The sequence below is a fragment of the Coturnix japonica genome, chromosome 16 (genome assembly GCF_054131305.1).
Source record: "Coturnix japonica strain WE chromosome 16, WE-NBRP24, whole genome shotgun sequence".
Taxonomy (NCBI): domain Eukaryota; kingdom Metazoa; phylum Chordata; class Aves; order Galliformes; family Phasianidae; genus Coturnix; species Coturnix japonica.
Window position 1 is genome coordinate 2,299,766 of NC_140678.1, and position 257,735 is coordinate 2,557,500.

Genomic DNA, 257,735 nt, shown 5'->3' on the forward strand with positions numbered 1-257,735 from the left:
TTTGCAGTGCACCCCCCTTTGCAAAGCACAACCTATGTACCCCCCCTTACAATGCACCCTCCCCTTTGCAAAGCATAACCTCTTCATCCCTCTTTGCAAAGCATAATCTCTCACCCCCCCCAATTTGCAACGCACCCCACTTAGCAATACACCCCCCTTTGCAAAGCACAACCTGTGTGCCCCCCCAATTTGCAATGCATCTCCCTTGCAATGCACCCCCCCTTTGCAAAGCACAACCTCTGCACCCCCCCCCCATTGCAGTTCACCCCCATTATGCAAAGCACAACCTGTGTGTCCCCCCCCTTTGCAATGCACCCCCTTTGCAAAGCCCAACCTCTGCCCCCCATCTCGCACCGCACGACCCCCGCACCCTCTCCCCAACCCCCCCGGCCCCCCAACCCATCGTTCTCCCCCCTCCCCCATATTTATGACCGCTCGGGGGGCACCGTCGGGGCTCCGCCCTGTGTCTCCGTCGGGATCGCGCCGCGACCGTCGGTGGCAACAATGTGGCGGGGGGCGGAACCGTCGGCGTTGCGGGGCGGTGCGGGGCCGTGCGGGGCGGAGCGGAGCGGGGCGGGGCGGGGCGCGGCGCAGCATGGAGCGGCGGCGCTGAGCGCGGGGAGCGGCGGCCTCCGGCCCGGCCTTTGTCTCTCCGGTTCTCCCGGGCGACGCGGCTGCGGGCGGAGGAGCCGGCGGGGCCGGGCCGTGCCCCCCCATCCCGCAACACCGCGCTCCGCCCCGCACCCGGCGCCGCTCCGCACCGCGCCCCACCCGGCGCCGCTCTACAGGTGCGGGGCTGCTGGGCAGCGGGGGATTCGGCCGGGGAACTTGGTCCCTGGGGGGGGTGGGGAGGCGGCGGAGCCGGTGAGCTGAGCAGGGTCCGGTTCGGGGTCCGGTTCGGTCCCCGCCGGGTCGGGTCGCTGTGATGCGTTGGCCGCCGTTCCGAAGCTCCGCGGCCGCCCCCAACTTTCCCCGCTGACGGCCGCGGGGCCGCGGGCGATGGTGAGCTCCGGCCGCCCCCCCGCCGCCACCGCAGCCGTCGTTCCCGGCCGGGCCCGGAGCCGCTCCGCCGCCGCCCGCTGAGCCGCTCCGCCGGGACGATGCCGCGTTGGGAGGCGGCCGCGTTGCTCGCGGCGATCGTCGGCGTCTGCGTATGGAGCGACGACCCCGGTAAAGTGATCTCGGACCGCTACGCCGTCTATTGGAACCGCAGCAACCCCAGGTGAGCGCTGGGCCGCCCCCCATCCCGACCCTCCCCCCTCCAACCATCCCGGTTCGTGTCGGAGTTCCCGCACGCCGGGTTCGGGACAAAAGGCTGCGGGCGAACTCGGCGTTATTTCCCCTTTGGAAGAAGGAAGGAAGGAAGGAAAAAGAAGAAGCTCGCCGTCAGCTCCGGTAGTTTCCCCGCTCTGTCTTTGCGAGAAGAAATTGTTGCTATCGTTATTATTATTATTATTAATTAGGGGTTTTTATTATTATTTAACGTTGTTACGATGATGATTTCGGAGAGTTCATTATTTTTCCCCCTTTTCCCCCGTCGGATTTCTTTGTTTCCAATTCTATAAAGCCCGAATTCGCCCCGCGATGAGCTCCGGGTCTCCCTCCTTTCCCCCCCCCCCCCATCCTCACCCCCATCCCCTTTCCCTGCTAATAGAGCTTAACCCGGAGCTCCATCCCCCCCCCATTAACTCCCCCCCAGGTGCAGCCCCCGATCGGACCGCACAGCGCTGCGTTGCGGGGCCGCTTTCCATCCCCGCATCCACACAACTCACACCGACCCCATAAACCCCCCCTTAATTCCCCTCTCCGTCCCCCCTTTGCTCTGCTCTTTGCCCTCCAGCCATAGGGATGCGTTGACTCCGCGGTTGCTCTGCACTCCGGGATGGGACGCCCGGTTCCTTTGTGCGCTGTGTGTTGGGCCCCGCATCTGGGTTTTATTATCCCCCTCGCATTTTTGTGGGGGGGTTGGAATAGAAGGGAGGGCTTCTTTTGTAGGGGGTTGTGCCGTTGGGTCTTTTTGGTTTTTTTTGCTTTGGGTTTGGGGTTTTTCTCTTTTCTTTTCCCCGTTGTAAAGTTTACTTGCTTACGGTGACTGCTCCGTTTCGGCCGCACTTTGGGGGTTTTGCCTTTTGTTCTCCCAACCGGGGCTGTGCTGCAGGTTAAGGGATGGGGTTGTGGTGCCCATTGGCCATCATTATGAGTCCCATCCCGCTGCCATCACCCCACGCCATCCCAGTGCTGTCCCACAGCTGCGGCCCATTGGAGGCTTTGGGCCCTGATAGCAGCAGGGAAAACACCTTCAAGGTGGGGGGGAAACAGAGTGAGGGGTGTAGGGTGAGCAAACAATGGCTTCAGGGCTCACGTTGTGACCCACATTTCGGATCCAGGGCCACATCGGTGCCATCCATACAGACATCGGCGTTGAGTTCTCTCCTTGTTCTGCTCTTTGGGTCCGGCTGTGTCTGTCTGGAGTTACTCTTTATTACTGCAGCCTTTGTAAGCTTCTTCAGCTCTGCTTTTCCTCCCTTATTTTTCCCCTTTAAGTAAGGGGGGGAGATAGGAAAGGATCCAAAAGGATAGAAAAGAAAGAGAGAAGGAAATGCCCTCAAAGCACCCGACCTGCACACCTGGGCTGGGATGAAGGTTAATGCTGCTGTTTTCTATCGCCATCCATATTCCATAAAGGGCCGCCATCAATCTCCCAGTCAATCCTATTTACCCAGGTTAGATTGTTGCACTGGGAAGGTTTGGGTGTTGTATCCAAGCTGGGACGTCCGTGACCCATTGGAACTCAGGGTTTAATGCTGGCAGCTCTCAGCTCTCCCCATTGCAAAGCATTGGCATTGGGTTGTTCCATTACCTGCCCTGCCAGGGCCTGAGCAGCACCAACATCCCTTCCAGAACCTCGGATCTCCCTCAGCAGTTGATTTGTGTCTATAGAGATGTGCAAAGTGTGGGGTATTTTCCTCTCTCTCTATTTACGGTACTGATACAAATGCTGTAAATGGGCTCAATTTTTTTTTTCATACCCGTGGCCTATATTTAACTGTGAAGTCATTTCTGGGCTTTGGAAACCTCATTTTCTGCTTCTTCTTTATTATTTTCTTCTCTTTCTGTTGGTGAACACAGCTGGGATTTCTCTTCTGCTCCGGGTGGGCATTGCAGGGGCATTGCAAGGAGCATTTGAGCTTCTCTTTGCCCCTCGTTGCTTCCTCCGAGGGCTGATGTGGCTTTTCCTCCATGGCTCCGTGCTGCTCGCGGCCGCCGCACCGTATCCTGGTGCTCAGTGCTGTGTCCCAGCCCTACACATGGATGGAGCCCAAGCTGCCATGAGGGCGATGGCTTCAGGCCCTTCTTTGAGGGAGCGATGGAAACCCGCTGGTTGCTTTTCTATGGGGTGGCTGAGCTGAAGGTTTGACCCGTCTGCATTGGGAGCCGCATCTTGGCTGCGCCGTGGGTCCCTTTCATTTGGGTTGGGTCTATGGGGCTGGCCACGCCGTGCTTCTCCCATGTTCTGGCTTCCAATGTCCTCCAGCCATTGGGGTTTCTCATATCGGTGCCGGGCTTGGAGCTGATCGACCCCAACACCAGCAACGGGTTCCCTCGGAATCCCCATTTGGATCATTTTCCCTTTGTGTTCAGATCATTTGCAGCCCTCCCCACCCCTCTTTTCCAGCCCGCTAAGCCGTGTTAGCTATTCTCCACCAGCCAAGGGCTGGAGCAGCACGGTTAATAGAGAGCAGGGCCAGCTCCTGCAATGAGATTTTCTCTCCCTGTCCCTTCCAAGGGGCTGCAGTCACTCTCCCATTGCTCGCCCTTTTGGGGTCCAGATACCACCGGGGGCTGCAAGTATGGCTGCAAAGCTGTCACCGTGCACCAACAGAGATGCTTTGGAGGTCTATCTCTAATGTCTGTCCATGCAGCTGCCCCCTGTACCCGGGTTTGGTGCCATCCGTATCGATACGAGCATTTCTTTGCTGAGGTTCTGCTGTGAAATTGCAGCAATTTTTTCCTTAAGGAACTCGTTTCCAATGGTGAAATTATGTGTGTGTGTGTGTGGTTGAGATGTTAATTGTGTGTTAGAGATTTGCTCTCTGTCCTCTGTGTTTTTCCTCACTTGGGCACAGAGCTCGCTCTGCTCCGTTGGCTTGGATAGGGCTCACAGCATTGCTGCTTTCAGCCCCAGAGAGGAGTTGGAAGATTTATTTATCCCTATGCTCACAATGTGCCTCCAGCTCAGGTCCAGCCGTCCCCATACAGTCATGGGGTTGATCCATAGGTGCCACAGGGACCCCAAAGCATCAGCAGATGCCTATTGGAGGTGTGAAGCAGCGGCTATGGGGTCAGGCTTTCCCCATTGTAAGCAGCCCAGGAGATGCTGGGCTGGGGCTGCAGGTGGGTCTGATCACTGCTGGTGGGAGTTCTCCTCCCTCCTCTCCCCCTCTGCTTGTTGATGCTGCTGTGGCTGGGCTGCTAAATAGCTTCCCATTGTTTGAGAGCTAATTACCTCTTAATGAGGCTCCTTACTCAAAAGCCAAGAGGAGCGGTGGGTGTGCGGTGCTGCCTTTGGGCACTGTGCCCATGGGGAGAAGGTGCAGGGATGGCTCTGGGGATGGTGCCAGGTTTGGGGACCACAGTCCCATTGCACTGCATGGGACACTGCGGGGTCAGCGCCGAGCTGAGCTCTCAGCCCCATCCTGCATCCAGCGATGGTTCCAAAGCAGGGCTGGGCAGCATCCATGCACTGTGTGTCCTTGGTTGGTGCTGTCCCAGCCAGGACTGACCCCCCCAGGGCTGTGGGTTGATGGTTGTGGTGCTGGGAAGGAGCTGAGCTCTGCCCTGAGCCATCACTGCAATGGGGATAGCACAGCTATGGAGTGCAGCCATCGCATCGTGCTCTGCTCCGCAGCCCTGCATCCCAGCCCTGCTCTGCCCCATGGGCCGTTAATGGTGGGCCGGTGCTCGTGGGGAAGGATGGAGGTTGAGGCTGCTTTCTATCTGTCTTTATATATGTATTTTTCCCCCGTCCCTTTTGAAACATTCCCCTCCTTGTTTCCGAGCCCAGCGCTGATTATAGGGCAGGCGATGCGGCTGCAGGTTCCTCTGCTGTGCTGCTTTGGTGCCTTCGTGGGATCATTGCACGGTGCATCCCATTGAGCTCCTGGTATCACCACACACGCAGCCATCACCGCCGGCATTTCCACCACTGCATCCCTGGGATCAGCTGAATGCAGAACCCCAACTGCCTGCTTTCTATCCACAGAGCAGGCCCTGATTTAAGCTGTGCCACCCCAAAATCCCCCCTAAGAATTGATGTTCTCATTGCAGACCCTCTGCCCAGAGCCCGGCTGGCGCCGATGCACGGCACTGTGCTGCTCCACCTGCAGCAGGAGAGCCCCACGGATTGCATGCACCGTGCTGCATCCTGCACCGTGCTGTGCATGCACCATGCCTTCTCCCTGCTCCCCTCTTGCACCCAACTTCTCTGCATCCCTTTCCCCAGTGCCGCGGTGCTCCCTGCTCCATTTGAACCCAACTTTTGTTGCATTTTCCTTCCTTCCCTTTATTTCTCCCTGCAGAAAAGGACACCTTCCCAGGGTTGGTTTCTTTCTCCCGGAGCTCTGGGTATGGTCAGAGCTCCCTACGAGCTCACAGCATCAAGCTGTGTGTCCCAGCAGCTGCAGCACCTCCCCGTTGTCCTCCAGGAGGATTTCTTGCTGTGCCTTCGAGTGCTTTTGATTCAACCTCCATCCAAATACACACATTATATTTCAATCCAGCCGCCTTTATCAGCGCGGCGGCGAAATGAAACCAGCCCAGTTCTTCCTTTTTTTCTTCCCCAATCCCGTTTCCATTGAGAGGAGCAGCTCCTGCAGCCCATGTGCTGTTACCGGGTATGGGCTGAGCCCAGTGCCCGCCGTTCCCTTTCACTTTGGGTTTCCATCCACATTTAGTGGTGGTTTCTTTTGCATCCCCGTTGCCGTCCCCACGCAGGGAGAGCCGCCTCCCTCAGCTCCATAATCCCAATTATTATCTGCTCGCCCGATCGTGGCTTCTTATTACATTTGGCACTGCTGGATTTGCCTGCGTCGGGGCTGGGATTCATCTCCATGAGCTGGGGGGAATGAAATAGAGTGAGGGGCAAAGCTTGGGGATACAGGGGGGTCCCCATGTTGTCCCCCATTACCGCTGCATTTGGGCGCTGCCCACCGTGCTCTCCGCGCTGAGTGGGCGCCTCTTGTATCAACCATAGGGTTGAATGGGAAGTGGTTGTAATTACTTCTTATTTTTAATTATTGCTATTATTTTCAGTAATCCCTCCATACTTGCTTTTAATATAGAAGAAAAAGGTGATTTTTTTTTGCTTTGCTATTAATTCAGATGAGTCTCACCCCATCACTACCCTTCGCACAAAGGGTCCGCTCCCCACATCCCGTTCTGTTTCCATCACATCTTTATCTCCCATCTCCTTTCTCCTCCCAACTCCATCTTTTGGGTGCAATGTTTTGGTGGCTGCTGCATTCAGAGCCCTTTGGTGGGTTGGATTTCTGCTGCTCCCACACCCGTTGGTGCTCGGGGAGCTGTGTGGTTCCATCGCCGCTCGCTGTTTCGCTTTGCATCCCCTCTCCTCTTCCAATGCTCTTCCACCATTTTGCTCCGTGTGGAGCACAAAGTGCCCGTATCACTGCTTGCTGGCCTCAATGAGAGCTGGCTGTGGGGTCACACTTAAACAGAGCATCAGAGTGAGCATCCCAACATGGTACCATCCCTTTGCCGCTGTGGACCGCGGTGCTCGGCTCAGTGCAGGGTCCTGGGGAGCATCGAGGTTGCCCTGTTCTAACTGAGGGTGTGAGGCCGTGGGGTCCCCCCTGTGCCCAACACCCCCTGTGCCCAACACCCCCTGTGTCCAACAGACCCCCCGCAGCCTTTTGTTGCACTGCCATAATTCCTATTCTCCTCTCTGTCCATCCCACCGCGGTCGGGCGCGGGGACCTTCGGATGGTGCAAGCAATGCATGAGGGTGGAATGAGCTCCAGTTCCCAGCTCAGAACACAGATATCACCTCTCCCCCAGCCGCAGTGTCTTGTGTTGAGGTGAGGAGCAATGCTGGGGTTGCATGGAGCTGCTCCATCTGTGGTGATGTGGGGTTTGGGTCCCAAGGAAGCGCCGTGTCCGGTCATTTACCCCCCCTGGGATAAAGCCCAGCTGGGCTCTGTGTGTTTGGTTGTTGGTTTTTTTTTACCTTAAACATTTTAATATTGGTTTCACCTTATAAATCACCGCACCGGGCTGCCTTGTAAAGGGAGATTTATGGGCCCAGGTGTGGCTATGGTGCAATGAACTCTGCTGCTGGCCAGTGTGTTGTAATGGGGGTGGGGGTGTAAATCCCATCCCGTGGGGGTAGGACTGGGAATCACACCCTACATCCCTCCTGCACACACCGGGTCCCCCCCCCCAGAGCCGTGTATCCCTACTGCTGGTGTCAATCTATGGGGCTCAGCCCCACTCTCCCCCCCCACGGGTGGCTGCAGCAGCTCCAGAGGGATTTTCCTATCGCCAGCGCTGCCCGTAGCAGCACAAACGAACCAAGTAATTGCAACATGGAAATATTTTGTGCTCATTAAGCGGCACACGAAGGAGCAGCGTTCCCTGGCGCAGGCAGGGACTCCCGGGGGTCACCGGGACCCAAATCCTTCTGCTTTACTGTGGCCAAACAATGAGACAGGTGGGGGTTGTCCCAGGGCATGGGGACACCCTGGTGCTGGGTATAGCCCCATGCAGAGCTTCAGTGCTGTGGGGTGCAGTGGTGGCGGTGCAGCTGCCCCAAATGCAGTGCATTACGGCTTGAAGTGCTGGGGACACTCTGACACTGCGCTGCTGTGTGCCAGGCCCTGGGGTGCCCCCTCCTCCTGCAGCATAGGGATGGTAATAGATGGATGATACCGCACTGGAGGTGCCAAGGAGCTCCAATGCATGGAGCATGCGAGGGCATGGGGATGCAGCAGAGTCCAGCACGTGCTCATGGTGCTCCTCCAGCACTGCCGCGATGCTCTGTGCTCTTCTTGATGCCGGAGGAGCGAAGCTGCTGCGTGGGGAGCGCCCGGGAGAGCTGCAGGCGGGGGAAGCTTTATGGCTGTAGTTAAGGAGACTTTATGATATTGTATCTGAACAATTGCCTGCTATTATCTGGATCGATGCAGCGTGATTGAGACGCTGGTTGATAACCCAGCCGCTTTCACACCGCGCCGGGTCGCTTTGCTCTCCATAATGCCCCTCAGCCCTTCTGCTTTGCTCCTCCAGATCTGTGTGCTGCGGCCGTGGGCTCTCACCATGGGGCATCCCATGCTCTGCACCACACTGGTTGTCCTGCATGGGGGCCCGAGCACTGTGGGGCTGTGCTGGCTGCCAGCTCAAGGCAGTGCTGCATTGGGTACTGTGGGGCTCCTGGGGGTGCTCTTAGAGGTCTGTGCTGTGCCCCAACATGAGGTTGGACACCAGAAGTCATCCGCTCTCTGGCTGAGCCCCAGCTCCCCTTTGTGGACACAGAAATTCATAGTGTGGGACCCACTGGGGTTGCAGACCCTATCCTGATCTTGGGAGGGGGCTTGGGGTCCCGGCCCCACCTCTGCTCGCCCCACAGCTCTGCATGCTGCGTCCCCTGCAGCTGTAAAACGAGGGCAGTGATACCTTTCCCACCTCACAGAGGGCTTGGGAGGCTTAATTAGTTAATGTTCGTAAAGTGCTTTGAGGATTAATTAATATTGCGAGTCATTTTTCTGATGGTAAAACGCCACTTCCCTATCTCCGCACCGCGGCCGTTCTGCTTGACCCCATAACAAAGCCAAGGCAGATAGGGCTAAGCTCAACACCCCGCTGCTGTGCTGGGAGCAGGAGGGCAGCGTGCCCAATGCTGGGGAGCATTGCTTCACCCCACCCCATGCAGCCATGCAGCATTCCCACTGCTGGGATGCATGCTGCTGCCACCGCCCCGTGCCGCTCAGTTCCTGCTTTGTACCGCATGCATCTTGCATGGAGCTGCCCCATGCGCTGCCCATTGCACCCCACTGCATCCCATATCCCCCTGCATCCCACTGCATCCCATATCCCACTGTGGCCCCCCGGGACCCGCAGGGCTGTTGGCTCAGCCCCATCTGCTCAATGCATTTGGGTGTTTCCCAGCGGCGGAGAGCAACCACGGAGCTGCCTTTCCCTGCGAAACAAGTTGTAGCAGGCACATACACACCTGCCTGCGAGCTGCTGGCAGCGCGGGGCATTTCTGCTGTCTTAATTCCCGTATGCCATTAGTCAGAGCGCTGACTGGCAAGTTTTGTTTCCCTCCGAGATGATTTCTCAGCAGCGGCGCTGCTCCGCGCTGCTCACCCGCATCCCTCCTGCTGCAGCACCGGGGTCACAACAGAAGGGGGGGGATGAGGATGGGAGGGGGTGTCCCCAACCCTTAATGTGGTGTCTATGCGTAGCTTGGGGTCTGTGCTTATGGGGTTTGCTGCTCTGCTGCCCTGCTCTTGCACCGTGTGTTTGCTGTTCCTTTTGGAGAGGACAAAGAGCGGCGCATGGGGCCACGTTGAGCCGCCACCGCCCGTACCCCGCTCTGTGCCGCTGCTGCCATCCCAGCAATTAAGCTGGAAGTAATGCAATGATAAAAATAACACGGCGTCCTTCTGCAGCACGTGGCATCCCACCAGCTCAGAGGTGTTTAAAAAGCCCATTTAACCCCAATCCCGCTGTCAGGGTGTGTGGGGTGGCATTGGTGCTGCGTCTCCGCTCCTTCCTTGCTCTCCTCGAGGTGTGGGTGGCTCCAGTTCGCCCAGTTGAGAGACTGGTTTGACGAGGGGCAGCTTTGAAATAATATGATTTACATGTGGGGTTGGTCTTTTTTGGTTTTAATTTCTCCTCTTTGCAGGGTTGTTCGCTCTCCAGGGCTTTGTTTTCCAGCTCTTCTCCATAATGCAAAGAGCAGAAATGAGTTCCGTCGACGGCGATGGAGGCACTCGTGCCGTGGCAGGGACTGGGAGCAGAGATGGGCTTTGGGTTATGTGAGCGGGGCTCTCAGGCTGTGCCTCTTTGGGTACGTTTCTCAGCCCTTGTTGCAGTGGCTGGGAGCTGAACGCCATGTGCCATCCCCGCATGGGGACAAAGTGCGGCGCCATGGGGTGGAGGGGCACAGAATGGCTTTGTGGCGGTGTTTGTTGTGCCCTATGGAGCTTGATCCCGTGAGCAGCCTCACCCCATTGGTACCACGGCCCCGTTGTGCCCAGAGGATGCTCTGAGTGCTGCTCAGGAAGCATTGGGCCGGGTGCTGCCGTGCCATCACCATCTCCCCATGGCGCACACACGGCGCTGCCGCCCCGTTCTCACCCAGACCCCATCCCACACATCTCCATAGCTCAGCGCTCCTGGCCCCATCCCATCTCCTGCCCTACTCAGAGCACTGGAAGGGGCCGAGCAGTTTCCGGGCCGGGAGGGATGGAGGGGGGAAATGGTTTCCGCTGCTGGGGAACATATGGATCCAATTGCTCCATGCAAAACCGAATGGTGTAGGACCGCTCCTCCGGGCATCCCCGCTGTCCCCATCCCATCCCAGTGCCCGGGGCTGCCCGTGCCATCCTTGGGAGAGCCTCCACCCTCCGGTGCCTTTTGTCAGCCTCAGAAAAATTGACCTTGAAGCGCGCTGGAAGAGCCCTGCAGCTAATCGTGTTAGGAGGTGTCTGACTGCAGCTCCGTGCTGCTCTACCTGAGCGGCATTAGCAAAGGGGACGCGTCGGGCTCGCGGCGCCCCGGCTCAATAATTGATGCGTTTGCTCAGCTCCCCTTCCGTGGAAGGAAACCCAAGTGGTGGGAGGACGACGGCTCCGGTGTGGGTGTGGGATGGGGATGGGGGTCGGGGTTTGGGCCCTGTGTGCTGCCCGGAGACCCTCATGGACACCGAGGAGCTGTTGGGTGAGCGCACCTCCAGCCTCAGGCTCAGGAGCCAGGAACCCAGGAGCAGCACTGCCTGCACCCCTACACCCTGCAGATACCATCCATGAGCATCATCACCTCCCATGTCCCTCCTGATGTCCCCAATCCCTGCGCTGGGGCCATTGGCTCCAGGCGCTCCCCAACCTTTCAGCCCCCTCCGCCTCTTCCCAGCCCCATTCCCTTCCTCTTCTCCTCCCCACCTCTTTTTTCTCCCCCCCACCCTCAGGTTTTCTTTTCCTTCCCCCTCTCAGAAAAGCGTGCGGGGAAGGGGAGAGATTTTGACCTTCTGCCTGGAACCAATTAAAAAGGTCTTTCCGCAGAGACGAAAGTGCTCGCGCACCTTTGTATGCTGCTAACGGGTGGAAGAAAGCAGAGGCGGCCTTTGAAGGGGGGATGGAGGTCTCTCCGCTGGGACCCCTCCAGGCTTTCAAAGCCTGCGTTACTTCTTTATTTTTAAATAGCCAAATTAAAGTGACTCCTGCTTCCTTTCCTCCCCGTGAGCGGATCGTGCCTTGAGCACGTGGCCCCGGGAGCTGCGGGGCTGTGGATGGGGATTGCATTGGGGGTTCTTGGGGTTGGGGGCTGCCCTACTTTGATCCCCCACCCTCCAACACTCAGCACCACAGTTCTATGGGTTCAGCTCTCCGTTTTGGTGGTGTTGGGGTGGGGGGATGGAGGTTCCCTGTACAGCAATAGGGTTGGGGGACGGGCACTAGGGACATTGCCCTGCCACCCCCTGGGCACGCAGCCCCTTGAACTCAAGCAGCCACTCGGATGAGTGGGCTCCATCAAAGGACCCCCCCCTCCCTTTCACCCCTCCTGGCCACCTCCCCATCTCCTTAAGACACACTGAAAAGCGCCCGGAACAAAGCACAGGAAGGATTTAAGGTGGTTTCCTTACAGACCTGAATATGGAGCTGCTCAGTGGGGGCAGCGCGGGGGCTTTCATCCCTATACAGGGTTGGGGCGTCCCGGGGCCCCCCTGGCTTCTTTTTTTTTCTTTTTTTTTATTGGAATTATTTTTTATATAGTCTCAGATTTATTTTGCCACAGTATAATTCTGAAAGACAGCGGACTATGAATTATTCATTGACCCCTAACTGCCTTTGCATACAATCCTGGCCGGGGGAAGAGCGCCCGTGTCGAATGCATTTGTGCACAGAGCTGCCCCAAAAAGGGACTGAAATCCATTTTTAAGGTCTGGTGGGGACGTTGGGTGTTCTGGGGTGGGGGGAGGGTTGGAGCACGTGGGGTAGGGGCAGAAAGTTCCTTTTATGGGGGGGGGAAAGGGGGGGATTCTCTGCCTTCACATGGGCTGGAACAGCTGCGTTGTTCCCTGGGGTGACCCTATGGGTGTCCATATGGGGGTCCCTATGGGTGACTCCTGGGCCGCTTTTGGGTCTTGGCTGCCCCCCAGGCTGAGTTGGGTTTGGGGTTATGGCGTTGCCCACTGCTGCTCCATGGGGTTGGATTCTCCCCTGTGGGGAAGGCAGGTGGGAAGTTGGCTTTTTCTCTTTGGTCCGTTTCCTCTGTTCCCAAGCAATCCTTTAGCATGAATCGAAATGTGAAACATCTCCGAGAAAGGAGAGGGATTCCCCAAAGGGTGCACGTGCCGATGGCGCTGCGTCGGACCGCTGCCATCACTGCCATCATCCCTATGAGCATCACTGTGCTGGGGTGGGGGGGGTGGCCCCATCCCTGTCCTCCATCCCAATCCATTCTGCTCTCAGTGCCACCACTGCCCTGCGATGGGGGGGGGAAAGGTCCTGGTTGGGGTGGGTGGAACTGCTTTGTGTGTGTTTTGGGGGGGAAAGAGGGTGAGAAAGAAGGAGGGAGGAAGGGGGGGGTCCACCTTTGGAATGGTGTTAATCTGATTAGTGTCTGAGTGAATGGACAAAGCCAAAAGGCTTAAAGCAGTGAAAGGAGCAGGGTGGGGCTGGGGGAGCTCGGTGCCCTGCGCAGACCCCGGCGGCTCACGGCAAATTAGGTCAAATTTGGCTGGGGAAGCACGAGGGGAAGGAGTGTAGGGGGGGGGAGATCAGGGGGGGCTCTGGGCAGGGAGATCAGAGCGCTGCTGTGGCCCCTGACCCCAATGCTGCCTCTGTTAGGACCCCCAGTGTGGGCGCTGCCCTGACCCTGCCAGGGGCCACGCACCCCCTGCCCTGTGGCCTCGTGCCGGGGAGACCCCTTGCTGGTGCTCAGACCGGGGGAGTTCCCCATAGCCCCCATCCTCAGAACGCCTACATGGGGAGAGCTCAGCCCCACATCCAGCCCTGCCCTCTTGTGTGTCCATCAGTCCTGCTGTCTGTGGGTTGGGGGTCCTCTGCAGGGCTTGGGGCCCACACTGTGAGTCTCACTGCAGCAATGCACTGTGACCACACCTGGTATTTTGGGGGGTACATAGCTCAGGTACAAGTGGGTCCCCCCTGTGCCTCATCTGGTAGCTGGGGGTGGAGGCTGTTCCCAATAGGATGGAGTGGGATCCTGGCATGAGCCCTGTGGTTCTTGGTGGTCAGTGATGGTTGTAATGCAACTCAGGCTCCGCTGGGATGGCAGATGGGTCTCAGTGAGCACTGGGATGGGGGTGGTGAACCCTAAAAGCCTTTCAGTCCCTTTGGTTGTCCATGGATGGGAGCAGCGCGGAGAAGGGCTGGCTGTTCTCAATGGGTGCGGCTGCAGTTCCATAGGGTCCCATTGCTGCCTTGGTTTCTCTGCATGTATGGGGGCTGCACCAACCTGTGTCCCATGCATCCCTTTGGTTGGGTTCATAGCAGCCGGGTCTGAAATGCACCACAAGTCAGCACAAGTGGGAACAAAGCCTGGAGCTGCCCATGGGTGGGGGAGCATTGGGCACCGCCTGGAGCTGCAGCTTCCAAGAAATAGAAAATGAGGGAGGGTTAAAAAAAAAAAAGAGAGAAGCAAAAAAAAAAAAAGGAAAGCAAGAAAGCAAGCAGTTCCCCGATTACATCTGGTGCAGTGACAAATCTGCCAGGCAGGTGATTATCCAACACGGACGTGCCCAGTGCGGATACGGCTCGGATTAAAGGGGAAGAAGGGGAGGAGGGGGGAGATGGCCCCGTTAAACCAACACCACCCGAGGAGCGGACCCATGTGGGGAGGTAATATGGGGAGGGGGCTGCGGACCCCCAGCCCCACTGCAGCATGGACCCCCCCCTATATCCTGCAGCGCCCGGTCCCATCATGCCCTCGGTGCGCTGCTGCCTTTCCAGGCACGTCCCGGCATCCCCTCGGGACGGCGCAGAAAATTAACAGCAGTTCAGATCTGAGGAACTTTATGACACGTGTATGATAGGACTGAACCAGGGCATAATTGAATGACGGATGAGCTTCCAAGAGCCACATTTCCAGGGAGTAATGAAAAATAGAAGTGCTATTGACTAAAGGAGCTTTCGGCGGCCGCGCGGCGCGGTGCGGGATGAGCCGGCTGCCGGCAGGGGGAATGCATCAATACGGCAAGTAATAGCTCAGTTATTATAACTCTGGAAATGTCATTCAGGCCTAACCAGAGAACACTAGCTATTAACTAGCCTTAAACAGCGCGTGCGGGGCGGGCAGCCCGGCCTGGGAGCACCCGCTAATTATTTTGCCTTCCTCCGTGGCTCCGCTGCAGTTTCCTCCTCGTTCCGCCATGGGTCGGGCAGCAGCCCCATGTGTGTGTATGTGTGTATGTGTATGTGGGGTGTGGATTTGTCCCTACAACCCCACAGGGCTGCAGCTCCCGGCCCCAAACATGCTGCAGCTGCTCCAGATCCTCTGCAGAGGCGGATGAGCAGCGATGTGCTGCGGGATTGCAGCCTGCCCGTCTCAGGGCACGGCGCTCCGCAGACCCCTGAGGTGTAATGAAAGCCTGTGGGGAGAGTATCGAGTGAACCTAAATGGATTTTCTCCATTAACACAGCCCTATCATCCCGTTATCAGCTCCTCGGTGCACAGCGCTCGGGGTCTGCGGTTGGAGTGGGCTGCACTTAGCGTGTTCTCCAGCAACACAGCCGCCTGCTGCTGCAGCAAGGATGCAGCTGCACCCAGCCCTGGTGTGCTGCATGTGTTGGGCATGCTCCATGCACTTTGCACACTGCATGCACCTGCTGTGCTCTATGCATTTAACACACTGCATGCACCCGCTGTGCTCTATGCACTTAACACACTGCATGCACCCGCTGTGCTCCATGCACTTAACACACTGCATGCACGCACTGTGCTCCATGCACTTTGCACACTGCATGCACCCGCTGTGCTCCGTGCACTTAGCACACTTGTGCACTTTGCAGTCAAGGTGCTGCTTTTTGGGTGAGCATGCTCAGAGTGTGCAGCAAGGTGTGGTAAATGGGCGTCTGGTGCACAACCCACCCTCCCCATATTCCCCCCCCACCCCACCCAGCAGTGCAGGTGCAACATAGAGGGCTCAGTGGGGCGAGGGAGGGGTGGAGCCCATGGGTCTCATTCCCACGCACAGCTGCAACCTGCTTTGCAAGTCAGGGTTCATCATTAGCCAGGAAATAATAATTAATGGTTGGGCAGACAGGAGGCATTGCATCGCTCCCCCCACCCCCCAGTCAAAGGGAGCTGACAGAGCTTTGGTGTGATGAATTACAGCTCCGTGATGGTGAGCAAAGTCCTGCACCATCCTGATGGGGTAACAGGGTTTGAATCCTGCCTGGTGACCCCCAGGGACAGTGGGGTGGCACTGAGTACACAGGGGTGGTGCACCCAACTGGGCACCATTGTCCGGTGGGGGTCCCCAGCTGCCTGTAGCAGATAACCCCCAGCAGCTCCCCCTTATCAGCACCAGCCGTGTTAATTAGGGCGCTCAGCGTGAGCAGCCTGAGCACGTATGAGCACGCGTGGCCTCGTGCATGGGCTGGCACATGTCTGCAGCAGGGACACGCAGGGCTTGCACGCAGCTGCAGGGCACAGTGGCGTGCAGGATGGGTGTGCATGGGTATGTGCATGCTGAGCTGGGTGTCCATATGTGCACAGCGGATAGGTATAAGTGCATGCATGCTGCAGGGAGTGTTCATGGGCGTATGCACGCTGCAGTGGGTTTGCACAGGTCTGTGCATGCTGGGGCGGGTGTGCATGAGTGCACACATGCAGGCCAGGCGTGGCAGCGACCTGCAGAGCACAGCAGCAGCCTCCTTGCTTTCCCTTCCCCTCCTCTCCTCACCCCCTGCCGGAGCGCTGTGCCCCTCTCACCTTTGCTGTCAGCCACCACCATAAACACCTTCTGCTGCATTGCCCTGCCCTGTCCTGAGCCATCTGCTGCGCTCTGCTCACCTTCTCCTGGCCCCGTTCCTCTGCATCCCCCACCCGCTCTGCCCCATCCCCATCCAGCCCCATCCCCATCCAGCCCTGCCCCATCCCCATCCCCATCCAGCCCCATCCCCATCACTCCGTGCCCCATCCCCATCCAGCCCTGCCCCATCCCCATCCCCATCCATCCCCATCCAACCCTGCCCCATCCCCATCACTCCTTGCCCCGCACCCATCCAGCCGTACACCCTCGAGTCTCTCCAGGAACGGCAGCAGGAGGCGAGGAGCCCCGACTGACGGCTCTAACGCAATTAGCGTTACACTTTCCAGCCGCCGTCTCTTCCCCGACAATGAATTTCTGATCTGATTACATTTGTGCTGACCCCGCCGGCACATCCAGCTGGCTGCCGCCGGCCTGGCGGGCGCTCCCGCAGCGTTCAGGGCTATGGGTCGGTGTACACGGGGACCCCCCCCCCGGTGCCCCCAACCCAGCGAGGAGGTGCCCGCATCCCCTTTGCTGTGCGGTGTCACCCAGCCTCGATGCCGAGCAGGGGATGTGGGGGCGGTGAGGGGCACCCTGGGGTGGCAGCGGGTGCCAGGGGGCGTTGGGGGCATGTGCCTCCCCTCGGTGTCCCCCTTACCCCCTAAGCAGACCCCGCTCCGTGCGCCCTAAGCCCTACATTGGGGCGGTGATGGGGGATTGAGGGCAGTGCCGTGGGACCGGTGCCGCCCGGTTTTATTAGCAAGTTTAACCTCCAGCCTTCCTTACATGCCACAGTGCCCGTAACTAGTGCAGAGGCTGCTTTTATGTGCAAATGAGCCTTTTTTTTTTCTTAATCTTTGACAGAGAATGTGCTGTGTTTACATAACAGAGGGCCCTGGTACTCTGGAGAGGGCCACTGACAGTGCTGGCAGGAGATGTTAAGAAAGATCTAACATTTCTGATCTCTGTTTAGCCAGAGGCACTGCGAGGCAGCGGGAGAGGGTGGCTGGGGGGTGCCTGGGGGAAGGCGGCTGTGCTGCTGCCCAGGGCTCAGCGGGCACAGGGTCAGGGCATGGGGATGTGGGTATGGGGTCGGGGCAGGGGATGGGGACACAGGGATGTGGGCATGGGGTCGGGGCAGGGGATGGAGGCACAGGGATGTGGGTGGGTATGGGGTCGGAACAGGGGATGGGGGCACAGGGATGTGGGTATGGGGTCGGGGCAGGGGATGGGGGCACAGGGATGTGGGTATGGGGTCGGAGCAGGGGATGGGGGCACAGGGATGTGGGTATGGGGTCGGGGCTGGTGGAGCAGCAGGGATGGAGCTGCATAGGATGATGCTGCAGGTGCCGGATCTCTGAGCCCAGTGCTCGGGGTGACAGCCATGAGCTGGCTCAGGAGAGGGGAAATGCTTTCCCTGCCAGCTTGGGTGACACAATGACCAATATCCTCACGCCTGCCAGGTTAAAATGCATTAATTCAGGGTAGTCCGTTAATGGCAATATTGATTAGTCTCAGTGCTGGACTAACGAGCATCCATGTTAATGCTGGGTGAGCGGTGTGAGTTGCAGCAGCTGGTGCAGGTCCAGGAGCTTTGGGAGGGGGGGATATATGCAGTACACCCCCAAATTCACTGTGAGCACTTGGGGGGGCTGAGCAGCATCTTTGGCACGAGGAAATGGAGCATTTCTCCACCAGGCCCACATCTTTCCCATTGACATCTGCTCTTTTTCTTCCAGGAAAAGTGAGTAACCTTGTGAGCCAGAGGAAAACCTGTCTTGTCTGTGCCTGTATCAATCCATCAGCGTGTGTCTCCCCATCTCCCTGTCCATCCGTCTCCTTAGCTCACGCTGCACTTTGTCATGGTGGCAGAGCCCACCGTCGGGGTCCACCTGCTTAGCTCAGGTCCATTCCCAAACCGAAAGCCCTGGCTGCTGGTTTAGTGCTTTGCTGGGGAGGGATTTCTGAGGGCAGAATGGCCACATCCAGCTTTTCCCATTGGCTTTTCCATTTCTTGGTGTAACTTTGGCAAAGTCTCTTTGCTTTGGGCAGGGCTGGTTCAGGCAGTGGGGCCTGAAGGTGAACAGTGGGACTGTGGTCAGGGAGACAAAGTCCCACGCTGAGGATTTCCACCTCTTCTACTTCATTTCCCAGCACCTTCCATCCAAATTCCTCTCTGGTTTCTTGGAGAAATTAATTAGCATCCACACCACCGTGTTAATTGCAGAGGAGCACGAAGGCACTGCGATGCTTCCTGCACACTCAGCTGGAGCTGAACTCACTCCAGCATTCATCTGCTCCCCTAAATCACATCAATGTGGGGGAGCAGCTTGGTTTTGGGGTGCCCCGATTCCCCCAGCCCAATGCTGGCTGCTGCTGGGAGCTGTTTCTGCACAAGAGCCCATGAGAAGTTCCCTCTCCCCGAGCACTGCAGCTCATCTCCCACTTGAGGCAGCTCCGTGGTTCAGCCTCCAAATTAAAACGAATGGCTGAGGGCACATCTCATAAGATAAGTGCGTCGTCTTGAGAGCAGTTGAGATGTGAGAAGGGCCGAGCACGACGTCGCAGGGTGAGAGCAAGCGATGGGGCATCTCTGCATCCTCTGCTGCTGCTTAAATGCCTTGGCATGGCTGTAGGACAGGCAGCTCTATGGGGCTCCTTCCCTATGCAGGTCTATGGGGCAGGGAGCTGGGGGGTTCCCTTCTGCCCTATGGGAAGGCTCCACAATGCGTGGGCGCAGCGCTCCGTTACGCGCCAGCATTTAAACCAGATTTAGTTTTCTTCTCTGTTATAAAGTCTCCCCTTCGCCCGCGGGAGCGAGGATTGCTGCTCCTCTTCTAGATCTGCAAACAGGCTGAAATAATAGCTCCGGGTGTACCCATTTATCTATATGTCTATCTATTCATGCATCCCCATCTCATCCCACTCTGTCACCCGGTCCTGTAATATCTCAGCATCTCCCTAAAGCAAAAGATGACAATAAAGTGTAAATGGGGAGTGTTGGCTCTGGAGCATAATGATGGCAATTTAGATGCCAGCCATAATTTTTCCACTGTTGCCCCAGGTAACAGAGCAGTTGTCTCCTGGGGGAGCGTGGGGGAGCCCGGATGAGGTTACCTCCATTCTCCTGTGGCCAATGGTGGCATGGCACTCCTCTGGCTGTCATCTGTATGGGAAAATAGGAAGGGAGAGGTGTGGAAATGAAGATGAGTGAACCTCTGGAGCGTGGGCTCGATAGGCTGGGAGGCTCTGGTTGGACACAGGGACTTGGGGGGTGGATGCTGCGGGGCTGTGGGGCACTATGGGGCCATAGGGCTCTATGGGGCCATGGGGATATCTCCAGCTCACAGGATGGGGATGCCCCTCATCTGGCTGCCCTGCTGCCCCTGTCCATCCACAGTGCTTGGGTGTAGATATATATAAGAGTATATAAGAGTAGCACAGTGAGCTGGCAGTGATTAATTCAGCTAGGAAAGTACCCACTGGTGTGGAGCAGCAGCTCTGTGTGCCCATGTATGTGTGTCACCCACACTGTGCTGCCCAGCCCAGGCTGTGCCCATCTCCTGGCTGTGTTTCTACTCACTGTGTCCCCATGACATCCATACAGGTGAGCCTATGCAATACCTGCAGAGAGTTACACAAAGCTTTTATCTGTGAGCAGCACCATTGGGGTGTGATGGCCTTGAAAGCGCCGCTCAGTGCTACGAGGCAGCACCCAATGCTGTGTTGGTGGAGGCAGCAGGGTTCTCACTTTGGGCTGTGTTTTGCACTGTAACCCACAGCCAGGAGCCAAATCAAAGCTCTGCTCTGTGCTGGATGCTGGTGATGGGTTAATGGGGTTTCCCACCCAGTGCTGCCATCCACACCAGGGTCCCACCACCCCCTACATATCCCCACTATAAGGCTCAGCCACGGGGCTGTCAGCCAACGTTAAGCCCCAGGTAACCTCCCGTCGGTGGGAGCCGTCACCATCATCCCAGATAACTGTAATCGAGCTGCTGAATATGTAACCAGGCTCAGAGTTTGGGAGTCAAGATAAATATTGATATTAAAGCTGTCAGGGCTTTAATATCAGCCAAGTGATGGCTGATGGTGGCTCCGATGGTGTCTTATCACCCATTGCCCCGTCCCACGGCCTCTCCTAAAAGGGGTGGGGGGAATATAATGGTGTCCCTACATTGCACTCTTGCCCTCCTATATTCAGGGCTTCATGCTGTGCAGGTGCTGGTGCCCATCCCTGTCCATGTCCCCATCCCTCCTCCTGCTCCCTTTGCTCCCACTTGCTCCTTCTTTATTTTTTTAATTAGCTGATTCGCTCTCCGGCGCTGAAGTGCGTTTTCAGGCACCACATTCAGGAAACCTCATTAACACAGATCAAAAGGAGCTTTTAATGATTTATAAAGGTGCAGCAGTTTGGAGAAATTAAATAATTTACGTGGTGTGTGTACGACGGGTCCCATAAGACCACATTACAGGCACACCATGAGCTGCAGCCAGAGCCGTGCTGGAGCTGTGCCGGAGCTGTGCCATGGTACTAGAGCTGTGCCATGGTACCAGAGCCATGCTGTGGTTCTGGAGCTGTTGTGATGCTGGAGCTGTTGTGATGCTCTGGAGCCATATTGTGGTTCTGGAGCATGCAGTGATGCTGCACATCTGCATGCACCGAGGCGTGCTATGGGGCTGGCTGCTGTCTAATGCTGCACGTAGGGCTGCCACTGGGCATGGGATGGGATGGGATGGGATGGGATGGGATGGGGATGGGGATGGGATGGGATGGGATGGGATGGGATGGGATGGGATGGGATGGGATGGGATGGGATGGGATGGGATGGGATGAGATGGGATGAGATGGGAAGCATGGGATGGAATAGGATTAAATGGGATGGGATGGGATGGGATGGGATGGGATGGGATGGGATGGGATGGGATGGGATGGGATGGGATGGGATGGGATGGGATGGGATGGGATGGGATCCTCGCCATGCTGCGCTGGTGCCGGTGCCGCAGAGCGGTGGCCATGCGCGTTAATGCCGCGTTGCAGCAGGGTGTGAGAGCTGGAAGGGAGTGAAGGAAACTGTCCCGGCTGGGAGGGATCACAGCCCTGCTCTGTTGGCTCTATGGCCATGCTGGGTGTCTTACCAACACGTGTAATGAGCGCAGTCCTTGAGATGGGGCAGCTGTGGGTGGTGCTGAGGGCTGAGCTCTGCCCTCATGTTGAGCCCGGGTGCCCTAAAAGCAGCCCCAAGAGCTGCTCCCATTCCCCATATGGGCTCCAAAAGCGGCCCCAGAAGCTCCACTTGGGGCACCCTATTCATTCGCACGGCGCACATCGCCCCGCAGCGCTCAGCATCGCAGCTCCACGGCTCAGTAACGCGGCCGGCCAAGGAGATATAGCAAAAAAAAGAAAGAAACAGATGGGAAAACGAGCTTAAACGATCCCGGCGTGAAGTCCATTGCCGGCCACGGACATGCCAGGAACCAGCAGAGCAACGGGATTAATAGAGAAAAGAGCCGGAGCGCTGCGGATCACGCGTCCTCGCCTCCTCCCTCGGGAGCTCAATTCCCCCCCGGCCCCGCGGGATGGGCGCTGCCTGGTGCTGCTGTTTTATCGCCTTTTTTTTTTGCTGTTTTCTCGCTTTTTGCTGTTTTCTCGCACGTTTCCCTGCGGGGGGAGCTCGGCTCGGGGTCCTCCCGGTTGTCCGCTGTGGTTTATTTGCATTTCCATCAGGTTGAGCTCAGCCAGACATTGCGGGGCGAGGCTGGGGGTTGAGGGGCGAGCCGGTTTCTTTTGCTCTGCGAGAGGTTTATTACTCCTGATCACGCTGTGACCATTTGAATGAAGGAGATTTGCTGGAGGTGAAGGTGGAAGGGAGGATTTTCAAGGCCGGGTCCAACGAGGCCGAGGGGACCCCTGGAGCCGCAGCCCACCGGTTCCAAAGCTCTGATGGTTCCACACCTCCTAATTTCCAGCCTCAATTTATTCATGGCCGGTTTATACCCATTTGTTTATGTGCCAATGCCGTTCTTCAGCTTAAATAGCTCTTTTCCATCCGTAATATCAACCTCCCCCCCCCCCCAGTCCTCCTCCCCCCCCCTCCTCGCAATGTATTTGAGTGCAATCATACCTCTTTTCAAGCTGTTCAGGAAAGAAAAAGCTGAATTCTTTAACCCTTGGGACACGGGCTGGTCGTGCAGGGTGTAACATCACCACGAGACGAACACCCTGCAGTGATGTGTGGGGCTGCTGAGCTTCAATGGGGCTCCTTATGGGAGGGGGAGGCTGATGGCCAAGGGGAAAGCGAGGCAGTGAGGGCATAAGATGGGGTCTAAGTGCCGATACCCCAAAGCTTTGGGTGCTTCTATGGGGTTCGCAGTGCAGGGGTACGAGGGGGTTGTGTTTGCTGTCCTCTGAGGGTCACCGGGATCTGAATTTAGATGAGATTTAAACAAAAAAATGAGCTTGAGATGGAAAGAGTGCGTGTCCTGCCTCGGCAAACAGGGACGGTGCGGCCGCGGTGCCGGCAGGTGGGCACCGACAGCATCTGCAGGAGCCAGGGGGGTGCAGGGGGAAGGCTGGCACCATGCAGTGCTATGGGGATGCTGGTTGCTTGGGGGTTATAGGGAAAGCATTGAAACAAAAGCAGCGTGGGGCTGTGCCATAGGGTGGGCCCTTGGGTTGTTCTCCTTGGTGGAAGGGAAGATGTTGGTGCTGTGTCCCTGTATCAAGGCGCTTCGTTAAAGCTGAGATTTTATTCCAGGCAATTTCACTCTGATGGGTTTCCTCTCTTATCATGCAAAAGGACCCAGCGCATGAGTTCTCAATTAACAGTCCCCCAGAGATGAGGATGAGAGATGCAGCCCAAGGGACACTGCGGGCTCCCATAGCCTGGGGTCATCCCCCCTTACCCACCCCATGGGGATTCCTCAGGCTTTGGGGCGGGGGGAATGGAGGGTTGGGGCAGCCCCATTCCTCTGCCAGCAGAGCAGGCCGAGCTGTCAGGCAGCACTAACAGTAACGAATGCCCCTAATGAAGCACCCAATTAGCCAGGATCCCAGCCTTAATGGTAGCTGACAGAGCTGAAAGCTGCGAGTAGTCAATTGTCAAGTGCAACATCCCATCGGAGGGAGACGCCGGGGCTGCTCCATTCATCTTTGTCACGGAGAAACCAGCACTCCCACCTTAACCCTTGGGCGCTGGGCAAGATCCATGGCCCCTATAAGCTCCATGGCCCCCATAAGCACCATGGCCCCCATAAGCACCATGGCCCCCATGGCCCCACAGGCCACTATTACCCCACAAGCCTTATGACCCCATGGGCCCCACAGATCCCACAGGTGCCAACTGGCCCCATGACCACCACAGACCCCAAAGCCCCACAGCCATCCCAAAACCCCTCATAGCTCCCATAGGCCCCATGGCCTCATAGGTCCCACAGGCCCCACAACCACCATAGGACCCACAGACCCCCACAGCCACACCAAGACCCCACAGGCCCCATGGCTCCACAGACTCCTATCACCCCATAGGCTTCTCTAACTTCACAGGCCCATATCACCCCACAAGCCTCTATATTCCCACAGACCCCATAGATCCACAGGCCTTTATATCCCTACAGGCCCCATAGCCCCACACCTCTGTGACCCCACAGATTGCAAAGACCTCATGGTCTCTTGACCCCATAGACCTCATAACCATCACAGACCTCATGGACCCTGCAGGCCCCATGGCCCCCATAGCCCCATAGCCACCCCAAGACCCCATATGCTCAATGTCCCTGCACAGGCCCCACATCTCTCATAGGGCCCCAAGTTCTCAGCCCCACATATGACAGCAGACGCTTCTATCTCACTCACAGCTGAAGCAGCCGCCATATCTCCCTTTTTGCTGCTGCATTTCACCATTTTTTCACCATTTCACACTGGTTTTTATTGCCTCTTTGCGTCGCACCGTAACACAGAACCACCCCCCCAACCTCACCTCCCGACCCCAAAACCCCCAAATATTTTACGTTCTATATTTTATTATATATTTTATTGTATATTTCCAACCAGACGAATTAACGCCGTGCCTCGTTTAGACAAGCTCCAATCCCACTCCTTCTAATTAGCACGGCCTGGCAGCCCTGCTGCGGGGACAGCAGTTCCAGGCGGCGGGGTTTTAAAACGCTGTTGACATTTTGTGGTCTTGAACGACTTTAAACGATAACAAATTAGCAGACGGAGCCGTGCTGCCCGTGGCCCCGCATCCCTCGGTGCGGCGGGGATGGTGTTGTAAAGGAGGGGAGGGGGGTTTGGTGTGTGCATAAAGATTTGCTGGAAGGAAAAGCCAGGGTGAAGCCAAGACAAAGGCACCGGCAGCTGAGGGACCATTGGTGGCTGTTGTGTCCTTGGCACATGGAGATGGGGATGTGATTTGATTGTCCCAACCACATCCTTGAACGTCCTTAGGGATGAGCCCCATTTGGGAGCGCTGCATGGGTATAGGGCTGTAGGGATGGGGATGCAGTGTGGCATTGCCAAGGTTGGGGTGCCCAGCTGTCTGTGCTGCCTGTCCCTGTGTGCCAGCACAGCGTCCTGCTGCGACCCCCAACCTGCACCCTGAAACCTCCTTCCCTTTTCACTATGTGTCTTCCAACCCCTTGCGTTGGGTCGTGTCTGTGGGGATGGGGACACAGGGATGGGATGGGATGGGGATGGGATGGGATGGGATGGGATGGGATGGGATGGGATGGGATGGGATGGGATGGGATGGGGGGTCCAGGACCCACTTCCAGCTGAGACCCCCATGCTGGGACTTACTCCCCACCACTCTCTGTCTGCTCCATTCATCCCCTTTAATTCACCACTTTGTCAGTCCAGCAAAAGCCCTTGGAGTCGGTTGATCTTTTCCTTCCTCCCCCCCCTCCCAAAATAACAATAATTATTATTATTATTATTATTATTCCCCTGATGAGCACGAGCCCTTCTGTTACAGTTGCCTTTTTGCTCAGACATAAATAACAATCATTAAAATAAATAATTTTTATAAATAAAAGGAAGGCAGAGGAGCTTTGCACGTTTTGCTTTGCTTTGCTTTGCTTTCTTTCCTTCTCTCTTTTTTTTTTGCTATTGTTTTGTATGTGTTTGAAATTGTTTCCCAGTAAATCGAGGCCCTTTGTATTAATTTTACATTTTAAAATGTTACCTTGCCAGGGGCAGGGTTGGCACAACCGACTTGGAAGAGGAGAGGGAAGGAGAGAGAGAGAGAGAAAAAGCCCTTCTCCTTAATTAGCGCGTATCCCTGTGTGATCAGAGTGCTTATGAAGTGGGTAACGAGCAGGAGGGCACAAGGACCGGACCCCCCCCCACATACACACATACCTCATCACAGCATCCGTTTTGGGATGCTGGTTTGGTTACCCTCCTGTGTTATCATTGTCCCCATTGGGGACACATAGGGCATCCATGTGATGAGTTGCAGCCAGCCTCAGCCTAGGTGCTTGGGGAAGGGATGTAGGGCAGTGCTTTGGATGGGAGGGGGGTGGCTGTAGGTGGGTGCTGAGAGTGCAGACCCCCAGCAGTATGGGGTGTATATGGGATATGCACCACAGTGCCTAAGAACAGCACTGCAGGAGCCTCCAATTAATTAACAAAGAGGGAAAAAGAGAGCAGAAATGCTGTGCGGTGTCCTGGGGGACACAAGGCTGGGATTGGGGGGGGGCTGCAGCTGGGGGTCCCTGGGGTGCCAGGAGCAGGGGCCAGGTGCTGCGGGGTGGGAGCTGCCACGCGCAGCCCTCTCCCGTCTCTGCTAATCCCTTAATCTCTCAGATAATCAGTGCCAAAAAAACGCAAATTACAATAGGATTGTGGCACGCATCGGCATTAATACCAAAAGGGGTCGATGCTATCGTGGTGAATAATGATTTTGTGCTACTTTAGTAGCGAGCGTCGCGGGCTTATTAATCTTATAACAACGAGGTGCCGGGCTTAATCTTCTGGGGTTGGTGTGAAGGGGGGGTGGGAGTGAGGGGGGCAGCCTAATAGTTGGGGATCTAAATGGGGGAGTAGGGGGTTGGGTTAGGGATGGGATTGGGGTTGCATTAGGGATGGCGTTTGGGTTGGGTTAGGGATGGGGTTAGGGTTGCGGTTGGGTTAGGGATGGGGTTGGGGTTGGGTTAGGGATGGGGTTGGGGTCAGGGTGGGGTTTGGGGTTGGAGATGCTGCTTCTAATGCTTCCAATGCTGCAGGTTCCACCGCGGGGACTACACGGTGGAGGTGAGCATCAATGACTACCTGGATATCTACTGCCCACACTACGAGGAGCCGCTGCCTGCTGAGCGCATGGAGCGCTACGTCCTCTATATGGTGAACTACGAGGGCCACGCGTCCTGCGACCATAGGCAGAAAGGCTTCAAACGTTGGGAGTGTAACCGACCCGACTCACCCAGCGGACCCCTCAAGTTCTCTGAGAAGTTCCAACTCTTCACCCCTTTTTCTTTGGGCTTCGAGTTCCGCCCCGGCCACGAGTATTACTACATCTGTGAGTGTGGATAAACACCCGTAGCACTGCAATGAGCACACAGCCCTAAAGCAGCACCCGCACTCCATCCCTTGCTTTAACATCCTCCTCCAGAGCTGGTGGGGGAAAACCATAGAGAGCAATGAGGAGAGGAAAACAGAATGAAAAGCAATGAGAGCCCGCGACCCAGCGCGGCACAAGGAGGCGCCGCCACCGCTCTCCTCTCCCTGCTTATCTCCATTATTATTTCTCCCCCTTTTTTTTTTTCTCTCCTGTTTGCAGCCCACTTAATTTGTTCCTTTTATCTATATTAAATTACCATCTTGCCCCCCTCGCTCTCTTCCCCCCCCCCTCCCCATGCAAAATGTCACTGGTGAAATAACCGCGTCCATGTCTCTTTATTCTTCCCCCTCCACAAGCAAGAGCCCTCACCCCGATTTATTTTATATATATATATATATTTATATTTAATTTTCATTTATTTTTTTCTATATTTTTAACGTCGTTAGGGAGAGATTACACAGAAGTAAATGGTGAAGCTGATCATTGCTAAACCGGTTAGGATTCATGTCATGCGGAACATTAGAAATTACGCCTCTTTTTGAGGCGCCGTATTTAGCAGACATGAAAGAAAAGAAATTACCTCCTCCTCGAGCTCACAAATTGGAATGCCATTAACCTCCCGGGCATGGGGATGGTGGCTGTGCTGCTGTGCTGGGTCAAGGGCACGTGGGGACCCTGGGGATAACACAGAGCCTCGACCTTCCCTCAATGCTGAAATCACAGCACAAGGGAAGGAGGGGAAAGGGAAAGGGGAGAAGCTCTACGTGCTGCTCTGAGCCGTGGGGATGTGGCCATGGTGGCACTGTGTCCCTAGAGATGAGGGTGGAGATGGGGGGCAGGTGGGTGTCATCCCCCTCCCCACCTTAACACCATCACTGTGTGTTAACCCATAACCCATTTCCCCCTCCTTCCTTTAAGCTCAGATGAAACTTTATGGTGAGTAATGCGCCCTTCTCTCCTTTAATTCATAAAAGAGAGAGAGAAAAAAAATAAGAGGAGAGAGGGAAGAGAAAAGAAAATGAAATTCCTTTAAAAGCACATATATAACATTCACATTTTCCCCGTATTGAGCGGGGACTTTCACCGAGGTAATTATTGCAATTACTCCCTTTGTCTCTCCCTGTGAGCTCTGCCTTCTCCTCCTCCTGCCTTGCGGACCCATTGCTCTGTGCAACACCATTGGAGCCACCACGGCCACCTCCTGCCCATAGAGCCCCCAGTGTCCCCTCTATGTCCCCCCCAACTGTGTGTCCCCTATGGGGCTGCTGCAGCTGAGCATCATGCCCACATGTGGGTCTCTGCTCTGAGCCCTCACCTTGGCACTGCAATGTGGGGAGGGTTCTGAGCTGCTGCCCTGCTCTCACATAGACATTTCTCTCTGCTTTGTGCCCCTCTGCAGCTGCGTCCCCCCCAAACGTGGTGGACAGACCCTGCCTCAAGCTGAAGGTTTACGTTCGGCCGACGAGTAAGTGATGCATGGAGGGGGTTGGGGCACAGCCATGCAGCCATAATGGGGGGGCATGGAATACATTGGGCACACAGGGGGGTGACGATGTGGGGCAGGAGCCTCTTGGAGTGGCCACATCCCATCCCTGCAGCACATCAGTCCCTATGGCTGTGGGGGTGGCACATGGCCGAGGTCGCTGCCCTGCTGGGTTCCAGATAGAAGGGGAAAAAAAACCCCACCCTGCTAATCTCTTGCACAGTGGCTACTTTTCAGAATCAAATAACTCAGCCATTTAAAAAAACAAATTAATAATTTTCTTCTCCTGTTAACGTGTAATTAGCAAATGGCAGCAGCTCTCCCTGGGGAAGGGCTGAGTGCCTGCGAAATGTCACCATTTAAAAGGATGTCTTTCTCTTTTTTTCCCTCTTCCCCCCTATTTTGCATGGCTTTAAAATAAAACCCAATATAATGAAACCGGCTGTAGAAAAAAATATCATTCTGTTTTGTTCAGGGCTGGGGCATGGAGGGGGGAACCCATCTCTGCCCACATTATTCTGCTGCCTGGTGGAGATATAAGGCTGCCTTTACGCAGTGATGTATAGGGAGGGTTTGCTCCCTATTCCTGGGGGGTCCGAGGGCTCCTGGACACACATCCCTATTGGGGACCCTGCAGGAGCAGAGAAGGGTCCAGATCCTTAATGCAGTGTAAGCAGGCAGAGCTCAGGGAGTGTGTTTAGAGCTTGAGTCATCATTAGAGTCGCAGTGCCCAAGGCACCGTGTTGGCACCCGGCTGTCACCGTGCTGCTGGGCCGGCTCCAGGCCTGGCTGCTGTCCGAGCTGCTCGTGCTTTGGATCCCATCCACCTCGTGTAGAACTGCCTTCATGTTTGGCACACGGGGACGGGACCCCCACCTCGTCCCCTTGGTGTGGGGATGTTCTATGGGAGCTGAGCTCCTGCTGTGTGGGGTTGGTGCACGCAGCGCCCATCTGGACCCCAACCCATTATAGTGCCACGTAGAGCCAGGCAGACTACACCAGCTCACACTTCTCTCTTTCCTTTTTGCAGACGATTCCCTCTATGAGTCCCCAGAGCCCATCTTCACCAGCAACAACTCGTGCTGCAGCCTTGCAGTGCCTCGTGCCGTGCTGGTGGCCGCTCCGGTCTTCTGGACTCTGCTGGGCTCTTAGCACCACAGGACGGATGGGATGGGATGGGACAGAGCAGCCTCAGCACCAACACAGGACAGAGCTGGGGCTGCATCACTGCCAGGAGCCCCACTGCACCCTGCCCGACCTGCATCCTGCCCTGCATCACAGCAGGGAATGGGGATCACCATGAGCACGGAGAGCACCCATCCCTGCAGCAGCGACCTTCCCATAGGATGCTGCTTTTTACATTTCTAGACCAAATATAGAGTCCTGTCGGGTGTTCTTTGGGGGTTGGTTTGGTTTCATTTTTTCCTTTTCCTTTGTTGTTTTTTTAATTTGTTTTACAAGATTTTTATTTTTCTTGGCTGGTTCTGCCCTGGTTGCCCCGTGTCAGACTGACCCACACGGGGACCCTGTGGCACATCGCCCTCGCCTGGCACGGCGAGATGGACGGACAGATGGATGCAGCACGGTGCCACCCGCACATGGGGACACAACCCTGGATGGACACGAGGACAGCAGGGCAGCCCCATTCTCTTTGCTCACCGTCCCCATGGGGCAGCCATGCAGCATTACCTGGGGGTCCCACGTGGCACCGGGAGCCCCTCCGGGCGCTCGGCTGGATCCGGGGCTGGAGCGGGGCAGTGGGCACTGCCTGTGCCTCGCTGGGGCTGGATCTCCTGCACCAGAACGGAGCAGCCTTCGGGTTGATGCTCTCCACCTCCTCGCTGCCTCCCAGCACAGCTCTGCCATCGATGTCATCCTGGAGGTGCATTTGGGGCCAACACGCAGCCGTGCTCACGGTGCCCCCAACGGCTTTGGCTTCTTCTCTTCCTTCTCTACACCCACGTGGAAATCCCGATCTGCCATCAGCCCCAAAGGACGGGGCTGGGAGATGAACCAGAGAGGGGCCCGGCCCCTCCTCGCCTTAAATCCAGGACTGCACCCCCCACCCCCAAGGGGGGGGCTCACACTGGGGATGGCAGCCCCAAGCCCACCCCATGGACACCACTTCCCCACTTGGCCCCCCCAATCCAACCCTTCTATTAGGGTCTGGGCCCCCCCTGTACATACAGCTGTATGTGAGCGTGTGGTTTTTTGGGGTTTGGTTTCTTTTCTTTTTGGGGTGGGATATGGGGGGGGGGGTTTAATGTATTGTCGAGAATGGATTTTATGGAAAGGGTTTATTTTATTTCTTATTTTTTTGTTGGCCATTTTCTAGACTTAGGACTTGCTGAAATCTCTCTGCAATAAGCTCATCTCCAACCATCAAAAAGAGAAAACGACAAAAAAAAGAAAAAAAAAAAAAAGCCCTAAAATATATATATATATATATAATTATTATAATAATAATAATACAAAACAACACTAAAAGAAGCAGCATTCCTCCCCCTGTGCCCCCCCCCCATCTCCCTGTGTGTGTCCTGACCGGGTCGTGGTTCTGGAAGGCAAGTGGGTACAACGTGGCTCTCCAGGTACCCTTAAGGGTCCTCAATATGGAGCAGCCCACCCCCAAATCCCCCCCTCAAGCCTTCGGTTCTGTGTTTTATATATATATAGATTATATATATAAATATCTATATTGTGTACAGCGACTGTGAGAGAGATGGGGAGCAGCGCTGAGGGCAGCAGCACTCGCAGGGAGCTCTGAGCAGAGGGGAGGAAAAAGGGGGGTGGACCAGGGGGGGCTTCGGGGTGGGGATGGGGGGGTTGTGGGGAGTCGCTTTGGGTCAGTCTTTGCGTTGGGAGCAGCCCATGGTGGGTGCTGGGGGTTGTTTTCTATTATACGTGTTGGTCTCCTATAGCTTCGTCCTTCGCCACGCCGCTTTTTCGTCCTTCGACGTCGTGCTGATGGTAAATCCGGATCACCACCTCATTTGGATTCTGTATTTTTTTATAATAAAATAAAAAAGAAATGTCATGTGAGCTCCCCCTCCCACCCCACCCCCCCTTCCCCTCCTATCTACCCCCCCTCTCCAGCCCTGGCTTTGGAGATGTGCCTTTCCCTGCCCGTCGTGCTGCAGGCTGAGCCTGGATGCTGCAACGACCCAGCAGCACTAGGGTGCATTGGGATGCAACAGGGTGCAGTGGGGTGCAGTGGGGTGCAATGGGATGCAACAGGGTGCAGTGGGTGCATTGAGGTGCATTGGGATGCAACAGGGTGCAATGGGTTGCATTGAGGTGCAGTGGGATGCAACAAGGTGCAGTGGGGTGCATTGGGATGCAACAGGGGTGCAGTGGGATGAAGTGAGGTGCAGCAGGATGCATTGGCATGCAATGGGGTGAAGTGGGATGCAATGGGGTGCACTGACATGCAGTGGGATGCAGTGAGGTGCAGTCTGATGCATTGGGGTGCAGTGGGATGCAATGGGGTGCATTGGGATGCAGTAGAATGCAATGGGGTGCACTGACATGCAGTGGGATGCAGTGAGGTGCAGTGGGGTGCACTGGGATGCACTGAGGTGCAGTCTGATGCATTGGGGTGCAGTGGGACGCAATGAGGTGCACTGACATGCAATGGGGTGCACTGACATGCACTAGGATGCAATGAGGTGCAGTCTGATGCAATGGGATGCATTGGGTTGCATTGGGGTGGCCACGCTCAGCTCCCTCCCCATTCCCCAACCCCACTGGTGCAAAGGGGCCGTGACGCCAGACGGCCGAGCTGGGTGGTGTGTTAATTACGGAAAGGATTTAATTACCACCTTAATGAATAATAATGGATATTAAATTAATTAATATGCAATTGTTGATAGTATTTAATTATCAGAGGTGGTGCAGCCCGGCGGGTGGGCGCTGTGGGGTGGGATATGGCATCTCCCCAAGCTCTCCTCTGCCTCAGTTGCCCCATGGGCCATTTAGGGGTTGGTTATGGGGTCCCCCCATCTCAATGTTGGTGTGTCCCCCCCTATGGCTTCCCCATCCCTCAGAGCCATTGCCCCATAGAACAGCAGCTCTGGCACCGGCCACCCAGCGGTGCATGTTGTGTTACTCACATCCCCACGCAACTTTCCTCGTTGGTTCCCAGCGTTTAAACGCATATTTCAGCACAATGAGCAGAATAAGAACAATCCGCTGTTAATTAATGCGAGCTCGTACAGCTGATCCGAAGCTCTGAAGTTTTGCCACGAGAGGGTGAAAGACTCATTTTGCTTTTTAATGGGACCATCTGCGTGCCAGCAGCGACTGAACGGGACCGAGGCGCATCGGGAGAGAGCCTGGAGGGGATTGAATGGGGGATGGCTGGGATGGAGCGACGGCGTGAGGCTTTTTCAGCCCGGATTCATGATTTTTTTAACACGAGGGGTTGGAAATAGGGAGTTAAAAATAGCGAGCTGGCAGGCGAGAGGCTGAGACGGATCGTCGTTAGTAATTAATTAATGGAGTCATGGATTTTGAAGGTCTGAAAGGGCTCTTTTGGCTCAGCCCGGCTTGGGGCTCTTGGAATGGGCTCTGTGGTTTTGGTGGGTGATGGTTGGGGTGGCCCTGTGCCCATTGGAGTGCTGCGGGGTCAGCCGTCATGTATGGCCGGCCGTGTCTGAAATGGGATTTTACAGAGCCCGGAGCTCCTGGAGCAGCAATCTCAGGTTGTAATTGAAGCTGCAGGTGGGGGCACATGGGGGTGATTGGGAGCTTTGTGCCCATCCCACCCCTGTGCTAAAGGCAGCTTCATGAGGGGGGCTGGGTTTGGTTGGGGTTTCCTGCTGTGTAAGACCCCCAAACTCCCCCAGCACTGAGGTCTGTGGCCCCATTGCTTTCTGTGATCGGGGTTCTGTGCTCTCTGCCCCCTCCCAGGCTCTGCTGCTGCTCTTTGCCCCCCTCTCCCCCCACGTCACCGCTCTCCTCGTGCTCTGCAGTTGTCACATCAGCTCTCCGTCCCCCCCTCTCCCCTCTCTCTGCTCCTGTCCCCGGCCTTATCTGCTGATAGCTACAAGTGATACAGCAGCAGCCGTCCCTGGAACAAGCTGCTGGCTGCCGAGCACCCAGGAAAACACCTGCTCAAGGGATGATTTATGGAAATAGCAGGAGACAGGGAGAGCTGAGTGCAGCACGTGGGGATGAACACACTCAGCACGCAGCACCTCTCCATTCTCCCTATGGATGTGGACACAGAGCTGCTCCTGGATGGGACACGGTGTGAGGACACACGGTGTGTGTTGGGGGGGGACCAGCATCGTGCTCTGCTGCAGAGCCCCTGACGCGCCGTCCCTCTGCGGCCATTGATTTCCATGAAATAAGGCAGCCGGGTGTGTAATTGTGTACAGGCACCGCAGCTCCTTTACATGCCGTTCTGCAGGGCCCTCGCCAGCAGGAAATGAAACTTTTCAGGCCACTAGACATTGAGTTCGGTGCTTGAGCTGCTCGTCCCCCCCCCATCCACCCCATGGAGAAGGAGGAGGGAGTGGGGCTCTGCATCCAGCAGGAGGGGATGGAGATTGGGACAGAGGGGCCCCCCTGTGTCCCCATGTCCCCATCCCTATAGCCCAGGGGGGATGGCTCCCCCCGGCATCGAGCGAGCATCGCTCCCCTTGTCTCTCCCTCAAGGTAACCGGCATTATATCCGGACCAATTGCTCCAGCATGATCCTCCTGAATGTTGCACAGCATGTACACGGCGTCTTATGTAAAATACATGCCCCTGGGCGAGGCTTTTAATAGTGCTGCTCCTGCCTGGGGGGTGGGGGGGGCTGATTTCTGCCACGGCGGTGCCAAGAAATGATTGAAAAGTTGGGGCTCGCCGTGGGGAACACCCCGCTGGGGGGAGCGACGTGTTTTCATTTCCCTGCCAGGTAACAAATGGAAAGAATTGCAATGAATGCTAATGGCCTGGGAGCTGCTGAGGGGTTGGGGATGGGGACGGGAGCTGCCGGCGTTGTGAGTGAATGATGCCATCATGGATACCCCGACACACAGCTCGTGGGATGCCGTGCACTGAGCTGCTGTGCTAAATCCTTTCCTTCTGGTGGTGAAATGGAGCTGTGTGGTGAATCAGCCCCAGAACACAGTGCAGCTCCAGCACCGATGGCCCCAGCTCCAACACCCCCAGCTCCGACACCTCCAGCTCCGACACCCACAGCACCAACACCCCAATCTCCAACATCCCAATCTTTAACACCCCCAGCTCCAGCACCCTCAGCTCCAACACTCCAAGCTCCAACATCCCCATTTCCAGCACCCCCAACTCCAACATCCCCAGCTCTGACACCTTCAGTTTCAACACTCCCATCTTCAATACCCTCAGCTTCAACAACCCCAGCTCCAGCACCTATATCTCCAACACACCCAGCTCCAACACTCCAAGCTCCAACATCTCCATTTCCAGCACCCCCATCTCCAACACCCTCATCTCCAACATCCCTATCTCCAACACCCCCATCTCCAACAACACCCCAACTCCAACATCCCCAGCTCCAACACCCCCATCTCCTACATCCCCATCTCCAATGCTCCCATCTCCATCACTCCCATCTTCAATACCCCAACTCCAACGCCCCAAGCACCAACACCCCCAGCCCCATAGGGCTTCAACCACATCCTTCTAGGCAGCACGAAGGGCCGTGCCGTGCCGGGCTGTTGGTAAATGGAGCCGGGCTGTAGGCAGGAGGGTAAACACGGATGAATAGCCTTCATCCACTCCAGTAAATATTTTATATCACACACCAAGAAAAGACACTCCTATTTAAATGATTTATAAAGGAAGATCATGTAGAGGTTTCTATAAAATATGTAGGGCTCCTAATACCGACATCATCAAGCAAAGAGGACTGAAATCATATATTACCTTTTCAACAGCCTTGCAGGCTGCAGGGATACAACTGACAAATAAAAGTGTGTTTACAGCTTTTGGGCTCCTCCGGGGAGAAGTAAATCACAGCGGGGGTGGGGAAGGGGAAAGGAAGCCGGAAATTAAGTGGCAATTTCTGTCCGTCACAGCGGGGCTGGGTTGGGGGGGGGGGGGGGGGACAACGGGATCACCTCGTCCAGCATCCCATTGCCAGGCTATGGAGCAGCAGTGCTGTGGGTGCAGGGATGCAATGGGTGCAGGGTTGGGATGGGTGAAGGGATGCAGGAAGTGCTGCAACTCTGTGGATGCTGCGGGGTTGCAGCGCTGCAGGCTCAGCGATGCTCATTGCAGATGGATGTACATGGAGAGCAAACCCCCTCCAAGGTGCCCAGAGCAGCAACTTGAGCACGGAAGGAATAAAACCACCCCCCCAACCCCATCAGGGATGGAGTTTTGCATGTGTAGCATTCGGGATGAGGCCCATAAGGGATGCATCCTTATAACACCGGGGTCCCCTCTCCCCACACCACCCCCCATCAGTGCTCCCTGTGCTCTGGGCCCGGAGTAATGCAGTCCCTGCAGGCAGTGCAGGAGAAGCCCAGACCTTGGCAGTGATTTTGCATGCAGCCACAGGAGCCTCGAGCCGCAGCCAATGGGGCCCTCGCCGGAGCGTTATTAAGGGATTAGCAAGTTGTCTTGGCTCTCAATTGTAGATAAGTGCCGCATTTTGTATTATCTTTTCACACTGCACCGCGAAGGATGACAAAGAGACAACATGGGTGTCATGGCCTTCAGCATATCATTAAGGGTAATTTGTCTTGCGAGGAGGGGGCGGGGGGGGGGATAGGGAGGAGAGAGGGAAGGGAGGAGAGGAGGAGAGGGAGGGGAGTCCGGGAGGAGAGAGGGGATTATATGGAAAAAGAGGAGATTAGGAGTGAGACGAGAGCTGTGCAATGGGATGAGGGGCAAAGGAGCCCATGCAGCCCCTTCCCTATGCATGGCATAGGGCAGCCCAAACCCACCCGGCCCCATTCCATCACAGCAACCCAGCTCAGCACCAAGGGGACAAGAGCAGCAGAGCCTGGGCCTGGCAGAGCTCTGCTCCATCGGTCGATCGATCAATCGGGGATAAAGGCGCCGCTATCGATCGGGAGACGGCTTTGCAGAGGCCGAGTAATGGAAATGTGTGTCTGGAGACAGCCACACGGAACGGCCCCGGCACTGCCACGGGGACTCACGGGGGGGAGGAATCCCACAGCCGTGCCCAGACAGCACCTAAAATGAGCTCAGCCCCATCCCGACCCTGGGGGCACAAACCCACAGTGCTCAGGAGCTGCCTTGGTGTGGGGAGGGGGTTAGGGATGGTAATGGGGATTGGGAGGGGGATGGAGATGCAGATAGAGAAAGGAGTGGGGATGGGTTTGTAGGCAGGTGAGGGGATAGGGAAAGGGGTGGGGATGGAGATGGGAATGGGGACGGGGATGGAAATGGGAATGGGAATGGGGACGGGGATGGGGATAGAGATGGGAATGGGGACGGGGACGGGGTTGGAGATGGGAATGGGGATGGGGATGGGGATGGGAATGGGGATATGAACAGGTGTGGGGATGGGGATGGGGATGGGACGTCCTCCCACCCGAATGCCCCCTCCCTCCCCTTCCCTTCTGATAATCCTATTTTTGAACCGAGGGATTAGGATCAATACTTCACTCCTAATGCTGCGGTAATACAGTGTTACACCGCCAGCGCCAGTTCCCTGCTGAAACACTTAAGGTAGTTTAAACCCATTTGTGTCGGGGAGTGCCGTGAATTCACAATCGAGGCGCTTTTTTGTTTGTTGGCACGGCCGCTGCGGAGCCGTAACAGCGCTGCTGGATGGGTGATGTCCCACCGCTGCCTGTTGTGTGTGTGATGCCCTATATGTGTGGGTCAAAGCAACCCAGCCCTCGTGCAAACCATCACCCCTTTGTACCAACGGAGCCCTGGTGCAAACAGTGATGGCCTCAGTGCTTTGGGTTCAGGGTGGAACAGGGCGATGCTCGGCTCCAAATTGGCTGAGGGGTTTCCAGGCGAAATCCCAGGGAATAGAAACACAAATATTTCCATCCAGTGCTATAATTATGAATTAGAGCGAAGCTTTGTCTTTATTAGGTGCTAATAGAGATAAAGGGGGTTTTGAAATGCAAGGCACAGCTATATAAATGCTAATTCACCCAGAGACCTCCTCCTTCCCCAGACCGAACTGAGGTTTCAAGGCAACTTCTCCCCAAATAATAAGAAGAAAAAAGCAGCGAGGAAACGCCAAGAAACCATCTCAGCAACTTCATTAAGTCCGTGTAACAACGCCGTGTCCCCATCTGGGGTTGTAGCTGATGCCATGGGCTGGGTACCCTGCTGAGCTCCAGGGCTCACCCTTAGGTGTCCCAGGGTAAAGTCATGGCTGGGAGCCTGGCTCTAATCTGGAGCTGATGGGGGAACAGAAGCAGAACCTTCAGCAGGGCTGTGAGTGCTTCAAAGCTTTCAAGGTGGGTTATTAAGGAAATGAATGGCATGGATCCTAATGAAGGGAAAGCCAGGCTGGATGGCACTCTGCCTGCCTCCATGTGGATGAGCTATGTGCTTCCATTCTGCTCTGGGCTCCTCTTTTGGGGGTCTGAAGCCAAAGCATGGCAATGGGATATTGAGACCCCCAGTAGAGTTCTCCCACCCACCAGACTTACCCAGTGCCCTCCATCCTTCCCTCTATCACCCTCTATCCTTCCCCCTATCCACCCCCCCTCCCCTCACCCCATCATCCCCCATCCCCTCTCCCTATCCACTCCCCATCCCCTCTCCCTATCCACCCCACACCCCTCCCCATATTACCCCACACCCCTCTCCCTATCACCCCCCATCCCTCTATTTCCATTCCCCTCCCCATCTATTTTCAATCCCATGCAGAGCAATGAGACAATCCCAGCCCTGCAGCCTCACTCCCAGCCAAAATGTGATCCATGCAATTAACATTGGCACCACCAATCACTCTATAGGGTCGGGATGGATCCATGTGGGGGCATCACCCACCTCTGTATATCCCACCTGCAACACCCAAGGATCCAATGGGACCCACTGGGATCAGCCACGAAGGGGTTCATCCCTCCAAGCTCCTCCAAGCTCAGAATAGTTTTCAATTAAAACAAAAATATCCCATAATAACCCACAGAGGGCTTTTTTTATTGCCTTCCCTCTCTCTCTCTCTCTCTCTTTTTTTTTCCCTTGTTCTTTATTTTTTAAGAAATAAATCTATTATGAGGAGCTTAGAGCTGTACGTAAAACCAGCCAGGGACAATTTGAGGATTAGGGATCGGAACTGTCCTGGTGTGACGAGGGAAGAAAGGAAAATCCCATAGGGCCAATAAGGGGGAGGAAGGGGGGGGTGATGGTGAGGACGGCCCCACAGCTGCCCCTACAGCATCTCAGCATCAAAGCCATTTTGCTGCAGCCCCCCCCCCGGTCCCATTGATGGCACTGATCACTTCTGGGTGCAGAGAGAGGTATGGAGTGATGGGCTCTTATCCCTCCCCCCCTCCTTTAGGGATAATTGTTTTGTTTATCACTTCCCTGACCCCAAAAAGACAACGGGATGGTGCACGAAACCAACAGGTTCCAACCACACTCCTACAGAGAGAGGAGACACAAATAAAGGCAGAGTGATGGATAATGAGCCCCTAATGGGAGCAGAGCTCACAGCACCGGGCTGTGCTTTTGGGGACCAGCATCTCCCTTGGACCAGCACAGAGCTGTGCTCACAGGGCCACAGCAATATGGGCTCAATGGGGCAGGAGGAGATGGGCACCCTATGGGGACAGCACCCACAGCAATATGGGCTCAATGGGGCAGGAGGAGATGGGCACCCTATGGGGACAGCACCCACAGCTATATGGGCTCAATGGGGCAGGAGGAGATGGGCACCCTATAGGGACAGCACCCATACTGCTACCCTCAGACCCCCTCCCACCCTCCTTCCTTAACGCACCACCTCTATTTATTCTGCTCCTGTAAGTGTAAAATTGATTTCCTTGCAACAAGACGCTCGTCTTTCACCACTGAACGCACCCAAATGCTCCGACAGAAGACACTGGCAATTTTTAATTAGTTTCCTTTATACCTTTTGCCTCCCTGAGCAGGGATGTGGAACAGGAACAGGGAACCCGAGAAAGGAATGGGATCCAGAGATGACAAAACCAGCTTTTTCTTCTTGATATGATTATTAATAACACACACTTTACCTAATGAGGCAGAGGGCAAAGGCACAAAGTGGTGGGGAAGTGATTATGGGATCTTACAGCTCCGGGGCCACAGGAGCATCCTTATATCCTCCCTATGACCTCAGAGGAGCTCATTGTGTCCTGGCCAACAGCTCCCAGATGCAACCAGGATCCCCTGCCCTGCTTTGGGGCACAGCATGGCATGGCATCCCCATTCCCCATCCACCATTCCCTATGCCTATCCCCATTCCCTATCCCCCATCCCCATTCACTATCCCCCATCCCCATCCCCATTCACTATCCCCCATCCCCTCCCCCCTATGCCTATCCCTATCCCTATCCCCCATCCCCATCCCCATCCCCATTCCCATTCCCTATCCCTGTCCCCATTCCCTAACCCCCATCCCCATTCCTTATCCCCCATCCCCATCCCCATTCCCTAACCCCCATCCCCATTCCTTATCCCCCATCCCCATCCCCATTCCCTAACCCCCATCCCCTACCCACTCTGCCTATCCCTATCCCTAACCCCATCCCCATCCCCATCCCCATCCCCATCCCCATTCCTATCCCTATCCCCATCCCCCATCCCCATCCCCATTCCCTAACCCCCATCCCCTACCCACTATGCCTATGCCTATCCCTATCCCCCATCCCCATCCCCTATCCCCCATCCCCATCCCGGAGCTGGACCAGGTGTCAGAACCCCTTGAAGTTCAGCTGCAAACACACACGGACGGTTCCAGCTGCAGAGAAGTAATTAACAGAACCACACCTCACATCACACCCCTGATAAGGGGGTAATTAAAGCTTGGGGGCCTGGCAGCTGCTTCATCCCTCCAAGTGGATGCATTGAATGGGGATGGCAGTTGTTGCTGGAGGTCCTGAGTGTTGGGTGTTCAGGTAAAGCAGTGCTTTCATATGCTTCCTTAACAGGGGAGGGGTCTCTTGGCTGGGCTCTGCCCCCCCAAACCCTCCTGCCCCATAGCCGTGCTGCTCTTTGTTCACTCCCCACTCAATAATGTTCTTTTTTTGGGGGTAGGGGGTTGATCTCAGCTCCTTCCCCCCTCCTTTCCCCTATGGGGCTTTGGTGTATGGGCCCTTCCCCACTCAGAGCCATGGTAAGCATAGGGGCAGGAGCTGCCAGCAGCGGGTTGGGGATGCAGGATGGGGGTTGCAGCTCATGAAAAGTTATTGGGAGGGGGAAAGGAGGGGAAGGGGCCGGGCAGGGAAGTCCTGCGGCCTCTCCATGTCAGCGCTCCGTCTGCTGTCACTCAGCTCCGAGTTCTCCTTCAAGTTGTCATCGTGGGGCTGGAGGGGATTATGCCGAGGCACTGTCCAGAATTGATTCATGTGGAACGCGTGCTTGACGAGCGGAACCGCTGGTGTGAGCGGAGCCGTTGAGACCCCTTATTTCCCACCTTCTTCACACAATCCGGTATTGTTCGGCCGCAGCCTTCGTGATCCCCTCGCCGGGGCTGTGACTGACACAGCTTTGAGGCTCTAAGGCTTACTTTGAATTTCTATAACCTCTCAGGAAGTCCCCGGGGTGCCTTCTGCCATTGTTTCTCCTTTCGCCTTTTTCCCTTTCCACCCCGTTCCCCTCCCTCCTCCCCTTGACTCTCCATGTCCCACCGCAGCTCTTTTCCCTCTCCCCGTGTTTTGAGGCTCAGCCCCATCTGCAAACATGAACCCAACAAGGATGAGAGAAACAAAAGCAAAATGAAGCCCCAAAAGTTCCCCAAATCCTCAGTCTCGGGGAGGAGAAAGGCTTTGCTTTTTGCTTTCCATGTGCTGAAAAACCCTAATAGGAATCAAGCTGCTGCGTGGCTGTCTGTCTATCCACACTGCTCCATCCTTGGGTCTATATAGGGAACCCCAGAGGGGCTCTCAGGTCTCCAATGGGGGTATTCCCCCCCTATCCCCCCCTCCTGGGTCTCACTGCCGCCTCGACACTCTATAACCATTTCCCATTTCCAGTCTTAATCTTATAAGAATGAATTGAGAATGACCAGCGTAAATACACAGGTGCCACTGGGAGCAGAAAGCACTCTTTAATCTCAGATATGAAAACAATTCCCTGCACTGCTCACTAGCAATCAGCAAGTGCTATCAGTGCCGCGCGCTCCCTGGGAACAGGAGAGCTTATAAATATGAATTAGTGCGGAGAAAATCTACTCTCTTACCTAAAGCTAAATGTTATCTGGGTCCCTTTCCAGCAGTGGCTGACATTTCCAGAGTGCTTTTAGTCACATCTGTGGGAAGACAACTCATTCCTTACTTAAAAAAAATAGAGAGAGGGAAAGGAATGAAAGAGGAAATGGGGGGGTGAGGTGGAGGAAGAGCTTCCTTTGTTCCTAGAGGGAAATGTGGGAGCTTGAGGCTGCTGTAGGAGCTTGGTTGTAGGGTGGGAGGGATGGAACGGAGTTGAGAGCATCCCTAAGGGTGGGAGATGGGATGGAGAGGAGCTGAGAGCATCCCTAAGGGTGGTCCCTGTGTGGAGATATGGATGTCTGCTGGGGAAACTGAGGCACAGTGTGAGGGAGATGGGAGCAGAGCAGGGTCAGGATGGGGGGCTGTGGGATGGGGTGTGTTGGGATCAGGCAGAACAACCCCTGTCTGCTCAGATCCCACTCCCTGCACCTCAACCACGAGGGAAGGGCTGACGGAGCTCACACCCGACGGGATGCTTACGCTGCCTTTTAGGCTTTTAATGAGCGGTTGCTGGCAGGAATGCTAAGAGCAATCAGCAGACAGACCTGCCCGCTGTCGGTGTGCTCTGCGTCCTTGTCTGGCTGCAGTGAGCTCTGACCTCATTTGCTCGGTGCTATTCAATTAACAAGGCTGAGAGGCGCTGGGGAGGGTGGGGATGCCGGGGGGACTTTAACAGTATGTATTCATTTCCATTTTCGGTTCTGAACAATTGAGCATCGCTCAGCAGAGGCTGCAGGAGGCTCATATGGTGCTGCCATCACCCTGGGGGGGGGGGGGGGGGGGAAGCTGGGGGTCCCACTCTGCCTTCACCCACACCTATGGGTCAGAGTGGAGCCTGGGCAGCACTTGGGTGAGCTCCCCCTCCTTTGGGTTTGTTGGTGGTGTGATGAGATAGAAGTGAATTGGGGGGCGGGGAGGGGGAAGAAAACAAAATGCAATTTCACGAGGCTGCTCTAAAATGGGGTTTTATTCCAGAGGAATGAGAGCAAAATAATTAATTCCTTAATGCTGGAGACAAAAGGCTGAAGGTCTCCTGCAGCCCCCAGCTCTGCACTGCTGGGCCCTGGGGCCTTTCCTCTGTTACTAATGGGGGGATACGGGCTGCTGGCAGCCAAAGCTCCATCCTGGGGGGCAGCAATGGGGGGGGGGGTGATGTGGAGGGGATGGGCAGAGCGCAGTGCCCTCAGTGCACAGCAGTGGGTTGACAAGGGGAAGGAGCTGCCTCCAGACTCAGCCCGCTGCTCTTTTCGGGGTGGATAAATGGGGGATTGTGTCTGTTGTAGGTGAGGTGATAAATATTAATGATGCCAACCAACCTCCCCCCCTCAATCTCTGCACTATAACAGTGTGGGCAGGACGGGGAGGAACGACGCAGAGTCATTTTATGCACCGAGGTCACTCCCTTGAAGAACATCCCTTTCAAAAGACAAGTTGCATTGAGTTGGGAGCAGGCAGGGCTGGGTTCGGCTCCCTCAGATGTGATGAAATACACCGATAAACACCCGCGGAACCCATTGCAAAGAGCATCTCGTGCTGCTGAGATTCCTACCCAATTCCTGTCCCTATTCCCGGCCCCAACCCGACTCACCTCGTTCAAATCCGCCCCCATGGGCTCCGTCTCCATCCCCTCACCCCGATCCCTCCCGTTCCCATCCCGTGGCGGACGGCGGCACCGTGCGGTCACACCGGGCAGCGCCGCTCCTCGGGGGGGGGGGGGACCGAGATCCGCCGCATCGCTCCGGGGTGCCGCCTCCGGTTCGGTTTCCCCCCGTGTCCGCGGATCGGGCGGATCCTGGATCTATCGGAGCAGCACCGGGAGAGCTGAGAGTGCAGGAGGGGGGTCCCGACCTCGGTAATGAGATAAGGGTGGGAGCGGAGACACGCACATACACACGAGGGATGGAGCGGCCGTGGGGTGGGGTGGGGTGTGGGGGGGGTGGTCCACGCGTGGTGCGGGGCGGACGGGCGCGGTGTAGTGACGGCGGCCGCCGGGGGGTGGCACGGCCGAGCCGGGTGGGAGCGGCTCCGGGTGGGGATGAGGCCGGGGAGGGTCCCCGAGCGCTGCAGCCCCGCGTCCCCACCTTCATCTCCCCCCGCACGAGCGGCCCTGAGGGCCCGCATCCCCACGTACGGACATCCCTATTCCCTGCGTCTCGGTGCTCCCGCATCCCTCCATCACCGCATCCATCTATAACCACAGCCCAGGGCCGAAGATCCTTATCCTACCCCGGGGGGGTCGCACTCAGCGCCCACCGTGCCCGCAGCCGCCTTGAGCCGGGGATGAGGGAGAGCCGGGGGGGATACGGCTCTGCCACGCAGCCACGCCGCAGCTAACGGTACGTGTCGGCCGTGGGGCTGCGCGGGTGGGTGGCATTCGGGGAGGGGATGAGATGCGGGGGTGGCGGTGTGTGGGGCTGGGTGCGGGAATTGGGGTATGGAGACCCCATAGCGCCCATCTGTGGGGCACAATCAGGGCACAACCGGGTGCTAAAAGAGCCTCGGGAAGCTGGAGGTGGGGGGGGGAAAAGTGGGGTTATGGGTTGGGGGGGGGTTTAGCTCCAAAAAGGCAGCGTACGTGCCTGGTGGGAAGGGGATTTGTGGCTGCAGATCCATCACTGCTCTGTAATCCCAAGCAGCACCCGCTGCCATCTGTGCTCTGCCACGCAATGGGGGGGCCGTGGTGATGCTGGGGGGGGGGGGGGGGGTGGTGATGCTGGGCTCTGCTCTGCCTGGCAGCTGGTGGGAGACCCCCCCACGGGCACCATGCCTTCCTCCAAGACGGATGGAGAGTATTGGATCGATGGATCCCACCGTGAGGCTGCACTGGAGGATTTCTATGTCGTGGGACCTGAATTGGGACGGTACTGTTTGCATGGGGGGGACAAGGGAGGGGAGGCAGCAGGAGGATTCCCTGTATGGGAATGTATCACGCTTAATGGCTGCATGCAGAGGGTTGGCCTTTAGGAAGGGTGCAGGGGAAGGGATGGGTGGGTGGGTGGATGGATGGAGAGGGGATGGGGGACCCCACCCTCATGCGTGAGCTGGGGCTTGGAGCTGATCACAGTGCTGCTGTTGTGGCTTTGGGAGCACTCATTGAAGTCTTGCAGGACGTGGTTCAGGTTCCCCATGTGCTCAACGCTTCTCATCCCATTGGTGGAGAGTGGGTTGCTGGTCTCTTCTCTGACTTTTGGCTTCTGGGCAAGTGGAGGATGAACCTGAGGCTTTAATGGGTCCCTCATGTGAGGAACCCCAGCAAAAGGGCACGACTGAGGACAGACCCAGCCCAGAGCCCCCAACCCCTCCATCCATCCATCCATCCATCCATCCATCCACATCCCATCCTGGCTCTGGGGCTGGGAGGCACCCGCAGAGAGCTCAGGCTTCTGGCAAATCCCATTGTTCAACATTTTCCAGTTCATCTGTAAAGCAAATACAATTATCTGCCGTGGCTGCCGAGGTTGATTGCAGTATTTACTCCAGGCCTTAAAGCAGTGGCAGGGAGGGCAGGTGGAGCTGCTGGCAGCACGGATCCAGCTGAGGCCATAATTGGGAATGCAGTGATGAAGGCGAGTGCATAAGGCTGTGATGGAGGAGTGGGGCTGAGGGGCTTCAAATGATCCCTCGAGCAGCGGGGAGGGGTCTGCAAAAGGTCTGTGCAGCTCAAAATGTGATGGGAAATGTGAAGCAAAAGGCAGAAAATGCTTTGGAAATGCCCAAGGTTTGGGGCTGCCCAGCTCTGTGGGTGCTGCAGGCTGAGCCCTGCACCATCCCCAGCCCCTCACCATCCCCAGCCCCTAACCAACCCCAACCCCTCACCATCCCCAGCCCCTCACCATCCCCAACCCCTCACCATCCCCAGCCCCTCACCATCCCCAACCCCTCACCATCCCCATCCCCTCACCATCCCCAACCCCTCACCATCCCCATCCCCTCACCATCCCCATCCCCTCACCATCCCCATCCCCATCCCCTCACCATCCCCATCCCCTCACCATCCCCATCCCCTCACCAACCCCATCCCCTCACCATCCCCATCCCCTCACCATCCCCATCCCCTCACCATCCCCATCCCCTCACCATCCCCATCCCCTCACCAACCCCATCCCCTCACCATCCCCATCCCCTCACCATCCCCATCCCCTCACCATCCCCAACCCCTCACCATCCCCAACCCCTCACCATCCCCAGCCCCTCACCATCCCCATCCCCTCACCATCCCCATCCCCTCACCATCCCCATCCCCTCACCATCCCCAACCCCTCACCATCCCCAACCCCAACCCCTCACCATCCCCATCCCTGTGCTGTTGCCAGTACCCAGCTCTGCTGTTGCCATGGGAATGCAATTCTCCAGCTCAGCAGATGGGTTGCAGAATCCTCTCTCCTCTTTAAAGCAGAGCAGTGGTTTTCAGAAGGGCCCCCCCCTGGGAGCTGTGGAGCTGCAGCAAAGGGTCACCTGTGGGCAGCAATGGGTTGTTCTTGAAGGAGATTTTGGTGCAAATAAAGGTGTTTTTTGGGCTTTGACCTTTGGAGCTTTGGTGCTGACTGAGGATGGGGGAGATGCTTTGTGCCTTGAGCCAGAACCTGAACGTGTCCCAGAAGGTGTCAAAGCCAAAGAGCAATAAAGTGTGGTCGATTACTCAGGGGGTGAGAATTAATCTGCTCCGAGGAGCCGGGCAGCAAAGATGAAATTGCAAACTAGCCCCATAATGGCCTGAAGAAATGGGTTGATTTCACCGTCCAGTGGTTAGAAAACATTATTAACAAGATCTGAAAGTGACGGGCAGCTGAGCAGCACGGTGGGAGCTGGGGGGGCAGAGGTTCTTCCTTTGTAAGGCAGAGCAGTTCTGCTCTGTGGCAGGTTTTGTTGTGTGATTGGGATGGGGGCAGGTCCTGCAGCATCCACGGTCCCACTGAGCTCATCCTGGAGCTGGGAGAAGAGAGGGGGGGTTGGGGAATGGGGCGGGGGGGGTGTGTGCATTTAAAGCCGCTTATGGCTTTAAACCGCCTTTAGGATTCAGTTTTAATTAAAATGGCTTTAGTGGGGAAAGCTGGAACTGATGCGGGGTGAAGCAGCTCAGGGCTGGGGGAGGCTTTAGTAAGGTGGGAGGGGGGGGTGTGGAGTGGGACCCCCTCCCCATCTCTATGCCTCCATCCTACAGGGGAGCCACCTCCGTGGTGTACAGCTGTGAGGAGAAGGGCACACGTAGCCCATATGCTGCCAAGATCCTGAAGAAGACAGTGAGTGTTGGTGGGATGCTGGGCTGGGAGGGATGAGGGGTGTGGGGATGGGGTTATGGGGATGGGGTCCTGGGGATGAGGACATGGGATGAACATGGGGATGTGGGGATGGACATGGAGGGGGGATGGGGATGGGCATGGAGATGCCAGCCTCTGCAGTGCAGGGTTGGGGGAGTTGGAGCACAATGGGCTCCATTTCTGGGCCGTATCCTGCTGCTGTGGGGAGCTGTGCAGTGCTGCTGATGGATCTCTGTGGGTTCTGCCTTTCCAGATTGACAAAAAGATTGTGAGGACGGAGATCGGGGTCCTGCTGCGCCTCTCACACCCCAACATTGTGAGTATGAGGCCTCACTGCCCCCACCCCATGGCACTGGGTAAAGCCATCACCCCATGACCCCCACCCAGACCCCTTGGTGCCCTATAGCACAGCACAGCCCCACTCAGCACCATCCCCTCCTTCTCCATCACAATGCAATGGGGCTCACCCCCTCCATAGCTGCCCTTTCCCCCTGCCCTCCTCCCCATCACCCTCAGCTTTCCATTTGTTGAGCAATTTCCACTGAGGAGATGAAATGAGCACCGAAGCCAATTGCCCATCAGCAAGGAACGCTGCGAGGGGAGATAAGAGGCAAAGAGAGGGCGAGGGGCTCCATCCACATCCCCTTAACCCAGCACTGGGGGTGGCAGCTCCTCCATCCCAATACAGCAGAGGAGAGGACCATGTTTCATACACAGAAATGCCACCAGGTTTGGTTTGGAGCACCCATGGGTGCTTTGGTGCTCAGAGCATGGAGTTTCTATGGGGGTAGTTGGGGGGAAGTGATTGCAGGCAGCTGCTACATCTCCTATACAGCAACGCCTTCGGTCCATTCACTATCATACAGCACCAACCTCGCTGGTGGATGATAATAGGATTGTAAACTTTTGAAGTTAATAGGAAAATTATAGTGCTTCTGTGTATGATTATAATGCAGTAAGCTGCCGCGCGGTGCCGCCGGCCCTGCGGGGTATCACAGCTCGTCACCCGGCCTGTGAAGGTAATGATTAAAGCCCCATGAAATCCACAGTGTCACAAAAGTCTTAAGAAGCGTGAAATGCTCTGTTTTCTGTTAATGGATCTCTATATATACACATATATATATTGCATTTTGGACTTTTTTATAAGGGAAGTTTGTTAATTCCAGCATCGCCGCATGGGCACAAAGGGTTTGTGCAGGTTTTGCATGGTATCTGAAGGGAAAATGATAAGGAGAATGCAGATTGTTTCACTCTCCTTCAGCACAGAGCACTGCTGTTCCCATCTGGGTGCTGCTCTTTAGGGCTCTGGGTGCCACAGCCTGCAGAGGTGGCATCGCAGCAGGGATGGGGCTGTGAAGTCAATGTGTGTCCCCAGCTCTTTGAGTTGATGGGCCTGAAGTCCCAAGGAGGAGCAGCAGGGTGTGTGCTGCTCCCCTCATCCCCTGCCTTGTCCTTATGGTGTGATTAAAGTGAGTGAGGCAGTTCCAGATCTGTGCTGAAACAAACAGGCGAGGAGGGGATGAGTGGGGTGTACCTGTGCCAGTGCTGCCACAACTGGAATTAATATGATAGGAGTGAGAGGGGTCCTATGGCACCAGCAAAGCACCATCCCCATCCCAATGGCAGAGCTCTCTCCCAATGGCACAGCCCCATCCCAATGGCACAACCCCATCCCAATGGCACAGCCCCATCCCTATCCCAATGGCAGAGCCCCAACCCAATGGCACAGCCCTATCCCAATCCCAATGGCACAGCCCCATCCCAATGGCACAACCCAGTCCCAATCCCAATGGCACAGCCCTATCCTAATGGTACAGCCCCATCCCAATGGCACAGCCCCATCTGATGCCACCCACTCTCATCCCTTTCAGATCAAACTGAAGGAGATCTTTGAGACACCCTCGGAGATCGCACTGGTGCTGGAACTGGTGACAGGGGGAGAGCTCTTTGACAGGTAGGGGACACAGCCCCAAAGGAGGGTGAGGATGGAGTGGGGCTGAAGGACGCCCCTATGGGGTTGGGGATGGGGGGGTGTGGGTTCATCCTGACTGCTGTGCACCCACAGGATTGTGGAGAGGGGGTTCTACAGTGAGCGGGATGCAGCCCATGTGGTCAAGCAGATCCTGGAGGCGGTGTCGGTAAGGTCTCCTTGTCCCCATGGGGTTGTGGGGCTGGGAGCATCACTGTGGGGCTGGGAGCATCACTGCTGTGCTGTCTGGGGAAGGTCAGTGCCATAGTGGCTGGATCCTTCCTCTGCCCTGCTGAAGCCCTTCCTTCCTCCCCCCATCCCCACTGTCTCTCCCTGCAGTATTTACATGAGAATGGAGTGGTGCACCGGGACCTGAAGCCAGAAAACCTGCTGTATGCAGACCTGTCCCCCGATGCGCCCCTAAAGATTGGTGGGTGCTGTGCAGAGGGGCTGCACCCCCCGGGGCTTCCCACCCTGATGGCACCCATCAGTCTGACCCTTTTCTGTGTGTCCTCAAGGTGACTTCGGGCTCTCTAAGATCGTGGATGAGCAGGACACCATGAAAACTGTCTGTGGGACGCCGGGGTATTGTGGTGAGCAGTGGGGATATGGGGGGTAAAGGGGGAGAGGAAGGTTTGGGAGGGGGATCCTGCCTCACAAAGAGCCCTGAATGGGGGACTGGAAGGAGATGGGGACTGGAAGGAGATGGGGATGGGTGGCAGAGCTCTGTTGTATGAGCCCCGTTTGTCATCAGTCCCCAACCCAAACCAGCTCAGTGCTGAGCTCTGCAAACAGGAGGTGCCCACAAGGGGTTTCTTAATGGATTTTAACTCCTATCTCTGTTTCCAGCCCCTGAAATCCTGCATGGCTGCCCCTACGGCCCTGAGGTCGACATGTGGTCGGTGGGTGTCATCACCTACATCCTGTGAGTACCGTTATGGGATGTGAGCCCCTCACTGTGCCATGTCCCTATGTGGGGCCTGGGGGCAGTGGGGATCCTCTGCCTCTTTCCAGGCTCTGTGGCTTCGAGCCTTTCTTCGACCCACGTGGGGATCAATACATGTACAGCCGCATCCTCACCTGCGACTACGAGTTCGTGTCCCCGTGGTGGGATGAGGTTTCCCTCAATGCAAAGGACCTGGTGAGTCATTGAGCTTCAGGGCAGGGCTTGAGGCAGTGAAATGAATGGGTTAAGTGTAAGGATGGTGTCATGCTCAATGCTTCTCTGCCTCCTGCTCCTGTGTCCCTTGCCATGAGCCCACCAAGAGGGTCCATTCTGATCATTGCACTGGGGGGCACTTGACAAATGACACTATTTTGCACGCTGAAATTGGCTGCAGGTCAGAAAACTGATCGTTTTGGACCCCCAGAAGAGACTGACGGTCTATCAGGCTCTGGAGCATCCCTGGGTCACTGGGAAAGCTGCTAAGTTTGCCCACATGGACAGCACACAGAAGAAGCTGCAGGAGTTCAATGCCAGGAGGAAACTGAAGGTAATCCCTTTAGCTTTCCTTCCCCTTGCACAAACCTTGTCTCATCTGAGGGCTGAGCTCAATGGGGCTGAGTGTGTGTTTGTGTGTGTGTGTGTGTGTTACACACTAATGTCTTCCTGCTCTGTTTGCAGGCTGCCATGAAAGCTGTGGTGGCTTCCAGCCGCTTGGGCAACCACGGGCACCACGACTGCTCCAGGAACCGGGGGGGTCCCAGGGGAAGGGGGAGCACTGAGGCTGCTGCTGCATCTGAAGAGCTGGAGGGGTTCCCTGCTGTGCCCACTGTGCCCATCAATGGGGCGAGCTGCAGGAGCTGATGGTGCCCGGCTTCCAGAGGGGCTGTCGGGGTGGCCATAGGGATGGCAGCATGGGGTGCATCCCTGTGCGTGTCCATCCTCACCCCATAGGGAAGCAGTGCTGGCGACTCCGTCTTCCAACAACAACAACAACCCACCATCTTTTGGCTTCTGTGATGAGAATCCCAGCAGCTTGAAAACGAGAAGCAAACAGCAGGGAAACAAAAAGACACAAACAAACTCTTCCCAACAAAGAGTTCTCTCAACAACAGTCCTGTAAATAGCCCTCAAAGGCATCACTATGGAGGGGTCTCCAGCCCCATTGCACCCACCAGCCCCACTGCAGGGGGGATAAAAGGGTCAGACCCCCCCCCAAATTTCTGCCTGCAGTTCCTTGGTGTCTTTAGGTGGTAGATGAGCTCTGATTTGTGCTTTAATTTGTTCTGGTGTCCGGTTTGGGTGTGCTGTGTTGGGTTGGGAGGGCTGGCAGTGGGGTTTGATGCCTCCATTGGATTCCAGTTAACACTGGTAGGCGTTCTTAGATCAATGGAGATCAATGGAGATTAGTGAAGACCAATGAAGACCAATGGAGATCAATGGAGATCAATGGAGACCAATGGAGATCAATGGAGATTAGTGAAGACCAATGGCGATCAATGAAGATCAATGGAGATCAATGGAGATTAGTGAAGACCAATGGAGACCAATGAAGACCAATGGAGGTCAATAGAGATCAATTAAGACCAATGGAGGTCAATAGAGATCAATTAAGACCAATGGAGGTCAATAGAGATCAATTAAGACCAATGGAGGTCAATGGAGATCAATATCTACAGAGCATTCATTAGCCCTTGTAACACGTTAACGGTGCTGGGGACGATGGGTTTATCTTCATTTCTGGTTGCTTTGGTTGGTTGTTTTTAATGAAATCCGGGTACAAAGTGCTTTGTGAGGTGAGATCGTTTGTTTTTAAGGCGTTTCTTTATCAAACTGGATTTCAATACAAGATATGAGGGCGGGATGAGCCAACATGGCGCCCATCGCTCCGCCCACCGCGTGACGTCACCAACTAGGCGGAAGCGGGAGGGAGGCGTGGTTAGGGCGGGGCTAACGGAGAACCGAGCGTTCTGATTGGCTGTCTCTCAACGTGTGGTGAGGGCGGGAAGCAAGAAAAGCAGCGCGTTGATTGGCTGCCGTGCTGCTATGGGGGCACGGCAGCGCATGCGCAGAGGGAGGCGCGGTGTGTGAGGAGAAGGCGGCGGCGTCCCTTCCCTCAGAGCGGGGAGGGTCGGCTCCTCCATCCCGGTCCTTTAAGGCCGAAATTGCGGCCTTTCCCATCCCTCAAGGCCGGGATTTGTTACCCCAGGAACGTTGGTGCCCCCTTTGGAGTTAAAGTGCCTCGTGATGGCGGTTGCGCGTTAATCGAGTGCTGCGTTACCCCCTGTGAGGGCCTAAAGGAGGAGGGAGGAGCTGAACGAGTTGTGGTCATGGTTGATTCCTTCTCCTTTAGAGCTCCCAGGGCTTCTCCTTTGTGCTGTGTGAGGAGCTGACATGGCCAGCGGGGGGTACGTCCTGTATAGATGGAAGGAGAGGCTGTGGCCGGCCAAGGTAGGATGGGAACGGGGGTGTGTGTAACCCATGGGGTTCATCTATGGCTGTCATCCATGTAAAGGGCTGGAGGTGGCTGCTATCAGCTCCCTGAGGGCATTGGAGGCAAGAAAACAGGAATACATTGCTTAAAGAACAACAGAATGCATTGCTGCTGAAGTCAGGCCTGTCCTGTGGCCTTTACAATCTAATTAAGCACTTTACAAGCTCATTAAGCACTTTACGTGCCTGCTTTTACATTTTTCATATAGGTTTTGCCAAAGGCTGGGCTTGCTGAGGAACCACCTATAGCCAACGAACAGGAGACGCTGGAGATTGAAATAATCGGCCTAAAAGAAAGGTGAGGTGTCGCTGTTACAGGTTCTTAAACATCAGCAACAAAACGTCTGTGATTCTGTGTGACTCTGTGATTCTGTGTGATTCTGTGTAAGCCTTTAACTGAAGGCTTCCATGGAATGAACTGAGTGATGACTCCAGGCTGGTTTATAGGCACGTTCTGTTGTGTTTCCAGGGTCAGTGTGAAGCAGGAGGATGCTGTGCCCCTGGAGGAAGCACGCATTGAGGACATCGTCTCTAACTTAAGTGAGGACAGCTCAGAACGTTTGTTGCCTTCTGTGTTTTGAGCTCAGGTCTTCAGATGGGTGGGAAATAGTTACATTGTGTTTCCAGGGGTGTTTGTCTCCCTATTAAATCCATGAGGTTTGGAAGCAGGCTAAATACTCTTAAGGCTTCTCCTTAACCAATGGGGAAGAAACTTGTATGTTCCTGCATGGTATCATTAGCCTGTGCTGCCTGCTTGCATTCTTCACCTCAGAAGTCACAGATGGTTTCAATGTTGCCTTAGGAGAGGGATATAATGTAGTTTAAATATACTCTTTATTTCTTGTGAGCTAACAAGGGTTGTTGTGCTTACTGCCTGTTCTTCCTCACCAGGTGAGAAAGTGGATCCCAATGAGGCCGTGGAAGAACTGAAGTATCGCTGTGCTCTTAAATATGCCTTGGATTCTTTGAAAGAAGACGTAGCAACCTTAGAAGTGCCGCCTTCAAAAGAGGGGCCAAGTACTCAGTTATCACAAGCAAACAGTGCCAGGTCTCTCTCATCTTCCCCCTTAACCCGTTGTCAGTCGCTCTCTAAGGAACAGTTGGAGTCTGAGAGCCTCAATAGGAAAAGGAAACAGAGAAATAGCCCTGATTTGAGGACTGAGAAGAAGAAACAAAACCTGGGATGTTCTTTAAGTCTGGAGGAGAGACCTGGAGTAGATGAAAATGGAACAAACCCATCAAAATGTGGTAATGGGGACTTGTGCAATACATCAAAGTCAGGCAGTGAAAACTGCATGGCGATGGGATCACCAATGGCATTAAGAGGGAAAAAACCAGAGCCCAAAGTGTTGAAAAAGTCCCTAACGAGTAATAAACCCTCACTGAAGCTAAAGGAGGAAAGGAATAAGCAAGGAAGGGAAAGAGCGAGAGGTGCAGGATCACCTGGCTCACTTACAAATGGTTCCTCCAAAGGCCAAGGACAGACTCCTGCTGGGGGTGCTGCTCTGTCTGCAGCCTGCAGCTCTGTGCTATCTGAGAGGAGCAGGATGAGCACCAGGCAGCAACCCAAAGGGATGGCACTGCGCTCAGCTACCAAGAGTGCCTCCGTGTTGGAGAAGAACACTGGGAGTGAGAGTAGAAATGTAGGAAAACAGACGAGGAATCTGAAAGGACTGAAAGGAGAACAAGAGACCAACGCGACCACGTCCTCGTGCAGAGAAAGGGAGTGCACAAACAGCCCTGAGTCCTCAGCTGGCCTGTCTGACTGCACAGTGCTGTCTGATGGTGTTCTCTCTCAGCTGCAAGAGGAGAATGAGGACGAGCCACCTGTGGTTATGGACAAAGCAAAGGAGTTCCACCTGCCTGACTTTGAGGAAGAGGAAGGTGGGCAGGTTGCTCTTAGGGTGTGGAGCCTCCGTTCCTTCTGATTGACAAGCGCTGTTTATCACACTTGGAGAATGCTGTTAGGCTTTTGTGGGGGTGGTTCTGAAACTGCTGGGTTTAATTCTTCTGTGTTTTAAGTGCTGGGGAAATCAGATTGTATGAAGGAACAGAGAAATCCTTTCCTATTGCTCCTTTCCCTTTTCTGCCCTGTGTTTCCTCAGGCAGAGGAGGTGGAGCTCTATGTGCTGTTACAGGCACCCCACAATTCACACTGCTGTGGTGTAACACTGCTTTTCTCACACCCATATTTGGCACTAGGACAATGGCTGTACCACACTGACAGTGCTGTGTTCCCATTGCAGGACTGAAGCCCTCTGGGCTCTCTTCTGAGAGGACGCTCTCTGAGAAGCTGTCCCACCTCTCAGATCTGGTAGATGATGATGATGACGATGAGGAAGAACTTCCCAGCATTCTGTCCCATCAAGGTGAGCTGTGGGTGTATCTCCCTGACCCCTCACTATGATCAGTGTGCCTTGTTGGTTTATGTGTGCTGCTGACTTGCTGACAAATTATGGTCAAACCTGATTGTGAAACCTGATTGTGAAACCTGACCTTTCTAGCAAACAAATCCAACTTTGTTCAGCCTATATAAAACACCTTCATTAGGTGCTGCAGGAAGGCTGTTTGGAACAACATTTCTTGCCAAACAGTGTGAAAATGGGCAAGGATCTATGATTTCTGAGCTATATTCTATATAGCATATGGTTTCTGTATGTTCAGAGCTCTTGCCCTGAGGGAGGGGAGGATGTTCTGTCAGTTGAGATGTGTAAAAGCATCAAGGCAGGATTCACTGGATATTCCCTGTGTGAAAGGAGGCTGATGAGGCAGCATGAATTACCTTTATTTCTTATCTCTTTTTTTCCTCCTTATAGAACCAGAATCGATTGACAAAGGGATTTTGGTGTGGTGCAAGTGGCAAAAATTCCCATATTTGCCAGCAGTGGTGAGAGCAGCTCGAGCATTTCTTGCCCTTTTTGTCTTGTGTGGGTAATAGAGAACTTGCATATAATAAAACACATAGGAAATAAATGTGGGTGGTGTCTGTTAGCTGATGTTGGAGCAGAGGATTCCTCCTGAGCTCCTGTATTCAGATGACTGCAGCCTTCTCTGAGAAAGAAATACATTCTTTATGCTCTGACAGAGATGCTCCATCGTGGTGCTGTAAGCACGGGCTCATTGCATAGCAGAAAGTGCTTTGTAAGGATGGGAGACATGGAGGATAGCAGTCAGACTTCTCTCTTTGCAGGTAACGAATGTGAAGAGGAAATACAGAAAAGCCTATGTGCTCTTCATAGAAGAGAACATGAGTGACAAGAATAATAAAAGGTGAGCGCTGTGGGTTGTGCTCAGGTGCTGAGCTCCTAGATGGAGAAGGGAGGGTTGGGGTCAGGTAAGGTTCCTCTGGTTTAGCCCATTAGAGGTAGTGAATTCCTCAGCCTGATTTTGGGGAAGGGGTGAAACCCCTCTGAGCCAGCAGCTGCACGACGTGATTGTCTTATATCCTTATATCCCTAACTGTGGGGTTTTTGTGTCTAGTTTATCAGTATCTCTTCGGAACCTGAAGCACTTTGACTGCAAGGAAAAGCAGGACCTGATTGTAAGTGCTACAAGTAACCACAAGGTCGCTACAGCCCATACAAAAACATTTTGTATACAATGTATAGCTTACCCCACCCCAGTGTCTGCTCTCAGTTTGTTGGCTGCTCTCCCATGTAATCCATTTCCATTCAGTTAAGTGCATAAAGGAAATTGTGTTGCACAGAGTAGATTATACTGTGGGAATGGGATCTTGCTTGTTCCTTGGTGGGGTTATGGACGCTGCTGAGAGCTTTGGGGGGAGGATGGCAGCTGGTTGTTTAGGGCTGCAACTGTATTTTCACTTTGAATGGAATAATAAGATAATATAAAAGCTATACATGAGCTTTGATTAGTTGCTGTTACTTGTTCACTCGCTGCTCTCCTGGACTCCAACAGGTAGAACTCAGACCTATGTGTGGCTCCTTTTATTACAGGACCAAGCCAAAAAAGACTATCGCCAAGAAATTGAGTGGTGCATCCAATTGATTTCTGACTATCGCATCAGAGTGGGTAAGTCCCATGTTGTGCTGTGAGCCAGGAGATGCGAGGTCACATTGAGGCTGTTGTTGGCGTAGCTGGGTTGATAACAACCTGTTCTCTGGGCTTTTCAGGTTGCCATTCATTTACAGGATCCTTTCTGGAATACTTTGCTGATGATATCAGTAAGTGAATGGGGTTCTTTCTGTTCCTTTTAGTAGATAAGCTTGGCTCTACTTTGTTACAAGTTGGGCTGGTGGGGGCACACTTAAAATCACCACGTGCTGTTGGTTGTGCTATCAGGCTTTCAGTCCCACAATAGGAGTTAAATAGAACGTGTGAGCTGCTTGTTAACAGCTTCACATTGGAGCAAGTTCTTAAAGCTCTCATTCATTTCAATGTTTTATTTTCCAAGGTGAGTCTCTCCTTCAGGAGAGGAGGAAGGAAGAGTCCTTAAAAAGAAAGCCCTTATTTGGTGCCTGTATGTGCCAGAAAGCCCCTTGTTTTATATGTGTATGAATGGTGGTGGCTTTGCTTGCAGGCTGCCCAGTTAAGAAGCAGTACCAGCTGAGCTCAACCCAAATGACCTTTCCCAGCATAGCAGAGGAAGATCTGGAGGATTCAGTGTTAGAAACTTCACCTCAAAAACCCTCCAGGAAACTTCTGCCCGACAGAACAAGGGCTGCGAGAGATAAAGCCAACCAAAAGATCGTGGAGTTCATCGTGAAGACCAAAGGAGCTGAGGAGCATCTTCTGGCCATTCTAAAGTGCAGGAAGGAATCCAGGTGGATGAAGGACTTTCTGAGTTCACGTCAACACGGAACCTGCATCGAAACTTATTTAGAGGACGAGGAGCAGCTGGAGCTGGTGGTGAATTACTTGAAGGAAGTAGCGTATCATGAAATAGACACGTCCAACCTCCATCAACTGCTCGGGGATGGAGTGAAGTTTATTTCAGATGTCCTTTTGCCTGAAGTAAGTAAACACTGAATGCTGAATGAAGAGGATGTTAAAGAGGAATTAAAGTAGATAATATAACATCAGTTCACACTGATGCAGTGTTTCAGACTGATGCAGTGTTCCAATGGGGTGTTTTAGAACCCAACTCAATGGTGTTGAGCTCAAGGAGACTGTGATTCCAATTGATTTCCTTAGGAGCTTTCCTTTGGGATACATTAGTAAGGGTTGGAAGCAGAATTAACATTAAGAGAATCATATTTTCCTTATGGAATCAGCATCCTGGCTGTGCTAAGCTGTGCCACCTAATGGGTTTCCCCTATACAAAGATCCATCCAGGTTTCCAAAGGGATTTAAGGACACTCAACCAGTTTGAACCCTGCTTTTAATTTCATAATGGAGGTGTTTTCTTTTCTCTCGCTAGTATAAATGAACCCCCCAAAATGCTTTTATAGGCCATCATTTACGCCATATCCGCCGTGGATGATATAGACTACAAAGAGGCAGAAGAGAAATACATGAAAGGACCCTCTGTGAGCAAAAGGTACCTGAATAATGTTGAGCTTTCCTCATTGCTCTCATTGAAGTACAGGGGATGGTTGAACGCAGAGTAAAGCTTAAAGCCTTTGGGGTTGTGCTTTAATAATAATAATAAGAGCCTTTCTTTGTAGGGAGAGAGAAGAGTTTGACGAAGAGATCCTGGAGAGGAAAAGGCTTCAGGCTCAACCGGTGGCTGCAGACAGTGTGTGAATGGCAGCGGGTTCTTTCCCATTCCATCCCAGCCTCTTAAATCATCTCTGTGTTACCACCAGGAGCTGTTATACCTTCAGTCCTTGTTCTCAATGCTGTGCTGCTGCTCCATCCACTTCATATGGGCCTTAATATGGGCCTTAATATGGGCCTTAATATGGGCCTTAATATGGGCTCAATGGGTGTGTGTGTGTTGGGGGGGGTATTGTGTCCTATGGATGGGATGGTGGCGATGCTTTGCCTTTATCTGTCATTAAAGGTGTCGGGAATAAAAGCGGTTCTGAGTGATGTAAATTCATTCCTGGCTCTTTAAGTGGGTGTGGGGGGGTGCTCACAAGGCAAAGCTTTATTTCATTGATATATATATATATATATATATATATAAGGGTGATGGTTGTCTAATCAATGGGTAAGGAATGAGGTTAAAAATGGGGTTATGAGAAGGAAAAAAAAGAGGGTTTTGGGTATGTCAAAAACGTGATGCCGAAACCCGGGATCGAACCAGGGACCTTTAGATCTTCAGTCTAACGCTCTCCCAACTGAGCTATTTCGGCTGCGTGTTACGGCCGCTCTCCCACTTCCTGTCAGCTGACTCGTAATGGGGGGGGGGTTATTTAATGGGGGTCCCTCAGGGGGGTTCTCGCGGGGCGGCGGTCGGGTCTCTCCCCACAGCGCTCCGTCCATCCCGCAACCAGCGGGTCTCTGTGGCGCAATCGGTTAGCGCGTTCGGCTGTTAACCGAAAGGTTGGTGGTTCGAGCCCACCCAGGGACGTCTCGCTTAGTGTTTTTATTCTTTTACGTGCTCCGAACCGTGGGCCGAACCGGAACCGCGTTCACGCAGGCGCCATCCGCTTTATCTTTATCGCTAGCGGAACCTTCCCGCTCCGCCCTCGTTTCCTACCGGAGTGTTGAGGCCGCGGACCGAGCGCTGTCGGAGCGTTGTGGGCGCTGCACCGCGGCCCAGAGGTCCCCTGAAGGGCTGAGGGACATGGCGGCCGTGGGACGTGAGTGGGGCCGGGTGTAGGATGGGAGGGGATGGGGGGGTGGGGTGTGGGGTGGGGTGAGGGGCTGGGGGATAATGAGGGAGGATACGGGATGGGAGTGAGCGATGTGTGCTATCGTTGCAGGTGTCGGCATCCAGCGGTGCGCTGTGCTGTGCTGGAGGTGAGTGGGGATGGGATATGGGGTATATGGGATATGGGATGTGGGATATGGGATGGGATATGGGATATTATATGGTAGATGGGCTATGGGATATAGGGTATGGGATGGGATATGGGATGGGATATGGAATATGAGATATGGAATATGGGATATGGGATTTGAGATGGGATATGGGATATGGGATGTGGGATATGGGATGGGATATGGGATATTATATGGTAGATGGGCTATGGGATATAGGGTATGGGATGGGATATGGGATGGGATATGGAATATGAGATATGGAATATGGGATATGGGATTTGAGATGGGATATGGGATATGGGATGGGATATGGGATTTGAGATAGGGTATAGGACATGGGATGGGATGTGGGATATGGGGTATGGGATGGGATGTGGGATATATGAGGTATGGGATATGGGATGGGATATGAGATGTGGTATGGGATATGGGATGTGGGATGGGATATGGGATGTGGGATATGGGGTATGGGATGGGATATGGGATGTGGAATATGGGGTATGGGATATGGTATGGGATGTGGGATGGGATATGAGGTGGGGGATGGGATCTGGGATATGGGAGATGGGAAATGGGATATGAGATGAGATATGGGATATGGAATATGGGATGGGATATGGGATGGGATGGGATATGGAAGATAGGATGTGGGATATGGAATGGGATATGGGATATGGAATATGTGATATGGAATGGGGTATGGGATGGGATAGGATATGGGATATGTGGGATATGGGATGGGATATGGGTGATGGGATGGGATATGGAATATGGGATGTGGGATATGGGATGTGGGTTGTGGGATGAGATATGGGATGGGATATGGGATGTGGGATATGTGATATGGAATGGGATATGGGATGGGATATGGGATATGGGGGAGGCCTGAGGGTCTTCCCCCACCTCTGCCATCCAACCCAGTTGGGGTTTGATGGCAGCGTCTCTCATTCCCGCAGGCCCAGCGCTGTGATTTCCCCTCCTGCTCGGCTGCTCCATCAGACACCCCCAGCCCAACATGCAGACAGGTAACAGCCCCCGCTCCGCTCACAGGGGGAGTCCCACAGCTCTCTGAGCAATGACATCTCCCTTGTGTTCCATCCTTAATAACTCAGAGGCACCTTTTTGTCCTCAGCTCCGTCCAAGCGCAGCCCAAGAGCTCAGCTGTCGTCCCCAAGAAATCCTACATCCCCACAAGCAAAGGGGAATATATCGTCACCAAGCTGGATGACCTGATCAACTGGGCACGGAGGGTGAGTGGCTGCTGTTGTCTTAAAGCACTTTAACCTGTTGGCCACCTGCTCTGGGTCTCTGCTTTCAGTGTGACCCCCCTTAACCCTTAGGCATGAGCCAGCAGTGTGTGTGTGCAGCCCAGCTGTACCATGAGCTGCATTGAAAGAGGAATGGCCAGATCCCCAGGCCAGGCTGGATGTGGCTCTGGGCAGCCTGGGCTGCTGGTTGGTGTCCCTGCACACAGCAGGGGGTTGGAATGAGATGATCATTATGGTCCTTTTCAACCCAGCCCATTCTCTGCCCCCTCTCTTTCCACTGCAGAGCTCCCTGTGGCCGATGACGTTCGGCCTGGCGTGTTGTGCTGTGGAGATGATGCACATGGCAGCTCCACGTTACGACATGGATCGCTTCGGGGTGGTGTTCAGAGCGAGCCCCCGTCAGGCTGATGTCATGATCGTGGCGGGCACCCTGACAAACAAAATGGCTCCAGCCCTGAGAAAGGTACAGGCGGACGCCTCGAGGGTGACTGTGTGTGGATGGAGAACGCTCTGATGTCTCTGTGTCCTGCAGGTCTACGACCAGATGCCAGAGCCTCGCTATGTGGTCTCCATGGGAAGGTAACGGCCTTAAGCTGGGTGGGAGGGAACTCCAAACTCTTCCTTTCAGCCCTTGACAAAAGGTTTTGATACATAACTAAGTACAAATTCCTTCTTGATGAGGAGGTCCCTCTGAGCTGCTGGCTCTTCCCAATGGCAGATTCTGCTTATTAGTGGTTATCTCTGTAGGTTTATCTATATTCAGAATCCCAGAGTTTGCTTTTGAACTGAACGTTTCCACTGTGCAGCATCAAATATGGGCTCTGTGCATCTCTGGCAGTGTTGGCACAGCAGAACTGACCCCTTCACCTGGTGCTGCTGGGTCCGAATGAGGCTGAAGCCCAAGATGGGTGGGACAGGAGGAGTTCTAGGAACATCCTTTGTGGATGTGACCATAAAAAACCATAGAGGTTTTGCAGTGTGTAAAGAGGCTCCTCCATATCTGCTTTGCGAGAGCTGAGGAAGCAGTTCAGTTTGCTTTGATTCAGCTCTGAACACACATAACCACGAGTGCAGCCTCATCCCAGCCTTCAGTCCCCATGACATCCAGAACAACCTCTTACCCCACTGCACCTCCAGTGCCAGCTTAATTATTTCCTTTGCCTCTGTTAATGTTTCACCCGAGCCTCTTTTGCAGCTGTGCCAATGGTGGGGGTTATTACCACTACTCCTACTCCGTGGTGAGGGGCTGTGACCGCATTGTACCAGTGGACATCTATGTACCAGGTAGGATCACAGCCACAAGTGCTGATATACCAGCATGAAGCTGCTGCTATTACCCACCTCCTTCCCCCCCTTTAGGTTGCCCACCCACTGCTGAAGCTTTGCTGTACGGAATCTTGCAGCTGCAGAAGAAAATCAAACGTGAGAAGAAGATTCAGATCTGGTATAGGAAATAACCTCTTATTTATGAGCTCCCACTCACTGCCTGCGGCACCTACTTGCTTTTTACGCACAAAGATATATCTGTTCTCACAGGCCTTCCAATAAAACTGGACGTGGTTCAGATGCTGCCCTGTCTTTGTTGTATTGCTCTTATAAGGGTGTTTGCTTGTTTTAAAAGCACATCACGACAAGCAGTGGGATCTGAGTGAAATAAATGGCCAGGAGAAGGGGAGAATGAAACCTTGGGTTGCTCTTTGGCTTCGTTAGGAGTTGAAGCTGCTGAGTGGGGCTGTTTAAGTCTATGGTTTGGGCATGGTAGAACACACAGCTGGGCTGTAGCAGCTGGGATGTGCAGGATTTGTTCTCCTATTCACAGTGCAAGTAGTTCATGTCTTGGGTCCCCCCCTGCTGCAGGCTGCTCTCAGTGCTGGGGTCCTTTAGGGGACCAACACAAAGCCAAGGGAACCCTGTGGTCTCCCTGAGCTCAGCTCTAACCCTACAAGGGTTAGAACACACCCTGATAGAGCAGCCAGGATTGCATTGGTCTGGCACTGGATGTGCTGTGAGAAGCCTTGTGCTGTGCACCCAGTGCAAGGTATGGTCTGCAGTTAGAGGTGAGCTCCGAAAGGCAAGAATAAATTGCTCAGAAATAAGCATTTCAGTCTTATTTAATGGATTTGACCCATCTTTCCTCCTGCCTGGCTTGGCACGTTTGGCTTCTGCATGGAAATGGACCCAAAACTTAACAAAGAATTGTGTTTTTAGGGTAAATGACAGCGTGAGCCCCTTGTGGGTTTGCAGCCATTGGATCTCGTCGCTCAGTGCTTCACCACACGGGGGGTGATCATCCGAGGGAAGGAGTAATAGCGACACTCCTTGGGGGGCACCAACTCCATCACCGTCGTGCTGATGTTCTCCCTCTTGAATCCAGCCTCCAGCAGCTGTGACACCTGAGTCTCCTGCAAGAGATGGGGGGAGATGGGGGGCACCTCTGAGCCATCTGGGTGCCAGCTGTGATGCCCTTGAGGTACCCACAGGAGGGGTCCAGGCTGGTGGCAGTGTGTGCCCCCCCCCCCCACTTCCTCACCTCAAACATCTTCTCTATGTCGCTGTATTTGCCCTTCAGCAGCTCCCCCCACGAGGTGAGGTTGCAGTAGGTGAGGACCCCCCCAGGCTGCAGCAGGCGGAAGGCATGGTCCTGCAGTGATGGGGGGGATAGAAGGGGGTCAGAGGCACCACACTCAGCTTCCCCACCTCCCACCCCACTCCTGCTGCCCTACCTTGATGAAGGCAAACTGGTGCGTGTGCCAGGTCTGTGCAGACAGCGGGTATGTATCATATAGGATTCCTACACAGGGAGAGAGCAGTGGGCATCTGGGAGAGGCCCCATGGCACCGTAGGGTTCCCCCTTCACCCTCATGTTCTGATTTTCCCCCTTTACATTCGCTCCCCCCTCCCTCCATGCATCTGAACCCCCATCCTCACCCACTCCGGGGGCTCAATGCCTGCACCCCCCCCCAGTGTGTTACCAGAGAAATGCCCATCCGGCAGCGTTGGCACCACGTCCTCCCACAGCCCCTTCAGTGGCACCACCTGTGGGGGGAGCAGGACAGGGGGGCTGAGCCCCATGGACTCAAAGCATGGCATGGCACGGCACAGCATAGCATGGTATAGCATGGCACAGTATGGCATGGCACAGCATGGCATGGCATAGTATGGCATGGCACAGCATAGCATGGTATAGCATGGCATGGCACAGCATAGCATGGTATAGCATGGCACAGTATGGCATGGTACAGCATAGCATGGTATAGAATGGCATGGCACAGCATGGCATGGCACAGCATGGCATAGCATGGTATGGCACAGCATAGCATGGTATAGCATGGCACAGCATAGCATGGCATAGTATGGCATGGCAAAGCATAGTATGGTATAGCATGGCATGGCACAGCATAGCATGGTATAGCATGGCACAGCATGGCACAGCATAGCATGGTATAGCACGGCATAGTATGGCATGACACGGCATAGCATGGTATAGCATGGCACAGCATGGTATGGCACACCATAGCATGGTATAGCATGGCACAGCATGGTATGGCACACCATAGCATGGTATAGCATGGTATAGCATAGCATGGCACAGCCCAACGTAGCTCAACATGGCACAAACCTTGTGTGGCTGCACTCGTGCCCACTCCTCCAGCCTTTGGAACACGCCATCATTGCATTCCACAATCCAATGCTCCTCAATGTTGAACTGCTGCACCTTGCTGGCAGCAATGGCCATTCCAAAGCCCACCTCCAGCACGCGGCCACCTGGGGATGAAGGGGGGAACACTGGGGGGGCTTCCCTTGACATTAACCCCCTCTGAAGTCCTTAAGCCCCAAACCCTCCCCTGCCTTCCCCCTCCCTCCCACCCCACTGCAATAGGAATATGGGACAGCAGATCCCCCCCTTGGGCTACCAATGCCCCCCCAGTGCCCACTCGTTGTCCCCATTACCCCTAGAAGCAGCCACGGTTGCCAATGAATGCATGTAGGGGGTCTCCCAGCGCTCCATCACCGGCTTCCCCATGATCTCCAGGTGGGTGTCGGGTGCATTGTATGCAGCCGTGGCGTCCCTCCATGCAGCCTTGCAGTCCTCACCCTCGGTGAATATAGGAGCTGAGGTTGAACGGGCACTCATGGCTGCAGGAGAAAGTCCAAGGGCTCTTAATGAAGGGGGGAGGAGAGGGCTGCAAGTGTTGGCCTGGCTTTAAATAGCCAGGGCTGGGAAAGAGCTGAGTGTGCACATCGTGCTGGGGCCCCTGTGGGGTGAGAAGGGCATCAAGGGGGAGGTGTGTGTTAGTGTGTGGGGCTGGGTGAGGGGGGGGGGTTCACTGTGCTCCATGCATCGTGTGTTGTGCTCCGTGTGGCTGCAGCGCTGCTGTGGGTTAGAGCTTGGGCTGGTGCATTAAAGGGGTCAGAGAGGGTTCAGCTGTGGGGCTGTGCATGGTGCTGTGCTATGGGCTGTGCACCAGGGTTGCACCATGCACTGGAGCTGTTCTGTCTGTTGCAGCCATGCACTGGGGTTGCACTGTAGCACCAGGTCCATGCACTGTGCCCATGCCATATAATAGGGCTGCACACACCAGGGCTGTTCTGCATTGCTGGGCTGTGCATTGAGACTGCAGTCAGTATTGCAGCTGTGCTTTGCAGCCATGCTATGCACTGGAGCATGCACTGTGGCCATGCCATATGCTAGGACTGCAAACACCAGGGCTGTGCATTGAGCATTGAGCATGCAGTCAGTATTGCAGACGTGCTTTGCAGCATTGCTTTGCACCCATGTTTTGCAGCCATGCATTGCAGCCATGCATTGCAAATGTGCCTTGCAGCCATGCTTTGCAGCCATGCTATGAAGCCATACTTTGCAGCCATGCATTGCAGCCATGCTTTGCAGCCATGCATTGCAGCCATGCTTTGCAGCCATGCATTGCACCCATGCTTTGCAGCCATGCATTGCAGCATTGCTTTGCAGCATTGCTTTGCACTGGAGCATGCACTGTGGCTCTGCAATGCACCGAAGCCATGCACCAGGAGCACACCACGCTGTGCCATGCACCGAGACCCCCCCCCCACCGGTGCCATGCATAGGATCCATACATTAGCACAGGATCCATACATTAGCATAGGATCCATACATTAGCACAGGATCCATACATCAGCCCTGCAAAACGCAATGCATCGCACTGGGCCTCCTTGGAGGACCGCCCTTCCCGTCATGCCCCGCGCAGGAGGAGCCGCTCTATCCACTCTTTGCCCCGTCCCGCCTCACTTCCGCCCCTCCCTGGGGCGAGGCCGCGGAGACCCCGTAGCGAGGGGCGGGTGCGCGCGCAGCGGCGGTTGGAGGCGCTGAGGGAGCGGGAGCGCGCGGCTGGAGGCCGAGGGGGGGGGGCCGGGCCCGGGGGCGGCCGTTGCGTTGGGGGGGAGGGAGGGGGGGGAAGAGAGAGAAGAAGGAGCTGAAAAAGGCCCCGAATCGACAAGAAATAGGTGATAAACCCCCCCCAACCCCCCGAGCAACGGCCCCAACGACCTTCCGTTAACGGAGGGAGAAGCGGGCCTGGCCCCGGGGCTCGGCGAACAGCCGCCATGAACAGCGTGGGAGGAGCCGATGAGATCGGGTGAGTAATGGGTGTAAAGGGGGATTTAATGGGGTTTATAGGGCACGGAGAGGGGTTATAAGGGGCTGGGAGAGCTCCGCCCTATAGAGCGGCCCGCTTGGGTTCGGGATCGCTCGGCCCAAGGTCACCCCCGGGGTTCGGCTCCATTCGGAACTATTCGGGTCCGTTCGGGTCTATTCGGGTCCGCTCGGCTCTTTCCGTTGTTCTAATGGTGGTGGGGGGTTTAAATGGGGGACAAAAGGGGCTCAGAGACCTCGTGGGATTCGGGTTCGGTTCGGTTGGCCGCTGGGTGGTACCGAAGGAACCGATCCGGCCGCTTTCTGTTCCTTTGGTACCGCCCAGCAGCACTGTCCGTTCATAAAGGGCTTTAAACGTCCCCCCCCCCCGTGTAAAGAGAGGCCCTCCACGTGTTGAGCTGAGAGCAGGAGGAAATAGGGACTCCATAAGGTTTGAATGTAAATTGAGTGTTACGTGTTGGAACTGGCTGAGGCCAAAAGATGCAAATAAAGGTGGTTTTAAGTGCGTTGGAAAGTGCCTAAAGGGGGTTAGAAGGGAGGTTTGGAAGGAATAGAATCATAGAATGGGTTGAAAAGGGGCACAATGAGCATCCAGGTCTAACCCCATGTTATGTGCAGGGTCACCAGCCAGCACACCACATCCAGCCTGGCCTTAAACCCCTCCATAGGGCATCCACAGCCCCCTTATGGGTTTCACCATAGACCCTCCTGTCTCACTTGCACTCATAGAACCACAGGCATTAAGGTTGGAGACCACTAAGATCCAGTAAGTGCATCCCTCAGTGGCACATCTGCACATGGGTGCAATGTGGGTTCTGTTATAGAGCCTTCATCTCCGTGCTGTTCCCAGCTGCTTAATGACTTAATTGCATTGTGCTCAATTAGCGTGGTCTTAAAGCTCCAAGGGGCAAGGTAATGGATTGGAAGAGGCTCATTCTGTGTGAGGGGTGTTGATGTTTGTGGGTTCAGCTTTGTGAGCTCTCAGATTCAAAGCTGGAAAGGATGAAAGGAGCAGTTGTAGTCATCTGCCTGCAGCCCTGCAAAGGAAGTTCTGTTCTGAAAGACAGCGTGAGGTCAAGGCCTTCAACGTGGTAAGAAGCTGCGTGCCCTGATTCCTTTGCATTGCTCAGTGTCTTCAAACCAACCCATGCTGGGGTAGCCCTGCTCCTGGCATCCTATAGCAAGCATATAAATAGAAGCCCTTTATTTACATACAGCTGCCGCAGTTGACCTGAGGCAACCCTGCTTTTTTGTTTGTTGCAAGGTATGTAAGATGACTACGAGTAATTAATAATGGAATTGGAAGGTTTCAGTGACCACGGGCTGTGGGGAGTCCTCCTTCCTGCAGCCAGCTTGGCTTTGTGTCAGAATGCAGCTGGTGTTTCGTATCGATCCTTTATAGATTGATCTCGTACAGCAAAGCCATCCAAAGGGACTTTAGAAGCCAAACTGAAATGTGTTTGGCTATGAAAGTCTATCTGTGTAGTCATGGGCTGCCTCCAAACTTTGGTCTGAGCGTGATCAGAGCTTTTCTATTTACTGTTAAGAAATGGAGTTGTTATATTACAGAGCTTATATGACCCTAAATACACAGGCATGAGAGTGAGCACGTGGATCTGTGCTTGTGTGTGTGCTGCTGGGGAAGCTGGGCTATTAAGCTTTGCCTATTGGCAGCTCCCTGTATGATTTAAGGGGCATTTCTGATGTGTTTTATGGGAATTTAAGGGATTTTTTACTGCTACACAAGACTTTTTTCTCACCAACTAGTGACTGAGGGGGTGGAGCTGGGCTTTTGTGTATCACTGGGTTATTTAGTGGCCCTTATTTCCATGTGCAGCATGTCTGCTCGTCCAGCATTGCTGCTGGTTGTTGCGTAAGGGCCGTGCTGTGATGACATAGCACACACAACAGAATCTGCTGCTTGATTCTGTTGCAAGCTGTCACTTCGCTGCTGCTCCCTCCTGCCTATAAGGGGTGGCTGTGTCCCATTGCAGTTGGCTGCTCCTAGAAAGAGGTGAGAGGGAGCTGTGGGGTTTTGTTCTGTTTATTGCTGCTAAAATAGCTTTGAGCTGTGGTTGGAAGAGGGAGAACTTCAGCTTTCCATTTGCAAGCTGCAGCTTTGCTTGGAAATGTAGAAGACAGACTAAAGCAGTTGGTTCTTGAGGATTGGTAGAGAAATAGAGGGTGTCTTCCATTGCCTTGTGCAGGCTCACAAAGCAGAGGTCTTGCACTGGTGCCTCTTAATGAAAAGGGCCAAATGTAGAGATGATTTTGAACTAACCTTTAATTACAGAGTGAATAATGTTGCATGGAAGTTGCATCACGCCCTCAAGTTGATCCAGAGCTGCAGAGCAGGCAGCTCAGCATCCTGCTGCTCATCTCTGTGCTTACCCAAGTCCTTCAGCGTGCTCCAACATGAAGCCGTGCAGCTCTGGGTGCTCTTTGCAGAAGATGTGGTCGCTTCAGATTGGTTTTAAGTTTAGTTTGGGCTTTTAGCCACGTCTTAATGCTGTGTTCAGAGATCTGTAACGTGGTGCTTGTAATGTGTCTCAGCTAATTACTGCATCAATGCTTCTGCTGCTCGGTGCTTGCCTTGCAGGCTCTCCTGCCATCTTAGACTTGTTAGTTCTGCTTTTGCTTTCATTTACCCATATGATGGTGAGCAGTGACTGACCCGCCCTTCCGGATCAGTGAGTGATCCTTCTTTTTACAGGGGGCTGCAGCAGCAGTGTTGATGTATTTTCATATGGCGGTCATTTCTTGGCCTGTTTAGGTTGTCGTTCGTCTCGCACTGTTCAATATTAGGTAGCAAATGGATGTAGAAGAGCTCAAGCTGTTCTTTGAACTGAGTTTCAAAGGCTTGATGAAGGACTGTGTGCACCTCTTGGTCATTAGCCTGGGCCTGAAGTAGCTGATGTAGGTATTGAAATGAGGCTGTCTGGTCTTCTCTCAGTTTGCTTTATCTCCAGAGGGATGGAGGGGTTCAGAGGAGTGTAGGCTTTCCAATCCTCTTCTATTGATATAAAAGAATAAATCATTCTTGCAATGGGACTATGACCTCTGTTTGTGCTTGTGGCATACAAAGTAGATGCTTCATTTCTGTGTGAGCAGGAGGTGGGTGCTGTGATGCATCATTCTTTCTGATAAGGGGTCCTGGGGGCCTCAGTACCAGCAGAACTACTGAGAACAGCTGCTTTTATGTAGCACCCTAAAGTGCTGTATGCTTCCATTGCAGAAAACTGTTTGTGGGTGGCCTGGACTGGAGCACAACACAAGGTAAGCTATGTATTCTACAGTCATTGAGCCAATGCTGTGTGCACAGACACGTGGCTGTTTAGCAGGCAGTGCCCTGGTGGGAGAATCTGGTTGAGATTCTGCTGCTCTTTTCTGTTAATGGATAACACTTTCTGTACAGAGTTCACATATATGTATGTACTGTTTTGTTTTCTAAACGTTCTACCAGTGTTTGATGTTTTTGTCAGCTCAGAAGAGCTTCTCCACTGTGATATTACTCTTGTTTTGCATGAATGGAAATATATACTCTTTGTTTAGAGGGAGTAAAGTCTAACCACTGTCAGCAGATAAGCCTGAACTCGTTCAGCTCGTTGCTTACCCTTTGTCTATAGTTGTGAACACAGCCTGGTAAACTTAATATCTGGTTCTGTTTCATCTCTACTTTCTTTTAAACAGAAACTCTTCGTAGTTACTTCTCCCAGTATGGAGAGGTTGTAGACTGTGTCATAATGAAAGACAAGACAACCAACCAGTCTCGAGGATTTGGATTTGTCAAATTCAAAGATCCCAACTGTGTGGGAACAGTGCTGGCCAGCAGACCTCATACGTTAGATGGCCGAAACGTGAGTTGCCTTTGTTTTGTTTTGGGGCTTTTATTGAGCATTCTGTTGTTGTTTTCTGTTTTTCCAAGCTGTTGGAAACCCTGATGTCTTATTGCATGGGTGACAGCAAAGCTGCCTGGCTGTTGGCTTTAGTTACTGATGCTAAGATAGGCAGATTTAACTGGGTGATCTATACCAGCTTGTAGAAGCAACGTATGGGCAAATAGCTTTGATCTGAGAAGCTGAATGTCAGCAGTGCTGCGTTCACTTGCCATATACAGAACATTTTAGAATGCTATTCCACACGCTTAAGAACTGACCCAACTGGAATCTCTTCCAGATTGATCCAAAGCCATGTACACCCAGGGGGATGCAACCTGAAAGGACACGGCCAAAGGAAGGATGGGTAAGGATAGATGTGTGGTGTATCACTGCTCAATTCACGTGGGTCACACTTGTGGTTTTAAAACCAAGCGTCTGTAGGCAGACTTCAAGTGTAAACCCTGCTTGTGAAACAACACAGAGTGTTTTATGGTAAGACTCCACATCCAGTGCAGCTGTTACCAAATGCTGTGCTGAGTTGGGTTGGTGGGTTGTTATTTCCTTTAACGTGAGTCCTTCAAACCTCAAGTGTCTGAAAGAGTCCTCATAGGACTGGTGTTTTTTTCCAGCCCCCTTCACACCCTGCAGGCTGATGTGATCCCATAGAAAATGAGTAAATGGCCTCAAATATAATCCCTATTTCTGGCTTTCTGAAGGAGAGAGTGGGCTATAGCTGCCAGTACAACTTCAGAGCTCAGAACGTGCAGCTGCTTCCCTTCAATGAGTGTAACAGCCTGGAAGCCCAGAGGTGGATATGTTGCAGTTTGAGATGGTAAAAGTCACCAACTTTGTCCTTCTGACAGATTTCTTTTTCCTCCTTGATTTAGCAGAAAGGATCCAGGAGCGATAACAATAAATCCAATAAGATTTTTGTTGGTGGGATTCCTCATAACTGTGGCGAGACTGAGCTCAGGGAATACTTCAAGAAATTCGGAGTGGTGAGTCATCCAGCACGATGGCAGTTATCTGTTGGTTGCAAGATGCTTTCTCTCTCCTCTGCCTTTTCTCAGATTTCATCAAGCTGTCAAATTTTGGGTTAATTTAGACAAACTGCTATAGGCACATATTGAAGCGTTTTGCAATACAGTGTACTAAACGTTCATCATCTTGAAGTGGATCTTGCTATTTGTCAAAATCGATTGCTCTCATAAGAAACTTCCTTTGCTTCTCCTGTCTCCTCTTGTTCATGTCTGCCTGATGCATTGTTCTGTTTGCCAAGTGAGAAAACATTCCTGAGTTTAGATGACCTGAGAATAATTATCTTCAATGGGTAACTTGGAGTTCAGTGAGAGTTTGTTGTTGGTTTTCTGTTTATGCAACAGCAGCTGAGCTTGTGTGTGAGATCCATGGCTTCGATGGGCAGATGGATTGAATTTTGCAGCCCCCTGCCATTACTTTGTTCACAGCACTTCTTTTAAAGCAGGGGCTGCAATCAGCTGCGTTCTGCTGCCCCTGAAATATCCATTCCAGAGAGTAACTGCTGCCCATGTTAAGCACCAGGTTGTCATTCGGTCTGTAACCTCCAACCAAAATGAGCGTACCTTCTATTTTCTAGTTAGTTTCACTTTCCCATTTATTCCCACTACCGTGGCCTCTTTTCTCTTTAAGGTGGTAAATTGCTGAGTTCAATTACTAAACTCAGCTGTACTCAGAGGTTCCCTGAGTTGAATTTCACACCATGTCAGTGAATGGGAACTGCCCATCTCTGAGTGCCATTTAGTCTGGTCTGCTTTTTCTTCTTTAAATTGCCTTTTTCTGAGTTTTCTTAGCAGCAGCAAAGGATTTATTGATTCTTTCTCAAGTGGCTGTTTATCGGCAGTACAAATTTGAGATTTAAGATGATCATTTATCAAAAGCACCAAAGGCAGCAGGTTACAACCCTCCTAGTGTGAAAGCCTATCACTAAAAGTGGAGGAGCGTGTTCTATGGCTGTGGCACATAATTTCTAAGGCTCTTCCTCAGCCTTTTGGCTTCCCAATCCTGACCTCAGTGTGGCCTGGGATATACAAGGCTATGGCCCTCCAAATACAGAAGGCAACAGCTGCCAAGTGTGCCTTTAAAAGTAAGTAACTTAAAGGATAGAACTTGGGCAGTCAATGGAGTGTTCTTAGTGAGGTGCCCTTGGAGAAGAAGAGATTCTTCTGTATGTGAGCACAGAGTATAGAGACAAAAGTGGGGGCTGATTGTGAGACATTGTGTTTGCTAAGCTAACGAGGAGTTGTCAATTTAAAGTGTTTTAAGGTAAATTGACTTGGTGATGAAGCAGTGGTTCTGTGGCATCGCATGCATTTCATTGTCTGCATCTGAGAGCTTGAAGGGCAGTTCCTTTCAGCTATTTGGTTACAGCCTTGGAAATAATTGCCTTTTTGTTTCAAATTGCAGCTCGTATTGGGGAAAAATATCAAATCTTTGAAGTGTTTGAGCAGCTCTTAGTTCTTATTTTAATACCTAAATACACAAACAGCGAGCATCCGTAACTGAGTGGTTTTGTGATGCTATTTTAAAGCATCACCTTCCAGCTGATGCTCTGCAGCGCACTGATAGGCAAGTAAGTAATTCAGAGACGCCGTGCACATATTTTCAACGTTTGAAGCTAAAGCTTCTTTTCATGTTGAGAGTGAAAACGTTTTAAAACGGAAGGAATTATCTTTCAGGAAGCCACGCTGAGGTGAGCTGAAAATCAGAAACCTTTGGGGTTTATTTAATAGGCTGTGAGTGTAAACAGCATAGCAGCCTTAATGCTAGATGAACATCCTAAGTATGATGAGACCTTAGAAAGCCCAAATAGTGCAGGCTTGTTTTTGTTTTCAGAACAGATGAATTCAGGCTTTTCTTAGGCTCCCATAAAGAGCAGTATTCCCAATTTGTTTGCGCTGTGGTGGGACAGGCTGGTATTGATGGCTACATCAAGCATTTAATTGTGCTTTGTGGATAGAGTGTGGGAAAGCAGCCTATGGTAACTGTCTGTAACGCTCCCCTGGTAGCACAGTTAGTAGAATTTCCCTTCTCTCTTCCAGGTCACTGAAGTTGTAATGATCTATGACGCAGAGAAACAGAGGCCCCGAGGTAAAGGCTGATCTAGTTTGTCCTTGAAATTCCTTCATACTCTGCTATAGTCAGATGGCAAACTATTTCATACCATCAGAAAAGGTAGATTTTTTTTGTTTCCTACGTTGCCTCAGGAAAAAGAATAATTCACTGGGCAAATACCGCTTTAATTGTAGACTCTTCATCTCCAGCTTTAGTTGGTATCTGTGCATTTAAAATCAGATGTTTCATGTTCGTTTTCAGTTTCTGAGGGGTTTTGTGTTTTTTATTTGCGAGTTTTTGTTTGAGTGAAATTTGACTCTTGAGCCACTGCTGTGGTTTAAGATACTGCAGGAGGAAAAGAACTGTCCTCAGACCTTCCTCCCATCCCACACGAAGGGTTTCTTGCTGTGTAACTGCATGGGGGTGCTTTGGTTCAGAGTAATTCTGAACGTTATTTTGGGACATCCATCCATTCATTACGTGCTTCACTTAAATGGCTTCGCTTAAAATTCAGGCAAAGCAGTTCTTAGAACGACATAAACCCATTTTTCAAGTACATATTTTTTGATTGGAATATATAGCCCTGTGTGCTAGACTGCATTTTATTTTTAATAACAGAAAAAAAAAAAAAAAAGTTTCATCAGATTGTTTTAATCACGTTGTTAAGATTTAGTCCAAATATGGGGCAGTCTTCATGTCATCCACCTTCCATTGCATCTGTCGTCTGTTCTGACTCTCAAGAGGCAATATTTCCAATCAGTGAAGCTTAGTTGCACTTTACCACCTTAGTAGCATGTTGTACATGCTGGAGAATAGTTTGCCATCTGAACTTTCATTTCTCCTCTGACTCATTATTAAGAAATATATTCTTCACTTCATATTTATTAAGCTGTTAAGTCTTAGTTTTATTTTTAATTTAGACATACATCCTTAGTGACATATTTAAGTGTTTCATAGTAAAATATGGTAATGTTAAGTAAGTTCTTTTTTATTTTGTTTTCCTTTTCTCTGTGAATTGTTTGACTGTGATTAACGATATCTCTTTAGATTTCTTCTCTCTAGGTGATAATTTATCACAGAGGTACAGGCCAGTTCCACAGTCAGAGGAGGGACGGGCTTTGTCTTTAATTGGAGTGTAAACGAAGTTTCAATATATTTGTGTTTTTTGTTTGTTTTCCTGCCTTAGTTATCCTAATCTTCCTTCAACAGATAACTTCTATTTAAGCAGAACATAAATTCTTCCATTAATGTCCTTTAGAGCATCTAATGTTAAATAGAGGAAGCAGTGGAGACCAAGATAGGGGCAGCAGAGTTGAATTATTTCAGCCACTGTTGTATCATCTATATCTGTGATTTTTATCCCAGCCTTGTTGCCTCTGAGCAGAAGGTACTAAAACGTGCCTGGTCGAGATTAATCCTGGTCTGCATTAATGGCTTCTCTGCTTAGAGCTATACCTAATAAAAATGAAACTACTAGGAGGCTTCCGAGTTGCTTAGGAGGCTGTGGCTAAAAGCACAAATGGCAGATCTAAAGCCTATCTGTCTCCATGCCGTGTGCAGAATACTTCCTCTTCAGTTCATTGGACTTCTTAAAATGGTGTTCTTGAACCACGTTGCTTTGCCTTTCAGTTTTGTTCTCTGAAATCCCTTTCATGTAGCGTGGTGACTAACTCCAGGAACGGCCTTGTTAATCCCTTGGGGAAAAGCTCCTCCTTTGTGTTGGAGGCTCCTGGCCGTGGATCCCACAACACATCTTTGTCTTGTTTCTCCTTCTGATCTGCATTCTGCTGTACCGTGCTGCTCAGTTTCCACGCTTGTCCTTTTAACACGTGACCTAAATGACTATATAAAATTTTAAAAGCCTGCTGTGCTACCATCATCTCCTTGTATCATTCTGACTTTTACCTGCCTTCCATTTACCATCCTTGCATTTTGAGTGGATCCCTTCCTGCAGACCATTTTTCCAGCCTGCTGGTAGAAGGACAGACAGATTTACCCCCTGCTACTAATCCCTATAGCTCTCCTCTGCCTTCAGCCTCAGAGCAGTGCTGAGAACCAGGTTCTCAGTGTCAGAGCTCTGTGATCCCCCTGGGGAGCTGGCTGTGTGTCTTCAGGTGTCCAAGTAATCTCTGTTCCCTTGCATTCCCCACCACTCCTGGTTGGCTCTTGTGCAAGCAGCGCTCATCAGAATTCTTTGCAGAGTCCCCAGTCCAAGTGCAGCCAGCCTCCTTACATCTGAAATGAAATAGTGCCTTTGTTGCAGTCCCTGCTTCTTATGCTTTCTATTCTCTGCTAAACCAACAACTGTGAAGCAATTTACAGGTTCTTGCTGTGTTCTCTTCCACTTGGCTGCAAAACAGCCTCGTTGCTCTGTTTGGTCATCCATTGGATTCCTGCTAAGTGCAAAGAGTTTCTCTTGTCTTCAATGATGTCTTTGGCCTTTGAAAAATGAAGCAGCTTTGTCACTTTTGCTCTCCTTAAAATTCCACCTTCTTGGAGTTTGGCTGTGTGTTGGGTTCTGATTTCTTCAGGCTTCCTTATTTTGTGACCTTTGGTCCTTCAAAATGCTTTTTTTTACCCCCTTTTCTTTCCTGACTTCATCCTGCTGCACCCCACATCTCAATCTATTCCTCCCCTTCAGCCTTCCCTGAACAAAGCCAAGAGAGCAACCCGTGTAGCCAGCACCCATCCCTTTTCTTTCCCATGCCTTAGGCAGCGATACTAAACGTGTGATTTAAACACAACTACTTTTCTTTTGGCTCTGATACGCAGATTTTAACCCCGGACAAATATATTGTGATGAAATGCTGCTCTCGGTTTGAGGCAGCTTTCATCACAGCTCAGCAAAACTTCGTTTATACTGCCAGTCTCTTGTGTGTGGGAAATGCTAAGTTTTTTTATTTTACTTTTATTTAAGTGATGTCTTTTGCTCTTGTTGCTGACAGCAGAATTTGACCTGCTGGACTCTTATTTTGGCCTGTATCTTTGTGTATTTATATATATATATCTATATCTATATATAAACTTTCTCTACAATAGGCCTCTTTGGGCTTACCCAACCCAGTTGGATAAGCTTAGAGAGACACTAAGTGTTATAGATACTGTATCTCTGTTTAACGCTTTAGAGCAATATATGGCTGCTGTCAGCACTAGCTGCAAAGCAAAATGCAAACCAAGGGGGAAATCTTGGGTTTCAGAAAAGCAAAAATGCATCCATGTTCCATATGCTTTTGATGCTGCACCTCGTTTTTTCTTTCTAATTTTATTGCTCTACCCTTAGCTAATCTAAAGAATGGCACAATTTATGTACTGCATGTGTTCTTCTCTTTCCTGGGATTTGGTTGTTACACCGGCAATGAGTGGTTGATGGCATGAACCAGCCTTTGTGTTCTGTGAGATTAACCACCATTTTGCCACTCTCTCGGCAGTGTCAGCAGCTACAACCTGAGAGCAGCGGTTCTCAAAGTGTAACCTCAGAAAGTGATTCAGACCTGGGTTTTTTTGCCTCATTTCCTGTGTGTTTTACTGTCCCTTACGGCCTTTTAAATAGCTGCTGGATTCAGCTGAGCTGCCAACATCAAGGGCTATGGTCAGATAAAAGGGAGCGAGTCAGCCCTGGGGATCTGGAGCAGTTAGCAGCGATGCTGTGAGCAAAAAGAGGGACTGGGAAATACTGCGTGGGTATCTGAGACCAGAGCAGCAGGAAATGTAAGAAACAAAATAGACTGAGACACGACAAGTACGACGTTCTGTGTAAGCAACACTGCTTTCGTTATCAGGGGATGCCATGTTTGGAAGGAGCCTTGTCTATAAAGTGCTTCCTCTTAGATGGGAATTAAAACCAACCAAAGCAAGAAACAGAACTTGAGAACCTCTGATCTAGGTTGTTAGTTTCTGAAGCTTTTCATTCATCCACGGAGTGGTAAAATTTTCTTTCCATGCTTTAACAGCTACATTTCAAAGACGACTTTCTTATTTGCCACTGAAAATATTTCCTTACTGAAAGAGTGGGATAAGGGATGGGATGAAGCAGCTTTGCAGCTTTGGGGTGCAGGGACAGAACAGGTTTTCTCTGGGATTCTATTCTCAGTCAGAGATAAGGGGAGGCAAATTGCTTCACTTCTAATTTGCTGTCCCACAAGCTCTCCATTTTAACTCTTGTGGCACAGTTACACTTATGACTATACTAGCACTTTTTTTCCCCCCTCATTTCCTAATAGGTAGGTTAGGAATAAAGCCAAGTAAACTAGCTTAGTTAGTAAATTGCATGTGTAAAAGCAAGACGAGGCATTAACTGCCTTGTTACAGGAAGTATCCATTGCAGTTTTCTCAAACTTGACCTTTTCTTTTTTTGTTGAGAATTTAACACAAGTCTTGGTTATCTGAAACCCCTGCTTGAACCCTTGGTCCGCCCCTAATACTGTTCATCATCCTGTTTTGTGTCACAACACCCTGCTACCTTGATTCACTCTTCGTCGTTGGCTAGGTTTTGGATTTATTACTTTCGAGGACGAACAATCAGTGGACCAGGCTGTCAACATGCATTTTCACGACATCATGGGCAAAAAAGTGTGTAGTTGTAGTTTTATTTTACCTTAAGAAAGAACCAAGTCTTGGGCAACTAGCAATTTCACTGGTGAGCAGAACTCTAGTTAAGGGTTCAGCTTAGATGGGGGAGCGTGCGAGTCCAAATTCAAGGCTTTATCCATGAAGGTGGGGAAAGTCTGAGTTTGCTTAAGCAGATGAGAGGCAGTTAGTGTGTGGCTCAGCCCTTGGGGTGACATAGATCCCAAAAGCCAGAGAAATGGGGCTGTGGGTGGTTTTCTAAGTGGTGTTTTTTGTTCATGTACTTTGAACACGTTGGGTAAGGCCTTGTGTTACAGACCTGGAGGGGTGCACTGCCTGACACTGTCGCTTACATTGAGTCCTGCTAAAGCACTGCTTTGCTTCCTGGGAGCGAGGGTAAGAAGTCAGTTGTTTTCAGCTATTGGCAAACCAGAATCCCAATGAAATCTGAGTTGTTCAAGGCTTGGTTTAAGATACCACTCCTTCAGATGTGTATTTGATTCTCCAATTCTGAGATGATCAACTGCCTGTAATCTTAAACTAAACGAAAAGCCAAAAGAAAACCCCCAACCCCAACAAACCCCAACCAAAAAGAACCACGCAAAAACATCATGAAGGATTGGTTTTTTAATAAATTGGGTCACTTACTGTGAAACTTTGGTACAAACCCACGTACTCTATATAGTATTTAATCACAATGCAGTTAAGTGACCTCTGGTTGTTTCATCTTCATACTGTGTTGTCAGCAAATGGATGTTTGATAGGGAGGAATCTTTTATGCCTGCTTTGAAGTCACTCAGCAAGGAACGTGCTTGTACTTGTGGGGGAAAAAGCAAATGAAAAAGCCAAGCAAATTGTTGCAGGGTATCCAGGTTTTACACAGGGAAAATGATTGCTCCTGAAAGAGAATTTAACCCTGAGGAATCCCAGTAAGATTCGAGTCCTCACAGCTTTCCTCTGTATCCACAGTTTTTAAAGGAGATGTTAGAACTGCTGACCTTAAAATGAGGATGTCTCAGGGAAACACAAGCATAGAGTCATTCACCTTAAGTTATTACTTTCAGAAACATGGCATTGTCTTCCAAAGCCTTTCCATATGCTGGTATTTCATCAATATTATTTAGCCCAGCACTCCCACATGGGAGCAGAAGTTGATGCCCATGGGTATGTGTATGGTTACCTGCATAGGTCCTCTGATGTTCCCTTGCACTGCAGTGAGGGGTGACAGCACAGCAGCAGGATGTGAGTATATAACAAAGGGCAGTTCATCTGCTGCCTCCTGCAGGAGGGGAAGGAGAGCCCTGCATGAGCCTCCCATAGTCTGCACTGCCAGTTTGCAGGTGCTCAGTGCTCACTCAGAGTTCTCCTTTGTTTCTCATAGTCAAATAATCAGGGTTTTTTTTTATTTGCTTATTTTTTCCTTTTGGTGACATAAACTTTAGCTTCAGAATATCGGAGAAGGGTTTTTCAGTCCTCAGTTTGGCAGCTCTCTGCTTCCAAATGAGCACTGAAAAATTAATGGAGTTCTCCCATGTAGATAAAGGAGCAGCAGATTCTCTGCTCCCTTCATTGACTAATAATGCCTGCTTTAAAAAACACTATCTCCCTCTTTCTGGTAATTAAAAAGGTATTGCTGAAATGAATCCATATGTTGTTGAAAGGAAAAAGAAGGGGGGGAAAAAAAAATATAGAGAATTAAAATTGCAAGAAGGACTCTGCTTTTGTAAGCAATAACTGAATTCCCTGAAGGCAAATGTGTTAAGACTCATTAATTTGAGCCCTTTGAAAAATTCCCTTGGTTCCTCTCTGGAAGGGCCTTCAGCTGACAGAGATTTGGTTACTGTCATGTGTAATGTCCCTGGGGTATTGGGTTGGGGGGGTTGGAGGTGGGGGCTTTGTCCTTGCCTTGTGCCTATTTCCTGTTTGTTCTCTGACATGAATGGATTTGAAGACATGGCAGGAAGAATTGCGAATACTTTATTTTTTTTCCATACTACTCAAGGCCCCATTGATGATTGAGATTTATTTCCTTTGTACTCTGGCACCCATTAAAATTAATCATAAAATAATAATAAATAAAAAAAGAAAAAAGGGCTTTAATTCAGCATGCATGAGTGCTGAGAGGGTTTCATTAAATCAGCAACTGGATTCTTATTTTGAGGGAGAGAGGTTTATATTGAATGTGCAGCTTATTTTAAGTAGGTCAGATGCACTTATTCGATGGCTTGGAACACTGGGACACTTGATCTTTGAATAAAATAAGTTAAGCACTGTGGCTTGTTAATGTTCAGAACAGGAGGGCTTTTGTCACTGACTTAACACAGTATGAAGATTTGCTTCTTATTGACTCAACTGTCCATTTTTATTACTTGCATGTTTGTTTACTTTTTTGTTAGATGTAATGTAAGATTCTCTTATCACATCCATTCCCTCTGACATTGTTTGAGTTAATTGAGATTCTTTAAGCGTTAGCCTGGGGAAGGTAAGTCTTTATCTTCCATTAGACATTAAAATAAATCCTTAAGTTTAAAAAAAAAAAAAAGAAAAAAAAAAAGAAAAAAAAAAAAAAGAAAAAAGAAAAGAAAAAAAGAAACAAAAACCAAATGTGTGTTTCTCAGGTATGAGCAGAATTATACTTAGATGGGGTGGGTTTAAACTGTAGCTTTGAAACGAACCCCAACCACTTGCAATGGTTAAAGCATTAGTACCCTTTTTCAGAGTGCGCTCTTTACTCCAAGTTGGTTTTATACCCTGAAAATACCTTCCTGACCTCTGTCTTAAATGTCCGAGCAGTCTCTGAGTAGCTGGAAACACGATGCCTTTAGAAGTGAAGAGTCGTTGTAAGAGGGTACTGCTGTTTTAAGGTGAAAGCAAATGACTTTTGTGCCACGATGAAACAGAAATGATTTGTAGGATGGGTTTTGCTTTGAAATACCTCAACAGTAGGACTTACAATGTCTTACCATCACGTATGTTGTACCTGAGAAACATTTTAAATTACTGGCCTTTAAGTTTAATAATTAAGTACTTAGACATAAGTCGTAAGATGCTAAGTGTAGTCTTAAGTGTAATTAAGGGTGTGTGTGAAGGGAAGGGGGGTATACTAACCTGCACCATCTCTCCTAAATGGCAACTCTGTTTGTTTAGGTGGAGGTGAAACGTGCAGAACCTCGTGATAGCAAAAGCCAAACTCCAGGGCCACCCGGTGCCAGTCAGTGGGGAAGCAGGATCATGCCAAGCGCTGCCAATGGCTGGGCAGGTCAGCCCCCTCCGACCTGGCAACAAGGTTATGGCCCTCAAGGTACTTCCTTAGATGTCTCAGAATGGCTGGTTTCCTGTTCCGTTTGGTTCCACATCTCCTGAAGTCATATCGTTGTGCTTTATCATAATGTGGACAAGATGCTGTTGAAGCTCAATGGCTCAAGCTGCAACTCCAGCTGTGGGAACGTGACCTGCCTGAGACCCAAATGAAAACTGAGTTGAAATCCGGGTTTTTGAGGATGAAGCAGTTCCAGAGGAAGTTAGGAGTAAAATCTGAAAGGGATGAGAGAAAAACAGATGGCCTTGTCTCTGGATTTTATTGCTTAATGTAGCCTGGAAAAATAACAAGCAGCTCTGGGGCTTGCAGTGGTGCAAGAGAGCGCTTACTGCTTATAATGGTCTTGATTTAGCTTGAGCCCTTGAGGGCTGAAAGGAGCAGCCGTGTGTTTTGGTTTTGATGGCTGTAACCCCCTCAAGATTTTGAAGATGGGATAAATATGCTGAGTTCATTCAAAGACAGTTTTGATAACTTAGGGAGAAATGCAGCGGTATAATTGAGTTGCATTTGACAGAACACATCTTGCTTCCTCTGATATATGAGAAGTTCTCACCTGGGGGGGGTTAAAGGAAGTAACAGTGCTTCATCTGTTGCTACAATAGATGATACCTCAGTGGAGGGATCGCCTGTTTCCCCATGGTGCTTATTAACTTGAAAGCTGCAGCTGAGGCTTTGACATTGTGCACAGATGTGCTAATCTGCAACTGCACAAATTGAGAAACTAGATTAGTTTCAATGTGGTTATTTGTAGGGAAAATTATATCTGATCTACTGGAAAGATGAGTGTAAAACATAAATGCAGCGAATGAAGAAGATGGTGTTTTTTATGGTTGAAAAACCTTAAGAATAAATAGGATGGAGCTGAAAATGTATTAAATATACTTAGAGCGTGCAGTCTGCTGTGATTCTCAGTGTTGGTGTTGTTATACTGGTATAGATTCTTGGTGTGCTTGCAGTTTTTGAGCATTCCATCTGATTTGAGCTTGAAGGCTGCTGGGTGTTTCTCCATTATTCAGAGCCTTTCTTGGCCCATAAAATGTAGATCCATAAGGGACACTGGGAGGATATCCAGTCTATTCCAGAGCCTAGAGCGAGATTAGCTTTCTCTGTGTATCCTTTTTCATAGTACACAGCTGCAGTACATGTGTAAATTGCTTTTTCTGCTTTGTTTTAGGGATGTGGGTGCCAGCTGGACAGGCAATTGGTAAGTACATTACATGGGTCTGATCTGAACAGAAGGAATCGTAAGTTGGGGGTGTGGTTTCTATAAGAAGCCAGGAGGATTTGTGGATTCCTGTAATATTTAACAGCCTGCACGTTTAAAAGCTTGGTTTAATTTGACCTGAAGGAACGAAGGAGGAGACGGTATATTTGTAGCAAACCAGTAATGGGAGCTGACGTACATCCTGATGTTGCCAACCACGTTAATTTGGTATCAAAGAATTACATTCTAAAATGCGATTATTAATGGTAGAGGTGCTTGGAGGAGGAGCAGTGTTAGTATTGCCCACAGTAAGAATTCAAGGAGGGCTGAGGCTGTATCTGAAACTGATCAAACAGCTTTACCCCCCCCCAGTCTACAGAATGCCAACTCAAGCAGCAGCTTTTCCCTATGAATTCACTTCAGCTCTTTGTTTCTCTTTGTTCTCCAGGTGGATATGGACCACCTCCTCCAGGAAGAGGAGCTCCCCCACCACCTCCTCCGTTTGCCTCATACATCGTTTCTACACCTCCAGGAGGATTTCCACCTCCACAAGGATTCCCACAGGGCTACGGCACCCCTCCACCATTTAGTAAGTGCCCTGCGGGAGCCTGAGCATCACCCATCACCACATCCAGTCTTGAATTTGTCCTCATCTTTCTCAGGACTTCTTAAAAGCTATGCTTAGATGTGGTGGTGGTTTTTTTTTTGCCTAGATTGTGAATTTGGAGTTATATTCAACTATAAGTGTTTGTCAGTTTGGTTACTTTTTTCTTGGGTGATGTAATAGTTTGCCTTCTCCTGTTGAAAGCTGTGTTGCTAAACAGATTGAGGTTTATTGCATACCCCTATTACAACATCTGTGAGAAAACTGAAGAGATTATTGCACAGTGGCATGGGCTAGACGTAGGCTGGGATTTCTAGAGGAGCTTAAGGAATTAAGGTCGCAAGTAACATTGGAAATGTAAAATAGGATTAGAGCATTTGTGCCCTCAGGCCACCTCTTGAACGGCCCAGTCACAAACTTGGTTTAAAAACGGTGGAGAATACCACACAGCTATCTGGAGTGCCTTATTCTCCAATGAAGAAACCACTTGTTTGGGATGTATTTTTTCCCCTCCTAAGGTGTTAAGTGATATGGTTTCCTTCTCATATCCTTGTGTGTTCACACAAGCATAAAGAATTTGTTGTCAAGTCCTGCTTTGTCACATTCTCTCTGCTGGTTGCTGATGTGGCTGCAATCTTCCTTTGGGGTGAGATTTTTTTGTGTTAGAAGGTAAGTTGCTGGGACCTTTTAGCTACAGCGTGAGCATGGGAGTGAAATACCATACGTCCAGCTACACGTAGCAAACATTTTGGCTTTAATAGTAGATTTGCAAGTATTTAGAAGGAAGAAAAAAACCTGTATTGTACTCCAAAGCCTTGCAAGAAGTCAGAGTGGTGTTTACCTGTCATCACATATATTGCACTTTGCTCGTGTTTCAGCTTTTGGTTATGGTGCTCCTCCTCCTCCACCTGACCAGTTTGCCCCACCTGGAGTACCCCCTCCACCTGCCACTCCAGGGGCAGCACCACTAGCTTTTCCTCCACCACCACCGCCATCTCAGGCAACTCAGGACATGAGCAAACCCCCAACTGCTCAGCCAGAATTCCCTTACAGTCAATTTGGTAAGTAACTGCATGTGAAATGAACTCAGCTTGATCCTTCTGCTCCTTCTCCTTCCTCTTCCTGATTTTCTTTTTTACTTGGATAGAATGTCAGCATTGAGAAACTGCTTGCTGACACTGACAGCACTTCTCCAGAGGTCCTTAAACCATCTGGTATTTCATCCAGCAGGAGTTCTCTTAAACCACTTCTGGCTGTTGAGTGTCCCACAGAGTGGTCTCCAGAGATGTGTGCCCTGATAGGGACACGTCACTGATCTATAATGTGCCTGAATCTGTAGTTAAAAATGTTCTCTGATAGCTTCATGCAGCTTGTAGTCAGCTGTTCTGCTTGACTGACTTGGAGAGGTTGGAGGAAGACTTGAGTAAGAGTATTGAGAGGCAAAGGTATTAAAACCCAGGCTGGGTGCTTTTTACTCATCCAAAGTTAAAGTGCTTCTAATGAGCCTGAGTTCTGGGTGTGGAGGAAAAGGTGTGCAGCACTGTAGTTTGACAGGGTTAGTTTCAAGCAAAGCTGACAGCATTGTCTCACACTGAGCTTATTTCAGCCTTAAGTCTGCTAGGAGCACAACATGCAGAGGTATTCACTGTGCTGTAGTACAACAGAATCATCCACCTGTTCATAAAGCTGTGTTGTATTATCTTCTGACTTTTTACAAGAGCTTCAGGCCTGTGTTTGCAGATGAATGAGCAGCATTGCTGTACAGTGGGCAGTCTGGCTGATCTGCATGTATTTAGGTAAATGCATAAGGCTTACGGGCTTTAAGGAGACACTGAGTTACCTAATCATTGTGACACTTTAGGTTTGTCCCAGCATCTTAAATACTGCTGTGTTTACAGGTGGGATGAATGTAAACACTGGTAAATTAAACACTGACTCGGGTGTGCCTCCCTCACCCTGCAGAACGATCTCTGTGCAGGGCTGTCCTGGGGTTTGTCACCCTGCTCTCCTCATTTCTTACTAGGGCTGGGTTCCTATTCTCAAGACCCTTCAGGCTGTGTGCCAGTACTTTGATTTCACTCTTATGGTCAGGCTGAGCAGTGAGAGACGTAGGTAGGTGGTGCCTGTTTACAACCCACGCTCTTGATGTATCTGCCTCGGGGCAATTAACCTGTGTTTCCTGCAGGGTCTCTTTTGAGCGGGTGGGGGGAGCAATGTGGCTTAAATGTGCAAGTAGGGATAAAACAGCTCTATGTGTGCATTGGCTGACTGAAGAACTCGTGATTTAAGTGATGTTAAGTGGTGCTGCTGTCAACCTCCCAAGCTGCTGCACTGACAGGGCTTTATCTTGTGTAACTGAACCGAGCTCAGCTTTCATAAGCGAGAGTTTAAAGCCATAATGGGTGGCACAGCTCATTTAGAAAGCAGAGCCTTCTGAAAGGGCAGGTGAGTCGTGTGTTTCGCTGTGAGGTTCTGCTGCAAGCTGAGAGCTGCAGTGGGAACAGAGGAACAAAGACAATATGTACTAAAATGCCTGGTGTTCAGCACTGTGCTGTAGGCATCCTTTGTGATAAGTAAATGGAGAGCTGTGGTTTTCTCACTCTGAATGCTGTACCATTACACTGGATAGTGAGATTCTTCCTGAGCCTCACCCCTTGGCAAACAATGGTATTTTGGGTAGTCTGCTTATCTTTGTGTGGAAGAAGGAAGAAAACCAGACTGGATTAGCATTTTGAGTTAATAGAAGCCTTGCGGTAGACATGTTTTAAGTCTCATTAGTGATAGCAAGTCCTGAGAGACAGGCAGAGCTTGAAATTGAAATGCTGAAGACATGCTAAGAGACTTTGTTTTGGATTAAGAGAGTTAAACCTGCTTTAAGCCTGCACGGGGAGAGGCAGAACTGCAGAAATACACTGAGTAATTAGGGTTCTTAATACCCTCTTTTATAGCAGAGGCTTACACCGATGCTGCTGTTCCGATTAAGAGTTGTATTTAATTAAGGGAACTTTTATTACGTTTCTTCATTTCTCAGTGTTCTTAATTCACTTCATTTCTCAGTGTTCTTAATTCACATCTCTTTGCTTCTCACATCAGCAGCAAGAATTCCAGCTGTTCTTTCTCCCCATCCCCAGTTCTGCCAGGTCTGAACCTTTCCTTTGCTGTGGGTGGTGCTGCAGATCAGGATAGGGAGGGACAGGCTGAATGTTAACTTGGATTGTATCCACTGCTGTCAGGGTTAAAGCTAACTGAGCTTTACTGTGGTCATTGTTTTGGGAGGGTGGTAAGAAAAGGGCTGTGGAGTTGTTTACTTATTATTAATTACCCTTAGCTGAGTTTGAAGTGTTCTCCACCATCTGCAGCAGCACTGGGGGAATGTGGGGTCAGGTTTTAAAGTGGAACTTTGCTCTTTTGAACTTAAAAGAGACATTGCACCAACAGGGCTGACATCAGAGGAAGCGTGTCAGTTCTCTCCAATGGCTGCTTTGGTTCCATGATGAGCTTTGGAATGGTTGCAGCCTTTGAGATGCTGCTTTACCAACTGCTGCTCCAATTTAATAGCTGAGAAAGACTTCCTTGCTGCATCTTTAGCTCTGCTGCACCTGGCAGTGCTGGCTTAAAGCAGAACAACACCATAAATCCTTGCAGGGTGAACCTACCTGCAGCCTGCTTGGTGTTTCAGAGCAGCACTGTGATGCCTTTAGCTGCTATACTGGGTAAGATGACCTCAGAAGTGAAACCTGCCATTCCTGCATACCTGTTCAGTTCTGCTTTTAACCTGGCTGGTTTGTATCAGAAGGTTTTAGGAACTGAAAGCAGCTGTGGATCTCAGGTTAGATCGAGGTGTTTGGGACTGAATGGTGGGGGAAGGGAACTGCTGATTCTTTATCACAATCCAGAAGCTCACCCTGCTGCCTTCCTCTCCTTCTCCTCAGGGTATGGACAAGACTTGAGTGGTTTTGGACAAGGTTTCTCTGATCCCAGCCAGCAGCCCCCTCCCTATGGAGGCCCATCAGTGCAGCCATCCAGCGGTCCACCTGCAGGAGGAAGCGGTTTCGGACGAGGACAGAACCATAACGTTCAAGGATTCCACCCATACAGGCGTTAAAAGCAGTGTGCTGGCAATCAGGGAGTTAGACCCACACCGGGATACCTGGCACCAGCAGCACCCAGGGATCCCCAGACTTGTGAACTTGTGACAATCACATACTTGATGGAAGACAAAGGTTTTTTTTTGATGGGGGGGGGGATATAAGGGAGGGGGGGGTGGGGGAAGGCGGCTTCTGAAGGCAAAGCTGTGGGTGTTCGGACTGCAGTTTTTAACTCTTTTTTTTTTTTCCCCCTTTTCTTTAAACCCATCAGCACAAAATAAAGCAAATGTCACTGGTTCAAACTTAACAGGGTTTTAAAAATGTCTTCAGCTTTAATTCCAAACTTCAGGTTTTGGGTTAATTTTTTTTTTTTGGGTTTATTTTTTTCCTGAGCCTTTTTTTTTTTTTTTTGACCGTATATTGTAAACTTTTATGTTGAAAAAGATAAAAAAAAAAAAACATAAAAAAAAATAATTATATATATTATACATTTACAGATTGTGAGAATTTTTAAGAGAAATTTTCTACTATGTATGCTGGCTTTATTTTTTAATTTAAAATAACAGGGTTTTTTTCCCATTGGGAAGCAGAAGGGTTGAGCTGCAGCTCCCTCAATGCTGACGGATGGGGTCAGAGAGGAACTCGGGGGAGTTAAGAGATGAAATCTACTGAGCGTTGCTTTGCTTTTTGCATCTGTTATCGACCCAATGGGGCTTTTTAGGGGCTGAATGGATGAGAGGCAGGTTTGGTTGCAGGCTTTGTTGGTGCACGGAGTCACTTAATGGAGCGAGGCCTTGAGCTTCAATCCTCTCTATGGGATCCTGTGTTGGGTTTTTGCATTCAGGATTTGGGGTTTGAACCGAGGCCTTGTGTGAAGATGTAGATTTAACCCTCAGGCAAAAAAAAAAAGGTTTTCGAGGTGCGTCCTGCGCTGACCAGCCGTCAGCCCTGGTTTGAATAAAGACAAGTACATTTGGATTAGAAACACAAGCCTGTCTCCATTTTATTTTTAATTATTTTAATTACGAGCTTTCTTATGGATCCATGAGGAATCGATTGGGCTGCAGCCATTGTATGAGGAGCTGCATGGCACTGCTGGGCTTATATAGACACCAAAGGGCTGCATTGGCTGCCACCTGCATTGGACTGAGCTCAGACACGGCTGTAGCTGCCCTGTGTGCAGTCAGACTCCCCGCTGAGTCCTGCAGTGTGATAACGGGGGGGTTCCAGCTTATCTCTGATAACAATCCCTATCTCTGATTAACAATCCCTATCTCTGGATTTTTCGGGCGCGGCCCCTTTAAGAGCACTAAGGGCGGAAGTGCTGCGCGGGGCGGGCATTGGTTCCACTTCCGCCCGCAGTCGCTCTCGCGAGATCTCCCACTTCCGGCTTCCCTTTCCTCGCAGAGCAGGCCAAGATGGTGGGTGCGGGCCGGGGGGGGCGGCGGTTCTAATCGGGCTCCATCCGCAGCCGGTGCGGCCTCCAGGGGCTCCGCTGCGGCCGAGGGAGATGCGGCATCTTCCCCACGGGGGGATGGAGGGCGGAGGGCGGGCGGTCCTTGCGGCATGGAGGAGATGGAGCCCGGAGGAGTTAAGGCCTGGAGGAGATGGGGCCTTGAAGGCCGCCAGGCCCCGGGTGCTGATGGAGGCGGCGGTGTTTGAGGCCAACATGGCGGCCGTGTGCTTCTAACGGCCGCGTCCCTTCCACCCCATCCCGGCTACAGGCTGAAGTGGAGCAGAAAAAGAAGCGAACTTTCCGCAAGTTCACATACAGGGGAGTGGACCTGGACCAGCTGCTCGACATGTCATAGTGAGTGCGGGGGGAAGGGGGCCCAATGGGGCCAATGAGGCCTCAATGGGTCCAATGGAGGCCTCGCTGGGTCCAGTGAGGCTTCGGTGGGTCCAATGGAGGCCTCGGTGGGTCTAATAGGGGCCTCACTGGGTCCAATGGAGGCCTTGCTGGGTCCATTGAGGCCTAGGTGGGTCCAATGAGGCCTCACTAGGTCCAATGGGGGCCTCGCTGGGTCCAATGAGGCCTCAGTGGGTCCATTGAGGCTTCGGTGGGTCCAATGAGGCCTCACAAGGTCCAATGAGGCCTTGCTGGGTCCATTGAGGCCTCGCTGGGTCCAATGAGGCCTCGCTGGGTCCAGTGGAGGCCTCGGTGGGCAGCACTGTCAGGCCTTGCAGCCTCAACGCGTCCATCCCTTGTAGTGAGCAGCTGATGCAGCTCTATAGCGCCCGTCAGCGCCGCCGCCTGAACCGGGGGCTGCGCCGAAAGCAGCACTCCCTGCTGAAGCGCCTTCGTAAGGCTAAAAAGGAAGCGCCTCCCATGGAGAAACCCGAAGTGGTGAAGACCCACCTGCGTGATATGATCATCCTCCCCGAGATGGTGGGCAGCATGGTGGGCGTCTACAACGGCAAGACCTTCAACCAGGTGGAGATCAAGGTGAGCTTCGTGTAACCCCTTTAACAGGGGTGGGGGGAATCTGAGCTGTTTCTAGGTGTGGAATAACACAGTGCCACCCGATAGCGCTGCCTGTATTGAATGGCATTGTCTATGAGGGTTTTGTTTGCGGTGTTAAAGGTGACTTAAAGCACAGCGAGCAGATCCTGCTGGGTAAGCTGTGCTGTGCTTTGTTAGCAGGGCTGCCCCCCACCCCCCTATTTTAACCCCCTTTCACCCCCTTTAACCCCTGTTTCTCCTTCTCTTCCAGCCCGAGATGATCGGTCACTACCTGGGGGAGTTCTCCATCACCTACAAGCCGGTGAAGCACGGCCGGCCCGGGATCGGTGCCACCCATTCCTCCAGGTTCATCCCATTGAAATAAACCAGAGCTTTGGGAAACGGCTTCTGTGTGTCAATAAAGAAGCTCCTCCCTGTCTCTAATCCTGGGGCTGGGGGGGGATCTCAGTGAATCCATCATTTCCATGTGGGCAGGGCTGGCTCATGGTGGGTCCATCCTGCTTTATTTGAGCTTATATTCTGGTTCTTTTTGGTGAGCACAGCCTTTTAGATGGATTTATTAATGGATTTATTAAGGTTAATGATATCACACAGTCTTTGTTGGATAGGGCTGAGTGGTTTTACATACATAGGGCTGCTTCAAACCATACCTAAAGAGTCACAAGGATGGAATTAAGGCACCTTATGGGGCACAGACAGCTATGGGGTGTCCCCAATTGGCTGCTCTTGTCCTAAATATGGGATGACAAAGGCTTTGAGCTTCTATTGGCTTCAATGGGAGGAGGTTCAGTCGTTTCGTCGTTGCAACCCAAGGGAGCCGGGGGTCGCCCCTTAAAGGGTCTGTGGACCCCGGGGTGGGGATGGAGCCCCCCCAGCCTCCAACCCGCTGTGTTCTATGGTGTTGGATGGGGGTTGGGGGTGGGGGTCGTCTCGTCTCTTCCCTCCCGTTTGCTGCCCTCTAACGGCGGCGGTTCGGTTGTTGGATCCCGGCCCGGGGGGGGGCGCGGGGGAGGCGCATCCGCGGCGACGCGGGGCCGGGATGCGGCTGGATGGGGCTGCGCGGATTGCTCGCCCTGCTGCGCGCCGCCGCCCCCTCGGCCGGGGATGAGGTAGGGTCGCACCTGCTGCCCCCCCCGGACCCCCCCAACCCTCCATCTCTGCGGCTCCATCCCCTTTGGGGTGTCCCGGGTGGGGCGGGTTGGGGGACAAAGCGGGGACAATGCGGGGGGGGGGGCACCGAGCGGATCGTCCCCATTCAGAGCCCAGAGGGTGGGAGGTGGCAATGGGGGGGGGTCGGTGGGGTCCCTCCCCCCTCCAATGCCAGCCATCACCCCGATCCGCATCGCAGCCCCCCCCCCCCCCGCATCCCCACCTTGTATGGGGGGGGGTCCACACATTGAGGTCCTTATGGTGGGTGGGGGTCCGTAGAACTCGGCTTTTGTCTGTGCTGTGTGTGCAAGGGGGGTGGGGGGTCTGTGTGCTGGGTGTGGAAATGGGGAGGGGGGCTGTAGGTGGTGGGTGGGGGGGGGTGTGAAGGTTTGCTGTGGTCGGGGGTCCCCTGGGCTGTGCTCGCAGCCGTGTCGGTCAGAGGAGATGGGGACAACAGCCGGGTTTGGTTAACGTCCCTGGGGGGGCCGTGAGCCGCAGCCGGTGGGGCTCAGCTGTGGCTGCTGCCCCCCCCCATGTGCTGCTATAGGGCTGCAGGGAGCTGTGTGTGATATGTGGGGTATATATGGGGGTATATGTGGGGTGTGGGGTCCCCCCCCATGGCCCTGCTTGGTTCTGCCGGGGCTGCGTGGTGCAGTGAGCAATGCAGGCAGTGCTGCAGTCAGCAGTGCAGTGCAGTGCAGTGGGTTGCAATGCAGTGCAATGGGTTGCAATGCAGTGCAATGATCCTGCAGTGCCTTTTGCTGCCTGAATTCTGCCCAGCACTGAACATGGGGGGGCACAACCAGGTCCCTGCAGACCCTGAGCATCGCAATGGGGTGCCCCACTGGGAGCACAGCCCCATAGATTGGAGCCTGTGTGTGATGCTGGGGTCACAGCGCAGCATTGGGTCCAATGGGACGTGGCTGTTTGGGGGCCATCACAGCCCGGCCCCCTCCCCACCATATTCTGCTGCTTCACAACTGCAGGTGCTGCCTGCAGCCCCTCCCCACTGGCTGCAGATCTGCAGCTCTGCTGCAGCCGCTGCATTCAGTTCAGAGTTAAACCCCCCCCCAGCATCCCCAGATACACCCCCCCCATAATAAGAATGGGGCAGAAGCTGGGGAGATCCCACATAGTGACCTCACCCCACAGAACCCCCCCATCCCCCCCCCCCATATCCCATTGCCATAGTAACAGGAGGCTGTGCTGGGCCCGCATCCTGCAGCCCACATCCCTCTATTTCATCCCTCATCCCTTATCCTATCCCTCATCTTACGCCCCTCATCCATCACCCCCCCACCCCACATCCTTTGCAATCCCTACAGCCGCCATTGTTCCTCCTGCATCCCCATGTTCCGCATCCCTCCCCCCACATCCCACCCCCCCCCCCCATCCCTACAGCCACCTCCTACATCCCATACCCTGCGTTCCTTCTCACCCCACAGCCCCATATCCAACACCCCTTGAGGGTCATCCCCTTCCTATGGGGTCCTATGGGGTTTTCTGCCACCCCTCTGTGCCATATGAGGGGGGGGTGTTGCCCTATGGGGGTCTTTGTCTCGCTGTGGGGTGGGCTCTGGGGTCTGCAGTGCTTGGGGTGTGTAGAGGGGGGGTTGGGAATGGCATTGCCCCGGGGGGGGGATAAAAGGGCCCTATGGGGTGTGGGAGAACCGCGGCTGTGGGGTGGAAAAAGCCAAAGGGTGGGGATCGATCCCAACCGCTGCCCCAGGCGCACAACGTCCCCACTGTGTGTCCATGGGGGGGGGGGGTGAGTGTGCACACCCATTGCACACGCACTCGTGCACACACACGTGGATCCGATGGAGGCAGCACTGGGGCCATCGTGCTCAGTGCCAGCACCGGAGCAATGAGTGGGGGGGCACAGAGACCCCCATCCCTGTGTCCCCACCCCATCCCTGTCTGTGTCCCCCCCATCCCTGTCTGTATCCCCCCCCCAGAGCCTCATGTGCCATCAGGTGGGAGGGGCAGGCGGTGGTTTGGGGGGGGGGGGGGGGGTCCCTATATGGGGAAGGGGACATGGATGGATCCAGAGTGGGGGGGGGGGCTTAAATCAGGTCTGGGTGGGGGTCTGCATTTGGACCCGGTGTTGGCGGTGCCGCGGGTGGGAACAAAGCAGAGGAATGTCAGAGAAACCGCAGACAAAAGCGACACAAAGGCAGCGCGGTGCTGCCATTGAGGGTCCGTCCCTTTGCGGACCCCCATAACAACGACCATCTCCATCCCAGGGCTGGATGCTGGGAATACCCCCAACCCAACGCCCCTCCCACCCCCTTTAACCCCCCTTTAACCCCCCCCAGGCCCTGGAGGAGCTGAAGATGTCCGGAGCTGCTTCATACGAGCAGTTGGTGCGGCAGGTGGAGGCGCTGCGCAGGGAGAACAGCCACCTCCGACGTGAGCTGCAGGACAACTCCCAGCACCTCTCCAAGCTGGAGAATGAGACCTCGGACATGAAGGTGAGATGGGGGCACAAGGAGGGGGGGCTGTGTGCTAAGGGAGGTGGTGGCTGACCCCCTTATGTGTGTGTATATAGGAAGTGCTGAAGCACCTGCAGGGGAAGCTGGAGCAGGAGGCGAGGGTGATGGTGTCCTCGGGGCAGACGGAGGTGCTGGAGCAGCTGAAAGGTGGGTGCCACATTTGGGGGGGTGCCCAGGGATGTGGGGCCATGCATTGAGCCTGCCATTCACCCATTGCCATCCCCATCCCCAGCTCTGCAGATGGATGTCAGCAGCCTCTACAGCCTCAAGTTCCCCGAGGTGGCAGTGGGGGTCGGGGAGGACAGCCCCCAACATGGCACACCCCATGGGGACAGCAATGGGGACGTTGGCAGGGCCACATTGCGGATGCTGGAGGAGCTGGACAGGGAGAGGTGAGTAGGGGGGGATAATAGGGCTGGTCCCATATAGGGCTGTGCTAAACAGGGCTGTGCTGAGCAGGGCTGTGCCCCCACAGGTGTTTCTTACTGGGGGAGATTGAGAAGGAAGAGAAGGAGAAGGTTTGGTACTATGCACAGCTACAGAGCCTGTCCAAGCGCCTGGAGGAGCTGCCCCATGTGGAGACAGTGAGTGGGGACCCATGGGGTGCAGGGGGGGGGGGGTCCTGGCTACATCTCAGCTCACCCAGCCCTGTGCTCTCCTCCTTCTCCTCCCTGCAGTTCTCCATGCAGATGGATCTCATCCGGCAGCAGCTGCAGTTTGAGGCTCAGCACATCCGAGCGCTGATGGAGGAGCGCTTTGGGACGGCGGATGAGATGGTGCAGCGGGCACAGGTTGGGGAGGGGGCAATGCCCACTTATACCCCTACATCACACACCCCCCCCCCCTCCCCCCCCCATGGCCAGGGGGTCCCAGGGGGGTCCCAGCTCTCATTGACACCCAGTTCTCATACATAGATTCGGGCATCCAGGCTGGAGCAGATCGACAAGGAGCTGATGGAGGCTCAGGACAAAGTGCAGCCAGCGGAGCCGCAGGTAACAGGGCTGGGGCTGGGCAGGGTCACAAGGAGGTGAGGAAGGGACAGGGCACAACCCCCCCCTGCCAATGTCCCCGTCCCCATCACCCGCCTGAGAAGTCACAGCCGTGGCTTTGTGTGTCTGGGCACCGTGAAATGGGCAGTTGCTATGGAGATGAGAAGTAGGCCATGGCGAGCAGCAGGAGCTCCCACTGCATCTGCCAATGGGAGAGACAGAGGGGAGAGCACCGCCACCCCCACAGCCCCCCACCCCCATCCCTGCTCCTCCATCCCCCCTGGCCCTACATCACCCCATCCCTCCAGCGCTGTCGTGCCCCACATGTCCCCCCCCCCCCCACCCAGCCCCATTCAGGCCCTGAAAGCAGCCAGTCTGCAGGGAGGGGGCACCAACAGCCCCCCCCCCCCAACCCCCCTGTGTGCTCCCCAGCTCAGTGCAAAGCTGCCAGGCTCAGAGGAGGACAGCAGCATGGACGTCCCCACGCACCCTGAGGATGGAGGCAGCAGCAAGGTGAGGGGCAGCTGCACCAAGCAGGGCTTAGGGGGCGAGGGGGGGGTCATGGTGATGCCTAATCCTGATGCCCCCCCCCCCACAGGTGGAGGTGGTCTTCTGGCTGCTGTCCATGTTGGCCACAAGGGACAAGGACGACATGTCACGCACGCTGCTGGCCATGTCCAGCTCACAGGAGAGCTGCTTGGCCATGCGCAAGTCGGGCTGCCTCCCACTGCTCATCCAGATCCTGCACGACTCCGACCACGAGCCGGGCCCCCCCGAGAGCCCCAGCAGTGCTAAGGATGCTCGCATGCGTGCCAACGCTGCGCTGCACAACATTGTCTTCTCACAGCCCGACGAGGGGCAGGCCAAGAAGGAGATGCGGGTGCTGCATGTGCTGGAGCAGATCCGCTCCTACTCGGAGACCTGCTGGGACTGGCTGCAGATGCAGAGCAGGGATGGGGGCAAAGGGCCCGAGGGCAGCGCTGGTATGGGGCTGTGCAGGGCTGGATAGGGAGGGGGGTGGTGTGCAGGGTGGTGTGTGTGTGTGTGCGAGACTGTGCTGCACGCATGGGCAGAGGTGTGTGTGTCAGTGTGTGCTGGAGGAGGTGGTGATGCTGTCATTGTGTGCCAGGCCCCCCAAGCAGCCCCATCTCTCCCCATTGTCCCCACAGCTCCGGTGCCCATCGAGCCCCAGATCTGCCAGGCCACCTGTGCCATCATGAAGCTCTCATTCGATGAGGAGTATCGGCGTGCCATGAATGAGCTCGGTAAGGGCTGGGATGGGGCGAGAGCAGCAGTGCTGGGGAGTGGATGCCCAATGGGGCCTGGTTGTTGTAACCCCATCTCATCCCATAGGTGGGCTGCAGGCTGTGGCTGAGCTGCTGCAGGTGGATTATGAGATGCACAAGATGACGAGTGATCCCCTGAACCTGGCGCTGCGGCGTTATGCAGGGATGGCCCTCACCAACCTCACCTTTGGGGATGTGGTCAACAAGGTCTGCAGGGCTGGGGGGGTGGCAGGGAACAAAACCAGGGCAGCACGGGGGTCAGCACGTGTGTGTCTCCCTGCAGGCAACGCTGTGCTCACGCCGGGGCTGCATGGAAGCTATTGTGGCCCAGCTGGGATCCGACAGTGAGGAGCTGCACCAGGTGGGTGCTGCTGGGATGGATGGGTGCAGGGATGGTGCCCATCATGGGGATGGTGGCTGTTATGGGGATGGTCCCATGCCCACATACCTGTGTGCTCACCCAGGTGGTCTCGAGCATCTTAAGGAACCTCTCATGGAGAGCCGACATCAACAGCAAGAAGGTGCTGCGGGAGGTGGGCAGCGTGGCGGGGCTGACACAGTGCGCCCTGCATGCTGCCAAGGTGAGAGCTGGGGCAGGTGGGGGTGGGCTCTGCAGCATGGCTGGGTCTGACCCCCCTCCCCATACAGGAGTCCACACTGAAGAGTGTCCTGAGCGCGCTCTGGAACCTGTCAGCACACAGCACAGAGAACAAAGCCGCCATCTGTGGCGTGGAGGGAGCCCTGGGCTTCCTGGTGAGCACCCTCACCTACAAGTGCCAGAGCAACTCGCTGGCCATCATTGAGAGCGGCGGCGGCATCCTGCGCAACGTCTCCAGCCTCATTGCCACGCGGGAGGACTACAGGTGGGGCTGGGGGGCACATGGTGGGGCTGGGGGGCACGTAGTGGGGCTGGGGGGCACATGGTGGGGCTGGGGGGCACATGGTGGGGCTGGGGAGGCACATGTTGTGCTGATGGCTGGACCTCCCCATCCCATCCCATCCTACTCTCCCCTTCCCATCCTATAGGCAGGTGCTCCGGGATCACAACTGCCTGCAGACGTTGCTGCAGCACCTCCGCTCTCACAGCCTCACCATTGTCAGCAATGCTTGTGGAACGCTTTGGAACCTGTCTGCCCGCAGCCCCCGCGACCAGGAGCTGCTGTGGGACCTGGGGGCTGTCAGCATGCTGCGTAACCTCATTCATTCCAAGCATAAAATGATTGCAATGGGCAGTGCGGCTGCGCTCCGCAACCTGCTGACCAACCGGCCCCCCAAGTACAAGGATACAGCCGTTGTTTCACCTGGTTCCTGTATGCCATCTCTGTACATGCGCAAGCAGAAGGCGCTGGAGGCTGAGCTGGATGCCAAGCACTTGGCTGAGACCTTTGACACCATGGAGAAGCAGAGCCTAAAGAGCCAGAGCGCCAAGAAGCCGCTGCGGCACATGGAGAGCCTGGTGAAGGATTACGCCTCCGATTCAGGCTGCTTTGATGATGATGAGGTGCCCAACATCTCCACTGGGGTGGAAACAGCCAGTGCCTCCGTCCTCTCCATGTTCCTGGGCTCCTCCTTCCTGCAGGGCCAGGCGCTGCCCCGGGCTCTGGCACAGAGACGGTGCCCGGAGCCGGAGAAGGATGATGGTGGAAAGGCAGCGGAGCCCAAGAAGCCGCCACTGCCCGAGGACGATGTATCCCTGGCTGCTGAGAAGCTGGCCAACAAGATCTCCAGCACGGTGGCCAAGATCGACAAGCTGGTGGAGGACATCTCCACCATGCACACGTCCTCGGACGACAGCTTCAGCCTCAGCTCGGAGGACCACGGCCTGGACTGGCAGTACGGCCCTGAGGAGCCCCCCGAGGTCCGTGCCCACTCCTGCTCCCCGTGTCGTCTTTCAGACACTGGGGGCTCTGCCAGACGTGAGGGGCTGAGCCGGGCACGGGCGCTGCTGCGGCTGAAGACGGCGTACACCAGCCTGTCCACTGACAGCCTCAACAGCGGCAGCACCAGCGATGGCTATTGCCCCAAGGAGCACATGAAGCCCTGCACCAGGGCCCCATTTGACTACAGGGATGAGCTGCAGCGCTACCAGAAGCGGCCCAGCAGGCTCGACCTTAAGAGCATCCTGAGCACCAAACCTGACCCTCCTGTGCTCAGGGCTGAGCCGGATAAACCAGAGCAGAGAGAGGTGCCAGAGAGGGGCAGGAAAGTGGTGACCTTCCCCAGTCCTAAAGCGCTGGAGACTGGGAGGAAGAAGGAGATGGGTGGGAAGCTGCCCACCGACCCACAGGTGCACACCATCAAGCTCTCACCCTCATACCAACATGTGCCCCTGCTTGGAAGCCTGGCAAAGAGCAGCACAGCCATCAGCCATCATCCATCACTGCTGGGAAGGAAGCAAGCCTGGCTGCCCCCAGCCCTCCTGCAGACAGCTGACGGCCTCAGCAAGATCCCTGAGAAGCTGCCAGCCCAACCCATGGCCACGGCTGAGCAGGAGTCGGTGCAGAAATACTCGGTGGAGGACACCCCCATCTGCTTCTCCCGCTGCAGCTCCCTCTCCTCCCTCTCCTCAGCTGACAACGTGCTGGATGGGCAGAGCCACAGCGAGAACGACCTGGACAGTGACTCCTCATTGGAGATCCTGGAGATGGACGAAGGGGATGGGGAAGCTGAGGATATGAGGAATGAGAAGGAGAAGGCAGAGATGGGTCCAACGACAGCGGTGGGGATCTCGCAGCCCATCACCATCCCCTTCCCCAAACGGGACAAGCTCTTCCTCCGGGATGCATCCCCCTCCCGCCAGGAGGACCACACTCCCTCCAGCTCATCAGAGAACTACATCCAGGAGACACCATTGGTGATGAGCCGCTGCAGCTCCGTCAGCTCCCTGGGCAGCTTTGAGAGCCCGTCCATCGCCAGCTCCATCCAGAGTGACCCATGCAGTGAGATGATCAGCGGCACCGTCAGCCCCAGCGAGCTGCCCGACAGCCCCGGGCAGACCATGCCACCCAGCCGCAGCAAGACGCCTCTCTTTGAGCTGGGTTGTCAACCTGAAAAGGAAACCAGTCAATTCAACATCCAATGGGAGAACAACGTCAAGAAGTTCATGGAGATCACCGACTTCAAGGAGCGCTTCCAGCTGCCCCAAGATCTGGATTCCATGGTTTATTTCACAGTGGAGAAACCCAACGAGAACTTCTCTTGTGCCTCCAGCCTGAGCGCTCTGCCGCTGCATGAGCACTATGTGCAGAAGGACGTGGAGCTGAAGCTGATGCCCACCTTCCCAGAGAAGAACAGCCTGAACTTTGCAGCACACGAGGAGAGGGAGGAGCAGGAGGAGCAGCTCCTGGAGGGCCGGCGTCGGGCAGAGCCCAGCTCTGATGATGACATCGAGATCCTAAAGGAGTGTATTAGCTCTGCTATGCCATCACGCTTCCGCAAGGTGAAGAGCTCGCTGCTCTCCGGGCAGGTTCTGCACCCTCACACCAAGAAACCGGTCCACGTCCCAGTCTATATGCTGGTACCCGCACACACCGCTGTCCCCAAGCATCTCCGTGCCACCGCCCGGGAGCTCTATAGGGACGATGATTCCTGCACCGATTCGGCCGATGGGACCCCCGTTAATTTCTCCAGCGCCGCCTCGCTGAGCGATGAGACCCTGCGTGGCCCAAAGGACGAGGCTGAGCCCCCCCGTGGTGCGGGGAGGAGACGGGAAATGGGCGCTGCGGCATCGCCGGCACGGAGATCAGCAATGGGCAGCACAGCCCCCACCCGACCCAGCTCAGCCTGCAGGGGAAGGGTGGGATCCAGCCGGGACAGCCCCGTACCACCGGGCAGAGCTGCAGAGGGGAAGCGGGGACAACCCACAGCCGGCATAGAAGCAGAGGTGGGGAGGAGCGGCAGCCCCGGGACACGGCCCTGCAGTCTGCCTGCGAGGAAGGATGGTGTGAGGGAGGAGGGGGCGGCCTTCCAGTCGCTGTGTCACACCACGCCGACCGAGGAGGCCGTGTATTGCTTCTACGAGCACGACTCGGACGAGCCCGGGGTGGGCAGGGAGGTGCCCGGTGTTGGAGCGCAGCCCGGCCGGGTGATGCGGAGGGAGCGCTGCGGGGGCTCCGTGCCCAGGAAGGAGCCCGAATCGAAGGGTAAAGCGAAGGGCAAACTGCAGCACAACCTCATTGCCGATGAGACGCCGCCGTGCTACTCGCTGAGCTCCTCCATGAGCTCCCTGAGCGACGGCAACCCCGGCGAGGGGGAGCAGCGTGGTTCAGCCCCCCGGCAGGCGCAGGGCCGCTCCCCCAGCCCCAATTCGGAGGACGATCTGCTGCAGAAATGCATCGGTTCTGCTATGCCCAAACGCCGGCGGCCCTCAACGAGGCGGAGGACGGCGGAGAGGAAGCAGAAGCTGAAGGGCAGCGCCGGGAGGGAGCGCACGGCAGAGGGCAGGCATCGCTCCGAGGATCTGGGCTCTGATGGAGGCTCCGACCTGGACAGCGTGGAGTGGGAGGCGATCCAGGAGGGAGCCAACTCCATCGTCACTTGGCTGCACCAGGCTGCGGCGTCGCTGTCGCGGGAGCCTTCGTCCGAGTCTGACTCCATCCTCTCCTTCGTCTCGGGGCTCTCGGTCGGCTCCACTTTGCAGCTCTCCTTGGACAGGACGGAGAAGAAGCGCTCTGGAAGCGCGGCCGGACGGGAGGCAGAGAGGAGGGATCGTGCAAAGAGCCGCCCGGAGGGGAAGAAGGCACCGAGCGCTCGTCCTGCTGGCAATACGAGGGCAGAGAGGAGCCCGGCACCGAACAAGCCCGTTCCCAACCTGCCGGTGGTTTTCCGCGGCAGGACCGTCATCTACATGCCCAGCTTGGCCAAGGACGCGCCCAGCCCTCGCTCCACCCCAAAGAAATCCCCCATGGCCAAACCTCCGGCGCCCAAGAATCTATCGCTGAGCCAGCAGCGATCCCGCAGCCTGCACCGCCTGGGGAAGCCACCCGAGGGGGCGGACCTGGCTCTACCCAAGCGCAGCACGACGCCCCCTGCCCGCATCGCCAAGGGGCCGCCGTCCTCGGGCTCGTCCCGCACCTCCACGCCCTCGCAGCACGTACCCAAGAAGCTGCCGTCACCCTCGCAGCTCTCCAAGCAGAGCCCCGTGCAGACGGCCAAGGCGACCAGCCCCCCATCCCCTCCCGGCCCCTCGGCCAAGCCTACGACCCCCAAATCCCCGGCCCCACGGCAGCACAAGACACAGAAATCACCCGTCCGGATCCCGTTCATGCAGAAGCCCAGCAGGAAGGTGCTGCCGGTGCGAGCTGCCATGCCGGTGCTGGAGGAGCAGGAGGGCAGCGGCAAAGCGAAGGGCAGCACGCCGGGGGGATCGGGGAGCAGCCGGCTCAACCTGGTGCGGATGTCATCCACTCGTTCCAGCGGCAGCGACTCGGATCGCTCGGGTTTCCTGCGGCAGCTCACGTTCATCAAGGAATCCTCCAGCCTCCTGCTGCGGCACCGAGCCGAGCTCGGCTCTACCACCCCGGCCACATCGTTGCCCCGAGGTGCGTCCCCGCAGCGCAGCCGGGCCGCCCTCCCCACCGTCTTCCTCTGCTCGTCCCGCTGCGAGGAGCTGAAAGCGGCCAAACCGGCATCGCCCACATCGCGTCCGCTCATCCCCAGGGCTCAGCCCGGCTGCAAAGCCCCCCCTGCATCCAAACCCCCCCGCAGGACCAGCTCCGAGAGCCCGTCCCGGCTGCCGGTGAAGTCGGCCGTCCCGGAGCCGTTCAAACGTTATTCCTCATCGCCCAACATCAGCGTGCAGCGCCGCACCGGCAGCCCTTCGTCCGTCCTCTCCGCTTGTTCCGAGGCATCGGCACGGCGGCGGAAAAACGGTGATGCTGCGGAGGAGAAAACACCGATAGCGATGATGAAAGGCACCTGGCGGCGTATCCGCGATGAGGACATCCCCCACATCCTGCAGAGCACGCTGCCCTCCACCGCTCTGCCGCTGCTCAGCAACAACGAGGAGCATCCTCCCCCCGGTCTTAGGAAAACCAGCGATGCCGTGGTGCAGACCGAGGACTTCGCCACCACCAAGACCAACTCCAGCACCTCGCCTACAATGGAGACCCCAAGGCGTGATGGTGAAGCCCCAGCTCCAACTAAAGCCCCCCTGCCCATCTCCTTCGGGCACGAAGCGCCGGCCGGGACCTTCCCAACCAGCCGGCACAGCTCCCCCAGCCGCGCTGCCCGTGTCACCCCCTTCAACTACGTCCCCAGCCCCATGGCGGTGCCGGCAGTGGCTGATAAAGCAGTGGAGAAGATCCAGGCGTGAGCGGCTGCCACGGCCGGACCCCGACGGACCCCAACCCCTGCCCGTGGGGATGGAGACGTGGCCGGGACCCCTCCCCAACCACCCCAATCAAGATGGGGTTTATTCCAACGCGGCTCCAAAGGTTCCTGTGCTGAAGAGCGAAGCCCCACAGCTTGGGACTGATCCCTGCAGCTTCTCAGTGCCGAGGGGTGTCCCCCTGGGGGGGGGGGGGGCACTGAAGCTCTATGGGGAGAGCTCTATGCTCTATCTCTATGGGGCTGTGAGCCCACAACCCAGAAACACAACAAGCAAAGCCTTAACGCCAGGCTCGCGCCGCACGCTTCAGCTCATGCACCGGCACGGCACTGCCAGGCATCGCAGAGCCTTTATTGTAGGGATGGGGTCACCTCCCCTCGGGGATACGGAGCCAGAGTGAAGCAAGGAGGGACCCCATGTGGTGGGGGGCCGGGCTGGGTTCTATCTGTGCTGCTCCTGGCCGTGGTGCTCACAGGGGGCTGCTCTGGTGCTTCTCAGGGCTGGGTGCTCATTGGGATCCTGGATGCTGTGTCACTGAGCTGTGGGCTGCCCTGGGGAGGACACAGGGTGCAGAGGTGGCTTTGGGGTGCCCGATCCCAAGGGAAGGGTCTGGGCCCCCCCCCTGCAGCACACAGCCCCCAGCATGGCTGGCAGTGAGGTGCCCACACAGCGTGGACACGGGTCCATCCAGGACTGGATTACGCCCACAAGCACGAGGTGGTTCCTGCTGCCAGCTGGGCCTGTGCACCCCAGGGTGGGCCCAGAGTGTCCCCCAGCCCCACCTGGATGCTCCCCAGCCACCCCTATGTCCCCCAGTCCCTCCTCCATGCCTTTGGGTGGGCTGATCTATGGGCCCCCCTGGGACCAACACCCCCAGGTGCCCTATGGGTGCCCTCAGGGATGGACAAGGGGGGCAATGAGGACAAGTAGAGGACACAGGGTTGCATATATAGATCAAGAAATAGGGCCGCAGCCCCTTGTGGACACCATGCCCCCTCCTGATGGCCATAAACCAGAGCAGGACCCACGTGCAGGATGCCAGCATCACCCCACGCACGTGGTTGTGACCCCGGGGTGTCAGTGCCACCATCCCAGCCCCGCTGCCACCGTCTGCCCTGTGTGTGACCGTCGGCTTCGTTCCCCACCCGTGTGGGAATCCCACTGGGTTTATGGCGTCCCATCCCCACGTTGCTGTATGTATGTACTAAGGATGTTATTATAGGACTATGGACAGTATTAAAACCTAAACAACAAACCGATGTGAACAGCTGGGGTTGCCACGCAGCCACGTCGCAGCGTGCGCCGGATCCACGCGTGGTGCTTCACTGCCGACGTGGCCACTGGGGGCTTCAAGCGGTCGGTGGGGTCGGGGCCGCTGAAGGACATAACGCCCGCTACTCTCGGTGGGCGCCCGCACACCAGGGGACCCCCGGAATCACCCTATGGCAGCGATAGCGTTGGCACAGCCTGGCACAAAGCAGCCCCCTCCCCATTTCCACACCCCCCTCCAGCTCCTCACCTTGGTGGGGGCTTCCCCGCGGCCATGGCCCTGGAAGCAGATCATGGTGGGTGCGAGACCCCCGTCCCAGAAGCGGCTGTTGTTGCACATCCTCGCATCCAGCACAGTCACCTCCAGCTCCTGCAGCGCATCCACCAGCCGCCCCCATCGCCCACCCCACCCTGCCAGGCTGCACGCGGTGCCCAGCGCCGGCTCCCGTCGCATCAGCGCGATGGGTCGATGCTTTTTGTTGCTCTTCACTTTCCCTTCCAGCTGTAGGCGGTGAGGAGCAGCGTTAAGACCCTTAACCCCATATCATCACCCCATAACCCGTCATATCGCCGGGGGTGGGAGCTGGGCTGATATTACCCGGGTGAGATGACACCCAAGTGTTAAAGCGATGGAGGTGTGAAAGGAAATGTCACCCGGCCCCATTGGTGACACTTCCCGGCACCGACCATCCCCACCTGCAGCAGGAGGAGGTCATTCTCCAACGTATCCTCGTTGTAGTCGGGGTGGGGACAAGCATTGCGGATGGAGAAGCTCTGGGTGCCCCTGTGCTCCCGCAGCCGGTGCAGCCCCACAACCACCGTCATCCTGGAGGGGTCGGCACTGCAGAGCACAGCGAGCATCCACATGGTGACCCTTTAAACCTCAGCCCAGAAGGGGGTGGGATGGGTTGTGGGATGGGTTATGGGATGGGTTATGGGATGGGTTGTGGGATGGGTTGTGGGATGGGATGGGTTATGGGATGGGTTGTGGGATGGGATGGGTTATGGGATGGGTTATGGGATGGGTTATGGGATGGGTTATGGGATGGGTTGTGGGATGGGTTATGGGATGGGTTGTGGGATGGGTTGTGGGATGGGTTGTGGGATGGGTTATGGGATGGGTTATGGGATGGGTTGTGGGATGGGTTGTGGGATGGGTTGTGGGATGGGTTGTGGGATGGGTTGTGGGATGGGTTGTGGGATGGGTTGTGGGATGGGTTGTGGGATGGGTTGTGGGATGGGTTGTGGGATGGGTTGTGGGATGGGTTGTGGGATGGGTTGTGGGATGGGATGGGTTATGGGATGGGTTGTGGGATGGGATGGGTTATGGGATGGGTTATGGGATGGGATGGGTTATGGGATGGGTTATGGGATGGGATGGGTTATGGGATGGGTTGTGGGATGGGTTGTGGGATGGGTTGTGGGATGGGTTGTGGGATGGGATGGGTTATGGGATGGGTTGTGGGATGGGTTGTGGGATGGGTTATGGGATGGGTTGTGGGTTGGGTTATGGGATGGGTTATGGGATGGGTTATGGGATGGGTTATGGGATGGGTTATTGGATGGGTTATGGGATGGGTTATGGGATGGGTTATGGGATGGGTTATGGGATGGGTTATGGGATGGGATGCTCACCCCTGTGGGATGCAGTGTGCGGCTGTCAGCACCCAACGTGAGTTCAGCAGGGCTCCTCCGCAGGCGTGCACCCCCTTGGACTGCACTGATACCATATAGGGCCGAGAGTGGGGCTTGGCCTCATGTCCCCCGATGATGTACAGATGTGACCGTGCTGCCAGAGGAGGGGGAGCCCATCCCACAGCCACTGCTGAGGAGTGGGGATGGGTATCCCCATGCTCTGCTGCTCCCTGTGGTGACATGGAGGCCCCATCGAGCCCCCCAGCCCCACTGCAATGCTCACCCAGCCCGGGGATGGGCAGAGCCAGCAGCAGCAGCAGCCCCAGCGCTGTGCTCCTCTCCATGCTGGTCCTGCTGTGTGCAAAGAGCTGCAGGGCTGTAGAGCTGGGGCAGAGGGCTGTGATGACGCGCAGCACACAGGAAGGGGGGAAGCAGAGAGTCTGCAGGTGTGAAATAACACCGCAGAGAAACAGCTCCAAGCAACACACAGGGACAGGCACCCCCCCACCATAGATATCACAACCTGCTTCCTAATAAGGGTTTTATTGAGGATGTGTTGAGGTTTGTGATAACACAGCCCCATGTGCTGTCCCATCCCATCGTGCTGTCCCAATCCCCACCAGCGGCACCAGCCCCCCATCCCAAGCTGCCCCTCAGCTCTCAGCTCTCCTTGACTTTGCTGGCAGGGCTTGGGATGCCACCAGGCTCCTCAGCAGCCTCTGAAAGAAGAACGGGGTCTGGTAATGCAGCTGGGTGAGGTGCTGCAGGAAGGGTGGCAGCTCCTCCTTCCTCACCCCCAGGCACACGGGGAGCAGCCTGATGCCACCACGCTCCACCACGTGCTGCAGGTTCCACTCGGACACACGTTGGCACCACGTATCCCCCAGGGATGTAGGGGACAGCAGGAGGATGCCCACCCTGCTGGCACTGATGGCCTCAGTGGTGCTGAGCACAATAGAGGTCCCAGCCACTTGGTCCCAGTGCTCCAAGTAGCCCCGAAATCCTTTTGTCCTTAAGAACTCAGCGATGATGGAGGCAACAGAGTGATCCTCGGGGCAGTACCAGATGGAGAAGTCATAGGTGAAGCTGTGCTGCGTGGACATGGTGCCGGCAGGGAGCAGAGCTGTGTGCTGCTGTGGGTGTATTGGGAGCACTGGGAGGCAGACAGGGGTAGGGGGGTCCAGGTGAGACCCCAACGCTGTATCCCGACCTCAGAACACCTTGTGCCTCATCTCGGCCATGTCTCTCTCCAGTGCCATGCCCGATCTCTGCAGTTCATCTCGCTTCTTTGCCAGCTCCCCTCGAGCTTCCCGCAGCCGTCGGTTCATCTCCACGTAACCTCGGCACTGCCGGTAAAGCCGTTCCTGCTCATCCACGCCGTCCTCCTGCCCTGTATAGGGGGGTACGGGGGGCTTAATAGGGGGGGGGTCGGTGCTCTTTGCCCTCCCACCCGCTGATGCTGCCGCTGTGGGGCTCACCTGGTGCGGGCCCGTCCCGGGGGGGCTCAGCCGGGATCATGAGGACGGGGTCGGCCGGAGGCGCCCCCCGCACGTCGGCCAGGAGCTGCTCCACGGTGGGGGGCTCGGGGCGGGTGGGCAGGACCCGTTTGGCCTTGGAGCTCATGGCGGGGCTCTGGGGGGGGGTAGGGGGGGCTCACAGCCGGGACAGACGGACACTCACCCGCCAGGAAACCAGACGGACAGACAGACCCCCCCCCCTTCCCCCCTCTCCCGGTTGCCGTACCTCCACCTTCCCGCGCGCGCGCCCCTCCTTCTCCCGCGCACTAATGACGTCACAACCGCGCCACCACGAAGCCACGCCCCCTCTTAAAGGCGCCGCGACAGACGGGAGTGGATGGGGAACAGCTTTACTTTGGGGAGGGGGGAAAAAGGTGGGGGGGAACCGAGACGCGGATGGGCCCGGGGAGCAGGGAACGGGTTGAGGCCGGCGTTGTCCAGGTGCTTTATTTGTTCTTCGCTTCCTGTGCCAACTTCACGGCGGCCCCGGCTGCGGGATAGAAAGAGAGAAGGGTGAGGGTCGGGACCTGCATTGAGACCACCGAGATGGGGAGGGGGGGGGGGGGGGGGGGTGAGGAGAGCCTGCTCTATATCTACAGTGGGTGGGCTAAAGCAAAGGGGTCTGGAGGAGCAGGGCTTATAGGAGAGGGGGTTATAGGAGAGGGGCTTATAGGAGAGGGGGTTATAGGAGAGGGGCTTATAGGAAAGGGGCTTATAGGAGAGGGGCTTATAGGAGAGGGGCTTATAGGACCGGGGCTTATAGGAGCAGGACCTGGGCTATGGGATATGGCTGTTACATACAGACACGCTGAGCTGCGGGGTGACTTGGGCAGCCAGCCGGGCTCTGCTGCTGAGCAGAGTGTGTAGAACTGCTCCAGGAGGCGTAGGAAGAAGAAAGATAAAGAGAAGGGCCGGGCTGCCATCACTGTGGGGATGGGGGTGGGATACAGGAGGGGTGTGGGGCACTGAGAGCTGCCCCATGATGAGGGTTGGACCCACGTTACCTTCTCTAGTGATGGCAGAGGCTGCATCCAGTGCTTTGGTGCTGAGGTCGCTGAGCACTGAGTCCACAGCACGGTGGTGTTTGAGGAAGCAGGGTCGGATGATGCTGTGATAAAGCACTTGGGAGCCATTCCAGGACACTGGGGCCATGCACCACACCAGGAACAGGCACTATAGGGGAAGAGATGCTGCAGAGCTGGATTGTATTGGCTGTACTGGGATGCCCAAGGAGCCCAGAGGAAGCCCCAGAGCTCAATACATGAACCCCAAGAGCTCAGCCATCAAGGGGGGGGGTCTCCCCTGTGCCCCCATGAAGTCGTTACCTTCCCAGCATAATAAAAGGGGAACCAGTAGAGGAAAATGTCAGAGAAGAACTCGGCTATGCTGAAGACGCCGTACACCACCCAGTATGTGAGCCACGTGGTGTCATCCTCCTTGCTGGAGCTCTCGATGGCTTTGATGCTGTGGGATGGAGGACATCAATTACTGGTTTGTTCCCATATCTCCAGGCCTGGCAATGAGCCCCATAACAACTCCCCAGTGTTTCAGGAGTGACCATCCAGAGCTGTAGGGTCAGTACTTACGAGACATATGCAGGGTAGGCAAAGCCAATGAGGTTGCAGACCAATGAGGCACCGTAGCCAAACACCAGGTACAGCCCCACGAAAGCCAGGGAGCCTGCAGGATAGAGCCAAGAGTTCAGCCACCCCAATGGTGTCTCAGCTCCTGCTTAGCAGCAGCTTAAGCACCTTATCCTACAGCAGGGCAAGAGAGCTGGGACTTAGCCTGTCTGTGGCAGTGAATCAGAGGGAAGGGGCACAGAGGACACAGGGCTCATCCCTGTGCTGCTCACAGCAGCAGATCTGCTCCATGCTCTGTGCTCATATGGGCACCTCTGGGCTTTGCAAAGGGAGCTGGGCGCTGTTCCCAGCTGGTGGGAGCAGTTACAGCTTCCCCCTCCAAGGGAAATAAGCAGGCAGGTTCAGGCAGCTCCGGGTTTCATTCCCTAAAGAGCCTTAGAATGGATTGCACAGGCTAAGTTTAGCCCCGGAGAAATTTATGTAAGAGCAAAACACAAAGGAGAGGCTCAGCTTTGAACACAGAGGAGCCTTGTGTGAAGGAGGGCAGGAAGGAGACACATCCCGGGGTCCTAAACCCACAATGTGAACACAGGAGGAGGAGGAAGGGATTCTGTGCCCTATGGGTCCTGATCAGGCTGGTGGAGGAGCTGCTCCAAGGCTCCCACCCCCAGAGCCCCATCTCTGCCTCCCATACAGGACAGGAGGTCAATGAAGCCTCATCTCTGCAGCACTGAATGGAGGAGCTTGGCAAAGGTTTATCCCCATCCACAAGCAGATGTGGCACAGAGGGGATGCTGTCCTCCTCCTTGGTGCCCTTTACCCTTTATAGAGGCAGCTGTTGGGTCTGTGGCTGCTTTATAAGATACCGAGCAGCCCCTTCTGGGCTGAGGGATTGCTGCAGGGTGGGGGGGGGAGGGAGGAAGAAACCCGATATTTGTTGTTGAGCATCAGCTTCTCCTTTCCAGACACCGGAGCTGAGCTGCAGGAACAACAACTCTGCTCTATCCCTGTCACCCACAGCTCAAAGTGCAACCAGAGCCCCAGAACCAGCGCTCCAAACATGTGTCTGCTCCCAGCAGAGCAACCAAAGCTCTATAGGAGCCATGGGGCCAGGAATCAGGCTGGGGGCACAGCAGGGAAACACAGACCCCCCCACACACAAGGAGGTTCCATATGGCAACGTGGAGGCAGATGGCAAGTCATAAACGCAGCCAAGGCACAGAAATGGCCAAGGTTGAGGTGACAGCCTCACCGAGGGGGTCAAACGGTGCCGGGATCGGCTCCGTGGGGAGATATCACTTGTTTCTCGTTAATGAACAAACAGCAGCTGGTTAACGAACAGACCTCTGCCCTCCTGCTGGGGGTTGGGGGGGTTGGTTCCATACTACAGCCAGGCTTCCATAGGGCAGGGGGATGTGGGGAGCAACACTGGGCAGGGCAGGGCTCTGTGAAGCCCACCATGTGGGGCTGGGAGGGAAGGGGGGGAAGAGGACCCCCTCCTCTCCTAAATAACCAACAGCTCCCCAGGGCAGCTTCCTCCTCTTCCCAGGGTGGGCAGTGTGGGGCTGTCAGCGCAGCACGGGGCTGGGGGGGGACACGGAATAGGGGAAGGGGGCTGAAGGGGAACCCGGAATAGGGGAAGGGGGCTGAAGGGGGACCCGGAATAGGGGGAGGGGGCTGAAGGGGGACCCGGAATAAGGGGAGGGGGCTAAAGGGGAAGGGGTCCACGCGGTGGGGCTGCGGGCTCACCTGTAGCCAGGTAAAACCGGCGGACACCGGTCCGGGCTTCCAGGCGGCCCAAGAGGTCGGAGATCGGTCCGGGTCGGTCGAGGAAGCGCTGCAGGCGCTGCTGGACGGTCCCCATGGCTGCGGGCCCCGCTCGGCCCTATGCGGTCCCGGTTCTGTGCGGGGCGGAGCGGGGAGGGACGGGCAGGTGGCGTCTCCAGCTCTATGGTAACGCACGCAGAGCGCAGGGCATGGCGACACCGCACGGCATAGGGGGGGCGTGGGGGCTGGGGGTGTTATTGGGTGTGGGGCTGGGGGTGGGTTTGGGGCTCACAGCGGGTCCGCACGACGCTCCGAGCAGCGTTTATCTGAGCAGCTGGGCTGTGCTGGTCGCGGAGGGGCAGAGGGATGCGGGGCTGTTGGCACAGCGGTACGGGCTGCTCTGCGTGGGGCAGGTGAGGTCCGACCCGCTGTAGGGCTGTGTATGGGGTATATGGGTTCCTATAGGGCTGCACAGCTACCTGCTATAAGCATAGGTAGGCGAGGGAGCCCGTGCATCATGCAGAGCAGCCCCTTTTCCAGCACCATCGTGGTGCAGGGAGCCTGCTTTGGCAGGGGAATGCACTCAATGACCTCTAGAAGTCCCTCCCAGCCCCTACAGTCACTCCATGATCCCAAAGCATCCTCCCCACCCTGCAGCCCAGCAGACTTTGAACTGGCATCCCCCCCACCCCCCCATTTCTTTCTGCCCATCTCCATGCAGCCCCCTGAGCTCAGCCCTCACTGCAGGTGCTGGATGGAGAGCCCTACTATCACTTCCAACACCGTGGCTCCAGGCAGACATCCCTGAGCAGGCACTGGGGCTGGAGCCTGAGGCTGAGCAGGGAACCACAGGTAGGGGCTGGGCTGCACATTAGACCAGGGCACCCTTATGGGAACACACGTAGTGCCAACAACGCTGCTTCCCACCCAGGTTCTTTGGTTTGAGCAGCAAACAGTGAAGATCAGAGCCAAGAGGAGCATCAACGTGGTGCCCACAGACCCCTGGTTCCCCAAGCAGTGGTACATGGTGAGATGGTGCTGCCCTCCCATCTAATCCCAATGTCCTCAATCACCTGCCCTGAGCATAAGCAGGACTAATGCCAGCAGTGATGAGGCAGCAGGAGGCTCCTTGGGGGACGTCCTCCACCTGCTGCTCTGCACTGATCCATCCCAATCCCTTGTCCAGAACAACGACATCAGCCCTGATCTCAACATCCTCTCTGCTTGGAGCAAAGGCTTCACCGGCCGAGGGGTCGTGCTGTCCATCCTGGATGATGGAATTGAGAAGGATCACCCTGACCTGGCTGCTAACTACGTAACCAAGCTCCCCCCTTGGGCAGAGCTTTGAGTTTAGGGGCTGGGAGGGGATGGTGCAGCTCTGCAGCCCTTGGGATATGGGGTGGGATCAAAGGGCTCTGCTTCTCTGCCATCGTTTCTCACAGCAAGGAAATGTTAGAACTTGTGTACGGCTGAGCCCCCAGAATAGTCAGATGTAATTACAGCAAGCTGCAAAGCAAGTAGGGCTTGTAAAGCCTCACGTGCTCAGAGAGCAAAGAGAACAGGGGAACCTTAATCAGTTCAGAGCAGCGTGGGTTTAAATGAGCCCTGCAGGTTCAGGTGAGGCCAATGCAGTCAGTGGGCATGCAGGGACCTCCCTGTGCTGGCTGGCTGCCTCTTGGCAACGTGCTTTGGTCCCACTGGTAGCCCTTGTTGCATTAGGATCCCCTCGCGAGTTATGACTTCAACAGCAACGACCCTGACCCCCAGCCCAGGTACGACACCTGGGGTGAGAACAGGTGAGTTGAATCCTCTGGTTCTGCATGGAAACCCCCACAGCCCACCCCACTCACTCACCCCCCTTCAAGGATGGATCTCCTGTGTCTGCCCCTTAGACATGGGACACGCTGTGCAGGAGAGGCAGCAGCCGTAGCCAACAACGGGATCTGCGGTGCAGGCATTGCATACAATGCAAAGATTGGAGGTGAGCAATTCCTGCTGCAAGCCTCGGGCTGACCCCACAGTGCTGCAAAGCTGCAGGACATGGGGCTTCAGAGCAATGCTTTGGACACCATCAGTGTTCCCCTCCCTGCGTGGTGTTTGGTGGATCTGAAGCCCTGAGGGTTTCCCAGCTGCTCCAGGGGAAGCTTAAGGCTTGTGCAGCACTAGAGGGTGCTGCAGACTTGCAGCAGGGCAGGGCTCTGCCTCCACTGGCTGCAGGTTTGGTGGCCAAGTGGGGTTAAAGCTGCACAGGGGTTAAGAAGGAGTGGTAACCCAGCAGTGGCTGATGGCTGCAGAGCAGGGCTGGGGGCTGGCAGGACCCTCACTGCCAAATCATCTCTCCAGGTGTGCGGATGCTGGATGGTCCCATCACAGACATCGTGGAGGCTCGGTCCCTCAGCCTGCAGCCGCAGCACATCCATATCTACAGCGCCAGCTGGGGGCCTCTGGATGATGGGAGGCACGTGGATGGGCCGGGTGTGCTGGCCATGAAAGCCTTTCACAATGGGATCACAAAAGTAAGCACGGCACTCATACCATGTAGGTTTGCTGGCTCTGGATCGGAGCAGTATCTTGCTGGTGCTGGTGCAGGGATGCTCTGGGTTCTCCAGCATAGAGCTGGATGGTGACAAGCCCATCTCCTGCCTGTCCCAGGGGCGTGGGGGGCTCGGTTCCATCTTCATCTGGGCCTCAGGCAACGGTGGCATCAATTACGACAACTGCAACTGCGATGGGTACACCAACAGCATCTACACGCTGACAGTGGGCAGTGCCTTTGCCAGCGGCCGACAGCCCCGTTACAGCGAACCCTGCGCCTCCACCCTCACCACCACCTACAGCAGCAGCGTCAGCAGCCAAGCACAGATTGTGAGTGACCCCCCCAACCTGGGCAGGAGGAGGCACTTCCATCTGTGTGTCCCATAGAGGGACCAGGGTGAATCCTCCAGCAAGGGACAAGGCACAACAACCCATCCCCATTGCCCTCCCCAGGTGACCACTGATCTGCACCATCACTGCACAGACAGACACGCAGGCAGCTCTGCTTCAGCCCCACTGGCTGCAGGGATGATTGCCCTCGCTTTGGAGGCCAAGTAGGTGTCGGGGGGCTGCCCCCAGAGCTCCCCCCATTGCAGAGCCCTCTGCCCCAACACCCTCTTGCTCCCAGCCCAGCATTGACCTGGCGTGACGTGCAGCATCTGGTGGTCAGAGCCTCCCGACCCGCTCACCTGCAGGCAGAGGATTGGGCTGTGAATGGGGTTGGGCGTAAGGGTGAGTCTGTGGCTGTTGGCTTCATGCAGACCCAGCCCTCCAAGCAATGGGGCTCACGTGCCCCCTTATCCCACATCCCAGTGAGCCACTATTATGGCTATGGGCTGCTGGACGCGGCTCTGCTGGTGGAGCTGGCCCAGGCGTGGGCAGGAACGCGGCCCCAGATGAGATGTTCCATCAAAGCTCTCCATGCCCCCAGGTAAGGAATGAGGTCCCCAGGGTCTGACTTCATGCAGGAGCAAAGCTGTGCTGCTTCCACTGCACCCCAAGTGTTGGCTTCTGGCTGTGGTTAGAGGTGATGTGAATTGGGGGTGATGCTCTCACCCCTTCTTGTGCCCATCAGGAACATCGGCTCCAAACTCACCATCCCTGCAGACACCTCCTCCTGCTCGGGGACGACCAGGAGCATCCTCTCACTGGAGCACGTCCAGGTGCAGCTCTCATTGAGCTACAGCCGCAGGGGGGACCTGCAGATCACACTGAGGAGCCCCATGGGGACCACATCCACACTGGTGACCGTGCGGTAAGGGCTGTGCTGAGTCCCAGCAGTGCTCTGTTATGCTCAGCCTTGGGGGGGTCTGCAGAACCCCTTTGGTCTGCACCTTATATCTGCCCCCCGTATATCTGCCCGCAGCCCATATGACACCAGCCAGCAAGGATACAAGGACTGGACCTTCATGTCCACACATTTCTGGGATGAGGACCCCAATGGGACATGGACGCTGATGCTGGAGAATAAGGGTGATGCCTACAACACAGGTGGGCTCTGGGGGGGATGAACCCACCCACACAATGCTTCATTCCCTCCCCTCCCTATCCCATCTGACTGTTGTCTCCCTGTGCACAGCCCCTGTGAGAGCCCTGTCTCTATGGGGGCTGCCCTTTGGGGTCTCCCACCCAGCCCTATAGAGGGCATTGCTGACCCTACAGCTTCCAGCCCCACATCCACCAGCAAGGATGTGGGTTGGGGACATGTGGACACCACCCAGTGCTGTGTCCTCTCCCTCCCACCACCAGGCGTGCTGACCAGCTTCATCCTGCACCTACATGGCACAGATGAGGACATGATGGCCAGGCACTTCTCAGCCCCCACCATGGGCGAGTGCACCAAGCAGGATGCACAGGGAGCATGCAAAGGTGAGAGCATCCCTCACCATGCCCTGGGGCAGCAGGGGATGATGCTCTCAGCTCCAGGTGGTCCCACATCCCCTCTCACACCCCCATCCCTTCACAGAGTGCAGTGGCTCCTTCTATGCCCATCAAGGCTCCTGCTTGTCCTACTGCCCACCCCGCTCCTACGGCCGCACCACGCACACATCCCGTACCTGCATCCTCTGCCATCACTCCTGCTACACGTGCCAGGGCAGCTCAGCCAACAACTGCACCTCCTGCCCTGCTGCACAAGCCTTTGACGAGCACACACACTCCTGCTCAGCTCCTCAAGGCTTCTCCCCCCATGAAAGGCAGCAGCACATGAACCTCCTCCCCATCCTCCTGCTCTGTGAGATTGCCATCCTCATCGCCATCCTGTCCTGTATATTCCGTGCTGTGTGGCTGTGTGTGCTGGCTCGCTGTGCAGGTCACTGCTGGGCTGGGAGATAATGACACCAGCCTGTACGACACCCTGTTCCGAAATAAACCCCTTGTTGTCTTTATGGGCCGCTCTCACCCAGCTCTGTATGTGGATATGGACACAGCGGGGGCTGTCGTTCCCTTCTGCCTCATCCCCTGGGACTGGGGCAGTGCTGGACACAGCCCTGATTCATTGCAGTGATGTCCATAGGGAGCAGAGCACGGATCCCATGGCCTTTCCCAGGCACAGAGGGGTGGGGAGGAGACGTGATGTCCCTTTGAACAGCTGCACCCATGTAAACATGTGCTGGAAGGGCCAAAAACCCACATCTGGGTAGGGAGCAGGAGCTGGGTGCTGTGCTGCTGCTTGAGGAGGACAAACCGAGGGCTGGAATAAGGTTCAGCCTTTAGGAACGTGCCTGGTGCCACTGCACATCACAGTGCCCTGTGTCCCAGCAGCACGGCACAGCTGAGCCCCAGCACGCAGCACAGCACCGGGCTGGGACTGTATGGGAAGCACTGCCAGCAGGGGCCCTATGGGGACATCAGTGCCAAACGGGAGTCAGCCACCACTGCAGGACATGGGTACAGCACAGAGCATGGCTGGGTGCTGGCCATCAGCCCTGTACCTGCTGTGCCAGCCCTGGGCTCGGTGTGTTTGCACAGCTGGGGCACATCGGGATGTCACCGAGGAGAGCAAGACCTTTGTCCTTAGCGTGCAATCACAAGGCAGCCGTGTTCCCATCATTGCACGCTGCCTGCAGCTGTGCTGGCCCCCAGCCTGATGGGAGGCAGGGACCCTCTCTAGGGGCCTCCCCCCTCCCTTCATGGGCTGTCCCACCCCCATTGTGCAGCCTGAACTGACACTGAACGCATCGTGCTGGGGATGGGGAGGGTTGTGTGGGTCTATAAGCAGCCCCAAATCACACAGCCCCATCCCTGTGCATGCAGCCCAGACAGTGAGGTGGGGGGACCCCCATCACGGGAGCACAAAGGGGATGGCACAGAGCTGCCCAGCACTGCTGGGGACCCCCAAGAACAAAGCAGCCCCCTGCACCCATGGACAAGCCCTGCTGGGTGGAAGGAGCACTCTTATAGGGCACCAGCAGCTTTCCCTATCACCAAGGCTGATCCCAACACCCAGTGCCCATGCTGTGATGTTCCCTGGGGTGCCCCCATCCCTGTCCCCATCTATGGGCCCCGTGGGACAGAGCCAGAGCACAGCTTGGGTTACGGCACAGCCACGGACCCGCGCCTCCGCCGGAAGGGAGATAAGCAGAGGTCCCCTGCCCCAAGAGAGGCACAGCCTGGCGGGCAGCCATATGGGGATGGGGACGGAGATGTGCTGCTGGAGGGGCTCAGTGAAGGGACCATATGGGTTTGATCCTTGATACCCAGCAAGGAAAGGGATACCCAGCAAGCCAGCGATAGATTGCTTTATTTTCTGCCAAAAAAATAGAATAAATTACCACTCCCCTCCACCACCCCCCATCCAAACACCCACCGGGACCCACAGCACAGCAGGAGGAATCCCATCCCCCCCCATATCCCTCCTTGGGATCTCAGTGCTGGTGTGCACAGCGCCGTCCCGCATCCCGCACCGCTCTCTCCTCACGGGGTGACCATGGCCGTGCGTAACCATCGCGTTGCAGCAGGATACGGTTCAGTGTGTGCTCGTAGTTGACGTGCCGCCGTGCCATCAGCACGTAGTCGTGGCCCCCCAGCAATGTGGGGCAGCCACATGTATCGGGTACCCAGACGTATTCTAGTGGTACCATAGGGAAGCGGTGCCGGTATAGAGTCACCACCTGCACCTCGTAACGCATCTCCTGCCCCACTGAGCGCTGGGCCAGGATCTGTGCTCTGAACACTGCAGGGTGGGATGGAGCTGCATTGAGTGGGGCATCATACAAGGTGTTGCCCCCCATCCCTACCCCTGCTCTGCCCCATCTGCTCACCAAAGTCACTCTGACAGAAGTGCTGGATGCGCTGGGAGCGTCCCTTGGGTGGGTGGCAGCGTCCACATCGCCCTATAGGGATAAAGGCTGGTATATAGCACCCAAACCCCCCCTATGGGACTGTATCCCATAAGGAGAGAGGGGGCACTTCTGGACTCCATGACCCCCACCCCTCTGCAGTACATAGTCTGGAGGTGTGGGATGATGTAGGAGGTCACCTGCAGCAGCTCGGACCCCAGTGGGGCTTCGTGGTGGTGGTGGCTCCATGATGGGGCCCCTGCTCCTGGGGGGCACTGTGGGGAGTGGGGGCTCAGCGGGTGGGGGGCTGCCAGCCCCACGGGGCTGGGGCTGCCGCAGGGCACTGGTGTCCACCATGCTGCCCTGGGGGTGCTGGCGGGGCAGCCAGAACTCATACTCAATTCCTGGGTTGGGTTCCTGCAGCAGCACCTGCGTATTCAGAGACAGAACTAAGGGGGTCGTTGGGGCTGGGGGCTCCTGCCCGCATCCCCACACTGCCCCTGCTCCACACCAGCACATGGAGGTCCTCATCTGTGGGTCCCGGTGCCTCCAGGCTCTCAGTGCCATCAGGGCTGCGGGCGTAGAGCAGCTGTGTGCCAGCTGCTTCATAGGGCCCTGGCCAGGCAATGGACCAGTCCCCATTGAGCACGTAGCGTCCATCGCTCCTCATCAGGGCTGCAAGAGGGAACACATCTGGGCTGGGCTGGGAGGGGGCATTGAGCCCCCATTGGAGGCCCCCAGGAGGGCAGCAAGTGTAGGGAACACTGAGTGTGGGGTGCTCCATCCATTTGGGTACAGTCCCATGGCACAGCCAGATCCCAAGGGCAGACTCTCCAACCCCTAAGGGATGGGTCCCATATTGGACCTGCACTGAAACTCACAGTCACCCTCTTTGGAAGTGCCCTGAGATGGGGAGCATTGCACCCATAAAGTGGGGGCAGAGGTGGTGCACAGTTGCCCATGGCCATAGGATGGAATGGGATGGAATGGGACACACTGGGAGGGGACAGAACATCCTACCGAGGAAGTTGCGGCTCTTGTCCGTCACTTTGATGTTGGTGGCCCCAGCGGGAATCTTGGTCACATTCATGTACCCAAAATGACCTGGAGGTGGGCAGGGAGTCAGGGCAGATACCAAGGGGTGTCATAGGGACAGCAGGGCCAGAGCTGGGACACACACAGGGTGAGTGAGGAGAGGTGGGGGGGATGGGTGGGCAGTGGGGCACCCCCATGGCATTAACCCCTCCTGACCCCATGCATTGGGACATGCAGGTCATGTATGGCCGTCTCCATTCCCACAGCACAGCAAAAGGATCCCATGGGCCCCGGGTGCAAACTAGAGACCCCCAAACAACCCTGGGGACCACCAACCCCACAGGTGATGGGGGCTGCAGGGAACAGGGGATGGAGGGACAAGGGAGCCAAGAGCCAAAGCATTCACCCATGGAGGGGCCGGGGCAATGTTCATTCATTCACCGGAGAAGGGCTCCGTGTCCTGGAAGAGCCGGTGCACAAAGAGACACCCGTCCTGCCCAGCACCGCACCGGCTGCAGCCACGGAGCTGTGTGCCCACAGCCAGGATCCCATCACAGCCGATGCTCTGAGGGAGCAGAGATGTGAGATATCAGGGTAAGGAGAGGGAGCGGTGCTGGGGGTCCCATCCCCATATACACCCACCATGCAGCGCCCACCGACGCACAGATCCGTGGAGCCAGGCCTGCAGCGGGTGCCATCCAGCACGCGGCCAAAGGTGTAGTAGAAGTTGTGCCCCACGGCCAAGCAGTTGAGATCGCAGACATTGGGGGCTGCAGAGCCAGAATGAAGGAGGGGACACCAGTGGTGGGGGGTATCAGGGCCCCTAGTGGTGCCCCCATGCCCTGGGGCTCACCTCCATAGAAGGGCACCCAGCGGTGCCGGGTCTGCATGCCCTGCACGGGTTTGTCGTCATATAGGGAGCATTGCATGGCACGGAATGGCACCGAGCCGCCAGGGCAGCCCTGTGGGGATGGCACAATGGGGTTATAGGGTCTGGAACTTGGAACCTGTGGGGTTGTGATGTGCTTTAATGCACTGTGGATGCTCACCTGGAGCTGGCAGAGCCGGTACTGCCGCTGGTCCCCTGTGCACGGCTCCTCCTCGGCAGAGCTGCAGCACAGCATCAGCAGGGCAGGGTTGATGTTAGGGTTAGGGTTATAGTTAGGATTAAGGCAGCCCCATGCAGCCCTGTGACCCCATGGAGGCTTCTTGTGGGGCAGTGTCCCATATGGGGCTGTGTCCCACATCCCCAAGAGCATACAGCCAAACCTGAAACCTCCTATCTCCCCCCATTCCTCCCACCCTAAAACCATCCCATTATGTGGGATGGCACCCAGCTGCTGTGGGGTATAGGGACACATAGGGGCTGCTCTGCCCTCCCCACTCACCGCAGGCACCTCCGGGTGCGGAGCGCAACGCCGTCCCCACAGGAGCTGGAGCAGGCACTCCATGGCCCCCATGGCCCCCATACACCCTGAGTTGGCTGCCTGCGGGGCCGAGTGCGGGTGGGGGGCTCAGGACCCCACATTGCTCCCCTTGGGGCTGGGACCTGAGTGGAGGAAGGGGTCAGTTAGAGCTGGGGCTGATGCCAGAGCAGCCCTGTGCTCCCAACCCTCACCTGCGTCGTGTTGATGCCCAGGATGAGCCAGGCCAGGAGCAGCGCCCACCACGGCCACCAGCACCTGTAGTGCAGAGACACTGAGGGTACCCCCATATGGTGCCACAGATGGGGTGACATCATGGGGTCTCCAAGTTGAGACAGTGCAGGAAGGTCCCAAGGATGCACAGTGCTGTGTCTCTACACCCTGAACTGCACCACCGAGGTGGGTGCAGCCCCTATAGGTGATGCTACCAGCCCTATATCTCTGTGCTCACCCCATATGGCCCCACACAGCACATTGCCTGCTGGGCTGGCGGTGCAGGATGGGACCTGCGTGGTGGAGGCGGTGGTGCAGCTGTGACTCAGTGCCTGCCCTGAGCTGTGAGCCCGGATCCGGATCTGCCCCTTGTGAGCAATGCAGGGGGTGCCCGAGAACTGCTCTATGTCCCATTGCTTTAGTGCCTGACCCCGCACACCCCGCTGCCCACAGACACTCATTTCCCCATGGCCCTAAAGCACCCTAAGGCCTCAAACCACCCCACACCCATAAAACCACCCCACTGTCCCCAAACCACCCCCCAGCCTCACCCCACACAGCAAAGGGGTGCGGGGGCCCCAGCCCTGCAGCGGGGACAGGGCCATGAATGGGAATCCCCTGGTTGAGCTGCTTAACTCCCCCCCTGCTGCACTCATGGGGGGGGTCCCTGGGGGCATAATCCCCTCCTGCACCCCATGGGCAGCAGCAGCACAGCCAGACCCCCCCCCCTAATTTACCCATAGGGGTCAAGGAGAGCCTATGGGGGAAGAGGGGTCGGATCCCAACGAGGGGCAGATGATGAGGTGCAGGAGGGCACCACGTGCCTCAGTTTCCCTGGGGTGAAGCAGAGCTCTGTATACCCATAGGGCAGCATAGGGGGGGGGTCCCACATCCCACCTCCCCCCCATCAGAGGGGTCTCTAAGGGATCCAGCAGAACGCAGGGGCTTACCCGGCACCGTGTGTTCCCCGGGGGTGGGCACGGGGTGCCAGGCCGTCCCGCCGCCCTATTACAGCCATACCCGGCCCCATTGCAGCACCAGCACCCAGGGCTGCACCCTGTCAGTCCCGACCCACAGATCCTGCTATAGGGCCGGGCACAGGGGCAGCAGCTCGGGACCCTCCCGGTCGAACGGGCATCGCGTGCGCAGCTCCCGGGGCGGCCGCGCTCCCCTCCCGCTCGCCTCCCGTCCCTCCCCGTCGCGTTATTAATATCCAGCCCCAAAGGTGCGCCCAGCCCTCCCCAATCTCCTGCTTAACCCTTGGGGGCCCGCGGTGCATCGAGCTGCGGGGGAGGTTCAGCTTTTGGGGGGGGGGGGTGGTTGTGTGTGTGTGTGCGATCCCAAGTCGGACCTCAGCCCCAACGCTGTGGGGTGACACGGGGTCTGGTGCTGATAGAGTTGGTATGACCATGGGGTGGGGGGGGTTTCCTGCCGTTCCTGGCACCTCAGTGCCCCCCAACCCTCCCCCAGGGTCTCCCCACCCATTGGCATCACACAGCGCAGCACAGCCCGGTGCGGCACACAGGGAGTTAAAGGGATGGGATGTCCCTGGGGGGGGCACAGCTGCCGACAGCCCCATGCTGGCCGTTATCCAGACCCCCCCCACACCCTAAACCAAGGCCCAGCTGCAGGCGCCAGGCAGGGGATTCCTGCAATGGGGCACCCTGGGGTGCAGCCCCCCCCCCCCACAAGTGGGACCCCTGGACCCCAGTCCCGCACAACGGGAGGGAGAAGCAAATGAGACCCCCCCACACCCAGCCCCATTCTGCTCCAGCATCATGGGGGCTGCGTCCCAGCAGCTGCAGAGGGACCTTGTGAAGGAACCTGGGGGGGGCGGTCTTTGGGTTCTGGAGGATGCAGCAGGGCTGGGAAGGGGGGCAGATGGAATGGGGGGTGGTCACAGCATCCCCCAAACCCTGAACACGTTGCCGTGGGCTCCATCCCCATCCAGCAGCACAGGGAGGTGGGTGCTGCCTTAGGGCCCATAGCATCACCTCACCCCTGTGGGCAGCCTGGAGGAGAAGCAGTTACAGCATATGGGATGGGGGGGTGAGGGGGGGAGGCAGGTGCAGGTGATCCTATAGCATCACCGTGCAGGGCACAGTGCAGCAGGGTGGAGCAGGGAGAGATGCCTGGTGGATACATCCAGGACGAGGGCAGCGGGGCACTGTACCAGAGGGGATGGCTGCTGGGGGAGGTAAATGTGCTGGGGGAGGAAACCAGCACAGCCAGGACGTGGATGGAGGCAGAGCAGAGCATGGGGCAGCAGCACGAGGATCCTCAGTGCTCTGACCCCAATCTGGGGTCCCAACCCCTGGGGTTCTGCCCCACTGTTCCCCTCAGGGGGCCTTTGGGAGCTGCTACCAGCTGATGGAGTTGGCCAGCGGGAGGGTCTATGCTGCAAAGGTGATCCCACATGCACGGCTCTCCATACCAGGAACCAAGGAGAGGGTGAGTCTGGGGGGATCGAACACCCCATGGAGGGGAGCAAAGCCCACAGCCCTTCCTCCCCCTCCTTCCTTCCTGTATCTCTGGGTTGATCCCTTCCTTCTCACCCCCATCTCCCCAAGGGCAGTGCATTGGGTTGGGGTGGGGGGGTTTGTTGGGCTCTGGGCTCATCCCAATGCAGGTGGAGAATGAATTGGAGCTGCACAGCCGTCTGTGTCACCCCCACATCATCCGCCTGCACGGGCACTTCAACACCCACAGCCACCTGTACCTGCTGCTGGAGCACTGCGGGAATGGGGTGAGTGGGGTGGGCAGGGATTTGGGGTGAGCAAAGTGGGGGGTGTGCTGTGCTCTGAGCCCACCCCATGCCCTATCCCAGTCTATTGCTGACATCCTGCGGGCTCGGGGAGCACTGACAGAGCCGGAGGTGCGTTATTACCTGCAGCAGGTGATTGCTGGGCTGCACTACCTCCATAGACAGGGCATCGTGCACAGGGACATCAAGCCAAGTATGCAGTGTATGATATAATGGGGGGGTGATGGGGGAGCTGTGGCTGCCCTCATGCTGATGTCCCCCTGCAGGTAACCTGCTGGTGAGCAAAGAGATGAGGGTGAAGATCGGGGACCTGGGGCTGGCACGGCTGGTGGCAGCAGGAGGGCGGCGCTGGGGGTGAGCACAGCCATGGTACCCATATATGTGGGGCAGCCCCATGGAGCTCACAGTGCCCTCCATGCAGGGCGCTGTGTGGCACACCAGGATACCTGGCACCGGAGGTGCTGCAACGCAGAGGCCATGGGCTGCCATCAGACGTGTGGGCATTGGGTTGTGTCATGTAAGTAATGGTCCAGAAGGTGAGCAGGGGGTGCTGACAGCCCTACTGAGCACACAGAGCCCCCCATAGGTACACGGTGCTGATGGGCAGCCCACCTTTTGATGCGGCACAGCGGCAGGAGCTGTACCAGCACATCCGTGCAGCACAGTATCCCACGCCCAGCTGCATCTCACCCCAAGCCAGAGCTCTCCTTGCACAGCTGCTGCATCCCAAACCCACAGCACGACCCAACCTGCAGGCAGTGCTGGACCACAGCTTCTTCAGCAAGGTGTGGGGCAATGGGGGGAGCAGCCACGGCCCCATAGATACAAAGGGAATCACTGCTTGTCTCTGTGCAGGGCTTCACACCGGACACGCTGCCACCCCATGCCTGCTATGCTGTGCCCATCCTCAGCTTGCTGTGGGGATGGCTGTGCCATAAGCATCGTGCTGCAGCCAACAGGAGCAAAAGGAGCATCTTCCTTATCCAGACCTAAAGCACAACGATATCCGCATGGGGAAAATGTTTATTAGTGCTAGGAATCATCTAAAATCCAGTCATTGAAACAAGCAGGGAGGGATGTGACCGTTACAGACAGCACACACACACACACACACCGGTTTGTTTGCCCTTAAAGGTTAATAGAACGAAACAAGAAAACCCACAGGTGGGATCTCTCTTCCCTGGTGGGGATATGGGGGGGGGGGGGAACACACAAAGTGCAGCTCCAAGGAGCCTGGTGCAAGACAGCACTGAGCCTTGGGGTCAGCCCTATGAGCAGCACCTCTGACCGCACACGAGTTATAAAGAGGAGGGACAAAGTTAGATGGGAAGGAGGGAGGAAAAGTGCATGTTTTCCCTGCCTGGTTTAGAGAAAGAGGCAGAAGAAAACCCTGAAAGCTCAGATAAATGTGACAGTTATAACACTCAAAAGGGTCAGTTTGAGCACAACCAGCCCTGTGCAGCCTGCACCCGGGACAGACACTCACCTATGCCTAAAACAGAGGGTGGGGGGCAAGGGGGGAAAGACAGGATGCCTACGTGGCCCCATTGAGGAGCACCAAGGAGCTGCATTGCTCCATCCTCATGGCAGGGGGAAGCAGGATGGTGGTGGCTCTCGTGTCCCCTTGGGTTTTGTCTTGCTTCTCACCCAGCTTTCAAACCAGGGGGTGAAACAGCTCAGCTGGAACCTTGGGGACCAGAGGAGAAGGGCAGGGAGCAGCAGGGGATGGCAGTGTGAGCTCCAATAGCTGCAGGTGCCTATTTCCACCCTATGGCACGTGGGCGCTGCCATGGGGCTCCTCAAGGCCAAGCTCCTCTCAAGGCCAAGCAAAGGGCTGGCTGCAGTCCCCCATAGCCCAGCCTCTCCCAGGCCCTCCCATGGCTCCAGGCCCACTGGATATTTTTATCCCAAGCATCTGTGCTGCTTTTTTTCCATAGCCCTCCCCCCCACCAACCCTGTCCCACCCTGGCTTAGAGCTGACACCAACAACAACACACCCTGCTGCTCTGACCTGAGCCCTTAGGGCAGCAGTTACCCTAAGATAACCCCACATATGAGGTCCTGGGCTCTGCCCCACACACACCCTGCCCCCCTCCACCCCCCCACATTGAGCATTGCAGCAGCTCAGGACAGGACATTGTGGCAAACACAATTGGTTTTTAAGCACCGAAATCTTCCTATGTTTTATTCCACAGCTGCCCAGAGATGAAGGATTCCTAATCAAACCTCCTCAGGTTGGTTTGTTTTGTGCTCAACAGTAAGGCTGCTCCGGTCACAAAACAAGGCCAGCCCAATGGGAAGCCTCATAAGGGATTTTAAATCAATGATTGGACTTCTCACTAACTTCTCACCCTCCTCCCCAGCTAAAAATGAGACTAAAACTCACCCCTTTCTGCAGAAATCGGGTAAAAAGTTCAGCTAACTTTTGTGGTTAAGTCACAGCCCCATCTCCCCTTTATGGGCAGTGACAAAGGGGATTCAATTTCCTACACCCAGACCAGGACCAAAGCCAGGTCTGGATGCCCAGATGGGCTCAGAGGAGGATCCTGGAGGCACAGCTCCAATGGGGAGAGCCCAGGATGCATTGAAGTACCGGGTATTGCTGGGCCTGAGAAGACTGGTGCGTAGGCAGAGGAGCTGGCTTGACTCAAACGGGCTGGAGCAGCTTCTTAGCAGGCTGAAGGCAGCGAATTGCTTTCCACCTTCAGTCCTTTGCTGGCCAGGAAGGCATCCTGCTTGGGATCACGGCCCAGGAACTTCCTCAGCATGTCAGAAGCATCCAGGGACCCACCGGGATGCAGGATACAATTCCTATAATCCATGCCCACCTGCAAGGAGAGAGATGGGAGCGTATGTAGGACCATCCTTCTGACCTCATCTCCTCCCACCTCCTTCCCCTGGGGAAGGGTTTGGCCATGCAGGACACCCTCCTTACCTTGCAGTTCATGATCCCCTCCTGTTTGAAGCGTGTGTGGAACATGTCCATGGAGTACACTTCGCTCCACAGGTAGCCGTAGTATTGGGCATCGTAACCTCCAGCCAAGTGGCCAAACGTAGCCGGCATGTTTGTACCTTCACAGCAAAGGAAGGGAAGGGTTTTAATAGGAAAAAGCTGCAGGAACTGCTCATGGAAAAAAGCCCTTCATGCCATAAATGTGTCAGAGAAGGCGCTGTATCAGCCCGTCCACAATCACAGGGGAACAGGGATGGAATCTCCCATTATTTTTGGTATGGTTTCTGCCCTGTTTTTCCTGGACCGTCCCCTCTGAGCCATCCCAGAAAGGAACCTGCAGAACCAAAGCCACACAAACAGCACGAGTGGGATCCCCAGCAGCAGCTCCACGTACCTGGGGTGGCAGGGACACCCAGCACCTCTTCACAGAGCTGTGCAAACACCTCCACAGGGTCGGCCTTCGTCTGGGTGTGCAGAGCCTGGTCCACCTTGGCCAGGACGATCTGACGCAAGTTGAACAGCCCTGTGAGGGGGGGAGGAGGAGAACTGAGGCTCAGGGGCTTCCATAGCTCTCCCCACAGATGTGGTTCCTTCCTCCCAGGCCCCTCAGTCCCCACAGGCAACAAGACAAAGCCTTTCATCTAACCATCCCAACCAGCCAGGTCACCAATAGTCCCCTTCCTTATCCCCTACCCAGCAGACACTCCAGCAAGGCTCTGTCCTCATTGGGAATAGCACACAACCCTCCATTCCTAACTCCCACATCCCTTTTCAGCACCTACCCGTGTTTGCTTGCCGGGATTTAATGAGCTTTTCCAGCAGTTCATCAGGAATGGGGTTTCCTGTTTTGTAATGTCTGGACATACGCAGCAGCGGTTCCTTTTCCCACACCCAATTCTCCAGCATCTGTGATGGGGCCTCAACAAAATCCCTCTCCACGTGTGTCCCACTGAACATGGCATACTCCGCCTAGGAGAGATGACCAGATAGTCAAGCACATCTCCAAGTGGGACATAGCCTTATGTGAGAGCACAAGGGGGGAAGGTAACAAAACTAGACCAGCCAGACCTCACCTGAGAGCACAGTTGGTGCATGACATGCCCGAACTCATGGAAATAGGTCTCCACTTCATCGTGCTGCAGCAAGGAGGGAGCATCTGGTGTGGGCTTGGTGAAATTGGCCACCATGGCAGCCACTGAGATCTGCCGGCTGGAGTCTGGCAGGAGGCAGCCTGGCTGCAAACCGAAGCAGGCAGCGTGCCCGTACTTCCCTTCCCTGGGTGAGGAAGAGGAGTCTGTTACATGGGTGCTCCCAGGCTGCCAGCCATGAGCCACCAGACAAGGCACTGAGGTCAGCTCAGCAGCCCCAATGATGCTGCAGCTCACATAGACCCAGTGCCCCCAGGACAGCTCTGCCACAGCCACATGGAGGGGAGAGGGATGTCCCCTTCTCCTCCTCGGGCACACAGCAGACTCTGCTCCCACTGCCCCTCATCCCTCTGCTTTGCCCTGAGCCTCACCGTGGGTACAGATCCAGGTAGAATTTGCCAATGGTCTCCCCGGAGGAGGTGTCCTTCACTGTGTAGAGCTGGACGTCCTCGTGCCACACCTGAGCTTTCTCTTCCAGATGGAAGGTGAGCCCCAGCAGCTCCTGGTAAATGGCCAGCAGGCCTGTGGTGACCACCTGCATAGGGAAGTACTCCTTCAGCAGATTCTGGTCCACGCTGTACTTGGTTTCCTCCACCTGATTCATGTAATAGCGCATGTCCCAGGCATTGATGCGGTTGTCAAACTCCAGGCCTCGCTTCTCACATTCTTTCTTTTTCAGGTCCAGGATCACTGCCCGTTCCTTCTCCCCAAGGGGTTTCAGCTTCTGGGCCAGCTCATCTGGGAAAGCACAGGGGACAGTGTTAGTGCCATGGGGGTGAGAACAGCCCATTTGGCCGAGCAATGCCCCCATTCCCATCCCACCCCACGTACCTAAGAAAGTAGCCACTGTCTTGCTGCTTTTAGCCATGTTCATCTCCAGCACAAAGTCAGCATGCGTGCTGAAGCCCAGCAGACTGGCTTTTTGAGCCCGTAAATCCACCAGCTCCTTGAGGATCAAGCAGTTCTCCTGCAATGCAAAGGCACACGGCTTACATGAAGTACATAGACAAGAAAGGAAGCATAAGTTGTCCATGGAAGAGTCCTAACTGGCATTCCCTCCTTCTAGCCCTGCTGGCTAACAGCAATGCCACCTACCTCCTTGCACCTCGAGTTGAACATCTCCTCCACCTTCCTCCTCGTCTCAGGCACGTAGCACTTCTTCAAGAGAGGGAAATAGTGTGGGTATTTCAAGGTGACTTTCAGCTTGCCATCCTCTGTCTTCTCCAGAGAGTTCAAGAAGTCCTCAGGGAGTCCCCCTAAGAAAAGAGCAGACAGATGACAAAGAGCCCTGAAATATCAGGTCTGTGCACGGAAACAGGCTTTGGCTCCTTTGCCAGAGCAATCCCAGTGCTCACTGGCTGGGTACTGCTGTACCTGACCCACTGCTACAGCAGAGAACTGTAAAGCAGAAGCAGTCCATACCTAGTTCCTCCCTTGAGAAGGGCAAAAAGGTGGTGTCCTCATTCAGGTTCTTGTTGAAGTCAATGCAAAGGACGCTCAGCTTTTTCTTAATAGCTTTGATTTTCTTTAAAATAAGAGACGAACAGGAAAAAAGTCAATCAGTCCGAATGGGAAAGTCAAACAAGCACCGTTCAAATCTCCAGCCAGCAGCCTGCCTGCTGAGTTGCCCAATGCTTTGCAGTTGGCTTTTATTCAAACATAACACTGCAGAATTAATTGCATGTGGGCACTGAGCTCTCAGCTTGGAACAGGCTCTCTTTGATCACACCTGGTCGGCAACAGCCACCTCAGCAAGGTCCCAACTGCCTCCTGCCTGCTCAAGAGCTGCATGTGTTTAAGCAGCTGCTTCTCCTGCCCTTATTCCATCTCACCTTCTCTTCTGTTTTTAACCTAGATTCAGTCCCCTTCACTCAGCCACTAGCTCATAGCATGAGGGAGACCCTGAGCAGCCCAGCCCATCTCAGCCCCAACTCCAGTGGGACTCCCTCCCCACCACCCCACAAGGCCTCCCCTGCTTGTCTATGGTCTCACCTCCTGCGTTTCCTCAGGCAGATGGAGTCCATTTCTTTTACCCAATTTGATCAGCCTCTCCAGATACCTCTTTGCTTCAGGTTTCAGCGAGGCACTCTCTGCTTTCTCCTGTAAAACAAAGCCCATGAGAGCACAGGGAGCCAAGAGATCAGGCATCCTCACCTAACTGCTGCAGAAGGTTCTGAGATCTGTTGGCAATCATAACCACCAGTGACACAAGCATTACCCAGCCCTTTTTCCACAAGGTTTGTGGCACAGCCTTCAAATTTCAACTCCCCAGGTCACATTAGCATCTAAACCATACAACTATTCAGTTCCAGACCCAGCATCACTTGCTTCTAAGGGACAAGGGAAGAAAGCTGGCTGTCATTGCAAGAAGTTTCAGTTCCCTGCTCAGCAGCACATACCTGGAGCCAGACAATCCTCTGGTACACATCCTGCCTCATGCTCATCTCCACATCGAACTCCGAGAGCTTCTTGTCAGCCTCAGTGCTCGCTGCACGGATGTCTTTGCATGGAGAGACGTGCTGGGGGAAGTCCAGCATGTTCCGACGGACTGGAAAGAGAACAGATAGGTTAAAGAAAAGGCAACAGCTTCGTGTCCAAGGGCTGTTCACAAGTAGGAGGGCAGACAGCCATACCCCAGGTGTGTTCTCTCCTGACTTATCCCCACTTTAGGAATGAATATAGAGAGAACATTCCCTGCAACCATTGGGTAACGGCATGCCATCACACCATGTTACTTTTCAGAGCCCCTATATTGATAACAGTGTTCAAACAGACCAGACACACATATAGGTACCCATCCAGTGCCCTGGAGAAGAAACTAAGCGTGACAACAAGATATAGATGTCTGTAATGTCCAATTAGTTCCTGTTTGAAGCACCCTGACATTGAAAATCAACAGACAGCCTTGAAAACAAACTGCTCCTCCCGCAGACCTTCCTGCTTCCAAAGCACTGCTCTCATTTTAGACTTCGGTTTCCGTTCCAAGTCTACTCTTTGCTTTGTATTTGTACCTAGCTAGAAAAGCATCCGTGCCACCGAGTGGGTCAAGGGAAGGCAAGAGATGACAGCACAGAGCCAAAAAAAGGAGCAAAAAATAGACATTAAGATATAGATATCCTGCAAATGAGAGCTCCCAGTTCACACTCATACCTGTATATTCCACTTCCACATCAGCCAGTGCTTTCAGGGTGTTCTCATAGGACACCTCGCCCTGCTCCTGGGATCCCACACGGTCGTACACCAGCTTGGTCCTCTCGGTGAGCTCAGCAGCCATTCGTTCGATCTGCTCAGCGCTCAGATCCCAACGCAGCTGGTTGGCTGGAGGGCGGGGGGACTGACTGTCCACCACGTTACCTTAGAGGGGGAGGAAAGCAGGAAGGAAATCATACATGAGCAGGGAGGAAAACTTAACTATACACCCAGAGCTCAATAAGGGCACTCTATAGAGGAGTATAGTATAGCTGTGCTATACTATAAGGTCACATAACACTAGTAGATGGCACCCTATGGCCTCATCCATATTTAGGGGCTGCGTAGGGGTAGGGGGTCTGACTGTCCACCACATTACCTTGGGGGCGGGGAGGCAGGAAGGAAATCATACATGAGCAAGGAGGAAAACTCAACTGCACACATAGAGCTCAATAAGGACACTCTATAGAAGCCCAGCAGGGCTGTGATAAGCTATAAGGTCACATAGCACTTGTACATGGAACCCTGTGGCCTCAACCACATAAAGGGGCTGCATAGGGGCGGAGGGTCTGACTGTCCAGCACGTTACCTCAATAGGGGCACTCTATAGAGGCCCAGCAGGGCTATGCCTTGCTATAAGGTCACATAACACTGGTACATAGAACCCTATGGCCTCAACCACATAAAGGGGCTGCATAGGGACGGGGGCTCTGACTGTCCACCACGTTACCTCAATAAGGGCACTCCATAGAGGCCCAGCAGGGCTGTGCCTTGCTATAAGGTCCCATAACACTGGTACATAGAACCCTATGGCCTCAACCACATTTAGGGGCTGCATAGGGGCATGGGGTCCCTTAAGGTGCCCTATCCCCATGCTGTGCTCTGTACCCCCACCCCAGGCCTCCCGCCCCTCCCCTCCATCCCCTCTCATTGCTCTGTGCAGCCCTGCTCCCCCCATAGGCCGCTACCTGTGGGTGGCGCCATGCCGTTAGGCCTCGTTTCCCCGCTGCTGCTGACGAGGCCACGAAGAAACCGGGCCGGCCCCGCGTAGCGAGCATGTGCCCGAGCAACGAGACGGGAGGATAGAGCGGCCGCACTGAGGGATTATGGGAGCTGGGAGGACCGGGCCGCTCTCTATATCCCTTCAGCTCAGCCTGGAGAAAGCAGAGCGGCTCCATCGCCATCTCCGCCTCGTTCATAACCCTGTGTACCGTCGCACCGCCGGTAGAGAAGCCACCCAACCCGGTAGGCCGCACTGCCCCGTTTCTATGGCGACACACCGCCCGCCGTCTCTATGGTTAACGAGGAGGAGCCGCAGCCGCACTTCCGGCACATCGGAGGACTAGCAGAGCGCATGCGCAGAGCGCTCCGCACCTCCCCGTGGCTGTCATGGCGGCGGTGGGCGGGGGCCTGGGTGCTGCGCATGCGCGTTGAGCCTGCGCGGTCCCTTCATGGCAGCACGCATGCGCGGCCGGTGGGTTTGGCGCATGCGCAGTGGTGCGCCCGCTCTGGCTGAGGGGAGCGTCGCGGTGCCCGGTGAGCGGGGAGGGGCGGGGTCGGGCCTAGGCCTGTATGGGGCCTACATGGGACCTATATGGGGCCTATATGGGGCCTGTATGGGGCCTATGTGGGGCCTGGCCGGGGAGCTGGGCTGTATAACCGGGCTGTATAGCGGCCCAGGCCTGCTTCCATGCAGGAGGATCCATTTCCCCTTGGGGTCCGGTGTAGGCCGTGCCCCAGGGCCTGTGTGTGGCTCCCTTGCTGTGTAGGCCTTGAGCCCGTAGGGTCGGCCCTGTGTGGGGGTCTCCATTGGGGGCAGCGTTTAATGTGCTGTCCCTTTGGCTTTGGCTTATAACCCGGTTTAGTTTAACAAGAGGAGGGCTCTGGGTTTCCTCAGTGCTGAGTTGGTTTGAGACATTCCTATGTACTTTAAAACCTTCCGTGTTATTCTATTGCTGGGGGCTGTGTGGGGCAGGGCAGCACTGTGTGCTTGCTGGGACAAGGGGGCTGTTATTAGAGTAATAAGATTAATACAGGCTCTTGAGGCCTTTCATATAGGGAGAGAACAGCAGAAGAGACCTTTAACTCCCTGCCCTTTAGGTCATATAACTTCTTTCTCTCCAGTTACTCTTCTTTTAAGCTAGGAGAAGTCCCAACAGATCTCACCCTCTCAGAATGGCAGACCAGAAGCGCCTTGCATACTCCATCATCCAGTTCTTACATGACCAGCTACAGAACGGGGGGCTTTCTCCAGATGCTCAGGAGAGTTTGGAAGGTAGGTGACCATATACTCTTATATATATATATATATACACTCTTATGTGTCTGGGTCTGTCAGCCCAGCTCATGGAGCAACTTGAACATTTGGCTGTTATTCTTTACCTTATAACTTGCCTGGGCTGTTTCTAACATCCAGCCCTTCCCAAGGTTTGAATGAGGTTTTTCTTCTTGGGCAGATATCCAGGGAATTAGAGATGCCGATTGCTTATCTGATTCCTTGTTACCTCTTTCAAAAGTAGATTAGCTTGAGGAACAGATATACCTGGGATCAAAAGCCTCCCTGACCCCGGGTTTGAGACTTAAAACTTTTTATCTTCCATTAGGTTGAACGGAGAGCTTTATAACACAGTGTATAATAAGAACTCTGTGGCAGTACGGAAATGATTTATACTTAGAGCCTGCTATCAAAGTGCTTTCCCACATCACACCGTGAAGCATTCATACAAGCTTTTGCAGGGGGGGGCATCCCTGGTAATGAGAGCACACTGATCTTAAAAGATCTCCCTAAGGAGCTTATGCTTTAGTGTTTGGCCTGTTTGTTTGTCCCATTGCCTGCAGAATGTGGTGGTTATATTTCTGAATGAGGCAGGAACAGAGAGATCAGGGATAGTGTGTTGGCTGGACACGAGCAGCTTCTTTCTGGTGTTTCTGGATTGTAAAGAATGATACAAGAGTGTTATTGCTGGGTTCCCCTCTGTCTTTGCTGGGGATGGGATTCTGACCTGGTGTAGGAGGAGCTGCAATGTGGACCTTTGGATGGCCACAGGGCAGCCTCCTAATGGCAGGTTGGCCACAGCATGGATCAGAGCAGCATCCTGATGGCAGGTTGGCCACAGCGTGGATCAGAGCAGCCTCCTGATGGCAGGTTGCTTGTTTCCTGTGCTTTCTGAAGCATGTTTCTCCTTGCTCTGAGCTTTGGGAGTTGCCAGTAAAGCCCTTGTTCTGTTCATGTCCACCTGCTCTGAAGCTGCTTGGGTTTATGGGGGGGTGGGACTTGTGACTGATGCTTCCCAGGCACTTCTTTTCCAACATCAGTGTTTGCCCAGCTCTAAGGGTAACTGTAAGAAATCAAGTGTCGTGGAAGAAAGCTAAGTAATTAGAATGGGATGAGCTAATGACCTGATTCATTATGCCCAGTGGCCATCCAGTGCCTGGAAACAGCATTTGGAGTCTCCCTGGAAGACCAAGGCCTTGCAGTGTCACGGACTCTCCCTGAAATATTTGAAGCTGCTGCAGGAAAGGTGAGAAAATTGCCTAAATATGTGCTGAGTTTCAATGTGAGCAGCCAAAGCGATGAGGTTTCTGCAACACTGCTGCCCCCCTGGAGGCGTGTGGGAGTGAAATGTTTGGGGCTTGAATTGCTTGGGGAAGGGGGAGGTGTGGAACTTCTCTGTGGGAGTCCTTATCTCAGCACAGCGTTCTCTCTTTCCTTGTAAGGAGCCTGAACACATCAGAGCAAACTCGGAGCCAGTCACCCCCTCTGAAGATGACATAGCTGAAGCTGAAAGGCTGAAGACTGAAGGTAGCTTCCTCTAGAGCCGGGGTTTAATGAGGTTTAATTGGCAATAGGGAGGAAGACTTAATTCACTCAGCACCTGGGGAGTGCATGCATGGGGTCCACCTTTTGTTTCTGCTTGTTTCTCTGCTCGTGTGTAGGTTGGTGTTATTTAGCTGCCACAGAACTCATGTAGACAGCTGGATCAGCATTTTCTTTAGCATTCCAAAGGCCCATGCTGTGTAGATGTGGCATCTTTCCCGTTGTGCTCTCCTCTGCGTGCTGCCTTTTCTCTGCCATGCAAGACAGCACGAGTAGTGCTGACGTACAGCAGGGAGCTTTCAGCAAGTAAATGCACTGCGTTGATTTCCAGAGCACAGAGTAGCTCTGGGGAGGCCTCTGCTGTGCCTGAGATGGGAGAGCAGCTGGGGACGCTGAGGGAGCTTGCAGGATCCCATCTGAAAGGCTGACAAGTAACCTGAAATGGCTGAGATATGGATCTCTTGCAGCACTACTGAACATGCCTCACACTCGCACACAGTTTGATAGATCAGGAACAGATGCAAGCTCTTGGCTTCTCTTTTTATTCTTAAGAACAGCAGAGATCCAGGCCTGTTGCTTTTGTTTGCCTTGATTTTTAACTTAATCAACCTCTTCTCCATTTCTTTAGGAAACGAACAGATGAAGGCAGAGAACTTTGAAGCTGCTGTTTCTTTCTATGGGAAAGCAATTGAGTTAAATCCATCCAACGCTGTGTATTTTTGCAACAGGTACTGCTTCTTTCTTCCCTTGCACACCAGTGGTTTTGGCCCTTACTTCAAGCTCAAAATCCACCTTTTAAAGTGTTGTAGGCCACTTGTTCCATTGCTTGCTCTATGTGGTGCTTTTGCTTTTGTTTTTTCTTTAGCTCAATGACTTGCTCTTGGCAGCTCCATGCCCTGGCACTTCTCAATAGGATGTGGGTGTGGAAACAAACTCTTCAGCATTTTTAAGAGAGATAAAAGGGTTCCAAGGGACGCCGCCTGCTTTCATACAATTAACTCTTTAAGTAAAACAGAGGGCTGGGATTTGAAAGGCCTTGTTGAAAAACAAAAACACAGGAGTAAAGTGAGGCAAACTGAAGGCCTGCTATCAAGAACCTTATGTGGAGGGTATGGGAAAATGGGAGAGGGGGTCCTTATGGCTCAGAAATGGAGATGTAACGGAGGCTGAGAGATCAGGCTGAGCCAGGGATGGGATGTTTTCCTGCTTCCTTCCTCTTGGAATGCCTGTAAGGAGGAGCAAGAGCTCAGATCTGTTTGCAGTAGGACTAGAAGGTGAAAGCTGAGTGTTTGGATAGCGACCTGCTCATGTAGGCACAGCCTGGATTTATGTCAAGTTCACACTTTGACTTTCCCTTTAGAGCAGGAGGCTGCAGAGAGGGAGCAGAGGTGACCTTGATCAGCACATTCAAGCTGATAAGTGTTTTCTGCCCATCTTTTCTTCTTCTCTCCAGAGCTGCTGCGTACAGTAAATTAGGAAATTATGCTGGAGCAGTCAGAGACTGCGAAAGAGCAATAGGCATCGATCCAAACTACAGCAAAGCTTACGGCAGAATGGGGTAAGTACGAGAGCAGGTTTTTGTGCCAGAATTGTAGTCTCAAAGTGCTTTGTGGTAATTACACTATCAGCAATGTTCTACCCTGGAATGCCGTGTAGAAATACCTGGTGTTTCACCTCTGCTGGGGGTGGAGGAAGGCTGCGAGTGCTTATCTCCCTCTTTGACTTTCTTTTCTTTCCCCTTTAATAGCTTGGCTCTCTCCAGTTTAAATAAACACACAGAAGCTGTTGTCTACTACAAAAAAGCTCTGGAGCTCGATCCAGACAACGACACGTATAAATCCAACCTTAAAATAGCTGAACAGAAAATGAAGGAGACTCCCAGTCCGGTAAGTGCTGAAATCAATGCTTAAGTGTGGATGAGATTGAATGGAGATTTCTTTACTGTGCTGCTGCAGGTGCTGGCAGGAGCTCGGTTGTGTTTAGAATACAGCTCTTGCATGCAGATAGATGGAGGGGGGATGATTAATGAGTGCTGCTGTGACCCCCATAATAAAAAACCCAGAGAGAGCAACTTGTGTGCTGTGCCGGCACGCAGTCATCTTGGGCTGGGAAGTGAGGCTGGTTAGAAGGAGCTTTTTGTAACACTATTTTAGTATCTTAAAGGGGATTTCTGCCTTTTAGAGCCTCCTGTAGCACAGAGGTGGGCAGGTGGGTGTGTTTGACTTGGCAGGTGTGGTGGGTTGGGGTAGGACGTCACTAGCACGGCTGGGCTGGTGCAACAATGCGTGTGATGCCATCATTGCTATCAGCATGTGCCCTTTGCCTCCCTGAGTGAGCTGATCCCCATCCTGCCCTTTGTCATGCTTTAAAGACCAGCTTCTGATAACATTGGGAGCATTGAGGTACCATTCATTGCAGCGTGCTGTTTATTGCATCAGAAAGTGAGAGGATGTCACCACCCACGTGTGGTGTCTTTATTCTTACAGACCGGAGGTCCCGGAGGATTCGATTTAGCTGGCTTGCTGAACAACCCTGGCTTCATGAGTATGGTAAATGCGGGCACAGATCACAGCCAGGCTGTACTCAGTCTGTGCATTTATCCATTAAAGATGAAACGTTTTGGGACGTGGAGTGGGGTGTTCCTGTGTCTCATGAGCAGCTTTGCTGTCATTTCTTGGTGTTGCTGCAAGGAAGCTGTGCTTGTATTTTGCACCCAAGTCAAATAAAGAGCCAGTGACTTATTCACAGGCTGCTCCTTGTGACGTGCTGGGTGTGGAAAGGGTGCCTGTTCTGCATTACCAGCCTTGTCTTGTGTGTTGCACTGTGCTTCTCTTTGCTATTTTTGTCCTATTGATCTGTTTCCAAGTATTTCTGCCTTCGCTTTGTTCCTAGTTGAATGGCACAACATCTGCATATCTACCCAGGCATTTCTGACTAAATAGGGTGTCATTTTTTTTCTTCCCCTCTTTAAATAGGCATCTAACCTAATGAACAATCCACAAGTACAACAGCTGTAAGTTTGATCCCGCATTCTCTTTCCTCTTTGAGTCACTCCTTTGAGGCTGTGGTGGGAGGGGGGTGGGTGCTGGAACCAGAAATGTGGAAGGCAGCCCTTAAAGCAGCCATGAACCAGTGTGTGTTTTGAGTACTCTGGGCTGTGTTGAAGAGGAACCTCAATAGGAGGCATCTCACCCTCTGTTAGAATATCTCGATTCCTTGTAATGCAGAGTTATGGGGATCAATTCACATCTGTCCGAAAGCTGAGACAATATAAAACCATGAAGTGAATAAAGCCTTTCCAGTCTGTCCCTTCAGAGCTCAGGCAGTCGGTGGAGCCCTTCTGGAGCTCAGCCTTACTGTATGAGGCAGCCCTGCTACAAAGCCAAACATCTGCCACCATTTCCATTTGCTTCTGCCTGCTCCTTCCACTCCTGTTGTCAGCTGAGGTTCTGTGCCAGGTGCAGCCTGAAGACTTGAAGGGGCTTTGCAGACCCTGCACTGATAGCCATGAGTCAATGTTGAGGCTGTCAGTAAACCTCATTTGGTGCAGAGCTATCAAATACCTTGTGTGAGGAGGAGCAGTGTAATAATTAAGCATAACACCAAGGAGAGAGGAATATTTGTCAGTACAGTAAGAAGCTGTTATAAATACTTCTGCATATCATGCAGTTTAATGATACAATTGCTCTTCTTTTCCCCTTTTAGTATCAAACAAAAAAGATTTGGGTGTGTTTTTCTACTCTGAGCAATGACTCTTCTTTCCACAGCATGTCTGGGATGATTTCTGGTGGCCATAACCCCATGGGAGCAGCAGGCACCAGCCCCTCCACAAATGACCTTGCCAGCCTCATACAAGCGTGAGTAAAGAGCTGGCTCTTCTCCATGACCTTAATCACTAAACAGACTTACAGATATTGTGATCAAAAGTAAAAACTTCAGTTAAGGGTTGAGTAAAGCTGCACTGTAACGTGAACTGCTTGTTAGAGCAGGGTTCTGGCAGTCACCTGGGATGAATTCCATAGCCCTATGGGTGTGTGAGGACACAGTAACTGTAGCTTGTTCTCCTGCAGGGGCCAGCAGTTTGCTCAGCAGATGCAACAACAGAATCCTGAACTAATAGAACAGCTACGAAGCCAGATCAGGAGTCGAACTCCAAGTGCCAGCAATGAAGATCAGCAGGAATGAGCATTACAGGTGAGGCTGCGGGGAGGATCTCAGTGTTGTGCTGCAATATCTGCCTCGTGCCTTCACTTAGCAGCTCAGTGTCTCTTCCCCTCCATACAGACTGAGCTCTCTGCTGCTGCTGTGCCTTGGGGAGACGCAAGGCTCAGCTCCGCAGAGCTTTGAATAGACCTCCCTCATGCTTTGTGACTGGCAGATGAATGGTGTTAGCAGTTAAAGGGGGCTGCTGATGTTATAGGTCTCTGATGTTGAATTGGGGTTGCTGTCTTTACTCATAAACTCAATTCACAAATGTCTTCTCTTCCTGTCTCTGCAGTGCAGTCCGTGGGATTCACCTTCTTTGCTTTACAAACTGGAAGCCATGTGCGTGGTGCCATTTGAATTGGAAGTGTCCAAGAAGGGGAGAGAGGGGAGGGGGGGGATAAAACAAACCCACCCCAACACAAAATCCTTCCTATGACCTGCATGTTCAAGACCAGCTTCACACTTTTCTTCCCCCAGTCTTCGTCCTGCTCCTCCCTCTCCACCTTTCCCATTAAGTTTTCTTCTGGAAGATCCAGCAAACACCAAACCAGCACCAAACAGTCTTTCTAAAGAGACTCAGTCATTCACGACGCTGTTACATTTCTATGGTCTTTGCTACGTTGGAGGGCATTTTTTAACCCCTTTTTGAAGAACGATGAGCTCTTCACTACAGGACACCTTTGCTTTCCTGCCTACACTTCAAAGAAGTGTTGGAGTCCCACCTCCATCCTGCTTCCCCTCCATCTTCCTGCCACTTACAAGACAGTGACGTTGGAGACCACTGGATCTTCTTACCTCCAAGGACAGGCTTTCTCTTGATGTTACTCATTCAGGTCTGTAGCAACGTTGTGTTGTTCACACACATAGGATCCAATGGCTGCCTCTCTAAGGTTCCCATCATTATATTGGATGGGTTGGGATTGATGAGGTAGAACGAACGTTTCCAGTTACACCTCTTGGGGTCCATCCCCAACCTTGACAAGAACTCATTTAGTGTTAATAGTAATTAGTGTTGGAATGAGCCAATCTGTGAACTAGTCGGGTGGACATTAAGGAAAGATATCATGTTTTCGGTGTTTAAAAGGTTTCTCTTTTGCTTTTTGATGCATGTAAGTAACCAACCCAGTTGATAATAGGAGTAAAGAGAAGGAAGGATGGAATAACAAGCAGAAGGAATCCAAATGCTCCTTGGATATAGAAGGAAATACATGGAAATAGAGAAGGAAAGGGCTGCTGGTTCAATGTGGGAGGATGGAGGAGGTTCTTTATGCTGGATACCTGCAGCTTCCCACCTCCCACAGCATCCTGGATGGGGATGGAGGCTTTGGGATCAGCTATAGGGCTGTATTAAAGGGTTTTCTAATGTATGGGGCCCTATTGCTGGGCATGGGGGGCAGCTGGATGGCTGAGGATTGAATGGGAGATATAGGAGACCTGGTGGTACGGATGAGCAGGTATGTTGAATATCAAGGGAAACCAACAGATCTGTACATGCTCCGTAAATTTAATCTGTGGTTCATGTAAACTCGTGAAAAATAAACTATTTGGACACTCTTTGCTATCTATCCCCTTCTTATCGCAGTGATTGAACTATCCGGCTCCATCAGCACAGCGGACAGCGCTGCCAATGGAGCAACCCGGAACCTTCCGTCGCGCTGCGTGTTTCCGGCGGACTCCATTCTGCTGCACACCCCCCTAACGGGGAGTGGGCGGGCTGATTGATGTCTACCTCAGCCAATGGGAGCTTGTGATTATCATCTCAGCCAATAGGAGTGCGCCGCACGCCTGAGGGGGCGGGCGCTGCGCGGGGGCAGGCAGGACGGGGCGAAGGAGGGGAACGGAGAGTGAGTGGGGGGCGTTGGGGATGGGGGGGATGGGGGGGGAACGGGGGTCGGTCCTGAAGGGGTCGGAGCCGGCTCTGGGGGGGATGGGACGGTCCGAGGGGGGTCTCTATTGAGATAACAGCGAGTTGAGGGCTGTTAGTGGGGAACTGGGGGTGAGGGGGGGCTGTGGTGGGGCCTGAGGCCTGTGGGGGGTTATGGGGCCTCTGTGGGGGGATATGGGGTCTCTGTGGTGGGATTTGGGGTCTCTGTAGTGGCATATGGGGCCACTGTGGGGGGTCGTGGGGCCTGTGTGGGGAGTTATGGGGCCTCTGGTTGGTTATGGGGCCTCTGTGGTGGGTTATGGGGCCTCTGTGGGGGGTTATGGGCCCTCTGTGGTGGGTTATGGGGCCTCTGTGGGGGGTTATGGGCCCTCTGTGGTGGGATATGGGACCTGTAGTGGGACATGGGGCCTGTGGGGCTGCCCTACAGTTGAGGGGGGAGGCTCAAGCTGTGGCCCTGTGCACGGGGCCATTGGACACCCCATTCTCCCCCCACCTCCCCAGGGTTGTCCATACAGACCCCATCACAGCCCCCTGCTCCCCCTGTGGGCTCCCCGTGTGCTCTCTGCAGGCTTTGGGGGCATTCAGAGCAGGGACTGGAGGCCCGGCCTGCCTCCCCTGCCCACTAAAGCCACACAGTGCCTATCCCACATTCATTCTTTGTTACAGAGGTTTCTGTGCTGCCAATATATCCAGGTGTCAGAGGCATCAACTGCTGCGGGCTGAGAAGAGCAGGAGGTATTTCCAGCCCTTGTTCACTAAGCTGCTTTCCTCAGAGGTCACAGGGCACATAGGGCTGCTCCAGCGCTGCCATCAGCATTGAGGCTCATTGCTGGGGCTGGGTTAAATACAAATGTCTCAGATGCTGGAACACCCTCAGTGCTCTTTGCTCCTATCCCAGGAGCTGCCTGGTACCTTCACATCCAGAGCCACGAGCTCTTCTCTGTACAATCCCAATGCGTTGTCACTAACATTGGATTCAAGACTTGAGAAGCCCGGTGTGACAACATGCCATCGCTATGCAAGGTTATCCCCTTGTTCTGTTGATGCTGAAACCGCAGTGTGTGCATTGCAAAGGCAGCCTGGCTTGTTGGCTGTGTCAGCAATGTGCTGACAGGCACTGGAGGGCCCAGAGGCAGCATCTCTGCCCATCAGCAGCAGTGACAGCCTCAGCCCTCATGTCAGGATGTGCCCAGCTGGGTTCATAGGGTGAGTCCATCAGTGTCATCTGCTGCTGCTGATGGACATCACTTCGCACAGACACCCAGCTGAGAGCCAGCCCTGCTGCAGCCAAACTGCTGTGACCTCTCTTTGCTCCTGTGTAGGCTGAGCTTCAACTTGAAAAGAGGGTTTTAAACTCCCTCATCACTCAGAGCATCCATCAATCCCAACTTACTTGATAACACAATCACCGTGTACAGCAGCCTGCTGCACAGGAGGGGTTGTAGTGATTCATCCCATCAGCCCTCAAAGGAGGTTTTACCCACAGGAATCTTTGGTTTTGAAATTAATCTGATGGTCCGATAGGCAGCTATCCAATTATTTTACCTATTTTACCCCCCAAAGCCCCACGTGGGTGTTGAAATGGGATCTTGAACTCCATTCCTCAATGAAACCGAGAGCTGCCAGCTCGAGCCTTTACTCATTCCTTGTGGTTAAAAGCAATGACTTGATCCTTTGAGCCCAGGTGGATCTTATTGCAAGACTGAGTGGTTTTAAACCTCCACCAACTGAGGCTGTGCCTGTTCTGTGCAGCCCAGTTTGGCTCTCACAAGGTTTTGGAGTTCCTGCTTTTGCTGCAGTTCAGTTCTATGTGGTCTCTTCCAGAGCAAAGGCAGAGCTGAGGTCAGCCCTGCACAGGTTGGGGTGCAGGGTGCTCTTTTACACACTAAATACAAAGGAAATCTCCTCTCTCCTGTCCACAGCTACAACCTTTCCCTGTGCTTTCCCTTGCTGATGCGCCCGCTCTGAGAGCTGCTGCAGGGCAGCACCATGAAGATCGTGGCTGCCAAAGTGCTGTGTCTGCTGGGCATCTGCATCCTGATGCTGGCCGGCTCCCTCCTCCCCGTCAAAATCATCCAGGCAGATTATGAGAAGGCTCATCGCTCCAAGAAGGTCATCACCCTCTGCAATTCCTTTGGAGGAGGGGTCTTCCTGGCCACCTGCTTCAATGCCCTGCTGCCTGCTGTGAGAGGAAAGGTAACCACTTATATGAGCCCTATGGGGAACTCAGCTAACCTCCTCCTCTATGGACATAGAGGTGTAGGGTCTGTCTCTAACCAGAGTGACCCAGTAAGCCCCCAAACCCCATTCAGTTGGTTGGAAAACTAGACTTGTTTGGTGCAGGAGGAGGCTGAGCATCACCTGTGGCATTAGGCTCAAACTCCTGACCCCAAGCCTGTGTTTAAAACTCTTTCATATGGCCACTGTGCTCTGTGAGGCTGATAGGTTCCCTGTCTCACACTGAGGTCTGAACGTGAGGGCTTTAAAGCAGCCTGGACCACTTTAATCTCCCTCTGGAGCTGTGTGAGCACAGCAGGAACATTTTACTGTTACAGAGCCAAGCTTCCCCCTGTATTGGCTATTAGAGGCTTTCCTCCCTAAAGGAGTTTTGTAGGAAGCCCTGTGAGGTTCCTGATGATGCTGTATGTGCCTGCAGAGGGCAAAAGGCATCTGAGCCCCCTGGTTGTGTGCTTTATTCCAGCTTGATGAAGTCCTTAAGCAGGGAAACGTGACCACGGACTACCCGGTGGCTGAGACCATCATGATGCTTGGCTTCTTCATGACAGTGTTTGTGGAGCAGCTGGTTTTGACCTTCCAAAAGGAAAAACCCTCCTTTATTGACTTAGAAACCTTCAACGCCGGTTCTGATGTCGGGAGCGACTCTGAATATGAAAGTCCTTTCATTGCACCATCAAGGGGGAACACTCTGTATGCTGAGCACAGCAGACACTCCCACAGCTTAAACATCCACGAGCTGTCCCGTTCCAGCCCCCTGCGCCTGGTCAGCCTTGTGTTTGCTTTATGCACTCACTCCATCTTTGAGGGCCTGGCCCTGGGCTTGCAGGAGGAAGGAGGCAGAGTGCTGAGCTTGTTCCTGGGTGTCGCCATCCACGAGACTCTGGTGGCCGTGGCGTTGGGCATCAGCATGGCCAAGGCATCTCTGCCACTGAAGGATGCTGCCAAGCTGGCGGTGACGGTGAGCCTGATGATCCCATTGGGCATCAGCATCGGGATGGGGATCGAGAGCACGCAGAGCCCAGCTGGCAACATTACTTCTCTGCTCCTTCAAGGTGTCGCGGGGGGCACTTTCTTATTCATCACCTTCTTTGAGATCCTGGCCAAGGAGCTGGAGGAGAAGAGCAATCGTCTGCTGAAGGTTCTCTTCCTGTTGCTGGGCTACGCGGCGCTGGCTGGGCTGGTTTTCCTTAAGTGGTGAGGTGGGAAGCAAAGCTCATCTCCTCCCCCATACAGCCACCCCCAAGGGGGGATAGCGGAGCTCAGCAGCAAAGCCAGACATCACAGACATCACAGCCTGCTGCTATCACAGCACTGACCCAAAGGAGAACGTCTGCGTGCTCAGAGTTAATGAAGGACGTGCAGTGCCCCAATGGAGGTGCTGTAAGGTCCTGTCCCAGCAGCTCAGCACGCATCTCATTCCCTATGGGTCTCCTCCCCACCCCCCTGCGCTGTGTTTGGCTGCAGGTTCTTCCCTTGGTGCTCAGGGCTCTGAGGAGGTGAGAAGCTGAGAGAGAAGCTCAGGCAGAGGCAGGTGCGCTGGCGGATGGCACAGCTGCACTAAGCTGCTTTTGTTAGCTTAGTTTTGAGTAAAACCTGGCTGTAAGAGCTGCCAAAAATACCATCCCTTCTGGGGCTGCTGCTGCAGCACCGAGCTCCATTTTAACCCACAAATGGAGCTTTCTTTGCTCAGTGATTAATGAAGGAACGAGGCCGGGCTGTACCATCCCTCCCCACCTCAACCACGTCTTGTGCATTCCCTATAGCAAAACCTCAGCTCTGCATTCACATCCAGCTTGAAAACCCTCCCAAGGTTGCACCCCTGCAGCCCCAGGGTCCATTGTATCACAAGAGATGGGTGGCAGTGATGATATTTCAGGTCAAACACCCACATTGGAGCCGCAGCAGTGAGGTGGGCTCTGCATATACTGGGCCCTACTGATGCTCTCCAGGTTTATATCGCTGGTGCTTTCAGCCACATCCCTTCCCCAAGGCTTTATGAGCTGTAGGGTAAAGCCAAAGCAGTTTGTTGCATCCCCAGGGCTCAGCACATCACGGTCCCTTGTGACCCACTGTGTTCACCCTCCTGTTCCCAATGCAAATGCTTTCCTAAGGGCTGTGCATTCATCCTCCATGCCCATCAGTTATGCAGCAGCTCCCCCCAGGGCAAAGCAGAGCTCCTGGATGTGCTGAGATGGAATTATAACGACACAGAGAAAGCAGAGCCGTGCTGCAATGAGCTGAGCAGCAAGAGGGATGGGGAGGAGAGCGCCAGGCAGCATCTTGGAGCAGCGGTTGGCACAGCTGCAGCATATGGAGGCTGATGAGGATCATCATCCAACAGGGCCAGGCAGCTCGGTGTTTTAATTGCTGCCGTGCACTAAAGTCAATTAATCTTGCTTGGAAAAAAAAAAACCTGGAGTGGCAAAAAAAAGAAGGGAGGAGGGGAGCTTTATTTGAGGCCTGAGCTGGCACAGATCAGCAGGGCCTGATGAGAATCTGTTTGTCTCCATGCAGTGGATCCATGTGTGTTATTTTACCCCCCAATCAGGGCTGTGTTTGGGTATTTCCCCACTCAGTTGGCTATGGGGTGTTGGGGGTCCCTGGGGTGCTTTGCATTGAGAGCTGATGCTCTGGTCTATGGGGGTCCCCGGGGTGCTTTCCATTAAGGGCTGATGCTGTTATATATGGGGGTGCTGGGGGTCCCCATGTTGCTTTGCATTGGGGGCTGATACTCTGATATATGGGGGTCCCTGTGGTGCTTTGCATTGAGGCTGATGCTCTGATATATGGGGATCCCTGTATTGCTTTTCATTAAGGGCTGATGCTCTGATATATGGGGGTGCTGGGGGTCCCTGTGTTGCTTTGCATTGAGGGCTGATGCTCTGATATATGGGGGTCCATGGGGTGTTTTGCATTGAGACCTGATATTCAGATATATGGGGGTCCCCGTGTTGCTTTGCATTGGGGGCTGATGCTCTTATATATGGGGCTGTTGGAGGGTCCCTGTGTTGCTTTGCATTGAGGGCTGATGCTCTGATATATGGGGGTCCCTGGGGTGCTTTGTACTGGGGGCTGATACTCTGGTCTATGGGGGTCCCCATGGTGCTTTGCATTGAGACCTGATATTCGGATATATGGGGGTCCCCGTGTTGCTTTGTATTGGGGGCTGATACTCTGGTCTATGGGGGTCCCCGTGTTGCTTTGCATTGAAGTCCGATGCTCTGATCTATGTGCTGGGGAAGGATGAAGCCCTTCCAACGAGTCCCCGCTCTGTGCTGTGTATGTTCCTAAGAAGCCCCCGCAGCGCCCGGCATCGCGGGGAGCTGCCGATGAATGAACGGAGGAGGAGCCGCAATCCAAACGACGAGGGGGAACTCATTCATCCCCTGCAACGAGCGGCACCCGAACGGCTCATTGCGCTGCGGGGGGGGCAGGGGAGGGGAAGGAAAGGGATGGGGGGGGCTGTAAGTGCCGTCAGCTCGTCCCCAATGCACCCAAAGGGGCTCTGCCTTCAGCCCTGCGCTGCTGTGCGGGTGCTGCCGTGGTTGTCCCTATTAATAGCAGCGTTAATTGCGGCTGATTTGGAGGGAGAATGGAGCTCTACGGTTCTGTGCCGGTGTCAAAGCGTGGTCCGATACCCTCGAATGGGCCGCAGCGGTTCCGAAGCTCAGCCCCCCCCCGAGCATCCCTCTATGTCCATCTATTTACCCCGCAGCCCCGTAGCGGTGCGTCCCCGTCTCCGTATGGGACTCGTGTCCCATCCAACCCCCGTCCGTCTGTCCGTCCGTCCCCTCCGGTTCCTCCGCCGCTCGGGGCTGGTCCGGGGGGTCCGTTGTCCCCCACGGGTGGGGCGGGCGCGGCGGGCGGGGCCGGCGGTGGGGCGGGATCGGTTCTGCGGCGGCCGCACCGCACCGAGCTGAGCCCCGCAGAGCCGCGCCGGCCCCGCATCGCAACGGGCACAACCGCGGCGGCCTCAACGCTTCGAAGCCAGAACCGAACCGAACCGGACGGATTGTAATTGTCGGATCGGGATCGGACCGAACCCAGCCGGGCCGGGCCATGCGCTGACGCCGCGGTGCAGCCCGCAGCCAAGGGCGGATCCCGGGCAGCACACGGTGAGGCGGCGGCACCGCAATGCGACCGAGCGGGGGGGAGCGGGGCCGGGGGCGGCGGGGGGGACCCCGGGTAAAGGCGGGGGAGCATCGGGACCGACCCGCCCTGCCCCCATCCTACCCCCCCCCCCCCGGCCCCATCCCGTCTCTCTCCGACCCCAGCCCCGCATGTGTGTCCCCCCCCTTCACAATGATGGTGTGGGCTCAAGCGCCATCCTCAGCGCATGTCGGGGCTGCACGGGGCTCTGCAGCACCCATGGGTGCTATGGAGGGTCCCCTCCTGCCCCTTGGCGCTGTGTGGCTGTAGGGATGTGGTCCTCGGCCCCATCGCCAGTGGGTGGCACAGGGTGATGCTGCTCTGCCACCACGGCCTGTGCTCCATCCCTGTGCGGCTCCAACGCCTCCAGATGCTTTGGGGGTGTTCACCCCCCCCCGTGCCATAGAACCAAACCTGTGGGCACTGAGACCGTGGTGATGGGGTCTGTCTGCATCCCATCTACTCACCAGGCAATACAGTGGGGCAGTGGGTGCCCATGAGACCCCACAAAGGGGCTGCAGCCCCCCATGTGCACATGAGAGTGCCAGGAGTGGAGCAGAGCTGACCCCAAAGCAGCACCGGGTGCCATCCCTGTGTGCCCACTCACCACCTTTAGGGTGGCACTGCCGGCCTGGCAGCCCCATGGCACGGCCCCAAGCTCTGAGCTGGGGGGCAGAGATGTGTGGGGACACCTCATAGGGACCCATTTATGCCATGAGCCCCCAACTGTGTGACACCATCCATAGGGCAGAGCGGTGGCACAGCGCTGAGCTGGGAGCATGAAATGGCCCCTCCTTACTCAGCACATCCATCTCCATAGCACAGCCATAGGGCTGTGGGTACCATCAGCCCCACACCGGACCAAGGGCTGCCCCATTGTGCCTCTCCCATTGCTGGGGGTGTCAGTGTGACCCCCCCGTGTTGGTGCTGCTCCATCCACAGCTGCTGTGCTGTTGGCTGTAGCTCAGCCATATGGCTGCAGCACTGGGGGGGGGGGGGGTAAAAATAGCAAAGGGTGGGCAGCTCACAACCTGAAGGGCAACACAAGGGTGATGGGGGGTGGGGGGGGGCTCACTTTGGGACCCCCCTGTTGCATGTAGTGTGAGCATAGGGCTGATATTGGGGGTCCGTCCTGCAGCCCCCTCTATGATGTGACCCCTGTGCTCTGTCCTTGGCAGTGCTGGGCCACGATGCCGGAGCAGAGCAACGATTATCGCGTGGTGGTGTTCGGTGCCGGAGGTGTCGGGAAGAGCTCGTTAGTGCTACGCTTCGTCAAGGGGACCTTCCGAGACACCTACATCCCCACCATCGAGGACACTTACAGGCAGGTGATCAGCTGCGACAAGAGCGTCTGCACGCTGCAGATCACCGACACCACCGGCAGCCATCAGTTCCCAGCCATGCAACGTCTGTCCATCTCCAAAGGCCATGCCTTCATCCTGGTGTTCTCCGTCACCAGCAAACAATCCTTGGAGGAGCTGAGGCCCATCTACCAGCAGATCGTGCAGATCAAAGGCAGCGTGGAGAGCATCCCCATCATGTTGGTGGGCAACAAGTGCGACGAGACCCAGCGGGAGGTGGAGAGCAGGGAAGGGGAGGCCGTGGCCAAGGAATGGAAATGCGCCTTCATGGAAACCTCGGCCAAGATGAACTACAACGTGAAGGAGCTTTTCCAAGAGCTGCTCAACCTGGAGAAGAGAAGGAACGTCAGCCTGACCATCGATGGGAAGCGCTCCAGCAAGCAGAAGAGGACAGACAAAATCAAGGGGAAGTGCAGCATCATGTAGAGCCCCGGACTGGCCCGTACCCCCCTGCACCCCCCCTCACCCCCCGGCACCGGGGCTGTCCCTGTGTGCTCCCTGTGTGTGCGGGGGGGCTGCGGCCATCGTTGGGTTTGGGGACACAGACCCGTGGGGACCCTCATCCACATGGAGTGGGAAGGGGTCGTGGGGCCGGGCAGGTGCAGGCTGCAGCACAACCGGACACGTGGGGATGGGATGGGGGGGTCCAACAGGGGGCTGTGGGCGCCCACCCAGGTCCCCGTGTGCTGTGCAGTGGGGCAGCGGCGCAGCCACCCCCCGGGTGACCATCACAGCAGCCCCCTGTGGGCTGTCCCTCCTGCACGGTGCCCTTCCTTGGATGGGAGCCCCCTCCCCATTCAGCCCCCCCCCCATTTCCCATCCCGCAGAGCCGCCAGCCCAAGCACAAAGCATCGGGTCCTGCGCAGGTCCTGACCCAGCACAATCCTGGCGAGCTCACACGCAGAGCCCCCCCCACACACCCCAAACCCACCACCACGCTGTCGGGGTCCCCCATCTCCCCTCAATACCCCCGTGGCTCTGCCCCCCTCCCTCTGCTCTACGCCCCCCAGACCCCCCTGCTTGTCCCCCCCCCCCTTTGAGCCGGAGCAGGGCCCTGCCGCCAGCAGCCCCTCATCCCTGCGGGGTCACCCCTCGCTCCGGCCCCACCGCCCCCCACCCCGGGGCCGCCCCTTTGCCGTGTGTGTTGGGGGAAGGGGGGGGCCGTGCCTGCTCCTCCCCCCCCCCCGGCCTTTTACACCCACCCGACCCCAGCGAGGGACGAGGCGACGTGACGATGTAGCCTTTATTCTAGTAATAGTCTTCCTTCAATAAAGAGATGAGAAACGCCGCTGCGACCCCAACGGACGGTCACGGGTAGGGGGGGGGCTGCGGTGAGACCCCCCCCCCACCTTGGGGTGGGATGGGAGGGACGGGCACGTGCATGGGTGTGTGCGCGGTCACGAGCATCCACGCACACCCGTGTGCGGGGGCGGCTGTTGGGTGCCCCCCCCCTTCCATTCCCCCCCCCCCCCCCATCGCTGCAGCTCGGGCTGACGGCCCCGTGGGGAGGGGGTGGGAGCGCAGCGAGTGCGTCATCGTGTGTTTTGCCATGGAAACCATCTGCTCTCCGGGCGCTGGAGGCGTGTGGGTGCGGGCGGGGGGGGGGTGACGAGTTAGGGGAGGGGGGGGGGGGGGATGCTGCGGTCTCAAAGGGCCTCGGCAAGGGCACGGCTCCGTGGGGACGTTGTATGTATGGCCGCGGGGATGGGGAGGATCTGCGGGGACATCGCAGCTCCGCGATGCTGCCGGGACTTTGGCGGCTCACAGCTCCGGTTTGTGTGGCCCCCATTGGGATGGGGGTTATATGGGGTGTCTGCTCTGCTCTCCCCACCCCCCCGAGGCTCTCAGCTCCCTCAGGACGCCGCTGGGGGTAACAGCAGCTCCGGGGATGGATCACCCCCCCCCTCTGTGCCAGCACTGCCCCCCTCTCCCCCCGCAGTGAAAGCAGTGAAGGAAGAGGCTCAGACAAAGCCCTCAGCCCTCTCTTTTTTCTTCCCTCCTCTGACATCAAAGCGCTGCACGGGGCTGAGGGATGGAGGTGGAGAGCGGCTGTGAGCTGTGGATGCTGGACATCTCCATCTTATCCCAGCAGAGCCATAGAGATGAAGGGCTTTAGGGGCACAAACTGAGCAGGTTGGGGCTCTCACTCCATGGGGGGGCTCATGCTCGTGCTGCAGTGAAGGCTGGCAGCCTGCAGTGGGGTTGAGCTGCCCCCTCCCACCCCCCACCCTGTAACCCCAGCTCCCCATAACTCTGCCCCCCTGCTCCTGCAGCCAGCTCCATAGGACACACCGTGGTGCATCCAGAGCCTCCGGGTGTGACTGCTGGCCCCATCTGCAGCCCGAGAGGCTTAAAGGGCGGCATATGGCCGCAAACAGGATTAGTGGGAAATCAGCCTTCTTCCCCCTAACAGGATTATGGCTTTTCATCCCACAAGGCGATGCTGTGCGGGGCCCATTCACGATGCTGCAGCCATTGACAGCACCGTGCTGTGCTGGGGATCTCCCCCCCATTGCAAAGGCTGGGGGGGCTCAGATCAAGGTTAAATGTCCTGCACTGTGCACCATGCACCCAGCCCAGCCCTGCAGAGCAGCACTGAGGTGCAAGGGCAGCACCTGGAAGGTGCCATTGTCTCCCATAGGGGTCCTCAGCACGGTGCTGGGCCGCTATTCGGGGCCGGTTCGGTCCATAACCCGGTGCCGTATCGCAGCTCCGAGCCTCGCACCCCACCCGCCACGTGCTCCCTTCCCGCCATGGCGCGCTCATGAATATTAACACCCTCATTTGCATCCCCCCGCCTCGCGCTGCCATTGGCTGCCCGCCCCGCCGCTCCCCTCTGGCCCCGCCCCTTTTGTCCCCCATCTCCTTCGTCACAACCGAACCTGGCGGCCTCGTCTCGCCCCGCCTCCCGGCTCTCATCGCGAGCTCTGATTGGCAGACAGCGCTGTCAGTCAGCGGGAGGGGGGCGTGGCGACGGCATCAAGCTGCGCTGCGCGGCAGAGCCCCGCTGGTGTCCGGCCCGTTCGGCCCCACCGGGAGCGGTGAGCGCCCATTGACCACAACGGAGGTGGGGGGGAGTCCCTGGGGGGTGATATAGGGGAGGGGTCGGGGTAGGCCGAGGTCTGATGGACCCCATAGTTCCCCTCCAGGCCCGGCCCCGCGGCCTGGTGGGAGGTGAGGGGGGGGGGGGCTTCATAGGGGCGGCTATGGGGCTGGGGGGGGTTATGGGGCCTGAGGCTGTATGGGGGGGTCCCTGCCCATAGGGAGGGGTTATGGGGCTGGGGGGGGGTGTAGACAATAGGAACCCTATGGGGTGACTCTGGGTTGGGGGGGGTTGGGCTGGGTGTGCTGTGCCCCCCTTTTACCCCCCATCGCTGTGGGTCCGGCTCGTACAGTTGTGGGGTGGGGGTGGGGGGTTGCCCCATAGGGCGCCGTTGTTTCCAGGTGTGGCCTTAATGAGAAACAACGGGGGGTACCGCTGAGCTGTGCCCCCCCCCAAAGGGGCTGTGGGGTTATTATGGGGGGGGGGGGGGTGGGCAGCGTTTGGGGCTGATGGAAACACAACGGTGGCTGCAATGAGCCCATAGGGTGGGAGGGCACGGGGTGACCCTATGCTGGGTTATGGCTGTGGGGCAATGGGTCCGGCCCCCCCGTTGTCCCCCCTATGGGGGCTCTGGTCCCGTTGTCCCCTATGGGGGCTCTGGTCCTGGTGTCCCCTATGGGGCTCTGGTCCTGGTGTCCCCTATGGGGCTCTGGTCCTGGTGTCCCCCTATGGGGCTCTGGTCCCCCCGTTGTCCCCCTATGGGGGCTCTGATCCCGTTGTCCCCCCTATGGGGGCTCTGGTCCCGTTGTCCCCCCTATGGGGCTCTGGTCCTGGTGTCCCCTATGGGGCTCTGGTCCCCCTATGGGGTCGGTCAGCCCCAGTGCCTCCCCATCACGCACTGGGAGCAGCCGGGGGAGGACCCGACGTGCCAGGATCGATGTGTTTCAATAGAGCCGATTGTGTGCGAGGTTTTCTTCTGCCATCTGTAGCTCCGAAGCAGATGGGAATGGCTCTTTTGTGTGGCCGGAGAAGCGCTGTGGGTTTTAATGATGGACATCCCAGGCTCTTTGGGATGGAGGCTGTGCTGCTTTCCAACCCGGGCTGTAACACTTAATGCCCTCCAGCCACGGCTCTGTTGACATCTGGGATTGCCAAAGGAAGGCGTGGGCCCTCATTAGTGCTCAGCCTCATTAGCTGAAGGGTGATGGTGAGGAGCAGCCCCTGGAGCTGTGGGTTAACATAGGGCCGCCCCTCTCCTGCTTTCCTGCCCTGCTTCCTTATCTGTGCCTTGCCATAACCCTGCCCTGCCCTGCAGCAGAGCCCGGCCCTATTGCTGCTCTATGGGCAAACACTGCTTTGGGATCTGATCTCTGTGCTTCAGTGTGAGTTTAGGGGCTGTGGAGCCCCTAATGTGGCCATCCTATAACGCTGTGGGGTTGGTTGGTGGCCAGCAGAATGGTGCTGGGCCTGGAATGGGCTCCTGTCAATTGCTGGGAGGAGGTGGTGAAGGAAAGAGCAGGGATGGGGCTGACCCCAATGGGATGGCTGTACATAGAGAGCAGGGAAATGGGGCCAGGGATCCCAATACAGGGAGGAAGAGGGGTTGATTGGGGTGATGTGGGCTCAGCACTGAGGGCTGCAGTGGGTGCTGAGCACACAAGGGTGACCCCCAGCACTGTTGGATCCTATATTGGGTTCTGCAGCTCATAGGAACAGCAATAAATAACCATTTGCTTCATATCTACCTGTCCAGGTTGTGTTTGCAGGGCCGTGTTGCTGCCTGTGCTTTGCTTGAGCTCCGACCGTGCGGATTCTCTTCCTGCCATGCACGAGAGTCTCCTATTATCGCTCTGCAAAAGGCCCTTTCTGGGAGCAGCAGAACAAGCCCAGCATTGTGCCATAGCACTGTGCAAAGTGAGAGCACAGCTCAGGGCTGCAGGAGCAGCACGGCTCTATATTGGCATGGAGCTGCTCTCCATGCATTGCTGTGATGTCCCGTTTGCTGCCATGAGTTGATATCAGCAGGTGGATTTGGAGAGGTAGAAATACAGCAGCTCGGTTCAATGCTGGCTTAGACCTGAGTGCTCCAGGCTGGGTGGGTTGGGGTTGGCTGTGAGCTGAAAAAGAACAAAAAGGAGGAAACTCGGGCACGCTGTGAGCACTGAGACACAAAACAGGAAGCCTGGCGGAGGGTTACGCTCTCATAATTTATTGCATGCTTTTCCCTGCTCCTGCTAACGGCCAGGAGAGCAGTTTCAATGCTCTGATGCTTTTGCAGAGCTTAAAAACTCATCCCTTCGGGGTGAAAACCTCCATCTGCTTTTGATGCAGGAGATGGGGCTTTTCTTCTTCAGACCCCAAAGGCTTTTTGGCCCTTCTCCTGCTCTCACATTCTGCCTCTCGTTGGCCATTTGGATGCATTGAACCCATTGCAGTTTGCCCTCAGGTTCTGCTGCTGCAGTGGCTCTATGGCTCTGTCCTTTTGCTTCTGGTTATGGGCCGACTTGAACTTAAGGGATGAGCTGCCAATGGGGCTGGGGTGACCACAGGGGGTTCATAGCAGGTGATGCAACCCAGGTTGCTGTCACTTAAACATGGGGAGACATCAGTGTTTGTGTTTGTGGCTTGCAAGCAAAGGCTTGAAGCTGCATTCCAGGTGATGGGGAGGTGTGTGCAAGGAGCAGCCTTCCAGCTTTGGGATTCTGCTTTGTTGCATTGCATTTAGCAGCCCTGTGTGCATGCATCTGTTTGCACAAGCAACCCCTGGCTTTGCTGCGGAGGGTTCTTCACCTTTCTGCACAAACCTGCTCCAAAATAACCCTTGCTTCAATTCAATTCAACACGTGCCAAGGCGGCTCGGTGGAGGTGTGCATAGAAAGGTGCTGAGAATAGCAGCAGCTGCAACGGGCCGGGCTGGAGAGGAGTCAGTGAGTTGTGCTGTCAGTCACAGGAGCACGAATCCCATCCCACCTGCAGATGAACATTCCCAAAATAGCAGAGGGTTGGCAGCACGCAGCGAGCTTGTGCACCAAGCAAAAGGCAAAGTTGCAATGGTTCAGCTGCACGGAGCAATTGCTGATCAGGTCAAGGTGCTGGGGCAGCAGGTGGGTCTGTCTGCAGCAAAGCAATGCTGCTTTTTCCATTAGGAATGAACCCAAATTGCAGCTCTGGGTTGGCAGCTGTGTGCCCACAGGTTGCATTGCTGCAGGGCATCCCCATGCAGTTGGGTTGGGAGCTCCCCCAGCTTCGTGCTTTTGCCTTGTTATCATCCTGTCCTGCTGTTGGTTGCATCCATGAAGCCGTCCTGCTGTTGCATGGTGCTGGGAGGATGCTCTGCATCCAGCAAGCTGGGATTGCGAAGTGCATGCAAGCTAAAACTTAATCAAACATAGTGCTTGCTTTAATTAGTCTGAAAGGATGTGCAAGCTGCATGCTGGCAATGGGATTCAATCCCATTGGAGTGGGGGCACAGCAGCACGTCTGCATGCAGCACTGCTTGCTGTGCTGCTTCATTGCATGCACCTCCCTTTGCTTTGGAGCTGTGCTGGGAGTGAGTGGATGTGCATGGAGCAGCAGCACTGCTCTGCAATGCAAGCTCAGTTGCTCCCACTGTGTGTTTATAGGATGCATGTGGGTGTGGGGATGCTTCCCAGGTCAAGCAGTGAAGCGAGCTGTTGCTTCTGGAGGAGCCATTGAGAGCTTGGGATAAAGGAGCTGCAAAAGAGCAAAGCGTTGCTCACTTATCCCTTCCTAAACGTTGCTTGCAGAAAGCAGCAGCCTGTTTGCTGCGATCATTGATTGAGGTGATGCAAAGCAGCACGCAGCTCTGTTGCATTGCTGTGTGCATCTCCTTGGCATGCAAGCTGGAGCACTGTGCTGCTGCTGGAATCCTTAATGCCTTTTTTTCTCTCCTCTCCACTTTAATTTAGTGAGAAATGCACCAGTGCTTGTATTGAGAACAAAATGAGAGCTGCAAGAGGAGGCTGGTGCTGACAGCACTATGGGTTGCAGCCCTGGCAGCAGCAAGGACTGAGGTTTGCTGGCCTCAATGCCATCCCCTGTCTGCAGCAGGGCTGGAGGTGCTGCTGCTGCACTGTGGCATTGCTGCTCTCTATCCTTAATGGCAGCAGCTCAAAATGCCCGTCCGTGCTCTGGGTGACCTCTGGTGACAAATAGGTGACTGCTGCTCATTCTCATCCCCGTGGCTTCCTGCAAAGCAATGCCCGGTGCAGGGGAAGCGTGGCAAGAGCTGGAACAGGAACGAGCAAACATCCGTGCTTCCTGGTGACTGCAGGCTGGGAACGCAGCGCTGCCTGGAGCTGGGAGCTCGCTGTTAATCATTAGACATGGGGCAGCTCCTGCTTGTCTGCACTGCCCCACTGCCACCTCTGTCCCTGCTGTCACCCCCCCAGCCCCTTCCTTGTGCCCTTTGTGCTGTCCCTGTGTTGCATTGGGGCTGCCCATAGGCTGCAGGAGCTCAGTGATGGGTATTGGCTGCTGTTGGAGCGTGCTTTTATCAGAGGTGTTTCCAGGTGCACAGGTTGGGGGCTGAAGGTTGCTGAGCAAAGGTTCAGCAGTGAATCATGGCTCTGCATGGGAGCTGCTCCCCACTGTTATAAATGGCTGCCCATGCACAGAGCTCGAGGGCTGAGGGTGACATTGGGTGACACTGAGGATGGAGGTGGCTGAGAGCCCCAGTTCCATGTTATCCTCTGCTTTACCACCAAGGGAAATTGCTGTGCTCGTTTCCCAACCCTAAGAGCAACTCTGAGCCTCTCCAGCCCCCCTCTATCTCCTGCTTCAATGCAACGTGTGGGCTTTGCTCATTGTGGGGAAGAACAAAAAGCGAAAGGCTGCACATCCTCCTTCCTTCCCCTCTCTTTAGCAAAGCCTCTCCTTGTCATTCTCCTTTCTGACTTCCACCAATTGCTCTTCTCTCTCCTTTCTTTTGTTGCAGGGTGGATGGAGAAGTGTGGGGTGTTGCAGCAGGATCCTGGTGCTTATGGCACAATGAACCTTCCCTGCAGCAAAGTGTTGATGGCTGAACTCTCTCCTTTTCCTTTTGTTCCAGGAGAACCGTCCCCATCTCCACTCAGAGCCCGTCGCCCTTTGGTCGGAGCAGGTGGTGTGAGCACCCTAATAGCAGGTATGGCTACATGCGACACCACACACCCCCATGGCCCCCCATCCCATGTCCCTCTGTACCCCTATGAGCAACACAGCCTCCTGCAGGCAGCCTGATTGCTGTATTGCAGGCAGCTTGGAAGCCTTAGCACAGGGGTGAGGGATGGAGGGCTGCTCCTCCCCTGCCCTACACCTTTATTGCTGATGTCCCTGCCCTGTGGTGCTTTGCTTTTAAGCAATGCACAGCCCAGAGGGGCTTTGTAGGGTTGTATACAGGGCAGAACATGAGTGTTAGGTGCTAAACTACACACCCTGTGTTGTCCCATGACCCTTTAGCTGTGGAAGGGAGGATGGTTAAGTCTCAGCTATGGAGGCTGCTTGGTAAGGGGTGCCTTAACCCCATGCTCCATGCACAGCAGCAGTTGGAGCAGTGAGTGTTGGGTTGTGCTGCTCCAAGCTGCAGGTTCTGCTTCTCCCTGCAGCCTTTATGAGGACACTCATAAGTTCCAAGCAGAGAAATCTGTCTGTGAAGGTATTTAGATGCTCGGAGCCCTTTGCTTTCAATAGGAGACTGTGGCTAAAGTTACCCACGGTCACTAGGAGAACCCATTTCCCAATGCAGCCATTGTCTGTAAGCTTTCACCTTCCATTCTGTGGTTGCTAACACTTAAATTAATTAGCGCTGTTTACTCCATAATTGTACCAGGCACGACCTGCTCTATCATCCCAGGTGTGAAATTAAAAGTTCTTATAGGATGCCACCTTGTATGTTAGCAGTTAAAGCTGACTTACCTTCAGTGCAGCTCTCAATGCTCCTTCCCTGCTGTCTTCAAAGCTCCATATCAAAGCCAGGCAGCGTTGCTGGTGCTTCCTGCCCTGTGTTTCATGCAGCAATGAGTTTCTAAGTGATGCCAGCAGCGTTGCAGTGCTCAATGTCCCTTGCAGAGCTCTCCAAGAGAGGGCAGTGTGTCCCCAGCAGCTCAGCATTGAGCTGAGAGCACTGAGTCCTTACATCAATGTGAGATGAGTAATTGACAGGCACTCTCGTTAGCAAACTGTGCTGGGAGCTGTGTGCTCTGTCCCCCAGGATACAGCGGTGCTGCTTCTTGCCTTGCTTGCATCACAGCCCGTCCCTCCTGCATCGCTCTGCCCCACTTCTTGCACTTGGCATCTCCTCCAGGAGTGAGCTGGGGGTCCATGAGGGTGTTTGGATGGAGAGCTGATATAAAACACAAGGAAAATGCAGAGGAAAAGCAACTAACAGGGGTTGTTTGATGGTAATGTGTTGCCACCTCCAAAGGCCATTCATATGCCCTGGGGTTGCACCCAGCCTTGCTGTGATATGAGCAGCCCTGCTCTGCTCCATCCAAAGCTGCTTCCATCGCATTCATTTCTCCTCCATCCCTAATTGTCACCAAGGGCGGCCCTTTATCAGTGACAGACGTCACACAGATCTGCCCTATTAATCACTGCTCCATCAGGAGCTCCTCGGATCCCAGGGCTCATCAAGGTGCTTCGTTTCCTCGCTAATTGCCTCCAGAAGGTAGGACGCTTGTGTAACCCAAAGGCACATTGAGATCACCTCCAGGTTACTCTGAGATTAAAAATACCCCCCTATCCCAGGAGGAACAGCCACATTGCAAACCCTCACCATGCAACCTGCTTTTCTCCCTTTAATCCCTTCTTTGGGCTGCAGGCAGGTTGCTGGTGTGGAGCACCATGAGATGGGAGCAGAGCTGCAGCCCCACTTGTGTTTAATGAGGTTCTCCCTTTGCATTGAAGGAATGAAGCCTCATGGATGCAATGCTGCTGTCAGGCTTCATTTTCAACCTCTTCCTCTCTTGTTCCAAGGAAAAGCTGAGCTGAAATGGGGCTTCCTGGCAGCTGCAGGCTGAGTGCTTGGCTTGCAGGATGCCTTGCAGTAACCCAGCGCTGCATGCTGCAAGGCAATTGCTTCCTATAGCAAGGTGTTTTGCAGTGGTTTGTTTGGCAGTCTCTCATTGTTTGGCACTGATTTTATTTGTCAGCTCCGAGTGTCTCTTTTTGGGTACAGCACAAAGCCAACCCCCCCCCCTCCATCCCTTGGACATGCAGTCCCCTGTGTGCTGAGCAGGGAATGCTGCACTCAGTGCAATGTGGGCATGGTTTGGAGCCCTGTCACCCCATGGATGGCTGCAGGTTGGCTCAGCCTTGGGTTTGTTTCCCTTGCCAGCATTAGCAGCGCGTGGTCATGCTGGGGAATATCGTGTTCTTCAACTTTGCCCTGGGAGCAGCATGTAAGGAAGCAGGGCAGAGTGTATTCCAGCACGCTGAGGTCAGCCTTGTTTTCCCACTCAGAACAGGAACAGACCATCCCTGGAGCAGCTCACAGCACACACAACACACAACCCTGGCTGTGTGCTCTGCAAAGAGCCAAAGATGGGGTTGTGCTGTGCAAAGCTGCTGGCTCGTTGCATGCTGCCCCTCGTGCATTCACCTTATGGCCAAAGGAGAAATGGCACCGTGCTCCTGGGTACATGCAGGGGGTCCTTGTGGTGCAGGGGGTCCTTGTGGTGCAGGGGGTCCTTGTGGTGCAGGGGGTCCTTGTGGTGCAGGGGTCCTTCAGGCTGTGCCATATGATATAAGGGGGTTTGGGTGCTGGGGGAGAGCTGAGCTTGGCACAATATATATGGCTGCTAAGGGCTCCCAGAAGCAGCAAAGCCCATGTGCAGCCCATGTGCCCATGCAGCTGTTCTCAGCACAGCTCAACCCACATAAAAGGGGGTTTGGGGCTGCAGTGGCTTGTCCTGAGCAGGGCCCCGAGTTGTCCCTGCAGCGGGGATGGAGCATCTTTGGTATTTGTCACCTCTCCCAAAGCACCAGAAGCACTTTAACAACTGCACATGCCTGGCGGGGCTGAGCTGCTATTTGCTATTTCAATCTGCTCGCAATTTAGAAGCAGCAATTATTTCTTGCGTGCCCTGAAATCCCACGGAGCTGGAAGGGGGGTTGGATTGGGGGGGGGGGCTGAGCTCTGGTTTGGTGCAGCTGTGATTTACAGGGGCAAGTTCCCCTTGAGCAGTTACAGGGGGCAATGGGAAAGGGGGGGGGGCCCTGACCCCAAACCTCATCCTTTTGCTCTTTGGAGCCCTCACCCCTCCTTGTTGTCCTGCCCCTATTCAGAGTGATGCTTTCCCTTCTGCTCACCCCATATCCAGGTTGGCACTAAGTCCTTCCAGCTCCGAATCCAAACCGAAACCAAACAACCCTCTAACTTGGCAAGGGAGCCTTTCCCTCATCCTTTGATTTACTGAAACCCAAAGGGGCCGATGGAGCAGAAGGGGCCGGGCAGAGTGAATGGCTCCCAGCCCAGCGGATGATGAGTGACGTTGGTTTTTGCTTCTTAAGAAATCTGTTTGTGCTCAGGGAGCGAGCAGGGCTGGTGTCAGCACCGTGTTCCTGGCAGCTGGCCGTATTAAGCAATGCCTTCCTGGCAGCAGGGGGGGCCATCCTGCTCCTCATGGGGATCCAAACCCCCCCCTCTATTCCCTCCTGCTGCAGCTATTTGGGGTTTTGCTGTTATTTGCCTTAAACCCAAGCTGCTTTCTTGCAGCCCTGCTCTCTGCTCCTTGCATCCTTGCTTTGGCAGTGCTGGCTGAGCACAGCTCTGCAGAGCTCTGTGTTCCATCAGGATTATTAAATCACCGTCCCCATACAAACAAGTCAGCTCTGAAACATTATCTGCCAGCGCTGACTAACGAGTCCTGTAATTAGTCATCTCCAGTTAATGAAGCAGCGCGGTGATTAAAGCCTCATGACTTTTCTATAGAAGAAATGAGTTAAATACCAGTTGCGCTGCCTCAGGTTGCCCAGAGCTCAATGTGAGCTCAGAGCAGCAGCAGTGGGAAGGTTTGGGGTTGCTCTGCCTGTTGTTCTTCCCCCACTGCAATATTAAGTCTTGCTTGAAGCTGCAGCCAACCTCACTTGTTGGCTGTGCTCCTATGACACCGCATAGAACACAATGATTGGGGTGTTCAGCAGCAAAGCACAGTATGTGAGTGGGGTGTTGCTTTGTCTTTGCAGAGTTGCATTGGCCTCAATGCTTCCCATGCAGCCCCAAACCCCATGCACCAGCAGTGCAGCCCCATATGGGAAACGCAATGGGCCTTCAGCATGGGATGCCCCCATCTCTGCTGTCCTTAGGGGTGGCCTTTAGTCCAAGGGTGCTGTGTTGGAGCAGAGGGGCCTTGCAGTGCCCAGGGCAGGGTTAGAGGAGCAGAGCTGCTGCTGCTGCAATGGGGCTCTGGATCTGCATGCCCAGAGGTGCTGGGCACATAGAGCTGCAGGTCTTGCAGCTCCCAACCCCAGCTCTGTGCTTCTGCAGCATTTGCATGCAGCGATGCTGCCTGAGCTGCAGAGGGCTCTGCTGGGCCATGGAAGGCTTGTATCACTCCTAACTCAAAAGCCAGGAGACTGCATCCTCCTGCAATTATTAAGGGTGCACTAATAAAGCAATGTGCTAATAAAGCAGTGTGCTAATAAAGCAGCGTGCTAATAAAGCAGCGTGCTGCTGCTTGGACCTCAGATGCTACTGCTGGGTGGTGCTGGGGGGCACAGACCCCATAGGTGACCCACAGCCCCATGTTGATGCTCTGGGTTGGCACAGGGCAGCCCTCACTATGGGCATTGCTGCTGCTGGAGGGGCCGTGCCCTGTGCTCCCACCGCAGTCTAGACGGCTGACAGGCAGGATTCCTGTGCTGTTAGGTAAGCAGCACGGAGACGCCCAGTATGCAAATCCCCAGCCCTCGTGTCCCTGTTTAACATTCCTCCAACTGCCTAAATAAGGTGCTGTTTCATAGTGAAAAATCACAGCGAGGTTTGTGGGCGGCTCTGAGTCTCCTTCAGAGCCATCCCTATGAGCCCTCCTTGGGCACCGTGCTCCCTATGGGGCTGTTCTGGCTCCATTGCAATGCAGACACCTGGCTCCCAGAAGCACGAAACCACAGCTGTGATTCATTCACACACCCCCCCCCCCCTTTGCACAGACTGAGGGTGGTGGAATGGATGGGAACTGCTGGGAAGCCATGGGCTGATCTTGCTGCCCTTAGGTCAGAGCATCTCACCATGCACTTGTTAGCAGCAATTGCTGAGCAATTAGTTTGCTTTATAATGTGGTTTGGGAACCAACACCTGCCCCCCCTTAGCGTGGAGCTGGGGCACTAATAGTGACCCATAAGGGGTTGGGATGGTGCTGGGTCAGTGCTTGCTGTATGGCACAGAGCTGGATGCTCTTCTTAGGAAGCAAAGGGATGTTTCCTGGCCTTGGCTGCACGGTGCAGCACGTGGCTTTCTGGGAAGCAGCACATAGTAAACACCACGTGGGCTGCTGGGGGGGGTGATAGGAACAGCAGCAGGGACATTCAGCTTCCCATGGGGCAGCCCTACAGCTGACACCCGTGATATTTCCATGCACCAGCTTTGGTAACGCTTTATTCCTCCTCTTTCTTAGGAAAGGAAGGAACTGTGCCTTTGAAACATTGCAACATCCCTTGTGTTTCACTGAGTTCTCTTTCTATATGGGTGCAGTGCTGCTTTGTGTCCCTGCACCCACGCATGCACACTGCAACCCCTGCATGGCCATTGCATAGCACAGGGTCCCAGCTCCACACCTTGCAGTGCTCAAACAGAGCTCCCTATATCTGCAGATCCCTTGGGCTCCCATGCACCTTTATGGGGCTGCCCACGCCATCCCAACCCCGTGGCATTTCAAACCCTACATTAGGCAAACAAAAGGGATATTGGCAACTGGCAGTTGCTCCGTTTCTGCAGCTCCCTGGAATCCCCAGATTCCATTGGGCTGAGTAAAGGCAGCTGCCATCTGACAGCTGGCTATTTCAGTTGAAATCCGAAAGGAAAGTTGCTTTTTTAAGCCCTGGTGGCAGCTGTCAGCAATGCAAATCCCTGCTGGGATGTTTCCTCCTCACACCTGAGCTGTTCTTTCCATCCTTTCAGCCTTCCCGGCCAGCAATGCCCAGCAATGATGGCTGTATGAGCTGGGAATGTTGTAGAGGATGGGATGGGATGGGATGGGATGGGATGGGGATGGGGATGGGGATGGGATGGGGATGGGGATGGGGATGGGGATGGGATGGATGGGATGGGATGGGATGGGATGGGATGGGATGGGATGGGATGGGATGGGATGGGATGGGATGGGATGGGATGGGGATGGGATGGGATGGGGATGGGATGGGATGGGATGGGATGGGATGGGATGGGGATGGGGATGGGATGGGATGGGATGGGATGGGATGGGATGGGATGGGATGGGATGGGATGGGATGCTCAGCGGTTTGTTTAAGGGCTGCACTTCCAACCCTTTGGCATTGGCACGGCCCTATTGCTGGGGCTTGGGACTGCCATGGGAGGAGGAGGTACATGCAGAGCCCCTGAATGGGGACTGCCAGCATCCCATGGGAGCTCCCTTTGAGCACTGCCGTAATCAGTGATGAAATGGCATCGATTCTCAGAGCTGAGGGCTCTGACCGTGAAGGCTGAACCCTGTTACATCATCTGTTCTCAAAGCTTCCCAAGCTTCAGCCTTATGGGATTTGCCCTTGCCTTGATTCCAGTGCAGCGATGCTCCATGTCCACAACCACTCGAGGATGGGGTCAGATCTGCACCACTAAGAATAACCCTATAGAGCATCTGCAAAGCAGCACGGGCAGCCCTGGTAGCACGAGGACGGGCAGCAGCATGCACATTGCCTTATAAAGCATTGCTACTGCTGCAGCACGCTGCCAGGAACTCCTCTGCTTTGCTTTACCCCATTGCAATTCCACCCTCCTGGCAGCACCACTCAGCATTGCTGGAGCCCTGCAAGGTCAATGCCAGCACTGCAGGGGTGTGCCCCACTTTGAATCCCTTTACAGCCACCCCAGAAACAAAAGGAAATGATATTGGAACCGGTCCCGAATGACACTGGCTGCCCTTTCTCGTTGGTTTCAGTATGAGAAGGATGTGAGTCATGCAAACTGCTTTGACAGGCTTTGCTTCTGCAAACCAGTTCTGCTCCTCGCTGTTCTACTCTTCCCCCCCCCCCCCATAGGTTTGCTAGGACGGCTTCCCATAACCCAAATCACTCCCTGTGCTCCATAAGGAATCCCTGCCCTGCTGACAGGGGCCGTGGTGCAGTTCTGCTGCCAGAACTTGTTCCTCTTTGTGTCATAAAACCTTCACTTGAGCAAAGCAAAAATCATTGCTCAGTCTGCAAACGCATCGTGTTGGCTTGTGAGATAAGCACAGACCTTCAGATCACCCGGAGCTGAGTTTGGCCAGCCTTAAAGCAAGCACTGTGTGTCCCCCCTTGGCTCTAATGGCTTTTTTAATGCTTGCAAACGCTCTCAATGCTTTTGCACGGGGGTCAGAGGGGGGGAGATCATGCAACAGGTGACCTGCAGAGGAATAATAGTGAACTTTGCATTGTGCAAAGGGTCGCTCCGGGCTGGCTGCTGCTGGCCTTGTGCAAGCAGAGTTATCAGCAGCACCCAGAGCCCTTGGCTGTGTCACGCTGTGTGTGCCTGGGGCAATGCTGAGCTCTGCAGTGCCTTTGCAGGAGGGTTGTGCTCAGCTCCTTGCATGCAGTTTGTTCCCACAATCACACGGTGCCAGCAGCCCCTTCCTCCCCTCCCACCTCCTTGGAGCCTCTTCTAGGAAGCCAATATCTGCAGCGTGTGCAGAACTCTGCTCTGCCTTTTGCAATCAAGCACAGCCATGGTTGTGCTGACAGCCCCATAGAGGGGGGGGGTGTCCTGTCCCCATCTCCTTTCCTTGCTCTCCCATGCAGGTAGGAGGGCTCTCCCGCACTCACACACACACAGTTCAGTTCCTTTGGGTTCAATCCGGGTGCTGCTCTTGCTTCTGCAATTAATTCACAGCCTTTTGTTTTCCTTGGCCTCGGGGAAGTGACCTCTCCTTTCCCACAGCCTTTCCCAGCTGTGCTCCCACGCTGCTGCCCATAGAGCCCCATGCAGAGCCCCAACCTGGGCTGGATGGTGCCCATGGGCTCCATATGGTCCTGCTGGACCACTACTAGACCAGTATTTAACTAACAGCTGACCATGAGCCTGCAATGTGCTCTGATAGCCCTAGAGAGGGTCCAGAAGGGCAGGGAGGTGCTTCCCATCCCTGCTCTGCATTAAGGAGGGCACAGATGGAGCATTGCACCCAATGTGGGGCTGCCCAGTTCCAAGCAGACTGGGAAGTGCTGGGAGAGCTCTAGGGGGTCTGGAGCACCTCCCAAGGGGGGTGAGAGCCCCAAGGATGTGCAGCTGAAAGGCTGATCTGTGCATCTGCTGCATGGGACAGATCTGGATGGGGGGGTGTTGGACTGGGCTGGCTCCAGAGTTCCCTTCTGCTCCCTGTGTTCTGTTTGTGCCTCTGTTTGCTCTTGGCTGGCTGGGCCGTGCTCCCAGGGCTGTGTGAGTCACGTTGCAGAGGGAGCACGGCTTCTGTCTGGCCGTCTGTCTGTCTGTCTGTGTCTGTCGGGCTCAGCATCCACCCATTCCCTTCCCACGACGCGCGGGAGGCACCGAGCTCAGTGCATCCCTGTGGTTCAATGACTCAGGGAGCACTCAGCCCCAGCAACCAGGGCACCCCAAACCCCAGCACGGTGCTTTGGGCAGCCCCCTCTTTGCATTGGGGATGGGATTAATACTGCTATCCCAAGGGTGGGCTGCTGTGCTGTGCTCTGAGCACCCAACCCCTCCATGCAATGCAAGGTGACAGTACAGCTGCTGCAAGGACAGCCCCGGATACCAAACCTGGGCTCTGGGGAAGCACAAAAAGGACTCAGAGCAAACAGAAATGCTGTTTACGTGGTTCCAAACAGAGCACAGCAATGAGTCAGAGCTGCGGCCGCTGCTGGGGCTGAGCTGGGTGCCAGCACTGGGCAGCCATTCCTTGTCCTATTGCTGAGTGAATAGAGTTGGAGCTGCAGCCCTGCTTGGATCTCAGTGTGGGAGATGCTGGGTGGGATCCCCCTCCTTCTATCCCCTCCCAGCATGTTGCCATGTGTCCTCGCCTTGGGGGGGCTCAGCCCTGTGCTTCCTGTGGGAGATGGGGCTGCAGATTGAGGGGGGGTTGCAGCAGCACGTGGGGCTGTTTGCTGGTGGTAACCCCTGCTGTGCAGGACCCCATGTTGCTTTGGGGCAGCTGGGACCTTTTAGGGTGCTCTGATCGCAGCACCAGCCATGAGCACCCATGCATTGCCAGGTGGGGGCTGAGAGCTGCTCATGGAGCATCACCCAGTGATGCTGGGCAGCACGGAGGGCTGCATTGCTTCCTCCTCCTGCATGCACAGTGCAGCTGTGCTGTGGGTTGCAGGGCTGCAGTTCCCAAGCCTGCAGGAGCGAGGAGTTAAGCAGAGCATCCAGTCAGAGCCGTGCTGACGTTCATCGGGCTCTCGGAGCTGAAGGGGTTTGTTATTTTAGCTGCCTTTGTTCACAGGGTTGCTAATATTCCCCAAACGGAGCGTGCTTTTTCTCGGCAGCATCTGCGCCACGCAGCTGACTCATGTGCTCTATGAGTGAGGATGACAAATGGCAGCGGGGACAGGCAGCTCTGCAGGGCTGTGCTGTGTGTGGGGAGGTGAAAAGGGGGGGGGGATGTGGCCTTTTGTTGCCAGAAGAACCCATTGGGGTTTCCCTGTGGGGGCTGAGGGGAGGTGAGCATCCAGGAGGGGTGTAGGGAGCATCCCATGCAATGGGTTTGGGGTTGGGAGGGGGGTGGCCAGACAGAAGGGTTCAAGGGGTTGGGAAACCATCCTGAATCCCTTCCCCTGAGTCCCAGTGTGGTGAGTGCCCTCCAAGAGATCCCCAACAGCTCCAACCCCTGCCTGGAGCTGGGCAGCCCCACAGAGCAGAGATGGGAACACCTCCAACACCTCCCTGCCCTACTGGCCCCACTCTTTGCGGTGACCCCAGGGAACCATTGGTCTTATGGGCCAGCAGGGTGTGCTGCTGGCTTGTGGTCACCTGTTGGTCAACCATTAGTCAGTCGTTGGTCAACCTTTGGTCAACTGCTGGCCAACCTTTGGTCTTCCATTGGTAAGTCATTGGTCAACCTTTGGTCTACCATTGGTCTACCATTGGCCAAGTGTTGGTCTACCATTGGTCACCTGTTGGTCAACCATGACCCCATTGTTGTTCTTGGCCACCAGGTCTATCTGCTGCCCCATTGTCACCCCATTGACCACCGGGACCCCCCCCATCCTTCTCTGCAGAGCTCTCTTCCAGCAGCCCATCCCATCCCATCCCATCCCATCCCATCCCACCCCATCCCCATTACAGGGCAGCACAGCCCTGCATGCACACCCCCCCTTGCTGCACACCCTGAACCCCCCTTGCTGTGCACGGTGCCCTCAACCTCAGCTCTGCTTTATGTCGTCAGCAGCTGCTTTCCTTCATCTCCCCCCGACGTGGGTGGCAGCGCTGCGTCACGGCTCTATGGGTGCTTCCATCAGCTCTCTTTTGCTTCCTTCCCCCTTCTGTCATGTACTTTGTTCTCTATGGCTGATGATTGTGCAGCCAGGCTGGGCTGGGAGACACCTCTGACCACAAAGCCATGTGTCACTGGGTTGCCTGTTTGCAATGTGCAAAGGAACAGTGATGTGTGCTGGGTGCTTCACTTCTCTGGATGGGATTTTGCTTTATTCCTTTGGCTTGTTCTGGTGTTCAAACCCACTTCCCATCCAGCTCACAGGGATTTAGGTGGGGGGGGTGTTTTGCTTTGTGCCTTACAAGAGCAAACTGCAATGTTTGCTGGAGGGTGGATGAGGTCAGCACTGTGCACCAGGAGGAGGATGCACAGCTCTGGGGTTCTGCAGCTTCTTCCTGAGCTCATTTTAGCAGCAGTTCCAATTGAAACTAAAGCAGCTTTGAGCCACCCCAGCAAACACGGGGGCCATTTCCAGCCTTCCTCCTCTTATTTTTAGCCCGGGTGGCTGCAGCACTGTGAGCAATGTGGGCTCAGGTTTGTCTTACAGTGAGTGCTGCCTACATCTGAGCTGAGCTTGTGCTGCAAAGGAGCACGAATGCATGGGAGCAGTGATCCTCGTCCATCACAAATGCAACGATGAGCTTCAGGTCTGTGTCTTTTGGAGCACAGTTCAACTGATGCCAGGCTGGAAGAGGTTAAATGCAGGGGGAAATGAGACCAGGTCGGCTGCTTGACTGCTTGGAATGTGAGGAATTGACAATTAACTCCCTTAGCAAAACAGGGCTGCTGCTGCTGGACCCAATTCCTTCGCCTTCCAGATGAAGTCCTGCAGACAGCCAGGAGCCAGCTGCAAAACAAACCCATAGCATCGCCTGCATGGGCTGTGCTGGGATGGGATTGCATGGGGCAGGAGGGGGCTGCACCCCCAATGCATCCCCCCTGCCACCCCCCCATGTATCCCAACCCCATTTGCTGCAGCAAAGCCCTGCACTGAGCCCAGCCCTTCACATGAGAGCTCTGAGCAGCATCAGCCCCACACGCTTCTGCACCCTTTGAAGCAACCAAAAAGCAAATGTCCCATTGTGCTGTACAGAGATTTGGGGTTGGTTTCGTCCCCTGGTTCTCTCTGATGTCCCACAACAGCATTGCTGAGGTTGGGGCTCACTGTGCTGGGAGCCAACACTGCAGCTGCCATTGGGAAGCAACTGGGTGGCAGGTCCCCCAGGTGGGTGATGTGACCCCCAGGTGGGTTATAGGTCCCCTATGTGGGTGATATGGACCCCAAGTAGGTAATAAGAGCCTCAGGTGGGTGTTGTGACCCCTAAGTGAGTGATATGACCATCAGGTGGATGATGTGTCCCCTATGTGGGTGATATGTCCCCTGGGTGGGTGATATGCCCCTAAAGTAGGTGATATGAGCCTCAGGTGGGTGCTGTGACCCCCAGGTGGGTAATATGACCACCAGGTGGATGATGTGTCCCCTATGTGGGTTATATGCCCCCCAAGTATGTGATATGAGCCCAAGGTGGGTGCTATGAGTCTCAGGTGGGTGCTGTGACCCCCAGGTGGATGGTATGTCCCCTAAGTGATGATATGACCCCCAGATGTGTGACACATCCCCCCAGGTGGGTGATATGTCCCATAGGTGGGTGATGTGACCCCCAGCTGGATGATATATCCCCTATGTGGGTGTTATAAGCCTCAGGTGGGTGATATGAGCCCCAGGTGGGTAATACATCCCCCATATGAGTGGCACACCCCCCAGGAGGGCAGCACCATCTTTCTCTATCAATACAACCACACCTAATTAACACTCCACCTCCCAGCCAGGCCTGACCAACCTGCCAGGCTTGTGACTTTCCATTTTTCCCCTCTGCTTTCAGCTCAGTGTTGGGTGTTTGGAGCTGCTCCTTTGGGTGCACTATGGGTGCTCTGCATGGTGATGCTCAGGGAACCCTGAGCTGCTCAATAGTGTGATAACCTACAAACCAACAAGTGGCTGCAGAGTGCAGCCTGTGCCCCATTCCCAGTGCTGTGCTGGGCCCTATCCCCATTGCTGCACATATGGAGATGCTGGGTTGTCCCATATGTTCGCACTGACCCCCATAAGGAATGGGGGGGGGGGGGGTGCTGCCCTGTGCTGCAGCCCGTTGCTTTTCACCTTCCATTTTTAGCCTTGCTTTGTTCCCAGCTATTTCAACCCATTCAGGGCAGTTCCCAGAGCCCTGAGCTCAGCCCGGAGCTTTGCCAGCACTGCGTGACTCCTTCCTGGAACAAGCACAAAAGAAACCTTCCCCCCCCCCCTTCCATTCCCTCCCACTTTTCCGACCTTCCCCTTCATCCTCAGCAGATTCCGGGGCCGTGTGGGTGTGCTCCTCATTGCAAACCCTCACATGATGCTGCAGTCATCGCGTCAGCAGCAGCCACGCTCATGGGGAGCAAAAGGAAAAGGGGGGGGGAGCAAACAAACAAGGGGGGGTTGGTTTGCTCTCCTTGCAGCACTTTGTGTGGGCTCATCCAGTGCAGCAGTTATGCAGCAGCTGTGCAATGGTCGTGCAATGGTCTGTGCAATGCTCGTGCAATGATGGCTATGGCTGTGCAATGGTCGTGCAAAGGTTATGCAGTGGTTGTGCAGCAGCTGTGCAATGGCTGTGCAATGGTCATGCAATAAGCTGTGCAATGGTCGTGCAATGGCTGTGCAATGGTTGTGCAGCAGCTGTGCAATGGTCATGCAATGGCTGTGCAATGATGGCTATGGCTGTGCAATGGTTGTGCAGTGGTTGTGCAGCAGCAGTGCAATGGCTGTGCAATGGTCGTGCAATAGCTGTGCAATGGTCGTGCAGTGGTTGTGCAGCAGCAGTGCAATGGCTGTGCAATGGTCGTGCAATAGCTGTGCAATGGTCGTGCAATGGTTGTGCAGCAGCAGTGCAATGGTCTGTGCAATGGTTGTGCAATGGCTGTGCAATGATGGCTATGGCTGTGCAATGGTCATGCAATGGTTGTGCAGCAGCTGTGCAATGGCTGTGCAATGGTCGTGCAATAGCTGTGCAATGGTCGTGCAATGGTTGTGCAGCAGCTGTGCAATGGCCTGTGCAGTGGTCATGCAATGGTCTGTGCAATGATGGCTATGGCTGTGCAATGGTCATGCAATAAGCTGTGCAATGGTCGTGCAATGGCTGTGCAATGGTTGTGCAGCAGCTGTGCAATGGTCATGCAATGACTGTGCAATGATGGCTATGGCTGTGCAATGGTTGTGCAGTGGTTGTGCAGCAGCAGTGCAATGGCTGTGCAATGGTCGTGCAATAGCTGTGCAATGGTCGTGCAATGGTTGTGCAGCAGCAGTGCAATGGTCTGTGCAATGGTTGTGCAGCAGCAGTGCAATGGCTGTGCAATGGCTGTGCAATGGTTGTGCAGCAGCTGTGCAATGGTCTGTGCAGTGGTCATGCAATGGCTGTGCAATGATGGCTATGGCTGTGCAATGGCTGTGCAATGGCTGTGCAATGGCTGTGCAATGGTCGTGCAATGACTGTGCAATGGCTGTGCAATGGTCATGCAATAAGCTGTGCAGTGGTCATGCAATGGCTGTGCAATGGTCATGCAATGGTCATGCAATGGTCGTGCAGTGGTTGTGCAGCAGCAGTGCAATGGCTGTGCAATGGTCATGCAATAAGCCGTGCAATGGGCCGTGCAATGTCTGCAGTGTTTGTGCAATGTCTGTCGTGGCTTTGGTGGTGCCTGGCTCCTATTTTTCCCCACTTTGCAGCCCCATGTGCACAACGCCTGCAGCCAGCGTGGCAAACAAACACAGCTCCTTTTTGCACTGCACACAATGGCCGTGCTGTGCCTGCTGGGGCTGATGTCATTGCACTGCACAGCTGGGAGCTGCACGGAGCAATGCATGGGGGTCCTCAGCATGCAGCATGCAGCATGCACAGCTCCTGGTGCAAATGGGGGGATCCCAGCACAACAACGTGCTGTTGTGGGGTTGGTTTTGCTTTGCTGACTTGCTGTGCTCCTTGTTTGTGTTTGAGCTGTGCACAAAGCGTGTGCAGGCTCTGGTGTATGTCAGCACAGTGAGAGCTGAGCTGCAGCTTGCAGCGTGATGTGATGCATGCAGTGGTTGTTTGCTGCTGCACCTGAGCATGGCTGGGTGCAGAGATGGGGAATAAAGGGAGCCCAAAGGGGAGCAGAGAGCAGGGGGTGGCAATGGGGGGCAGCAATGGGGCAAGGTGGTAATGGGGTGGCAATGGGGGGATGGCAATGGGGTAAGGTGGCAATAGGGGGGTGGTAGTGGGGTAAGGTGGTATTGGGGGGTGGCAGTGGGGAGATGGCAATGGGGTGGCAATGGGGGGTCTGGCAATAGAGGGTCTGGCAATGGGGTAGAGTGGCAATGGGGTAGCAATGGGGAGATGCCAATGGGGGGGGTTGGCAATAGGGTAGAGTGGCAATGGGGAGGTGGCAGTGGGGGGGTGACAGTGGGGTAAGGTGGTAGTGGGGTGGCAATGGGGGGTGGCAGTGCGGTAGGGTAGCAATGGGGTGGCAATGGGGGAGTGGTAGTGGGGTAGGGTGGCATTGGGGTGGCAATGGGGAGATGGCAGTGGGGGGGTGGCAATAGGGTAAGGTGGTAATGGGGTGGCAATGGGGAGGTGGCAATGGGGTGGCAATGGGGGGTCTGGCAATGGGGGGGGTGGCAATGGGGAGATGGCAGTGGGGGGTGGCAATAGGGTAAGGTGGCAATGGGGTGGCAATGGAGAGATGGCAATGGGGAGGTGGTAGTGGGGGGGTGGCAGTTAGGGGGTGGCAATGGGGTAGAGTGGCAATGGGGTGGCAATGGGGAGATGGCACTAAGCTGCTGCTCTGAGCACAGGATGGATTCCCCCCATCCCATTCCAGGCTGGCTCCAGCTCTGCTGCTTCACGTTGTCCCACAGCCACACAAATCGGGTCTTAAAGGAGGGGGGGGGGGGGGGCACAACAAAAAGGGAAAGAAAAGGGACCAAAAATGGCTGTACTGGGGGAATAGATTCAATGGCTCATTGAGCTGAGAAGGGACGGGGCAGGAAGTGGAAAAGCAAAGTGGAGCCTGCTTTGTTCTATCCAGACTAAGAGCAAAAAGCACCAGCAGCTCCTTGTGTTCCTGAAGGGCATGAGCTCATCTGCAGTGTGGGGCTGGGGGTTGTGGGGCTGGGGGTTGTGGGGCTGGGGGCTGCATCTACACCCCCCCCCATTATGGCTCTGATCCATCCCACCTTGTTCTACCACTCCATGCGCCCCATAGCTGAGCTCAGCCCAATGCCCTGAGCCCTATCTATGGGGTGAGGAGGGGGTTGTGCCCCCCATCCCATTGTGGTGCTAACCCTGATCCCGTTGTGCTGTAGGACCCTCAGTGCTGGGCCTGGTGCTGATGGCAGACGATGTCCACCACTAATAACATCGCTCAGGCCCGTAAGCTGGTGGAGCAGCTCCGCATCGAGGCCGGCATCGAGCGCATCAAGGTGAGCCCTGTATGGGAGCCCTATGGGAGCCCTATGGAGTCCTATGGAGCCCTATGGGAGCCCTATGGGAGCCCTATGGAGCCCTATGGAGCTCTATGGAGCCCTATGGAGCCCTATGGAGTCCTATGGGAGCCCTATGGAGTCCTATGGAGCCCTATGGGAGCCCTATGGAGTCCTATGGAGCCCTATGGGAGCCCTATGGAGCCCTATGGAGCCCTATGGAGCCCTATGGGAGCCCTATGGAGCCCTATGGGAGCCCTATGGAGTCCTATGGAGCCCTATGGGAGCCCTATGGAGCCCTATGGGAGCCCTATGGAGTCCTATGGAGCCCTATGGGAGCCCTATGGAGCCCTATGGAGCCCTATGGGAGCCCTATGGAGCCCTATGGGAGCCCTATGGAGTCCTATGGAGCCCTATGGGAGCCCTATGGAGCCCTATGGAGTCCTATGGGAGCCCTATGGAGCCCTATGGGAGCCCTGTGGAAGCCCTGTGGAGCCCTATGGAGCTCTATGGAGTCCTATGGGAGCCCTATGGAGCCCTATTGCACGTGGACCCCTCTGGAGGGACCCCTGTTGCACAGGGACCCCCATAGAGGGGGTGTCTCCATAGCACATGGACCCCCATGGGCCCACGTAGCAGAGGGATCCCTATGGACCCCCATATAGGAGAGACCCCTGTAGCATAGGGACCCCTATGGACCCCAATAGGGGAGGGACCACTGTGGCATTAGGGACCCCTATGGACCCCTGTAGCATAGGGATCCCTATGGACCCCCATAACACAGGCACCCCCATAGCATAGGGACTCCTATGGACCCCCTTAACACAGGGACCCCCATAGCACAGAGGCCCCTATGGACCCCCATAATGGGGATACCCCTGTAGCATAGGGACCCCTATGGACCCCCATATGAGAGGGACCCCTGTAGCATAGGGCTATCTATGGACCCCCATAGCATAGGGACCCCTACGGACCCCCATAGCATAGGGATCCCTATGGACTCCCATAACACAGAGACCCCCATAGCACAGGGATCCCTATGAATCCCTATGGAGGGGGGTATCTCCATATCACAGGGACCCCATATGAACCCCCATAGTAAAGGGACCCCCATAAGCAGGTTGGCCCCAAACTTCAATAGTCCCAGCCATAGGGAGAGTCACATTGGGGTCAGGGGCACCCATTGAACCCCCCCTTTTCCTTCCTCTCCCTTCCAGGTCTCCAAAGCTTCATCGGAGCTGATGAATTACTGTGAGCAACATGCCCGGAGCGACCCACTGCTGGTTGGGGTTCCTGCATCCGAGAACCCCTTTAAGGACAAAAAACCTTGCACCATCCTATAGCCACCCCAGCTTTAATCTGTGCCCCCCAAAGCAGGGCAGGGCCGGACCCACTGGCTGTAGGGTAACGGCCAAGCAGAGGTTGTAGGGCTGCCCCACATCGGGCTCTGCAGGTTGGGGTGGTGGTAAAGGGAGCGGAGCAGAGGGGTGAATATTAACCAAGTTAATAAGAAACAAACCTAAAGGGGGGGGGGGTTGGGGGTTTGGGTTGGGGGGGTTGTGGGGTGGGAGGGGGTTTGTTTTCAAAGCAGAGGTGGTGGGGTGGGGGAGGAATGGATGGGTTTGGTTTGGTGATGGCCAGCGGGATGGGAGAGGGGGGCAAAGGGAGAGTGTGGGGCTGGGTGTGGGGCTGGGTGTGGGGCTGAGCCCCTCTGTCCGCATTGCAGGGTGCAGCCTTGGGGATGGTGTAGGGGGGGAGGTGAGAGCTGCTGTGTAAAGCAATGGGGCCAACCCCCCCCCCCACAACAAAGCACCCCATAACACAGCTTGATAAACCACAGGGGGGCATGGAGTGGGGGGGGTTCTGGGTGCAGCCAGCCCCACATCACCCCACATTGACCCACATTGCTGCACCCCCCCCCTCCACCCCTCCACCCTCCCTTGACCCCCATGGCTGAGCTCTGAACTCCAGCCCCACGGCTCCGGGTTGTGCTGCAGGTTGTCCTCCTCTCTAGGAAGGGGTTTCCTCTGTCCTTAATCTAGTCCAGCTCCAGCCTTATTTTTCTACTCCGGATTGCTGATTCTTCCTCTATGTTAGAGACCAGTGCATGGTGCTATAGCTGGTGGATGGGGGCAGAGAGCAGCCCCGTGCCCCCCACAGCCCTGCCTGCCCCACACCTGCCAACAGTGCTCTGCCCAGGGGGGTCCAGGAGAGTCCGTGTGGGTCCAGCTGGGTCTCTGTGGGTCCATGGGTCCATATGAGTCCATATGGGTCTGTGTGGGTCCAGGTGGGTCCCTATGGGTCTGTGTGGGTCCACGGGACCATATTGGGTCCATATGAGTCCATATGGGTCTGTGTGGGTCCAAGTGGGTCCCTATGGGTCAGTGTGGGTCCATGGATCCATCTGGTTCTGTGTGGGTCCATGGGTCCTTGTGGATCCAGGTGGGTCCCTATGGGTCTGTGTGGGTCCACGGGTCCATATTAAGACTGTATGAGTCCATATGGGTCTGTGTGGGTCCCTATGGGTCCATATAGGTTCTTGTGGGTCTGTGTGGGTTCATGGGTCTATATGGGTCCATATGAGTCCATATGGGCTCTTGTGGGTCCATGGGTTCATATGGGTCCCTATGGGTCCATTTGGGTCCCTATGGATCTGTATGGGTCCATATGGGTCCCTGTGGGTCCTTGTGGATCTGTGTGGGTCCATGGGTCTGTATGGGTCCATATGAGTCCATATGGGCTCTTTTGGGTCCATTTGGGTCCATATGGGTCCATTTGGGTCCATATGGGTCCATTTGGTTCCCTATGAATCTGTGTGGGTCCATATGGGTCCTTGTGGGTCCATGTGGGTCCAGACGGTCCACATGGCTTTGTGCTGATCCATCTGGGTCCAGCTGAGTCCCCATGGGTCTGTGGGGTTCCGTATGGGCCCATATGTGCCTATGGGGGTCCATATAGGTCCCCATGCATCCCTAAGGTTCCAACCCCCACCGCACACCCGCTGGTCACATCCCCACAGAGCTGCTGCCCCATTGCCACGCTGGGGGGGTGCATTGGTGACAGCAGCGCTGTGGGGCAGAGCTGGGGCTGCTGTGGGGCTGACGGTGTCTCTTTGTAAGGCGAGAAACCCCCCCTCTCCCCCTCGTTTTTAATCACCCCCCCCCCCAGCTCTTCTCTTTGGTTCCTCTCTGCTCCATTGATTCTCATTTGCCAAACTCTGCCCTCGGTGCCCAACACCGATGGTGGAATTGGGGAGGGGGGGGGGGGTGGGATGGGGGGGAGGTCGGGGGTAAGGGGGGGTTATGGGGGGGTGTTTCTCCTTCTGCTGTTGTGCCATAGAGCGACCCGCTGCCGTGGGGGGGTATCGGGGGGGTTGGGGCTGGGGTCGCCATTGAGAAGTGAAATGGATGAGACAATAAATGGTCACTTTTCATTTTGCCAGTGGGTCCTCGGTATTGGGGGGGGGGGGGATGGGGTGGGGGAGGGATGGGATGGAATGGGGATTTGGGGGAGGGAAATGGGATGGGATGATACAGGATGGAGGTGGGATGGAATGGGGATTGAGGGGGAAATGGGATGTGGATGGGATGGGATGGGATGGGATGGGATGGGATGGGATGGGATGGAGATGAGGATGGGATGGGGTAGAAGTGGGGGTTGGGGGGGGGGAATGGGATGAAGATGGGGATGGGGGAGGGATGGGAGTGGGATGGGATGGTTATGGGATGATAAGGGATGGGATAGGGATTTGGGAGGGAAATGGGATGGGGATGGGGATGGGGTGGGAGTGGGATGGGGTGGGATGGGATGGGATGGGATGGGATGGGATGGGATGGGATGGGATGGGATGGGATGGGATGGGATGGGATGAGATGGGGACTTGCGGGGGGGAAATGGGATGGGGATGGGATGTTTATGGGTTGATATGGGATGGAGTTGGGGATGGGATGGGGATTGGGGGAGGAAAATGGGATGTAGATGGGATGTTTGTGGGATGGAGATGAGGATGGGATGGGATGATATGGGATGATATGGGATGATATGGGATAGAGGTGGGGGTGGTATGGGATGGGGACTGGGGGGGGGAAATGGGATAGGGATGGGATGGGATGGGATGGGATGGGATGGGATGGGATGGGATGGGATGGGGGAGGGCTGGGGGTCGGATAGGTCTGGGGCTGTGGGTGGTGGACCCCAAGGAGAAGCTCCGGGGGCGGCACCTCCTGCTCTCGGTTCATCCCTCGGGGTGGGTTCTCATCCCGGTCCGGGTTGGGGGCTGCTTCCTCCCCCCCCCCTCATTCCCGTCACTGTGACCCGTCTGTGGGGGGGGGGGTTTGTTCCATTCTCTACTTTCCTGGACGGCGGCCGCACCTCGGGGAGCTGCAGCTGCCGCCGCGTTCCTGGGATGGCTGAGATGCTTCAGCCGAGCCCACACAGCGCCGGGGGGGGGAGAGAAGGGAGAGAAAGGGGATAAAGGGGGGGGGGGATATGGAGCCCTCAGCCTCCCCATTGCCGTCAGCTGCGGCTCCGGGCCTCAGTTTCCCCACCGCATCCCGGAGCTGCGGGTCCCCCCCCATCCCCATCCCCATCCCCCCCCTTGTAGTGACTCAGCGGTGACGATGGGCTTTAAGAACTTAAGGGGGGGGGTCACCGGGACTCCTCGTGGCGCTGAGTCAGCGCTGCGATGAGTTTGGGGGGGGTCTTCAGCCCCTTTATACCCCCCCAACCTGCTGTAATGTGGGTCAGCTCGTATAGGACGAGGAGGGCAACGGCCCCATTGCAGGGACGCCGTGTCCCTGTGTGCACAGCTGGGGTCGGGTGTGTGTGCACACACGTCAGCTGCACACGTGCATGGTCCACATGCATCGCTATGGTGCATGCATTGCTATGGTGCATGCATTGCATGCCTGAGCAGCTGCAGCTCCACTTAATGCCTTAGTTCCCCCAGCATAGAGGTGTGTCCCCCCCCCAAACCCCCCCCCATAAGCAGGGCAATGGGGGCTGCCAATGCAATGGAGGGGGTGGGACCCCCCTTCTCTTATAGCCCCAAGGCTGCAGGAAGGAGTGATGAAGGGGGGGGGGGGATTCCAGGTGGGAGGGCTGTGTGGGTGGGGGGATCCCTTAAGGCACTTCTGTATGGGATTTCCCAGCTCTGCGTTGTGGTTGGGAACCCCCCCACCTCAAAACCACCGGGGGGGGGGGTGGGTTGGAATGAGAGGGCAATGGGGCCACCCACACCCATAGGGTGGCACCCAAACCCATAAGGTGACATGGACGGTGATGGGGGGGGGGGGGCACCCATAGGGTGACATGGATGGTGATGGGGGGGGGGGGGGGGGGGCCCATCCATAGGGTGCCATGGAGGGTGATGGGGGGGGCATCCATAGGGTGCCATGGAGGGTGATAGGGGGGGGCTCACCCATAGGGTGCCATGGAAGGGGGTTTGGGGGGGGTAGGGAAGGGATGGACACAGAGCAGCGAGCTTAGAAAATTTATTGGGACAACCCCCCCCCCCCCCCCAAAAAAAAAGCCCCAAGTTTGTTCTGCAGTCAGTCCAAGAATAGAGTCATAGAGTCTGTGGTGGGTTGGGGTTCAGCTCAGGATCTTCCCCTTCTTGGCTCAAGTGCAAAAAGAAATCAAAGCAGCCAAACCCAGCGTGGCGCCTCCATCCACATCCAGCACCAGGACGACATCGGGCTCAATCCGTTCCTCCTCCATCACCAAAAGGCACCGAGTGCTCCATGGGCGCTCACAGGGACCCCAAAGGGACCCCCCCACCCCAAAACAGGACCTTGTGCGCCCCACGGCCGCCCAGGGCTCAGCCCCATAAGCTGTGCCCATGCTGTGCCAGGCGCTGCTCTCCCTCCATCCCCTCTGGTTGCTCAGGTATATCCATCTCTGTGCTCAGGGTGCTGGGGTGGCTCCGTGCTGCCCTCAGCTCTGCTCTCCAGCTCCATGCTGAGCTCAACGCTCCTGCAGCCTGACCACGGGAACCCATTGGTTGCGATCCCGGCTCTCGGTGCAGTATTTGGCCACCTCTGCTAAGCCGTGGCTCTGCCAGGCGTCTGCATGGGGCATCTGGGGGGGGAGAGAACAGAGATGGGATTAATGCATGCAGATGGGATGGGGGGTATAGGGATGGCACAGTGCGTGGCTATGGGGTTGGGGGCACCACCATGGCATGGGGACAGCAGATATGGATGGTGATGGTATTATGGCACTGTGACAGCAGGGTGGGACATGGTGCTGTTATGGCACAAGGGCACAGCAATGCATTGGCATGGCACAGTGATGGCATAGCATAAGGATGGAGATGGCATTATAGCACTATATGACCCCATTATGGGACCATTATGGCACAGTCATGGCACCATGGCATAGCAGTGGCATTGGCTTGGCACAATGATTCCTTGGCACAGTAATGGCACAGCACAAGGATGGTGATGGCATTATGGTACTGTAATACCAGGATGGGGCATGGCACAATGGCACAGCAATGCCTTGGCACAAGGATGGCACAGCATAAGGATGGAGATGGCATTATAGCACTATATGACCCCATTATGGGACCGTTATGGCACAGCAAAGGCACTGGCATGGCACAGTGATACCATGGCACAAGGATGGGGATGGCATTATGGCATTGTAATACCAGGATGGGACATGGCACCATGGCACAGCAATGCCTTGGCACAAGGCACAGTGATGCCATTATGACACTATAACACCCCAATGGGACACAGCCCAGCAATGACCCCATCACAGCACAACATCCATCCCATGGCACAGTGATAGCATGGCATTAAGCCACACCGACCCCACAATAGGACTCAGCATCATCTCCATCCCATCATACAAGCACAATGACATCAGCCTGGCACAACGATGGCACCAACACAACCAGCAGCCGGTGCCACTCGTGTCTCTCATCCCCACCCCCATCTGACTCAGTGCAGCCCCACGTCATCACCGTGTAACTCACCGTGACCAGCAGACAATGCAGATCCCGAGGTTCGGCTCCCGGTGCCGGTTCTCCCAGCACAGCCGCCAGGCGCCTCATCCCGGCTACACGCACGATATGGATGTCGTTATCACAACAAAACGCCTGGATCAGCGTGAAATGGATCTGAAGGGCGATATCACCTTCGTCCTCTTCGTCCGTGGCCAACACGCACAGCACCACGCTGTCAGGGTCCCTATATGGATAATTGAGGGGGGGGGTGTCACAATGGTGTAGGTGATACAGCCCCCTTTGAGCTCAGTGAGGGTGGGGGCTGCTGTATATATAGTCACCCCCCCAGGTTCCAAATTAACCCCCCTCCTCACATTGATCTACCACCCCACAGCCCCCACGTGCCCCCAGACACCCCATTGCCGGCAGCAAACAGGCCGAACCCCCCACCCAAAAACGGACCCCCCAGACCCTCCCACCCCCAAACGAACCCCCTGGACCCCCCCCAAATTGACACCCCCCCCCTGCACTCACGCGTTCAGCAGCTTCGCGGCCTCATAGACCCCCACGCTGAGCCGAGCGCTGCGCTGCGCCGCCGCCAACAGCCGCTCCACCGCCGCTCCGACAGCGCGCATCCTGCGGGGCACAACGCCATCAGTGCGGGGCTCAATAGGGCCAAAAACCCCGCATCCCACCCCATTACACCCCATTACATCCTGCGGGGCACAACGCCATCAGTGCGGGGCTCAATAGGGCAGGAAACCCCGCATCCCACCCCATTACACCCCATTACATCCTGCGGGGCACAACGCCATCAATGCGGGGCTCAATAGGGCAGGAAACCCCGCATCCCACCCCATTACACCCCATTAAATCCTGCGGGGCACAACGCGATCAATGCGGGGCTCAATAGGGCAGGAAACCCCACATCCCATCCCATTACATCCCATTATACCCCATCCTACCCCATTATACCCCATCCCATCCCACCCCATTACATCCTGCGGGGCACAACGCCATCAATACGGGGCTCAATAGAGTCAGAAACCCCGCATCCCACCCCATTACATCCCATTACACCCCATCCCACCCCATTACGTCCTGCGGGGCACAACGCCATCAATGTGGGGCTCAATAGGGCCAGAAACCCCGCATCCCATCCCATTACATCCCATTATACCCCATTACACCCCATCCTACCCCATTATACCCCATCCCATCCCACCCCATTACACCCCATTACAGTGAGGGGCTCAGCAGGGCAGGAAGCCCCTTATCCCACCCCATCCCCTATACCCACCTCGGGCTATCGCACGGCAGCAGCTCCTCCAATGTCATATCGCGATATAATCCAAAGGACGGCACAGAAGCCCGACGACAGTTAATCCGAGCGGCGGGGCCGCCGCAGTCACAGCGTCCCAGTCGCGATATCTTCAATAGCGATCCCTCCAGTCGCGATATCTCCCTCCTCGTTCTCCTCTATCGCGATATCCCCGCTCCCTTCAGCTCCACGATCGCTCTGAGCCGCCCCTCGCTCCGCCGCCTCCTTTTATACCCCGCCGTGGCGCGCCCCCGCCCCCCTCTCTTCCTATTGGCTGAACGCTGAATGGAAAAGCGCGGGGATTGGTGCGTGGCGCGAAAATCCCACGTGGGGCGCGCGTGGGAGCGGGGAAACCCCCGCCCCGAAACTACCCCCCCCCCCCAATTAATCACCCCCTCCCCCCATTAATCACCCCCTCCCCCCATTCATCTCCCCCCCGTCCCCATTCATTTCCCCCCCCAGGTGCTGTTCGCAGCCATGCAATGATATGGGGACACGTTGTGATGCCGGGGGTCTCTCCGTGTTATTTAGGGGGGGGGATTTGGGGGTCGCCCACCCGCCCACTCTGCGCATTGAGCGCCCCCTGGTGGCCGGAGTTGTGTCAGTCCTCCAGCGCTGCCCGCCGGTAGGGGGCGCTCTACCCACAACTCGCTGCTTCCGCGATGCACGATGGGAAATGGAGGCGAAGCTCGCAGCCACTTCCGCTTTGAGGGCGGGGGAGAACTGCGTTACCCAGAATGCACCGCGTGACGAGGAGAGGGGGCGGGGCTTGGAGTCACGTGTAGAGCGGCCAGGCCGCGGCCTCGGCTTAAGCAGCGTGGGGCTGGGGGGGGGGGGGCTGTAATGTGGGACCCCTCCCCTTATTGAGCTTCAGATGGAGCCCCACACTCATAGGGGGGCATGGGGGGGCTTGGAGGGACCTGTCAGCTCAATACAGCCCTGATGTGGGGTAGGGATGGGGGGCTTTGAAGCCTTGGGGGGGGGCAAAGCAGTGCCCATTTGGGGGTCCTGAGGCTGCAGCCATTGGCATTAAGGAGGAGGAGGAGGAGGAGGGGGGGGGGGGGTCGTTCCTGCCTCCTCCTGCCCCCCCGCCTCGAGGTGCAGCCCCCCCCCACCCTGTGCAGCCCCCCCCCCATAGCTGTGTTTGCTCAATGAATTGGCCCCCGGGCTGCACACAGCGCTGACGTCCATCCTATGGCTCATCCACATCCCAAGGGATGGCACCGCAGGGATGTCTCCCCTCGCTCAGCACAGTGTTGGGTTATTGTTGGGGGGGGGGGGACACAGCCCATAGACAGACTATGGGGTGAGGAGGGAGACCCTGCCTGCGTCAGTGGGTGTTTGCCCACCACCCACGGGCTGTTGAGGGGGGGGATAAAGGCAGCTGAGCCCCGCATTGTTGGGGATGGACGTTGGAAGATGGGCACTGCGTGGCTCTGCCTGCTCTGTGCAGCCAGCGCCGGCCTCGTCCCGCTGGGCAATGGGGGGGAACGAGGGCTGTGGGCAGCCCCACATCGTCAGGAGCCAGAGCTGGTAGGGGGCTGAGGGCTGGGGGCTGAGGGCTGGGGGCTGGGGGGGGGTCCCTGCTGTATGTACCCCTCATTGGGGGGACGTTGGCAGGGTTTTAAGGACGGGGGGGTCCGTGGTGTTGGAACCTGGGTGGTTTTTGGAGCTTATCTCATAGCTTGGGTTAGAAAAGGGCCATCCACGTGGGAATGGGGTGTGGGGATGAGCAGCTTTCACCTCTTTGTTCTCTCTCTGCCCATTGAGCTCCTGCCCCGAGGGGTCGATGCCAGAGGTGCCGGCGTTGAGGCGCTGCAGGAGGTGCTGGAGAAACTGCGACACAGGGAGATGCCACCGAGCACCAAGAAACCGGGCAGGGTCCCCTCGGTAGGGCCGGGGGGGTCTTTGGGGGGGTCTTTGGGGGGGGGGGGGCACCCAGGCCTGTTGCTGATAGTGACAGCTCTTATCTCACAGTGCCACCTCGGGGAGCCCTGTGCTGTGCGGGTGGGGGCTCGATTTGGGAAGCGTTGTAGCTGCCCCCCCGGCACCGTGTGCAACCTGTACATCCTGCATTGCTCCTAAGGGATGAGGACAACAAGGATGCTGCCGTCTATTGGGATGCTGCCGTCTATTGGGATGCTGCCGTCTATTGGGATGCTGCTGGGTTCATGCTGTGTTGTGTGATATGGGGGGGGGGGGCTATGGGTCTCAGCCCCCTCCCCACGTTGAGATCTGCTTCTCTCCGTTGATCTCAGTGCCTTCACCGATCCCTGGGGGTCGCATTAAACCACTTGGACCCTCTGCTACCGCCTGGCTCTGCTATTTGGGGGTTCAGTGATGCCATTGCAGGCTCTAAACCGAGCTGTGGGGGGGTGGGAGCAATAGGGATGCAATGGGGCCGTACCCAGCGCTATGATACACTGCAGTCTATGGTCCCAGAGCCGGGCCCCACCCGACGGCCCCACCCCGCCATCGCCCTTTTAAGCCCACCCCTCCCTCCACCCTCTCTCCCTTCACACCTCGCCCTCCCATTGGCCAGCGGTGACGTCAGTGGGCGTGGCTCGCCGGAGCTGACGCCAAAAAGTAGGCGTGGCTTAAAGGGGGCGGGCAGCGCGGCTGCGGGGGGCGCCGAAGATGGCGACGGCGGTGGCGGCGGCGGCTCCTCCCGGTCCGACCGTGGGGCCGCGCCGCTTCTCGCTGCTGGCGATCGTGGGTGGCGGATGTCACCGGCCGGGGCTGCTGGCGGCCGCCCTGCAGCAGCTGGAGCGAGGTGAGCCGTATATTGCATCCTATTGCGGCCCCATCGACGGGGCCCGGCCACATCAAAAGGCCTGAGGGGGGGGGAGGGGGAGTAAGGGGGGGGTCGTTGGGGCGGGGTCGTCGTGGGATGTGGGGGGAGCTGTGGGCACCGCCCCCCTCCATATGGATGCTCGGGGGAGGACGCAGCGCCAGCATCAATCAGTGCCTGCCCACCCCCGCGGTCCGCCCCCGTTCTCTTATATCTCCTATGTTGCCCCCACCTCCCCCATCTCCCCCATCTGCCCCATCTGCCCCATATCCTGGTGGTCTGCCCCATATCCCTGTGATCAGCCCCATAACCTGGTGATCAACCCCATATCCCTGTGATCAGCCCCATATCCTTGTGGTCTGCCCCATATCCTTGTGGTCTGCCCCATATCCTTGTGGTCTGCCCCATATCCTTGTGGTCTGCCCCATATCCTTGTGATCAGCCCCATATCCTTGTGGTCTGCCCCATATCCCTGTGATCAGCCCCATATTCTTGTGATCAGCCCCATATCCTGGTGATCAGCCCCATAACCTGGTGATCTGCCCCATATCCTTGTGATCTGCCCCCCCTCTTTTAGTCCCAGCCATCTGCCCCCACCTCCCATCCCTGGGGGCTGCTTTGTGTAGGAAGAGATGCTGGGGGGGGGTCTTAGCTCCTCCCTCATTGCCAGCCCAGAGCTGTGATACCTCAATGCCGGAGCAGCCCAACGCTGGGGACACCCATGTGTCACTATGGGGGGGGACCAAAGCCAATGGGGAACCATTAGAGAACGGCTCCAGCAGCTCTTTGTGCAACCCCACACTGCGGCTCATTGCGCCATCAGCAGCCGTTAGTGATGGTGGTGGCAGCCCTTCCCCCCCCTTCTTCCTCTTCCAAAGACCCCCTGAGAGATGGAGCTGCTCTATAGGTCCAATTAGTTGGAGCTGCAATGGGTTGGAGGCTTCCCTTCCCTTCTATGGCAGCTCTCACCCCGTTAATCCCATTCATTAGCACCGCCTTTGAGGAGGTGCTGGGAAGGCTCTGCCGTAGCCTCAGGGTTTGGGTTTGGGGTTGTGAGTCACATCATGGCATACAGAGCACACACCAGCAGTGCCACCATCACACCCAAGTCCCCACTCTATCCCCATTGATTGCAGTGGGGAATAGAGAGGGTGAGGAGTGGGGACAGTGGGGTTCTGTCGCCTGCTGTGTGTATGGGGACAGCAGGCAATGCCCATCCTGCAGGTATCCGCTCCTGGGACATCGACCTGACCTCCTGCAACCTGGATGAGCAGCTGAAGCTCTTTGTCTCCCGTCACTCCGCCACCTTCTCCAGCATCGTTAAAGGTACCGAGGTGACACTTAGAGCTGGGGACAGCACAGCAATGGGGCTGAGTGCCACGGTCCTTACCTGACCCCATGGCAGTGATTAATTCATGCGTCTCCAGAGGAGATGGGATGAGATGGGATGGGATGAGATGGGATGGGATGAGATGGGATGGGATGGGATGAGATGAGATGGGATGAGATGGGATGGGATGAGATGGGATGGGATGAGATGGGATGAGATGGGATGAGATGCTCTTTGCTACACAAGCATTTCGCTGCTTCTGGAAGCTGGATTTGGGGAGGAGGTGCTGACAGCCATCACAGCCATAGAGGCCAACATGGTGGTGGTGGTGAAGGGGCTTTATGTGTCTGTACCTTTATCTCAGCCATCCCTGGCTGCTGTTTGGGGCTGAGCCCCGTGATTCCCACGTGGGAAGCTGCTTCCTACACCAACAGCCACATTCATTCCTCCCCTTGAGGGTGGATGCTGGTGGGATTGTGTGGTCACTGTGGTGCCGGCGTGTCTCATCCCATGTGTGTTTGCAGCTCACCACCCCTTGGTGGGGCTGGGGTACCCCATGTCCACATTGTGTTTGGCTCCTGGGGGGGTGGGTGTTTGCTTGAAGCCAATGGAGATCCTCTGGGGGACCCGGCTGCTCCCTTTCCTGCCCCCCCTCCTGCAGCAGGAAGGAGATGGGAAGTGCAGCAGATCCCCTGCTGTCCCGGCTGGCAGCTGTCCCTCTTCCGTAGGGGAAGTGAACAGGTTCTATCCCCATCCTGGGCATGTCTATGTCACCCCCTGACCCACACACAGCCTGGGGTGGGGGGTATAGGGGGGTTGTCCTTATGATCCTGCCACGTTTGGGGAGGGATGGGTGGCAGCTGCTGTCCCTGCAGGTCAGCGGACCCTGCATCACCGCGGTGATGTGCTGGAGACCCTGGTGCTGCTCAACCCCTCCGACAAGTCGCTGTGTGATGAGGTGAGTGGGAAGGGGGGGGGGGGGGATGTAAAAGGTGTGTGAGGGGGAACAGGGGGGCAGCATCCTCACGTGTCCTCACGCCCCTGCAGCTGCGCAACCTCATCACGGATGTGTCGCAGCACAAGCTGCTGGTGTTTGCTGGGCCCTGCGTGGAGGAGACGGGAGAGTTGATGCTGCAGACCGGCTGCTTCTCGCTGCGGGACTTCATCCAGATCTTCACTGACAAGGAGGTGAGGGGCCGGGCTGTAGGGGGGGGGCACTGTCTGCTCACGTCTGCGGTGTCTCGGCTGAGCGAGCGGAGCTGTCTGTGCTGTGGGCGCATCCCTCCCTCTGCAGCATGAGGCTGGTGGGAGGGTGGCTGCTTTCTGAATCCCAATAAAGGAGACTGGGGGACACAGTTATAGCTGGGAGTGAGGCAGGGCTGAGTGAAGGCCCAGAGATTGCGTGGTGTGTGTTGGGGAGGGAGCTGCCCTATACAGAGGGACCCTGGGTGCTGCCTGGTGTGAGCAGGGCCCTGCCTGAAGCTCTCCCCTCACAGGTTGGGGAGATCCTGAGCTCCGCAGACCCTTCAGCCAAAGCCAGGCTGACCATCAGCTGCCCTGACTTTGGGGAGTGGAAGGACTCGGGCTTGGACCATCACAACCTGCAGGACTTCATTGAGCTGCGCTACAACCCAGGCTGCATCCTGCCTGAGATGGAAGGGCTGGAGGAGTTCATGGAGTACCTCTCGGAGTCATTGGAGCCCCAGTCCCCCTTCGACCTCCTGGAGCCCCCCACCATGGTGGGTTTCCTCAAGCTCTCCAAGCCCTGCTGCTACATCTTCCCAGGTGGGAGAGGGGACTCTGCTTTCTTTGCCGTTAATGGCTTCAACGTGCTGGTGAACGGCGGCTCCAACCCCAAATCATCCTTCTGGAAGCTGGTGAGGCACCTGGACCGCATCGACTCCATCCTGGTGACGCACGCGGGCACCGACAGCCTGCCTGGCATCAACAGCCTCCTGCAGAGGAAGCTGGCTGAGCTGGAAGAGGAGCCAGCATCACAGGGCTCACAAGGCAACGGCGATTGGGCCCGTAACCTCATCTCCCCAGAGCTGGGTGTCGTCTTCCTCAATGCCTCCGAGAAGCTGAAGGCCATCGAGGGCAACTCGCGGGTGCTGAAGAGCTGTGATGAAGCTGCATTGACGCTGCATTATTTGGAGAAGCTGGGCATCCACCCCAACCCGTTGGCACGGGATAGCAGCCCCCGCGTGGAGCCCACCGTCCTCTTCCAGAAGATGGGAGTCGGGCGGTTGGATATGTATGTGTTGAACCCAGTGAAGGGCACCAAGGAGCTGGAGTTCCTCCTGCAGCACTGGTCGGGGAATGGGTACCCTGAGGAGCAGGAGCTGCCATTGCAATGCCTGACCTCTGTGTGTGCCCTGCTGGTCTGGCACCCCGTCAACCCCGCTGAGAAGATCATCCGTGTTCTCTTCCCTGGCTGCACACCCCAGGCGCGTATCCTGGAGGGGCTGGAGAAGGTGAAGCACCTGGAGTTCCTCAAGCAGCCCGTGGTCACCAAGAATGACTTGAAGGGACCTCAACCTGACAAGCAGCTGAAGCAGAGGAGGACGGAGAGCAAGGAGAGTTTGGCGTCTGCCTCCAAGCTCAGCCTGGTGGACGCCGGGGTACCCAAGGAGAAGGCTTTGAAAACGGTGGAGAGGAAGGAGGTGAAGGTGGGGACCAAGGAGAAGCCAAAGGCGCTGGGGGAGGTGGCCAGAGCAGGGTCAGAGGAGGAGAGGGCCAAACTTGCCAAGCAGGACTCCTCTGTGGAGAAGCTGAAGGTGGAGGCAAAGCCAAAGGTGAGCAAGGAGAAAGCGGTGCCCAAGAAAGATCCTGTGCCCCGCAAGGAGGAGAAGAAACCATTGAAGAAGGAGGAGAGCGCCGAAGGGAAGCTGGAACCAAAGAAGGAGGTGAAGGCTGTGAAGAAGGACGTGAAGGCAGAGACGCTGCGGAAGGACACGAAGGACAGCAAGGCTGAGCCCAAGGCTGCTGCAAAGCCCCCAGCACGGAAAACGCCGGTGCCCGATGCCCGCAAACCGCTGGTCAAAGCTGGGAGCATCAAGAGAACCACCCTGAAGAAGGAGCCAGAGAAACCCAAGGCCAAAGGCAGCAAGGAGCCAGGTGGCAAGAAGGAGCCGGGGCCGACGGAGGGCTCCAAGCCTTCCTCCCCTGAAGACATGGCGCTGGATGCTGAGGGGAGGAGGAAGAAGGAGGAGTCGCCGGATGAAGGCATCACCACGGCTGAGAGCGAGCTGGAGCCATCGCCGATGGAGAACGGAGGGGCCGGGAGGGGCTCAGAGCCCAGCTGTGTGGAGAACGGCATGGAGGACCCCGAGAGCCCCCAACGCTTCCGTTACCCCGAGGGCAGCCCCTGGAGGGCTGTTGGACCCCCATCCCCATTGGCAAAGACCCCCAGGAGCGAGCGCAGCGTCAACTTTGACCTGACACCCACCGGGCTGCTGCCCCCCGGCCCCGAAGGCAGCGAGGATCCCTGCGGCAGCTCCGAGGAGAAGACCCTGGAGATGATGTCCCCGGGCAGCTCGGGGCCCGCCAGCGCCGGGCACACTCCGTTCCATCAGTCCCCGGTGGAGGATGGCGGTGAGGATCCGGGTGCCAACACGCAGCCCAACCCTTGGGCACCTAACAGAGCCCCGCAGGACGGCAGTGAGAAGCAGGCAGGCTGCCTGTCCCTCAGCCCCTTCAAGGACGACGTCCCCGACGTGTCCCCCACCATCACCACCCCGTCGCTGCCGGCCGAGGTGGGCTCCCCTCACTCCACCGAGGTGGACGAGTCGCTGTCGGTGTCTTTTGAGCAGGTTCTGCCACCGGTCAATGAGTCCCCGCAGGAGGAGAGCATGCGGCCCCGCGCCACGCCAGAGCCTGACCCTGCCAAGGGTGGGGGGCTGTCGCTGCCATTGAGACCTTGCCACCACCCGCACCCCCCCCCAGCTCCACGCCACGGCCGCCGCTCCGATTCACCCCACGACGTGGACCTGTGCTTGGTGTCCCCCTGTGAGTTTGAGCACCCCAAAGCCGGCCGCTCACCCGCCGTCAGCCCCCGCGACCTGTCGGACAGCGACCCCTCCCAGGAGCTGCAGCCCCCAGCCCCACATCGCGGCCGGCCCCCCCCGCAGCCTGTGGGTGAGACCCCCCCCACCTCGGTCAGCGAGTCGCTGCCCACCCTCTCTGACTCCGACGTGCCCCCCGCCACTGAGGACTGCCCCTCTCTGCTGGCTGATGGGTTGGAGTCAGACGAGGACTCGGAGCAGCCTCACCGTGGCCCACCCAGAGCCCGTGACCCACTGCCAGCCCCCATGAAGGACCCCTGCCCCCTCCCCGCCCAGCCCGGCATCTGCATGGTGGACCCCGAGGCGCTGCCCAAGAAGGAGCCCCCCCTTGGCAAGGCCAAGCGCACCACATCCCGTGTGGGCACAGCACCCACCGCCCCCAAACCCGACGGCCCTAAATCAGCCAGCCTGGCCCCCAAGGGCAAGGGGCCCACAGGGGACAAGGCCCGGCTGCCCCCCAGCGACAAGAAGGGCCCCCCCAGTGGCACAGGGACCATGCGCAGCGCTGGATTCAAAGCACCAATGGGAGCCGGACGGGCATCCCCTGCAGGTATGGGGCTGGGAGTGTGGGGTGGGGGTGGGATAAGGGAAGGGGCCACCCCCAGCATCACCTCTCCATCCCCACAGGCTCGAGGGCTGCAGCCCCCCAGGGCCCCCCGGTGTACGTGGACCTGGCCTACCTGCCTGGATCTTGGAGCGCCCGTACGGTGGATGAGGAATTCTTCCGCCGCGTCCGTTCCCTTTGCTACGTGGTGAGCGGCGACGACCACCTGAAGGAGGGGGTCCTGAGGCCCATCCTGGATGCGCTGCTGGCTGGCAAGCACCAGTGGGGCACCGACACTCAGGTAAGACCCCCCCAGACCCCCCCCAGTAGATAGGAAACACATGGGATGAAGCCCCAAATAGACGGGGAACACATGGGACCTTCCCCTTCGTGTTCCCCATGGGGTGCTGCTCTGGGGGTCGTGGTGGTGACGTGCTGCTGTTGTTGCCCCCCCAGGTGACGTTGATCCCCACCTTTGATTCACTGGTGATGCACGAGTGGTACCAGGAGACCCACGAGAGGCAGCAGGAGTTGGGCATCACGGTGCTGGGCAGCAACAGCACGGTGGCCATGCAGGATGAGACCTTCCCTGCCTGCAAGGTGGAGTTCTGAGCAGGATGGGGGGGAGGGCTTCATCCCCACCCTCTTCCTCCTCTGCACACCCCTTCCATCCCTGCATGGGGACTGGAGGTTGCTGTGCATTGGAGGGGAGGGATGGGGGTCCTGCCCACCCTCTCCATCCTGGCTTGAGGGGCTGGGGGTCCCACAGCACCCACACATGCTACACGCTGCCACTCTGCACCCAGGGATGGGGGGCTGGGTGTGGGGCTCGAGCCACACTCAATCAAACAGGGTAGAATGTTTTTTGTCTCTTGCTGTCCCTATCCTCACCCCTACCCCCCCCCCACCACCCTGATAAGCCACTACTGCCCCCCACCCCGGGGTACCAACAGCCCCAACCTTTAGGCTGCTGAGGGTGCCAAGCTCCTTTATGGCACCCCATGGCTGTGGGGCTGCGTTGGCTGCCCCTATGGCACTACAGCACAGCTTGATCACCACCCCCTGTGCACACACTGCCACACACTGCAGGTGGGGGGGGGCAGGGGCTTGGCTGCACCATCCTCCCCCCCCCTTCCACTATGCCCTCATCTATGACATGAAGGACAAATCCCCCCCCCCAAGTCTGTGTCCCCTCTTGTCCCCATGCAGTGTGAGCTGAGCACTGGCAGCTCATGGCACTGGTGGCAAATCCCTGCCTGCAGTGGGTTGGGGGGGTTCAGAACCCCCCCCCCCCCCATATCCCTGCAGTGCTGGAAGGCTGTGAAGGAACCCAATGCCATGTGCTGGTATTAAGGGGAGATTTGGGGGTGATGGGGGGGGGATAAGAATGTGTGCCCCCCCCGCCCACCCTCCAGCCCTACATAGAGGGCAAACACTAACATGGGGGGGGGGGTGTTGGGGTGAGGGGGGTGGGGGGGGCTCCTCTATGGCTCTTTTTGTAATGACTTTTTAAGAAAAAGAAACTGAAAAAAAAAGAAGGGGGGGGAAAAAAAAGGTAAAGAAAAAGCTGAGCAACCCCAGCACGGTCCTGAGGGTCGTTATTTATCACTGTTGGGGGGGGTGTCAACGTGAGCCCCCCCCCTCCATATTATCCCCTTATGGACTTGGGGCTGTTGTGTTGTTTGTCTGGGGGGGGTGAATGGCCCCACTGCGGTGCTGTATTGGATGGATCAGAAATGAGCATTAAATAGAGGAGAGCGCCGGGCTGCTGCTGCGTGCATCGTGGGGGGGGGGGGGGGGTGTTGGGTGGGGGGGGGTGGGATGGAGGTGCTGGGTGGGATGGGGGCTTCGGGAGGGGGGGGGAATAGGATGGGGGGGAAATAGGGTGGGAGGGGGGTTGTGGGGGGGGGTTGTGGGGTGTGGGGGGGCTGCACTTAGAGCTGGGAGGGGTCGTGGTTGGGGGGGTGTGGGGGGGGGCTCAGTGCTGCCGCGAGGCGCTGCGGAGTGAGGATGGATGCGGCGTTGCCATGGCAAAGCGCACCCAGCTCTGCCGCCCCCGGCCCTTTTTAGGGGGGGGGGGGGGGGATGACACCTCCGAGCCGCCCCCAGCCCAGCTTGGACCCCCCCCCCCATCCATCAGCCATACCCGTATCGCCCCATTTCCCCATCCCCGCATCCCCCCCGTCCTCCAAACGCCCCCAACCCCAAACCTCATTGTTCCCAAATCCCTCCCAGCCTCAACCCCTCCCCAAACCCCCCCCGACCCCCCCCCCTCTATTCCCACTCCCTCACATTCGGGTCCCACCCCACGGTCGATTCAATGTGGGGGGGGGATACGTGAGGATGAGAACCAGGGACCCTCCTTGGGGTTGGGGTGGGGGGTGTGTGGGGGGGTCTCACCCTCTTCATTCCCGCACCGCCCCCCGCCCGCAGCTGTGCGGTGTCAGCCGGTACCGGGTATGAGCTCAGCGGAGCGGGCGGCACCGGGTGGCACCGGGGGGGGGGGACACACATGGGGTGGGGGGACCTAAGGGGGGGAAAGCGGAGAGCAATATATGGGGACACGGGGGGGGGGCAGTGCAGGGCATTGCGGTGGGGGGGGGGTTGAGCCGGGGGGGGAGTCTAGATGAGCGCGCGTCTCCTTTAAATATGCAAATCACCCCCCCTCCCGGCGCGCCAGATTGGACCAATAAGCTGTAAGAATCACCGAGCTGCGGTAACCGCTGCGGGAGCGGGAGCCAATCAGATGGCGGCGCGGCGGGAGGGGGCGTGGTTAGAATCACCCCCCCCCCCTCCATCCCGGCGCGGTCCCGGCTCCGCGCGGTGCGGGGCGGCGGAGCGGGGAGGGGGCGGCGGCCCCGCAGGTGAGTGATGCCCCCCCCCCATAACGGGTACCCCCCCCACCCCACCCCCACCCCAGACCCCCCCCTACCCACACCCCCCCCCATTTCCCCCTTCCCCCCCCCCGCAGGTGCAGCGGTACCGCTTTCCCCCCCCCCCCCCGGTTGCTTTTCATTTAATATCGTTTTCTTTCATCAATTTAATGGCATTTAATTAAACGACCTGATTCCATTGTGCCCCCCCCCCACCCCACATCCCCCCCCCACCCCCACAACCCCCACCCCCCCACCTTCATCCCATTGAGGGTGGGGATGCACTGAGCCCCCCCCCTCACTGCACATCTTATAGGGGTGGGGGGGGGGCACAATGAGGCGTTAAGGGGGCGTGGAACATCCCATAACCCCCCCCCGTCCCCTTACAGACCCCCCCCCACCGAGGATGCTGGCTGCCGCCCCACAGCACTGGGTGAGTGGGGACCCCCCCCTCCCTATTCCCCTGCCCCCCCCCCATCCGTGGGGTGTGATGTTCCCCCCCCCCCGCTGCACACGGTGCTTCGTTTCCTGTTTTTCTCTATGCGGGGGGGGGGAGCAGTGTGGGTTCCCCCCCCCCCCACTATTAGATCTGTGGGGTGTATGTGGGTGTGAGACCCCCCCAACGGGTTGGTTGGGGGGCGTTTGGGGGGAGGGGGGGGGTTGTAGCATCGTTGTGTGTTGTTATTTATTACAAGGGGGGGGGGTGGTTGTTGGGGGGGGGGGGGGGGAGCTGCTATCATTGCTCATTTATTATTGAGGTGCAGATCCGATATCAGCCCCCCCCCCGCATGCTGTAGCCCTGTTCCCATGGACACAGCGCTGTGTGGCAGCCATTGGGTGTGGGTATAGATGGGGGGGGGCACAAGGATCAACCCCCCCCCCTCTATTTTAATACCCCCCCCCCTCTATTTTAATACCCCATTGTATCCCCAGGGAGCTGCAAGCTGAGACAGTGCTGCTGCCCCCCCCCCCCCCCCTTCAGCCACATCCACAATGTCCTTCTTTGCTGAGCACTTCTGGGTAAGGACCCCCTGCCCCCCCCCCCACCTATGGGTGCCCCCCCCCCACCCTGGGGTTCCCCATCCCCATAGGAGGAAGTTCAGCTCTCAGAGCTTCCTGGTTTGCAGCTTTGCCCCCCCCCTATAACTCAGGTTCCCCAATGTGATGTCACCACCTTCAGCATTGCTGGGGGGGGGGGTACACCCCAAATAGCATCAAGTGCTGGAGCTCAGACCCCCCCCCTCTTATAGCTGGGTCCCATAGTGCCCCCCCCATGCCTCAGTTTCCCCATATGCTGCAGGATTTGGGGGGGGGGGGTTAGTGTGCATCCCCATCTAGTGCTCAGTGCTGGGGTTCAGCCAACCCTGGATCAGCTCCTGGGACCCCACATTGGGGTCTGGTATTGGGGGGGGGTGTGTGATAATCCCCCCCCCCATTTCCCCCCCCTCCAGGGTGAGAAGAACCACGGCTTCGATGTGCTGTACCACAACATGAAGCACGGGCAGACCTCCACCAAGGAGCTGGCAGACTTCGTGCGTGAGAGGTCAGTTGGGAAGGGGGGGGGGGGTTTGATGGGACCCCCACCCTAAATCCCCTCTGGTCCTTTATGTACCACCTCCCCCAGGGCTGCCATTGAGGAGACCTATGCTAAAGCCATGGTGAAGCTGTCGAAGATGGCCACCAATGGCACACAGCTGGGGTGAGTGCAGCACCCAAGGGGGGGTTACCCTGCATCTATGGGTAAAGGGGGGGCAATGTTCACTGTGTGCCCCCCCCCCCAATATGATGCCAGGACCTTCGCCCCTCTATGGGAGGTGTTTCGTGTCTCCTCTGATAAACTGGCTTTGTGTCACTTGGAGTTGGTGAGAAAACTACAGGAGCTGCTCCGGGAACTGTCACGTTATGGGGAGGAACAGGGACGGGCACACAAGAAGGTATTGGAGCCCCCCTGCCCCCCCAGTATCATATTGCCCCTGTCCCACACCTCCCTCCTCATACAGCCCCGTGCAGCCCCTCTGGACCCCCCTATAGCCCCCATTACATGCACCCCCCTGTAGCTGCTATCCCATACAGCCCCCACCCACCTTATGCAGCCCCCAAAACCCCCCCACAGCCCCTGCCCCATGTGGCCCCCCAGGACCCCCTTACAGCCCCCATTACATGTACCCCCCTGCAGCTGCTATCCCATATAGCCCCCACAACCCCCCCACAGCCTCTGTCCCACGCAGCCCCCCAGGACCCCCCTATAGCCCCCACTACATGCACCCCTTGCAGCCACTGTCCCATACAGCTCCCACCCACCCTATGAAACCCCCCAACTCCACACAGCCCCACAACCCCCACAGCAGCTCCCCAGGACCCCCCTACAGCCCCCACCCCCCACACGGCCCCTGTCCCACCCCCCCCAGCCCCCCAATAACCCTCCCTATGCTCACCCCCCCTCAGCCACTATCCCATACAGCCCCCACTCACCCTATGAAACCCCCCAACCCCACACAGCCCCACACCCCCCACGGCAGCTCCCCAGGACCCCCCTAGAGCCCCCCACCCAGCCCCATAACAACCCTCCCTATGCTCACCCCCCCACAGCCACTGTCCCACTCAGCCCCCACCCACCCTTATGCAACCCCCTCCCCACACTCTGCAGCCCCCTTCCCACCCACCCTCCCCCACCCTACACACACCCCACAGCCCCCCCCCCCATCCCGCAGTGCAAGGAGGAGGCTGCTGGCACACTGGAAGCAGTGCAGCTCCTGCAGGGGGTGGCTCAGCTGCTGGCCAAGTGCAAGGAGAGCTACCACAACAAGTGCCACGAGCACGAGAGGCTGCGCAGGGAGGGCACCAACCAGAAGGACATCGATAAGGTCTGACCCCCATCCCACCCCCCCATACCATTTCCCAGCCCCCCAACCTTGGATCTGACCCCCTGCTGCCCTCCTGCAGGCAGAGCTGAAGTCCCAAAAGGCAGCAGAAGCGTTGAGACGTGCGGTGGATAAATACAACAGCGCCCGCAATGACTTCGAGCAGAGGATGGTGGAGTCGGCCACGGTGTGTTGGGGGGGGAAATAAGGGTGGGTGGGGGGGAGATGGGGGTGGTGGGGGCACTGGGAGCATCGCTATGGGGATGTGATGCTGTTGGGGTGGTGGGATGGGGGGTGTGAGTGATGTGACCATGGGGACGTGGCGCTGTTGGGGTGGTGGGATGGGGGCTGTGACCATGGGGGATGCAGTGCCCTACCTGAACCCATCCCTGGCAGTGCTGCCCCCTTGGGGGGTCGTGCCACCCCTCTATGGGGACACCCCCATCCCCTCCCCATCCCACAGCGCTTCCAAGAGGTGGAGGAAGCCCACCTGCGCCATATGAAGGGTCTCATCGGCTCCTACTCGCACTCAGTGGAGGACACCCATGTGCAGATCGGGCAGGTGAGCCCCCCCACCCCATTTCTCCCACCCTATGGGGGCACCCCTGGGTGCTGCTGTGCCTCCCACCTACTGCTCCCTGCAGGTGCACGAGGAGTTCAAGCAGAACGTGGAGAACATCGGCACCGAAACGCTGCTACGGAGGTTTGCAGAGAGCAAAGGGACGGGGAGGGAGCGCCCAGGTAAGAAGTGGTGGGTGGGGGGGGACACTGTGCTGGATGGGGGGGGTCAATTGGACCCTATGGCTGAGCCCACGTTTGCTCTCAGGCACCCTGGATTTTGATGAGTACCGCCTGGCCCCAGCGCAGGAAGGCGAGTACGTCTGCCCCCCACTCAGCCCAATGCTGGGGGGGGATCCTTTAGTGGGTTATAGGGTGGGAAGGGGGGGTTGCTCATTGCTTTGTGCCCCCCCCCCACCCATCCACAAACAGGGCCCAAAAGGAGCCGCAGCAAAGCATTCCGCATCCCTGGGCTGAGCCGTAAGGAGAGGGAGCGTGATGCTGGGTGAGGTGTTACCCCCCACACCCCATTAAACCCCCCCCCATTGCCCCCTATGTGCTCTGCATCCCCTGTGCCCACCCCCTGCTTCTATTCTAACTATTCTATTCTAACACTGCTGCCATCCATCCCCACAGCGAGTCCCCGGACCCCGATGCGGTGAGTATGGCACACTATGGGGGTTCCAACCTTCCCCATCCATCCCAAACTGGGAGCACTGGGAGCACTGGGGAGTGGGCTTCACTCTGAGCATCCCCCCCCCCCCCCAACCCCAGGCCTGCCCTGAGGTGGATGAGGACGGGTTCAGCGTGCGCCCAGACATCGCTCATAGTATCCTTAGGGTGTAGTGGTGGGGTATGGGGGGGTTTGGGGTCTATGGTTGTTGTATGAGGTTTTATGGGGTCTGGGGGTGTTTGGGGGTCCGTGTGTTGCCTTAACGGGGTCTCAGCGGAGGCGGAACGTCACAGCTGCTCCTCCAGCGACTCAGACTACGATGAGGATGAGCCCCGCAGGTTCCATGTACACATTAAACCCGTCCAGCCCCGCGAGGGGGGGGGCAGCACCGGGGCCACCGTGGAGCAGCTGAGGGCCACAGTGGGAACCTTCATCCTGCCACCAGCTGTGGGGGTGAGGATGGATGGATGGGGGGGGGGATGGGATGGGAGGGGGGCTGTGCTGTGCTGACCCCCTCCCCATCTCCCCCCATCTCCCCCCTTGTCTTACAGGGTACCATCAGGCGGCAGTCCTCACGTGAGTGTCACCCCGTGTCCCCTCCTTCCTCCTACATCCCCTCTAACATCTCCTGTCCTCATGTCCCTTAACACCCCCCCCCATCCCCATGTCCCTCCCCAGGGCACACAGCGGCTCTGTCTGCTGCCCCGAGCGCCACCGACCCGGGGGGGCCGCAGGTGCCAGGTGAGGCTGAGCTGGGGGTCCCGCTGCCATGGGGGTCTCAGCATCCCCTCTCCCTCCATGTCCCCAACCACATCCCCTCTCTCTGCAGGTGACAGCACAGGGAGGGGACACACGGCAGCACAGGCAAGCAGGTACAGGGTAGGAGGTACCAAAGTGGGGGGGTACTGAGCTCCATGCTGGGCACTGAACCCCCCCACCCCACCCCATAGCTGCCCTGGGAAGGTCCCATTGGACACGGTGCCCCCCGTGGAGGCCGTACCCCCTGCAGCTCTCTTTGGGCCCCCCCTGGAATCAGCCTTTGAGGGGGAGGATTTCCCAGGTGAGGCCTTGGGGATGGGGGGGGGTAGGACCCCTGTGTGCCCCCCCAGCATCCCAACACTGTGCTTTCCCACAGCACCCCGTTCCTACGTCCTCACCTCCTCCTCCTCACCCTTTTCTTCTTCCTCTCCGGAGAACGTGGAGGATTCTGGTTTGGACTCCCCCTCCCACCCAGCGCCCGTCCCCTCCCCGGACTCGAGGCCTTGGACTCCATCAGCACCTCAAAGCCCCTTCCCCAAGCGGGGGGCGCTACCAGACCCCTCCCCAGCACCGCCCTCAGCCTGGGCCCCCCCTCGGCCCCGTAGCCCTGGGGGCCGCCTGCCCGAGCTGCCCAGCTTCGCTGTGTTCCCTGGGGTCGAGGGGCTCTGGGAGGAGGGGGATGGGGGGGGTGCAGCATCCCGGGGGCGGCCCCGTGGCACTGCCCCCCCTCCGCAGTCCCCCTCCCCCGACCCTTTTGGGGAGCCCTGGGTCCGGCCCCGCAGCCCCACTGGGGAGCGACCCCCCCAGCCCCGACCTTCCTCCAACTCGGCCTCATCCTCCTCCTCCTCCCCGGCCCCCCCAAGTGGGGGAGAATCCTCCAGCCCCTCCCCATGGACGTGCCCAGGGCTGGGGGTGAGGATGTCTGAGGGTGGCAATGCAGCAGCCCCCTCTGAATCGGGTGAGTTCTATGGGGCTTCCCCCTAATTACCCCCAGCTTTGCCCCCATATCACCCCCAGCTCTGCCCCCCCATTACCCATAGCCATGCCCCCCCATTACCCATAGCTGTGCCCCCCCATTACCCATAGCCGTGCCCCCCCATTACCCATAGCTGTGCCCCCCATTACCCATAGCCATGCCCTCCCATTACCCATAGCTGTGCCCCCCCATTACCCATAGCCGTGCCCCCCATTACCCATAGCCGTGCCCCCCATTACCCATAGCCGTGCCCCCCATTACCCATAGCCATGCCCTCCCATTACTCATAGCTGTGCCCCCCCCATCTCTTACCATCTCCATGCATCCTATGGGAGAGAGTTGAGTCTCCTGCTCTCCTAACCCCTCTGGGACCCCCAATGAAGACCCCTACCTCTCATTGCCCCCTTCACCTTTATAACCCCTCTGTCCCCACAGCCACTCGCCCCCCCGCCGCTGCCCCCCGTGAGGTCCCACTGGTGGCCCCCCCTCGCCGCTCCCGCTCCAAGCGCCCGGCAGCCGGCTCAGCTGCAGGCAGCAACAACGACCTGGTGTGTAGGGCTATGGGGGGTGGGGGGGGGACACCCTCTGCCCCCCTTCCCCCCACTGACCCCTCCTCTGTGCCCACAGTCGCGCTCTCTCAGCCCCCCACCCTCCTGGAGCTGCCCCTCACACTCAGCCCCAGCCAGCCTGGGGGAGCGCGGCTTCTTCTCCGTGTGCCCACCACCCCTCGGTGCGTCCGGGTTGGGGGGGGGGTCCTGCTTATGGGGGGATATGGGGCTGTGTGCCCCCTCTGGATGCTCATGGGTTATGTGCCCCCCCCAGGGCTGTCGCGGGGTCCCAGCCCTGTGGTGTTGGGCTCTCAGGATGCATTACCCGTGGCCACTGCCTTCACTGAGTATGTGCATGCCTACTTCAAGGGGCACGATGCTGACAGGTAGGGGGGGGGTGGTCAGGGTTTGGGGTTGGGGTCCTCTCAGTTGTCTCTCTGCTGACCCCCCCCCCTGTCCCCACAGCTGCCTGGTGAAGGTGACGGGGGAGCTCACCATGTCCTTCCCCGCTGGCATCGTGCGTGTCTTCAGTGGCAGCATGGCCCCCCCCGTGCTCAGCTTCCGTCTGCTCAATGCAGGAGCCATCGAGCAGTTCCTGCCCAATGCTGAGCTGCTCTACAGGTGTGGATATGAGGGCTGGGGGGGTGGCAATGGGGAGCCTGGGGTGTGTGGTCCCAGGTGCCTTCATCACCTGGTGGGTGCAGTGATGTGCCTTGGGGTGCTGGTTCACTGCACTCTGGGGGTGCTGGCTATGGGGTGTCCCCTCATTGCGCCCCCATCCCCACAGTGACCCTTCCCAGAGTGACCCCAGCACCAGGGATTTCTGGCTGAACATGGCTGCACTGACGGGGCAGCTGCAGAAACAAGCAGAGCAGAGTCCATCCGCCTCCTACTACAACGTGGCTCTGCTCAAGTACCAGGTGAGCCCAGTTTGGGGTCAGGGAACCCCACATTCCCCCACCCAGCTCTGATGGGGGGGGTGACAGCACCCCATCCCCTTCTACCCCCCCTCAGTTTTCCAGGCTGGGCCCCAGCTCAGCCCCACTGCGGCTGTGTGTGAGCTGGGACTGCAGCCCTGGAGCCACAAGGGTCAGTGTGGAATATGGGTACAACGCGGGTGCTCTCGCTCTGCCTGTGCCCCTCGCCAACGTCCACGTCCTGCTGCCCCTGGATGAACCCGTCACCAACGTGAGGCTGCAACCCAAGGCCAGCTGGTAAGATAGGGGGGGAAAGAGGGGTCCTAAATGCCCTGTGAACATAGGGGTGATGGTGGGGAGGGAGACATCGAGGTGTCCCCACAGGAACCTGGAGGAGAAGAGGTTGCTTTGGAAGCTGCTGGACGTCCCCAGTGCACCAGGGCAGGGAGGTGAGGCTCCATCCATCCATGCACCCCCCCATACTCTGTGTATATGGGGACAGGGATGGGACCCCCACCTCTGTGCTCCCCCCCAGGCTGTGGGCGGCTCTCAGCCAGCTGGCAGCCCCTGTGTGGGCCCAGCAAACCCAGCCCGGTGGCAGCTCAGTTCAGCAGTGAGGGCAGCACGCTGTCGGGGGTCGAGGTGGAGCTGGCAGGTGCCGGGTACCGCATGTCGCTGGTCAAGAAGAGGTTTGCAACGGGTACGTGGGGTCCCTGCCCTGTCCCCTATACCTGAGATGCTCAGGGTCCTTTCTGTGCTGCTCAGGGTGCATGCCAACTCTCCTTGCATCCCTGGGGGCACAGGGACCCCTCCTCACTCCTTGAGGTACATGGAGCCCCCTCCCCACTCCATGTGGTTTTGGGGTGTAGGGGGTTCCTTCTCGAGGTGGCCAATCCTTGCAGCCCCCCCCCTCATCTTTCAGCCCTCCTCCCTTTATGCTCCACAGGGATCTACCTGGCAGGGTCCTGAGCTGCCTCTTCTCGGCCTCCCTTGGTTGTGTGAGCTCAAAGCACTGGATGGAGCCTGGTGGGAGGGGGGGGGTCCTTCCTCCTCCTCCTCACTCCTCTTCCTCCTCCCCATTCCTCCCCATAGCCATAACTGCGTCATCTCCTGCTGTAAGGGATGGACAACACCACCACCCCCCCCCCATCCCACCCCCGTGCTGTGAAGCTCTTTTATTAAACACTTTATTTTCTAATCACTGCCTCTCTGCCACCATTGGGCTGTTCCCTGGTAACGGGCTCAGCTGTGTTTCTAAGGGGGGGGGGGGATGGAAAAGGATTTGTGGGGGGGTGGATGGGGGGAGGGAGGAGCTGAACTGCGCCTCTTCTTGCACCCATGGGTGCTGTTGCCCCACCTGCTCTGGGCTGGGCAGATGGGTGGCACCAGGTTATGGGGAGGGGATTGTGGATCCTGTCCCAGTGACGCACAAGGATGGCTCTGGTGCGGCTCTGTGGGAAGGTACCAGGATCCCTGTGAAGGGGGGGGGGATTTATGTGAGGCTGGGGGAGGCTCAGAGCTTCATATGCTGCAGGGTGGGCTCTGGGGTGGGGCTGGAGGGAGGTGGTGTGTCCCCATAGGATCCCCATAGGATCCCTATGTTGTATGGGTTACTTGTGCTGCGTGGGGTCCCCTGCCCGTAGGCTCCATCTTTATGGGGTGGGGGCTGCTCCCATCACCTGTTAATGGGCTTCATGCATCTGGAACCAGCACTCACTCCCCAGCTCTGGCTCTGGGTGCCCCATCCCATGTGTGTTGCTGGCGTGGCTTTGCTGTGCCCTCGGCTATTTGCTTTGTGTGGGGCAGCAGCTGCTGGGCAGGACCTGGTGCATGCACCTCTCCCCGAGTTTTCAGAAAGGAGGAGGAAGTGGATCAAAGGGATGGAACAAAGAAAGGGAGGGGGTTGGACACAGGTCACTGCCTGCCTTGCTATGGGTCAGAGAGAGGGGATGGAGCATGGGTGGCTCTGCAATTGGGTACGGTGTCCCTTGGGATACACAGAGACCCTGCCAAGGAGGCCTTAGATGAGCCCCGATGAGGTGGTGATGCCTTCAGCCCCCTCCATCCCGCTGTGGGGTGTGATCCCATAGATGTGGGACACTCAGCCCCATCTGTGCTCCCTGTCTTACAGACCCGCTCCTCGTGGCTCCGTGCACTGGAGAAATGGGCTTTGCTCACAGTGGGGGCCATGGGGCTGTGCTACCTGCTGGCCCCCATCACATCCCTATGGCCTCATACAGCCCCCAGCCCTGCACCCACCTCCATTGCAGCCCCCAGCCCATCCCCAGCTCTACCCAGCATCACCCCATGCGTTGCCAACGCTTCAGTTCAGAACATCTCCGGCTTTACCAAACTACCCGAGCAATCCCGGGACTTCATGCTCCACCAGCACTGCAGAACCTTCCCGCAGCTCCTCGACGTCCCCAGCAAATGTGGGGGTCCAAAAGGTTCCTCCAACATCTTCCTCCTCCTGGCCATCAAATCCTCCCCAGCCAACTACGAGCGGCGCGAGGTGATCCGTAAGACATGGGGTCAGCAGAGAACAGTGCAAGGGGAGCTGATAAGGAGGGTCTTCCTGGTGGGGGTGGACCCCAGGGTGCAGGATGCAACCAAACTGAACAGGCTGCTGCAGCACGAGCAACGTGAGCATCGTGATGTGCTTCAATGGGGTTTTAAGGACACCTTCTTCAACCTGACGTTGAAGCTGCTGCTGTTCCACACCTGGTTGCAGGAGCATTGCCCTGGAGTGAGGTTTATCTTCAGTGGGGACGATGATGTCTTTGTGAATACAGATAACGTGGTGTCCTTCACAAGGGGCATCTCCAGCGAGCAGCACTTGTTGACTGGGCAGGTATTGGCCAACACGGGGCCCATCAGGAACCCAGCCAGCAAATACTTTGTGCCCACGCAACTGATGCCATCGGAGCTGTACCCACCGTACTGCAGTGGGGGGGGGGTGCTCATGTCTGCCTTTACCGCACGTGCCATCCACCGTGCGGCTCAGCACATCCAGCTCTTCCCTATTGATGATGTCTATGTGGGGATGTGTTTGCAGAGGGCCGGGTTGGTGCCCACCTCCCACGATGGCATCAGGCCTTGGGGTATCGACGTGCCCCGCTCTTCTGACCCACTGGACCCCTGTTATTACCGGGAGCTGCTGGTGGTGCATCGCTTTGCGCCCTATGAGATGGCCATGATGTGGCAGGCGATCCATGAGCCCCAGCTGAGCTGTGGGAGGAAGGTGGGCATCTTCTAGGGTGGAGAAGGAGGGAGAGCTGCTGCTCTTGGGGTTGTGGGGTGATGCTGTGGGGTGATGAACCTCAGCTCCAGCCTGTGGCTGAACCATAAAGGTTCTGCCCTGTTCTGCCCCTTCTGACCAGGTGTCCGAGGTGCAATAAAGGAACGCATTATGGAGATGAGGGCTCTGCCCTTGCTGCCATCCCATAGTGTGTGGGGGGGCTCAGTGTGGGGAGTGGGAGCTCAGGGTCCCCCCACTGCCCACCCCTTGTCCCCTGCTCATCCATTGCAGGTGGGCACAGACCTGAGGTCCCTTCTCCATCCTCAACCACACAAGCAGTAGATGGGGGCCCCCCACGCCCCCCCCAGCCCTTGCACTCCTACTGCTGTCCACAGGGGTCTCCATTGGCTCATAGGAGGGCTGAGCTCACTGCTGCTCTTCCTCAGGGGGGATATTAGTACACATCTCATCTCATGCCCATCTTCCCCCCATGGATCATGATCACCCCCCCATCTTCCCACCATGGATTCCCTTCACTCCAGCTTGCCAAAATTCACCTCCATTTACTTGAAATCGGTCAAACCTGGTTACAAAAGAAGGGGGGGGTGTAAGGGGGGAGTCACAGCAGCACAACCACAGTTAAAACGCATTGAAGCATCGCTGTGTCCATTGGTCTGTCTGTCATACTCTCATGCTGGGGGGTCTGGGGGTGGCAGGGGGGAGGGTCCAGGCACCCCCTACCCATGGGCAGTGCCACGGCCATCCCGCAGTGCCTCAATTCTGGCTGCCAGCTCGCTGAAGGTGGGTCTGGCACTGGGGGCGAATGCCCAGCAGCTCAGCATCACCGCATACACCTGCAGATAGAATGGAGCCATTGAAGGGCATGGGGAGGGTTGGGAGCCAGCTGTGTTGGGAGGGGGGATCTCACCTCCATGGGGCAACCTGGGGGCACCGGGAGGCGCTGGGAGCCCTTGAGCAGCTCCAGCAAATGGCAGATGATCTGTGCTGGTTTCTCAGGGCCCATCATGCGTAGAAACTCCTGTGTGATTGCAGTGAGTGAGGGATGTGCTGGTACGGGGAGGGGGGGGCACGGTGGGGTGGGGGTCTCACCTCTGAAGGGCTCCTGCTCTTATTGCTGTAGGTGAAGAGCTCATAGAGCAGCACCCCGAAGCTCCACACGTCGGATGCTCGGGAGAAGACGTTGTCAGCCAGCGACTCGGGTGCGTACCTGGAGGGGGGAGCTCTGAGCACCGAATCCCACCACGTCCCCCAGCCCAGCACTGCGGGGCCTCACCAGAACACAGGGCTCTGCCCAGGTTCCTGCACCACATAATAGTCCTTGTCCTGTGGCAGCAGCTTGGCCAGCCCAAAGTCACCGATCTTCACATGGGTCTCACTCTCCACCAGGATATTCCTGCTGGCCAAGTCGCGGTGCACGCAGCGCTGTGCCCCCAGGTACTCCATGCCCTGCTTGGAACAGGCATGCTACCATCACATCATCCCTATCTCAACCCTTCTATGGGACAACAGGACCCTCTTGCTCCCACCTTGCAGATCTGCCAGGCGTAGAGCAGCAGCGTGCGATGCTCCAGGCGCTGCTGGTTCTTTTGCAGGTAGTCCCGCAGGCAGCCATCGGGCAGGTACTCCATCACCAACCGCAGCCCACGGCGCCCTGCAGCCCAGCCATATCACAGGCATTGGGCAAGCAGTTTGCAGGGTGCATGTAGACCCCTCCCTGCCCTCTCCCTATGGACATGCAGACCCCTCCTTGCCCTCTCCCCATGTGCTGTTCCATCCCCTCTCCATGCCCCCCTGTGCTCACCACGGCTGTAGCAGACACCCCGGTACTTGACGATGAAGTCGTGCTGCAACGAGTGCAGGATCTGGATCTCCCTCTCAAAGTCCTGCAGTTCTTTAGCTGAATCCTGCTGCAGCTTCTTCACAGCCACCAACTCACCCGTGCTGTCACCCAGTGGGTCATAACGGCACAGCTCCACGCTCCCAAAGTTGCCCTTTTGGAGAGCAAAACTGGGTGGGCGCTCAGCTCCCCACCCCCCCCCCAGCACTTCGCCACCCTGAGACATCAAGGTGTGGGTAACCCATAGCACTACCAGGGCCTCACCTTGCCCAGCAGTGAGATGTACTTGAGGTGCCTCTCTTCGAACAGCGCAGGGCTGTGACCCACAGCCACATGTTGGTACCCCCAGCTGCTCTCCCGCAGCATCACATCGCTGGGTGACAGCTCTGAGAGCAGCTCATAGTCTGGGAATGGGGGGGGGGGGCAGGTGTTGAGCTATGGGTCCGGTGCCCACCCTCATGCCCACCCCCACCCCCGCAGTGCCCACCGGAGGAGATGAGGCTGTTGATATCGCGGATGATGGCACGGAAGCAGGGCCGCCTGCTGGGCTCATAGTGCATGCACTGCGCAATGAGAGCTGCCAGCTCGCTCCAGCGCGGGGCGGGCAGCTGCAGGCGGCTCTCGTAGAACTGCAGCTTCTGGGAAGGGGGGAGAGGAAGGAAAATGAAGCCTTGAGATGTGCCAGCGCAGGGCAACACACGAGGGAGGGATGGGCACGGGGTGGGGGTCTGCCAGTTCCAGACAATGCATGGGCTGGGGGCACCCATCCCCATCTCCACCCCATCCCCATCCCCATCCCCATCCCCATCCCCATCCCCATCCCCATCCCCATCCCCATCCCCATCCCATCCCATCCCCATCCCATCCCCATCCCATCCCACCCCCATCTCCACCCCATCCCCATCCCATCCCCATCCCCATCCCCATCCCATCCCCATCCCCATCCCATCCCCATCCCCACCCTATCCCCATCCCCACAGTGAAATGGGGTCACACATAAGGGCAGGGTTATGGCTGGGGTTGGCGGGGGGCAGCCCCACCTTCTGTGGCTCCATCAGGCTGACAGGCATGTTGCCCCCACTGAATATCTCCCACAGGGTCGCCCCAAAGCCCCACTTGTCAGCTGGCAGCGCCAGGCTCTGGGGGTCACTCAGGCACTCAGGGGCCACCCAAGGGATGCGCTCCACCAGCACTGGAGAGAAGGGATGGCCCCGCTCAGCACCACCAAGGAGGGACACACAGCCCCCCCGTCCCCAAAACCAGGGCCCATGAAGCTCTTACATTCCTTGGCCAACACTGTGATGCTGACACCGGGGTCGTTGAGCTTAATGAAGGGGGGGCTGCCGCTGGCCACGTCCCCCTCCCGGGTCAGCAGGACCTTCTTAGCAGAGATGTTGCCGTGGGTGATTTTCTTGTCCTCCTGGAGGGGACAAGGACTCTGAGCATGGCACCAGCTGTGGGGAGCCCTGGTGCTCAGCCCTGCTGTGGGGCTGGGGGGCCATGGGAGTGGGGTGTGGGGGATCAGCAAAGGGACAGCAGGTGTGGGGCAGGGATGGGTGGGAGCCAAGGGGACATGGGTGGTTGGGTGCTATGGGAATACAGATACAAGAAGCTGTGGGGATGGAGCTGCATGGGAATGGGGGGACATGGCAGGACGGGGGGGGGGGGCTGGGATATTGGCCATCTACTTACCAAGAAGTTGAGTGCATATGCCAGCTGCTTGGCCACCTGCAGCTTCCAGCTGGTCGTCACCTTGCCGTTGCTGTGGTTCTTCTTCAGGTAGAGGTCCAGGGGCCCGTGCCTGATGTACTCCTGCACCATGATGCCTGCGGGCAGGGGGAGCAGACCGGTCCCATGCATGCACATAGGGCACATAGGGCACATAGGGCACATAGGGGGTGGCAGCAGGGCACAGGGACACTCACTGTCCTTGCCGAGGCTGACACCGTGCAGCAGCACCAAGTGCTTGTGGGACAGCTGGCTCATGATGCTGGCGGCCTCCAGGAAGGACTGAGGGGGAGATGGGTCAGGGGGTGGCAGGATGCAGGGGGCTGGATGCTGAGGGACCCCCCCCCCCAGCTCACCTCGGAGCAGTTGCGGTGGCTGCTGTCCATCACCTTGAGCACCACCGGGGTCTGGTAGAACTCATCATCCTTCTGGTCCCGCTTGATGCCCTTGTAGATGTGGGTGAAGGAGCCCTGCCCCAGGCTCTCTCCCTACCATGGGATGGGATGTTGGATGGGGAGGGTCTTTCAGTGGTCCCCAGTCCCCCCGACCCCATCGTGCTGTACCCGTGTGAGGCTCTCAGGGTCGATCTTATGGAACGTCATCTGACTGGGGCTGCGGCGTGGGGCAGGGGGGGAGTTGGGGGGCCGTGGGCAGCCACTGCGTACGATCAGCAGGTTGGACTTCTCTGGAGGGGGGGGAAAATGAGAGGGATGGATTTGACATCATAACATCCGCTCTGTGACATCACAGTGCTTCATTATGACATCACAGTGCTGCACTATGACGTCACAATGCCTGCACTATGAGGTCACAATGCCTGCACTATGACATCACAAAGCCTGCACTATGACATCACAAAGCCTGCGCTATGACGTCACAATGCCTGCACTATGACGTCACAATGCCTACACTATGACATCACAATGCCTGCACTATGACGTCACAATGCCTGCACTATGACGTCACAATGCCTGCATTATGACATCACAATGCCTGCACTATGACATCACAATGCCTGCACTATGACGTCACAATGCCTGCACTATGACGTCACAATGCCTGCACTATGACGTCACAGTTCCTGCACTGTGATATCACACAGTGCATTTTATGACAACACACCTCATTTCAAAGCCTCCCCCCCCCATCATATCCCTGCCTTCATCCCCCCCATAGCATCATCACCTCGGGGCAGGGGTGGGCAGCACGTATCCAGGCTCAGCTGGGCACCCTCAGCCTGCAGCCCGCAGCGCCCATAGGTGCCCAGCAGCTCCTTCAAGCTGCAGAAGCGCCGTGCCAGCCCTGCCAGCCAGAAGCTGCCATCCTCATCCCTGCGGATCAGGCAGCGCTTATAGTCCTGCCCGGAGCGAGTCTGCAAGGGGTATAGAGTGAGCTCAGCACCATGGGGACACAGAGGGGCCCCTCAGTGCCACATGGAGAGGACTTGGGAGAGTGGGGGGGGTCTGTGTGGCTGTGGGTCCCACCTGGGCGCACACGGTCAGCAGGTAGCTGTCGAAGTCCTGGGGGCTGCGGCGCAGCACGAACAGCCCTGGATGGGCCCCTGCTGCCTTCAGCTTGCGCACAGCAAACTCAGAGCTGCAACAGCAACAGATGGGTGTGAGAAGTGGGAAACCCCATGGACAGCCCAGAGGGCAGCCCAAGCATGGTGGGCAATACAGTGTCCTCCCGGTGTGACAGTGGATGGGGGGTCCCTTCTCAATCATATACCATGGCCTATGGAGGGGGGGATGATGGGGCACAGACCTGATGGGCCCATGGCATTGGTTCTCCAGGTCCTCAAGCAGCCGGGGGGGGGCCACCTCCTTGCAGAAATAGTGGTGGGCGTCTGCAGTCAGGCGGTAGTAACCATCCACCAGGGCCACAAAGGAAAGCGCTTCCCGGAGCGTGGGGAACTCCACCTCCTGGGTGAGAGAAAATCAGCCCACCCCCCCATCCCAAGCCCCCCCAGCCCCCTCCCCAGCCCCCCAGCTCACCAGCACCCTGTTGTCTGACTTGGTGAGGGTAACGATGCGGTTCTCCACGGGGCCACCATCGCGACTCGCCTGTTTGATGCTGATATCGGCGATGTCGGGGAAGTCGCAGAAGTGCTGGCGGCTCTGCGGGGTCACAGGGGGGCTGCCCTATATGCGACCCCTCACCCTATGGTCAGACAACCCCCCCCCACTTCCCCACCTGCCCTATGGCTGCACCACCCCCCTCCTCACCCTCTATTTGGGGTTTCCGCACCTCAGATCCGCCGCAGCTCCAGGAGACCCCGCTGTCTGCAGACACGTGGATGGCGATGTCTGTATCGGGGCCTCGAGCACGGAAGGTCTCCTCGGCCCAGCAACGCCGCAGCCGCTCCAGGTCCAGCAGGTATTTCAGCTTCAAGCAGCACCCATCGGCCCGGCAGCCCCCCATCCTGCGCAAGGACTGAGCCACACGACGGCGGATGCGCTTACGGGTGAGGAAGCTGTGCTGCTGGATCTGACACCTCAACGGCTCCGGGATGCAGGACTTATAGCTGGGAAGGGAGCGGGATGTGAGGCAGGAAGGGGGTGGGTGCCCCCCCTGTGGGTGCCCCCCCCTGCCCTCCAAGTGAGGTCTTTGCTCACCTGATGCAGCTGAAGACCTGCTCGGGGCTCTGCCATTTCTCCTTGGAGATGCGCAGCATGTCCAGCACCGCCAGGCTCAGACATTCCTCCTGCCCTGCAAGGCTCAGTGCCACCTCCATGCGCCCCGTGATGAAGTCACTGCGGGACTGGGGGCAGAGACACAGCTCAGGGTGGGGGCCAAGCCCCCCTGATCACTGCAAGTCCTCATTGTACACCAGCCATGCAGCCCTATAGCCCAGCTCCATGCATGAGGCTGAGTCAGGAGCTGTGCATCCCCCCTACCACCCCTTCAGCTCCATACAACCCAACTCACCTGGGCAAACAGGTAATCAATGACCGGGTAATCCAGCACGGGGCTGGGGCGGTCACTGGGCAGCTGGAAACGATGGGCCTGACCCAGCCCACACCAGTTGGGAAAGAAGAACCTGTCATGGGGGGGGGAGGCTGAGCTCAGTGCCACGTCCTGCACTGCACAACCCCTATCAGCCATCAGAGAGTCCCCCACCTGATCCTATACACCACCACCTGGCTGCAGGCATCCTCGACTGTAAAGAGGTGGTTGGGGGGGTACCAGCAGCTGAGATCCTCCGTAGCCAACGCAAAGAGGGGGTGGCAGATGGGCAGCACTCCTGGGGGCAGAGGGACAGCAGTGTCCCTATGGCTGTGACCATACAGGATGGGTGCCCATCTGTGACCATACAGGATGGGTGCCCAGCTGTGACCATACAGGATGGGTGCCCAGCTGGGGGATGGTGCTCACCGCAGGCCTTGGCAGCGTGCACACACAGCTCCTCAGCCGTGTACTCTCCAAAGGTGAAGGTGAGGATGGAGGTGGAGTCGGGGGGGGTACGTGGTGCCCGGTGGTAGAGATACACCTGCAGTGTGCCAGGCTCGGAGGAGGACAGGCTGCAGGAGCGCTCACTGATCAGCGGCGTTTCCTCACCCAGCAAAGCCATGGTGGGCACTGGAAGGACAGCAGAGCTCAGTGTGGTCCCTGTGTACCCCCCCCTCCCCATGCCCCCCAAGAAATGGGACCCCACCACCCATTGCCCTGTGTTCATTTTGCAGATGGGGAAACTGAGGCAGCCAGCCCAAGGACACGCTCATGTCCTGCATCACACCTGGCCTGGAGAGCAAATGGCTTCATCCCTGTGCAGTGGGGGTCAGATAGAGCCCACAAACCCCCCCACGTCCCATAGTACCTGTGCTGTCCCGATGGCCTCGCTGGTGTTACGTGTTCCGTCCTGGGTGGGGTTGCACTTTTTGGGGCTGCGTAGGTGGCTGCAAGCATCAAAAAGTCCCAATGCTGACTTCCTTCCTGCCCACAGAGGCTCTGAGCAAAGAGAACTTCCTGACGAGGGAGGGGGCACAGGGCAGGGGGCCCTAAGGAGACACCCCAGGGGCAGAGGGCACCCCCTGCTTTGGGCATTCTCTGCTTTGGGCACCCCCTGCTTTGGGCACCCTCTGCTTTGGGCACCCCCTGCTTTGGGCACCCCCTGCTCCCAGCCAGTGCTATGGGTACAGCAGCACTGAGCACTGCCCTGTGTCCCATCCTGTCCCACTCTGCCCTCCAACCCAATGCTGCCCCATGCACCCCACACTGCTCACAGCCCCCTAACAATGTTGGGAGCTTCCCACCCCCTCTGGGTCCCTATAGGAGCCCCATGCGCCCATCCTGATGCTGTGTAGCTCGGTGGGTGTGGGGTGGGCAGCAGCTTTTCCCCCCTTTTTGCTGCTCAAAGAGGCAGGGATGGGGTGCTGCCCCTTGAGGACGAGGCCACAATGTACCATCACTGCAGCCATACCCTGGGGACGAGGTACTGGAGAACATGGATGCTCCCCATGGGGACAGCACGTCCTCCTGCAGAGGGGACAGTCCCCAGCTTACAGCTTTTCCTGGGTCGCAGCCCCTACATTTCAGGCATGGGGGGGTGGAACAAAGCAGCTCTTATACCTGGGAATGAGGAAGAGCCACAGCCCCATCCTCACCCTCAGGCCTTGGACCCTGCAGGGTGGGCGGCAGGGAAGGGGTTATCACAGCAGCCCCATGCAGCTCCATGTCCCCTCCCCATACCCTGCCTCCTCCCAGCCCCTCTGGCACTCGAGGTCGTGGCCGGATCCCTGCCAGCCCTTGGGGGATCAGCTTGGAAGGGAGGCGCTTTTACTGGGTAAAGGTTTCGGTTGGGTTTGTTTTGTCGCCGGTGGGAGATAAGTGGTGCTCAGAGCTCCTTGTTTGCGCTGAGTTTGGGGGATCGCTGTGTCCTGGTTGTGTCCTTCGGGCTGATTCGCTCCGTGGTGGGACTGGGCAGCGCTGTGTGCCAGGGATTGAGAGGTATTGGGGGTATTTGGGGCATTTGGGGGATATTTGGGGTATTTGAGGGGTATTTGGGGTAGTGATGCTCCTCTCCATGCTCACTCATCTACACCTTGATAACCACCCAGTGCCCTGTCCCACCTTCAGGTCCTTGTCCCATTGTGCCCATGGGGGCCGTCCCCACACCATCACCAGGTAACATGGAGATGTGGGCACCGGAGCCCCTCACCTTCAGCCTTTGGGATTACGGCGTCTTTGGGTTGATGCTGCTCATCTCCACGGCCATCGGGCTGTTCCATGGGCTGTCCAAAGGTGGCCAGAAAACCTCGGAGGACTTCTTTATGGGCGGCCGGCGTATGGCAGCGATACCAGTGGGGCTCTCATTATCAGCCAGCTTCATGTCAGCCATCCAGGTGCTGGGGGTGCCAGCAGAGGCGTATCGCTACGGCTCCAAGTTCCTCTGGATGTGCCTGGGGCAGCTGCTCAACACTCTGCTCACTGCATTCATCTTCTTACCCGTCTTCTATCGCCTGGGGCTCACCAGCACCTACGAGGTGGGCACGGGGTATTGTATCCCCCATCAGTGTGGGTAGGGGATGGGGTTCTGCCACCCAAACCTGCACTTTCTCCTTTATCCCCAGTACTTGGAGAGGAGGTTCAGACGGAGTGTGAGGCTCTGTGGGACCCTGCAGTATGTGATGGCTACAGTGAGTCCTTGGGGAAATAAGGGGGGATGTGGGAATGGGGATGGGGATGTGGGGATGGGGATGGGGATGTGGGCATGGGGGTCCCCACTGTGCTCAGCCCCTTCTTCCCATGCATGTGATTTTCCTGTGCCTCCAAAGCAAACACGGCCCTGCAGGATGGCTGTTTGCAATGGAGCTCCATGTGTTATTCCAGCGCCTGCACACTGTGCTGGGGCAGCACCAGCATATTGAATCCCCCTCCCTGCCCCCCCCCAGTGGGCATCGGGCACAGCTCTGACCCCCATCCCCCCCCCATCCCCACAGACGCTGTACACAGGGATCGTCATCTATGCTCCTGCCCTGATCCTCAATCAAGGTATGGGGGGACATAGGGGCCAGCATCCACGTGTCCTTGTCATCTCATCTCTACCCCGAGCACCAACACTTATAATCATCATCATCTCCCCTTTAGTGACTGGTTTGGACATCTGGGCATCCCTGCTGTCCACTGGATTCATCTGCACCTTTTACACCACCATAGTGAGTGCAGAGTGGGGGTCCCATGGTGGGGGGGGGGGTTCTGTGTGTGCTGGCTTCCTGGTGCTCACTGTGCTCCCTCCGGTGCAGGGAGGGATGAAGGCTGTCATCTGGACCGACGTCTTCCAGGTCTTCGTTATGCTCTCTGGGTTCCTTGCTGTCATCATCCGGGGGCTGCTGTTGGTGGGGGGCCCTTCCAAGGCACTGGCCATTGCCACCAATGGCTCCAGGGTGAACTTTGGAGAGTGAGTCCCTCCACCCCCCCCTCCTCCCAGCCCCCCCTGGATGCTGCAGTGCCCACACTGCCCCAGCTCACCCTCTGCCCCCCAGCTTTGCCTTTGACCCACGGAGCCGTTACACCTTCTGGACCTTCCTGCTGGGCGGCACGTTGGTCTGGCTTTCCATGTACGGCGTGAACCAGGCTCAGGTCCAGCGCTACGTGGCCTGCAAGAGCGAGAGGGAGGCGAGGATGTGAGCAGGGGGGGCTGCACCCATGGTGCATGGGGGTGGGGGGCTGCACTGTGGGATGCATGAGACCCTGGGATGTTGGCCCCTCCATCCTGCATCTCTACACAGGCACTGCACCCCTGCATGGCTCCTGCACCCTTACACTGCCCCTTGCAGCCCTGCATGGCTCCTGCCCAACCCCTGCAGCCCTGCAGAGCCCCAGTGGGGCTGAGCTTTGATCTCACCCTGTGCCTGCAGAGCGCTGCTGGTCAATCAAGTGGGGCTCTTCTGCATCGTCTCCAGCGCGGTGGCCTGTGGCCTTGTGATGTTTGTGCTCTATAAGGACTGTGACCCCCTCCTTGCTGGCCACATCTCAGCCCCTGACCAGGTACGGCTGCGTCGGATCCATCCTCTTGAGCACTCAGTTGAGAGCAGCCATGGGGAAAGGGGAAAAGGATGGGGACAGGGATGGGGACAAGGGTCCCACCTGCCCCCTAACACAGCTCTGCCCCCCAGTACATGCCCTACCTGGTCCTCGACATCTTCCAGACGTCCCCTGGGGTACCCGGACTGTTCTTGGCCTGTGCCTATAGCGGGACCCTGAGGTGAGGCTGCTTGGGGACCCCAATATCCCCAAGGAGGGGAAGGCTCTGTGCCATCCCCACCCTTGGGTGCAGTGTAGGGCTGAGTGCTGTGCTCCCCCAGCACCGCCTCCACCAGCATCAACGCCATGGCAGCCGTCACCGTGGAGGACCTGGTGAAGCCCAGGATGCCCACATTGCCACCACGGAGGCTGATGTTGATCTCCAAAGGGCTGTGTGAGTGAGGACAGGGCTGCTGCATGGCCCTGATGCCACCCTGCCCTATAGCCACGCTGTCCCCCTCCATGCAACCCCCCCTGCTCCATGCTACGCTGTGCTCTACAGCCATGCCATGCAGCACTACCACATCACAGCCCCCCCCCCAACCCCTCTGCCCCCCCCCACAGCACTGTTCTATGGCACTGCCTGCATCACGGTGGCTGCTCTGGCTTCGCTGCTGGGTGGTGGCGTGCTGCAGGTGAGTGCCCCCACCTCTAACCCCTCCTGCTCTGCCACCTGCACCCACCACGCATGGCTGGTGGATGGAGAGCCCTCCAGGCACCTCAGGGTCCCCCTGCAGGGCTCCTTCACCGTCATGGGGGTGATCGGCGGCCCATTGCTTGGAGCCTTCGTACTGGGCATGTTTGTACCGGTGTGCAACACAGCTGTGAGTGCTGGGAGGGCAGGGGGTGTGGGGCTGGGGGTCCCAGCACCATGCAGACCCCCATTGCTCGCCCAGGGTGTGGTCGGGGGTCTGAGTGTCGGCCTCATGCTCTCGCTATGGGTGGCAGTGGGTGGCAGCCTCTATCCAGCCCCTGCTGATGTTGCTGGTGTCCTGCCTGCATCCGGAGCCCACTGCCCGCTCTACAACCACACTGCCAGCCCCAACCACACAGTGATGATGGGACCACTGCCCCCACAGCACCACAGCCCAGAGCCTGCACGGTGAGAGGGGGATGGGATGGGGATGGGATGGGGATGGGATGGGATGGGATGGGATGGGATGGGGATGGGGATGGGATGGGATGGGATGGGATGGGATGGGATGGGATGGGATGGGATGGGATGGGATGGGATGGGATGGGATGGGATGGGATGGGATGGGATGGGATGGGATGGGATGGGGATGGGATGAATGGGATGAATGGGATGGGGATGGGATGGGGATGGGGATGGGGATGGGATGGGATGGGATGGGATGGGATGGGATGGGATGGGATGGGATGGGATGGGATGGGATGGGATGGGATGGGATGGGATGGATGGGATGGGATGGAATGGGATGGGATGGATGGGATGGGATGGGATGGGATGGGATGGGATGGGATGGGATGGGATGGGATGGGATGGGATGGGATGGGATGGGATGGGATGGGGATGGGATGGGATGGGATGGGATGGGATGGGATGGGGATGGGATGGGATGGGATGGGATGGGGAAGGGATGGGGATGGGACACACCATTGCTCCTGTATGGTGGTTTGGGGGGCATCTCCCAGTGACATCACCACACTGTCCTTATTGTCTCTGACATCGCTGTCCTTGACTGCTTCCTTCCCATCAGGCCTCCCATCGTGGGTGACTTCTATGCCATCTCCTATCTATACTATGGGGCACTGGGGACACTCTCCACTGTGCTGGCAGGGGTGCTGCTCAGCTACATTGCAGGTGAGCCTGTAGGGGGGGGGGCTTGGGGAAGGGGCTGCCCAACGCTGCTCCCTCACACCCCTCTATGCCCCCCCCATGTAGGGCCAAGCAATAGGGCCCAGCTGCCCCCAGGAGTGCTTTGGTGGGACATCACCAAGCAGACCCCCCCTGTGTGCTCAGCTGGATGCACGGCACCTTCAGGGGGGGGCCCCATCAAGGTAACACCCTCAGACCCCCCCAACCCCCCACCCCCCAACCTCCTGCTTCCTTATCCTCTCTTTGCAGGTCTATAATGACCCTCAGGGGGGGTCGCACCCTGAAGCCCCCCCGGTGCTATTGGCACGACCCCCCACCCCCCAGCACAGGGGGGTCAATGAGCAGCTGCTGCAGGAAAGCCACGTGTAGGGATGGGGGGGGCAAAGGGGGACATGGGGGGGGGGCACAGACACTGATGTGAACCCCCTGTGTCGGTGTGTCCCCCCCCCCCGGGAGGGGACAATAAACTGGGGCTCTATGGGACATGGCGGCTGGGTGTCACTGTGTTGGGGATGGGTCCACCGTTTGGGTAGGGGTCCGTGTTGGGGGCGTGGTCAAGATAAGCCACGCCCACAATGGGAGGGACAACGGGTCACACTCCGCTCTGATTGGGTGACACCCGATAGGCCACGCCCACTGATGACAGATAGTCCCGCCCCCTTCTCCGCCGCCATCTTTGGGTGGCGGCAGCGCGGCGCCATCTTTGTACCGGGCATAAGGGGGTGATTGAAGCAGTGAGATACGAGAGGCCTTATCGCGGCTGAGTGAGGGACTGCGAGAGGGGATGCGGATGTAGATAAGGGCTGAGTCCTTATCGCTACCGTTTCTCAGTATTTCTCCTGGCGCTGCGTCCGCGCCCTTAATAAAGATGGCGGCGGGAGCGCCGCGAGCCTGCGGGGGTAACACCTAGGGGATGCGTCGCGCGGAGTGATGACGTATAAAGCGTGCGACGGGCGGAGCGGCCGAGCCGGGTAGGAACGGGGCGGCTGGGGGGGGGTCGGGGTCTGTATAGGGGGGGGTCGGGATCTATATGGGGTGGAGGTCGGGGTCTATATGGGGGCTGAACTGCGGCCTGGAGCTCTGCGCCGTGATCTGCTGCCGTTAAACATCCAGGTTACAGTTCCTAATGGCGGTGGCCGTGGGAGGGGGTTAATGGAGGGGGATAAATGGGGGGGGTCTCAGGTTGGCGTTGTGTTCTATAGGCTACGCCCACCCCTGTTTCTATGTAACCCCCCCCTTATGGCTCCTCGCCCTCTACAGTGGGCACTGTGACCCCCCCATGAGGGTATGAGGGCATTAAGACCCCCCCCCATGAGGGTACGAGGGCATTATGACCCCCCCCCCCCATGAGGGTACGAGGGCATTAAGACCCCCCCCCATGAGGATACGAGGGCATTAAGACCCTCCCCATGAGGATACGAGGGCATTAAGACCCTCCCCATGAGGGTACGAGGGCATTAAGACCCTCCCCATGAGGGTACGAGGGCATTAAGACCCTCCCCATGAGGGTACGAGGGCATTAAGACCCTCCCCATGAGGGTACGAGGGCATTAAGACCCTCCCCATGAGGGTACGAGGGCATTAAGACCCTCCCCATGAGGATACGAGGGCATTAAGACCCTCCCCATGAGGATACGAGGGCATTAAGACCCCCCCCCCCCCCATGAGGGTACGAGGGCATTAAGACCCCCCCCCCCCCCATGAGGGTATGAGGGCACTGTGACCCCCCCATTGCGCTGTATGGGGGTTGGGGGCTGCTTGGATTGGCTATTACTGGGTACAAAGGGGGCTTAGCGGTGCTCTGAGGTTCCCTTTAAGCTATGGGGCTGTGATCATAAAGCTTTGGGTCCAGGCTTCATTGCTGGGGCTGTGGTGATCCCAAAGGCCTGGTGGGGTCTCTGAGCTCTTTTCCTTGCTTCTTTTCCTATACAGAGCACAGTGAGTGATGCCCAAGAAGTTCCAAGGGGAGAACACCAAATCGGCTGCTGCCCGTGCAAGGAAAGCTGAAGCAAAGGCAGCAGCCGATGCGAAGAGGCAGCAGGAGCTGGAAGATGCGTATTGGAAGGATGATGACAAACACGTGATGAGGAAGGAGCAGAGGAAGGTGAGCAGCTGGCAGGTTGTTGGGAAGGGTCAGTTCTTGTCCTGTGGCTCTGCTCCCTATTGCCCTGCATTCAACTCTGGGGTGGAGCAGCCCATGTGAGCAATGGTGGAGCTAAAAGAAGAACAGTGTGGGGGTGAGTGTGAGTTGGGGTGGATGTGTGAATGAGGAATCTCACTGATGGCAGAAGGGAAGGAAGGGAATCAAGGCAGCCTTATAGGAGATAATGCAATGCTCATGATTTCTGCTGTAGGGCTCAGTTTCTTATACATATTGCCTTCTTGGACCAGGCTTTTTGGTTTCTCTCCTTTGGATTCCACTCTTAATTTTCCCTTCTACAACAAGAAATCAACAGGGTTTAATACAACCCAATTTCCCCCCCCTCTCCCCAGGTCAGTGTGTTTCATATCACCATTAGCTCTCAAATATAAGACTCTCCCTGCTTTGCTCTTAGCAGCTCAATCCACTCGGTGCCTCAAAAACCAGAGGGGTTCATCAGAGCTCATCTGCTCTTATTGGGTCTGCAGGGTTGTCCTGCCTCAGTGTTAGCCAGACTTCTTAAGGGCAACTTATCTGCCTCTTCTGAAGCAGTTTGGTTCCTATTTCACTATCTAGGAGGGGTTCTACTGCAGACACAGTTGGAATTGATGGGGTTACTGATTTAGGGCTGCTCTGGTTGGCTCTGACTGATCTCCATGCACTGACTTTGGCCAGGCAGGAGGCCAACGTGTCCCCGTGACCCCAGGGCTGTGAATTCCCCCCTTTGCTACGTGTCCTGCCATTTGGAATGTAGACTCATACGTGCTGTTCCCCATTGCAATCCTGTAATGCTGCCTAATTACTTCCTGGAACGAGGTCTTATTATTGCTCTGCTTAAGGGGTTTTGCTTTTTGCCAGCAGTGACCTACTTTAATGCTCTTTCAGAACAACCTCCTGCAGGAAAGGGGTATGAGAACATCAGCAGGGGCACCTGGGCTCTTAGCTCTAAAGTGTGAGGCTCTGAGCAGGGCCCAAATGAGGCTGTAGGGAGCACAGCAGTGTGGTTTCCCCCTCAATGCTGCTCTGCCAGCACAGAACTTGATAGAAGAGAGAGGAGATTGCTCAATAGGGGCTCATTCTCTCCTTCTATCACCTGGGTTTAGGGTGTTCTAGGGTAATTCAGCCTAATGGGAGCATCTCCATGCTGGTTCATATGGCTCCTGGGTCTGAGTGCTGTCTGTGTGTATTTCATGCCCAGGAACCCCCTGGCAATCCATGGCTCAATGCAGCAGGAGCTGCTCTGCCAAAGGGGCTCCAGTTATTCTGGTGTTGCTGGCATGGCAATAGCCCTGCTGGTTGCTGCCACACTGTCAGCATGTTGCTCCTGGTTACAGAGTGCACATCCACATCCCTGCATCTCACACAGCCCTCCTGCCTTCCCTCAGCTCTTCCCCAGCTCTCCGGGTGATGGCAGTAACACTTTAACAGCAGCTCTGTGTGCTGAGTGGATGGGTATGGCTGGAAAGCCCTGGGCCATCGCCCAGCAGGACACGTGTGCAGAACAAACCTCCTTTCATCCCTTCCTCACCCCACGGATGGGCCTCAGAGCAGTCAATGAGAAGGCAGCGTGTAGTTTTACTGGTGGATTCATTGGCTCTATGTGCTGGTATTGGGGTTTCATTAAACACCACCCAGCTCTGAGAGCAGCCGTCACAGCCGATCCCTGCTGACAGGGGCTGACATTCATTTGGTGGCTCTGTGATGCATGAAGGAACATCTGAGCTCATGCCACCAGCCTGCCGTGTGTGTGTGTGTGTGTGTGTGTGTGTGTGTGTGCCTCCTGGATGGCACAGCTTGCCATCCTCCCTGGAGAGCTCCAGCTGAAAGCACTGGATCTATGTGCTCCCTGCTGAAAGACACAGGGTTTTTTCCCCCCAGAGAGCTGTTTCCCTATTAATATACAGGTCTTTCTCTCCTCTCTGCCCATCTTCATATGCATTTCAGCTGCGGTTCAGAGCAATCCGCCTCATTGCAGCGCCTTTCCTTCCCTCCACGCAATTAACTAAAGTGTGTCTGGTGGTGGAACAACCTCAGACGTGTCCTGGGTGAAGCTGCAGGAGGGTTTGGAAGGGTGACAAGGCATTAAAAGCACCGAGGTGTTACGGGAAGAGGGATGGTGACGGAGCTGCCAAGGGCAGAGGTCTCACTGCAGGGCTTCCACCTTCACTCTGGCTGCTGGCCCTGCTGGGGGGGTTCAGTTCCCATCTCCTGCTGCATGTCTGTCTGCAGGGTTAGCAGCCTTTCTCTATGTTCTAGCTGGGCTGTTCTTGCTACCTGTCAGTCCTCACCACCTTCCTGCTCATCCAACATCCTTGGCATCATCCTGCGGGGCCAGCAGTGATTGTCTGTGTGATTCAGTGCGGGATTACTCAGCTGTGAGCATCACACACTCAGCTGACGTGTGAGATGGGTGTAGTGACTGCTGGCCCCTCCTGGGTGGGTGGGGGGGGGGGGTTGGCTGTGTGGTACCAGCTTGGCAAAGCTGAAATCCTATGGTTTAAATAAGAAACACAGGGGCAGAGAGAGGACAGAGCGAGCACCCCATGGCGAGTGCAGGCATTCAGACCCCAGAACCAACCTCCTTTTGCTCCAGTATTTGTTAGGGACTGAGGAGGGCAATGGGGTGACCCCATCCCCAAGCCCTGCTGGGAGCTGCAAGCAGGGCAGCTTGCAGAGCAGTGGGACGTGCTGCACGCTGGGTTTGCTTCTCTCTCTTTGCAGCTCTCTTGTTCCTCTGCATCACTTTGCCTTTGTGCCAGGCTGGCAGCAGGTTCTCCGCCTTCCTAAGAGGTTGATTGGGAGCACTGCTGCTTCTATTGAGTGCTGGCTCCCAAAGCCACGTGCGTGGGACCTCGTTCTCCTCCTGTCTCACAGGTGGGGAACTGTTCTGAAAGCTAATGACCGTTCAGTCGGAGGCTGGAAAACCAGCATTTAAACACACAAATCCTTGTGAGCACAATTGTCCACTTAAAGAAACTCGCCCACTGCAAACACCCCATGGAGTTCATTTCTCCCCCTGCTTTCTAATAGCTCTGCTGTATGTTTCGCTTACGCAAATGCAAGCTGCCCTCTCTTTAAACTGACTCTGAAAGGGTTTGCTTGCATTACCCGACCTAGGAAAGGCTTTGGGATCAGAGATGTCCATTGCATGTGGGGCATCGCCTGCAGGCACAGCGGGATCCAAGGAATGGATGGTCCTCCAGGGAAACCCGAGCATGCAAAGCTTGCACGGCCTGTGACAGATCAGCAGCAGCTCTGCCTTGTTTGCTTTCCACAAATAGCAACTCGATGGCAAATGCCAGAGCAGGGAGCAGCATCTCCGAGCAGGGAGGGGAGCAGCAGGACGAGCTCTGCACCCTGCTCCAACCACAGCCAAGGGACGTTTCCTTGCACAAGCTGAAGTGCTGGGCACGCTGCCCACCTCCCATCACGGTGCTGCTTCTCCTGTGTGTGCTTTGCATGTAATGGAGCGGCTGCGAGGTGGGCAGAACTCGTGCAGATCACACTGCAGGTTTGGCCTTAGGGATGCAGACAGTCCTCCCCCTCCTGTGATACAACAGGGAGAGACCAGCAGCTCCTTGATCAAGGAGGCTGAGTCCATTTGTGTGCTTGATCTTTACTAGTAAAGGAGGTTACCCAGGAAGAGTAAGGGAAGGTGGTGTTATAACTGAGCTTGCACTCTGCATGGTCGGGTTGCCAGGGCATTGTGCCTCAAGGCACCGTGTGTTTAATGACCAGGAGTCTGCAGGCAGCCAACTGCAATAAAAGCTTCGTGCCCATAATGGCTTCATTCCCATCCTTGGCCGGAGCCCCAGCAAGGCTTCCCCATCTCAACCCAGGGTGAAGGTCTGCTCCTCGCTGGCTTTGGGAGGCAGCAGCCCCAGGGCATGGTTTGATTCAGCATCAGAGCGTTTTGATTCAGCCTTGTGATGGGTTTCACTTTAAACCTTTGGACGACTTCATGTTGTTGGGTTATTTTCTTCTGCCTGGTGAAGTCTCAAAGCCTCCATCCTCGTGATGTGCCTCTGAGCTTTGACACAGAGCCCAGGACAGCTGATAGCAGAGCTGCCTTGGAGTCAACCCTCCTGCTTAATGCTCAGTCACTTCTCTTGTGCCATCCCTGTTGAATAATGGATGACGCCCTTAATTAAATGTCCCCATAACAAAATGCTTTGCAGCACGTGACCCTGACCTACTCAGGGCTGGTGCTTGTTGTTGCATTTGGGTTTGGTTTCTTTCCAGCTTAGAGATGGGAGGAATCAATGCAATGTGCTGAAGGTCTCTATGGGCCTTTTGCGTGGCCTTGACACGCTCTTCAGTGGCACTTGGAGGGCAAAGTGGCTCTTAAACTCCCCATAGAGAGCTTCAAATCAACACAAGAGCCGTGTTGTTGGCTGGGTTCTGCCTCACCCCTGCCCTGACCAGACCCAAGGACCCAGAGCAGCCTCTCCACACTCTTGTCTACAAAACAACTGCTGAACTTTCAACCTCCAACCACTTATTAAAATGAAAGTGGGGAGCTTAATATGAGCATTAGCAGCCCTGGCTGCTGCCCCAAGCTCCTTATAGGCCGCTGCTGTTGTAGATGGGGCAGGTCCTGCTGGGGGGCTGTATGTCTGACGGGGGGAGAGAGGTGCCTGTTGCCATCCATGTTGCTCTCCTGCTCCTCTAAGGGCCATTGGGTGACTCTTGTCCTTATCTCTATTGCAGGAGGAGAGGGAGAAGCGGAGGCTGGAGCAGCTGGAGCGTAAGAAGGAGCTGCAGCGCCTGCTGGAAGAAGAGGACTCCAAGCTGAAGGGGAAGTCACCTAAACAGGCAACACCGGGCAAAGTCACCAGGGCTCAGATTGAGGAGAGCATCAGGAAGGATCAGCAGCAGAAGGAGAATGCAGAGACAGGTTGGTGGGAGCACAGAAAAGCAGCAGGGACACAGTGGGGAGAGTTGGGGTGCTTGGAAAGGAGGAGCTGCAGGAAGCTTTGTTGTATCTGCCCAGCATTTGGGGGGGGGGGGGGGAAGGAAACCTCCTGTCTCTTTGAGGTGGAGAAGCAGAAAAGTGGGCTCTCATTCATCCTAAGGCTGTGGCTGAGTTTCCTCTGTGCTTCCCTCAGCAGTTTGGTGAAGGCTGTGTCTGTGCTGAGGGTATCACAGCAAAGATTTGATGTGAACACTTCTCTTTTTATCCCCTTTCCTGCACAGTGGAGAAGGAGAAAACTCACTTGGAGGTCCCATTGGAGGAGAACATCAACAGACGGGTCCTGGAGGAAGGGACAGTGGAGGCCAGGACAATAGAGGATGCCATCGCTGTGCTCAGGTAGTTGGCCTTGCTGTGATGCTGCTCCTCTTTGAGGCTTTGCTTTCCTTACAAGAGCAAACCCCGCTGCCTTAAATGAGCCCTGATGTTCTATGGGGGGTGTTTGAAGTGAGAAAGGGGGGATGGAAGCGTTGTGGGCTTTTCTGCTTTATAACCAGAGCTCCTCTGTGTTTGATCAGAGCCGGGTGAGCTGCTCTGCCTTTGCTGGGAGGTGTATTTGATGCATGTCTGTCTGAATTCCCTCCCACCAGCGTTACCAATGATGGGGACCGACATCCCGAGCGCCGGATGAAAGCGGCTTTCACTGCATTTGAAGAGCTCAACCTGCCACGTCTGAAACAAGAGAACCCAAACATGCGCCTGTCCCAACTCAAGCAGCTCCTCAAGAAGGAATGGATGAAGTCTCCAGAAAACCCCATGAACCAGAGGCACAAAGCTTACAACAGCCAGAAGTAGAACATAGAGCTGATCATCCCCCCCCCTTGGACGGTGGGCTGGAGCCGTGGGCTCTGCTCAGATGAAGCAGGAGGCACAAAGAACCTCCTCTCTTTTGTTTCCCTTCCTCATTCCCTCTTTCTGTCACTCCTTGTTATTGGATTTAAGACCAGCACGAGGCTGCAGCCCTCTCCAGCACCCTGCTGTCTCTGTGTGCTCACTCCCCTATGCAGATCCATAGGGACACTAACACTGCTGTGTGCTCCTTGAGTTCGGTTGGTGTCTTATAGGGAGCTACTAACGTGCTTCCCAGCCCCCTCCTGCTGCCCACACCCGGATCTGACCCACACTGCATTCATCCCCATCTCCTCCATGCTTACACTGCACTCTGCTCTGCCAGGTTAATTGTTGCCCACAAGGAAGGCTGTCACTTTCTGCTCCCGTTGGTCCCTGGAGTGATCTCATGCTGGTGCTGCCTGTGGCCTCGTTCCTTTCCTCCCACCCAGCACCGCAGATGAACCCCAATGGGGATTCGTGCCCCTGTTGTGGGGAAGGGAGAGCTGCCTTCTGTCTGAACAGGGGCACAGGACACAAAGCAGCGTGGCTGTGATCCTGCCCTGTCTGATGTTTGTGCCCCACACAGACTGTGACCTTCCTGGTGGGCTTTCCTATGGGATCCCAGACCTTCATGCTGGGCTATGGGTGCTCCAGGGGATGCTGCACCCTGAGAACCACCCCACAAAGGGGGGAGCTGCTGCTTCTCCTAATGGCCCAGACTCACACAAGGCTGTGCCCTGCAGCCTGCAGGAGGGGCCATGAAACCCCAAAGCCCCTCACAGCCTCGCTGCCCCCCCCCCCCAGGCTGTATGCAGCACCCATGGCAAGGCATAGGAGAAGGCACTGAGCTCCTTTAGGGGCTGTGGCAGCACCGATGGATCCTGCACCTTGCTGGGAGCAAGCAGCTGGTGTTCCTCTTTCCCCCCCCACCTTCACATCTCCCCCCCCCTTTGTAGTTTTTAAGCCCCCCCATACGGCAGCAGCTCCATCCTCTGGGTGCTGAACCCCCCCCACACCCCATCTGTGAGAAGTTTGTTGTGTTTGAATCCAATTAAAAAGCAAAAAACAAACCCAAACTGTGGCTGGTTTGTGTGTGGGGGGGGGGGGGGTCTTGGGGGCTGGCTGGGTCCTGCTGTGCTTTAAGGGTCGGGGGTGGGTGAGGAGGGGGATGTTTCCACCCTCTGCTCCCCAGCGCAGCCCTCGCCATCCCCCATCCGTGCTGGGGAGCGGAGGGAGCAGCACCGCCGGCCTTTGTGGGGCTATACGAGGGTGGGGGGGGGCAAGACCGGCTCTTCCCTACGCCCCCCCGGCCCCACTTCGGCCCCGTTTCCCCGTATCGGAGCCGGTTACGCCCCGTGGAGCCTCGGGATCGAGGCGGAGGGTCTTCCCCATCCCCATCCCCGCTGGAAGCCGCTCCCGAGGCTGCACCGCGTTCCAGCAGAGCCGAGGTGAGACCCCCCCCCCCCAATTCCATCCCCCCCCTCCTCACACTGCAGGGACCCCGCTCCGTCTCCCCCCCTCCCCTCTCCCCGCAGCCCGGGGGGGGCTTTGCGCTCCTCCGCCTCTCCGCGGTGCAGAACAGCGCACACGTGAGTGCCGCCTCCCCTCTTCTTTCCCCCCCTTCCGACCCCCCACCCTCAAATCCCCATGTCCCAGGATGGTGGGGGGGGGGGCTGGCGGTGCCCCATCCCTGCCCCCCCCCCCCTCTTCTCGGTGGGGGCTTCGTACATCGCTGCCTCCTTCCTCCTCCTCCTCCTCCGCCGCAGCGCTGGGCTGTGGTCGCTGTGCCCCCCCCGAACACTGCGGTGCGATGGAGACCCTGGAGGGGGTGATGGGAAGGGAAGGGGCGAACGGGGGTGCGCCCCCCCCTGCTGCAGGGACCCCCCATTGCCGGGGGAGGGGGGGGAATAGGGTGACCGCTCCCCTCGCAGGAGTGAGTTTAAAGAGGGGGAACGACGGGACCCCCCCCTATAGCAGGGATCCCCCCATTGCAGCCGGGATTACTGGGAACCCCCCCAGCTCCGATCACAAGATGGATGCGCTGAGATCCACAACGGGGGAACCCCCCCATCAAACCCCCACCCTCGGCTCAGGGCGGCGGTTCCCCCCCCCACCCCCGGGTTCCCGCAGCGGGGGGGGCGGCTGAGCACAGAGGGGAGGGATTCCCCGCTCCTCCCCCCCTCAGGGATTCCCCCTCCCTTTCTGCATCCCCCCCCCCCACATCAACCCCGCAGCGATTTAGCGGGGAGGGGTGAAAGAGAAGAGGGTTGGGGGGGGGGAGACGAAAGAGGGGGGGGGATTCGTTGCTGCTATGGCAATGCTGCGGAGGCGGGGGAACCCACGGAGGGGGGGGGGGAAATACGGTCATGTGGCTGCGGGATCCTCGCAGTGCGCGCAGCCGCGCAGGGCTGGCACCGGGCATCCCCCCCCCCGCACACACACACACCCCTCCCCCGCACCGGGCATCCCCCTGCAACCCCCACCCCGCTCCGGGCATCCCCCCCCCCCTCCCTCCCTCCCCTGCACCACCTCCCCCCCCCCCCCCGCCTTCATTAGAACCCACGCACCGCCCCTGCACCACGCACCCCCCCGCGCTCTGCAGCACGGAGCCGGGTGCGCACCCCTATGCCCCCCCCCCCCCACATACAACCACCCACCCCCTCTTTGTACACCGCACGTGCACACCCTGCGCTGCTCCACGTGCCACCGTTGCACACTTATCGCCTCCCCCCCCCTCCTCACTGTGCACCCCCTGCCGTGTCCCCCCCCCCCCCCCCCCTCCTTCCTTCCATGCTTTGAGCAAAGCCGAGCCGTGCACACCCTCCCCAAGGCTGACAAACCCCGCACAGCCCGGGGCTCCCACCCCCCAGGACCCCCCCACGATCGCAGGGATCCCTTTGTATTCCCGCACCCCCCCCGCACTGGGGATCTCCCCTGTTCCTTGGACCCCCCCGGTTCCTTGGACCCCCCCCCCCCCGGCTCTGGGTGCGTTCCTTACTCCTGGGGACCCCCCGGCACTGGGATCCCTCTGAGTCATGGGGACCCCCCCCCTGTTTTCCTGTGGACCCCACTGTATTCCTGTGTCTGCTCTGGGGATCCCTCGATTCATGCCCCCCCCCCTCCACCATTAGGGATGTTCTTTACTGCTGGGAAACCCCTTGGCACCGGGGACCCTCTTTGTTCCTTGATCTCTATAACTCCGGATCCACCGGTGCTTCTGCCTCCCCCCCCCCATGGGCACACCGGTGTCCCCCCAATCGGGGGGGCATTTGGGGACCCCCCCCCCGGCTCCCAGCGACGAGCGGAGGGACCCCCGGGGATGATTCCACCCCAGGGGATGGGGATCACCGAGGGGTCCCGCAGCTCCTGTTGGTGCTGCCCGCAATAGGGTGGGGTAGAGCCGCTGGGGGGGTGTGGGGTGGTCTCTCCCCCCCTCCCCATATCGGTTGTGCTTGGACACGGCGGGAGGTTCGTTTCCAGCCGCAGACAATAGCGGCGGTGCACGGGAACGCGCGGCTGCGCGTGGGAGAGGGATCGCGACGCCGCACCGAACCGCATCGCCCCGAGCTGGGGCCGCCGAGGGGACATAGCGGAGACCCCCCCCGCTCCCCCACGACCCCCACTCAACCCTCGCTCCCCGCAGCCCCGGCACGGGCTCGCCCCGGGTCATGGTCACCGCCGGTTGTACACGAGGGGAGTGGAGGTGGGGGTCTACCCGCAGGTGGGTGCAGCGCGGGGTGGGGGGAGCGGGGGGGGGGGGTACCGCGCTTCGGGGTCTCCCTGCGTCCGGGATCCCCTCCGTTAATCGGTAACCATCAGTGCAGGGAATCCCTCCGCTCTGCCGGGGACGTGTGAGCCCTGGGGGTCCCCTCCGGCACCATGGGGGGCACTGGGGACCCTCTGGTTCCCGAGGACCCCACCCAAGTCCTGGGGTTGCGCAGCACTGGGGACACCCCCCCCATCTCGGGGACTCCCCCGGGGACCCCCTGGCAGAGGGAACCCCCCGCTGCTGGGAATCCCTCGGCTCCAGAGGTCGGGAGGCAGCGGGGGATGCCCCGGGCTGGCACTGATCGCTGGGGAGGGGGCGGCGACGCTGTTTGTGTGTGGGGCTGTTCCCAGCGCTCTGTGGATTGGGGGGAGCTCTGCACGCTCTGCCCTCCCCCCCCCCGCTTCCCCCCGCTCTCTCTCGCACCCGAATTACGGTGAGGGGGGGGGGGGGGGTCCTCATATGGGCAGCCGCGGAAGGGAGAGTGGGGGGGGGGCGCGGGTGCCACGAACAATGAGGATGCGACGGGAGTGACTGTGCCCGGCTATAAATATCCTCCCCACCACCGCCGCCAGCGCGGCCTCAAGGTCAACACCCGCCTGGTGGGGCCGGGGGGGGGTGAGGGGGGTGTGGGGCGGGGAAGCCCCCAGCCCCCCCTTCGTGCTGCCGCTCCCTCCCAGAGGCTCCCGCGGCTCCTGCACAGAGCAGCCCCCGCCGCCCCCCGCCCCGTCCCCGCGTCCTCGTCTCCATCCTGCGGGGCTGTGGCAGGTGAGCGCGGAGGGGGGGGGGGGACAACAGGGGGTCTCGAGCCGCTTTTGCTCACAGAGCTTGAGGGGGGGGGGGACCCCGAATGGGCTCCCTGCTCCTGTTTGAGCATCCCCGTGTCCCGGTAGCGGTTGGAACGCGGTGACGGTGCGGTGCCCCGGGTGGGTTTGGTGCTCAGCTTGAAGCCCCCCCCCCCCAGCTTTGGGTGTCTGTGCGTGCGGGGACCGAAGGGATCGGGATGCGGAGGTGACAGGGGAGGGTGGAGGGACCGGGGACGCCCCGGGGCTCCCCGCTGTGGGGTCCCGTGTTGTGACGGCCGTGTCGGTTCAGGGGGCGGTGGGGTCGGACACACGGTGTCCCGGTGTTGTCCTCGGGGCCGTGTTTGCCATCTCAAAGTCCGGGCTCAGCTCACGGGGCCCCGCCGTGCTCTTTGCGTTGCGCTCTTCACCCATCGAGGCCGAGGGTGGGTGCGCATTGGGGACCCCCCCCCACGCCCCTCTCTGCCCTTCCCCATGACCTTGGGCCCCTGCGCACGGGGTGGGGGGCTCGGGGGGACCCCCCCACAACCTGGCACCGCAGCTCCACGAAGGGGCTGGAGGGGGTCGGGGATCCCCCACCCCTCGAGGGCAGCGGGGGCGGCCGGGCACCCCCACGCCCCCTCCAGGCAGGGGGTCCGCGTTGGCCCCGTTGGGGGCAGCCATGCGTGGCGGCTTTGTCCTGCGGCTGAGCCGAGCGGCGAGGGGGGGGCGGCGGGCGCAGCCGGCGCTGTGCCTTTGTCTGGGGACGGCGGTGGTGGCGGCGGAGGGGAGAGGGGACCCCGGGCACCCACCGGGATTGGTCCAGGTAGGGCATCACCAACCCTGCGGGGATCGTGGCCCGGTACATGGGGGGCTGAGGGGGTTCTGGGGTGAGGGAGGGAGGTGTCACCCCCGTGGGGACCCTGCGGTGGGGACGGCGGGTGGCAGCGTTGGGTGCCCGTCTGGTGGGGAGGGAGAGGGATGCGGTCTCTGTTGGGGAGGGGGAGAGGGGTGGGGGATCACCAGCCCTGGGGAAGCTGCTGCTGTCCCCGCTGTCCCCGTGTCCCCGCTGTCCCCCAGGCCCCGATCCAGCCCCAGATCCTCTCCCTGCAGGAGGGTTTCCCTCTGTTTTCCTCTCGGGGAGACCCCGGGATATCCCTCATTCCAGAGGATTCCCTACATCGCGGCTCTGCCCGGGGTGCTGTGAGTGTCCCTGCGTGTCCCCGTGGGTGGCAACCAGCCGCCTTTCCCCACGCACCCCCAGACCCACCGATATCCTCACTCCCTTCTGCCATCCCCACGGGTCCCACATGGGGCAGAGCCCTCCCACATCTGGGCTCAGCACTCGGGGATGGGGGGGGGGGCTATGGGGCAGCAGCAATGGCTCCGGGGGGGGGGGTCCCATCATGGCACTGTCCCAGCCCTCCTTGTGTTGATGATCCAGAGGTCCCAACCCCGCAGCCCTTGAAACAATCTCAGCTCCTATTATGCTGCTCCATGGCCGTAAACCAAGCTCAGACCCCCTTATGCTGCCCCCCCCACCCCCCATGCTGTGTGTGGGGCCGGGGGCTCATGCTGACACCAGCAGATGCTCTCCAGTCTGGGACATATGGCCCCAGCAGGGCATCCCCAGGACGTGATGGCTTCAGGAGTGGGGCTGTGAATATGGCCCCAGCGCCCCATATTCCTGCCTTCCCCTCCCCATATCACCCCTCACCCCCCATCCCTGTGATTCCCAGGCAGAAATTAGGGAGCTGGTAATAAATAAATCACCACCCGGAGCCGTTCGGCCGCCCGCCTCTATTTTTAGCTGCACCCTCCTCTGCAGTTGCTCGCAGGCAGCAGTGCTGCTCGGGGGCATAGGGGGGGAGTGGGGTCCTACTGCCCCCCATGGGGATGCAATGGGGATAGGACAGACCCCCTGTCTGCCATGGGGGTCTCTATGGAGGGTCTCCATGGATCTGGGGGGCTCCAACCACTTGGGGAGGGGGCTGCAGGAGGTGATAATCCATCTGCGTCCCAGCTGAGACCCGCTCTGGGATGCGCTCATCCCCTTCTCACTGTCCCCACTGTGAGGATGAGGAGGGGTCCCCTCAGCCCCCAAAGGGAGGGAGGGGGCAGCAGGGCTGGGTGAAGCCATTGTGGCTCAGTGCAGCCTTTGCTGCGGCTCTCAGGCCCATCGTGTGTCCCAGCACATCCCCCCCCTCCTTGAGGCTGTGCCCAGGACCCCCATTAATGCCAGTATCCCTTAGGAATCCCCCTCCCCATCCTCTCCTGCCCCCCAGGACACTTGATCTGAAGGCTGTGATATCTCTGTGCCCCCATAGGGTCAGATCCATGCATCCATGGGCATCCACCCCCCAGCCCAGGGGTATGGGGGGGGCTCACCCCACTGGGGGTCTGCAGCCACACTGAGCTGCTGCTGGGACACACAGAGCCACCGCTCAAGGACATCCACCACCATGACCTGCAAGCAAAGCAGGGGACCTTGGTGTCCCCCATCCCCATCCCCACACTGCGGCTATGGGACAGGGATGCTCTCAGCACCCACATCCCTGAGCATCCCAATGGGATGCACTGCTATGGGGACAAGGATACAAATAGGGACCATTGAGCTCCGGGTTCTGGCTTTCAATCAGCCCCATCATCTCCCCACTGGACGGATCCCCACCGCTGTCAGACAGGAAGGATTTAATGAGGCCTCAATGTGAGCGACACGACCGCAGCGTGATGGCAGCCCAGGATCCATCCTTAAGGGCCCTATGGGAGCACACTGACCCTATTGGGGAGCCCTTAAAAACCCTGCAGAGCCCCTCATTGCCTCCCATCCCCCTCCCCTAAGTCTCCTTTCCTCCCATCTGAATATTAAAAGGAAATAGGAGCTCGTTTCCCTGCTGTAAATTTGGCAGAATGGTGAGCAAATGATCTGAGCCTGGAGGGGAGCCAGGGCCCCAAACAGCAGCTGCACCCCGAGCCCTATGGGGCAGCCATAATGCAGTGCTGCAGTGTGACCCCATAGGGAGGAGGAAGGGGGGGGGTCCCAATGTCACTGCACTATGAGGGGGGGGGGCTGAAATATATGGGGCTGCATCCTCCTGCAGGGAAAAGAGGGGTCCCCCATTGGGTTCCCTATGAGTTCCCAATCCCTGCAGCCATTGCACTGGGGGGGCTGCAGTGCTATAGGGGGTGATGGGGATTATATGGGGGGTGTCTGTGCTATGGGGGCTCTGTGGGGCTGTTCATGCAGCACAGGGGGGGTGTGACGTGGGGATGTCGGTACAAATGGTGCTGTTGGTGCAATGGGGATGTTTGTTTTGTAGGGCCATTTGCACAACGGGGGCTGTTGGAGCAATGGGGGCTGTTGGTGCAATAGAAACGATGCTGCAGTGGAGCAGCTGATGCACGTTTGGGGCTGTTGGTGCAGTAGGGCTGCTCGTGCAAATGGGCCTTTGGATGCAATAGAGACGCTCGTGCAATGGAGCTGTTGGTGCAGCGGGGATGTTTGTGCAATGGGGATGGCTGTGCAATGGGGATGTTTGTGCAATGGGGATGGCTGTGCAATGGGGATGGCTGTGCAATGGGGATGGCTGTGCAATGGGGACAGTCGTGCAATGGGGATGGCTGTGCAATGGGGATGTTTGTGCAATGGGGACGGTCGTGCAATGGGGATGGCTGTGCAATGGGGATGGCTGTGCAATGGGGATAGTTGTGCATTGGGGATGGCTGTGCAATGGGGATAGTTGTGCAATGGGGTTGGTTGTGCAGTGGGGCTGCTCATGCATCAGTGGTGCTGTTGGTGCAACTGAGGTGTCCATGCAGTGGAGCAGTTGGTGCAGCGGGGCTGTTTGAGCTGCAAAGTGCTCGTGCAACGGGGCTGTGTGTGCAATGGGGCTGTTTGCAACACAGGGCCGTGTGTGTGTGTGTGTGTGTGCTGGGATCGGTGCTGGCTCTGCAGCCAGGCTGGGGAAACCACATTGCTCTGTCCTCCCCCCTGTGCACGCAGCAGTGCAGACCCTGCAGTGAGGGTGTGTGCTGGGGGGCTCTACCTGCAGCTCCAGCGTGGGGCTCCTATATCCCACATAGGCCACATATATGGGGAGGATGGGGGCTGCATCCACAGCATGTGTGGGGCTGAGCTCCAAGGGGGTGTGTGTGTGGGTCTATACCCCACTATACCCCACTTAAAGCCATCTCTCATCCCTGCCAGGCGTGGAGGGAAGCCCATGGCACCCGGACCCCCGGACCCCCCCCTTTCCCAGCCCCAGCCTTGCTGCCCTGGCCCATAGCACCCCAAGGTCCCCCCTAGGCAGTGCTGGGGAGCACGAGCAGGTATGGGGGGGGGGGCTGTGTGTGTTGGGGGGGGGGGCTGGTTGGGGGGCAGGGAGACACTGAGGGGGGGGAGAGGGGGTGTGGAGAAGGGGGTGATGGGGGTGATGGGGGGGCGTAAGGGGGTATGGGGGGGGGGCTGAGGGTTGGGTGAGGGTGTGTGATGGGGTGGGGGGGTGATGGATGGGGGGTGTGATGGAGGGGGGGGGTCCGTGGGGTGATGAATGGGGAAGGGGGGGAAGGAAGGGGTGATGGGGTAATGGGGGAGGTGGGGGGGTCTGGGGGGACACAGGGGAGTCTGGGGGGGGGGTCTCCGGGTTTTCTTGGGGGGGGGCGTGGAAAGGGGGTGTGGCCAAGGGGGCGCGTCGAGGGGGCGGTGCCGCTTTCAGGCAATCAACGGCTTCGCTCGGTGACGCCCCCGCCCCCTCCAGCCGCGCGTTCCCGGGGCCGAGTGGGGCTGCGGCTGCGGCGGGTCCGGTCCGGTACTGCGGGTCCGCTCCGGGTCCGGTCCGGTTCTGCGGGTCCGGTCCGGTTCTGCGGGTCCGCTCCGCTCCCAGCCCGGCGGCAGGGAGCGGGTCAGCACCGGGACCGACAAACCGCTACGTGTCCGACGGGTACCGCGATACCGGCACCGCGTGGGGGGGAACCGGGAACAACCGTGGGGGGGTCGCGTGGAGCGGTGCCACGGCCGGAGGGTGGGGGGGGTTTAGAACTAACGGGGCCGTTCCCGCAGGTGCCCCCCGCCCCGCCGAGCCATGCGGCATCGCCCGGCCCCCCGCCCCCCACAGCCATGAGCGGCCCCCGCCGTAACGGGGGGGTCCCGAGCGCCTCGCCCCGCAGCCCCCAACCTCCGTTAGAGGCTCAGAGCCCAACGCTGCGGCCCCGCCGAGCCCCCGGCCTCGAGGTGGTGGTGCAACCCCCGGCCAGTCCGGGGAGGGGAGATGCGGCCGAAGGGAGGGGGGGAACGAAGCGGAACCAGAACATCGGCTACAAACTGGGCCATAGACGAGCCCTGTTTGAGAAGAGGAAACGGCTCAGCGACTACGCGCTCATCTTCGGGATGTTCGGCATCGTGGTGATGGTCACCGAGACCGAGCTCTCCTGGGGGGTCTATACCAAGGTGTGTGGGGGGGGGCAGGAGGTGAGGGGGGGTCCGGCTGAGCTCCATAGTGCTCACGGTGCCCCCTCCCCATGTAGGAGTCCTCGTATTCGTTTGCACTGAAATGCCTTATCAGCCTCTCCACTGTCATCCTGCTGGGGCTCATCGTCATGTATCACGCCAGGGAGATCCAGGTGAGAGGGGGTCCGGGTTAAGGGGGGTTGGGGGGTGGGTACATACAAAGGGGTCCCACCACCCCACACCTGCCCCATGGATCCCATCCCATGGGTCCCATCCCATTGGTCCCATCCCATTGGTCCCATCCCACTCTGCAGCTCTTCATGGTGGATAACGGGGCAGACGACTGGCGCATCGCCATGACCTACGAGCGCATCTTCTTCATCTCCTTGGAGCTGCTGGTCTGTGCCATCCACCCCATCCCCGGGCAGTATCTGTTCACATGGACGGCACGTTTAGCCTTCACTTATGCTGCTTCTGTGGCCGATGCCGACGTGGACATCATCCTGTCCATCCCCATGTTCCTGAGGCTCTACCTGATCGGGAGGGTCATGTTGCTGCACAGCAAGCTCTTCACCGACGCCTCGTCACGCAGCATCGGAGCCCTCAATAAGATCAACTTCAACACCCGCTTCGTCATGAAGACCCTCATGACCATCTGCCCCGGCACCGTGCTCTTGGTCTTCAGCATCTCCTCCTGGATCATCGCTGCTTGGACCGTCCGTGTCTGTGAGAGGTGGGTGTTGGGTTGGGGGGGGGGGCTCTATATGGGGATGGTTGGAGGGGGTGGGCGCATCGATGGGGCGCAGCTGAGGATTCCTAATGCCAAAGTGTGGGGAGAAATCTTTGGGATTCACGGGTCTCCCTTTGCCTGGGGTCAGAGGGATGGAGCTTTGCAGTGGGGAGGGGGCCATCCCCATAGGGTGCTGTGGGACCCATCTATGCACTTGGGGTTGAGGAGCCCCCCGATGTGGGGATGTGGCACGTGCTCCCCAGCTGCGCCCCCCCTCACCTCCCCATAACGCTCACCCCCCCGCCCCCCTCCCCATCCACTGCTCGCCCTGGGAGCTCTCATTAACTGCTCTTGTTTTCCCTCTCTGACCGCTCTGCTGCTCGCAGGGACAAACTGTGAGTCACCCCAGGAACGACAGCCGCGTCCTGCACGGGACGGCCCCCCCCTCCCCTTTTTCACCCCCCCCCCTCCCTTCTTTACCCTGGGCTTGTGCTACCCAGAATTTAGGATTAGCTGCAGCTGACGGGTTGTGGGGGCCAGAGCACAGATCCCACAGAGCTGGAAAGGGTTCGGAGCCCTTTTCCACTTGGAACCTCAGCAGCTGCTCTCTGCCCTCTCCGTGCCCTCCACCCACCCCCCCCTGCCACCACGGTGCCCAGGGCTGGTTGGGGGTCACTCTCTGCCCCACTGCAGGGCTGTGTTTGCTGCTGGAACCCTCACAGAGTTTCTGGTTTTGTTCCCAGTGTGATGAAGGGAGCAGAGTCAAAGCAGCTGGGGTGGGGACGTTGTGTCCCTTCTGTCCCCAGTGTGGAGCTGGAGCACCTCCAAGGGGGGGTCACATAGATCAGGCCCCAGGGATGCTCCTGGGGTGCAGCACAGGAGGGAAGAAGGGGAAGGAGAGCAGTGAGGGGAAGTGGGGAGCACTGCAGCACCCAGAGCATCACCATGGGGCACAGCGATGGCACTTTGGGGACTGATATCTCCAACACCTTGATGCCATCTGCCCTTTGGGTACAGCATCCCATGGTGTCCCTCCATGGCATCACCTCCTGGCATCACCCCACCGCATCCCTCGGTGCCGGCTGAGGTTCCAAGCCTAAACTTTGCAGGCTGCACCCGGGGTGGGGGGGGTGGGTGGGTGAAGGGGAGGCAGCAATCCTAAATTCCTTGCTGCACGCTTGAGCCCACCCCGGCTTGCTGCTGTCAGCCCTTCCCTTCCCCACCTCTATCACCCCGCTGCTCCCTGCATGTCCCTGCTGCCCAGCATTGATGTGCAGCCCCAGGGCTGAGCTGGATCCCCCGGTGCCTTTTGGGGACCCCCTTGGGTAAAGCCACTGTGTGGCACAGCCCAATATATGGCACCGTGCTGATGGCTGTGTTGGCCCCATGCAGGTACCACGACAAGCAGGAGGTGACCAGCAACTTCTTAGGGGCCATGTGGCTCATCTCCATCACCTTCCTCTCCATCGGTTATGGGGACATGGTGCCTCACACCTACTGCGGGAAGGGGGTCTGTCTGCTCACCGGCATCATGGTGAGCATAGGGCTATGGGGTGGGGGGTGATGGTGGGGGGTGCTGGTCCCTCACCATGCTGTGCCGCAGGGTGCCGGCTGCACGGCTCTGGTTGTCGCCGTGGTTGCCAGAAAGCTAGAGCTCACCAAAGCAGAGAAACACGTGCACAACTTCATGATGGATACGCAGCTAACGAAGCGGGTAAGGACCCCCTCCCATAACCCCATCCCCATGGGTCCCCTCCATCCACCCCCTCTTCACCCATCGCTTCTCGTTCCCTCCAGGTGAAAAATGCTGCTGCCAACGTACTCAGGGAAACGTGGCTCATCTACAAACACACCAAGCTGGTGAAGAAGATCGACCATGCCAAAGTTCGGAAACACCAGCGTAAGTTCCTCCAAGCCATCCATCAGTAAGTGCCAAACCTTTACCTGCTTCCTACATGGCGACCACCAAAGCATCCCCTGCCTCTGGGCCCTGTTTGTGCCAACCCTGCCCCACGTTTTCCCCATCCCTTGGGCTGGATCTGGCCTTCCCCTCATGCCCTGTCCCATGGGGAGGGTGTATTCTGGTTGGGGGTTATGGCACTGGGGATGTGGTGTGGGGTGCCCTATGAGCGCACCCTCTGTCTGGCTTCATTCTGCCTCCTGCTTTGGGGTGACGTGGGGTGGGGGTGGGACAGGGGTGCTGCTGTGTTCCCCTTTGCTCTCTCGGTGTTGGTATTAAAGCTGCTGTTGTGTTCTGTCTCTGTTCTGCCCCCTCCCTGCAGAGCTCAGAAGTAAGTGTGCCTGTCTCCCTCGTCCCCATCCGTGTGCATGGTGCTGTGCTGCATCAATGGGGAGGGGGGCGGGGTGGGGGTGACAGCGTGGGGACATCCCTGTGAATCTCAGGGTCCCGTGGAATCTCAGAGCCCCCCATGCACGGGGTGGGGGGGCTCCATTGGTTGCATGCTGAGGGTCAGGAGGGACCCAATGGGGCAACACTGAGCCTCTCTTTCTCCCCTTTATCCCACAGGCTGAGGAGCGTGAAGATGGAGCAACGCAAGCTGAACGACCAGGCCAACACGCTGGTGGACCTGGCCAAGGTGAGTGTTGACAGTAAGGGGGGGGGGGGCTCAGCTTTGGGTGACCATCACCTGTCTGACCCCCCCCCCTCAATGGGACCATCCACCTACAGACCCAGAACATCATGTACGACATGGTCTCGGAGCTGCAGGAGCGCAACGAGGACCTGGAGAAGCGCATCAGTGCTTTGGAGGGGAAGCTGGAGGCGCTGGGGCTGAGCCTGCTGGCGCTGCCTGCTCTCATCAGCCAAGCCATCGGGCAGCAGCAGCGTGAGCTGTTGGGGAGCTGGGCCCCCCGTCTCTGCCCCTCCACCACCCCCTGCACCCCCACCCGCCACCGCCGGTCCCCCTCCACAGCCCCCCACAGCTCATCGGACAGTGGGTGACCGTGGGGTGGGTAAGGAGGGGTGGGCCGGGGTCCCTTATGTCTGGCCATCGTGTGGCTGATTTCAGTAGCTTTGTTCTGTAAAGCCCTCTATAAACTTCCTGCGTTTCACTGTGCTGGCGTGAGGCTGGAGCCCCCCCCCCCCCCCATACACCACCCCCAGTTCCCATTTGGGTGGTCTTGTGTCCTCCCAGCCCCCCCTGGGAGAGATTATGGGGGGCTGGTGGTCCTGGCAAGGGGGAGAAAGGGGACACTGTGGGAGCCCTGAGGTTTGAGGGGGGTCTGGGGGGCAGTGGCCCAGATGTGGGGTGGGTGGGGGTCCAGGATGGGGTCAGGGTGGTGGGGAGCAGGAGGGCCGGGGGCTGTGTGGGTTGGGGGCAGCCTCCCCATGGCAAGAGCAGGACTGAGTCCTGGGACTGAGGTCTGGGGGGTCCTGGCTCGGCCACATCACAGCCTTGGTGAAGTCACGTCACCACTCTGTGCCTCAGTTTCCCCCATCTGTAAAATGGGGGGTGGGGGGGGGTGGGGGGGGTGGGTAGGGGCGACGATACTGACCATTGTCAAGTGCTGTGAGATTCCTGGATGCAATACCCAAGCAGCCCCTGTACAGTGTGGGGGCAAAGCTGCTCCATGGGGCCCTATGCTGGGACCCCCAGGGGGCTGTGCCCCCCCCCTTGAGCCGGACCCTCGGTATGGGGAGGGCCGGGGGGGGAGGTGGGGGCTGAGGCACACATTAAAGGAGGCTGAACTGGACATGTCACTCTGTGCTTGTGGCAGTGGGTGGGGGTGGGGATGGGATTGGGGCCCTTAAGGGGTTGAGTGGGGGGGGTCTTAGGTGTTGAGGTGCAGCTGAATACAGTGGGGTGGGTGGGGGCTGCTCCTGCCTCCAGCCCACACCCCACAGCCCTCACTGTGCCCCCCACGCCCGCTGTAGGGCAGCACAAAGCTGTTAATGTTTAACCCATGGTGCCAATCGGAGGCAGGTAGCGGCTGCAGCACTCCTGGATGGGGGGGGGGGCCCACATCCTGCCATGCAGCAGGCAGGTAACGTGGGGGGCAGTGGGAGGCAGAGCTGGGTGGGGGTCCTGAGTGTCAGCAGGACAAGGATGGAGCTGCAGCAGGGCTGAGTGCACCCTGCAGGGGAAACTGAGGCATTAGGACTTGGGGGGGGATCCTGGTGCCCCCCTCCAGCAGCACGGCCACCACTGGGGGATCCCATCACCAAAGGAGATGATGGCTGAGCCCACCCCCCCCAGCAATAAGAAGGGACCACGGGATGATGCTGTCGGGCAGCACTTGCAGTCGTGGCTGGGACTGCTGTGGGTGCTGGGGGGGCTGCAGCTGCTGTGCGGGGGGGCGGCCTTTATCTGTGTGTGTGCTGACAACCCATGGGGTTACAGCGCTTACAGCACTGAGCTGCTCCCTGGGGGGGGGCTGGGGGTCCCGCTGACCCCCTTTGTGCTGGCAGTGCTCGGCCTGGCCTGGCTGCTCACTGCCCTCCTGCTGGGGGTCACCACCCGCTACCATCACATCCTCTTGGGGGTCACCTGGTGGCCCCCCACCGAAGCGGGGCTCTATGTGCTTCTCTTCCTGCTCTGCCTGGCTGCGGCGGGGGCCCACGTTCACACTGTCACCCTGGGGGGGCTCTGCTCCTCCCCGCTGCCTGGCAGCCCCCTCCTCACCGAGCTCTGCCGTGTGGATGGGGCTCAGGCGGCCGCTCTCCTCTTCCTCTTCCTCACTGCTCTGCTCTACCTGGCTGGCAGTGCCGTGGCTCTCAAGGTTTGGTACCAGGGGGCTGCAGCGATTCCTTGTAGCCCTATGGACAACCTGCAGCCCACGGGGGCTTTGAGCCCCCCAGTTTCCATCCTGAAGCCTCCACTGGTCCGAGCCAAACGCGTCATCTTCGAGGATGAGGTGGGGGTGGCAGGGAGACCCCTATGGGGGGCTGGAGTCACCACCAGCAAAGAGAGCAAGTGTTCAGGCTCGGTGCCCCCCCAGCCTGATTACATGATGTAAGTGGCCATCCTCGGTGTGAAGGGGGGGGGGTCCATGGGGGGTCCCGTGGGTTGAGCTGGTGGTGGTTCTCCTGCAGGCGGTACCCGGCGATCCGGAGCTCCCGGCAGCGGCAGCAATACGGGGCGGTGTTCGTCGATCAACACGCCGAGTATCGGGAGCTGCGGGGCCGACTGAAGGCGGAGCGGTGGGGGGAGGATGATGATGCTGTGGGCAAGGTGGGTGTGCGATGAGATGGGGGGCACAGGGGGTGGGTGGGTGGGGATGGGGGGGGCTATGCCTTTCTGCTCTGTAGGGTGAAATAGGGGGGGGGTCTGTGTTTGCTGTGAGCTCCTGGGGGAGAAGAGGGTGAGGAGGGTGAGGGGTGTGGGCTACGTGGGGGGGGGGTCTCGGTGCTCAGCGTGTCCCATTGCCAGGATTTGGCCTTCGTGGCAAAGCAGCAGCGCTGCCTCTACCTGAAGGAGAAGCTGACACATATTAAGGCACAGATCCAGGAGTATGACCGCAGCAGTGACCGCAGCAGCACCGTCCTCTTCTGAGCGGGGCACGATGGATGGAGACCCCCCCCACAAAAAAAAAGCCCTGTGGACACTGTGGGGCTCAGTGCTGGGGGTGACAGCACTATGGGCACCCACTGCCTGCTGTATTGCAACTACTGTGGCAAAGGGAGCAAATCTGGGGGTCTCTAGTGGCTCTGCACCCCCCCCCAGCACAAAGCAGGTGCAGCCAAAGAGGGATTGGGGCACTTTATAATAAAATCCCATGATGTTCCCGGGGGGTTTCGATGCATCTCGGGGGACCCGCAGCGGGTGGGGGGCACCCAGAGCCCCGGGGACGCTCCGATGTCACCCGGGGGGGGGGCTAAGCCCCGCTCCCCCAATAGCACTGCCTCAGCCTCAGCCTTGCACTACGCGGACCCCCACCCGCAGCCCCCGCTCCCCCTCCCCGCAATGGGGGCGGACAACGGCAGCGGGGCCGCCCTCGGGGCTCCCCCCGGAGGCGGAAACCGGGACCGGTCCCGTCCCGCAGCGCTCCCGGCTGCCATTTTAAGGTGAACAAAGCGGCGGAGGTGCGTGCAGGTGACGGGTTGTGCGGTGGTACGGGACTCCGGAACCGATACCGGAACCGGGGTGGGGGAGTGCGGGTCCCGGTAGCGGCGGGGGTGGTGCTTTGTGGGTCCTTCCGAGGGTCTCCGTCTGTATCCGCCGGTACCGGAGCGCTGCGCGGACCGGTTGAGGGGGGGGGCTGCACCGGGAGGGGCTCCACGTCTCGGGGCTGTCGGGTGGGGGGACACACAGAGCCCCCCCATCCTTCCCCTCTCCGGGACATGCGTTGGGGACGGGGAGGGGGGGGTTGGGACATCGCGACCCCCCCCCAACCCCCCGCCTGCCTTCCGCTCGGGTTACCCCGCGGGGTTCGGGTTTCTCACGTTGCACCTGCCGGGGGGGAGGGTCAATGCATGGGGTTGTGCTGTGTCTGTGGGGTTGTGCTGTGTCTGTGGGGTTGTGCCTTTGTACATCGTGGGGGGGGGGAGCTTTAGGCTGCAGAGCCGTCCCGTCTCCCCCCGTTGCCCCTCATGGCGTTGCTCCCCCCCTCCTCCCCAACCTTCCTGCGCTGTTGCTGCAAACACCTGCAGCTGCGCTTGGGAAGTGAACTCAGAGCAAAGCAAAAGCAAAGGGCGATCCCGAGTGCGGAGGGGGGGTCCGGGGTAGGGGAAGAACCGGCAGTGAACCCCCCCCCCCCACCCATTGCTTGTTAATCCCAGCAGCTCTGCTGCCGGAGGGGCCCTCGGGGGTGAGCGCTGCCCTCGGTTAATCGCTTTTGTGCTTGTTAATGAGACGACCCCATGACGCGGCGGGTCGGGCGGGCAGGGCTGAGCACCCAGCGCTGACTCACGTCTCTCCCCGCCCCAAAACGTGCCTCAGTTTCCCTACGAGTCGCTGTGACGCGTCGGACACACGGACCGACCGACCGACCGACGGCGATCAAAGTCCCCCATTGAGCTCAACGGGGACGGGGAGAACCGGCGGTGTCAGCGCTCCGTCCTTCCCCCCCGCAGGTTCACCATGTTCAGCAAGAAATCCTACGACTCTCCCCCCACCATGTACGGCCCCCCCGGCGCTGATTACGGCTACGGTTCGCCCCCTCCGGGCTCTTACTACGTAGACGACGTTCCGCAGCACTTCTATAAGTGGACGTCGCCCCCCGGCGTGGTGCGGGGGTTGCAGGGGGGGGTCCTGCTGCTCTGCGTTGCCATCTTCGCCTGTGTAGCATCCACGCTCGCCTGGGACTATGGCTACGGCCTGGGGGGGGCTTATGGCACCGGCTTGGGGGGGTTCTACGGTACCGGCTACTACGGCAGCTCGTTGGGCTACAGCTACGGCTACGGGAGCTACTATGGAGGGGTGAACCAACGCACGGCGAATGGCTTTATGATCGCTATGGCCGTGCTGTGCTTCCTGGCCCAGTTGGGGCTGTTGGTGGCTGCGCTCAGTAAATCGGGGGCCACACGCTCACGGCGATTCTACCTGGCTGTGCTGGTGCTGAGCGCTGTGCTGGCCTTCGTCATGCTCATCGCATCCATCGTCTACATCATGGGGGTCAACCCGCAGGCACAGATGTCCAGTGGTTATTACTACAGCCCCTTGTTGGCCATGTGCAGCCAGGCTTATGGTGGCACCTACCTCAACCAGTATATCTACCACTACTGCACTGTGGATCCGCAGGAGGTGAGTGTGAACCCCCCCAAAATGATTTAAAGTCAGCCCTTTAAGGTTGTAGTGGGAGCAATTTGGGGTCAGTGTGTCCTGATGGGGATGGGGATGTGGTGTCCCCCCCCCATAATGATTTAAAGGCAGAATGAGGTTGTAGTGGGAGCAATTTGGGGTCAATGTGTCCTGATGGGGATGTGGTGTCCCCATTCTTAATGCCCCCCCATCTGTGGTGCTGCTGCATTGGGTGGAGGGGAGGGGGATGGCACCGTGTGGCCACCAGAGCACAGGAGTTTCGGGGAGGGGACAGGCTGTGCCCCAACACTGAGCTGCTCCCGGGTACTTTGGTCTCCAGGCTTGTAAAAGGACTTGAGCAGGGAGGGGAAGCCGGGCTGTGCTGTGCTGTGCTGGTTGGGGTCAGTGGGGCAGAAGGCAGCAGGTTCTGCACGGCCCCGGTTTCGGCTGGGGCCGTTGTAGGGTTCCTGTACAGTGCTGGGGTGGGACCGGTGCTGCTGGTTTGTGGCAGCCGGGCTGGATGTGCTGCATTCCTGCACCTTGAGCGTAACACTGCTGCACCGTGGAGGAGGGGGGGGACACAACATGGTGCTGTGCTCAGTGCCCCATAGAGCTCCATGCTCAGCTGACCCCAATGGAGGTGCAGTGTTGGGGTGTCCCCTCCATCTGCTCCCATGATAAAACCCAACCTTCAGCCCTACAAACCCCATGGTGGCTCTGTGTTGTGGACTGCCTGTCCAACCTATGGGTGTCTATGGGGGGAGAGCTGCCCCATTCAGCCCCACATGGGGGTTGGGTGAGTGCAGACCCCTTCAGCCCCCCCCTCCCTGCTTCCCCTCCAGGCTGTGGCTGCTGTCTGTGGGTTCCTCATTGCCATCCTGCTCTGCCTCATCTGCTTCTTCGCCCAGAAGACACGCAGCAAGATCTGGCGCTATGGCAAAGCCAACATCTATTGGGACCGTGCACCCGTAGTGCAGGAGGGACCCGATGTGGAGGAGTGGGTGAGTATAGGGGGGCAATAGGAGCATCCTCCTCCTACCCTGAGCAGGTTGGGAGCTGGGAACGTGGCTGTGCCCCATATCAGGAGCTCCTCCTGCCACAAACAGTGCTGTACCAGGAGCCGTGGGGCTGAACTCCTTCCCCAAGCAGCCCTTTTATTTCCCTTCTCTGGCCCTAAAGGCAAACAGGGTTGGATCAGATGGGCCGGGGGCCAGCAGTGCTGAGCCCGTCCCTTCTGTCCGCTCTGCACCGGCTGCAGGCACTGCTGGGTTTCGGTCTCGTCAATGATTAACTCTATGTGCTGACACACACACAGCCATGTCTAGGTCCCACCTGCCCATTCCCAGCCCCATAGGGATGGGTGTGATGTGCCAGGGGTCTGCAGGTTCTGCACCCCTCCATGTCTGTGTGCCCACTGTTTGTCTTTCCTTCTGCACAAACATCTTTGTTCGGGTTTATTTATTTTCATTCCACGTCCCTCCCCAGCCCGGCATTTCCTGCTCCTTGGGGGGGGGTTGGGGCACAGACCCCACACCCAACATAGTCCATAGCAGTGTATCCATCTCTACCAGTGCCCCATGGCAGCAGTATGGGGTGGTGCTGCCATACATGCAGGCAGGGAGCAATTTTAATGCCCCCCCCCTCAACCTTGAGGATGTCTCACTCTGTGCATGTGGTTGGGGCGAAGCAGTGACCTTTGTGTGGGTGTGAGCTGCAGTCTCAGCGTTGTGACATAGGGACCCGGCTGTCCCTGCACTGGTGGAGGACCCAGCTTGTTGGGGGGGGGGGAAGATCACTTAATGATGGAGGAAGAGGCAGAGGAAGGGGCTCTGCTGGCTGGAGCTGGAGCTGACGTCCCCAAAGCCACCGTCCGGCCCCCGGCTGGGTCAGCATCCGGCACAAACAGCCACAAAGGGCAGGAAGGAAAAAGGGGGGGGGGGACAGGAGAGGACATCCTTCCCAGGAGCCCCAAACCGGAGGCTGACACCTGGGGCTGTGGGAAGGGCTGTGGGGTCCCCTGAGCTGTGGGCTGGGACCCCCACAGAGCTCTATGCAGTGTAGCATGGGGGTCCCTGTGGGTCTGTGATCTCCCACCCCTAATGCAGGGGGGGTTTCTCCATCCCTATGGGGACGGTGCCCCCACCCCTTGGTGTCCGTGTCCCCCTGTGAGCTCTTGTTCTTATTGCAGGTGAAGAACGTGGCAGATGGGGCCAGTGTGCAGGACGAGACGGCCACTCTTGCCTACTCAGAGAAGCCCACCAGCCCCGTTGCTGCCCCCCCATACAGCTACGTGCCCCCCCCCAGCGCTGGGTATTACACCTCAGGCACCTACAGCAGCCGGGGGTGAGTGGCTGGGGGTCTTAGGGTTAGGGGTTGCCATATGGCCATGCTGATGTCCCCGTGTCCCTATAGTGACCAGCCAGACCGGGCCCTCAGTACCAGCCCTGTGCAGGCAGAGGAGGAGGAGAAGGGGAAGGATCAGCCCAGCAGACCCTCTGCCCGCCGTGGCCGCCGCCGTCGCCGTAACCCTGAGCTGGATGAATCCCAGTATGAGACTGACTACACCACAGCAGTGGAGTCTGGTGATGAACGGGACCAGGAGCAATGGGCCAGGTGAGGGGGGGGAGGTCCTGTGGGTGCCCCCCATCTACAGCCATCCCCATAGAGCTCACAGCCAATGCTCCCAGTGAGGGGGGAACGACCTGCCCACCCCCACCCCTGGGGGCTCACTTTGTGTTGTCCCATTGTCTGTACTATGGTGAAGAGGGTCCAATGGGACCCCCCCCACCCAACAGGGCTCAACCCCACGCTGCCCTGCAGCCTTTAACCCCTATGAGGAGGTATCCAGGTAAACGAGGGGTACCCATTCCGCCCCATCCCCCACCTTGGGGTCACCCCATACTGTTCCACAGCCTGTACCCTCTATGAAGAGGGGGTCCTGTGGGAGTCCCCCTCCCCTTCCAAAGGGCTCACCTGCCCCTTCCCACAACCTGTACCCCAAATGAGGAGGGTCCTATGGGATCCCTCCTCCCACCCCCCAACAAGGCTGACCTCCCCCTACCCACAGCCTGTACCCCCCCATCACGTCGGACAGCGGCCGCCAACGTTACAAGCAGGAATTTGACACCGACCTGAAGCGATACAAGCAGCTTTGTGCTGAGATGGACAGCATCAACGACCGCCTCAACCAGCTCAGCCGACGGCTCGACAGCATCACCGAGGACAGCCCTCAATACCAGGTATGGGCTGGGGTTTGGGGGGGGTGGTCCTGGGAGGGTTGCAGGGCTTTGCTGCAAGCCAATGGGGCTCTGCAGCTTTGGGGATGCTTGCTGTGGGGGTCTGGGGCTGCTGTAGGGCATTTAGGGCTGTGCAGCTTTGGGGTTGTTATGTAGAACTTTGAGGTTGCAGCAGGGCTCTGTAGCTATGGGGATGCTGCTGCTTGGGTTTGGGGCTCCTGTGTGCCTATAGGGGCACTATGGTGTAGGCTGCTTTAGGGCACTAGCAGAGCAAAGGTGGTCCCTGCAGGACCCCCATCTCAGGGTTGATTGTAACCCCCTCCTTTCCCCCCCTACCCCTTTCCCTTTGTAGGATGTGGCAGAGGAGTACAACCAGCTGAAAGACCTGAAGCGGGTAAGTGCGATGGGGTCAGTCCATTATGGGGGGCCATGCAGCCCTATAGCAAAGCATGGGGCTGACCCCTACCTCCTTGCCCACCACCCCTTTCTCCCCCCATCCACCACGCAGAGCCCAGACTACCAAAGCAAGAAGCAGGAGTGCAAGGTGCTGCGGAACAAGCTCTTCCACATCAAGCGCATGGTGAGCGCCTACGACAAGGTGCGGGGGTAACCAGGAGGAGGAAGAGGGGGGGGGGGGGGGCAACCCCTTCTCCCCCCCCCCCACCCATCACCGTACAGACTGTGATGCATTTTGTACCTTTTTTAAGACAAAAAACACAACCAAACACATCCATCCCCCCCTCAAAGTGGTCACCCCCACCCCTCTCCATCCACTGGGGGCTGCTTCTATCCCCCCCCCCCCCCCCCATGCTGTTATTATGGCAGTGTTGAGGGGTGGGGGGGGGGTTGTAAGGCCAGTACATTGGAGAAGGAAGGGCTGGGGTCTGCACCAGCATCACAGCCCCACTGGCACTGTGGGTACCTGAATGGTACCCAGACATACAGGCCAAGGAGGGGGCTGAGCATCCCTTGGGATGTGTGTGTGTGTGTGGGGTCAGTGCCTTTAGGGGGGTGGGGTTGGGGGTCAGAGCTTTTTGGGGAGGCGTTTTGTAAGGAACTGGCTGAAAACTGTGTAATATTTTTTTTCTATGTAATAATAAATGAAGTGTATCTATTGATTTTCAAGCAAGGCCTCAGAGACGTGTTACGTAGGGCTGTCCCTGCAGTGCTGCCATCTTCCTACACCCCCTTCTACACTGAGTCCTCCCTTGGGCATCCCACTTCCTTGTTATTGGGGGGGGGGTGTCCTTAAATTCCCCCCCTACCCCATGGACAAACCTTTGCAGCCACACATGATGGCATTGATTCCCCACCAGGAACCTTTGGGTTGGAGAGCATCACCCAAAGACCCCCAAAGCTGCAGCGTTTTAAAGGCTTCACCCTATGGGGGGAAGGGGTGGGGGTCTAAGCAGCCCCCCCCCCCCCAATCCAGCTGCACCCCCACCCTTGTAAGAAACATCTTTATTGATGCCCGTTAATTGGTTTAGTATCATTGAACAAGGATTATAGGGTTGTTTTTTTACAGTGAATCAATCTAAATGACTGCTTTCCCCCCCCTTCCCCTCCCCCCCAACCCTGCACTGCTCACACAGTGCAGACCCCTGAGACACACAGCCCCGCTGCAAGGACCTGGGGGAGGGTGGGGGGGGATGTGGGGTACCTCCATCCCCCCATCCCCATTCAACACCCCCCCTCACTGGATTTTTGGTTCCCCCCCCACCACCTGTATCCCTTTCACAGGGTCCTGGCTTGGAAACAGAGCTTAGTAGGAGGATGCTCACATCCATTCCCTGCCCCCCCTCAACCTTAAATCCATGGGGGGAGCCAAGCACAAAGCAGGCAGTGGGGATGGAGTGAGCTACAGGGCACCCAAAGACCCCTCTCATTGCACCCCCATGTGCACAGTGCTCTGTGACCCCAATTACCCCCCCCCCAATACCACCCTGTGCACCCCAGGAAGAGGGGTGGGCATTCCTCTGCTCTGGGGTTGGTTCTTCAGTCCTGGAGGATAGATCTGTCCTGGGAGGGCACAAAGGGGACGTTCAGAGCTTCTTATCTGTACGCTCCATCACTTCCACTCTGACGTCTGGGGGGGTGGGGGTCCCAAAGCCCCTTACCCAGAGCCAGGATTGCTGCTGGGGCTGCATGATGGGGTCCAGCAAAGTCCAACATCCACCTGCAGTGAGGAGCTGGTACCTTTGGGTTCCAGAGCACAGGGCTGTGGCCATGCAGCTCTTGGGGTCCCCTTCTTTCGCACAGTTCAGACCCCCACCCCAATGGCACCATAGGGTCCCCCAGGGCACACCGGGATCATCACCATCCCTACTGCCCCGTCCCATAGGGCCAGTTGAAGGTGCTCCCAGACAGCAGCATGTCCCTGATTAGTGTTTCGATGGGTGTCTTCCCCACCAGGCGCATGAAGAAGAGCTGTGAGATGAGGGCTGCAGGCACGGCGCGCAGGGCAGGCAGGCGCAGCAGGAGCCGCCCGAAGCGTTGAGGCTGTGATGGGTATTGAGACCTCACGTACTCTGTCAGTGCCACCTGAGCCTTCTCCTGCAGCCCCTCCACGTGGGCTGGGTCCGAAAGGCCGCAGGCATCTGTGGGGGGGGGGAGATGGGGAGGGGTTAGGAGGGGATGTGAAGCCCCCTGCCTATGCCCACCCTTTGCAGGGACACCCTGTGCTGTCTGTGGGGATCCCCTCCTGCCCTCATCACATTGTTCCATCTGCAAAGGTTTCTGCAGGGCACCAGGAACCCCCTCTGCAATGCTCAGCATCCCCAAAGCCCAGTAGGATGCAGAGCTCCCAGCTGTATGGGGTGGACATAGGGCTCAAGGGATGCTCATGGTACCCAAACCCCAATAGGATGCAGAGCTCCCAGAGGTATGTGGTGGACATAGGGTCCAAGGGATGCTCAGAGAACCCAAACCCCAATGGGATACAGAGGTCCCAGCTGTGCAGGATGGGTGCAAGGCTCAAGGGATGCTCATGGTACCCAAATCCCAATGGGATACAGCACTCTCAGCTGTGCAGAGTGGGCGCAAGGCTCAAGGGATGCTCAAGGTACCCAAATCCCAATGGGATGCAGAGCTCCCAGATGTATGGGGTGGACATAGGGCTCAAGGGATGCTCACAATACCCAAATCCCAATGGGATGCAGAGCTCCCAGCTGTATGGGGTGGACATAGGACTCAAGGGATGCTCATAGAACCCAAACCCCAATGGGATACAGCACTCTCAGCTGTGCAGGGTGGGCACAAGGCTCAAGGGATGCTCATGGTACCCAAACCAGACGCGATGCCGACCTACCCGGCGTGAAGAGCGCGATGGCTTTGAGGCAGCTGTACTCAGCCGAGTCCACCTGCAGCCTGTTGAGCTTCTCCACCTGATCCTGGAAGATGCGGATCTGGTCCATGAAGGAGACAACACGGTCTGCAGACATGGGGGAGGCGTGGAAACCGGCAGCTGCCAGCAATGGGGCCATATGCAGCGGCAGCGCCGACTGCGCCGCGTTGAGCACGAAGAGCTCGCTCCAGCTGAGCCTCAATAGAGCCACCTGGTCAGAGACGGGCAGCTCGGGGAAGAAGGGGATGTTCCGTGCCCACTCCACCGTGCTGAAGAGCAGACGGGCGGCCAGCTCGCAGATGTTGTCGATGCCCATCACGCTGCCCTGCTGTGCGTACTGGGAGCCGTAGCGGGCGGCGGGGTAAGGCTCAGCCCGCAGCAGCTGGGAGATGAGCTCGGACACGGGCTGCCCGTTGAAGTATTCCCCGCTGGGCATGGCTGTGGGGCTGGCGCTGGAGTGAGTGGGGGGGATGCGGCCCCTCTGCACGGCTGTGGAGGAATAGAGGAGGGGGTCAGGTATGAGCGCATCTGGCAAGGGTGCCCACCGCCCCAGGAACAACCATATAAAGCCCCATGCATCCCCAATGGACACCATACATCCCTACAAAGACCCCTATATCCCTACTGGAACCCTTGCATCCCTACAGAGCCCCCTGCACCCCCCATTGGAAACTCCTGCATCCCTACAAAGCCACCCTGCATCCCCAATGGACACCATACATCCCTATAGAGACCCCTGCATCCCCCATTGGAACCCCCTGCATCCCTACAAAGCCTCCCTGCATTCCCATTGGAACCCATACATCCCTACAGAGCCCCCTGCATTCCCAATGGGCACCATACATCCCTACAAAGCCCCCTATATCCCTACTGGAACCTTTGCATCCCTACAGAGCTCCCTGCACCCCCCCATTGGAAACTCCTGCATCCCTACAAAGCCACCCTGCATCCCCAATGGGCACCATACATCCCTACAGAGCCCCCTGCATCCCCAATGGGCACCATACATCCCTACAGAGCCCCCTGCATCCCCAATGGGCACCATACATCCCTACAGAGCCCCCTGCATCCCCATTGGAACTCATACATCCCTACAGAGCCCCCTATATCCCTACTGGAACCTTTGCATCCCTACAGAGCTCCCTGCACCCCCCCATTGGAAACTCCTGCATCCCTACAAAGCCACCCTGCATCCCCAATGGACACCATACATCCCTACAGAGCCCCCTGCATCCCCAATGGACACCATACATCCCTACAGAGCCCCCTGCATCCCCAATGGACACCATACATCCCTACAGAGCCCCCTGCATCCCCCATTGGAACCCCCTGCATCCCTACAAAGCCTCCCTGCATCCCCAATGGACACCATACATCCCTACAGAGCCCCCTGCATCCCCCACTGGAACCCCTGTATTCCCAATGGAACCCATACATCCCTACACGGCCCTCTTCATCCCTATTAAACCCCATGAATCCCTACAAAGCCCCTTACATCCCCACTGGAACCCCTGCATCCCCCATGGACTCCCTGCATCCCTACAAAGCCTCCCTGCATCCCCATTGGACCCCATACATACCTACAGAGCCCTCTGCATCCCTATTATTAAACCCCCTGCATCCCCCATGGACTCCCTGCATCCCTACAAAGCACCCTGCATACTTATAGGACCCCTTGCATCCCCCATGAACCCCCTGCATCCCCAACAGGACCCTTTAGGAGCCCCATAGCGTGCATGGATCCATCCTGCACCCCACCACCCACAGCCCCACAGCCAGCAGCCTCTGTCTCCCAGCTCTCCAGCATCCCATAATCACAGCAGTGGCTTTGGGACAGTGCCAATGCCCAACCCCACACCGTGCCCCACTGCACCGGCACCACAACCTCACTGCTGGCAATGCTGCCCAAGGTCACCCCAAGGCAGCACCCATTTATTAGCAAATAAACCTTCCATCTTGGAAGCATCGTTAACCCCGGGGCACTCCCCTTCCTAATTGCATGCACAGAGGGCCATCTTTCAGCCCCCCCCCCTTCCCTATTAGTGCCCACTATTTGCTCAGGCCTTAGTAATTAATTTATGGGCTGTTCACGAGCCACTTAAATGAGAGCTCTAAATCATGCTAAGTGGCAATAATGCCATCTCGGCTGCTTGGGGAGGAGGGAATTGCTGTCCTGCTTCCAGCATCCTCCCCTTGCTGTACTGCTGCACACCACTGCCAGGCACTAAATCCCATTGCACATGGCTACAGGGAAGGTTTGTCCATAGGGGGGGGGGTTAAGGACACCCCCCCCCATCACAAGGGCTGCAGAAGGGCTGTATAAACCCAACAGCACCACCTCCAGGGAGGTAAAAAAGGGCAATAGAAGGAGGGTCTGCAATAGAGGGGGGTCTGCATTGAGGTGGGGGGGCACAGGGCTGGGATCCCATCGTTACCTTCCTTCCTCATCCCCACACGGAAGCACTTCTTCAGGCGGCAGTACTGGCATTGGTTGCGGTGGTGTTGGTCGATCTGGCAGTCACGGTTGGACCTGTAGGGGTGTAGGAGGGTATGGGGGGGGGAAGGGGTGATAAAGGGGGTGTTTGTAGCATGGTGACACCAGGCACGGCCCCATAGCCACCACCCAGCACACATACCCCCCCCCCCCCAGCACACACATACACACACACCCGCACACAGATGCTATGGTAACAGTGCCTGGGAGCTATTTCCAACAGACTGGGCTGAGAATCCCTATTTGCAGCCATGCCCGTGGCTTTTGGGACTGCAGCGTGGGATGGGGCTGTGCAGTGTGTACAGCCCAATAAAGGGGGGGGGGCACAGCCATGGGAGGAATTCCAGCTATTTCCTATGGAGCTGTGGGACCTGGAGGGCTGGGTCCATTGGGTGGGGGGGGGGTCAGCCCCATTGAGTGATCCTAAGGTGTCAGTGGGGCTGAGATTTGGGTTAAAGGGCCATAGATCCTAATGGGTCAGTGATACCCACAGCTCTGTCTGCAGGAGACCCCCAGCACAGTGCTAGCATCCCAACCCAGGAGGAAAAGGGATATAAGGGGATATAGGGGGGGGGAATGAAGGCACAGAGCAGCAGCACAGGCACAGCACAGGCTGGGAGCCCCAACACGGCCATCCTCATTCCAACACAGCTCCAGAGAGCAGCACACGGCCATTCCCAGCACTCCAAGCAGCATTAATGAACCCGAACATCACCTCTGTGCCGAGCAGAGAGCCCGGTGACATCTCCATCAGCCCTGACCCCATTGCCACCAACAGAGCACGGCCCCACTGATGTGTGCAGGGAGCTGCTGGGAGAACGTGCCAGGCGGATACGGTGCTAATTATGTAATTAGAACGTGTAATTATCGAGTGCGAGAACGACACCGACTCCGACTCACTTTTAATATTCAAATGAGAGCAGCGTTGGCTTTGATTCCTTCCATAGAGAAGCTCTGGCCCTATATAATGGCCTGTGGGAAACTCAGCTTTCATCCCAGTGCTGGGTCAGGGTGGGGGGGAACCCAAACTAAGGGGGGGATATGGGGGAACCCATCCTAAGTGGGGGATATGGGGGGACACAACCTAAGGGGGGGATATGGGGGAACCCATCCTAATGGGGGGATATGGGGGAACCCAGCCTTAGGGGGGGGATATGGGGGAACCCATCCTAATGGGGGGATATGGGGGAACCCATCCTAAGGGGGGGATATGGGGGAACACAACCTAAGGGGGGGATATGGGGGGAACCCAACCTAAGGGGGGGATATGGGGGAACCCAACATAAGGGGGGGATATGGGGGAACCCAACCTTAGGGGGGGATATGGGGGAACCCATCCTAAGGGGGGGATATGGGGGGACCCATCCTAAGGGGGGGATATGGGGGGAACCCAACCTAAGGGGGGGATATGGTGGAACCCAACCTAAGGGGGGGATATGGGGGAGCCCAACCTAAGGGGGGGATATGGGGGAACCCAACCTAAGGGGGGGATATGGGGGAACCCAACCTAAGGGGGGGATATGGGGGAACACAACCTAAGGGGGAGATATGGGGGAACCCAACCTAAGGGGGGGATATGGGGAGAACCCAACCTAAGGGGGGGATATGGGGGAACCCAACCTAAGGGGGGGATATGGGGGACCCAACCTAAGGGGGGGATATGGGGGAACCCAACCTTAGGGGGGGATATGGGGGAACCCAACTTAAGGGGGGGATATGGGGGAACCCATCCTAAGGGGGGGATATGGGGGAACACAACCTAAGGGGGGGATATGGGGGGACCCAACCTAAGGGGGGGATATGGGGGGACCCAACCTAAGGGGGGGATATGGGGGGAACCCAACCTAAGGGGGGGATATGGGGGGAACCCAACCTAAGGGGGGGATATGGGGGAACCCAACCTAAGGGGGGGATATGGGGGAACCCATCCTAAGGGGGGGATATGGGGGGAGCCAACTTAAGGGGGGGATATGGGGGGAACCCAACCTAAGGAGGGGATATGGGGGGAACCCAACCTAATGGGGGGATATGGGGGAACACAACCTAAGGGGGGGATATGGGGGAACCCATCCTAAGGGGGGGATATGGGGGAACCCAACCTAAGGGGGGGATATGGGGGAACCCAACCTAAGGGGGGGATATGGGGGGAGCCAACCTAAGGGGGGGATATGGGGGAACCCATCCTAATGGGGGGATATGGGGGAACCCAACCTAAGGGGGGGATATGGGGGAACCCATCCTAATGGGGGGATATGGGGGAACCCATCCTAATGGGGGGATATGGGGGAACCCATCCTAATGGGGGGATATGGGGGAACACAACCTAAGGGGGGGATATGGGGGAACACAACCTAAGGGGGGGATATGGGGGGAACCCAACATAAGGGGGGGATATGGGGGAACCCAACCTAAGGGGGGGATATGGGGGGAACCCAACCTAAAGAGGGTTGAGGGGATGAGCACAGGGTCTGTGTGCCTTCATCCCTGCATGCTGATCTGCACCGCTGTGCTGGAGCAGAGATGCTGAGCGTGGGGGAGGAGGAATGTAGGCCACCCAAAGCAGAGCAAAGCAGCACAGGGGACGGAGGCAAAGCAGGAGCAGCTCTGCTCCCATCCCTATTGCAAAGGTCAGAGCCGGCAGCACCCACATGTGGGTTGTTCAATGGGGGGCACCGTGCTGTGGGATCAGGGCTGTGTGGGTGCACGGAGCACACAGCTGGGGGGGGATGTGAGACTGCTGGAGTTGTGGCAGCCCTAAAGTTGGTTGGGGATGGGGCAGGATCCGCGTTTAACCCTTAGAACCTGTGGATAAAGCAGCTCTAGTGCTGTTCGTGGGGCAGCACAGCCGTGTCCGGAGTGACTCAGTGCGTTTCAATGCTGGAAGGGCAATGAACACCGGAGCCGGTGATGAGGCCCAACGGTGACACCGGCACATGGGGATGGAGGGGGCTGGTCCACCGGCAACCACCGCAGAGCCACCGTGCGGCCGCGATGCAGCCACCCCCGGGGCCACGGTCCGGCCATCCCCGTGGTACCAATACAACCACCCTTGTGCCGCCGTCGGGGCTCCGGTGCAGCCCATCCCCGGGGCCACTATAGGGCCGCAACCCAACATCTACCCCCGTTGTGAGCCCCCCGCCGCCCCCTCCTCACCCACCTGCAGGTGTAGCTGAGGTTCCTACGGATGCTGCGCTTAAAGAAGCTCTTACAGCCCTCGCAGGTGAACACTCCGTAATGCTTCCCGCTGGATTTATCCCCGCACACCACGCAATCCACCGCCGCTCCGGGTCGTTCCTCCTCGCCGTGTTCAGCGTCGCTACCGCCGCCCGCGGGGGACGCCGCCTCCTCCGCCGCTCCTCCGCCGCCGTTGGGTTCTCCCCACCCGCCGGCCACCATGGCCATGGCTGCGGGTCAGCGCCGCATGGAGCGCAGCGAGTTCGGCAAGTTTTTTTTCCTTAGGGCTGCCGTGGGTTCGATCGGTTTTTTGCTTCGCTTTGCTCCTTTTAGGGGGTAGAGAGCGGGGTTGGGGGGGTATTTTTAGGCTCTTGTTGTTCGGTTGTTTGGGTCTCGTTCTCCTCCCCCCTTTTTTTTCCTTTCCTTTCTGCTCGCTAAGGATCAGCGGGGGGGCCCCGTGCAAACTTTGCGACGGGAGCGGGGCGCGGAGCGCAGCATCCCCCCGGGGAACATGCGGGAAACGCCGCCCCGCTCCGTGCGGCCCCGGGAGGACGGACGGACGGACGGACAGACGGAAGGACGGACGGAAGGAAGAAGGAGGAGGAGGCGGCGGCGCTGCCCCCCTTCCCCACCCCCCCCTGACCCGACCCCCCCCCCTCCCTTACGGGCCCCGCCGCCGCCGCCGCCGCATGCAGCCGGGCCGGCGGGACCCGCTCCCCGCACCCCCGGGGCTCTCCCCGCCTCCCGTGAAAGAGCAAAGTTCAGCCGCTGCCGCGGTGGCCGCCCTGGATGCTCCTCCCCGTCCTCCTCCCCTTCCGCTCACCGCCCGCCGGGTCCTGCCCCAATGCCCCCCCATCCCCCCCCCCCAACCCATCCTCCCCCCCCACCCCATCCTCGGCCTTCCAACCCCGCACCGCCTCCGTGCGCCCCTTTGTACCCCATCCGTTGTAGCACCGAGGGGGGAGCGGGGCCGTCCCCGCAGTGCTCCGGGAATTGGGGGGCCGAACGGAGGGGGGGAGGCTGCGGGAATCGGTCCCGCATGGATGAACGCAATGGGGACGCAGCGGGATAGACGGGACGGGGTGGAGGGGGATGGAGATAAGGGAGGGACGGAGGGGCACAGGGATGGGGGTGGGAGGGGGCAGAGGGCAGAAGGGCACGGGGGGGGGGGGGGGATTGTGGGACTGAGATGGGGAGAAGGACACAGGACAGAATGGGACAAAGGGATGGGGACACGGGGGGTGGAAAGGGGACAGGGCAAAAGGGCACAGGGACATGGGGGGGGGGGGCACAGCATTGGGACTATGCAGCCATGAGGTCCTGCAGTGCTGGAGTCCCTGTACACAGCCCTACACCTACGTGTGGTTCATTAATGAAGTCAACCCCATTGGAGCTTGTCAGCTGCCCCCACAAGGCCGGTGGGCTGGGGGTGCCCGTGGTGCCTCTCCTGGTTAATTATTAATCAAAGAATAAACTGCATGGAGAGGTGGCAGCCCGTGGGACAGCCCTATGGCTGCGCTTTTGCCTTTCACCTCGGGGCCAAACTCCCCCCACCCTCCCCATAGCAGGGCAATGCATCCCACACCTCATTGTGGGGGGACCCTGCAGGGAATGGGGCTGGAGATGCTGGTTGGCACGGCCTGCATTTCCAGCCCTAAAGGGAAGAGAGGAAAAACAACTAAATGGAGCAAAGCAAAGCAAAGCAAAAAGGCCATAGAGCTGCAGAGGGAGACGGGTGGCAGCTCCGGCCATAAATAAAACCTCCATTTCCTCCTGTCTGCAGGGATCCGAGCTCACGCGGTACCTGCGTGCACACAGCGGGGCTGTGGGATGGCATTGGGCCTTATGGGGCTGGGGGCTGCTGCAGGGGATGGGGGTTCAGGGGTAAGGGGGATGGGGGTGGGTCTTGGGGGCGGCCCCCAACCTGCAGCCATCCCCGCAGCTCCTTTCTCCTGTGTCAGCCGGTGATTTATGGCCCTTTCCCTGCCTCCCCCCCCCCCTTCACCCCCTGCAAAAAATAATAATCCAGGAACAAAGAAGGAAATTGGATCCTCCCCCCCCCCCCTCCTCCTCCTCCTTCCACCCCCCCCCCTCCCATTGCTGCCCTCCCCGCCGTGGGAGCCGTGTTTGTTTTGACGTTGGTGTCCAGTGGGTTGAAGGCGTTTGATCTCTGGAGGAATTCCTCCTTCCTCGCCCTGCTTCGCTGCTTCACCGGCACAAAAGACCCTCCCCCCCCTTCCACCCCCCACCCCCTCCATCCGATCCCCCACCCCCCCCACCCCACCTCCCGACTCCGGGCCGCCTCATTTGGTGCCGCTTGGTTCCACACCGGTGCGTGTTGTGTTGTGCCAATGCATTTCATGCTGCTGCTCCCCCCCCCCACACCTTCCCCTTCTCCATCCTCTGATCTGGAGGATGAGAAATCAATCGGTGCCCATTGGGTTGTGCTGGCTTTGCAATGCCATCACTGCCCCATTTCTTTGCAGTAGGGCTCACAGTGCAGCTCCACCAGCAGCCCTGTCTATCAGTCCATCCATCTCCCCATCCATCCATCCATCCATCCATCCATCCATCCATCCATCCATCCATCCATCCATCCATCCATCTCCCCATCCATCCATCCATCCATCCATCCATCCATCCATCCATCCATCCATCCATCCATCCATCCATCCATCCATCCATCCATCCATCCATCCATCCCTGCTTTTGGAACCCAATGGGGACACGCAGCCCCATAAGACCCCGTTCTCATCCCATCTCCTGGCCATAAAGGAGAGGTCGCAGGGCTCCATATTGCTGCACCACGTTGGATCTGGCTGCAAGTCTCCACCTGCAGCTTCACGTGGTGCATGCACACACATGCATGTGGAGCCCCACAACCCCCACTTTTGCCTCCCACCCCTATACAGGGAGACCCCAACCCCTCCTCACCCCCCAGCCCCCTATTGGATCTACCCCCCCCCCCCCACCTCCACCAGCTGCTCCCACGGTGAAGGCAGCTCCCTGCCCTGCATTCCTGGGGCTATATCAGATCCCACACCCCCAGCTCTGCTGGACACTCCCTCCCCAGGGGCCAGGAGTCGCTGCTCCCCCACCTCCTGCTGCACCCATGGGGCGCTCCCCATTGCCATGCACAGATCCCAGCCCTGTGGCCCCCCCTCCCCCCTATAAGCACCATGGGAATGGCTGCAGCCCCACACTGGGTCCTGCTTTTGGGGTGTTGGGGTTGCAGCTGAGGCCTGGGGGGGGGTCCTGGGGTAGCTGAGTTTTGCAAAGCACCACTGGAGCAGCTGCAGGTTTGTGGGTGAAGCAATGGGGTCCTGCTGCCCTGTTCTTAGGGGGGCACAAGGGTTGGGGGGTTCATCCCTGGGTTGGGGTTCTATTTGTGCCCCCCCTCCTCCCAGCAGCCGGGACATGAAAGCTGCCCGAAGGCCCCGACCCTTTCACACGGCTCTCGGTGAAGCCTGACCCCAGCACAAAGCCCCCAGGAGAACATTTGAATCTGAAAAGGGGTCTGAGCACGGAGCCCTGACCTTCAACCCATGGGTCAGCCCATCCACACCACTGCCTATGGCCCCCCCGGAACCCCACGACGAGGAAACCTGGTCCCAGCCGAGACAGCAGCCCTACAGCCCCACTGTGCATCCCTATAGCCCCACTGTGCATCCCTACAGCCCCACTGAGCATCCCTACAGCCCCACTGTGCATCCCTACAGCCCCACTGAGCATCCCTACAGCCCCACTGTACATCCCTACAGCCCCACTGTACATCCCTATAGCCCCACTGTGCAGCCCTACAGCCCCACTGTGCAGCCCTACAGCCCCACTGTGCATCCCTACAGCCCCACTGTGCATCCCTATAGCCCCACTGTGCATCCCTACAGCCCCACTGAGCATCCCTACAGCCCCACTGTGCATCCCTACAGTCCCACTGTGCAGCCCTATAGCCCCACTGTGCATCCCTACAGTCCCACTGTGCAGCCCTATAGCCCCACTGAGCATCCCTACAGCCCCACTGTGCATCCCTATAACCCCACTGTGGAGCCCTACAGCCCCACTGTGCAGCCCTACAGCCCCACTGTGCATCCCTACAGCCCCACTGTGCAGCCCTACAGCCCCACTGTGCATCCCTATAGCCCCACTGTGCAGCCCTACAGCCCCACTGTGCATCCCTATAGCCCCACTGTGCAGCCCTACAGCCCCACTGTGCATCCCTACAGCCCCACTGAGCATCCCTACAGCCCCACTGTGCATCCCTACAGCCCCACTGTGCAGCCCTACAGCCCCACTGTGCATCCCTATAGCCCCACTGTGCAGCCCTACAGCCCCACTGTGCATCCCTACAGCCCCACTGAGCATCCCTACAGCCCCACTGTGCATCCCTACAGCCCCACTGTGCATCCCTACAGCCCCACTGTGCATCCCTACAGCCCCACTGTGCAGCCCTACAGCCCCACTGTGCATCCCTACAGCCCCACTGAGCATCCCTACAGCCCCACTGTGCATCCCTACAGCCCCACTGTGCATCCCTACAGCCCCACTGTGCATCCCTACAGCCCCACTGTGCATCCCTATAGCCCCACTGTGCAGCCCTGCAGCCCCACTGTGCATCCCTACAGCCCCACTGTGCATCCCTATAGCCCCACTGTACATCCCTACAGCCCCACTGTACATCCCTACAGCCCCACTGTGCATCCCTACAGCCCCACTGTGCAGCCCTATAGCCCCACTGTACATCCCTATAGCCCCACTGTGCAGCCCTACAGCCCCACTGTGCATCCCTATAGCCCCACTGTGCAGCCCTACAGCCCCACTGTACATCCCTATAGCCCCACTGTGCATCCCTACAGCCCCACTGTGCAGCCCTACAGCCCCACTGTGCATCCCTATAGCCCCGCTGTACATCCCTATAGCCCCACTGTGCATCCCTATAGCCCCACTGTGCATCCCTACAGCCCCACTGTGCATCCCTACCCTGCCCTTCTGCATCCCCCCAGCTCCAAACCCCTGCAGCCCCCCATCACACCCCTCCATGCCCCCACCATGCAGACATCCCAGCTCCTGCTCTTTCCTCCCACCAGAGCCAAGGGATCTTTATCAACGTGGTGATATATATGAACATATGCATATAAACATCTGTGCTCTGCACTTCTTCCCCCCCCCCATCCCTGCCTGGAACCCTTGTGTCCCCATACCCCACACCCTTGTGTCCCTTCCCCCCCCTCCTCCTTGTTGCCCACCCCACACCCCGTCTGCCCACCCGCCACCTGGATATCGATCTGCTGAGCCTTGAACTCCACAGCAGGACGTCCCCAGGGTGCTGCAGCCCTCCAGACCCCCCCCATCCAGCCCCATACTTTAGTCTGCCCCACACATCCCACAGCCCCACGTGCATCTTCACCCCACTTCTGCTGGGCCCTCATGGCTGTGGGGGCTGCATGGCAGCCTCCAGCCCCACTCCCCCCCACAGCCCCCGACCCTGTGCGGGGTCACTGCTCTTCTTCCTCCTGAATATGCATGGAGTTGCATGCTGTCACCTTTGATCCCACTTCAGGGCCAACCCAACGGCTTCATCTACACCATGGGGCCACGAGAGGGGGGGATGG

The 257,735-nt window shown here is 57.1% G+C and overlaps 31 protein-coding genes, 2 long non-coding RNA genes, 2 other non-coding genes and 1 pseudogene across 59 annotated transcripts; 23 read left to right on the forward strand and 13 right to left on the reverse strand.

Moving 5' to 3' along the window:
- The first annotated feature begins 581 nt into the window (after positions 1-581).
- Positions 582-31,318, forward strand: EFNA2 (ephrin A2). Its single transcript, XM_015886372.3, has 4 exons — positions 582-1,222; positions 26,462-26,754; positions 28,196-28,261; positions 29,310-31,318. The coding sequence occupies exons 1-4, from the start codon at positions 1,101-1,103 to the stop codon at positions 29,429-29,431; spliced, it is 603 nt and encodes a 200-aa protein (XP_015741858.1). The 5' UTR covers positions 582-1,100; the 3' UTR covers positions 29,432-31,318.
- Positions 31,319-43,349: 12,031 nt separating this feature from the next.
- On the forward strand, positions 43,350-51,594 carry LOC107325456 (calcium/calmodulin-dependent protein kinase type IV-like). Of its 3 annotated transcripts, none has more exons than XM_085517740.1 (13): positions 43,350-43,489; positions 43,838-43,973; positions 44,374-44,498; positions 46,799-46,877; positions 47,149-47,211; positions 48,767-48,849; positions 48,961-49,033; positions 49,204-49,294; positions 49,383-49,457; positions 49,714-49,789; positions 49,879-50,005; positions 50,205-50,357; positions 50,489-51,594. In XM_085517740.1, the coding sequence occupies exons 3-13, from the start codon at positions 44,401-44,403 to the stop codon at positions 50,669-50,671; spliced, it is 1,101 nt and encodes a 366-aa protein (XP_085373866.1). In that variant the 5' UTR covers positions 43,350-43,489; positions 43,838-43,973; positions 44,374-44,400; the 3' UTR covers positions 50,672-51,594. The 3 variants fall into 3 exon arrangements, with proteins under 3 accessions (XP_085373866.1, XP_015741832.2, XP_085373865.1); XM_015886346.3 differs by having other exon boundaries at positions 43,353-43,489; positions 43,843-43,973; XM_085517739.1 differs by lacking the exon at positions 43,350-43,489 and having other exon boundaries at positions 43,659-43,973.
- Positions 51,595-51,877: 283 nt separating this feature from the next.
- PWWP3A (PWWP domain containing 3A, DNA repair factor) lies at positions 51,878-58,300 on the forward strand. 3 transcript variants are annotated; one of them, XR_014935053.1, is made up of 13 exons: positions 51,878-52,258; positions 52,510-52,598; positions 52,770-52,840; positions 53,192-54,184; positions 54,547-54,669; positions 55,117-55,187; positions 55,491-55,570; positions 55,781-55,841; positions 56,257-56,332; positions 56,434-56,484; positions 56,715-57,274; positions 57,712-57,800; positions 57,928-58,300. XR_014935053.1 is itself a non-coding variant. In XM_015886295.3 (13 exons), exons 1-13 carry the CDS (start codon positions 52,202-52,204, stop codon positions 58,004-58,006), a joined length of 2,274 nt encoding a protein of 757 aa, XP_015741781.2. In that variant the 5' UTR covers positions 51,878-52,201; the 3' UTR covers positions 58,007-58,300. The 3 variants fall into 3 exon arrangements, 2 of the variants coding, with proteins under 2 accessions (XP_015741781.2, XP_085373862.1); XM_015886295.3 differs by having other exon boundaries at positions 56,841-57,274; XM_085517736.1 differs by lacking the exon at positions 57,712-57,800 and having other exon boundaries at positions 56,841-57,274.
- Positions 58,301-58,487: 187 nt separating this feature from the next.
- TRNAF-GAA (transfer RNA phenylalanine (anticodon GAA)) lies at positions 58,488-58,560 on the reverse strand. The gene has a single exon. It is a non-coding gene; the product is annotated as a tRNA-Phe (tRNA).
- Positions 58,561-58,704: 144 nt separating this feature from the next.
- TRNAN-GUU (transfer RNA asparagine (anticodon GUU)) lies at positions 58,705-58,778 on the forward strand. Its single transcript has one exon. It is a non-coding gene; the product is annotated as a tRNA-Asn (tRNA).
- A 185-nt stretch (positions 58,779-58,963) lies between these two features.
- Positions 58,964-62,026, forward strand: NDUFS7 (NADH:ubiquinone oxidoreductase core subunit S7). The gene is made up of 8 exons (XM_015886369.3): positions 58,964-59,010; positions 59,134-59,170; positions 60,151-60,219; positions 60,327-60,444; positions 60,746-60,925; positions 60,995-61,041; positions 61,658-61,746; positions 61,822-62,026. Exons 1-8 carry the CDS (start codon positions 58,995-58,997, stop codon positions 61,917-61,919), a joined length of 654 nt encoding a protein of 217 aa, XP_015741855.2. The 5' UTR covers positions 58,964-58,994; the 3' UTR covers positions 61,920-62,026.
- A 529-nt stretch (positions 62,027-62,555) lies between these two features.
- Positions 62,556-64,644, reverse strand: GAMT (guanidinoacetate N-methyltransferase). Its single transcript, XM_015886363.3, has 6 exons — positions 64,414-64,644; positions 64,082-64,227; positions 63,435-63,498; positions 63,186-63,253; positions 62,993-63,103; positions 62,556-62,864 (listed from the first exon to the last, which is right to left on the reverse strand). Exons 1-6 carry the CDS (start codon positions 64,595-64,597, stop codon positions 62,724-62,726), a joined length of 714 nt encoding a protein of 237 aa, XP_015741849.2. The 5' UTR covers positions 64,598-64,644; the 3' UTR covers positions 62,556-62,723.
- Positions 64,645-65,866: 1,222 nt separating this feature from the next.
- On the forward strand, positions 65,867-87,830 carry DAZAP1 (DAZ associated protein 1). 2 transcript variants are annotated; one of them, XM_015886334.3, is made up of 12 exons: positions 65,867-66,074; positions 69,327-69,367; positions 69,782-69,948; positions 70,268-70,333; positions 70,857-70,967; positions 73,047-73,095; positions 77,546-77,628; positions 80,773-80,926; positions 82,119-82,148; positions 82,597-82,737; positions 83,631-83,813; positions 86,685-87,830. In XM_015886334.3, the coding sequence occupies exons 1-12, from the start codon at positions 66,043-66,045 to the stop codon at positions 86,855-86,857; spliced, it is 1,230 nt and encodes a 409-aa protein (XP_015741820.1). In that variant the 5' UTR covers positions 65,867-66,042; the 3' UTR covers positions 86,858-87,830. The 2 variants fall into 2 exon arrangements, with proteins under 2 accessions (XP_015741820.1, XP_015741821.1); XM_015886335.3 differs by having other exon boundaries at positions 70,860-70,967.
- A 403-nt stretch (positions 87,831-88,233) lies between these two features.
- Positions 88,234-89,685, forward strand: RPS15 (ribosomal protein S15). The gene is made up of 4 exons (XM_015886385.3): positions 88,234-88,261; positions 88,565-88,650; positions 89,052-89,286; positions 89,555-89,685. Exons 1-4 carry the CDS (start codon positions 88,259-88,261, stop codon positions 89,666-89,668), a joined length of 438 nt encoding a protein of 145 aa, XP_015741871.1. The 5' UTR covers positions 88,234-88,258; the 3' UTR covers positions 89,669-89,685.
- A 610-nt stretch (positions 89,686-90,295) lies between these two features.
- On the forward strand, positions 90,296-102,806 carry APC2 (APC regulator of Wnt signaling pathway 2). Its single transcript, XM_015886257.3, has 15 exons — positions 90,296-90,413; positions 92,772-92,927; positions 93,005-93,095; positions 93,181-93,340; positions 93,424-93,532; positions 93,626-93,739; positions 93,863-93,940; positions 94,370-94,450; positions 94,536-94,920; positions 95,107-95,202; positions 95,291-95,430; positions 95,507-95,584; positions 95,688-95,804; positions 95,872-96,086; positions 96,250-102,806. Exons 1-15 carry the CDS (start codon positions 90,354-90,356, stop codon positions 101,534-101,536), a joined length of 7,167 nt encoding a protein of 2,388 aa, XP_015741743.2. The 5' UTR covers positions 90,296-90,353; the 3' UTR covers positions 101,537-102,806.
- LOC107325485 (granzyme M-like) lies at positions 101,844-104,948 on the reverse strand. The gene is made up of 5 exons (XM_015886391.3): positions 104,456-104,948; positions 103,517-103,661; positions 103,071-103,322; positions 102,808-102,991; positions 101,844-102,102 (listed from the first exon to the last, which is right to left on the reverse strand). The coding sequence occupies exons 1-5, from the start codon at positions 104,797-104,799 to the stop codon at positions 102,083-102,085; spliced, it is 945 nt and encodes a 314-aa protein (XP_015741877.2). The 5' UTR covers positions 104,800-104,948; the 3' UTR covers positions 101,844-102,082.
- A 34-nt stretch (positions 104,949-104,982) lies between these two features.
- Positions 104,983-106,240, reverse strand: C16H19orf25 (chromosome 16 C19orf25 homolog). The gene is made up of 3 exons (XM_015886386.3): positions 106,199-106,240; positions 105,934-106,087; positions 104,983-105,845 (listed from the first exon to the last, which is right to left on the reverse strand). Exons 2-3 carry the CDS (start codon positions 106,076-106,078, stop codon positions 105,667-105,669), a joined length of 324 nt encoding a protein of 107 aa, XP_015741872.1. The 5' UTR covers positions 106,079-106,087; positions 106,199-106,240; the 3' UTR covers positions 104,983-105,666.
- LOC146758158 (toll/interleukin-1 receptor domain-containing adapter protein-like) lies at positions 105,109-105,558 on the reverse strand. Its single transcript, XM_085517951.1, has one exon. The coding sequence runs from the start codon at positions 105,556-105,558 to the stop codon at positions 105,109-105,111; it is 450 nt and encodes a 149-aa protein (XP_085374077.1).
- Positions 106,241-106,306: 66 nt separating the features above from the next.
- On the reverse strand, positions 106,307-109,462 carry REEP6 (receptor accessory protein 6). 2 transcript variants are annotated; one of them, XM_015886382.3, is made up of 5 exons: positions 109,305-109,462; positions 107,559-107,652; positions 107,298-107,436; positions 106,977-107,145; positions 106,307-106,462 (listed from the first exon to the last, which is right to left on the reverse strand). In XM_015886382.3, exons 1-5 carry the CDS (start codon positions 109,417-109,419, stop codon positions 106,419-106,421), a joined length of 561 nt encoding a protein of 186 aa, XP_015741868.1. In that variant the 5' UTR covers positions 109,420-109,462; the 3' UTR covers positions 106,307-106,418. The 2 variants fall into 2 exon arrangements, with proteins under 2 accessions (XP_015741868.1, XP_032296895.1); XM_032441004.2 differs by lacking the exon at positions 106,307-106,462 and adding an exon at positions 106,735-106,841.
- On the forward strand, positions 109,389-114,244 carry PCSK4 (proprotein convertase subtilisin/kexin type 4). 2 transcript variants are annotated; one of them, XM_032440999.2, is made up of 15 exons: positions 109,418-109,735; positions 110,070-110,174; positions 110,254-110,349; positions 110,509-110,637; positions 111,042-111,118; positions 111,215-111,303; positions 111,666-111,838; positions 111,975-112,187; positions 112,311-112,411; positions 112,486-112,589; positions 112,671-112,788; positions 112,933-113,112; positions 113,224-113,348; positions 113,607-113,726; positions 113,824-114,244. In XM_032440999.2, exons 1-15 carry the CDS (start codon positions 109,418-109,420, stop codon positions 114,189-114,191), a joined length of 2,316 nt encoding a protein of 771 aa, XP_032296890.2. In that variant the 3' UTR covers positions 114,192-114,244. The 2 variants fall into 2 exon arrangements, with proteins under 2 accessions (XP_032296892.2, XP_032296890.2); XM_032441001.2 differs by having other exon boundaries at positions 109,389-109,508; positions 112,486-112,788.
- A 1,337-nt stretch (positions 114,245-115,581) lies between these two features.
- Positions 115,582-120,006, reverse strand: ADAMTSL5 (ADAMTS like 5). 4 transcript variants are annotated; one of them, XM_085517737.1, is made up of 12 exons: positions 119,760-120,006; positions 118,791-118,854; positions 118,561-118,721; positions 118,222-118,282; positions 118,026-118,134; positions 117,815-117,942; positions 117,614-117,737; positions 117,158-117,241; positions 116,649-116,812; positions 116,338-116,554; positions 116,120-116,191; positions 115,582-116,031 (listed from the first exon to the last, which is right to left on the reverse strand). In XM_085517737.1, exons 1-12 carry the CDS (start codon positions 119,837-119,839, stop codon positions 115,724-115,726), a joined length of 1,572 nt encoding a protein of 523 aa, XP_085373863.1. In that variant the 5' UTR covers positions 119,840-120,006; the 3' UTR covers positions 115,582-115,723. The 4 variants fall into 4 exon arrangements, 3 of the variants coding, with proteins under 3 accessions (XP_085373863.1, XP_015741810.2, XP_085373864.1); XM_015886324.3 differs by having other exon boundaries at positions 116,338-116,566; XR_014935055.1 differs by lacking the exons at positions 115,582-116,031; positions 116,120-116,191 and having other exon boundaries at positions 116,292-116,566; positions 117,579-117,737.
- Positions 120,007-120,800: 794 nt separating this feature from the next.
- Positions 120,801-123,310, forward strand: LOC146758159 (inactive serine/threonine-protein kinase PLK5-like; annotated as a pseudogene).
- On the reverse strand, positions 122,579-129,927 carry THOP1 (thimet oligopeptidase 1). Its single transcript, XM_015886304.3, has 13 exons — positions 129,832-129,927; positions 128,825-129,028; positions 128,074-128,222; positions 127,667-127,774; positions 127,097-127,199; positions 126,770-126,930; positions 126,506-126,641; positions 126,046-126,412; positions 125,600-125,801; positions 125,309-125,495; positions 124,921-125,049; positions 124,509-124,645; positions 122,579-124,401 (listed from the first exon to the last, which is right to left on the reverse strand). Exons 1-13 carry the CDS (start codon positions 129,845-129,847, stop codon positions 124,243-124,245), a joined length of 2,058 nt encoding a protein of 685 aa, XP_015741790.1. The 5' UTR covers positions 129,848-129,927; the 3' UTR covers positions 122,579-124,242.
- Positions 129,928-130,350: 423 nt separating this feature from the next.
- Positions 130,351-138,440, forward strand: SGTA (small glutamine rich tetratricopeptide repeat co-chaperone alpha). 2 transcript variants are annotated; one of them, XM_085517742.1, is made up of 12 exons: positions 130,351-130,399; positions 130,988-131,928; positions 131,969-132,384; positions 132,581-132,665; positions 133,309-133,408; positions 134,134-134,238; positions 134,428-134,566; positions 135,167-135,229; positions 135,656-135,693; positions 136,448-136,537; positions 136,751-136,874; positions 137,179-138,440. In XM_085517742.1, exons 5-11 carry the CDS (start codon positions 133,320-133,322, stop codon positions 136,863-136,865), a joined length of 639 nt encoding a protein of 212 aa, XP_085373868.1. In that variant the 5' UTR covers positions 130,351-130,399; positions 130,988-131,928; positions 131,969-132,384; positions 132,581-132,665; positions 133,309-133,319; the 3' UTR covers positions 136,866-136,874; positions 137,179-138,440. The 2 variants fall into 2 exon arrangements, with proteins under 2 accessions (XP_085373868.1, XP_015741839.1); XM_015886353.3 differs by having other exon boundaries at positions 130,988-131,138; positions 132,281-132,384.
- A 245-nt stretch (positions 138,441-138,685) lies between these two features.
- Positions 138,686-143,518, forward strand: SLC39A3 (solute carrier family 39 member 3). 2 transcript variants are annotated; one of them, XM_015886348.3, is made up of 4 exons: positions 138,686-138,730; positions 139,438-139,506; positions 140,694-140,967; positions 141,473-143,518. In XM_015886348.3, exons 3-4 carry the CDS (start codon positions 140,761-140,763, stop codon positions 142,205-142,207), a joined length of 942 nt encoding a protein of 313 aa, XP_015741834.2. In that variant the 5' UTR covers positions 138,686-138,730; positions 139,438-139,506; positions 140,694-140,760; the 3' UTR covers positions 142,208-143,518. The 2 variants fall into 2 exon arrangements, with proteins under 2 accessions (XP_015741834.2, XP_015741836.2); XM_015886350.3 differs by lacking the exon at positions 139,438-139,506.
- A 1,338-nt stretch (positions 143,519-144,856) lies between these two features.
- DIRAS1 (DIRAS family GTPase 1) lies at positions 144,857-147,807 on the forward strand. The gene is made up of 2 exons (XM_015886383.3): positions 144,857-145,124; positions 146,337-147,807. The coding sequence occupies exon 2, from the start codon at positions 146,349-146,351 to the stop codon at positions 146,943-146,945; it is 597 nt and encodes a 198-aa protein (XP_015741869.2). The 5' UTR covers positions 144,857-145,124; positions 146,337-146,348; the 3' UTR covers positions 146,946-147,807.
- A 1,461-nt stretch (positions 147,808-149,268) lies between these two features.
- Positions 149,269-174,095, forward strand: GNG7 (G protein subunit gamma 7). 3 transcript variants are annotated; one of them, XM_085517349.1, is made up of 4 exons: positions 149,413-149,560; positions 154,634-154,708; positions 170,542-170,658; positions 171,876-174,095. In XM_085517349.1, exons 3-4 carry the CDS (start codon positions 170,578-170,580, stop codon positions 171,999-172,001), a joined length of 207 nt encoding a protein of 68 aa, XP_085373475.1. In that variant the 5' UTR covers positions 149,413-149,560; positions 154,634-154,708; positions 170,542-170,577; the 3' UTR covers positions 172,002-174,095. The 3 variants fall into 3 exon arrangements, with proteins under 3 accessions (XP_085373474.1, XP_085373475.1, XP_015741874.1); XM_015886388.3 differs by having other exon boundaries at positions 149,442-149,586; XM_085517348.1 differs by lacking the exons at positions 170,542-170,658; positions 171,876-174,095 and having other exon boundaries at positions 149,269-149,586; positions 154,634-154,713.
- Positions 151,750-160,754, reverse strand: LOC146758160 (uncharacterized). 2 transcript variants are annotated; one of them, XR_014934930.1, is made up of 2 exons: positions 155,479-160,754; positions 151,750-152,532 (listed from the first exon to the last, which is right to left on the reverse strand). It is a non-coding gene; the product is annotated as an uncharacterized LOC146758160 (long non-coding RNA). The 2 variants fall into 2 exon arrangements; XR_014934929.1 differs by having other exon boundaries at positions 151,750-152,939.
- Positions 174,096-176,135: 2,040 nt separating the features above from the next.
- Positions 176,136-179,131, reverse strand: GADD45B (growth arrest and DNA damage inducible beta). The gene is made up of 4 exons (XM_085517744.1): positions 178,911-179,131; positions 178,145-178,246; positions 177,641-177,854; positions 176,136-176,736 (listed from the first exon to the last, which is right to left on the reverse strand). The coding sequence occupies exons 1-4, from the start codon at positions 178,946-178,948 to the stop codon at positions 176,623-176,625; spliced, it is 468 nt and encodes a 155-aa protein (XP_085373870.1). The 5' UTR covers positions 178,949-179,131; the 3' UTR covers positions 176,136-176,622.
- Positions 179,132-180,067: 936 nt separating this feature from the next.
- Positions 180,068-181,233, forward strand: LOC107325477 (cocaine- and amphetamine-regulated transcript protein-like). The gene is made up of 3 exons (XM_015886380.3): positions 180,068-180,464; positions 180,702-180,821; positions 180,909-181,233. Exons 1-3 carry the CDS (start codon positions 180,126-180,128, stop codon positions 181,014-181,016), a joined length of 567 nt encoding a protein of 188 aa, XP_015741866.1. The 5' UTR covers positions 180,068-180,125; the 3' UTR covers positions 181,017-181,233.
- A 315-nt stretch (positions 181,234-181,548) lies between these two features.
- On the forward strand, positions 181,549-189,422 carry MAP1S (microtubule associated protein 1S). The gene is made up of 7 exons (XM_015886274.3): positions 181,549-181,704; positions 182,947-183,048; positions 183,928-184,010; positions 184,100-184,240; positions 184,549-187,666; positions 187,744-187,961; positions 188,117-189,422. Exons 1-7 carry the CDS (start codon positions 181,569-181,571, stop codon positions 188,270-188,272), a joined length of 3,954 nt encoding a protein of 1,317 aa, XP_015741760.1. The 5' UTR covers positions 181,549-181,568; the 3' UTR covers positions 188,273-189,422.
- A 1,017-nt stretch (positions 189,423-190,439) lies between these two features.
- FCHO1 (FCH and mu domain containing endocytic adaptor 1) lies at positions 190,440-199,023 on the forward strand. Of its 4 annotated transcripts, XM_085517350.1 has the most exons (29): positions 190,440-190,524; positions 190,923-190,966; positions 191,467-191,553; positions 191,985-192,076; positions 192,158-192,232; positions 192,326-192,467; positions 193,245-193,397; positions 193,477-193,581; positions 193,858-193,956; positions 194,039-194,135; positions 194,221-194,265; positions 194,385-194,457; positions 194,589-194,610; positions 194,727-194,781; positions 194,900-195,078; positions 195,177-195,201; positions 195,304-195,366; positions 195,455-195,497; positions 195,576-195,685; positions 195,761-196,342; positions 196,796-196,908; positions 196,988-197,090; positions 197,183-197,294; positions 197,374-197,529; positions 197,696-197,828; positions 197,923-198,122; positions 198,210-198,274; positions 198,361-198,525; positions 198,772-199,023. In XM_085517350.1, exons 3-29 carry the CDS (start codon positions 191,527-191,529, stop codon positions 198,792-198,794), a joined length of 3,057 nt encoding a protein of 1,018 aa, XP_085373476.1. In that variant the 5' UTR covers positions 190,440-190,524; positions 190,923-190,966; positions 191,467-191,526; the 3' UTR covers positions 198,795-199,023. The 4 variants fall into 4 exon arrangements, with proteins under 4 accessions (XP_085373476.1, XP_085373477.1, XP_085373479.1 ...); XM_085517351.1 differs by lacking the exon at positions 195,304-195,366; XM_085517353.1 differs by lacking the exon at positions 195,304-195,366 and having other exon boundaries at positions 190,442-190,524; positions 194,221-194,269.
- A 187-nt stretch (positions 199,024-199,210) lies between these two features.
- B3GNT3 (UDP-GlcNAc:betaGal beta-1,3-N-acetylglucosaminyltransferase 3) lies at positions 199,211-201,239 on the forward strand. Its single transcript, XM_015886343.3, has 2 exons — positions 199,211-199,286; positions 199,957-201,239. The coding sequence occupies exons 1-2, from the start codon at positions 199,260-199,262 to the stop codon at positions 201,079-201,081; spliced, it is 1,152 nt and encodes a 383-aa protein (XP_015741829.2). The 5' UTR covers positions 199,211-199,259; the 3' UTR covers positions 201,082-201,239.
- A 367-nt stretch (positions 201,240-201,606) lies between these two features.
- On the reverse strand, positions 201,607-209,919 carry JAK3 (Janus kinase 3). The gene is made up of 25 exons (XM_015886283.3): positions 209,808-209,919; positions 208,467-208,545; positions 208,025-208,228; positions 207,770-207,893; positions 207,578-207,689; positions 207,265-207,410; positions 206,897-207,173; positions 206,644-206,766; positions 206,414-206,571; positions 206,134-206,245; positions 205,835-206,021; positions 205,213-205,334; positions 205,006-205,137; positions 204,847-204,931; positions 204,614-204,747; positions 204,203-204,341; positions 203,962-204,113; positions 203,409-203,559; positions 203,186-203,325; positions 202,886-203,075; positions 202,611-202,735; positions 202,358-202,530; positions 202,174-202,291; positions 201,992-202,102; positions 201,607-201,917 (listed from the first exon to the last, which is right to left on the reverse strand). The coding sequence occupies exons 3-25, from the start codon at positions 208,218-208,220 to the stop codon at positions 201,801-201,803; spliced, it is 3,324 nt and encodes a 1,107-aa protein (XP_015741769.2). The 5' UTR covers positions 208,221-208,228; positions 208,467-208,545; positions 209,808-209,919; the 3' UTR covers positions 201,607-201,800.
- SLC5A5 (solute carrier family 5 member 5) lies at positions 209,328-213,994 on the forward strand. Of its 4 annotated transcripts, none has more exons than XM_032440996.2 (16): positions 209,328-209,432; positions 209,726-210,132; positions 210,220-210,285; positions 210,589-210,640; positions 210,737-210,804; positions 210,892-211,046; positions 211,132-211,272; positions 211,507-211,636; positions 211,765-211,853; positions 211,954-212,066; positions 212,237-212,307; positions 212,410-212,496; positions 212,569-212,774; positions 213,394-213,497; positions 213,579-213,694; positions 213,762-213,994. In XM_032440996.2, exons 2-16 carry the CDS (start codon positions 209,746-209,748, stop codon positions 213,879-213,881), a joined length of 1,905 nt encoding a protein of 634 aa, XP_032296887.2. In that variant the 5' UTR covers positions 209,328-209,432; positions 209,726-209,745; the 3' UTR covers positions 213,882-213,994. The 4 variants fall into 4 exon arrangements, with proteins under 4 accessions (XP_032296887.2, XP_032296885.2, XP_085373871.1 ...); XM_085517745.1 differs by having other exon boundaries at positions 209,409-209,596; XM_032440994.2 differs by having other exon boundaries at positions 212,237-212,496.
- A 450-nt stretch (positions 213,995-214,444) lies between these two features.
- CCDC124 (coiled-coil domain containing 124) lies at positions 214,445-222,525 on the forward strand. Of its 2 annotated transcripts, none has more exons than XM_015886367.3 (5): positions 214,445-214,625; positions 215,445-215,616; positions 220,363-220,549; positions 220,849-220,963; positions 221,215-222,525. In XM_015886367.3, the coding sequence occupies exons 2-5, from the start codon at positions 215,458-215,460 to the stop codon at positions 221,417-221,419; spliced, it is 666 nt and encodes a 221-aa protein (XP_015741853.1). In that variant the 5' UTR covers positions 214,445-214,625; positions 215,445-215,457; the 3' UTR covers positions 221,420-222,525. The 2 variants fall into 2 exon arrangements, with proteins under 2 accessions (XP_015741853.1, XP_015741852.1); XM_015886366.2 differs by having other exon boundaries at positions 214,445-214,483.
- Positions 222,526-226,463: 3,938 nt separating this feature from the next.
- Positions 226,464-235,893, forward strand: KCNN1 (potassium calcium-activated channel subfamily N member 1). Of its 2 annotated transcripts, none has more exons than XR_014935059.1 (10): positions 226,464-226,829; positions 230,211-230,332; positions 231,063-231,449; positions 231,527-231,622; positions 231,764-232,182; positions 233,572-233,713; positions 233,783-233,893; positions 233,977-234,079; positions 234,707-234,776; positions 234,869-235,893. XR_014935059.1 is itself a non-coding variant. In XM_015886390.3 (10 exons), exons 1-10 carry the CDS (start codon positions 226,499-226,501, stop codon positions 235,139-235,141), a joined length of 2,079 nt encoding a protein of 692 aa, XP_015741876.2. In that variant the 5' UTR covers positions 226,466-226,498; the 3' UTR covers positions 235,142-235,893. The 2 variants fall into 2 exon arrangements, 1 of the variants encoding a protein (XP_015741876.2); XM_015886390.3 differs by having other exon boundaries at positions 226,466-226,829; positions 233,977-234,104.
- Positions 235,894-236,233: 340 nt separating this feature from the next.
- On the forward strand, positions 236,234-237,924 carry OCEL1 (occludin/ELL domain containing 1). Its single transcript, XM_015886347.3, has 3 exons — positions 236,234-237,152; positions 237,233-237,371; positions 237,570-237,924. Exons 1-3 carry the CDS (start codon positions 236,371-236,373, stop codon positions 237,690-237,692), a joined length of 1,044 nt encoding a protein of 347 aa, XP_015741833.2. The 5' UTR covers positions 236,234-236,370; the 3' UTR covers positions 237,693-237,924.
- Positions 237,925-238,183: 259 nt separating this feature from the next.
- On the forward strand, positions 238,184-244,240 carry OCLN (occludin). 2 transcript variants are annotated; one of them, XM_015886325.3, is made up of 8 exons: positions 238,184-238,222; positions 239,079-239,882; positions 240,722-240,880; positions 242,068-242,222; positions 242,292-242,492; positions 242,947-243,118; positions 243,468-243,509; positions 243,624-244,240. In XM_015886325.3, the coding sequence occupies exons 2-8, from the start codon at positions 239,220-239,222 to the stop codon at positions 243,723-243,725; spliced, it is 1,494 nt and encodes a 497-aa protein (XP_015741811.2). In that variant the 5' UTR covers positions 238,184-238,222; positions 239,079-239,219; the 3' UTR covers positions 243,726-244,240. The 2 variants fall into 2 exon arrangements, with proteins under 2 accessions (XP_015741811.2, XP_015741812.2); XM_015886326.3 differs by having other exon boundaries at positions 239,213-239,882.
- A 321-nt stretch (positions 244,241-244,561) lies between these two features.
- NR2F6 (nuclear receptor subfamily 2 group F member 6) lies at positions 244,562-252,852 on the reverse strand. Its single transcript, XM_085517746.1, has 4 exons — positions 252,110-252,852; positions 248,894-248,988; positions 246,423-246,947; positions 244,562-245,712 (listed from the first exon to the last, which is right to left on the reverse strand). Exons 1-4 carry the CDS (start codon positions 252,352-252,354, stop codon positions 245,438-245,440), a joined length of 1,140 nt encoding a protein of 379 aa, XP_085373872.1. The 5' UTR covers positions 252,355-252,852; the 3' UTR covers positions 244,562-245,437.
- Positions 249,672-251,870, reverse strand: LOC107325471 (uncharacterized). Its single transcript, XR_014935060.1, has 3 exons — positions 251,755-251,870; positions 249,853-249,924; positions 249,672-249,759 (listed from the first exon to the last, which is right to left on the reverse strand). It is a non-coding gene; the product is annotated as an uncharacterized LOC107325471 (long non-coding RNA).
- Positions 252,853-257,735: the final 4,883 nt, after the last annotated feature.

Excerpts from the sequence above, each read along its gene's own strand:
- GADD45B (XM_085517744.1), bottom strand. The coding sequence starts at position 178,948 with ATGACATTGGAGGAGCTGCTGCCGTGCGATAGCCCGAG. Across the intron at positions 177,855-178,144 it reads GCCGCGAAGCTGCTGAACGC|GGACCCTGACAGCGTGGTGC; the intron begins GTGAGTGCAGGG and ends TTATCCATATAG. Across the intron at positions 176,737-177,640 it reads TGCATTGTCTGCTGGTCACG|ATGCCCCATGCAGACGCCTG; the intron begins GTGAGTTACACG and ends CTCCCCCCCCAG.
- LOC146758158 (XM_085517951.1), bottom strand. The coding sequence starts at position 105,558 with ATGTCCACGCAGCACAGCTTCACCTATGACTTCTCCATCTGGTACTGC.
- B3GNT3 (XM_015886343.3), top strand. The coding sequence starts at position 199,260 with ATGGCTCTGGTGCGGCTCTGTGGGAAG. Across the intron at positions 199,287-199,956 it reads TGGTGCGGCTCTGTGGGAAG|ACCCGCTCCTCGTGGCTCCG; the intron begins GTACCAGGATCC and ends CCTGTCTTACAG.
- OCLN (XM_015886325.3), top strand. The coding sequence starts at position 239,220 with ATGTTCAGCAAGAAATCCTACGACTCTCCCCCCACCATGTACGGCCCC. Across the intron at positions 240,881-242,067 it reads GACCCGATGTGGAGGAGTGG|GTGAAGAACGTGGCAGATGG; the intron begins GTGAGTATAGGG and ends TTCTTATTGCAG. Across the intron at positions 242,493-242,946 it reads GACCAGGAGCAATGGGCCAG|CCTGTACCCCCCCATCACGT; the intron begins GTGAGGGGGGGG and ends CCCTACCCACAG.
- RPS15 (XM_015886385.3), top strand. Across the intron at positions 88,651-89,051 it reads CAGCTGCTCGACATGTCATA|TGAGCAGCTGATGCAGCTCT; the intron begins GTGAGTGCGGGG and ends CATCCCTTGTAG. Across the intron at positions 89,287-89,554 it reads TCAACCAGGTGGAGATCAAG|CCCGAGATGATCGGTCACTA; the intron begins GTGAGCTTCGTG and ends CTTCTCTTCCAG.
- EFNA2 (XM_015886372.3), top strand. The coding sequence starts at position 1,101 with ATGCCGCGTTGGGAGGCGGCCGCGTTGCTCGCGGCGATCGTCGGCGTC. Across the intron at positions 1,223-26,461 it reads TGGAACCGCAGCAACCCCAG|GTTCCACCGCGGGGACTACA; the intron begins GTGAGCGCTGGG and ends CCAATGCTGCAG. Across the intron at positions 28,262-29,309 it reads GGTTTACGTTCGGCCGACGA|ACGATTCCCTCTATGAGTCC; the intron begins GTAAGTGATGCA and ends TCCTTTTTGCAG.
- SLC5A5 (XM_032440994.2), top strand. The coding sequence starts at position 209,746 with ATGGGGGCCGTCCCCACACCATCACCAGGTAACATGGAGATGTGGGCA. Across the intron at positions 210,641-210,736 it reads TGCCCTGATCCTCAATCAAG|TGACTGGTTTGGACATCTGG; the intron begins GTATGGGGGGAC and ends TCTCCCCTTTAG. Across the intron at positions 211,854-211,953 it reads GCCTATAGCGGGACCCTGAG|CACCGCCTCCACCAGCATCA; the intron begins GTGAGGCTGCTT and ends GTGCTCCCCCAG.
- PCSK4 (XM_032440999.2), top strand. The coding sequence starts at position 109,418 with ATGGCTGCGGGCCCCGCTCGGCCCTATGCGGTCCCGGTTCTGTGCGGG. Across the intron at positions 112,188-112,310 it reads TCAGCAGCCAAGCACAGATT|GTGACCACTGATCTGCACCA; the intron begins GTGAGTGACCCC and ends TGCCCTCCCCAG. Across the intron at positions 113,113-113,223 it reads TCCACACTGGTGACCGTGCG|CCCATATGACACCAGCCAGC; the intron begins GTAAGGGCTGTG and ends ATCTGCCCGCAG.
- APC2 (XM_015886257.3), top strand. The coding sequence starts at position 90,354 with ATGGGGCTGCGCGGATTGCTCGCCCTGCTGCGCGCCGCCGCCCCCTCG. Across the intron at positions 93,740-93,862 it reads AGATGGTGCAGCGGGCACAG|ATTCGGGCATCCAGGCTGGA; the intron begins GTTGGGGAGGGG and ends TCTCATACATAG. Across the intron at positions 96,087-96,249 it reads GCCACGCGGGAGGACTACAG|GCAGGTGCTCCGGGATCACA; the intron begins GTGGGGCTGGGG and ends CCCATCCTATAG.
- PWWP3A (XM_015886295.3), top strand. The coding sequence starts at position 52,202 with ATGGCCAGCGGGGGGTACGTCCTGTATAGATGGAAGGAGAGGCTGTGG. Across the intron at positions 55,571-55,780 it reads AGTGACAAGAATAATAAAAG|TTTATCAGTATCTCTTCGGA; the intron begins GTGAGCGCTGTG and ends TTTTGTGTCTAG. Across the intron at positions 56,485-56,840 it reads ATACTTTGCTGATGATATCA|GCTGCCCAGTTAAGAAGCAG; the intron begins GTAAGTGAATGG and ends CTTTGCTTGCAG.
- REEP6 (XM_032441004.2), bottom strand. The coding sequence starts at position 109,419 with ATGGGGACCGTCCAGCAGCGCCTGCAGCGCTTCCTCGACCGACCCGGA. Across the intron at positions 107,437-107,558 it reads GCCTACCCTGCATATGTCTC|CATCAAAGCCATCGAGAGCT; the intron begins GTAAGTACTGAC and ends TCCATCCCACAG. Across the intron at positions 106,842-106,976 it reads CTCTGCCATCACTAGAGAAG|TTCTACACACTCTGCTCAGC; the intron begins GTAACGTGGGTC and ends CTCCTGGAGCAG.
- LOC107325456 (XM_085517740.1), top strand. The coding sequence starts at position 44,401 with ATGCCTTCCTCCAAGACGGATGGAGAGTATTGGATCGATGGATCCCAC. Across the intron at positions 48,850-48,960 it reads GGGGGAGAGCTCTTTGACAG|GATTGTGGAGAGGGGGTTCT; the intron begins GTAGGGGACACA and ends GTGCACCCACAG. Across the intron at positions 49,034-49,203 it reads AGATCCTGGAGGCGGTGTCG|TATTTACATGAGAATGGAGT; the intron begins GTAAGGTCTCCT and ends CTCTCCCTGCAG.
- GAMT (XM_015886363.3), bottom strand. The coding sequence starts at position 64,597 with ATGAGTGCCCGTTCAACCTCAGCTCCTATATTCACCGAGGGTGAGGAC. Across the intron at positions 64,228-64,413 it reads AACCGTGGCTGCTTCTAGGG|GTGGCCGCGTGCTGGAGGTG; the intron begins GTAATGGGGACA and ends CTTCATCCCCAG. Across the intron at positions 63,499-64,081 it reads CACGAGTGCAGCCACACAAG|GTGGTGCCACTGAAGGGGCT; the intron begins GTTTGTGCCATG and ends CTCCCCCCACAG.
- DAZAP1 (XM_015886334.3), top strand. The coding sequence starts at position 66,043 with ATGAACAGCGTGGGAGGAGCCGATGAGATCGG. Across the intron at positions 70,334-70,856 it reads CACGGCCAAAGGAAGGATGG|CAGAAAGGATCCAGGAGCGA; the intron begins GTAAGGATAGAT and ends TCCTTGATTTAG. Across the intron at positions 77,629-80,772 it reads ACGACATCATGGGCAAAAAA|GTGGAGGTGAAACGTGCAGA; the intron begins GTGTGTAGTTGT and ends CTGTTTGTTTAG.
- GNG7 (XM_085517348.1), top strand. The coding sequence starts at position 149,284 with ATGAATATTAACACCCTCATTTGCATCCCCCCGCCTCGCGCTGCCATT. Across the intron at positions 149,587-154,633 it reads GCCCATTGACCACAACGGAG|GAGAACCGTCCCCATCTCCA; the intron begins GTGGGGGGGAGT and ends CTTTTGTTCCAG.
- SLC39A3 (XM_015886348.3), top strand. The coding sequence starts at position 140,761 with ATGAAGATCGTGGCTGCCAAAGTGCTGTGTCTGCTGGGCATCTGCATC. Across the intron at positions 140,968-141,472 it reads TGCCTGCTGTGAGAGGAAAG|CTTGATGAAGTCCTTAAGCA; the intron begins GTAACCACTTAT and ends GCTTTATTCCAG.
- C16H19orf25 (XM_015886386.3), bottom strand. The coding sequence starts at position 106,078 with ATGAGCTCCAAGGCCAAACGGGTCCTGCCCACCCGCCCCGAGCCCCCC. Across the intron at positions 105,846-105,933 it reads CCGGGACGGGCCCGCACCAG|GGCAGGAGGACGGCGTGGAT; the intron begins GTGAGCCCCACA and ends CCCCCTATACAG.
- FCHO1 (XM_085517350.1), top strand. The coding sequence starts at position 191,527 with ATGTCCTTCTTTGCTGAGCACTTCTGG. Across the intron at positions 192,077-192,157 it reads GCAGACTTCGTGCGTGAGAG|GGCTGCCATTGAGGAGACCT; the intron begins GTCAGTTGGGAA and ends CACCTCCCCCAG. Across the intron at positions 195,686-195,760 it reads TGAGGGGGAGGATTTCCCAG|CACCCCGTTCCTACGTCCTC; the intron begins GTGAGGCCTTGG and ends GCTTTCCCACAG.
- CCDC124 (XM_015886367.3), top strand. The coding sequence starts at position 215,458 with ATGCCCAAGAAGTTCCAAGGGGAGAACACCAAATCGGCTGCTGCCCGT. Across the intron at positions 220,550-220,848 it reads GAAGGAGAATGCAGAGACAG|TGGAGAAGGAGAAAACTCAC; the intron begins GTTGGTGGGAGC and ends TTTCCTGCACAG. Across the intron at positions 220,964-221,214 it reads GATGCCATCGCTGTGCTCAG|CGTTACCAATGATGGGGACC; the intron begins GTAGTTGGCCTT and ends CCCTCCCACCAG.
- NDUFS7 (XM_015886369.3), top strand. Across the intron at positions 60,445-60,745 it reads TGATCAACTGGGCACGGAGG|AGCTCCCTGTGGCCGATGAC; the intron begins GTGAGTGGCTGC and ends TTTCCACTGCAG. Across the intron at positions 61,747-61,821 it reads AGTGGACATCTATGTACCAG|GTTGCCCACCCACTGCTGAA; the intron begins GTAGGATCACAG and ends CCCCCCCTTTAG.
- OCEL1 (XM_015886347.3), top strand. The coding sequence starts at position 236,371 with ATGATGGCTGAGCCCACCCCCCCCAGCAATAAGAAGGGACCACGGGAT. Across the intron at positions 237,153-237,232 it reads CCCCAGCCTGATTACATGAT|GCGGTACCCGGCGATCCGGA; the intron begins GTAAGTGGCCAT and ends GTTCTCCTGCAG. Across the intron at positions 237,372-237,569 it reads ATGATGATGCTGTGGGCAAG|GATTTGGCCTTCGTGGCAAA; the intron begins GTGGGTGTGCGA and ends TCCCATTGCCAG.
- KCNN1 (XM_015886390.3), top strand. The coding sequence starts at position 226,499 with ATGACCTTGGGCCCCTGCGCACGGGGTGGGGGGCTCGGGGGGACCCCC. Across the intron at positions 231,450-231,526 it reads CCTGGGGGGTCTATACCAAG|GAGTCCTCGTATTCGTTTGC; the intron begins GTGTGTGGGGGG and ends CTCCCCATGTAG. Across the intron at positions 233,894-233,976 it reads ATACGCAGCTAACGAAGCGG|GTGAAAAATGCTGCTGCCAA; the intron begins GTAAGGACCCCC and ends CGTTCCCTCCAG.
- LOC107325477 (XM_015886380.3), top strand. The coding sequence starts at position 180,126 with ATGGCTCATCCACATCCCAAGGGATGGCACCGCAGGGATGTCTCCCCT. Across the intron at positions 180,465-180,701 it reads ATCGTCAGGAGCCAGAGCTG|CTCCTGCCCCGAGGGGTCGA; the intron begins GTAGGGGGCTGA and ends CTGCCCATTGAG. Across the intron at positions 180,822-180,908 it reads AACCGGGCAGGGTCCCCTCG|TGCCACCTCGGGGAGCCCTG; the intron begins GTAGGGCCGGGG and ends CTTATCTCACAG.
- MAP1S (XM_015886274.3), top strand. The coding sequence starts at position 181,569 with ATGGCGACGGCGGTGGCGGCGGCGGCTCCTCCCGGTCCGACCGTGGGG. Across the intron at positions 181,705-182,946 it reads CCTGCAGCAGCTGGAGCGAG|GTATCCGCTCCTGGGACATC; the intron begins GTGAGCCGTATA and ends CCCATCCTGCAG. Across the intron at positions 184,011-184,099 it reads ACAAGTCGCTGTGTGATGAG|CTGCGCAACCTCATCACGGA; the intron begins GTGAGTGGGAAG and ends ACGCCCCTGCAG.
- SGTA (XM_015886353.3), top strand. The coding sequence starts at position 131,039 with ATGGCAGACCAGAAGCGCCTTGCATACTCCATCATCCAGTTCTTACAT. Across the intron at positions 133,409-134,133 it reads GCTGTGTATTTTTGCAACAG|AGCTGCTGCGTACAGTAAAT; the intron begins GTACTGCTTCTT and ends TCTTCTCTCCAG. Across the intron at positions 135,694-136,447 it reads AATCCACAAGTACAACAGCT|CATGTCTGGGATGATTTCTG; the intron begins GTAAGTTTGATC and ends TTCTTTCCACAG.
- THOP1 (XM_015886304.3), bottom strand. Across the intron at positions 127,200-127,666 it reads TGCCTGAGGAAACGCAGGAG|AAAATCAAAGCTATTAAGAA; the intron begins GTGAGACCATAG and ends CTTATTTTAAAG. Across the intron at positions 124,646-124,920 it reads GGGTGTCCCTGCCACCCCAG|GTACAAACATGCCGGCTACG; the intron begins GTACGTGGAGCT and ends TTTGCTGTGAAG.
- DIRAS1 (XM_015886383.3), top strand. The coding sequence starts at position 146,349 with ATGCCGGAGCAGAGCAACGATTATCGCGTGGTGGTGTTCGGTGCCGGA.
- ADAMTSL5 (XM_015886324.3), bottom strand. The coding sequence starts at position 119,839 with ATGGGGCCGGGTATGGCTGTAATAGGGCGGCGGGACGGCCTGGCACCC. Across the intron at positions 117,943-118,025 it reads CTGGGTGCCCTTCTATGGAG|CCCCCAATGTCTGCGATCTC; the intron begins GTGAGCCCCAGG and ends CTGGCTCTGCAG. Across the intron at positions 116,192-116,337 it reads TGGGGTCCGAGCTGCTGCAG|GGCGATGTGGACGCTGCCAC; the intron begins GTGACCTCCTAC and ends TTATCCCTATAG.
- LOC107325485 (XM_015886391.3), bottom strand. The coding sequence starts at position 104,799 with ATGGAGAGGAGCACAGCGCTGGGGCTGCTGCTGCTGCTGGCTCTGCCC. Across the intron at positions 103,323-103,516 it reads ATGACCTCCTCCTGCTGCAG|CTGGAAGGGAAAGTGAAGAG; the intron begins GTGGGGATGGTC and ends CACCGCCTACAG. Across the intron at positions 102,992-103,070 it reads GCGGGGAAGCCCCCACCAAG|GGTGATTCCGGGGGTCCCCT; the intron begins GTGAGGAGCTGG and ends TCGCTGCCATAG.
- JAK3 (XM_015886283.3), bottom strand. The coding sequence starts at position 208,220 with ATGGCTTTGCTGGGTGAGGAAACGCCGCTGATCAGTGAGCGCTCCTGC. Across the intron at positions 206,246-206,413 it reads CAATGCCATGGGCCCATCAG|CTCTGAGTTTGCTGTGCGCA; the intron begins GTCTGTGCCCCA and ends TTGCTGTTGCAG. Across the intron at positions 204,932-205,005 it reads GCCACCGCAACTGCTCCGAG|TCCTTCCTGGAGGCCGCCAG; the intron begins GTGAGCTGGGGG and ends TCTCCCCCTCAG.
- NR2F6 (XM_085517746.1), bottom strand. The coding sequence starts at position 252,354 with ATGGCCATGGTGGCCGGCGGGTGGGGAGAACCCAACGGCGGCGGAGGA. Across the intron at positions 248,989-252,109 it reads AACCTCAGCTACACCTGCAG|GTCCAACCGTGACTGCCAGA; the intron begins GTGGGTGAGGAG and ends ACACCCCTACAG. Across the intron at positions 245,713-246,422 it reads CATCGCGCTCTTCACGCCGG|ATGCCTGCGGCCTTTCGGAC; the intron begins GTAGGTCGGCAT and ends CCCCCCCCACAG.